This window comes from Chionomys nivalis, chromosome 1 (genome assembly GCF_950005125.1).
Source record: "Chionomys nivalis chromosome 1, mChiNiv1.1, whole genome shotgun sequence".
In the NCBI taxonomy this organism is placed as follows: Eukaryota; Metazoa; Chordata; class Mammalia; order Rodentia; family Cricetidae; genus Chionomys; species Chionomys nivalis.
This window is the reverse complement of record NC_080086.1, coordinates 22,685,143-22,954,333: the sequence shown is the minus strand read 5'-3', so window position 1 is coordinate 22,954,333 and position 269,191 is coordinate 22,685,143. Positions and strand designations below refer to the sequence as shown.

At 46.9% G+C, this 269,191-nt stretch overlaps 8 protein-coding genes, 1 non-coding gene and 1 pseudogene across 14 annotated transcripts; 4 read left to right on the top strand and 6 right to left on the bottom strand.

The window, feature by feature from the left end:
- Nucleotides 1-36,793: 36,793 nt before the first annotated feature.
- Tead4 (TEA domain transcription factor 4) lies at nt 36,794-113,784 on the bottom strand. 2 transcript variants are annotated; one of them, XM_057781498.1, is made up of 12 exons: nt 113,414-113,784; nt 84,321-84,575; nt 62,540-62,604; nt 62,203-62,265; nt 58,360-58,488; nt 57,205-57,248; nt 56,718-56,773; nt 53,589-53,728; nt 53,140-53,313; nt 41,241-41,381; nt 39,404-39,556; nt 36,794-39,304 (listed from the first exon to the last, which is right to left on the bottom strand). In XM_057781498.1, the coding sequence occupies exons 1-12, from the start codon at nt 113,652-113,654 to the stop codon at nt 39,191-39,193; spliced, it is 1,575 nt and encodes a 524-aa protein (XP_057637481.1). In that variant the 5' UTR covers nt 113,655-113,784; the 3' UTR covers nt 36,794-39,190. The 2 variants fall into 2 exon arrangements, with proteins under 2 accessions (XP_057637481.1, XP_057637488.1); XM_057781505.1 differs by lacking the exon at nt 58,360-58,488.
- A 9,431-nt stretch (nt 113,785-123,215) lies between these two features.
- Tulp3 (TUB like protein 3) lies at nt 123,216-154,088 on the bottom strand. Of its 2 annotated transcripts, none has more exons than XM_057773534.1 (11): nt 153,994-154,088; nt 138,907-138,958; nt 132,850-133,009; nt 132,181-132,360; nt 129,899-130,023; nt 129,490-129,687; nt 128,436-128,548; nt 126,903-127,017; nt 125,863-125,961; nt 124,964-125,135; nt 123,216-123,815 (listed from the first exon to the last, which is right to left on the bottom strand). In XM_057773534.1, the coding sequence occupies exons 1-11, from the start codon at nt 154,032-154,034 to the stop codon at nt 123,682-123,684; spliced, it is 1,389 nt and encodes a 462-aa protein (XP_057629517.1). In that variant the 5' UTR covers nt 154,035-154,088; the 3' UTR covers nt 123,216-123,681. The 2 variants fall into 2 exon arrangements, with proteins under 2 accessions (XP_057629517.1, XP_057629528.1); XM_057773545.1 differs by having other exon boundaries at nt 154,037-154,067.
- A 2,190-nt stretch (nt 154,089-156,278) lies between these two features.
- On the bottom strand, nt 156,279-162,728 carry Rhno1 (RAD9-HUS1-RAD1 interacting nuclear orphan 1). 2 transcript variants are annotated; one of them, XM_057780427.1, is made up of 3 exons: nt 162,668-162,728; nt 158,020-158,268; nt 156,279-157,081 (listed from the first exon to the last, which is right to left on the bottom strand). In XM_057780427.1, exons 2-3 carry the CDS (start codon nt 158,182-158,184, stop codon nt 156,536-156,538), a joined length of 711 nt encoding a protein of 236 aa, XP_057636410.1. In that variant the 5' UTR covers nt 158,185-158,268; nt 162,668-162,728; the 3' UTR covers nt 156,279-156,535. The 2 variants fall into 2 exon arrangements, with proteins under 2 accessions (XP_057636410.1, XP_057636400.1); XM_057780417.1 differs by lacking the exon at nt 162,668-162,728 and adding an exon at nt 162,284-162,646.
- Nucleotides 162,729-162,822: 94 nt separating this feature from the next.
- Nucleotides 162,823-173,655, top strand: Foxm1 (forkhead box M1). Of its 2 annotated transcripts, none has more exons than XM_057769998.1 (8): nt 162,823-162,946; nt 165,330-165,878; nt 166,836-166,987; nt 168,763-168,954; nt 170,645-170,773; nt 171,641-171,685; nt 172,208-172,277; nt 172,445-173,655. In XM_057769998.1, exons 2-8 carry the CDS (start codon nt 165,374-165,376, stop codon nt 173,641-173,643), a joined length of 2,292 nt encoding a protein of 763 aa, XP_057625981.1. In that variant the 5' UTR covers nt 162,823-162,946; nt 165,330-165,373; the 3' UTR covers nt 173,644-173,655. The 2 variants fall into 2 exon arrangements, with proteins under 2 accessions (XP_057625981.1, XP_057625973.1); XM_057769990.1 differs by having other exon boundaries at nt 172,205-172,277.
- A 1,475-nt stretch (nt 173,656-175,130) lies between these two features.
- Tex52 (testis expressed 52) lies at nt 175,131-184,419 on the top strand. Its single transcript, XM_057770008.1, has 3 exons — nt 175,131-175,227; nt 179,003-179,553; nt 183,962-184,419. The coding sequence occupies exons 1-3, from the start codon at nt 175,150-175,152 to the stop codon at nt 184,254-184,256; spliced, it is 924 nt and encodes a 307-aa protein (XP_057625991.1). The 5' UTR covers nt 175,131-175,149; the 3' UTR covers nt 184,257-184,419.
- Nucleotides 184,420-193,860: 9,441 nt separating this feature from the next.
- Nrip2 (nuclear receptor interacting protein 2) lies at nt 193,861-202,260 on the top strand. 2 transcript variants are annotated; one of them, XM_057783111.1, is made up of 6 exons: nt 193,861-194,348; nt 198,081-198,230; nt 199,445-199,527; nt 200,673-200,785; nt 200,977-201,029; nt 201,284-202,260. In XM_057783111.1, exons 1-6 carry the CDS (start codon nt 194,160-194,162, stop codon nt 201,374-201,376), a joined length of 681 nt encoding a protein of 226 aa, XP_057639094.1. In that variant the 5' UTR covers nt 193,861-194,159; the 3' UTR covers nt 201,377-202,260. The 2 variants fall into 2 exon arrangements, with proteins under 2 accessions (XP_057639094.1, XP_057639101.1); XM_057783118.1 differs by having other exon boundaries at nt 194,219-194,348; nt 198,077-198,230.
- Nucleotides 202,261-202,443: 183 nt separating this feature from the next.
- Nucleotides 202,444-217,621, bottom strand: Itfg2 (integrin alpha FG-GAP repeat containing 2). The gene is made up of 12 exons (XM_057783098.1): nt 217,452-217,621; nt 211,136-211,231; nt 209,820-209,861; nt 209,468-209,636; nt 208,332-208,471; nt 207,793-207,941; nt 207,311-207,408; nt 207,168-207,221; nt 206,657-206,748; nt 205,383-205,500; nt 204,142-204,315; nt 202,444-204,066 (listed from the first exon to the last, which is right to left on the bottom strand). Exons 1-12 carry the CDS (start codon nt 217,545-217,547, stop codon nt 203,963-203,965), a joined length of 1,332 nt encoding a protein of 443 aa, XP_057639081.1. The 5' UTR covers nt 217,548-217,621; the 3' UTR covers nt 202,444-203,962.
- A 6,239-nt stretch (nt 217,622-223,860) lies between these two features.
- On the bottom strand, nt 223,861-232,088 carry Fkbp4 (FKBP prolyl isomerase 4). Its single transcript, XM_057789694.1, has 10 exons — nt 231,808-232,088; nt 229,958-230,102; nt 229,118-229,260; nt 228,397-228,517; nt 227,865-228,021; nt 226,891-226,981; nt 226,715-226,798; nt 226,340-226,525; nt 225,605-225,844; nt 223,861-224,084 (listed from the first exon to the last, which is right to left on the bottom strand). Exons 1-10 carry the CDS (start codon nt 231,910-231,912, stop codon nt 223,983-223,985), a joined length of 1,374 nt encoding a protein of 457 aa, XP_057645677.1. The 5' UTR covers nt 231,913-232,088; the 3' UTR covers nt 223,861-223,982.
- LOC130889616 (U6 spliceosomal RNA) lies at nt 224,385-224,487 on the top strand. Its single transcript, XR_009058615.1, has one exon. It is a non-coding gene; the product is annotated as a U6 spliceosomal RNA (small nuclear RNA).
- Nucleotides 232,089-238,223: 6,135 nt separating the features above from the next.
- Nucleotides 238,224-239,013, bottom strand: LOC130886919 (STAM-binding protein-like; annotated as a pseudogene).
- Between the last annotated feature and the right edge of the window lie 30,178 nt (nt 239,014-269,191).

Sequence of the window (269,191 nt, the reverse complement as noted above, 5' to 3'; positions counted from 1 at the left end):
AGAGAGAACTCAACCTCTTTAAAAAATAAACCTACTTCCATTCTCTTGACTTTTCTTCGAGGTTCTAATGGCATTTTAAAGTGGGAACTACTTTTAAGTCCTCCCCTTCTTGTGTATCCATTCTCATTTCCTTCTACCTCTATATTGATTGTAGATCCTCAACTGAGTCTTTTATTTCACTTGTTTTGGAGACATGTGACTAAATGTACCTACTAAGGTTTACATTTTAGTAAATTTTAAGAGAGTTTGGTAGAAGTTGATAGTTTCTTTCCCACTAACAAATCACAGTTAAATTTCAGTAATAGACTTTCTTAATTCATTTGGGGACTGGGTGTCACTTCAGATCAGGCTGAATTCAAATTCATGATCCTTGTGCCTTATACAGGAGTATGCTGTCACACCGAGCTAGATGTCCTTCATTTTAATTGAATAAGTGACTATCTAGAATAAAGATTGCATTTCCAGGGCTGAAGAGATGGCTCAGCGGTTAAGAGCATTGCCTGCTCTTCCAAAGGTCCTGAGTTCAACTCCCATTGTGGCTTACAACCATCTGGTGCCCTCTTCTGGCTTGCAGGCATACACGCAGACAGAATATTGTATACATAATAAATAAATAAATAAATATTAAAAACAAATAAATGTGTGAAGAATACAAAAAAAAAAAAGATTGCATTTCCAATTTGTCCTCAGGCAAGGAGTGACCACATATTTTAAAAATTTTTTAAATTGTGCGTGTGTGTGTGTGTGTGTGTGTGTGTACCAAAGTGTATATGTGGAGGTCAGAAAACAACTTGAAGAAATCCATTCTCGCCAGGCGGTGGTGGTGCACGCCTTTAATCCCAGCACTCGGGAGGCAAAGGCAGGCGGATCTCTTTGAGTTCGAGGCCAGCCTGGTCTACAAGAGCTAGTTCCAGGACAGGAACCAAAAGCTATGGAGAAACCCTGTCTCGAAAATTAAAAAGAAAGAAAGAAAGAAAGAAAGAAAGAAAGAAAGAAAGAAAGAAAGAAAGAAAGAAAGAAAGAAAGAAAGAAAGAAGAAATCCATTCTCTGCTTCCATGTGTGGGTTCTGGGAATCAAACTCAGATGAGTTGGCTTGGTGACAAGGAACTTTATTGTCTAAGCCACTTTGCTGATCCACATACTAAGTTTTTATCAAAATAAATATGCATTAGAGGTGTAAATTTTAGGAAGTTTTGTGAACGGTACAGATCATGCCTTTCTTCTTCCCTTTGTACTTCTCTCTCTATGGGATCTCCACATAGTTTGCTTTGCAAATGAGTTCCTTCAGTTAATGAAATATGAGTATGTAGGACAGATAGCACGCATACTTAGGCCTTCCCTAAGTTCTGGGGCTTGGGAAATCAGCTCAGTGGCAGACTGCTTGTTTAGCAAGCGTAGGGTGATTCCTGGCACAACGTGGAGAGACCATCTGAATTTTTCTGAGTTGGTCTCCAGTGTGTTTGCTTTTCTACTATGAAGAGTCAAAACCTTGCAATAATTGCTGTTTTATTCTGGGTCTTTGAATGGGAGATATATAGAACTGATGTAAATTTGACTTGTATCTGGAATACAGCCAAAGTAGCCACATCCCCATTCCTGCCAGCTTCCAATTTCTAATTAGTGAGATGACACAAGCAAGCCAACAAAAAGCTGTTTATACAGCACTGAATTCATAAGGGTAATTCTTAGGAGCTGAACACTAGGTTTTTTTAAAAAATTTTTTGCTATGAATTTCTATTTATCAGTAATAAATAATGCTATTATAATACTCATGTACCATGTACCAATTTGTTTTTAAAGATTTATATATTTTATGTATATGGGTGTTTTGTCTGTTTGTACATTGTACATCTGCATAACAGAAGAGAGTATCAAATAATTATGAGCTGCTATATGGGTAATGGTAGCTCAGGACCTTTGGAAGAGCAGAAATTACTCTTAAACACTGAGCCATCTCTCTAGCCCATACCAATTTGGTTTTTTGTTTGTTTGTTTGTATTTAATTTTTTCCATAAAGGGTTTCTCTGTGTAGACCTGGTTGTCCTAGAACTACCTCTATATATCAGTCTGGCATCGAACTTCACAGAGATCTACCTGCCTCTGCCTCCCAAATTCTGGGACTAAAGGAGTATGCTACCACTGACCGCTCACACCAATTTTTTTTTAGTTTTTCCTTTTGTTCCTGGGGCTTGAACCCATGGCCTCCTATGTGCTAGGCAAGTGCCCTACAACTGACATATTTCCTCAGAAATAACTTATGTACCAAATTTGGAGTGGACATATGTTTTATATTCTTTGCTATATACCTAGAAGTGGAATTTCTGTGTCGTGTGGTAACTGAATTTTTAAAGGACTATTCCATAGTTCTACAAAGAGGCTTTGTAAAAATACTTAAAATAATTTTGCATTTCCAACAGTAGTGTATGAGGGAACCAACTCCACCCTTACCAAAACTTTCTCTTTCAGACATCCTTGTAAGTTTGATAAGGAATCTTATTAATATTTTGATTTGCATTTTCTTAATGACTGTGTGACCAACTTCCCATGTTCTCACTGCTATTTATAAATGTCTCTCATCTCCTTCCCCTCATCCCTCCCCACCCCCCCTTCAAGTGCTCTACTACAGAACCGTATCCTCAGTACTCACTTTCCTTTTTAAATTTTGAGACAGGGTCTCAGTAGCTCAGGTAGGCCTTGAACTTGTAACCTTCCTGCCTCAACCTCTGCAGTTTGCCTGGCATCTCTTCTCATTTTAAATGGTGTTGTCTTTCTTTCTGGGCTTTGAGTTATTCATATATCCAAGGTAGATCATAAAAGACATAGTTTGCAAATTGTTTTCCCAATCTATATTGTCTTTTAAAAAAACTTTCTTAGATTTGCTGTGCATGAGTGTTTTGCCTACATGTATGTATGTATATACAGGTGTAACTGGTGCCCACAGAGGTCAGAAGAGGGCATCAGATTCCCTGGAACTGAATAGATGATTGTAACCACTATATTGGTATTTGGAACCAAACCTGAGTCTTGAGCAAGAGCAGCATGAGTTTTTGGGGGGTGAAATAGGGTCTCTCTCTGTAACACTGGCCTTCCTGGCACTCACTCTGTAGACCAGTCTGGCCTTGAATTCACAGAGCTCTGCCTGACTCTACCTTCTAAGTCCTGAGTTTAAGGGTGCACCACCATACCCAGCATAGCAAGAGCTCTTAACCACTGAACTATCTCTCCAGCCCCTGGTATTATCTTCTCATTTGTTTTTACACATAGACTCATTATGCAGCCCAGGCTATTTCCCAATTTGAGATCTTCTTGCCTTGGCCTCCTGAGTTCTGGGATTACAGAAATACACCACTGCACCGGAGACATTTTACTTTTTTGACAATGTTTATATTAGTCTGGGAGAGCAACCATATCAAGGTACCACAGATTGGATCTGACCTCACTAGGGAGTAAAATTTTTTGTTTTTTATTGTTATTTGTTTAAATATTTTCTTTATTTTTATTTATGTGCATTGGTGTTTTGCCTACATGTATGTCTGTGCAAGGGTGTTAGGTTCCCTAGAACTGGTGTTATAGACAGTTGTGAGCTGCCATGTGGATGCTAGGAATTGAACCTAGTCAAGAACAGTGTTCTTAACTGCTGAGCTATCTCTACATTTGTTTGTTTTTTGAGACCAAGTTTCACATAGCCTGGCCTGAAACAACTCATTATATACATACATATACATATATATATGTATATATCAATCACTATATATATAGTAATATATATATCGTGTGTGTGTGTATAGCCAAGAATAGCCTTGAATTTATGATTTTCCTACCTCTACCACCCAAGTGCTAGGATTACAGATATATGCCACCATACCAGGCTGATCTGTGTTTGAAAGGAACCTAATTCAATCCATAACACTCTACCCCCAGACTGATAAATTCATATATATATATATATATATATATATATAATATAAAATTTTGACAGCCCCCAAATTCTTATCCCATGTCCGTGTCAAACTCTAAATCCAAAATATAGGTAGACAGTATGATGCCAGAATCCTGTAATTCCAGCATATGGGATAGTTGATGCAGAATTACTTGTGCCTTGGGATTTGAGACACCTCCTCCCGGGCCTGGAAGTAGGAGGAAGAAAATCAACTAAAAGCCTCAAAAGAAAACAAAAATTAGAAAACTAACAAGGTTAAATGTCTCTAATCTTGAAAATCTGAAATGCTCCAAAACTTCTGGAACACCACTATGATGCAATCAATGAAAATTTTTCACATGCATGAATCTTTTTGCATAAAATTATTAAAAATATTGTAATTACCTTTAGGCTATTGATTTCCATGTGCAATAAAGATTTTTTTCCAGAAAAAAGGAATACCCTTTAAGATATTTATAAGCTACAACTCAGACTTTAAAGCTCAAATGAGAAATATCTTGAAAAAAAAATGAGTTTTCGTGAATAAGTTGACTGGAATGATATCTCTTAACAAGCTTGCCTGGCAGGCATCTAGTCACCTTGTTCGGCATCCTATCCTCTAAGGATTAGTAGTCCTGTTGAGTACTGAAGAGGGTGGAGCTGTCAGCAGGTTCTGGAGCTATACTGATCCAGTTGCAACGCTGGGAAGGAAATAAGCAGAGAACCTGAATAGGGAGAAATGAAATTGGTGAATGAATGAAAAATAATACAGAGAGTAAAATGTGAACGGGATTATACGAGAGCAAAAAGTTATAATGGTGGGAGGCGAATCTGAATAAACTGGTAAGTCTTGATCAACTCTTGTCATCTCAAAGGCATATTAAGTTATCTTAATGAACCCTTGGAGGCGGGAACTAAATATAATTCACACCACCCTTAGTATTTGGGAGCTGCTTAAATCTACGTCCTTCAATGAATGGCTGCCGCTACGCTCTTTGCATGGCCCCGACTAAAGAAAGCCTACTGCGGTTTAGCACAAAACTGGGATGCCTGAAATCAGGCGGCAGCAGCCTGGTGGCTTTGCCTTGGTGCTTGGTGCTTTCGGTTGCTGACATTGCCCGTGGGAATTAGTTCCCGCCCATGCCCCTGGCACAATCGCTACGGAAAAGTGATGTGCCATGTGCCCCACGGACAACCCAGTGGCCCAGAGCTCTACCTTCCAGGGCCACAAGTCAACGTGCCCTAGACAAACGATGCCCAGGCCACTCTAGCGACAATCACAGAGCCGCTCCTTCAGGCGGCGACGGGTAACGGTCCCGGTGGGGGAGGGGCGCGACTCTAAAGTCTGGAGAGGGGTTCCGCTCTGCGCCTCTCGGAGTCCCTTCCTGAGGCTGAGGTCCTCCGCGGGTCCGCTTGCTCCTCTCCAAGGCCGCCCTGGGCTTCCCTCGGGTAGACTCCGGACTCGGTGTGTGAGGAGCCATATTACGTGTGGACGCTCCAGAATGCGACTCTGCCTCTGAGCCCGGTTATCTCCGCTTCCCGGCTCTGCCCTGTGAGGAATCCCGCCGGCCGCGAGCAACTGAGGGACCGGTGAGCTCGAGGGGCGGAGCTTGGTACAAGGAGAGCCGAGCCTGGGCGTGGAGCAAAAGACTGAGGGCGGGGCTTGGAGCGCGGGAGGCGGAGCCTGGTGTGGAGCAAGAGACTGGGGGCGGAGCTTGTCGCGCGGGAGGCGGAGCCCTGGTGTGGAGCAAAAGACTGAGGGCGGGGCTCTGGCGTGGAGCAATTATGCTGGGGGCGGGACTTTGAGGGGGGAAGGCGGAGTCCGAGTGTCGAGGAGGGGACTTGGCGCTCCCTGCTGGTCAGTCGACTTGGTCTGTGCTCCAACTAGCTAGTCGCTCCTGGTGGTGGCTGGGGAAGGCAGATTAAAGAGACAGCTCCCGGCTAAGTGATAGCTTCTCAAAGTGAATTACTAAATCAATTAGAAAACCCTATCAGCAAGCTTTCATGCCTTGTTGGGCTAAAATGCATTGGTTCATTCTGCACGTGAATGTCTCTTTTACAGTGTAGAGGGTATACATGATTTTAGTATTCTTAAATTTGTATTGATCTTTTAAAACCTTTTTATATGTATTATTTTTATGTGTACAGGTGTTTTGTCTTCATGCATATTTGTACACCATGTGCATGCAGTTCCCAGAAAACCAGAAGAGGGCATTGGGTCCCTGGAACTGGAGTTATAGATAGGAGTTGCCACCATGTGGGTGACAAGAATGGAACCCAGGTCCTCCTGCTAAGCAGCTATTGCTCTTAACTGCTGAACCAGTCACCTTGTATAGGTCTTCTGGAAAATATTGTTTCATTGATTTATGCAGGCCTTCTATATACTGCCATATTTCATTTGATAAAATTTTTAAATCCCATTCATTAACACTGCCACCTATTAAGTATTGATTTAAGGTGTCAGACTCACCAAGTAGCTAACAAAAGGTTTTCAAAATACATTTTCTGAAAGCTCACGCTTGTCATTGACAACAAACATTATCAGTCATTGTGTTTGCCATAACAAGATCATTGTTGATAAAATATTGACCAGTGTTGAAGCAAGAATTATCATAGATTGTCAGTTTGGTTTTTAAGTCAGAATGGTGCTCAGAGAGAAAAGCAGTAATATTGACAGATTTTATTATGTTATCATTAAATTTGAATTGGTTAGCTAGCTGTTCACTGTACTTTATTATTGTTTTGGGGAGATACCTGTTAAGAATTTCTCTAAAATACTTGACACATATTCTAGAATTTCAATTTTGATCTAAACAGAATAAACCCATCCCTTCTTTCAAAATAATGATATAGCACAAAAGGATCTTATTAAGTAGATATTGAGCGGCACAAAGAATTGCTGCTAGGCATGATCATGCAAGCCTATAATCACAGCCCTTGGGAGAGAGATGGAGACCCTGATAATAATAATAGCAACAGTAATAAGTTTGGATAGTGCTGTATAATTTGACTTGAGGCTGCTTCTATAAGGCTTCATACTATTTTCATTAAGAAACTGCTGTTAACCGGGCATGTGGTGCATGCCTTTAATTCCAGGACTCAGGAAGCAGAGGCAGGTGAATCTCTAAATCTGAGGCCAGTCTGGTCTACAAAGCAAGTTCCAGGACAGCCAGGACTACACAGAGAAACTCTGTCAGAGAGAGAGAGAGAGAGAGAGGGAGAGAAGGAGGGAGGGAGGAAGGGAAGGAGGGAGGGATGGAGGGATGGAGGGATGGAGGGAGGGAGGAAGGGAAGAAGAAAGAAGGATACTGCTGTTGCATCCCTGAACACTGAGACAAATACTCTTAGTGATGTTTTGATGTCAGTTGTGAGCCAAGATTTGACCTTGCCACCACTGTGACCCTAAACAGCTTCTTCTAGAGATGACTGCATTCATCTGTGATGGAGGTGGGTCATCTGTCTATCTGTTGCTTTCATTGGTTAATTAATAAAGAAACTGCTTGGCCCTCTGATAGGGTAGAATTTAGATAGGCGGAATAAACAGAACAGAATGCTGGGAGAAAGAAGCCGAGTCAGTCAGTCACCATGATTCTCCCACCTGACACAGACACAGGTTAACATCTTTCCTGGTAAGCCACACCTTGTGGGGCTACACAGGTTATTAAAAATGGGTTAATCGAGATGTGAGAGTTAGCCAATAAGAGGCTGGAACTAATGGGTCAGGCCGTGTTCAAAAGAATACAGTGTCCGTGTAATTATTCCGGGTAAAGCTAGCCGGGTGGCAGGACGCAGCCCGCTGCCGCTCCTCACTACACATCTGTCTGATTGGCAGAGTCTGGGTGACTTGTCTACAAGAGAGTGTTCTAGAGACAGGAGAGTGGGAATTGGAGTTTTCACTCTCACAGTAAGGAGTCAGAACTCACAATGGATTTCTGCCCATACAGAGGAAGGCTACTTCAGAGGTGAGCAATAGCACAAAGAGACATGCTCAGCATTATTAGTTGCTGGAGGAAAGCAATCAAAATCACCGTGGTGACGTCTCTGGAGTTTTAGGGCAAGAACTCTGAGAATCCCAATCGACTAGGCTCAGCTGTCTGCCACACAGCACCAATTACAGAGACACACAGTGGTGACAGGCAGGGAAGGGGTAAGCAATGTGACTGTGTTGGGACGTTCAGTGACTACCAAGTCCTTCATCATGGCACTGATATGAACTTTAGCTTGGTTACCTGCTTGGTCCTTATCTCTGTGGTCTGGTTGACCGTTATCTGAGCTCTGCTTCTACACGGCATGTAGAAGCTCCCACTGCTGAGGGGACAGTCTGTCTTTGAGGTGCTACTTTTCCTGGAATCCAAGATAACTACAGATTTAAAACATTGTTTGGAGACATTCGGGCATCCTTTTGGGATCCAGAATAGGACATCATGAAAGCTATGACAAGATGCCTCAGTTTCTCTTCTCTCTGGACTGTTGGAAATAGGTTAGCTAACCTTGGTTTTTAAACAAGCACTTCTTTAATAATTAGCATAGTTAAGGTTGAATCCTAATACATGTGATGACATATCCAGAGAGTAAGGGAGACAGATACAAATGAAGGTAGTGATTCTGGGTCTTTATTGCCTTGGGAGCCCAAATGATGAGTCAATATTTTACAGCAAAAGCAATTTCTAGGGACCTGTGGCACTAATGATAACTTACTTAAATATTAATTACACTCATCAAGGTTCATTAAGTAAATTACTTGCTAATGTTTTATCTATCTATCTATCTATCTATCTATCTATCTATCTATCTATCTATTTAGAGACAAAGTCTGTATGTAACCCTCACTGTCCTAGATCTCCTTACGTAGACCAGGCTGGCCTTAAACTCAGAGAGCCACCTGCCTCTTCCTCTAGAGTCCTGGGAATGCCTGCCCTTCAAAATACATTTTTAAAGGAAAATAAACTGGGCGTGCTGGCACAGGCCTGTAATCCTCACACCTAGAAGGCTGAGTTGGGAAGATTCCAAGTTTAAGGTCAGCTTGGACTGTAGAATGAAAGATGCTTCCCCTGGGGAGTTAATTTTATGCTGTGTTAATTACACCTCAATACATTGGTTTTTTTTTCTTTGTTTTGAGGGTTTCTGGATAGCTGCTAATAAATACAGATGCTGACTGTAATGATTGTAACTGCTGTTTGTTGGCAGGATTGATTCCAATTTTTTTCTTTTTTTTTTTTAAAGACAGGGTTTCTCTGTAGCTTTGCAGTCTGTCCTGGAACTCTCTCTGTAGACCAGGGGACTTTGAACACACAGAGATCCACCTGCCTCTGCCTCTTGAGTGCTGGTTGATTATAATTCTTACTGGAGGATTGCAAGACAAGTATAGATACGAAAACCAAAGAACTACATAGATAAGTTGTAAAATCCTTAAGGTTTCAAATACTGGTGTTAAACAGTCTAAATTGTTAGAGTGAGTTCTGGGATTCAATCAGGAACTTCCAATAAGGGACACTCTGTACCCTGGCTATGTGAGGTTAGCACAGCTCAGATCATACAGTTAAATTAGTTGAGCAAATTTTTTACTTTGAAAATTACCAACTAGACCAGCCAGGCCCATATTCTGGGCCTTGGGTTTGTCCACCCTCTCACAGCCCTCTACCCATCTATGATCTGCTGGAGATGTGAAGAATCCATAGCCCCAGGATCCTCGTGACCTGGGGCAACAGCAGGATATCTCAGAGGATTTTTCCGTGAGGGTTCAATGATGATTATGTGCCAGAGGCCTTGAGCCAGACCAGTAACTCATTGAAGTGATGCGCAGGTGGGGCTATTGAACCAAAGGGTATAATGCAGGACGCACCTTAACTCCCAAGACCATAACAATGAAGAGGTGTTGGGGGGGATGGAGGAACAGAGATGGGGTTTTTGTTTGCTTGTTTGCTTGCTTTGTTTTGTTTTTAATTAATATGGGAGGGGTTTCCCTTTTGAAAGCTGCAGTGATGAGTGGCTAATATGGAGGGATGGGAAGGTGGGATTGGGGTGCATGATGTGAAATTCCCAAAGCATCATGTTATTTAAAAAGGAAAGAAAATTACCAGTTGGAAGCAGCTGATCACAAATGTGTACTGTTTTGAAATATGTGCTTTATAGTCCACTAGAATAAGTATTTTATTTTTGTCTTTTCAATTGTATGATTGAAAGGGTTTTTTGTTGTTCCTGGTGGGCTGTTGCTTTGTGGGTTGGTAGAGTGCTTGCACTGCATATGTAAGGTCCTGGATTCAGTCCCAGCACTGAAGGAAAACAGATGGATTTGCAAACTTGTTTTTGAACTTTGGTACTGTTTATTAAATGTGTTTAAATATGTGCTATATAAAACAATTTAAACACAAGACTTATTTCAAAGAAAAGGTAAATTGGCTCCATTTGAAAAGGAACTTAGAAACTTAGTAGCCTATCTCCCTCTTGTCTTGTTCTAACTTGTTCTTAAACATGCTCATCCTAGTTTTCTTTCTGCTGCTGTGATAGCGCTCTGGCCAAAATCAGCTTCGGAAGAAACGGTTTATTTGGCTTATGTATCTAGGTCACAGTCCGTCACATGGGGGATGTTAGGGCAGGGCCACAAGGCAGGAACCTGGAGGTAGGAACCATGGAGGAAAAAACGTTCCAGCTCATGTTCAGATGCCTTCCACACACACCCCAGGACCACCTGCCCAGGGAATGGTGCCACCCACAGCAGGCTGAGCTCTCTCCTGTATCTGTTATGATATAGAAAACAATCTCTCATGCACATGTCCACAGACCAACTTTATAAAGCTAATTACTCAGTTAAGACTTTTTTTTTTTTTTTTTTTTTTGGAGATCATTCTAGGCTGTGCCAAGTTGACAGTTAGCACTAACTAGGACAATATTCCTTTTTCCACAGTGTCAAATGTTGTTGTTTCAGGCCTGACTGGTCCAGTAAAAACATTTCATAGCCAGGCATGGTTGTGCACACCTTCAATCCAAGCACTTGGAAGACAGAGGCAAGGGGATCTCTCTCTCTTTCTCTGTGAGTTTGAGGCCAGCCTGGTGTACAGAACAAGTTCCAGGACAGCCAGGACTATATTGAGAGAGCACAGAGAGAGAAAGTGTGTGTGTGTGTGTGTGTGTGTGTGTGTGTGTGTGTGAGAGAGAGAGAGAGAGAGAGAGAGAGAGAGAGAGAGAGGGAGAGAGAGGGAGAGAGAGAGAGAGAACTTTATGACTAAAGCATTGCTTCCTTCAATAGCATTTTAAATCTAAAAACTGGTAGTCATTTGTGTTAAAATTTTTTCTTTTTTCTATTGATATTTATTGAGCTCTACATTTTTCTCTGCTCCCCTCCCTGCCTCTCCCCTCCCCGCTTCAACCTTCCCACAAGGTCCCCATGCTCCCAATTTACTCAGATCTTGTCTTTTTCTACTTCCCATGTAGATTAGATCTATGTAAATCTCTCTTACTGTCCTCATTGTTGTCTAAGTTCTCTGGGATTGTGGTTTGTAGGCTGGCTTTCTTTGCTTTATGTTTAAAAACCACCTATGAGTGAGTACATGTGATAATTGTCTTTCTGTATGTGGGTTACCTCACTCAAAATAATGTTTTATAGCTCCATCCATTTTCCTGCAAAATTCAAGCTGTCGTTATTTTTTCTGCTGTGTAGTACTCCATTGTGTAAATGTACCACATTTTTCTTATCCATTCTTTGATCGAGGGGCATTTAGGTTGTTTCCAGGTTCTGGCTATGACAAACAAAGCTACTATGAACATAATTGAGCACATTTTTCATAATATTCTAGTAACTAACATTAAGATTTTGTGTCTAAGCCACTTAGCAATGTCTTTTATTTTTAATTATTTTAGGAATATATTTCAGTTTGACATAAACCATTTGGATTATCATCCAAATAAAAATCAGAATGTTTTATGCTAGGTCTAATGGTTGTGCCTTTAATCTCAGCACTCAGGAGGAGAATCAGGCAAATAGATATCTGTGAATTCGAGGTCACATAGCAAGTTCCAGGCTAACTAGAGTTGTAGAGACCTTGTCTCAGAAAAACAAAACAAACAGACACATTTCATGTCATCACATAGCACTTGCCTTCCTTCCTTCCTTCCTTCCTTCCTTCCTTCCTTCCTTCCTTCCTTCCTTCTTTCCTTTCTTTTCCAGGACGAGGTTTCTGTGTGTAGCTCTGGCTGTCCTAGAACTCGCTCTATAGACCAGACTGGCCGTGAACTCACAGAGATCCGCTGGCCTCTGCCTCCTAAGTGCTGGGATCAAAATCTTCCACCACCACCTGGCCACTTGCCTTTTCTTTGTGGAAGGTATTGTTATTGTTTTAAATTTGTTTCCCATTTTACTGGGAGAAAAAAAGGTGGTTCTCAACCACCAAATTAGTTTAACAACAAGTCTTTTTTAAAAGCAGCATAATGCTGTAGTCCTGTAATGTTAGCACCCTGGAAGCAGAGGCAGGAGGATCACAGCAAGTTCAAAGTCAATCCTGACTACATAGCAAGTTTCAAGCCAGCCAGAGATATATAGGTAGACTGTGTCCCAAAACAAACACACGAAAAACTGGTTTGAAAAGTCTCTAGTGTTATAATTGGGGTGTTTTTTCTATCAGCCAAGAACCATCAAGTTGACTAAAATGCAGTAATTAGAAAGCTAGAATTGGCAGCAGCCCACTTATCAGGATATATAACTTTGTAACCAGAATACTAACAAAAAATAAGTGGTCCTCGAGAAATTGCTTGGATAGCCCAAGAGTTTGTCCTGCTGGCTGCTCCATCAGATAGGGAAATCAGACAAGAATCATTGGTTACAAGCAGGGCCTGCTTACGACCTAAGACTGAGAAAATGGTGTGCTCTGAGTGTCTCAGGTACAAACTAAGTGGGGAGCCCTGAAGGCGCAGGGGTACTCGCTGAAGAAAAGTATCCCTGGAAGTAGCTAAGCACTGTTTTATTTCCTTAGGTAGGGATGAAAGTATGGATACCTGTTGGCACAGCGACCAAGCTAGGGAATTTCCCTTTCTTGCCGAAGTCTGTTTCAGCTCCATTTGCCTAAGGGAAATCACTTAAGGACCAACACAGCTTTGATATAAAGAAAGTCCTCTGTTTACCACTAATCTATTACTAATGATACACATTTCAGAGCAAAACAGCCTGTGTGCATTCTTGGTAATTTGCCATTTTCACTGTGTTTCCTCTTAGCTCCTGTACTTTCAAGAAATTGCCATAAATGGTAGCCTTGTGGGAGTGGGGGGGGGGGCAGGCTGGGAAGACCTCAAAGATAGAGACCAGATAGAAACCTCTGCCCCATATGCCCTGTCTCCATCAAAGAAAGAATTCAGAGATGACACAAAGTAAGGAATTGAGAGAAGTTTGTTACAGGACAAAAGCGCCCACTCCAGGGGTGGATCAAGGTTCTCAAATGAGTTGCATCTTGGAGTTTGGGGTAGATCACCTTATAGGAAAACTTTAATCAGGGATAGTGGCAGGCGGGTGGGGGGGGGAGAAGGGGGGAGTTGGAGAAGTGGGGAGAGCGGGATTATTTGTGAGTTGGAGTGAGGAAAGGAGGAAAAATGCAGGAATGGGTTGGGATGCCCTGCTGTCAAGTGTATGATAGGAACTGCAAATTGTTCAAGATGAAGGCTATACACTTGCAGTCTGAATAAAGCGGAAAATGATAAGCAGCCGTCTCAGTCAGCCTTGCAGGTCTGAGTGGTCGAATTATAATATGCCAACGACATCAGCCTCGGGCCCCTTTTCTTTCCCAGCACCTCTCCATCCATCCCATTATGTCAGTGTGACATTTTGATCTCGAAGAGCCTACAGCATTGCTGTTCCACATGTCCGACAGAGGCATAAACTCTCACTGAGGCTGAGCTGAGTGCCCAGATTCTGTTCTCTTTTGTAGGGCCTGAAAAAGCATCCCCTGTGTCTGTCTCAGGCCCCTGCTGCCTGAGTGTCAGCGCGTGTGAACTTCCAGCCCAATTATGACTTTGATGCTGAGTGGGAGAAGCATTTTTCAAAAGAGGCAGATTTTAAAAACCAGGACAAATCTCAAGGAAACCTGTCACGTAATGGTCTTGACAGGATCCTCCTCCAGCTTCCTAGGGTGTGAGCTACAGTAAACAAAGCATTTAAGGCATGTTTGTGTACGCGGTGTTGGCTGCAGATCTCAGTTTCTCCCCACGACACCTCGAGAGTGTGCGTGCTGTATCCTCAGTGGAGCTCTGCTGGAGAATCGCTCTATATTCGCAAGACTGTATTCGCTTTCCTTTACTCACTGATTGGCTAGGGTGACTGACCCCCAAGTTCCCAAGACCCTCCTCTCTCTGCCTTCCAGTCCTGGCATCACAGGCCTTGCTGCCACACACCTGGCTGCTCACATCAATGCTACGGATCCCAAGCTCAAGCCTTCATGCTTGCCTGGCGAGCGCTTCAGTCACTGATGGCGGCCAGTATTCTGCTGGTTTTTCAGACCTAGTAATGATCACTGTCCAGCTCACTGTTGGCCTTATGAAAACCATGATGCTGAACTGATTCCACTGCAGAGGGGTTTCACTGTGAGGCTCCTGCCAAGCCTCCCAAACCATCTGAGTCCTGGCTGTAATCTCACGGCTACACTAGCAGACCCACCTTTACTGGAGGCAAGCTATGTCACGTGACACCAAGTGAACACAAAGACATGTGATGTGAAGGAACAGGACCATCTGCAATGCAACCGCTCGGAAACTTGGTGTTCTTACTGAATTTGGCCATTTGCTCCAGGTTCCCACGGAGCGCCACATCCACGAGCATTTTTAAGCTACAGCTTTGTGCCCCACCAAAGGTACCCATCCGTGGGTCTCTTTAGCTGCCAGACCTCAGTGCTGTTTTGCACAGACCTTGCTATTAATAACATTGCAGTCTTTGATTTCATGGAGAGGCCTCTCTGGGACTTATCCTGGAATTAGAGACGTCAGCAAGTCTCCAGATGTTTCTTGATTATTAGAATACCCTGACAGCTCTTTGGCTCACAAAGATGTGTTATAAACAAGTGTCCTTCAGTCCACCAATCCAGATGTTCTTTCTCTGCCATTTGGCATGGAGTATACCCAGGATATTAAACGAGATAGCTAATAGAGATTTAATGGCATTAGCAACATGGGCTATGAGAAATAACCTCCTCAATTTAAATTATTTTATGATGTAAGAATACAGTTGTGCTGTTTATGTTTTCTGTTCAAATATCCTTCATGTTTTCCAGCTCCTTGAACTTTGTTATCCCCCTGCCCCTGCCTCCCCAGTGGTGGAATTATAAGAATGTACAACCATGCCTGGCTTATGTGTGCTGAGATAAAAACCGAGGGATTCACGCATGCTAGTCAAGCATGCCACCACTGGGCTATATTCCCAACCCTTAGCTGAACATTTTCAAGAATATTCTCTTTAAAAAAAATGTTTACTGGGCCCCCGGGGGGTGGTTGGAGAGAGTAGGCTCAGCAGCTAAGACACTTGTGGCTCTTGCAACAGAACCCTGGTTTGGTTCTCAGAACCTGGGTACCAGGTGGCTGCTACCCATACTTCCAGTTGCAAAGGATCCAACGCCATCTTCTGACTTCTGAGGATAGTCGTCACACATTGGCACACATACATATATGCAGCCAAAACACTATATACAGAAAATAAAATAGATCTACAGATTTTTAATTGTTCTGTTTGTGTTTCTATTTTCCCCACGTTCGTTGAGTATTTGCATATTACTTGTGAATTGTGTTTTTTTGTTAATTTTCTTGGGGAGGGGAAGGTCTTGGCATTTCATTGATTTATATGGGCTATCTTCACTATCTTACGACAGAGATTTTACCATCACAATTGAAATAAATTCTGACATTGTTTGCTCATTAGTGTTTGTCTTTTGATACACATCAATTTTAAAGTCCTGAATAGCATCAAATATATCACTCTTTTTATCATTTTTGATATATGTTTCTGCCTTAGAAGCTCTTTGTTTTCTGAGTGTCACAAAATGTGCCTTTCTTTTTTTAATCTCATTAATTTTAGTTTTAAACTTAGCTCAAACCTTTCTGCAAGTATGCTACATTTTGTGTAGACATACATTTATACTGATGTTTTCCTAATAAACTCACAAATCTGCCTGCCTCTGTCTCCCAAGTGCAGGGATTAAAAGTGTACACCACCCTTGGCCAGCATTCAGCTCTCTTTTTATTTTTAGCTTTCCTTCCTTTTTGTTATTAAGTGCTTATATACTAGATGGTCTGTTTATTGACATGAATGTTGCATTTTTCCTTGTATTAGACTTATTATTTTAGTTCATAGTTTTTATTAATTACCTATTGGGCATTGAAGAAAAATCCTTCAAATATATATATATATACTTGTGTGTATACACACACATGTTACCCTTTCAAATTCTTTTTTTTTTTTTTAGGTGCTCAGGATTGAACGCACAGCCTTATCCATGGTAAGTAGGTAAGCCCTCCTATCTACCACTGAGCTTTGTTTTCTCTGTCATCTCTCCAGCTCATGGAATGCACTTTTGAAAAATAACACATTAAGCACTTGAAAATATACTCTGTTGACACTGGATGTTACCAAGGTTCAGAAGACCCTCTAAAGGACTTCCAGGTTCCTCAATGAATTGTGTGTATATATATATGTGTGTGTGTGTATGTCTATATATGTATGTGTATATATATATATAATATATATATTTGCAGAAGAAGCAAAGACAGTTGATTAGGAAAAGATATACTCCCGAGGAAGGAGGTAGATGAGAAGAAAGAGATAAGATGAAATCCATTCTGCCACAAAGGATCAGGGCTCTGATGACTCATAGCCACCCATCACGGTTTATCCTAATTGGACCCTTGGTGTGGATCCTCACGCTTAGATGGCCACTTCTCCAGCTCTGTGTTGTCTTTTCAATACATCAACAAGCTGATTGTGCTGGGCGGTGGTGGCACACACCTTTAACCCCAGCACTCGGGAGGCAGAGGCAGGTGGATCTCTGTGAGTTCGAGGCCAGCCTGGTCTACAAGACAGCTAGTGCTGTTACACAGAGAAACCCTGTCTCAAAAAAACAAACAAACAAACAAACAAAAGGCCGAGCTGATTGATGTATAGAAAAGCAGAGATGTGTAGATCAGAAGAGAACTGAGAAACTTTCCCTAAATCTGGACAAAACTATAAAGACACCGTTTCCTTTTTACCAACATGAGTCTCTCAGTTTTTGGTAGAGTGGTGAGCAGTGGACCTGAGTTTCCATTTACAACAATGAAAAGTAGCTTCAGTGAGAAATGCTCCTATGTTTACTACATTAAATTTGCCCATTGCTGCAACTCTACAGGGCTCACACTGGACTCTGCTCAACTAAGCTCCAATACAACCCAAGATAAGGAAGCAGATTCTCTCTGGAATATTCTAACTTCATTGCAGAGGCCCAGAACAGAATAACAGTTACTTGTGTGCACAGTGTATAGATGGCTTAAGCTGGTGAGTCTTTCCCTGGACACCGGCTTTCCAGGTCTCGTAACACAGTTTTCATTACTATACCATAAAAGAAATGGGGGCACAAGATCTTGCAAAGTATGTTCTGAACAACTTTAAGCTTTATTAAATAAAAGTTTCATAAACATAACTATAAGATAATGAACAGAAAAGTTAAATACAAGTTTATCCCATGTAAAATGAATTATTGTATAATTGACAATATCAACCCAAACACGAAATCCCCACTTCCACAGTGGGGATGGGATATGCAATACTGAGCTGACGAATTAAGTAAAAAAACGTAACTTTAAACTGACTAAAACTTTTCAAATAATTCAAGATAGCCCTAGCAAAGCTGCGGTTTGAATTCAATGAGACGAGATATCACAAAAGCTGGGAACCGGAAACACTGAATAGCCTCCAGGCAGCTCAACAGAGTGTCCTTTCCAAGAGACTCGGTTGGTCTAAACCTCCTCCAAGCAGCTGTCTGATTTCTGCTTCTTCCAGGCAGCTGATTTGAGGTTTGCTCTTCTGGGAGTCTTCCTTGCTGCTCAGCTCCCTTCTATTTGAGAGGGACTCTCAGCTTTTATTGCTTACTATGGCAAGGAAACCCCTAGTGAATCTGGCCAGCTTCAGGGACTTATTGAGCTCTCTTGAGTTGTTTGCCTTCCCACTTAGGAGCTTCCTTTCAGGGTGGAATGTTTCAGTCTCAGAGGAAACTGTTGCACAGCAGATCCCAACTCACCAAGGATCAGTAAGTTGCCAGAAGAGAGTTAATAAAATCTCCGCACTGTCAATAGGATTCATTGAGAAAAAGATACTCACTGCCTTGGTGACAGTCCTAGCAATAACACAAGCCCTGAACTTGTCCCTAGGAAACACTAGGGAAAATTAGATTAGGGCTGGAGTCAGAGATGTGCATTTTTGGTGGGTGCAGGGATCTGAATGCCAGTCACCATGATTGTACAACAAACACATTAACTAGCCGGGCAATGGTGGCGCACGCCTTTAATCCCAGCACTCGGGAGGCAGAGGCAGGCGGATCTCTGTGAGTTCGAGACCAGCCTGGTCTACAGAGCTAGTTCCAGGACAGGCTCCAAAGCCACAGAGAAACCCTGTCTCGGAAAAAAAACAAAAAAAACATTAACTATTGATTACCTCTGGCCCCTTGAGCCACACTTTCATCTACTTTCAAAAGAACAGAGTTGTTTGTTGTTTTTTGTTTTTTTACAGACGTATGAGCAAAGGAGTCAAGGCCCATATTGTTTGTTGTTTACCCCTGAAATGTCACACTTAACAAACCGTCTAAGTATACTTACACCCGTGTTTTACTGGAAGGAAAAATTGTACCTTTTTCTGTAAAAGGTTTGAATTTCGTGGGCTATTTCCCCAGGTATCATTTTATGCTTACCACACTTATTTCTCTTCTTTCTAACTACACCTCGGAGGGATTTGTTCACAGGGGAAAAAATGTTCAAATCCCCACATGGATCTTTACATTGCTGAGTAACCTAATTACTGGAGTGCCTTTGTGAGGGTGGACATTATGGTTAGAGGATAGACTTGCTGCGCTAGGCTTCTACAAACTGGGGTTTTTAGCTGTGTAAGCCACGAGGATGTTGCTCCTACCTTGAATGTACCCTCAGCTGGTAAATTCCTGGTGTAACTGGGTGTAGTAAGCTTCCTCTTTGAGACCACCAGCCCTCAAATAACAACACAGACTTAATAATTGTGAATGCTTGGCCTTAGCTTAGGCTTTTTCTAATTAACTCTTTTTTAAAAAAATATTTATTTATTATATATACAATATTCTGTGTACATGTATGCCTACAGGCCAGAAGAGGGCACCAAATCTTATTACAAATGATTGTGAGCCACCATGTGGTTGCTGGGAATTGAACTCAAGACCTCTGGAAGAGAAGTCAGTGCTCTTAACCACTGAGCCATCTCTCCAGTCCCCTCTAACTCTTATAACTTAATCTGTTTCGATTATTCTACATTCTATCCCATGACTCGGTTACCTTTCCTCCATCCCCTATGTCAGATTGTTCCGCTTCCCATTGGCATCTCCCGAGCACCCAGACTCATTCCCCTCAGTTCTTCACTTCTCTCTGCCAGAAACCCTGCCTATCTTCTCCCACCTAGCCACTGGCCATTCAGATCTTTATTACACCAATCACAGCAACACATCTTCACAGTGTACAAATATCCTACGACATCTTCCCCCTTTACGGAAATAAAAAGGAAAAGTTTTACCTCTTACATAGTAAAACTATGTACAATAAGAACAATTATTGGATAAGAATTACATTCACAATGTTCAGTCCATTTATATTTGCCAAATTTGGAGAAGGTACTGTATTGTCTACCTTATCTTTGTGAGTCCAAAGTTTTATAGCTAAACACTTTTCTTTTTTTTTTTTTTTTTTTTTTTTTTTTTTTTTTTTTTTTTGGTTTTTCGAGACAGGGTTTCTCTGTGGTTTTGGAGCCTGTCCTGGAACTAGCTCTTGTAGACCAGGCTGGTCTCGAACTCACAGAGATCCACCTGCCGCTGCCTCCCAAGTGCTGGGATTAAAGGCGTGCGCCACCACCGCCCGGCTAGCTAAACACTTTTCTACCATAACTTGTATTACCATTCTAAAAGGATCTTTTTAGACCCTAAGGCATTTTTTTTAGATAAACAACTTAAGCATTTATGTTTCTCAATCTTATAAACTGTACATCTCTTAGGTAAGTTTCTTTTTTTTTTTTTTTTTTTTTTTTTTTTTGGTTTTTCGAGACAGGGTTTCTCTGTGGCTTTGGAGCCTGTCCTGGAACTAGCTCTGTAGACCAGGCTGGTCTCGAACTCACAGAGATCCACCTGCCTCTGCCTCCCGAGTGCTGGGATTAAAGGCGTGCGCCACCACCGCCCGGCTTAGGTAAGTTTCTTTACTGAATTTGAGAACAAGGAAAACCGTAACTATAACTACCTAGTCTTCAACCCTATCAAAGACTGGAGAAGGGTATAATATTACCTAAGTAAATAGGAAGTACAAAGCAAGCAACATCCAAAACTATAGAACTGACAAAGGCAGCTGGCTGTCTGTATACTCACCTAAGGTTCCTCGGCAATGGTAGGGCATTCATCTTCAGCCTACAGGCCTAGAATATGTAACAGACTTTTCTGTGAAGCAGGAATTTTGAAGAACTGTCCTACCTTGTCTTGGTAAAATTCATCAGTCTCTTTCTTTTGCTTCCTGCTCATCCAATTTGGACAGCATTCTACCAGCAGTCAACACGAGGCTAGTTTCTTGCCCAGTGGCTAGCTTTGCCACATTGAAAGTGAACCCCATATGGAGGTTCTTTGTTACTCATTATCCTTTTTTGAAGTGAATTAGTACTTCCAGGAGCAGACTTGCCTCACTGTCATACCTTATGTTTTTAAAACATCTTAAATGCCATATCTCTGAAGTGTCTGAAGGCCATCTATCTTTCTAAAATATATCTGTTGACCTTGAAAACATACCTAACATGACTACAAATTTGTTTGTTATAGATGACTAACCTGTGCTTCTTAACTATCTTAAACAGTTTATAACAATAGCTTTCAAGGACTATAAATTTACCTTATATTGTTAAATGAACTGCATAGGTGCAATTACTTAAACAAGAGTAGAAGCATATATACCATATAACTAAAATAGTCTTAAATTTGCATCAGCATACAAAAATCCATACCAATGTAAAATATTTGAGATGAATAGTTGCTTTTTTAGTTTAAAAGTGTATTTAATAATCTATCCTTTTAGCCTATCATTTCTATATCCCCCATTTTTATCTTCAGAATGAGACCCCTGAATCTAATCTCCTTTGCTTAGTTTCCTCCCTGACCCTGACCAACAACTTGCAGTCAATCCCGTAAACGATGATAAACATCCATAATCCATCAAAAGACCAAAACCCACCCACCCCGCCTCTTGACTGTTTCCCATTGTCTGAGGGTGACAACATCTTTAGGGGACCCTGAGAAAATTGAGAAATTTGGGACAATGGTCAAGTCCTGGGAGAGCCACACAGCTCCCAAATAATGATACAGAGACTTATTAATTAAGAAAGCTTGGCCTTAGCTTAGGTTTGGTCCACTAGCTCTTATACTTAAACTAGTCCGCTCCTATTAATCTATGGTGGGTTTTTTTGTTTTGTTATTTGTTTTGTTTTGTGTTTTTTTTTTTTTGATATTTTTTAAAAAGATTATTTATTGGGCTGGAGAGATGGATCAGAGCTTAAGAGCACACTGACTGCTCTTCCAGAGGTCCTGAGTTCAATTCCCAGCAACCACATGGTGGCTCATAGCCATCTGTAATGATATCTGGCGCCCTCTTCTGGTGGGCAGGCATACATGCAGACAAATACTGAGAATACTGTATACATAATAAATAAATCTTTAAAAAAAATAAAAATATTATTTATTACATATACAGTATTCTGCCTGCATGCGTACCTGCACCCCAGAAGAGAGTACCAGATTATAGACGGTTGTGAGCCCCCATGTAGTTGCAGGGAATTGAACTCAGGACCTCTGGAAGAAGAGTTAGTGCTCTTAACCATTGAGCGATGGCTCCAGCCCCTTAATCTATGCTCTATCATTTGGCTTTTTGCCTCTTTTTATTCTGTATATCCAACACCCTCTGTGTTCCATTGGCATCTCTCTGGCATGATTCAAGCACCTAGATTTCTCTCCTTCTTCTCTATCCTCAGAAATTCTTCTTGTCTCTCTTTCCTAGCTATTGGCCATTCAGCTCTTTATTAAATCAATCATAGTGGCACATCCTCACACAGTGTAAACAAATATTCTGTAACAGTTGGGCTGTTCTTTAAAAAATTGCCGATTATTGCAAAATATTTCAGTGCCTCAGTTATTTCTATGGACCCCAATATTAAACAGGTTGATGGCTAAATTCTGCTTTTGTGTGAAACATCTGCTTGCTTAGATGACTGAGATACCCACTGGAGTCTGTTACAAAATCAAGCCTTGCCCAAACCCAAACACAATATGAGTTAATTTGGCTTCCCAAGATTATAACTTTGTGGGGTTTGCCTATATCATCCTTTGCCTGACAATAGCCAGGACCTTGTCTAGAGCACTCTCTCTGGTTTGGTCCTGACCAGTCTCTTTTTAATAAAAAGCCTCTAATTTACCAAACCCAAACTTGAGTCAGACTGGTGAATCTCTGAATGACTCCAGACCCACAAAACCTTTCCTGTAATTTTCTTGTGCTTTCATGGTTCAAGTCTTGCCGAACAACGTTTCTCACTTTCTAGTTCCTAGACTATGTTTCCTTGGCTGGTTGTTCTGGCTAGCACTTCTTTTTTTTTTTTTTTAATTGAAAATAAAATCTACATTGTTCTCTGCTCCGCTCCCTGCCTCTCCCCTCCCCCCTTCAATTCTCCCCCAAGGTCCCCATGCTCCCAATTTACTCAGGAGATCTTGTCTTTTTCTATTTCCCATGTAGATTAGATCTATGTAAATCTCTCTTAGTGTCCTCATTGTCTAAGTTCTCTGGGATTGTGGTTTGTAGGCTGGCTTTCTTTGCTTTATGTTTAAAAACCACCTATGAATGAGTACATGTGATAATTGTCTTTCTGTGTCTGGGTTACCTCACTCAAAATAATGTTTTCTGGTTCCATCCATTTTCCTGCAAAATTCAAGATCTCATTATTTTTTTCTGCTGTGTTAAATTAATTAAATTTAATTTAATTAAAATTTAAAATTAATTAAATTAATTAATTAAACAATTTCTCCATTGTTAAATTACCACATTTTCCTTATCCATTCTTTGGTCGAGGGGCATTTAGGTTGTTTCCAGGTTATGGCTATGGCAAACAAAGCTGCTATGAACATAGTTGTGCACATGTCCTTGTGACACGATTGAGCATCTTTTGGATATGTACCCAGAAGTGGTATTGCTGGGTCTTGAGGAAGGTTGTTTCCTAATTTTTTGAGAACTCGCCACACTGACATCCAAAGGGGCTGTACCAGCTCACATTCCCACCCTGGCTAGCACTTCTAGAAGGGCGTTCAGCTTCCTTATTATCTTATTCCTCTTATCTTATTCCTGATTTTCAAAGGAATCTTCTGGATAGTTGTCCACCCATTGTAGGTTTTATTAGGTGAACAAACTTCTCTCATAATCCTACTTAGAGAGGCCTTTGTTTTTGTTTTTGTTTTTTTAATCTTTAGTGGGTATTTACCTTTTTCCAGTTTTTCTGTGTCCTTTGAGACAACTGTAACATTTTCCTTTTTGTTTGTTTGTTTGTTTGTTTTTTGAGACAGGGTTCCTCTGTGTGCTCCCTGGCTACCCGGAACTCACTCTGTAGACAAGCTGGCCTTGAACTCAGAGATCGACCTGCCTCTACCTCCTGAGTGCTGGGATTAAAGACGTGTGCCACCAATGCCCGGCTACATTTACTGCTTTTAATTTAACAAGATGAGATCAGTTTTGAGTCCTAGGAAGAGCTGGAATGTGATCGTGATCCTCTTATTAAACCATTGTAGATTTTTGTTCTTTATTGCATATTTTATTGAATTATATCAATATATTATTTTTCTCCTTTTGTTTGAGACAGGGCTTTTTATGTACCCTGTACTGGCCTTAATCTTGCTCTACTGCCCAGACTGAATTTGAACTTATCCTTCTGTCTCGGCCTCCAAAGTGCTGAGATTACAACCATGTGCCCCACACCCAGCTTTTAGTTTTCTGTTGTAGTTTCAAAGGTTCCCAGCCTGGTAAAGTCTGCTGGGGTTGCTCCCTTTTTTCTACTTGAGGATTTATAACAATTTGGATTCATGTGTCTGAGTTTCCTTCCCTTCCTCACTGGGTATGTGTTTATGTGTATGTGTGTGTGTATATGTGTGTACATATATGTGTGTGTGTGTATATGTGTATATGTGTGTATGTGTGTGTATGTGTGTATATGTGTGTATGTGTGTATATGTGTGTATGTGTGTGTATGTGTGTATATGTGTGTATGTGTATGTGTGTATATGTGTGTATGTGTGTATATGTGTGTATGTGTGTGTATATGTGTGTATGCGTGTATATGTGTGTATATGTGTGTATGTGTGTATATGTGTGTATGTGTGTATATGTGTATATGTGTGTATGTGTGTATATGTGTGTATGTGTGTGTATGTGTGTAGTAATTTCCCCTTTTTCTATTTAAACAAAAAAGGAAGGCTTTAACTTTAACATAGTAAAATTACATATAACAAGACAGTTATCAAGTAAGAATTACAGTTACAATATTTATATCTATTTTATCTTTTATCATAACTAAGGAAAACTACAACTATCCATTCTTCAACTCCATCAAAGACTCCAGAAGGATATAAAACTACCTAAGTAAACAAGAGGTAAGCAACTTCCAAAACTCTAGAAATGACAGAGACATCTTGCTGCCTGGACAGTCACCCAAAGTTCCTCCGTACCATTGGGGCATCCATCTTCAGCCTACATGCCATAGTATCCAGCAGACATTTCCATGAAGCAGGAAATTTCAAAGACAGTTCAGTCACTCACTATCTGCTATGTCCTGCAGAATGTCTCACAGACTCTTTCATGAATCAGGAACACTGAAAGACCATCTCACCTTTAGGCAAGTTCAGCAGTCCTCTTTCTGTGGGTTCTCTGTGTCCAGTTTATGCAACAGTCCAGGCAAGAGCAGTTTCTTGCCCAAATGGCTAAACAACTCCATAAGGAGCCTCTTTGATGCCCATCTTCCTCTAAAAGTAGATTGGTGCTGCCAGGAGCAGACGTGTCTCATTGTCATGAAAAGTCCTAAGTTATTAAAACATTTAAATGCCATATTCTGCAGTCTTTGAAAGATATGAAGAATGCCTATCTAACTGAAATATATCTCTATATATCTAGAAAATCTAACTAACATGACTACAAGCTTGACTATTATTGATGATTATCCATTAACATCCTATATTTCCTAATTATACATTACATTTGAAATGAACTACACTATCACAATACCTTAATCAAGATTAGAAATACATATACATATAACAAAATTGACCTTAAAATCCATACCAATGCAAATTATTCATATTTATATTATATCCCCCTTTAAATGTAAAAGAACATTTATAAACCATATTTGGGAACATGGGCGCAGTTTTTTCTCTCCAAACTGCTTCCTGCTGAATGGGGGAGCTGTATTCAGATCTTTCATGGTATAACCTGTGTGCTAGTTTCATCTCAGTTGGCAGTTGAGAGAAGCAATTTTTTGAGGGTGTTCACAGCAACCTTTCAGGAGGGCGTGGTCTATCATACCATATTGGGATAGAAACAATCCACAGGGTCTCATCCTCCGTGAAAACAAAAGAAGAAACTCTTTTCCAAAGTATCACATCCTTAGATCCAAATTCTGAAGTCAAGGTATTTTCAAAATATCTATCTTGGATTAGTTCAGCAGCATTTATAAACAAATATCTTTTAGCAGCTGTTGCTCCTTCCTCAGCATTCAAACAATTCAAAGAGAGCATAATAGCGTACAGTATCAAGATTCTCTGTATATTTTCTATCTTTGTGTGGCTTTATTTTTAACCTCTATTTTGTTTATTTTTACTTTTTGAGACAGGTTCTCTGTATATCTTTGTCCTGGAATAACTCTGTAGACCAGGCTGTCCTTGAACTCTCAGAGATCCACCCGTCTCTGCCTCCCAGGCTTTGGGATTAAAGGTGTGTCCTGCCACACCTTGAAGTCACAGAGGTCAATCTACCTCTGCCTCCCAAGTGTTGGGATTAAAGGTGTGTACCACCACACCCAAACTACTCTCTTTCTTTTTCTTTTTTACTTTTAAGAACTTGAACCTTTAGCCTGCATACATTTTTAACACACTGTAAACCATTTAGAAGTTTTCTTTGTCTTTGAATCTCTCTTTACTGTATATCTCTCTTTTTCTGACCACATGAGTCTTTAATTTACCAAGCAATATCAGTAGGACTAAAGCCGTGGCTTTGACGGCTGGATCCAGCCCATTCCTTTGCTTTCCAGCCTCATGGCGGAGGTACTGCTGGAGCCATTCTTGTTGCCACAGCTCTTTGGTGTTTCAAAGTCTCTGCCAGCAAACAAGCTGCAGTAGTGTGCTTCACCACATGGACCGCCTGCCTGAAAGAGTCAGAGTTTGCCCCGGCAGGACAGCCCAGAAAGCCGGCATTTTAAAACCAGCGCAGCTTTTTTCCTGCTATGGCTGAAAACCGAAAAGCATGTGTTCAGCTTTTCATCAACACTGTTTAAATGTTTCATGGCAGGACCTCTTAAAAGAGCTGCAGGGTTTTGCAGCTAAAGCTGAGTCAGGAAGCCTCTCTTAGATGAGAGCGCTTGCTTGCCTCCAGCAAGCAGAGCAGACCCGAGAAATTGTTGCTACCAAGAAAACATGCTTTACTCTATTCTTTCCCAAACTTTTTCACGCTTTCTGTGGATTCAGTTATCCACATCTGGGCGCCATTCTGTAGTAATAGGAGCAGCGGGCTGCGTCCCACCACCTGGCTAGCTTTACCCCGGAATAATTACACGGAAACTGTATTCTTTTAAACACTGCCTGGCCCATTAGTTCCAGCCTCTTATTGGCTGATTCTCATATCTTGCTTTAACCCATTTCTAATAGTGTGTGTAGCACCACAAGGTGTCTTACCAGGAAGGATCTTAACCTGCGTCCATTTTGGAGAGGAGAGGCATGGTGACTGCCTACTCTGCTTCTTTCTCCCAACATTCTGTTCTGTCTACTCTGCCTACCTAACTTTCTGTCCTATGAGGCCAAGCAGTTTTCTTTATTAATTAACCAATGAAACCAACAGATAGATACAAGACCCACCTCCATCATATGTGTGGGTGTGTGTATGTGAAGGCATAAGTCATAAACAATCCCACACCAGTTTGGAATTATGATTAATAGGGTGGTATTTATTTAAAGGGGAAAAAACTTACAGATCACCGTCCCAAACAACAGCCCTCTGCGCAATTAGGAAGAAGTCTAGCAGGGGGGAAGTAGCCGCTTTTTTAAAGGGAAAGAGACAACGCCCCAATGGGCTGGTATCTCAGCAGCTATTGGCTGGAGGAACGGAAGGACCTCCCGCAACATGTATGTGTGTATATGTGTGTATGTGTGTGTATGTGTGTGTATGTGTGTGTTCCTAGGAATGAACTCAGAGTCTCACATAGGCAGATATTTGCTTAACAATGAGTTATTCTCCCAATGGGTTCATACACTTCTTGAGTGTATGCTAGAACTTGCAAAAAAAAAATCACTTTTTGCTAGAAAAAAAGCACTTTCTGGTGCTTTCTTTTGGGGGAGACACTGTAACTCCTTATTCACCCCCAGTGGCTACATAAATAGTCCGTTGTCCTCTATTCATGATTGGTAGGTTATATTTTCTAAAAATTTGTCCATTTTCTATAAATTTTAAAATTAGTTGGAACACTTAGTAATAGCATTTTCCTAAAATTATTTTAAAAATTGATTAGTGTTAAATTGATTTAGTATTACATGCTAAGGGTCTAAGATAGATTTGTAAGTCAGCTTAGGATAGGTTAGATAGTAAACGTTTAAATGCTACATTTTGTATTTTTTCTTTTCTTCAATTTTCTTCGAATTTTGCCATAGGATTTCACCCTGTAGGCTTCCCAAGTGTTGGAACTACAGGTGAGATTCACCATGCCAAGATACTTAATTATTTTAAATAGCCTAAGCTAATCTAATTAAGCTTGTAAGCGATATTAAATACTGATAGGACTCGTGAGGCAACTGAGCATTAATCAAAGAGCAAGTGAACGAGACCTAACATAAACACACTAGCTTGATACACAAAGCAACACATGTACAAGTGGAACCCAATAAAGCTAGTCCTTTAATTGTTCAAAATAAGTCCATACACAGAGATCTTCAAGTCTTCTTTTTCATGCATAAAACTTCTCTTCAGACATTAAAAATTCTGTTGATGACTTTAGATTATGAAGCAATCCAGCTGAGCCTGGCCTGGTGGCTTGTGTTTGTAATTCTAGCACTCAGCAGAATGAGACCAGCACGGGCAATGGAGTGAGACTTTTCCTTTTTAAAAGGAAAGGGAAGTGGAGAGATGACTCAGTGGTTAAGAGCACTGGCTGCTCCTCCAGATGACTGGGGTTTGATTCCCAGCACCCACATGGTAGCTCCCAACTATCTGTAACTCCAATTCCAGGGTATCTGATGCCTTCTGACCTCATAGACACTGCATGCATGCTGTGCATAGGCATACATGAAGACAGAGTACCCACACGTGTATTGTTTTCTTAAACTTGCACAGTTGAAAAGATTGCATGTCTTGGGAGGCAGAGGCAGGTGGATCTCTGTGAGTTCGAGACCAGCCTGGTCTACAAGAGCTAGTTCCAGGACAGGCTCCAAAACCACAGAGAAACCCTGTCTCGAAAAAAGAAAAGAAAAGAAAAGAAAAGAAAAGAAAAGAAAAGATTGCATGTGGCAAAGCATGGTGTTCAGTGCCTAGCGCACTGAAGCAGGAGAATTAGTCCAGGTGGGATACAGTGCAAGATTCTGTTTCAAACAAATAAAAAAGATTACATGTCAATATACACTTGGAATAATAGTGACTCCTTGAAATTTAATTTTCTTGCATTCATTTTTATTGCTGTCTTTTCAAAGATTTTCTTTACTATTTTCATATTGCGTGTATTTGCGTGTTCCTGCATGCATGCCTGTGTACCACATGCCTGCAGTGCCCATGGGTGATAGTAGAGGGTGTCTTGATCTCCTGAAACTGGAGTTACAGATGGTTCTAAGCTGCCATGTAGCTTCTGGGAGCTGAATGCAGGTTCTCTGCAAGGGTAGCAAGTGCTGTTGGCCATTGAGTTCTCTCTCTAGCCCCTGTATCTTTTTCTTTAAAGAGAAAAATTATTTTACCATGATGAATATGCCGTTCAACTACAGACCTTTCCCAGGGACAGACGCCCCTTGTATTCCAACCCCAACCCTGTTGTGGAATATTATTTTAAGATATGCTACCTTTGTTTATGCTGTGGAACACTTGTTTAATATGATGCAAAGATGTGTTGCATTTTGTTGTAGGAGGAGGCCACTTGTTTGTTCCCAGTTGCCCAGAACCAAAATAATCACACAGAAACTGTATTAATTACAACACTGCTTGGCTTTATGCATATTTCTAGCTCACTCTTATCTCTTAAATTAACCCATTTCTATTATTTTATATTTTACCACGAGGGTCTTGGCCTACCCGCAATGTTCCTGGCAGCTTGTGTCTTTCTCCTCTGGCTCCAAGGCATCTACTAACTCTGCCTTCTTCCTCCCAGCATTCAGTTTAGTTTTCCCCACCTAGCTCTGTTCTACCCTATCACAAGCCAAGGCAATTTCTTTATTCATTAACCAATAAAAGCAACACATATACAGGACTTCCCACATCAGCATTCTTTTATGTTACATTTGTTTAACTCTGTGAAACTGTGATTCTTTGCCTGTCTAAAACACCTGATGGTCTAATAAAGAGCTGAATGGCCCATAGCAAAGCAGGAGAAAGGATAGGGGCTGGCAGGCAGATAGAATAAATAGAAGGAGAAATCTGGGAGGAGAGAAGGAAGAACAAGAGAACAAGGAGAGGAGGACACTAGGAGTCAACAACCTAGCCACCCAGCAGCCACCCAGCCAGCCAGCCAGGGAATGAAAGTGAAAGTAAGAGTTGCAGAAGTATAGCGCTCGAGAGATAGCTCAGTGGTTAAGAATTCTGGCTGCCCTTCTAAAGGTCAGAAGTTCGATTCCTGGCAACCACAGTTTAAAAAAAAAAAAAAAAAAGAGTTGCAGAAGTAAAAGAAAGGTAAAAACCCAGAGGCAAAAGGTAGATGGATTAATTAAGATAAGAAAAACTGTCCAGGCAGTGGTGGTGCACACCTTTAATCCCAGAGAGGCAGAAGTAGGCAGATCTCTGTGAGTTCAAGACCAGCTTGGTCGGGCTAGAGAGATGGCTCAGTGGTTAAGAGCACTGACTGCTCTTCCAGAGGTCCTGAGTTCAATTCCCAGCAACCACATGGTGGCTCACAACCATCTGTAATGAGATCTGGTGCCCTCTTCTGGCATGTGGGTGAACATGGAGGCAGAATGTTGTATACATAATAAATAAATCTTTTTTTTTGTTTGTTTGTTTTTCGAGACAGGGTTTCTCTGTGGTTTTGGAGCCTGTCCTGGAACTAGCTCTGTAGACCAGGCTGGTCTCGAACTCACAGAGATCCCCTGCCTCTGCCTCCCAGGTGCTGGGATTAAAGGCGTGCACCACCACCGCCCGGCAATAAATAAATCTTAAAAAAAAAAAAAAAAAAAAAGACCAGCTTGGTCTACAAGAGCTAGTTCCAGAACAGGAACCAAAGCTACAGAGAAACCCTGTTCAAAAGACAAAAAAAAAAAAAAAAAACCAAACAAACAAACAAAAAAAAAAAAATAAGAAAAGCTGGATAGAAATAAATCAAAAGTCAAACTAAGACATCCATGTGTTTTATTTGGGAGCTGGGTGGCAGGTTCCCTAAAGAGTTAAAAACAACCAACAACACAACCCCCTGCTCTATCTACAAGAAGAAATCACTGAGCCTCAATACAGCCTGAGGGTGGAGCTTTCTCGTTTGGTGAAAAGTCCACCCCAGTGACTTCTCAAACTTGAACGTGCTTAGGAGTCACCCATAGGTGTAAAGTTCCAAGAACAGGGGAGGGTAGTAAGACCTTAGAGTTCCAGGGAGTCCCAGGTCATGCAGGAACAAGTCCCACAAGGAGTGGCCATCCTTCAGCAAAAAGCCCCAGAAGTGGCTGCCCTTCACCAGTGGTCACCTGGGTACACGCAGGCTCTTTCCTGCCAGGTAACAAGGCCTGGAATCGCTCTCAGCTCAACCAGCCCACATGGTACAACAGTTGGGCCTTCGTCTAAGGAGAGCTTTCGCGTGTTGTCATTCCTGGCTCGCTTCTTCTGCTGACTTGTGTGCCCCTGTCATCTAATAGGGAACAGATCATAAAACTAGTTAGGGGACGGCTGCGATGGCAGCCATTTGTGAGTGAAGTGATGTGGGAGTCCCCTCTGTATGCTGCGAATACTATTGGTTAATAAAGAAACTGGCTTGGGCCTGCATAGGGAATGAAGGTGGGGCACAGCCACATCCTTAGCTGCTGGAGTGAGTCAGACACTTAGGCCCAATCAGAAAGGGCTATGGGATGCACCTTGCACGTGTGTCTTCCTCAAGGGGCAGCTAGGGCCAAGGGAAGATCTAAGGTGCTACAGGCCACTGCAAGGGCTTAGCCATAGCATTCTGCAGAGTCCAAACCAGAGGGAATGCTCCTCATGAAAGGCCAAGTAGGTACATAAAACCAGAGGAGGGAACACAGCAGCAGGCTGACCAATAAAATCCAGAGGCCCCCAAAAGCACAAGGGAAGCATGGTGAGTTGCCAAACCAGAGAGCGCAGCAGCAGATATCAAAGCCAGGGAGCACAGCCAGGAATCCCAGACCAGAGAGATGAAGGGAAAGAGCAAGTGGGCAGATCACAGTGGGGAGGGGCCCAGGCCAACTGGGAGCAGGCATCTGAGGCTTGCTTTAATGTGCCTCCCTCCAGCACAGGTTGGGGTGGGAGAGTCAAGGTTATAGAGCCATAGAGGACTGGACAGAAGGGGATTTCCTAGGGCCCCTTGTTTCTCAGAGTGAAGGAAGACAGTATGTGGGAGTGAGAGGCACATGGCTGGCTACAAGGGCAGGGAGAACCTGGGCGAGTAGCCCTAAGCCTCCGTCAATGCACACCTAAGAGTTGCCATACACAACCCCCAGTGTCGGTGTCAGGACTGAGGGCTACGTTTCAAGAAAGGAACTGGAAAGATGTCAGCAAAGGTGTCACTGGGGACAATGGTGGTGGTGCACATCTATGATCCCCATCTTTGAAAGGGTCAAGAGTTAACCAGCTAAATAGTGAGTTCGAAGTCAACCTGAGCTATGTGAGATCCTGTCTCGAAACAACGTTACTGAAGGGGAAAGACGGAATGAGAATGTGGTGGCAAATTCCTAATTCCCAGCGTGGCCTTGGGGGTGGGAGGACAGAAAAAACCTAATCCCTAAAAAAGGCACGGTCATAAGACGCTCCCCAGACTCGGCTAAGCATCTGATGACTTCTGATTATGTCTAGGATGGGCTTGTGAGCCCGCCAACTGGCAAACACATTTCCCTCCCACAGAGCTGGTCATCTGCTCCCTTTTTCTCCACAGCCTCTTGTGAACCACACTCCCTTGCTTTAGCCACAAGGTGATTGTTGTACAAGAAAAAAAAAAACACCCTGCTTTCTTCATCTTGCTTTAATTTTTTGTTTCCTTGGATGCAAGCCAGGGCCACAGACGCTAGGCAAATGTTGTATTGCTGAACTGCTCCCACCTCTAAACTATATCCTCTCTGGGCTTCCCACCCTGTCCCAGCCAGCTTCAGGCAAGCCCTGACCACCCGTGATCAGCCCACCTGCATTCATGAGACACAAGAGCTGGGCTGAGCAGCCAGCCCAAGCGGAGGTGGAAAGGCCTGTAGAGTACTTGCCAGGTGTGTAACTTTTCTGGTCCCTGTGATAAGACACCAAAGAGAAGAAGCGAGGTGTGGTCTGAGGGGGTGCAGTCTGTTGTGGAAGATGCGGTCACAAGAACTGCTCACGCCAGGAGCAGTGGAGCTGGTGGTGTAGCTTGGTCACCTCCACGCCGATCAGGACACAGAGAGCGTGGGAAGTGTGCTGACCTGGAACTCTCAAGTGCTGACTTTAGGGCACTAGCACCAGCAAGGTTCTGGAACCTTCCAGAACAGTGCTATCCACTGGGGACCAAGTGTTCAAACACATAGGCCTGTAGGGACATTTCACACTCAAACCAGACCAGCTGAAGTTAGTTACTGATTTCCCAAGCCTCTTCATCCATGGAAAGAACGGCCTGCAGGAACACAGTGCGGCCGTGGGCACCAAGCAGGAAAATGTTTCACAAGTGTTTTGTACACTGAAAAGTGCGAGGAAAAGCTGAGCGTGGTGGCACATGCCTGTGGTGCAAGCGTTTGGAGGGCTGAGGAAGGAGGCAGGTTTTACCTCAGAAGGTGTAGGTAGGTATCGTCACCATCACCATCAGCATCATTGTCGTCTTTATGCCTTAACTGTGTCGCCTCCAAATTTGCTCCCAGACTGAACACTGTTATGTGTTAGAATTAAGTTTGGCTGCTCAAAAAACTAGACACAATGAAAGGGGCAAACAGAAAACTTCATTCCTCGCGTGAAACCTACTAGAGCTTGTGTGTTTCTGCTCTAGCTTGTGCCCGTCTAAGGTCATCTCAGTCCACTGTAGCTACACAAAACCTGGCCATTACAGTGGAGCAATATTTCATTTGTATTTAAATAATTAAAGCTTGCCTGAAGTTCAGAAAGTAAAACAGCTGCACTGATCAGACTTACAGACCAGGCAGTGGTGACACATCTTTAATCCCAGTAGCCACACTAGTTTTCCATAGAAGCTGGGCGGTAGTGGTGCATGTCTTTAATCCCAGCACTAGAGAGGAATATAAGACGGGAGGAGACAGCTCTCAGCTCAGTCTCATTCTGAGATTCCTGGAGGCAGGCTCGCCATTTTGGACAGGTCAAGGTAAGAGCCAGTGGCGACTGCTTTGCTTTTCTGACCTTCAGGTTGAACCCCAGTTTCTGTCTCTGGGTTTTTATTAATTGTGCTACATTACAGCACATTCCCGATAACTCCTCAGAACAAAGTGCATGCCCTCTCCCTTTCAGGTCATTCCTGGAGATTTTATTTCTACTTACCTCCACTGGTCAAACTTAGTTAACCACCTCAGACTGCAATGGAAACTAGGAAATATGGTTTTACCAAGAATGACCACACGTCTAGATAAAAACAGAGGGGTCTAGTCCTGTCATTTGAAAAGGAGGCAGGGGACTCTGTCAGAAGTGGCCACTTCTCCATCCTCATCTCCCAATGAGTAGCAGCTGGCCTCCCCTGACCCCCAAACCTCTCCTTTACTACTGAGAGCAAATCACACTCCTGCTCCTCCTCTGTCTGTAAACACACTGTGTCTCAGCACAGGGCTGCCGCAGCTTCTCTTCTTAGCCCCAACTCACCTCTCAGTAATGACCCAGCTCCCAACTCCAGTAAGAATCTGGATGTCCTTCCCAAGTCTGGTCCAGGGAGGATGGTACCCACTGAAAGGCAGGCCCTGCCATCCAGGCAAGGCCTCCTGCCTCCCTGCTCAGGACGGGGAGCAAAGGGTCCCACAGGTGCAGGTGAGGTTTTTGCATCAGCCCTCTCTGAACCTCAAACTGGTTCAGTTTAGCACAGTGGCCGATGAGAATTCAGTTCTTGGGAGTGTTATGGGACAGTGGGCAGCCTCTTACCATGCCCCATTCAAGAGCATCTGAACTCTGCAGCTCCGAGTTCAGGTCCTGCTCCTACTGGTTTGGTTCAGCACGGGCCAGTCCCACTGTGCACCACTCGTGCACAGTCCTGTACAGAGAAATAATGAGCACACAGACCTCTGGGTTTGTAACAGACTTTACTGAAGATTTGAAGAGATGAAGGGGGTTTACATAGAAAAAAATACAAAAGCCTTAAAGTCGAATATCAGACATCTGTGAGTGTAAAAAAAAAAAAACAACATTTCCACCGCCTGGGCTCTGGCTCGCTAGGAAGGCCCGTGCCCATCTGTCCTTTCTTACCCATGGATATATATATACAAAAGCCAAGTTCCAGACACTTTTCAAAGGACTTTTATTTCAGAGATCGGGTTCCACCGTGCAGTTCATGCTGGCCTCAGTCTCCTCCTGAATGTATGTTGGGGCGGGGAGCAAAGGTGTGCATTTGGACACCTGGCTGGGCATATTAGTTAACTACATCCTATATAGAGTCAACTCCAGAAGGAAAAGGCAATTTTCTTTCTAACCTCTAAATTATCCAAGATGCCCCTTGCTACCGTAGCTCTATGAAAAAAGAGGTTTTCAGCGGGGGTCACACATAGGCAGCCACTGGGTGGAACCCAAGGGGAGCACACAATTCTCTCCCTTCTGTGCCTGGCTGGCCGAGGTCTCAGAAAGCTCCCGCCTGCACTCCCACCCTCTGGCCTCCTGCACTCAACCCCCAGCCTGGGAAAGAATGGGTGCACCACAGACCAGGGATATAAGACCAGATCTCAGCCCCTTTGCCTGTGGGTCTGGGATACCACTCATACACACAAATACTAGTTCCTTGTATGTGTGTGTTGGGGGAGGGGGGTTGTTTTGTTTTAGTTTTTTTGGGTTTTGTTTTGTCTTTGTGCTTGCGTTTGTTTTTCTGGTCAGGACACATTCCTTTCACTGTCTGACACTTGGCTGCTACAATCTGCTGTTAGTGTCAGACCCTGTGAAGCAGAAAACCTTCCACCTACTGCCATTTCTGACATTTCCTGCTAACTAGGTAACACCAGGAGGGTTTTCACTCCCAGAGTAGTTGGCTCCAAGACCCTTCCTCATCTCGCAGGCCTGGTGACATGGGTGACCCTCTGGTCTACTCTCCCTTTTCTCTCACATGGCTGCCAAATGGAACAGACCTAGAAAACTAATAGTTTCCAGCCCCAAATGCCCAGGGAAGCATTGCTGGATGGGATCACCCCCAAATGCCCAGGGAAGCATGCTGGATGGGATCACTCAAATGCCCAGGACAGCATGCTGGATGGGATCACTCAAATGCCCAGGACAGCATGCTGGGTGGGATCACCCCCAAATGCCCAGGGAAGCATGCTAGATGGGATCACCCCCAAAATGCTCAGGGAAGCATGCTGGATGGGATCACTCAAATGCCCAGGGCAGCATGCTGGGTGGTATCACCCCCAAATGCCCAGGGAAGCATTGCTGGATGGGATCACCCCCAAATGCCCAGGGAAGCATTGCTGGATGGGATCACCCCCAAATGCCCAGGAAAGCATGCTGGGTGAGTTCAAGATCAACAATCACACCTGCTCCTTTGTAGAATCCCTGGGCTGTTCTCTAAAAATAGTATCAAAGGAATGCACTCCCTTGCTTAACACCTCCAGGCCTTGTTCCCACCCGGTGAGAACACACGGAGTCCAGGCGACACAAGAGACACCGCCTGCCTGGCATCTGCCTGGCATCTGCCTGGCGTGCTGGCTGGGGTGCTGGCTGGCGTATGTCCAAGTTCTGTCACTTGGCGTACCCTTGGGGCACACCCATCCCCTCCCTGTCTCCAATGTTCCTTCGGATCCACTGTGGTTCAAGAGTCAGTGTAGATTCTGGGCCTCTGCAGCCTCCCCTCCGAAGCTAACCTTGGTACCCTCCCCCACCCCAGCATTTCCCACTGCCTACAAGTCTCTTGTGTCCAGTCACCCCTTACTTAGTCCACAGTCAACTCAGAATCACCCTGGCTATTTTGTTCATGAAACACTCCCAGAGCCTGCCACATCTCAGAAATTAAACAACTACTCACAAAGCAAACGGAAAATACACCAACAACCCAAGCAACTTCCTTAAGCTCTCGGGGTCTCACTTTCTTAATCCTTAAAATAGGACTTCAGCTCCTCAGGAAGCTGAGGCAGGAGGACCACTGGAGGTAGTAGCCCAGACCAGAGAGGGCGAGCTCATCTAAATAAACAATGGCACCAGCACAGAACCATCAGCGAGACTGGTACGACAGGGATGGGTGCCCTAGTCAAATGCCATGCCGGCTCAAGTGAGGCAGCTAAGCTACCGTCTCCTACGGTGACTCTCCATTAGGCCACTGAGGTCAGGTCACACAGGAAAAACTCATGATCCACACTGGGATCCAACATCTGGACTGACTTGCTTCCCAGAGGAAAAGATTGTGTGTCCTTCATGTCCCTAGAGACTGTCCACAATGAAATGTCTGAGTCTGGGGCTTTTCAAGAATGCTGTGGCATGGCCAGGCAACATACACGGGGGTGGGGGTGGGGATAAGATGGGGGGATACAAACACAGGCCTGCATGTGAGGGGGAGTCCTCATCACAGGTCCAGAAATGCAGTAGTCTTTCCAGGACCTTTGACCCCCTCTGACAGCAGGACCTCTACACAGTGCAGTAGGGAGCAGATCTGGGTCTAGCCACCATCCTACCATGGTGGAGAGGTAATGGGTTAAACTTCTTTGGGTTAAAAGGGAATTTGGGGGCCACAGAAAGACTGGGTGGCTTGTCTGTCTTCCTTATCTCAGATGCAGCCAGACTCCTCCCATTTGCTTAATTTGCATATTTCTGGCACAGTCACTCCACCCATTCCAAGCCCTGAGGTCTTCTGCCCCGACACCAAAATTAAACAGAAATAATATCAATAAATATCAGAACTTGTTCCCTCAAAGGCTACCCCTTCCCTGAGACCCCTGGATCCCTCCTATCTGAAGGGCAGTTGCTATGGGATCACCCCACTCCAGTGCATAGCTCCCACATCCAGCTCCTCAGCAGGAGCTGCACCTCCCATGGTTAGTACCAATGTATATTTATTGCATATATGGATGTGCTCAGCACTTCATGAGGCACTGATCATACACGAGGTAGGTGAAATGTTATACCCATTTTACAGATGGGGAAACTGAGGCACCATGACATTGACACACCACAGGCTGCACATCAAGTCAGGCTAGACTGATTCCAGATACCTTGCTCTTCACCCCTATAGCATCCCCTCAATGCTGCCCTGCCCATTTTTGCATCCCCATAGATACATCCCTGAGTTCTGGGCACACACAAACATGCCCAGGTTGGATCTTTCTTCCTGAGGCTCCCGGTTACTAGAAACTGGCTCCAACTAGGGAAGCGGACACCAGAAAGCCAGGAGAGGGCAGCAGAGAGCCAGACCCAGGCTCTCCAGAGGGAGGGAAGCAAGAGGCTGGGCTGAGAGTCAGATCATTTAACTGGCACTGTGCCCAGTTACTTTTTTGTTGTTGTTTTTTTTGGGCGGGGAGGTTGTTTTGTTTTGGAGACGGGGTTTCTTTTCATAGCCCTAGCTTTCCTAAAACTCAGATCCCCCTACCACGTGCGCCACCCTGACCCAGCAGCTCCTCCTCACCAGTGCTGAGCAGAGAGGAAAAGGGACTTAGAGAGAAGCTGAGGAGCCTGACAGGGTCAAGCAGCTGGAAACGGGACTCCCTACCTCCAAGCCTTGCCTAAGCCTGGAACCACTGACCCCTGCAAGCCACTGCAGGAGCCACCTGAGTAAATCTTACCCAGTCTCCAGCCAAACCTAAACCCAGCCCTATTAGCAGGGGCGGGGCCTTCTGCTATAGCTATCCTCGGGCAGCCATGCGGCTGACAGTACACACGGTCACACATTGCATCTCTGGGTGTGTGACCCACGTGCCATCTGTCCTTAGGCCACGAGTGTGACCAGCAGCAGAGTGTAGGGTTCCAGCAGCTGAGGAGGGGCCACTGGGTCTTGAGCTTTGGTGTCTGGCTGAGTCCACTGGGGTTCTGGCTCCAGGACCATGGGGCATCTCTGGGCTTGCTTCCAGCTTGCCTCCTGGTGCCCCCTTCTCCCTTGCCCTTCTGGGCTCACACAGTCAGACCAGCTCCTCTGAAAACACTTGACACCTCGGGTTTATTGGGGGTTGGGCACTGCAAGATCAGGCAGTTGGTTCCTCCGCTCAGCTCTCTTGGCACTTCCGGGGACTATCCCTGAAGGGTCCCTCCCAGGTCCCCGTTCCCTGGATTTGTCCCCCCACCATCATTCTGCACGTCTGTCATTCTTTCACGAGCCGGTAGATGTGGTGCTGAGCCCCGTGTTCGCTGGCTGACACTTCGAAGACATAGGCAATACATAACAAGGTCTCTTGCGTGTCTCGATTGGTGACCACCTGTAAGTGAGACAAAGGTGAGGGTCAAAGCCCTGGGCGGAGAAACCATTGGTGCCGCCCACCTATGCACTACACCCTGGGCATCTGCCCCGGGCATACCTGCAGGATGGTGAAGTTCTCCAACACACTGTTCATCATGTACTTCTCGGGTAAGTGCTTCAGCTTGTGGATGAAGTTGATCATGTACTCACAGAGCGGAGACCGGTGGATGCGGTACAGATAGTGGCCGTTCTCATAGCGAGCATACTCTGTCTGTAGAACCCCAGGGACAACAGAGGCTTAGAATCCCTTCCGCTCCTACCTAAACCCAGTTCAGCAGGGATGTACAAAAGACCAACCACCGCCACTAGGAAGTAGAGGCAGAAGATGGCCCGGGAGCAGAGCCCGTCCTCAGAGGTTTCTGGACATAAGCCAGGTCTCTCCTCTTTGTCACTGACGCGACAGGCAGACACTTCCAGAAGGCAATGTAAAGACCCGGAAGTCGTGGCAATGAGATGGGGCAGGGGTTGCTCGTGAGGCTGGGGTGAGGGAGGGTACCAGCACCTGTGTGATGGAAGTGCCAAACGCACGATGCTTGGTGGTGGATGCTATTGGCATAGGAGCTGGATGAACAGGACACTGGATGATGACTGGATAGAGACACGAGCACCTCAAAACCTTGATAAGCTTAATGAAAGTCATAACTGTAGGAGCTTTGTAAAAAATATGCCTTTGCAGGGTTAGGGCAGGGTGGATGCAGAGCAACTGTGAACCCTGGAGTCCACTATAGTATCAAAGTAGAACAAGAGACCACACACACAGCTACTACTGGATTACACTCAGGGCAGCTCATGTATCAAAAGCTTCCTGGCGATGAAACAGCTAGGGTTGGGACCCGGAAGCAAAGCTCCATTCCCAGGTCCTGGCTGGCATGAGTGGCTGTCAACCCCGGGTAGAGAGGATACCATCAGTTCAGACCCACGTGGGCCAAGAAGTGGCCAGGCTGACATCATGCAGTGTTAGTACGCATAGGGTCACAGACTTAAGGGCCACTGGTACCCTAGGGTGCATGCAGGCTTTAGGGTCATTTTGTCATTCTCATTACATGATAAGACCAGACTGTCACAGCTATTGGGATCAGTGGGTGGTGAAAACCCAGTAATTCCTTAGAGAAAAGTGGGGGCTGTTAACACAACAGGAAATGGGGCTCACAGGGATCAAACCCAGGTCCTCTTAGCTTGTGCTCCCTGCCTGCCTTTGACAGGGTGAGTGGCGGAGAAGCAGAGAATTCTGCCCAAGTGTAAGGTCTCCAAGGCACTCCAAAACTGAAAAGCTGTGCACGGCTGGGCTGCCTGGGAAGGGGGAATCTAAAGACCATCTCAAAATGGGGGGTGTGTGGAGGCAAAGGGCTATATAGCTCGATGGTACAGAACTCACCTAGCAGATACGCAAACCTCTGGAGAAACGGGGACTCCACAACCTCTGCATTCATGGAGTAAAAATCCAGAGCGAACAGACCCTGAACATTCATTCTCATGCCTCTGCCTCTAGAGAGCTGTGTGACCGAGGAAGGCCATTCCTATCACCTCCCCCCCATCCCCAGCCCAGCTGTCAAAGACACAGATAGATTAGGGAGAAATCCTTGGGCTGGCCTATGCGTTGGTCCTGCTCTAGAAGGTGTAGAATGCTTGTAAGGAAGGCTTGAAAGGGATCCTGACCAGAAAATCCAGCCAGGGCTCAGAGGCACAGGATGGACAATTAAATCAGTAACTTATTAGATACAACTCAGTAACTTATTAGATGCTTCACACCCAACCCAAAACACGTACTTCCTGAAGGTAATGGAAGTACATAGGGCCCCCACCCTCAGCAATCCTGCACCTGGGCATGGGAGCTCCAGGGAAAGGGGGCACGCAGGCCACCCCCTTCCTCCCACACCCACTGGGTGGCCTCCTACCTCAACTTTCTCCACCACTTGCTTGCCGAAGGAGCAGACCTTAGTAGAACAAGTAATGATCATGTTGTCCAGGCTCTCATACTGGCTGGACACCCCATAGAAGGCGCTGCCCTCATCGTCGATGTTAGTATTGAGGTCTGCCTGCCAGAGAAATAGGAAGATGTGACTCCTTAGGGGTCACGGTGCAGGTTCTTGTGAAGGGACTCTAGCTGGCCTCAGTGCGACAAACATGGCTCTCACGGGCTTTGCCCTTCTCCCCCATTCCCTCTGCCCTGCTAAAAACCATTAGATTACATCCCGAAGGCTATCCCCAAGGTCTATTCCCTATTTGGCCACTTCCTCCTCCTCCTGAGGCTGAGGACCAAGGTCCAGCTGTCAAAGTATTAAAGTCCAGCAATCTGAAGTCAATCACGGCTGCCCTAATTAACCTGTCCAATCAAAATTAAACACCTCATTCTAACACTAGGTTTCCCCCTTTCCCTTTATCAGCTGTCACTTGCCTATGGGCGCAGTCTCCTCTGCCTCCTCCCTCTCCAGAGGCAGGATCCGTCCTACAGGAAAAATATCCCTTCCCCCTCTCCCTTGTTCCTTCCCCTTCTCCCACTTCCTCTATCTCCTGTCTTTGTCTCTTATTCCCTGCCCTTTGTGCCCCTGGAGCAAATAAATCTCCTTTGCAAGAGAAGAGAACTTGAAAAGAATGGGGACAGGACTTGGGTACAGCTCAATGGGAGAGCTGGCTGTTGGCCTGGAAGGATCAAAGAGAAAGAAGAAGGAAGGAAGGAAGGAAGGAAGGAAGGAAGGAAGGAAGGAAGGAAGGAAGGAAGGAAGGAAGGAAGGAAGGAAGGAAGGAAGGAAGGAAGAGCGAACATGGTACACAGCAAGCACAGGAAACCCTCTGCCATCCCCCACATCCAGGCTCAGTGGAATTCTGGTTTGTTTCCCAAACAATGAGAAATGAGTTCACAGCTGTCCACATGGGAGCCAGGCAATTACTTTTTGGTTGGATATGGCATTAATTACTTTAGAATCACTGTGACTAAATACCACACACAAACAATCTAAGGAAGGTTTATCTTGGCTCTCCCATTCCCTCCTAGCAGGGAAGACACGGCAAAATAATCCCATCCTGACACTAAGATCATGAGATAGTGGCTGTTCACATGGCATGGGACAGGAAGCAGAGAAGGCGAGCCAAAACCAGGAGTGGGTATAACCTTCAAGGACTTGCCACTAGTGTCTTATTTCCAGCAGTGAGGCCCCAACTTTTCTTAAAAGCTCTACAGCCTTCAAAACAGAGCCACGAGCTAGGAACAAGCATTCCAAAGGCAAGTCTGTGGGAGACACTGCAGATTCAAAGCCTACCCCTAGCCCATCTTCTAATACAAACAATCACATGTAGTCAGACGTGTCCAGAGTGCAACATCTCTTCTAAGGCAATCTGAGCTATGAACCCTGCAAAATCAGAAAGAAAACTGCCTACTTCCCATTCATCCTGGAACCGAGTAAACATTCCCGTGTCAGCAGCAAAGGAGAGCAGCAAGAAACTCAGGCACTGGAAAGACAATGACTCAACAGTTAAGAGCACTGGCTGCTCTTACACAGAACCTGCGCTCAGCCCCTAGCACACACGCTGGGCAGCTCACGCTCTCTTATGTTCTCTCTGGCCTCCGTGGGCACCTGTACATGTGTGCTCACCTATACACGGAGATACACATTAAAATCAACTCAACAAAATAGGAAATTCTGTAGCTGCTTATCTGATATCCAGGGCTTGCGGTGACGTCTGCACTCCAAGAGCTTGGGCGTTCCAACCCCTATGGCTCTGCCATTTGCAGCTATGGCCTCTCCTGTGAGCTGGCTCTACTGGGTGCCTGCAGCTTTCTTCAGAGACATCCCACATTGCCACCATCATCAATGTCCCAGGGCCTCTACTGCAACTCAGACCCCTTCCATGTGTAGCGTGCACAGGGATGCCTATCAGAGAACCCAACCCTTCCACACATTGTGTGGCCTCACGGGTTGTTCTGGAACCCCATGACCCTGTAACTCATGCGTTTGTACACTGGCAAACCCAGCAAACAGTGGATGATAGCAAGTTTTGCTGCTAACTCGAGGGGTAGCTGGATCCCCAGAGACCATGGCAACAGTGTCTTCTGAGTGCCTATTGGCCGAACTTGGTAAACATTGCCAGAAAGACACCCCTCAGCTCTTTGGTTTTGGGTGTTCTGCTGCTTTGGGGTGTGTTTTATATTTATTTATTTTAGGTATATGAGTACAGCCACGTCAGAGGAAGCAGGTGGAACCAAAGGACAACTTTTGGGTACCGATTTCCTCCTTCTGCTGTATGGATCCTAGAGACTGAACTCAGGTCCAGGCCGTCAGGCACGGAGGCAGGTGCATATACTCTCCAAGTCATCTCGCTGGCCCCAACTTAATCATTCTATTTTAATTAAGGAATTCTTTTTTAAAATTTATTTATTATATGTGTGTATGTAAACATGTATTTACCTGGCGGGGCTGGCCTGATTTGCTTGACGTGATGACCTCTAACTCTATCCATTTCCCTACAGATGACCAGACAGCAGGCTGATTTATTTTGAGACCAGGTCTCACTATGTAGGTCTGACTGTCCTGGAACTCATCCTGTAGACCAGCCTGCCTCTGCCTCCCAAATGCTAGGATTGAAGGCATGTGCCACTGCGACTGGCCAGAAGTCTGATTCTTATGGTGGTGCTTCTTCATCGACCACAGAATGCAGAAGTAACTGCCACGCGAACCAGAGTACAGACCGTGAACACAGTGTGAGCTGCCAATCACAATGTGAGCACAAGTGACACGCAGTCTTACTCGTGGCCACTAGGTGGCACTCTGGCACTAGTTTTTCTCCTTTGCCTCTTCCTTTCAACAGCAAAATCTTTGTGTAAACTGACAAGGAAGTGTTAATTACCCTGTAATTAATTCATGTGGCACGGAAGACATTTAATGCAGGCGCCTGTGAGAGACAGGCACACACTACTGAGAATGATCAGCCTTTACCATGATGGATGAGCACAGCACGCTGAGTGAGGAAGCAATTATGGAATGAAATGAAGAAATGTTTTTTAGGATGTCTTCGTTGACTGTGCATGGCTCAAATGGCTCCATTCTTTGGAAGGAAGGAAAAACAAAGCAACAATTACAACAGCAATCCTAGCCAATGTTTAGCCTCTGAGACAAACGATCCCTCTTTCTAAACACTTTTTTTTTTTTTAAGATTTATTTATTTATTGTATACACAGTGTTCAGCCTCCATGTATGACCTCAGGTCAGAAAAGGGCACCAGATCTCATTACAGATGGTTGTGAGCCACCATGTGGTTGCTGGGAATTGAACTCAGGACCTCTGGAAGAGCAGTCAGTGCTCTTAACCTCTGAGCCATCTCTCCAGCCCCTTTCTAAACACTCTTTTCCCAACCTAGGATGACTTTCAGTTTTCCCACCCTGCCGCCACCACGATCCTGTGGAGGAGGGCATCTGGGGGCGGGGCGGGGCGGGGCGGGGAGAGGAGCACCTGTGAGTCCTGGAGGATGTGGGTCAGCCATGGTCTTCCTCTGACAAATGAGGTGAGCCCAGGTTTTCTCCCACTTTCTCTGTCATATGACCTTCCTAGAAGACTACTTTGTTAGATTGGTCTGAAAACGTTGTCGTGAGACCCAACTGTCTGGAAAGGTGGAGGCACTGGGGGATGAGGCCAGGGCATTATAAGGTGACAATACTCAGATGACGAACACTGTGGCCATTAACCACACAGACCCTCCATACCCTCGTGGTGTCTTTGAGCCGAGATCTTGCCATGTAGCCCAGGCTGACCTCCACCGTCATTCCTTCTGCTCCAGCCTCCTAAGCAGTAGGATCACTGGCATCCACCTAACTTGTGCATCCTTCCATGACACGTTTGTTTTGTGTGTGTGCATGCACATGCATGATGGTGTGCATGAGGTCAGAGGACAACTTGTATGAGCCAATTTTCTCCCTCCAATATTGTGTTCCCGGAGTTGAACTCGGATCATCAGATTAATGCCAAGCACGCTTCCTAACTGAACCATCTGCTGGCCTTTGTGATATCTTTGACATCAATTCACTTTTATTCCTTAACTTTACCCTAAGCAATGCAATCATGAAAACTATTTTTTCTCCTCTTATATAAGCCAAATGAACTAATAAATAAGAAATGTCAGTGGACATAACACTTACAAGACCTCTCTCTTGCACCACGCTGGAAAGACCCGATACCAAAGAGCTCCTCAGGCCACACACAAAGGCAGCCTCCTATGTGGCTTGCCCAGGCAAAGGTCCATGGGGTGCAAGAACCCTGTCCTTGGCAAACCTCACTAGGTGCCTGGCACACCTGGCCTTTCAGTAATGACTGCATGTAGCAGCTCCACTTCTCGGCTCTGGGAGGTGCTATGATAGAGGGGTCACATCCCTGGGTACATCAGGGTTACTCACCCCTGAGTTCCGGACCCCGCCCTGAGCCCTCCATCTCAAATACACTCCAGCTCTTCAGCCGTTACCTCCCACCTTAGGACCCCTTTAAAACACCCACACATAGCCAGGCAGTAGTGGCCCACGTCACGGCTCCCAGCACTCAGGAGGCAGAGGCAGGCAGATCTGTGAGTTCAGGGACAGTCAGGGCTACACAGAGTAACCCTGTCCTGAAAATCAAAACAAATAAACAAACAAAAACCAAAGAAATCCAACCACAGCCCCGCATTTCTGGGGACTGTAGGACAGCAAGGGGCTAAGGAATATCTGCATACTCTAACTGAGGAAAAAGTAAGATTATCGAGAAGGATGGGAATCTAGCGTCACCCTAGAATCGGCCCTGGGCCTGTGATGCACGGATCTGGAAGACGGTGGCCAAGGCGACACAGAGGACCCATCCCACAGTATCTCAGCTAGACCTTGGGCTCCAGGGTCCATCGGGCTCCACCAGCACCTTCCCGGGCAGCTGTAATCCAGGACAGCTGTCCCTCTCAGTGAGAGGCCTTCTGAACACCCCACCCCTCACCCGCCCTATTCATAGCTGGTTCATGGGGGTGGGCAGCTCGTGGGCTGGGCTTGGGACAGGTGTGAGGGATCAAGTGACGGACAAATGAGCAGACAGCCTTGACTGTCATGTGCTGGTATGTGTCTGGGAGGAATGTCGGGCCCAGAGGACTGGTGGCAGAAAGGCCTAGGGAATTGTCCTGTTACCCAGCTCCACCCAGCGTGCAGACTGGTGTCCCTTCCCCTGCCCAGGACAAGCAGCCTCTGTTAGTTTTCAGGAGGTTCTGGGGGATGGGGTTTACATATTTCAGCCCTTACTCCAGTGGGAATTCTCTCAGAACTGGGCCTTAAGGGCTCCACCTCGTCCTCTGCTGCACCTTGCTGCCATCTGCACTGGGGACAAGCCCAGACACGGCTGCAGGACCACCACCACAGCCCCCGGTGTGAACAGAAACTCTCAGGGGGTGGGGGAGGCAGCAGCTTGGACAGAGAAAAACAAAGTGGCCTCTGCTCTAGACAGGTTCTCATCAGCTCCCCGGCACCCGGGAGGCAGACTGAGCAAACAAAGGAGGAGGAGGAAGGCTGGCTGTGAGACAGGCAACTTTCTTGCCTGGACAGGTTTCCTTCCTAAGAGTCCACAGCAGACAGTGGTAGGAGGAGGGAGTGGGACAGGGGACTGCCCATGACTGATGCACACTCTCACTATTAGCAAATGTTCCTATATTTTTCTGCCTTTGAGCCCCTGGCACATGAAGACAGACGAGGATGGCTGCTAAGCTGCCCTGGCCTCTGATGCTCCCTCTTCTAGGTTCAGCTCAGCCTCCCTAAGGCGACTCTGCTCGGGTTGCACTGAGAAGAGGAAGGTCAAGGTGGCACCTGAGCCCCCAGATTGGAGCCCACAAGAACAACTGCTAATCTTTAAGTTGGAAAAACAGAGGCACACAGAAGCCAAGACTCCCTCAAGATCCTGCTCTCAAGGGGAGTGCCTGCATCCCATCGGGACAGCTGGGCCCCAAAGTCAGCTGACCAGTCACACTGTGAGGGCTCTCCTAATGTCCACTGTGCTCCTGGAAAGTCCATACTGCCCTGAGTCCAAGGCCCACTGTGGAGCTCCCCAGAGTCTGTGCAATGACTACATGGGCTGTTTACACAGCCATGACCAAGCAAGTCTGCAGACCAGCCCAGTCCAACTCCCGGTGTCCCAGCTGTCCCCACACTTCCTTCTTCCAGTTCCCTACCAGTGTTCCCTAAGGGAAGGCAAACGAGTAAAGGGGCCCAGTAAGGTGGTCGAAGGAGACTCAAGTTTTATTTCCACCTGGAAGGAAGACTATCATATTTCCTGGGAGACTGGTCAAGATCTAGAAAAAGAGCCCAGGTGCTCGCCTCTGGGAGTAAATAGTCAGAGCTAAGTCTGCCTTCCTCTCTGCTATCAACCGGCGTTCCTCGGAGCCTTTTGAGAAATCCAGAACCTTTCCCCTGGCCTGGGATGAGAAGCATATCTGAGCCTGGGGGCATTCTGTTATCAGGTCGGATTGCCTGACTCTGGAGTCACACTGTTTGAGACCTACAGTCTGGTTCTGTACAACTCGGTAAGTTTGGTGAAATTGTTTATCCTGACCATGCCTCAATTTCTCCTCTGAAGACAGGTTATCAACTTTATTCACCTTTGAAGGCTCGGCAAGATTCACAAATGAGAACCCATGTGACCTGCTGACACGAGTGTCCTATGACCTTTCAGTCTTCCCAGAATATACCAAGCACGACCATAGGAATGATGGAGGCCCACCTAAAATGCAGGCCTCAGACCCAAGCCCTTGTCTGCAGCACAAATTTCCCCAGTTTGTGAAATGGAGATTCTAAGATAAACCCTACCCGAAATGTGTCTCATAAAATATAAACTATTGCCTCCAACTGCGCTAGGGTGTGGCTCAGCCATACAAAGCTTACCCAGCATGTTTAGTACAGGGATTGCCTTGCACATGCAGGGCCCTGGGCTCCCTATACCCAGAACTTAAAAAAAATAAATAATAAAAGGGAACTACTAGCCAGTGAGGAAGGCACTGGATGTCTAGTCCTCCGAGGCAGTACGCTACTAAACACATCATACCACTGCCAGCAGAGCCTCCCTTCTGACTCCAGTCACATCCCAAGGGGAGCTGGGCCAGTACTGAGAGAGTCACTAGTCACCTCACTCTGGAGGGGAACCCAGGATCCCCTAAACATGTCAGAAATTAGAGGCTGCCAGTATACCACAGCGATTCTAACTGAAGCCCACAGCAGAGCCGCTGAGTTCGCACTTCCCTGGTTCATCAGAGCAAGGTGCAGCCACACAAATAAATACACACCGCAAGAGACTTACGAAAGGACCCCACAGCGAGCTCTTTCCTAATGCTTGCTATGTGGAGAGGATGGCTGGAATTCCAGTGGCCATGACCTTGAGGACAGGTGCCAAACACTGAGGGTGACAAGGAGAGGGGACTCAGGCTAAGGGAATATTACAGAGCAGTCTACATGAATGAAAAACTTGACTTAAGCACTGATGCTTTGGGCTTTGGATAATTTGCCCTTGATATAACACTGAACTAATCCAGAAACTAGAAAATAAAATAAGGAAGTCTCTAGAAAAAGAGACCAAACAAATAAACTGGAAAATATAAAAATGACACTGGAGGGGCTTGCCTTGAGAGCCTGAATTCAGAACCCACACAGAAAAGCCAGGCTCCAGGCTTCATTGTCATCCCAGCTCTAGGGAGGGAGAGGCAGGTGGATCCCTGGGGTTCTTCGGCCTAATCAGTGATCTCCAGGCTAACAAGAGTCACGCAACACATAAATACACTGATGACTCACACCAGCAATCGATGACTCAGGCTTCTGGGAGGACCACTACAAGTTTGAGGACAGCCTGAACTACATAATAATTTCCAGGATAGCCTAGGCTATACAGTACAGTGAGATTCAGTTTCGACTCCCCTGCCCTCCCCCACCCAGCCCCAAAAAGCAAAAAGCACAGAATCAGGGAGTAGGGTAGTATTGGGGTCTCAGGAAAATAAGAGTGAAAGACGTGGTCAAAGAAATTACAGACAGAAATGTTCAGAAATAGAAAGATTCTAATCTTATGATTATGTCTACCAACTACAAAGCTGAAGAAGAGAAGTAAGACAATGTATTACCCAGAGATCATCAACGTGAAATGAAAGAACACAGAAATCGAGGAACTATGAAAACCAGAGAATAAAAAAAGCAGGTCATATATTTCATAAAGCAGAATGGCTCAGACACACACACCAGAAGACAGGGGCACAATGTATTTACAAATGACTGCTGTACTTACTTCAGGTGTAGTGGTAGACACTTGGAACCCCGGAACCCAGGAAGTTGAGATAGAAAGACCCTGAGGTCTAGATCAGTCTGAGCTATATACCAAGACCCTGTCTCCATGAATGTGTGTGTTCAGCCATAACGTACTCCTCTAACGTGCAAAACCCATTCGTTCAATATCTAGCACCAAGCAAAAAACAGAGAAAATAGTCTTTGATCCACATTTTCTATCACGTATACGCACCTCTCCCCCTACCCCCCCCATAAACACTTCAAACAGGAAGAGGCATTTACAGCCTTGCTGGCCAGTTTTGTGCCCACTTAATGCGAGTTAGAGTCATTTGGTAAGAGGGAACCTCAGCTGAGAAAATTCCGTAAGACTGGACTGTAGCCAAGCCTGTAGTGCATTGTTGACTGATGTGGGAGAGCCCAGCCCACTGCAGGGAACACCATCCCTCGACTTGTGGCCTAAATGCCACAGGAAGGCAGGCTGGGCGAACAGTACAGCACTCCTCCACAGCCTCTGCATCAGTTGCTGCCTGAGTTCCTGGCCTAGGCTTCCCCAGATGAAGGACTACAAGCCCTAAGAAGAAATAAACTCCTTCTTCCCCAAATTGCTTTTGGCCATGGTGTTTATAAAAGTAACAGAAACCTGAAGACATAGGCCTTGTGGGTTTTTTTCTTGGATCTTTCTTTAGCATGTGTTCCAATTAAATGAGTCCGGTATGCAAATAAGGGAACTATGAGATCCCAGAGACTACACGGGAGAGGCTCAGGCTGACAACTATGTAACTACCAGTTCACTCGGGAGCAGGGAATTGGGGCTCCCAGGAAAAAGATCTCCAAGAAGAAGGGACTAATAAGATAACTGTTGTTTGTGTCTAAACAAATAAAGCTTGTCTAAAGATCAGAGTGCAGAGCTAAGACAAACAGGGCAGGGACTGATGGCACACACCTTTAATCCCAGGACTCTGTGAGTTCAAGGCCATGCTGGGCTATTGAGATTGAATGTGTCTAAAAGAGAAACAGAGCTCACACAAAGGGAGGCAGGAAGGGATGTGGCTGGGCAGGGAGAGGAGCAGGAGGAGACAGGAGCTCAGTGCACTCTGGAGATGCAGTCTGAAGCAGTCAGTCAGAGGATGCAGTCTGAGGACAGGATCATCCCTTTGGGCTGAGCAATGGTAGAGGTAAAAGGTCTCTCTAGTGGCTGGCTGCTCTGCTTCTCTGATCTTTCAGCTTTCACCCCTAATATCTGACTCCGGGTTTTTATTGAGAACAAGTAGAATTCATGCTACAGATAACAGCTAGAAGTATTTGAAAAGACCATTTCCTCTCTGTTTCATGTGGTGTCTCAAGGAGCAATATGTAAAATTTAAGAATAACTTCATCTAAAAATATTCAATTTATATATAGAAATCCACTTACAGGGAAAAGAAAAGGTACACAATAAAGGAAATGTAGTCACAATACAGTCTTTGGCTCGTTGGTGACCAATCTACATTGTCAAACAAAATTCAAACAGTACGTGGCTGACTCATTCCACGTGGGTAGACTGAGGTGAAGGGAAAGCGATATAATATGGATGGTTTTTATTGTAGAATGCATTAGTTATGACAATTAAGATCAGCAACCTAAATGTTTACTAACACAGGATATAAGATCTAAAAGAAGCCTGGGAGCTGGAAAGATGGCTCAGCAGTTAAGAGCACTGGCTGCTCTTCTAGAGGTCCTGAGTTCAATTCCCCACAACATGGTGGCTCAGAACCACCTATAATAGAATCCAATGCCCTCTTTCTGGCATGCAGGTATACATGCAGATAGAGCGCTCATATATACAATATACATGGAAAAATAAGTAAATAATCTTAAAAAAAAACTAAAAGAAAATTACAATTTACCAGTCTGGGAATTAGGAAGGCATTAACACAAGAATCAGATATTTTTCATTATTAAAGACTCTTGGGGGCTGGAGAGATGGCTCAGAGGTTAAAAACACTGACTGCTCTTTCAGAGGACCCTGGTTCAACTCCCAGCACCCACGTGGCAGCTCACAACTGTCTATAGCTTCAGTTTCAGTGAATCTGATACCTGACATACATGTAGGCAAAATGCTAATGAACATAAAACTATAAAAATAAAAAGGAATCATTAAAATTAATAACACAACTATGAACACACTTATTTAAAGTCAATGGATCTTCTGCAGAGAGCCAGGAACTCAGGGAGGGAGAGCAGGGCTGGGCTAGGCATTCCTAGGTAGGGCCCAAAAGCCAGCAGGAATACTGTATACATGTTTACTGTCAACATTCTCTTTCCAGAACAAGAAGCTTCCAGATTACCAAGAGGCTTGGCAGCAAAATAGGCTGAGACAATCTTGGTGGAGATAGAAAAGGGGGCACTGTAGGGGTGGGGTACAGCTCAATAGTAGAACATTCATCAGTCAAAGCTGGGGTCCTAGGGCTCCAACCCCTGTGCTACAAAATCAAAAAACAATCAGCTAAGCCGGCGGTGGTAGTGCACACCTTTAATCCCAGCACTCACAGCACTCGAAAAACTAAAAAAAAAAAAAAAAAAAAAAAAAAAAACCAAAACCAAACAAAGGAAAAAAAACAATCAGAAGGTACTCCAGTATTGCTAACTAAATAAACCAAAGAAAATCACCCAGGTGGTCCTCTGGGGTTAGCAGAAGCCAGGGGGAGCAGGAAGACTTCAGCCTTGGCCTCCCAGGCCTGAAGAAGATACGGAAAAAGTTCCATGTCTAAAGTTCAGTCAGATGCATGAAGAACGTTCCACCCTCATTAACCATTGGCCTGGTCTCCCCTATGTCCCTTCTGGGTGTCCTAGGCCCTAGAAAGAAGCTGTGAGGGCAGCCCCGCGCCTCTAGTCTCAGAGGAGAGCGCCTTACAAATTGGCTCTAAGTACCCAACATTCACTGAGGATGGTGGCAGAGGTCAAGTCTGTGGACAGGACCCTTGGAGACAGACATGGGTGTTTTCTTTTGGGTGGCCTGGGCTACGGCAGCTGCCATCCTTAGCTACACTCAAACCTCTGCACAGCCCAATCAAATTCACAGCTGGAAAATTAGATGGGGGCCAGCGTCAGACCCAGAACCAACAGTTCCATGTGGACTCTCCTTCCATCCCTCAGGTTTTCCCCCCAACACGACCACCTCCTTAAGACCCTAGTTCCTGATCAGGACCCTGCCACAGTTACCATCAGACAAAAAGCCTCTTGAGTTAGGTGGGATTCAGGAAAGTTCTACCACAGTATGCTGCAGGCCATGCTGTGTATCGCCAGCACAGAGAGAAACGGAAAGAAGACAGGAGAGTAGACAGAGAGAGGAAGAAACGGAACACAGGACTCCCATCATCCCCCGCTGCTCTATGCTCTCACTGCTACGTTCTGGCACTCGGCTCCCACCAGCAGTGGCCTCTGGTGTGTGCTCCCGGCCACCCCATGTCCTCACCTCCTCCACAGCGTGATGTCCTCCTTTCTTTCCAGCTTCCCCACCATCTCAGTGCGCTGAGGGAAGGAAGGAGAGGCCCAGGACTTACCCAGAACTTCACAAGGAAGAAGGCGTTCGAGGGCCCCCGTTCAAATAGCTCCTTGAGGCCCCCCTTCTTCTCTGGGAATTTGTCATAGATCTGGCGGATGTCCACAGCTTCGAGGTAGGGGTCACTGTAGCTTGGGCTCGACTGGCTGATGTGCACAAACAGGTGCTTGCTGTACTGTAGGCAGAAGAACAATCGGCCTGAGCGCGACGCCAAGGGTAGGGCAGAGACAGCTGGACCACCTGCCTCACTTAGGACCTGGGGCAAATCGCTTTGCCTCTCTCTGGGCCTCAGTTTCCTCAGTGGGAAAAGGGAGACAAGATGGGTCGGGGCAACCTGCGGCACTCGGCTAGTTTCCCAGAGGATGTAGATTACACACCACAGACTCCCCAGAGCCTCTGAGGTTAGGATGGTCTCTCTTGGAATAAGACAGTTGGACATGGGAGACGTACTGTGTCAGGGTCTTGCTGGCGCTCCAGGAAAGCAGAGAACTCCAACATCCAGAGCTTGGAACTGGCCACACTGCGGCCTTGCCATGGGGAAGCTGGCGGTGCTGAGGGCGACGGGGTAGGTCCTGCAGGAGACTCAAAGCCTGTGTGAAGGGAGAGAGACGCGTGGAACCTGCCCCTACTTGTCCTCCTTGCGGATGTCCTCAGCGAGGACTGGAGAAAACCAGTGAAGTGTGCCCGGCGGCAGGACAGAGCCTGTGAATGGTCCGGCTCAGTGATCCCTGGCTTCTGCACAGGCCCTTGCTCGGGGCAGATGGATTCTGCACAGCCCAGGTTGCCTGGAAAGCTGCCAGAGCAGGCACTGCAGGACTCTCGCCCTGGGGCAATTTCTAGTCCAGGCAGGAAGAGAGCCAGCTGAACCAACCAACACAATAATCGAGGCTCAGGCGCAGGAAGCTTCCTGGAGGGCCCACGATTGCCTCAAACCCAGGGAACACCACCTATGAATAGGGTTCTAACACAGGCCTAGACCAGCACGGGTAAGAGTGTGCCCCTGACACCAGAGAAGACTTCTTGGTGCCCCTGAGGCTAACCAAGGTGAGGCTAAAGGAAATCTTGAAGTTCTTAGTGAAGATGGGGAACGGTTACCCCAAATTGGGAAGCATCAAAGGTAAGTGGGGGATGGGGTGGGGCAGGGGGCGAGGGGGCTGGGAACCAGCTGAGGGAATCTGGAAAGCCTCAACTTCACTGATGAGCAGGTCTGAACTGGTGGTTGGAAACGAGGCTCTGTAGTCAGCCCACGAGGCAGGCTAACAGGGTGGATTCTATTCCTGAATTAAGGCAACTCAGTGGTTGAATTAAATGGGACTGGGAAGCTGTCAGCTTTGTAATCTTTTTTTTTTTCCTGGTAATACTGGAGATGGAACCCTGCCTGGAGCGAGGAATGTGAATGAAAATTCCTGAAAAGAAGCTGTGTCTGGCTGTGAACAGAAACTCCTGGAAGGAGTTTCTGGGTCTGCAGAGACTAATGGACCGATTGGAATTTCGGTGCTGTGGAGAGACCGGAAATGTATAGGTTCAGAGGCTAATTACTTTATCTTGGCTAGAGTTAGCCTTCTGGGACAGCCATGCCTTGACTCGCTCTGTAGCTGAACTAACACCTCAGATAATAAACAGAAACCTCTTAGAAGCTATTAACTCAGCAGAACACGAGCATCTGCCAACCCAAGAGCTAGGAGTGTCGCCACACAGCATCCTAGAACTACAGAAGAGCTGCCCATCTCGCTGTGCCTGCCTCTCTGGTGTACCCACCAGCTTATTTTAAAGTTGCCTTGATTTAAGACTTTTTTTGTTCAGTAAAACTATGAAAACCCTGTGCAATCATATCTACAGAGAAACACAGAAATAGAGGTAACCTAAATCTGTGTTCCCAGGCCAATGTCACTCACAATGGCTCAAGAATAAACTAACACACACACACACACACAGAGACACACAAAATCTCTCTCTCTCTCTGTCTGTCTCTCCCTCTCTCATTTATTTATGGTTTTTCGAGACAGGGTTTCTCTGCAGCTTTGGTTCCTGTCCTAGAACTAGCTCTTGTAGATCCGGCTGGTCTCGGACTCACAGAGATCCATCCGCCTGCCTCTGCCACCCAAGTGCTGTGATTAAAGGCATGTTCCACCACCGCCTGGCTCAGAATAAATTAACTCTTATTCCATTTAAGATGAGAACTGTGGTTCTGATGCTGACAGTACTCTAAGCAGGCTCTTTACTACTGAGTTTGGCAGTTTTTTTTATTCCTTCTTCACTATGGAAGAAGGGTGGGACAGAGGGGGCCACATTAGAGGCAAGATTTTCATGAATCAGGTTTTCTGGAAACCTGGTGGCCACTAGTACCCCGAGCAGAAGCAGTGAACTCAGGCGACAAGAAAAGAAAGAACAATCCAGAAGAGTGGCCAGCCACACTGAACACACCAGCTCATGCTTAGTGCATCTGCCAAATCTTTCTTCCCTTCCTTACTGCAACCCCAGGGCACCCAGGAACTGCTGTGTACACAGAGAAGGAAACTCACAAGGATGTGCAGATACCAGCTGCAGGGACACAGACATAGCAGTGAAGAACATCCCTGCTGGACAGAGGTCTGCAGAGCCCTGGGTGGACAAACAGAGGGCACCTAACCTGGGAGGGGCAGGTAGGAGGAACCATGGCCCAAGAGGAGCAGTCTAGCCACAGCCCAAACCAGAGTAGGGAGCACAGTGGACAGGACCAGGGAACACAGGAGCTGAGTCTCAGGAGCCCTGCAGATCTGCTGCAGGGCTCAGATCGCATCATGAGGGCACCACGGGGCCAGGGAGCATTGGAAATACCATGGTGAGAGAGATGTTTTGAGAATCTCAGGGAGCCAGGTAAGAAGCAACTGCGGTATTTCAGGCAACAACTAGGAAAATCTGAGTACAGACTGAATCAACATTGACAGAGGGATGAGAAGAGAAAGGAAGACAGGACATGAGGACTGGACCCAACTCAGTGATGCTCCCAATGGGGTGAAGAAAGCAGTGAGCAGACACCAGGTGTGGCAGGAGAGCCTGAGAGGCCACAACCAGAACGTCACAGCTGGTCACTCTCTACGCAAGGTTGACCTGGGCTGCAGTGTGGAAGGGGCTGAGGGAGCCTCTTGAGAGATTGTCAGAATTGGTCCACTGAGGCCTGAGGGAGGGCCCAGACCAGCAAGCTGCTTCTGTCATACTGCTCAACAGCACTTCCCAGCCATCAGAATCTCCTGTGCTAGGGAGGTATCAGGCTTGCAGTGTCCCTCGGCTCCCAACTAAGAGGCAGTAGGCAGCTCTCCGAGGGGGAAACCTGAAGAGCCAGCACATACTTCATACAAGAGTGGCCTGGGGACATAGGCACTCCCTTCCAGTTCTGTGTCCCAGCCAGCCCTGGCCACAACTGGCAAGAAGGCACCTGGCATTGCCCCAGAACGCCATGTCACCTGTGAAGCATGGCTGTAGCATGCTGACTAGAGGAAAGAAATATAGACACGTGACATCATGACACATCACAGGACCCAGGTGCTCGCAGGAGCCACTGAGCGGGACACATAAGCAGATCATGTACCAGCTACCTACCTGGCAGAGGCAGTGGAGGCTGGACAGTATAAGCGTTTTGAGAGAAAGGTTTCACACTGTGGGAGAAAGGAAAGAGAAGGCATCAGCCACTGGGAAGAGGTGCAGGGTAGGGGGCATTGGCTTCCAGCCTCCTCCCCTGCCAATTCCCTCAGGTTTTGGTTTTGAGTCATGGAAGCAACATGTCTGTTGGGGCAATCCACTTCACATCCTCTCCCAGGCCAAGAAGATGTCTCTTTGGGTATCAGCTTTAGAGCCCCTCCTTTACCCTGTCTAGGCGAACACTTCAGTAAAAGGCACTTCGAGTGTGGACATTGTAGACCAAGCAAGTGACGTCTGGGAGCAAAACCTTATTCCTAAAGTCAAGGCCGATCTCACAGTGTAGCCAGCCTCCCCCTGTTCCACCTCCCAAAGCCAGGCTCCATTCCCTAAAATTCTAGGTTCGAATTCAGTTCAGGGAGTGAGGGGTGGGAAATCAAACCATACTCACTCGTGGGATGTTCCAGGTTGGCCTGGCAAAGCTCCTTGCCAAAACTGTGGAGGTAAAAGGTATAGATTCAGCTTGGCTGTGCTGTGCACAGAGGCCCACGATGATTGTAAGAGGAGTCTATAGGGGAGAGAGACCGCGCAGGCCTCCGGGTGTAAAAGAAGGAAGGAAGGAAGCCAAGGCCTCTGTTTAACTGGCTGACGTTACAGGCAGCAGCCACAACAAGATGTGTTTCCCTGTGTTCCCCTGGGAAAGCCAGGTTTTGATGGTAAATGGCCCCAGTCACACCAAGGAGTGTTCCTGTGATCCCCAGGGAAAGCCAGGCTTTGTGTTCCCCTGTGCTCCCCGGGGAAAGCCAGGCTTGCTGACCCTGAACTTTCTCCCTCCTCCCATTGAGACTCACAGGGTTCTTCAACATGTAAGGTTCTGAGGTCCTAAAGTCAAGAAATCTACCCAGGGGCTCAGTGGTAGAGCGTGTGCTTAGCTTGCATAAGGTACATGGCTCCCACCTTGAATACCAAAAATGATACAATCCAAGTGTCTACACAATCATTTTACGTCCAGCCTAACTAACATCCCAACTAGTGCCCTCTGACTCCCTATGAAATATGATGGCGGAAAGGCCTGTGGAATTCAAGACATGCCCCTTCCCCACCAGCGAGGGCAGAGCAAGTCGGGCATCTTAAAGAGGTTATATGACAAGCTTCGGAAGGAGGACCGTTTCTGGAACATTCTAAAAGTGTGGTGATGCGAACAGGGTTGAGACTGGTCGTCAGGCTGACAAAATCAAAATCTGAGCATGGGTTTGTCCCTAGACAGCAGCTCTCCACACAGAAGGTGGGCTTTGCTGGAATGCTGAGCAGGAGCAGGGTCAAGGGTGAATGGTGGCTATTTGAGGACCGAATAGTCAAGTCAAAGCCTCAGGATTCAGCTCCAGTCGCTGGACTTCTGGCCATTGAGAGCAACCTCTTGCATCTCTTTAAAGTCTGCTGTATTGTTACGGACCTCAAACAGTGGTTCCAGGAACAGCCTGGTTTAGAATGAGCTCTGGGAGGGCTCAGAAGAGAGGCACTGAGACTGGCCACTGTGCCTAGCTCTGAAGAAGAGACAGTGTGAGGAGAGCTCTGATGGCCTCTTGCTCTGGGTTGCCCCACTTACCCCTGAGATTGCTGGGTAGCCAGGGCCCCGGGCAAGAGCCATTTTATTGTGGAAGGCTGTGGCGGAGACGATCTGGGCGGACGACATGGCAGCCATGCTCTGCAGGGCCTTGTTCTTAGCTGCCTGGTCCTGGGAAGACATGGGAAGGGAGGACCTTAGCGGGGCCGCCAGCCAGGCTCAAGGGAGGGTGATCTGGCCTTGGGGTCAGAAAAGCTGTCCAGTGCCAGTAGCCAGAGCTGGGGACCAGATTTGAGTTTGTGATGTACTAACGTGCTGGTGACTGAGCAGGGGGCTCAGCTTCTCTCTTAAGTTTCCTCATGTGTTGTGGAAGTATAAAACTGACTAGAAACTACGCCAGACTGACTGTCTGACTGCCCTCTCTCCCTCCCTCCCTTTCTCCCTCCCTCTCTCTCCTGTCTCTTTTTAGGGCTGGGGATGGAACCCCAAGCTCCGAGCATGTGCTCTACCATTGAACCCACAGCCCAGTTACAACCGTTATAAAATGGAGACTAGTGAGTCAGTAATTCACAGTAAACAAGAATGTGGTAGAGCCAAGTCAGCCTTGGGTAAGACAAAAGTTAAGACTGTCGGTAGCTTAAAAGTCTACAGGGCAATCTCTCTCAGTCCACACAGCAACTCTGAGGCAGGATGCAGTGTAGTCCTGAGGCTTGAGAGGTGTCTAACCAGAAGCCACTCAGGAGCAGTCTAGAAATAGGTGTGGTCTGAAACTTTGACCCCTAGGAGGGCAGAGGCTCAGGAGGATCCCTCTTAGAAGGTGAAGAACTGGGGCTCAGAGAATTTAGCCTTAAGGCAGTGATCCATGGTGTGGCTCAGGAGTGTTCCCCTAAGCTCACAGGTTGATGGCTATTTGGAGATGAGACCTGTGGAAGGTAATTAAGTCACGAGCATGAGCCCCCATGATGGTATTCGTGGTCTACAAGAGAAGGAAGATTGACTTGTGCTAGCTTGTTCTCTGGGTGGTGGTACCCTTCCCCATGTTTTAATTCCCCCAAGAAGACCCTCACAGATACTGACTGGATAGATGCTATAGCCGTGTTCTCAGACTGTGAGAATAAATTTTAAAAAATTATTATTATTTCTATTAATTAATTATTTGTTTTATGTGTGTAAGTGTTTTGCCTGCATGTATGATGTATGTATTGTAGTATGCACATACCTGGTGCCTACAGAAGCAAGAAGAGTTACAGATGGTTATGAGCTACTTACTATGGTAATCACAGCAATTAACCGCTGGTCCATCTCTCCAGTCCCATCAACATCTCATTAAACTTCTCTCTTTTATTTTTCTTTCTGTACAGAGTCTGAGCCTAGGACCTTTGCACATGCTAGGCACCCACTCTACCACAGCAGTAGCTCTCTTCACGGCCCCTAGCCCTTGTCTTCAAGATACTACGGCTTGAAGTCAGGGCCTTACAGACACTACAGAACCCTACCCCTGAACTATAGCACCAACCTCTTTCTGTTTTAAATTTTGAGATAGGGTCTCACTGGAGTGCCCAGGCTGGCCTTGAGCTTGGATCCTCCCAAGTAACTGAGATTATACACAGGCGCCATCGTGCCCAGCTCCCCTTTTTTTAAAGACAGAGACTGCCATATAGGCTGCTCTCAGACACATGGGATGAGTGATCTTCCTGCCTCAGCCTCCAGATGAGACTACAGGCACATACAATCACGACTAGTTTTTTATAAATAATTACCCAGTCTGAGGAATTTTTCCATCATCACAGGAAAAACGGCTAAGACACAGCAGGCTGGTACAGAGAGGGCTATGCCAGCCAAACGGGCAGTGTGAAAGCGTTGGGATGTGCCGACAGCCAGTACTCAACGATGCAGGACACGGAAGCCATAGTATGGTCCCCATCAGCAGGGAGTGGGTGAAACTTGTCACTGGCACCCTCACCCCTGTCCTTCTGCGATTAAAAGAGGGCCTTGTTCTCAAGGGCCGACTCTGAAGTCATGTACTTTCAAGAGGAAAAGACATTCCAGGCCAGCCCTCCCAGGCAGACCACATCCTCACCACGGCTGCTGAGATTAACAACCGCATCCAGAGAGCTCCATCCGTCCCATGCCAACAACATGTGTTCCTTCCTGTATCCTTAATCTAAACAAATGACAGGGCTCAGGAAACCACATCTTCAATATGTGAGCCGGGAGGAAGGGGAAAGGGCATTGTAAGGATGACATCAAATGGCCAGACAGCAGGGTCAGGAGTCGGGTATTTTCCAGTTGAAGGGGACCTTACCTATCTATCATCTTACTACAACACCCTGTCATTTTGTAGATGAGAATACAGAACGGGGCTCATGAAGGGTGCAGGATATGACCATGAGACAGAGATGGGGTACAACAAGCCCAAGGATTTCTGTCCACCCTACTGTCCATCCCAGAGCTTAACCACTGTGATCCCAGGAGCCTCAAAAGCAGGACAGAGTCCTCAGACCAGCTTCTGAGGAGATGGAAATACATGACAATTTAGGTACTTTAAGAAGTTCGTGACTCCTCTTGATGCCTGACTGGAGGCCCACTGACAGTTGTCCTCAAGTCTCAAGTTACAAACAGACATGTGATTCCGTGAAGCAAATATGGACGGTAGAGACATCCCAAGGAACGGAACAATCCCTTAGACACTTTAAACATAACATGGCTATTCAGTCCTCGCTATCACCTGGGATCTCAGTGAGTCAGAGGCAGACCAGAGAGAGGACATTGAAAGTCAGTGGGTCTTTAGGGTTGGGGGTGTTCCAGGGGGGAACCACAGCTGCAGGTAGGCAGCTGTCCTGGGAACAAAGGAGGGGGTGCTGAGCCACAGCTTCGGGGTGTGGAGGGCAGCTGGGCTGAGGGCAGAGAGCACAATGGGTGTGGCTTCTTAGGAGGCAGAGGTCAGTGGTTCTTCTACCACTGGGCCACGCCATGTAAGAGGTGATAGACAGGTCCGATGGTGGTGGTACACACCTTTAATCCAGCACTCAAGAGGCAGAGGCAGGTGGATCTCTGTGAGTCTGAGGCTAGCCTGGTCTACAGAGTGAGTTCCAGGAAAGCCAGGAACACACAAAGAAACCCTGTCTTAAAACCACCACTACCACCCCCCTACAAAAGAAGAGGTGATGGACAGGACGGTGTGAGGTGATCCAGCCCAGCAGCTTTTAAACTGGGCTCTGAGGCAGTACAGAGTTCTTCCTTAGGTCTGAGAGACTGCTCAGGAGTTGGGGTGCAAACTGGGGGAGTTCTGGCCTACTCTTTGCCAAACTGGCTACAACCAGAATGACCCACTGGAAGGCATATTGAGCTGAGATTTTGTTTGAGAAAAATAAAACAAAGAGTCTCATTGCTTCAACAAAGATGTATTTACCGGTCTAATCCAAGCGTTCAAGTGTTAGGCCTTCCTCCCAAGTGGCCAGGCAGGCCGTGTGATTAAGAACTAACTCCCCCCTACTGCTCCCCAGAAGGCCCTGGGCCCAGAGTTTGGAGGACTGTCTTCCTAAAAGGACCCATATGCAACTGACCTTACACTGAAGGGGATCTGGGGAGGGGATAGAAGTGTCATCTCAGAGAACACAGAGGGAACAGAGATGCTAAGTGTGGCCCTTCTACAATAACTCCCAGGGGGGCCCAGCAGAGGACCACCATCCGTACACAGATCTACAGAAAGGCCACAGGCTAGGCCTGACTGTCCTTAATGGCAAAAAGCACATAGGCTTAGCACAGCGGAAACCCCTGAGCCCACAGGGTTGACTTTCCCAACCGGAAAGAGTCCCAGCTTCTGGAAAGCCCCACTGCCCCCAAGTCCCAGGGTTCCCTCTCTGCTGACGCTGTTTCCTTTACCTTGAGTTTGGCCTGGATCTCCCGGGCTTTTCGGCGGGCAAGCACCTGAATGTGGCTGGAAACCTGTTGCAGAAAGAGAGAATCCCGTCCTTACCGCCAGGCTGCTTATGCTTCCCCAACCCTCAGTCCTTGTGGGGAGCTCACTCCTGCCTGGCCCAGTTCACCTTGAGCCCGGCAGTGCTGCCCAAGGGTGGCATGATGTGCTTTCCCCCTAGTACCCTGGAGAGGGAGTTTGACTCTCTAGAAAAGGGATGGACCCAGGAACCCAGATGAGTGGGTACCACTCCCACCCCCATGGGCATAGGAGTGGTGGGTGGGGTGATCTTTCCGGCCTCACCTGCTTCCTGGTGCGGGTCTTCCCTGTGCGGAGCTTGATGTAGCGTGCAATCAGCTCGTTCCGACCTGCAGAGACACCCACAACCTCTCAGTTCGTAGCGTTTGAGAGAGGGCTCCTCGCTCTGCCCACCTTGGGTGGGACTTGGAAAGAAGGCTCTGCAGTTCATTCTCTCCTGCCCTCTTTGAGCACAGGGACATCCCAGGAGTGAGAGAAGACATCAGTCTTACTGAACAAACGGGTGATTTGACAAGAACAGAATCAGGACACATGGGCCACTGCCACTCTGTCCAAGCTCCTCATCCCACAGTGGCTGCTTAAACATCGTGGCCCCTCCCGGGCTTTCTGTGTGAGGAGTACCTGGCCCAGGAGACTATTATAGTTTATGCTGCCTCTGGAAATAAGGAGGACCTTAAATATGGTTGGTGGGCAACCGGGGGCATGGAGGTGTCATACTGAGACTCTCAGAGTTGCCAGGGAGGAGTCCTGCCTCTTCATACAGAAAGAGCTCCCAGGAGAAGTAGTTTAGTGCTGAGGTTTGCATAGCAGGTACAAGGACTTTGTTTCAATCTGGCCTCACAAAAACAAAAACAAACCCAGGCGACTTGGAAACCAAGCCTAGAGCATTATGTATGCTGGGGAAGCCCTCTGCCACACAGTGCTGGAGGCCTGTGCCACCAATGCCAGGCTTTATACAGTGCTGGAAACCAAGCCTAGAGCATTGTGTGTGCTGGGGAAGCCCTCTGCCACAGTGCTGGAGGCCTGTGCCACCATGCCAGGCTTTATACGGTGCTAGAAACCAAGCCTAGAGCATTATGTGTGCTGGGGAAGCCCTCTACCACCTAAGCCACATCCTCAGCATCGTTTTGTAGTTGTTATTTTCCTTTACGTGTGCATTTGTTTGCTTTTTTGGGAAAAGGTATTGCTGTCTAGCCCTGGCTGGATAGGAAATGTCCATCCTTGATTCTCCTGCCTCTGTCCTCTTATCAGAACTCAGTACCTAGGTTAGGGGACATACGTCCACATAACGGAGCAGTGTATGCTGAAAACATGTGTTTGGGTGAGGGGTGAGTTCAGGCGTGGGGAGCAGGTGGGCCTCAGTGGGACCGTGGCCACTGGGTAGGACAAAAGGAAAGAACAGAGAACATCAAATGGCTGGGTGGTGGTGGCCCACACCTTTAATCCCAGCACTTGGGAGGCAGAGGCAGGTGGATCTCTGTGAGTTCGAGGTTATCCTGGTCTACAGAGTGAGTTCCAGGACAGCCAGGGCTATACAGAGAAATCCTGTCTCAGAGAGAGAGAGAGAGAGAGAGAGAGAGAGAGAGAGAGAGAGAGAGAGAGGAAGGCAGGAAGCAGGCAAGCGTTGGATGGGGGAAAGGGAAAACTGAAGTAAAGAAACCTATTACCTCTTTGCTCTACATCTAAGCCAGAGGGCATAGCGGAGGCCTGCCCTGTCAGCTGAGGCTGGAGTGGCCATGTGAGGAAGCTGGTGTTGCAGGGGCAGGTGAGGCGAACAGGCTGCCTGCCACCTGGGCTGTAACTAGAGAACTTGGCCAAAGCCAGACTGGCCCCCAAGCTGACCTTTTCCCATGGCCAAGTCCAAATTAAGAGCCCTTAACTGCCAGGAAGATGTGCTGGCCTGGGAACTCTGACTTGTCTGTGTCCAAGGAAGGAAGGAGTAGAGAATCAGGCTCCCGGGCACTCTGTGAGCTAGTCTACACCTATAAATCTGAGTCCTGAAAGATGTCTCTTCTCAAAGCCTTGAGAGAAACAGATTTCCATAGGAGCTTTTGGCATTCTGATGAACGTCCAGTTCTACTCTGTGTCTAACTCAAGGCGATTGTGCTGCAGCTATGAAACAAGAGGCCTAAGCCACCCATGGTTGGTTACAGAAAAAGAACCATAAACCTGTGGTTTAGGAGCCAGGCTTGAACTTGCAGCTCCACAAAGGGGCTGTGGGACCACAGCTAGTCACTTCCTTGCATGGACCTCTGCCCAGTCGCCTTCTAGTCTAGCTCAGTATAGTTTAAAGTCTTTCTTTCTTTTTTTTTTTTTTTTTTTTTGGTTTTTCGAGACAGGGTTTCTCTGTGGTTTTGGAGCCTGTCCTAGAACTAGCTCTTGTAGACCAGGCTGGTCTCGAACTCACAGAGATCCGCCTGCCTCTGCCTCCCAAGTGCTGGGATTAAAGGCGTGCGCCACCACCGCCCGGCTTAAAGTCTTTCTTCTATATTTGACCACACAAATTTCTACTGCCTTGGGATGCTGAGCTTAATACCAGCTGAACAAGGACTCTGACCAGGCATGGGGGCCACGCCTATCATCCCAGCACTTAGGAGCCCAGTGTGGGAAGATTGCCTCAAGTTTGAGTCCAACCTGGGCTACAGAGAAAACCCAGCCTTTTATTTGTTTGTTTGTTTAAGGCAGGATGAGGGGCAGGAGGAAAAGTCTACCGTAGCTCAGTCAGTCTCTTCCTCAGGAGGGAGAACACATTCTCAGCCTAAAGAAGTGACCAGAGGGCTGGAGAGATGGCTCAGAGGTTAAGAGCACTGGATGTTCTTCCAGAGGTCCTGAGTTCAATTCCCAGCAACCACATGGTGACTCACAACCATCTGATCTGGTGCCCTCTTCTGGCCTGCAGGGATACATGCAGACAGAACACTATACATAATAAATAAAAATAAATAATTTTTTTTTTTTTAAAGAAGTGACCAGAGTTCAGAGACGAAGGCCAGGGATAAGTTGGGGTGACCGAGAAGAGGTTTGTGAAAGCCACAGGCCAATCTGAGCCTGGAGACATGGTGGTGAGTCTCCGAGTTGGTGGTGGGACAGCGGAGTGACAGGGAAGGTAGATACCTTAGGCAGGGTGACTTCAGCTGCACTGGACACCAGGGCCAAAGCCACGTGGAGAGAGGAAAGGGTTTATCTGGCTTATACTTCCATATCACAGCTTATCATCAAAGGAAGTCAAACAGGGCAGGAAGCTGGAGGTAGGAGCTGATGCAGAGGCCATGGAGGAGTGCTGCTTACTGGCTTGTTCCTCATGACTTGCTTAGCCTGCTTTCTTGTTTTTTTGTTTGTTTTGTATTTTGTTTGTTTTTCAAGACAGGGTTTCTCTTAGCCTGCTTTCTTATAGAACTCAGGACCACCAGACTAGGGGTGGCACCACCCACAATGGGCTGAGCCTCACGTCAATCACTAATGGAGAAAATGTCCCCAGGCCTGCCTGTGGTTCATCTTGAGACGTTTTTCTCCGTTGAGACTCCTTCCTCCCTGGTAACTAGCATGTGTCAAGTTGTCAGAGAGCAAGCCAGCACAGCAGGAGATGTTAGGAACCTCAGGGAGCATCTGGGAAATAGTTCCTGGACTATCCTCTCTCTCATGCCTTGGCTGCTCAGCAGTTATCTGTGCCCATTAGATTCTCAGCACCCCAGAGGGAAAGAATACACTCAAGCTTCAGCTGTTCCCACTCCAGCCTGCACCTCCAAAGCTGGGAATGGGGGGAACACAACTACAACCCAGCACTTAAGCTGAAGCAGGAGGATCAGAAATCACAGGTCAGCCTGGGCTACACAATGAGATTTACAACAAGCATGTTAACGTCTCCAGTGTTTGGCACCAGACGAATGAAATCAATGCAGGAATGACCGAGTCTATCGCTGTTCCCCTGTGATAGGACTGGGCCTCTTTTCCCCACCTCAGTCCTGGGGTCCGAACCATCACGCGCTGGCCTGGATTATTAATCCCCTCCACCTGGCTTCCTGCTGCAGGCTATTCTCGGCTCAGCAGCTGACATGTCTACTAAAATCCAAAAAGTGCTGCCCTGGCTTCCCATCCTCCTCAGAGGAAGAGTCCCAGTTCTGCCAGGTGTGGTGGCAGGGTTGGAGTCTCAGCTACGCGGGAGGCTGAGAGGCAGGAGGACTGCTTCTGCCGCGGACACCAGTGTAAGCCACATCAGAGTTTCTTGAGAGGGAAAAAAAAGTGGTGAAGAAAGCTGGGGACAGTGGCAGAGCTCTTACCCAGTTTACACAAGTAACCTACAAAATACACACACACACATACAGACACACACACTCTACACAGACACACACAGATGCACACACACATAACACATATACAGACACACACAGATGCACACACACACATATAAAGACACACACAGATGCACACACATACACACACAGAGACAAACACACTCTACACAGACACACATATAGAATATACACAGACACACATACACACCACACACATACACACTCTACACAGACACAGATACAGGTACACACACATACACACACAAACAGAGACACACATACACACACACTCTACACAGACACAGATACAGGCACACACACACATTCAGACAAACAGAGACACACATACACACACATACACACCACACATATACACAGATACAGGCACACACACATACACACACATACAGACAAACAGAGACACACATACACACACATACAGACAGAGACACACACACATATAGATACACATATGCACACACACAGACACACAGGTACACATACACACAGATGCACACGCATACACACAGATGCACACGCACAGACACACATATACACACAGAGAGACACACACTCTACACAGACACACATACAGGCACACAGACAGACACACACATACACACACAGTTCAAGTCCCTCCAAAGGCCAGGATGCACCCAAAGGATCTATCCACCCTCATACCAGCTCAGCCACCTCTCTGATGTCACCCATCTGCCACTCTGAGCTGCTTCCTGGGACACGCTGGGCCGCTTGCCCACTAGCTTTGTGCTTGCCATCCTTCCACAGACTCTCACCTTCTTTGTGTTCCTGAGTGTCTAGAATGGTCTGAGCCTGGGTGGAGATGGATGACAAGTCTGGTGACATCTTCCCTGACCATGATAAGAGGGCAAGGATGCCCCGCCCACCAGCACACCTCAGCCTGCGCTTCCTGCAGTCCTCATTTCCCTCCATGTGCCCTGTGATCTACTGATATTCTGGCTCCTTCATCCCTGCCAAAGGGCACCCTGAGAATGCACTCGGGTGCTTGCTATTTGTCTATGTCAGACACCTAGGGAACTCCCTGGAAGGTTGGGGAGATGACTCCGTGGATAAAACAGTTGTATAAGTGAGAGGATTGGAGTTCAGATGAACCCAGGTCATTTCCCGGCAAGCTTGGTAGCTAGGAAGGTGGACACAGGGTCTCCCGAAGCAACCCAGACCCTGAAGCAACCCGGATAGCTCAACTAGTTCATGTCAGCAAACTCTGGGTTCAGTGTGAGAGTAAACAAGACAGAGTAATCAATGAAGACTGTCAATATCAACACACAGGGAGACAAACATACATGCGCACCACACATACATTTAAAAAACTAGCCGGGCGATGGTGGCGCACGCCTTTAATCCCAGCACTCGGGAGGCAGAGGCAGGCGGATCTCTGTGAGTTCGAGACCAGCCTGGTCTACAGAGCTAGTTCCAGGACAGGCTCCAAAGCCATAGAGAAACCCTGTCTCAAAAATAAATAAATAAAGAAAGAAAGAAAGAAAGAAAGAAAGAAAGAAAGAAAGAAAGAAAGAAAATAAAGAAAATAAAAAACTGCCTGCATATTGTAAGCTCTCAATAAATATCTCTTTAAAAAAAAAACGAAAAGAACTAAATGGTAGTTGGTCAGTATTGGCACACACCTTTAATCCCAGCACTTGGGAGGGAGCTGCAGGCAGATCTCCTACTTCAAGGCCAGCCTGGTCTACAAAGTAAGTGCCAGGACAAGTCAGGACTACACAGAGAAACCCTGCCTTAAAAAAAAAAAAAAAAAAAAAAAAAAAAAAAAAAAAAAAAAAAAAAAAAAAAAACAGAAAAAGGAGAGAATTGAATGGTAAGGAGATCAACTATCCGGGACAAACAGGGGAGCTAGATCAAGTCAAGCAGTGCCTTCAGGTTATTCCTCATTCCCAAGGCACACTTTATCTTACTCTCAATGGAGCTTTTGTTATACATAAGCAATGGAAATTCTATGGAACCAAAGGCACTTAAAACACAGGAGACTCTCTTTGGGAAGAAGAAGGAGAAGGTGAAAAATACAAACACAAAATTAGGTTTGAAAATGCTTGGCTAGGGGCGTGTACGCCTTTAGCGGTAGAGCACTTGCCTAGCACGCACAGGGTCCTAGGTCTTGTCATTAATACCAAGGGGAAAAAAAGCCAACCTCTTGGACAGTGATGGATGCTTACTATTTTGATGGTGGCAATATCTTCACAGGTCCCCACATCTGCCCAAACTTATCACCACGTAGGCCCTAAGCACATGTCATTGACACTTCAATAAGATGCCTTGAAGATTAAGTTTAGGGGCCAAGGAGGTGCCATGCCTGACGACCTAAGTCGGATTCCCAGACCCATGGTGGAAGAAGAGAAATGACACTCAGAAATTGTTCTCGTACTTCCACATGTGTACTAGGGAGACGCACACTCATGCACACACACACACACATTATTCTTCAACTAAAGGTATTTTTCCCTTGGCACTCCTCTCAATTTTGGGAGTTCTCTACTTAATTTTCCTAAATAAACCTACTCATCAAATATTTAAAACAATAACAAAAACAGACTTTAAAGGTCCGGGATCTGGGTGTGGCGGCTCACACCCGCAATCCCAGCACAAAGGAGGATTGCTGCCTGCAAGTCCCATGCTTATCTGTATTAAAGGCAGTGGGGGCTGAAGAGGTGGCGCAATGGCCTAAGAGCATCCACTATTCTTGCAAAAGAGCCCCGTTCAGTTCCCAGCACCAACATCTCATAACTCTAGTTCCATGGGAAGCCTAGACCCTCTTCTGTGCTCTATAGAATGCAGACTCTCATGAAGGCACACGCAGATTCAAATAAATTCAAATAAATCTTAGAGCCAGGAGTCGTACCTATTTTTAATCTCAGCAGTCAGGAGACAGAGGCAGGTCTCTGAGTTCAAGGCTGCCAACTTGATATATGGAGTGAGTTCCAGATCAGCCAGAGCTACAGTGAGACCCTTCTCCAAGCAACAAACATCACCGGGAGACGATATAGCTCAGTAAATAGAATGCTCAACTATCATGCAGGGAGCCCGATGTTCAGTCCTGCCCCCCAGCACTACATAAACCAGGTGTGGTGGTTCGTGCCTACAGTTCTAACACTGTGGAGGTAGAGGCAGGAAAATCAGAAGTTCAAAGTCATCAGGATCTCCAGATGGCTACTTAGGTAGGGGCATTTTTCTCACAGCCTAACAACCGGAATTGTAAAGGTAGAAAGAGAAAACTACCTATCCTCTGACTTCCACATACATGTTATAGCATGCGTGTACCTACACATACACATCAACCAACGAACCAATCAAATAAACAGATCACAAAAGTGGCTCAGCAGGTCGAGGGGCTACCAATGAAGACTGAAGACCTGAATTCAAGTCCCAGGACCCGCTTGGAGGGAGTAGAGTTATCCTCTGGCCTCACCATGCACACTGTGGCATGCCCGCATCCACCCACAAACATCCACACAAATAAATAAATGTAATTTACATTTAAAAAATAAATTAAATATATATTATATATTTTAAATTGAAGTTCAAACTTCCTTTAAAAAGAAGTTTGGAGTCTGCTCGGCAGTGATAGCAGATGCCTTTAATCCCAACACTTGGGAGGCAGAGGCAGGCAGTCTATAGAGCAAGCTTCAGGACAGCGAGGGCTACACAAAGAAACCTTGTCTGGAAAGAAAAAAATCTTCACGGTCATCTTCAGCAAGGTCAGCCTGAATCATAAGGAATTAGGTTTAGGGGTGTGGTAGATGCACAAGCAAGCAGGGAATCGACTCCTGTGATGTCAGCTTATGCATTCAGAGGAAGCCCACCTCTCCTTACAACTATGGGTCACGCTACCTATTTTCTAAATAAAAAAACGAGCTGAAAAAAAATGTCACTCAAACCATCCATTAACAGATGTAGGGGTGACGACTGCCCGAGCCACTTGCTTGTGGCACCGAGCAAGACCCAAGCAGATGCTGGGAAATATCTCTTACAAGCTAGGCCACCAAAGGCTGGCTGAGACCTGCCAAGCCCAGGGAAACACTCAGTGCAAAAAGCCAACATTACCTCAGCCTCCCAAGTGCTAGTATGACCAGTGTGTTACCGCCTCTGGTTCCTTAAAAAAAATTAGCCAGGTATGTAATTCAGGAGAGAGAGGCAGGAGGATCACTTCGAGTTTAAAGACCAGACTAGACTACCTAATAAATTTCCAGGTCAGTCAAGACTATAAAACAGGACCCAATTCAACAATTTTAAAAAAAGAAAAGAGCTCTCAATAATTCTTCTGAGGCACACACCTCCTGCCCAGTGGGGTCTTCTATCATCTCCACATTCCCTAGCCTCCAAAAGCACAAATTCTCCCTTCTCTCCTGGGAAGGGCCATTTTTAATTCCATGCCTAAAGGTTGGTCACACAGTGTCCGTCCTGTGTTTGCTCAGTATGCTGTCCACAACCTTGGATTCCCTCTCCAGTCTTGGTGCCGTTCACCTCAGGCCATCACTCCATCAAGTCCCTCGCCTGAGGAGATGCAGGCAGCGGTGAGTGCCCTAGCATGGAAGTGGAGTTTCGGAGGGTGTTGGAGCCAAGAGAAACAGTTTCATTCCTGTCCCACGGGAAAGGTCACTGCAGCCACACGCTGCATCCAGAGCAACCATTAGCTCTTTCTTCCTTTGACTCCTGCAGTGCTATCAGCAGTACCCAGACACTCTGCCGTATCAGAAGTATTCACACAAACACAGATATGGAAGCCCCAGCTGCGTTTGCACCCCTGCATAGTTCTATGCGGTTAGTGTCGTCCCCTCCATGCAACAGATGGGCAGGGTTGGTGAGTTATTCAAGCTCAAGATTATGAGCGGCTGAGATTCAAATTTACACGGACAGGCCTCAGACCCTCTTGCTTTTATTTCTCATTTCTTGTTTATTTTCAAGAGTTATTTATTATGTATTTATTTAGGGGCAGAGGGATGGCTAAGCAGGATGAAGAACGCCTGGGGTGATGGGGGTGGGAGGCAGAAAACCGCTCCTAGAGGGAGAACTCCCAAAGTATGTAAAGCTAGTAAAAGGAATCTTGACCAGAAGAAACCTGCAGGAACAAGAGGAATGGTGGAGCACACCTGTAATCTCAGCACTGAGGCAGGAGGATTTTTTAGTTGGAAGCCAGCCTACACTACAGAGTGAATTTAAGGCTAGCCTGAGCTATACAGTGGTATGTCTCAAAAACACCTCCCACCTAAAGAGAAAAAAGGGGGGAAAGAGGATATGAAGGAAAAGAGCAAGGACAGGATAGAAAGTTCAGATAATTCAGAGGGAGAGAAAGAGACACATGTCCCTGTCCCAGCCCTGCCACCAGTTGTATAACCTCCGCAGTTGAGTTCACAAGCCAGTGACGTAGGAGGTCATCCTGGCCTTCAGAGGGGACCCTGAGCAGCTGGACATTGCAATGTGGCAGGTGGTCTTGGCCCACCCCAGAGAGGACCTGGGAGAGGCTGGGAAGGACATCCCCACCAGACAGTTGGTGGGCCCATCTGTCAGAGAACATGTGTCCAAGAGCTAGCACACGCAGCCTCAGATCCATGGCCCGCCATGGGAAGCAAGGACGGCCCAAGAAGAGTGGAATGTCTTGGCCTGACAGCCTTGAGGGTGGGGACCTCTGATGAGGAATTAGCACGATCTTCTCATGACCTCTCTACTTCCCACAAACCCTACCAGCCAGCCTGGGCCTAGACACACTTCCACTAGATCTGCTGTCTTCCTGGAACAGTCACTTCTACATCCCATTTCCCGGGGCAGGGCAGTCTCTTCTCTCCACACCAGCCCTCTCGCTATGCCGTAAAAAACATATAAACAGCATCAAAGAAGCAAAGATGGGCAGGAAACTCTGACTGCTCTTAGGACTGGAGAGGGAGGGGGAGAGGGAGCTGGGGGAGTGGGAGGGAAAGAGGTGGAAATTTTTAATAAATAAATTAATTAATTTAAAAAAAGAAGTAAAGACCCAGCTGCTTAGCGGGAGGCCAGCGCAGGCAGCCATCTTTCCCCAGACTGTCAGGTCCCGCTCTGGTTGGTACTGCTGTTAATTACCTTATCATATTATCCTGCAATACATTGCTCTGTTATAATGTATTCAGTGAGTTTTAAAAATCAAAATGGGCCGGGCGGTGGTGGCGCACGCCTTTAATCCCAGTACTCGGGAGGCAGAGGCAGGCGGATCTCTGTGAGTTCGAGACCAGCCTGGTCTACAAGAGCTAGTTCCAGGACAGGCTCCAAAACCACAGAGAAACCCTGTCTCGAAAAACAAAACAAAACAAAACAAAACAAAACAAAACAAAAAAAAATCAAAATGGGCTAAGAATCTAAAGCATCCACTGAGGTCTCTCCAGAGAGTCAGCCTTTTCACTGAGTCCTCCTGTATCATCGTCCCCTCTTGTAGGCCGGGGCCCAGGAAGGAGAAGCTATGCCCTAATCTGGATGGCACGGGAGCCTCTCTCTTAAGATCCATTGACATCAGAGGGCTGGGGAAGGAGCTTATTTGTCGAGGAGAACACAGCAATGGGACTTAACCCTGAGCTACTATGACCATCATCCCTGAATGGGCTCCAAGACTTCTGGTGAAATCCTTGTTGGCTGGCATCCCCAAGAGCTTGCCCTGAATATATAGGTATGCCTGTCCCCACCTCCACTCCCCAGGTGACAGTTTGGGGCTTCATGTTCCTTGGCTGAGCTCTGTGCCACAATCCCCATTAAACATGGAGCTGATGGAGAGAAAGAACTTCTGCTCTCAGGTCTAAATCTCTGCACAGTAACTCTCCTAACTGTGGGGGGCGCTCATCATCACAGTTGCCTGGGAGACAGTGTCCATGTGAAAAGGTATTCAGCATCTCCGAGCATCACTGTTACAAGACATCACCTCACACATACTCACATGGCTACGGACAGAAAGGGGAAAATAACCAGGTTGGCAAGCATGTGGAAAAACTGGAACCTTCTGCCTCGCTGGGGTGGGGACGGTATAAAGTGGCACATTCACTATGGGAAATGGGTTACTGCTGTCAACTTGATCTAGAATCTCTAGGAGAGGCACCACTAGGCACACCCATGAGGGATTACTTAGATTACAGTTAGGCTCAGGATTTGCCTGTGGGGCATTATCTTGATTATACTGAGTTCGACAGAACAACCCTAAAAGGGCAGCACCATTCTTCGATGGATGGATGGATGGATGGATGGATGGATGGATGGATGGATGGATAGAAGGAAAGCCGAGCACAAGAATTCGTCACTCTTGGAGCTGGTGAGACAGTGGGTAAGGGTAGTGCTGCCAAGACTGACACCCTGAGCTTAGTTCCTGGGACACACATGGTAGAAGAAGAGAACCAGCCATCTGTGGGAGCTGCAGGCGGTCCTCTGAACTTCACGAGAGTTCCATGACATGAACGTCACCCTGCTGTGGAGTGACCTTTTGGTACACTTGAAAATGTGTTGTTCTCATTGGTTTAACAAAGAGTTAAATGCCCAGTGCCCAGTAACTAGACAAGAAGAGGTTAGGCAGGGCTTGTGGGCAGGGAGGTGGTACTGGGATAAAGGGAGGAGTGTCACCAGAAGCAAGATAATATGCCATACTGAGGAAAGATACCAGGAGCCTCGTGATAAAACACAGATAAGAAATATGGGTTGATTTAAATTGTAAAAACTGGTTAGTAACAAGCCTAAGATATCGACCAAGCATTCATAATTAATATGTCTCTGTGTGGTTATTTGGGAGCTGGCTGGCATGACAGAAAATTCCGACTATACTCTCACCCTTGCCGCCCCACCCCTCACATAAACCTGGAGAGATGGCTTAGAAGTTAAGAGCACTTCTGTTCTTCCAGAGGATGAACTGTCAATTCCCAGCATCCACGTGCTTGCTCAGGACCACCTGGAACTCCAGTCCCAGGAGACCCAATGCCCTCCTTCTGGCTTTCATAAGCAACAGGCATGCGAGTGGTACACAGAAAGTACCCATATACATAGAATAAAAACTTAATTTTTTTTTATTTAAAAGTTAGCCATTCTCTACTTCTTACTTGTGGATGCAATGTCACCAGCTGCCACAAGCGCCTGTTCTCATGGCTTCCCTCCACAGTGGACTGTAACTTGGAACTTTAAGCCCAAATAAACTTTCTCCTTTAAGTGCTTCTGTGAGACTATTTTTCATCATGGCAAAAGAAAATAGTAGTAAACATTTGTTTGCTTGTTTTGAGACAGGGCTTCATTATGTAACCTTGACTGTCCTGGAAATCCATAATGGATACCATGCATACCTCAAACTAAGAGATTTTCCTGCCTCTGCCTCCTGAGCGCTGGGACTAAAGGCATGAGCCACCACACCCAGCTAAACATTGTTTTTAGAGTTAAACACAAAATCACCATAGAAGCCAACAGTTCCTTCCTCCGTCTGCTGGATTCCCAAAGGAGTTGCAGAGCAGGCTTCAGACACTGCCACACTAATGCTCACTGGCAGTGTCCGAACATCCAGGACATTTGGGCTAGGGCCGTAGCTCAGAGATAGGTCATGTGTTTCGTAAGGACAAAGTCCTGTCTTCTACACTCAACACAAAACCAAAACAAAACCTTCACAAACACTGAAGCAAATGTTGATTCTACCACTCTGAAGCCAATCCACAAAGATTAGAAAGTAAGATAGATAAAACATGCCTTTTATCCCAGCACTTGGGAGGCAGAGGTAGGTGGATCTCTGTGAGTTCAAGAGCAGCATGGCCTGTAGAGAGAGTTCCAGGACTACCAGGGTTTATACAGAGAAACCCTGTCTCAAAAGAGAAAGAAAAAAAAAAAAAGATGTTGATATAGGTGGGTCATCTGTCTATGTGTTATTTTCATTGGTTAATAAAGAAACTGCCTTGGCCTTTGATAGGGCAGCAGCTTAGATAGGTGGAGTAGACAGAACAGAATGCTGGGAGAAAGAGGTAGTAAGGCAGACGTTATAGCTCCTCTCTCCAAGATGGACACAAGTTAAGATCCTTCCTGGTAAGTAAGCCACCACCTCGTGGTGCTACACAGATTATTAGAAATGGGTTAATCAAGATGTGAAAATTAGCCAATAAGAGGCTAGAGCTAACGGGCCAGGCAGTGTTTAAAAGAATACAGTTTCCATGTAATTATTTTGGGTAAAGCTAGCCGGTGGCAGAGAGCCAGGTGGCGGGAAGCGGCCTGCCATTCCTCCTACTACAAGATGTTGTTATAGGGGGCTGGAGAGATGGCTCAGCGGTTAAGAGCATTGCCTGCTCTTCCAAAGGACCTGAGTTCAATTCCCAGCTACCCACATGGTGGCTCACAACCATCTGTAATGGGGTCTGATGCCCTCTTCTGGCCTGCAGGCATACACATAGAAAGAATATTGTATCCATAATAAATAAATAAATAAATATTAAAAAAAAAAGATGTTGTTATAGAGGCTGCCAGGACCCAAAATAATGAGCAGTTATAGTTTGATGGGTACAACGTAGACTGCCGAAAGCTATCCTCAGACCTCCGCACGCATGCCATGGCACATGAGCACATATAGACACACACAAGCACACAAAATAAATCAATGAAGTGTAATTAAAAAAAAATAATGCTGTGTTATGTAATGCGGGTGTGCATATCCAAACACAGAGGTGAGACAAGAATGGCAGATGTCCTGCTCCATCGCTCACATCCCCACCTCACTCCCTGGAGACAGGGTCTCTCGATGGATATGAAGACAGGCTGGGAAGCTCCATTGACCCTCCTGTCTCTACCCACCAGGCACTGTGGCCACGTGTGACATTTTACACAGATGCTTAAAATTTGAACTCAGATCCTCATACTTGCACAGGAAGTACTCTTACCCACTGAGCCAGTCCCCCAAACAGTAATTTTTAAATATAAAAAAAACTGTGAATATATTTAACAGTGTTGACCATTTTCCATACAAACAGCTTAACAGCCATATTCCTGCCGTGAAATAAAGGAAATCAAAACACTCCTTGTCAGAACTGGCCATATCACCAACACATTCTACAGAAGAGAAGCACAATGTTTAGCAAGGTTAAGTCTTGCTCCAGATCACACCTGCAACCGGGGCAGTAGATCTAGAAGCCAGAGAAAGGTGGTGGCCTCAGAAGACCATTGGAAGAGCTGGAAACACAATACGTAACAATGAAAAGGGCAAAAGCCCTGGGTTCTTGTTAGTTTTTCATCAACTTGACACAGCTAGAGTTGTCTGGGAAAATGGAACTGCGACTGAAAAAAAAAAATGCCCCCATAAGACTGGCCTATACTCATGGGCTGGTGGTCCTCGGCTGTATGAAAAAGAAGGCTGAGCAAACCATGAGGAGCAAGCCAGTAAGCAGCATCCCTCCATGGTATCTGCTTCAGTGGCTTCTCTTGATGATGGACCATAACTTCTAAGTCCCTAAGCCCTTTCCTAAATTGCTTAACTGCAGCAATGGACGGCAAACTAGGACACCAGGAACAATGTCATGGCATCAAGACAGAGTAGGAGGCTCAGTCTTCCAGGCTGAGCTCCCAATCTCTGCCCCATTCCTCAGTAAATAAGAGTCTTGACAAGATTTCAGCCCTAGGCTACCAAGGTCTAGCCTTGTAACAGGTCTAGCACTCATCTCTAAATGAGAGGATCTTTCCTGATAGGGTTCTGTTTAGCTGCTCCACTTTGGTCTCTCAAAGCTACCATGCCAAATCCTACCTGTGAGCTGATGCAGCACCCTAATTCCTTTGCCTAGAGCACATTTGCCACCCCCACCCCCAGATCAGGCTCTACTTCTTTCCAGAAATGTCCAAGACAACCCAGCCTCTTCTGGTTTCTTGGCTACACCCTACATGCCTGTCTGGGTCACTTACAAACGGTATTTCTTTTGACTATCTCATTAACATGGAATCATGGAGGACAGAACCCGCCCCCCAACCCCCCACTCCAGCTAGGTTAGAGATGGATGCTTCATAAGACTAACACGCCAAGGATACAGCACAGAAACCAAAAAAGACAGGGAATGAAAGCAGGGCCAGAAAACTTCAGTTGTACAGAGCCACCTCCAGGTAGGTGAAGGCTGGGACTAGAAAAAACAGATGCAAACAATTAAGGAGCTTGCTAGCCTCAGCGAGGAGGAAAGAGGACCACTCGGTAAAGCTGCTAAGAAGAGGAAGAAGGGAAAGGGCAGAGGCAGGCAGGAGTAGAAATGTCACTCTTTCCCCCTACCTCTGTTCCCAGTGCCCAGCGGCCAGGCTGGCCAAAGGAGGTCAGAACATGTGGTTACTAGACGGGCAGTAACAGAGTGAGGGTCACACAGTGACAGGGCAAAAGTGAAGGCTGGGAGCGGTAAGCAGGAGGTGAGCACCCCAGGCATGGGAGCTGGTCCAGGAGAGATGAGAAGGGTTCAAGTCGGGGGTCAAAGCCAACAAGTATCGGTGCCTCGGCTCAGAAATAACAGGTGTTAATCTGTGTTGCGGTTCTGCGTGTCATCTGCATGTCTGCCTGGCTCTGGTCGGTGGCTTCTGCTCGGGTGTACTGTGGCCTGAGCTGGTAACAGGCCTAATCCCTGTCCTCAAAACACTGAGGCCACTGCCCCAACTCTAGGATCTGCTATCAGCAGATGACGGGTCCCACTGGCTGGTCCACTTGGGAGATGATCTCCACATGCAGGAAGTGTAAAGACAGGGCTCTTGGGCCTGCTGGCAGCTGACTAGGGGTGAGGATAGCGCACCACAGGTCCCCCAGGGAAGATGAGAGAAGCAGAGGAGCACAGCCAGAGGCAGAGGAGGTCTGAGTCAGCCTCCCTGGGGGCCTGCCCCACACATTGCCATGAGCTCAGAGCTATCTATACCTCCCAGCTGTGCTGGCAGCCCCCAAGCTGGTAAAAAGAGACCAGGGTAAGCCAGGGTCTGGCGCACAGAGAGACCTCCCTCCATGCAGGCCAGGTGAGTCATCAGATGGAGCAGGATGCTCCTGTCCCCTTGTCCAGAGACTGACCCACCTGACCCAAGGCCAGGCAGTGTTCAGAGTGAGGGCAAGGATGGAGGCTGCTAGGCTCGCTCTGCTCACTACCTGAGAGACTTTCCTAACCCCCACATCTTTACATGTAAAGTAGGGAAAGAATGGGCTACCCACAATCACTAGAGAAATCTAAGTATCAGCTAAGTGATGATGTATGATACCTAGGTGCAATGGATGGAAATTCTGACACATACTGCAACATGAGAGCAGGATGATGAGTGGAAGGAGGAGGGAGGAGGGAGGAGGAGGAGGAGAAGGAATAAGGAGAAGACAAATATATTATCCCATTAAGGTGAAGGACCTAAAATGGTTAGATTCTCAGAGAAAGAAAGTGGCAGTGCCTGAGGGGCTGTCTGCTGGGTATGGTAGTGATGCACATTAATCCATCACTCAGGAAGGATCCCTGTGAGTCAAGGCCAGCCTGGCATACACGAGTTCTAAGCCAACCAGGGTGACATGTGAGACCTTGTCAGAGAGAGAGAGACAAAGAGGGAGAGAAAGAAGGAGGGAGGGAGGGAGGGAGAGAGGGAAGAAGGAGAGAGAGAATAAGGAACTACTGTTAAGGGGTACAGAGCTCCACTCTGGGATGACAGTCTCTGTAGTTAAGAGTGTGGCGGCTACAGCAACAGTGTAACTTTTAGAATGTCACTAAACCTAAAGCAGCCGAAGACCCTGGACCACAGAGCCAATTAAGTTCATTTTTAGTGTGTTTTTGTTCGTGTGTATGTGTGTGTGTGTGAGAGAGAGAGCGCCATGTGTGTATACATGGACACACATACATGGGCATGCCTGGGGTGTGGTGACAGATACATGTAGACCTGGGGTGACTTAAGGGTGGGCACATACATGCCTTGGTGTGCATGTAGAAGTCAGAGCAGTTTTGGGGAACTGGTACTATTTTGAAGGGGGGTCTCTCTTGTTTCTGCTTTTGAATGACTGCCCCCATCTTGCCATAAGCGAGCAATTATAGATGTAGTCCAGTTCATCTGACCATTTGCTTTGTTTTGGCTTGGTTTTTCAACACAGGGTTTCTTTGTGTAACTGCTCTGGCTGTCCTGGAACTAGCTTTGTAGACCAGGCTGCGCTCGAACTCACAGAGATCCACTTGCCTCTGTCTCCCAAGTGCTGGGATTAAAGGCGTGTGCCATCACAGCCTAGCTTTCATCTGAGTATTTTTAAAGATTTGTTTTGCAAAGCCGAGCAGTGGTGGTGCACGCCTTTAATCCCAGCACTCGGGAGGCAGAGGCAGGCGGATCGCTGTGAGTTCGAGGCCAGCCTGGTCTACAAGAGCTAGTTCCAGGACAGGAACCAAAAACTACGGAGAAACCCTGTCTCGAAAAATCAAAAAAAAAAAAGATTTGTTTTGCAGATGCAAACCCACAGGCAAATGTTAGGCAGAGTTTGGGGAATCTGTAGAAGAGGGGGAGAAAGGATTATAGAAGCCAGAGGGGTCATGGACACAAGAAAACTTACAGAATCAGCTAACAAAAGCTCACAGGGATTCACAGAGACTGAACAGACAACCAGGGAGCCTGCATGGGACTGACCTAGGCATTCTACATATATGTGACAGTTGTGTAGATTGGTCTTCTTGTGGGACTCCTAACAGTGGGGACAAGTGTTGCCTCTGACTCTTTTTGCTGGCTTTTGGGACCCTATTCCTCATACTGAGTCACCTTGCCAAGCCTTAATGGAAGGGGAGGCGCTTAGTCTTACTGCAACTTGATATGCCGTGTTTTGTTGATATCCAAGCAAGGCCTGTCCTCTTCTGAACAGAAACGGAGGAGGAATGGATGGGGGGGTGGGGTGCATGAGGGAGGGACTGGGAGGAGAGAAGGAAGGCTAACTGGGGCTGGGATGTAAAATAAATAAATATAAATGTATTTTTAAAAGATTTGTTCTATTTCTATTTTATGTACTACTGGGGTCAGCAGAGGTGCTGGGTCTCCTGGAACTAGAGTTTATGTGAATGTTGGGACCTGATCCTGGGTCTTCTACATGAGCAGCAATGTTCTTAACAGCTGAGCTATCTCTCCAGCCTTCTGTGACTTTTTAGATGAGTTTCAGGGATCAAAGAGGGATCACCAGGCTGGTGGCAGCAAATGCTTTTCACTTGCTGAGCCATCTCCCCGGCCATAGTTTTTTAATTAAGAAACGTATGTGTGTGCCTGTCCCATGTGTACTGGTACCCACGGAGGGCAGAAGAGGGTTTCAGATCCACTGGAACTAGAATTACAGGTAGTTGTGAATTACCTGATGTGGGCACTGGGAACCGAACTTGGGTCTTCTGAAACAGCTCTTAACACTGAGCCATCTTTCCAACTTCACCACGCCTTCTTTTTTATAGGCAGGGTCTTGTGTAGCCTAGGCTGGCCTCTGCTTTTCTGGAGTGCTGGTACAGGCACGGGCTACTGTGGCAGCTAGTTGCTATGCTAACTTGACACAAGCTAGAGTTCTCTGAGAGGAGGGAGCATCAATTGAGAAAAATGCCTCCTTAAGAAAGGGCTGTAGGCAGGCAAGCCTGTAGGATATTTTCTTAATCAGTGATTGACAGGGAAAGACCCAGCCCATTGTCAGTGAGGCCACCCCTGGCCTGGTGGTCCTAGGTTCTATCAGAAGGCAGACTGAGCAAGCCACGTGGAGCAAGCCAGTAGCCACTCCCCCATGGCCTCTGCTCATGCCTCTAGGTTCTTGCCCTGCTTGAGAGATGTCAAAAATATAAGTGGAATTAACCCTTCCCTCCCCTACTTGTTTTTGCCTAGGTGTTTCATCACAGCAACAGAAACCTTATAGCAGTCACCATGCCTGGCTGAGAGTACTGATTGTGTGCATTCTGGCTTCTCCCCAGGGCCTTCTCAGTTCCTGCAGCACCTGCCCTCGGCGGAATGATTCCTGGACTTCAGCTGCTTCTTTACACAGTGATTCCTTCTCAGGGTCCTTGCACATACTCTGAATGTAGTGGTATTTCATTTGTATTTTAATAAATAAAGCTTGCCTGAAAATTAGAGAGTAAAACAGCCCCACTGGTCAGCCATACAGACCAGGCAGTGGTGGCACACACCTTTAATCCCAGCAGCCACACTAGTTTGCCATAGAAACCGGACAGCACATGCCTTTAATCCCAGCACTAGAGAGGAATATAAGATAGAAAGAGAGCTCTCAGTTCAGTCTCATTCTGAGGATTCATGGAGGCAGGCTCACCATTTCGGTCTGAGGTGCAGGGAAGAGCCAGTGGCTGGCTGTTTGCTTTTCTGATCTTCAGATTGAACCCCAATCTGTCTCTGGGTGTTTATTATTTGTGCTACCCCAGCAGGGTGCTGACGGAACTCTATAGTCATGCTATCCCCCACACCTCAGCACACCTCCTGCCCTTCACCCCTGAGCTAATGATCGCGTCTACCTTGCTCTCCACCCAAAGAGCTCATTGTCCTGGGGCAGCCATGGGAGGATGCCCCATGGAACACACTGCCCCCAGCTGGCATCTTACGGGTGTTCCATAGGTCAGCTTTCTCCTCTAGGAAGCTCGCCTGAGGAAGCGCTCTGGGCAGGGGTTGTCATCCTAACAGTATCTGAAAGACTCTGGGCACTGAGGGGCACAGAGGGAGCAGTTTTAACAGTCTGAGGAGTGGAGGGGGGTATGACGTGAAAGGTTCTTACTTTTCCAAAGGAAAAGGAAGGAAAGGCTTTCTTTGGTCTTGTGGGGAAGACTATATGTTAAAAAGACGAGCTATGAGGCTCTATTGCCCCCAGGGGCGGGGCTGGATTTTGGTTTAGTCAGCTGAGGAACACTGAAGAGTGACCCCCCCCCCCAGAACTACAACTTGCAAACAGGCCCACTTTGTAGTGTGTGATGCTGGAGATGGGACCAGGGCCTTATGTATGCTGAGCCAGCACTCCACCACTAAACCACACACCACAGCCCAGCACAGGAGCTAGTTTAGAAACAGGGTTGTGTGGGTACATTAGTTAAGCTGAGGTCATGTTGGACTAAGACATACCCTAGACCCAATGACTAGTGTCTTTGTAAGAAGGCAAGAGGAAGGCTGGAGAGATGGCTCGATGCTTAAGAGCACTTACTGTTCCTGTGGAGGACCCAGGTTTGATTTCCAGCACCCGCACGGCAGCTCACAACCATTGCTAACTCCAGTTCCAGGGGATCAGATGTCTCTTCTGACCTCCATGGGCACTGCACGCATGTAGTATACAGATATATACTCAGGCACACACACACATACACATACAAATAAATGTAATGGGTTTTTAATTAAGCGGTATGTCCACATACCACCTTCATGTCTGAGGCACGCGCACCAAGATCATGCTCTCCCCCAAAGCAACTCCCAACTCATTTCTGTTGCTCTCAGCCACTTGGCTTGTGAGACCTTGTCGGTCACCCTAGGGAACTAATGCGTTCAGTCTCCACACAGAGACCTCGGCAGCTTACAAAGCACCTGTGGAGGTGAGGGAGACACTCATGAATGGAAACCCTTGGGGTAAGGGTGGCATCTGAGGTGGGAACCGGGCAGAGGCCCTCTGCTGCCCTAACGTCACCAGTTAAAAGAGGCCTTCTCAAACCTTTGGGTATCCACCCTTCAACATACTATGTGTTTCCTGCGGGAGAAGACACCTGAAGCCTGACCCAGGCCTTGCAGCAGCTGTGCAATTTTGGCCCAGCTTTTACTTTCCCAGAATCCTCTCCTCCAAAAGTCAATATGCCTCACACAGGTTGCTGGTCCTCTCCCGTGACTGCTCAATGTGGTGTTCCACACCCAGGTCACTCAAGAAGCTGGAGGGGGTGGGTCCTCACAGCCTGCCTCAGAGAACAGTTAGCTGCACGTGTATGTTCACGTCCCCAGTCTACACACATGGACCACACCTGCTGTACCCACACCTAGCACCCACAACGCTTGGCATGTGCTGGACACACGAAGGAGGGAGGAGGAACAAGGGAGGAGGGGAGAATCCTATCCCAAAAGAATCCCTTTATCTTCCCTTCCCTTTCCTTATTCCCTTCTTTCTGTGGTACTGGGGATTAAATGCAGGGCGGTTCCTAACGTGAGGCGAGCGCCACCATTGAGCGACACTCCCAAGTGAAGTGTCCTGTTCTTGTCACGCTTCATATCCAAGGATGACAGCATAGAGACCAAGCATTTGTTCATGATGATGATGATGTGTGTGTGTGTCTGCGCGCGCGCGCACACACACGTGAGGGGGAGGGAAGAGGGAAAAGGGGAGAGGGAGAGAGAGAGGGAGGAAAAGGGAGAAAGGGGGAGGGGATTTTTAGCCTGCCCCGTGGAGATAAGTATTCTATCCACAATGATCTTCAAAAATTTTCAGACAGGCAACAGAGGCACACACCTTTAATCCCAGCATTTGGGAGGCAGAGGTGGAAGGATCTCTGAGTTCTAGATCAGTCCAGTTTACACAGAGTTCCAGAAAAACCAAGGCAGAGAAACCCTGCCTCGAACAAACAAACAAACAAAGGAAAAAAAATTTTCTACTAGCATGCAGTCTCCTCAGCAGATTCCCCCACCCCCGCCCAAGCTTCTCTCACTCAGGTGCTTGGAACTCAGAACAGAAGGAAGCGCTGCAGACCTAGTAGAAGGCACAAGAGGTCATTTGAAGAGAACCCAAGGTTATTGTGCCCTTTCTGCTGTACTACAAGGCCGGCTTCTGCCCAGCTTGACAGGAGTCTTACCGTACATCTTGCCTTCGTCCGACAGGATGATTTTGCGGCGGCCACAGGGTGGGTAAATGGCCAATGCCTCCTGGAAGCTTTGCTCGATATCGGGACTCCACACGCCTTCTGCATCATTGTCAATGGGCTTGTCCAGTGCCTGGCTGCCCCCAGAGATGCTGCTCCCCTCGGGGGAGTCCGGAGAGCTCCACTCGTTGGAGGTAATGATGCCGGCCTTGCCCTCCAAGGCTCGGCTTGGAGGAGCGCCCGTTGGACCTGTTAGAGCCGAAACAAGGCAAAGGTAAGAGGTGGAAGAACCGTAAGGGCTGCAGGACACAGGATGCCCAGAGAGTGCGCCAGTATCAAACCAGTTACTCAGGGAACAAATTAAAAGGTCTAGGAATTCCGGAGTCAGGGAGGCTTGAACCGGTTGTTTCCCCTCAGCAGACCAAGCGTCCAAACGGCCTGATAAGCACAAAAGACCCCTCTGATTATACCTCTAAGAACACACACAGGGCCAGGAAGTAGGGGGACAAAGACACAGTGACAGATTTAGTCTGACACCAAATGAACACTAGGCAAAAAGGATCTTAAATATTATCAAGGAGGTGAAACAGTGCAAACACCATGGAAACAGTATGCAAAATCTTCAAAAATTTAAATGAAGGCCAGGGGGTGGAGCCCAAGGGTAGAGGGTTTGTTGAGCATACTTCAGGGTTCTAGCTTTAGCACTACCAATAATAATAATGATGATAATAATAATTTAAAATTATTAATAATAAACAATAAATTAATAATAATTATCGAATCAACAACAATAATAATGTGATCTACTAGTCCTGCTTCTTGATATATACTCTAGAGAATTAAAAGCAAGAGCTCCAAGAGACATCTGTATACCCATGTTCATGGCCGCACTATTCGCAACAGGCAAAGAAGGAAGGGCATCAATCATTCATCTCTACATGAACACAGAACGTGGTGTGGGTACTATTAGCACCAAAAAGGAAGGTAACCCTGCCACAGACTACAAGGATGAGCGTTGACAACATCATGTTAAGTAAAGCAAGCCAGTCATAGAGAGAAAAAAGACAGTACGGTTATACACATAGAAGGCAATACATTCTTAGAAATAAGGTACAATGAAGGTGGCTAGGGGCCGGGAGAGGGAGAAATGGGGACTTGTCCAACAGATACAGAGTGTCGGGCTGTTGTGCAATAATGTGAACATGTTGCCTCTCTGGGGCCCACAGGCCGGGAAAGGTGAAGATGGTGGGCTGCTGTAGCTCAGTGACAGAGCCCCCACCTAGCAAGGACACAGCCCTGGGTTCAAGCCCTAGGTGCACCAGATATAATTCCAGAAAATGAAACAAAGCAACAACTTAAAAAAGCAGGGAAACTTCCTCAGCTGATGAAAGATTCGAAAGATTCTGGAACCATATGTATCTTAAGTAGCATAACTTCAAATAAACACAATACCCAAAACAAGCCTTTAAAACATCCAGGATGAAAATGGACAGATCAGCTACAGCAAAAGAGCCCACAGTGTGGAGATGGAACCCAAGGCCTCTTGCATGCTAAGAAGATGCTGTATCGACCCCAGTCCAGAAAGAAATATTAAACTAATAGTGGGTTTCCCCGGCAACACTAAAAGACTCAAGATAATCTATCTCCAAGCTGTTGCAGAGGTCAGCCATCATCTCAGAACTCAAACCCCAGCAGGAGAGTTGGGGGATGGTTCCGTGGGTAAGTACTTGCTGTGTGTGCTGGTGTGAGGACCAGGGTTTGGATTCCTAGGCGCCCATGTTGAAGGAAGTGGCCCATGCCTATAATCACAGCGTTCCCACTGGAAGCAAGAGGAAGAGGTAGGACAATCCTTGAAACTCGGGAGCCAGGTGGCCTGGTGTAAGTACACAGTCGGGACCAAAGACATGTGACTCAAGCCAAAGAGATGGTTACGTGGGTAACGGCACTTGCTGCATAAGCCAGATGGTCTGAGTTTGATCCTCTAAACAGCTGGAGGCTGTGGCAAACACCTGTGGTCCCAGCACTCCTAAATGGTTTGGGAGGCAGGGACAGGGAAAAAGCTCTTGTCTGATCTCCACGTGTGTCCCACGGCACCTCTCAGCCTACACTCACACATAATACACAAATGCACGCACACACACACACCACACACACACACACACACAGAAACACGTGCACAAATGGTAAATAAGTCTTTAAAAGGAGAGATGGCTAAAATAAAAATAATAAAATTTTTGAAAAAGGAGTGATGGTTCAGGTTAAGGTCACTGGTTCCAAGTCTCAGCGCCCACACGGCAGCTGACAACAGTGTGTAACCCAGTTTCAGGGGATCTGATGTTTGCCTCTGGCTTCTACAGTCACTAGGTACCCAGGTAGCACACAGAGACACATGCAGGCAAAACGCCCATACACATGAAAGTGCGTGCTGCTCTCACAGAGAAACCCGGTTCAGTGCCCAGCAACTCCACGCCCGGTGCTCACAACTGCCTACATATAACTCCAGCTCCCGGAGATCCAGTGCCTCTGACCTATGTGGATATCTACATTCACCTACATAGACACACATAACTACATATAATTAAAAACAAAATAAACGTTTTTTAAAATGGAAGAAAAAGGAAATGTGCTGGTTAGTAGATTTTTGTCAACTTGATAAGCGTTGACAAAATACAAGTTGACGTCAGAGTAGAACCGCAGCTGAGAAAATGGGTCCATCAAGTTGGCCTGTAGGCAAGTCTGTGTGGAATTTTCTCGATTAGTGATTGATGTGGGAAGGCCCACTCCACTGTGGGTGGTGCCATCCCTGGGTAGGTGGATCCCTGGGGTGTATAAGAAAGCAGACTGAGCAAGCCCTGTGGAGCAAGCAGAGAAGCGGCTCTCCTCACGGCCTCTGCTTCTGTTCCTGCCTTCTGCCTCCTGGTTCCTGCTTGAGTTCGTGCCCCGACTTCCTTCAATGATGGACTAAAACTGTAAGCTGAGACAAACCCTGTCTTCCCCACGTTGCTTTCGTCCATGGTCTTTATCACAGCAACAGACACTAAGACAGGGATAAAGGAGGCATAGGAAAAATTCAAAATTATTACTCACATGAAGAGAAGATAATACACAGAGATTGAGCAAAGTGTCTGGCAGAAACCTGAGGACACCAAAACTAAGGCAAACAAATGGCTCAGTGGTAAAGAACCCGCCTAGCATGTGAGGCCCTAAATGCCAACCAGCGCTAACAGAAGATACGGATAGCTAATTTAACAGCGAGACCACATTTCTGAAACATAAATTTAGTATATGCATTTGATAAAACCCAAGTCTTTCACCATGGTGTTGGTGACACACACCTTTGATCCCAGCACTCAGCAGGCAGAGGCAGGCAGATCTGAGTTCAAGACCAGGCTGGTCTATAGAGAGAGTTCCAGGACAGCAGGGCTATACAAGAAACCCTGTGGTGAAAAACAAAAGCAATAAAACCTAAGACCTTTCTACAAGAATAACTATTTAATAAATAAATAGTCAAAAGTGATAGAGATGAAAGGGGACTAATTTCTTCAGTCTGAGCAAAGACATCTTTTGAAAACTTACACAAAGAGGACTGTGGCTGAAACAATGGGAACAATAAGTTAAAGATAAGAACAAGGACGCTCACTTTGAGCACTTCAAACCCTAGGAAAGTCAGACAGTGAGGGCGGGGCAGAGGCAGGTGATCTCTAAGTTTGAGGCCAGCCTGATCTACACAGGGAGTTCCAGGACAGCCAACGCTACACACGGAGTTCAAAGGATGTTTAATTTGTGGGAAAAATAACAAGAAAAACACAAGTTTAGTGAAATTGTGATTTTAAAAATGTCTACAAGATTTTTCACAAAACCTTAACAAGCAGATCCTGAGATGACTCTCAAGCTCCCTAACACGGTGGTTAGCTCTGTTTTTTGGTTTTGGTTTTTCTCTTCTGGCTTCGTGTCGTAAACGCTGACCTGCTGTGGAGTGGTGACTTCACTCCTACAGCAAACAATATGTCTTTGTGTAAATCACATTATTGCTCAGGACCTCACCCATACAGTCCAGGGACCTGAGTTCTTCCTGTGCGGGCAGCGTCTGTGGACCCCATATTTCTCCGCGGGCCTCCAAGAACACCCTGTAAATACTCAGTGAGGACAGCGTTCCCACAGTGGTCAATGCTCAGGTGCAGGTGCCAGGGTAGAGAGTTGATTCAGGTGAGAGCTCTTACTTTATAAGCCCAAGGCTCTGGGTTTCATGCCCCACCCCCGCCCTGTAAGGGGTAATGGGGGTGGTTCCAGTCTGCTACAGGGCTTGCCTCCCAGTCAGTGCTTAGTACCCTGTGTTTAGTAACCATTGTTCTTAAGCGCCAAGCCTGGAGAGCAAGATCTGAACCCTTGAACAGGCCTGGCAGGTACACATAGCTTAAGCCCTAATGATGAAGATTAATATCTGACAGTGATTAATTAACCTTCTAAGGCATAAGGCCCCACTAGTTTTGGGGTTGGACTTCATTTTCTTCATTGACCTGATGCAAGCACAGCCATTGGCTCTGAATTGGGTGGAGGGCAGGATGGAGAGGAGGGCTAGTCCTGCACCTTCTCATGTGATGCCCGCCCACACCCACTGCCATCGCTACCAGAGGAGATAGTCTCTGGACCCCGCCCCTCCTCAACATTGCCCTTTTCCTACACTCTGAACCTGGGCCCAGTACAGCCCAGAAAAACAGGCCTGGGAGAGCTAGAGACCATTTGTGCCAGACTGCGCCACGGGAGAGGTTTTCTGAGGACCTGAACTCCATGTTCCCAAGATTGGGTCTGTCCCAGAGAAAGTGGGGCAGCGGGTCACGCAAGGCCCTAGTACATGAGATTCGTTACTGCAGTGAGCTGTCCCTGGCCCCGTGTGGCTGTGGTCCTCCTGGTCCCCTGTTGTGACTGGCTGGCTGCTCCCACCCTTACTAGGCAAACTGCCCACACAAGCCTGCCCTGTGTGGCCAGAAGAATGGGGTAAGTCAACCCCAGCCCAGAGATGTTCTCCACTCCTCCTGCTCCTCCCCCAAGTGACCCTCCAGCGAAACAGATGGTACGGCTGCCCAGACCATGTGCTGTAGCCAGAGAAATAAAAATAATCTCGGGCTTGACTCCCAGGCCCTGGCCTGGAGGCTTCTAGCTCTCTCAGCCCCACCCAATAGCCACCAGATGTCCTGCTCGAGACAACCAGGCCCAAAGAACGCTCTACCCCAAGGCCCACAGGTGAATCAGGAACTGGGGTTGTATTAGGATCTCCCTAAGGCTCAGAGCCCTGTGCTCTTCTAGAAACAAGACAATGAAAATCCGCAAGAAGACTGAAGATGAGCATGGAGAAGCCGCTGCGGGGGCCGCGGTGTGGGTAGAGGACAGTTTGACCAAGAAGGCAGCCAAACCAGGCCGCTGGGAGCTGGGGTCATAGCTCGGAGACCTCTCCCACATGACCACAGAGATCTCTCAGCCCCGCCTCACTCCCCCAACCACCAAAGCACACAACACAGTACATGTTGGTGTGACAGGCCAGCCCTGGGCTGTGATCTCGCTTGAGCTTGCCTGTCGTTCCCCAAATTGGAGAACATGATTGTCACCCAGACATTAGTGTCTGCCCTGCTCCTGGCTTGGTGGTAGGAACTTAGGCAGTCGGGATTACTCTTAATGAGTTGACTCTGCCAAAGGCTCCCTTTCTCTAGGCCAGGACAAATAACACTGTTGTTTCACAACATGGATGTTCTTCTACATACAATGGGATACATTCTGGGAAACTTATTAGGCAGCTAATAACACCCTAGTGAAGAAGGGAATGGTGACGCATGCCTGTAGGTTAGATTCTGGAGCTGAGGCAGAAGGATTGTTGTGAGTTTCAGAGCTTTGAGTAACCTTAATCTCTGCTTCTACCAACAGAGAAGAGCAGGTCCCTTGTCCACAACCTCACCAGCATCTGCAGCCATACGATTATTTCATTTATTTTATTTTTTGGTTTTTTGAGACAGGGTTTCTCTGTAGCTTTGGAGCCTGTCCTGGAACCCACTTTGTAGACCAGGCTGCCTCAAACTCACAAAGATCCACCTGCCTCTGCCTCCTGAGTGCTGGGATTAAAGGCATGGGCCACCACCCGGCTAGTCATCTGATTTTTTGATGATAGCCATTCTGATTGGAGTGAGATGGATTCTCAAAGCAATTTTAATTTCTATTTCTCTGATAGTTACTGACATTAAACATTTTTTCAGGTTTTATTTTATGTCTATCAGTGCTATCTTAGATGTATGGTATCGCACAACATGTGAGCCTGGTGCCTGCAAAGAAAAGTCCAAAGAGGACGCTGGGTCCCCAGAACTAGAGTAACAGATGGTTGTGAGCTGCCCCTGTGGGTGTCAGGAACTGAACCAGGTCCTCTGCAAGAGCAGCCAGCGCTCTTAACTGCTGAGTCATCTCTCCAGTCCCTCAGTGGGACATGTTTGTTTTTGCTTTTCTTAAGTTAGAGTACTAACATTAGGGTTTCACTGTGTAGCCCTGGCTAGCCTAGAACCTTCTATGTAGATCAGGCTGCCCTCCATCTCATAGTGATCATCCTGCCTCTGATGCCAAGCGCTGGCATGCAAGGCTTGCACCTCTGCTTCCTGCCTACATACTTTACACTATGACTTTGTATATCCCATGAAATCTAAGCAGTGCTGGCCACACCACGACCAAGTGGCTGGCTGGACACTGCGGCTCACTGCTGCTCCCACATGACAAATATATAGTGTTTATCATTAGCCAGAAAACGGCAACACTCAAGTTTCAAAGAACAGTTTCTACTGAATGTGCCTCGCTTCCACACCATCACAAAGCAGAAAAATCACATGCCGACCTTTGTACACTGGGGGCTGTCTGTGCAGATAACCCATGGGATGTCAATATGTAATCTATAACCAGCTCCCATGGTCCCAGCCAAACAGGACGTGATAGAAATTGAAACTCATAATGTTTACAAGACGTGCCTGGTGTTACACAGAAATGAGGAGAGACTCTGGCCACTCAGAGCACAGAGACAGAAATGGTTCCCTTCTGGCCTCCTCTCCAGCCACTGACTCTATGGGCTTTGGAGGTGTAGGTCAAAGGTCCAGCCACACCACGACCCTTGTTGCCTGTGGGCTCTGACATCAATCGCTAGTACAGCCCCTGCTTTGCAGTGACTGACCTGTGACTGAAACTGGGAAGGAAAAGAAGACCTAAGACTTCCTTCCGGGAGATCCACCCTAACCTAAGGACACATGAGGCGACAGAGTGGCTGCAGTGATTCACAGTGGGGACAAGCTGGGAATCCCCTTCAGGACAAAACTCCTCCTCCAGGCGGGCAGAACTCCCAGCATGCTTTGATGACCCAGACAAGAAATAACAAACCTGAACCCCAGATACTCTGCCTTGATCTAATCCAGCTGCAGCCAGAGAGACACTATTTGGGACAGGCCTGGCCCCACCTAGTCCGATGGCTCCAGCTATTACCTAGCCCTCGCTATTCCTACCAGACTGGGCTCTATAGACACTGAGCCCACAGTTCACTCATCCAGAGGCATTATAAAAACAAGATGGGGGGCTGCAGAGATGGCTCAGAGGTTAAGAGCATTGATTGCTCTTCCAGGGGACCCGGGTTCAGTTCCCAGCACCCACATGGCAGCTCACAACTGTCTGAAAGGGATCTGACACCTTCACACCAATGTACATAAAATAAAGTTAAATAAACCATAAAAAATATTTTAAAAAAATAATAAAAACAAGATGGTCCTGGGTACATTAAAGGAGGAGGGTAGGGAAGAGGCTTGGAGCCTTCGCTACTCTGACCTCATCTCAAAAAGAAAGAAAATTAGACAAAGCATGGTGACTCACACCTATAATTCTAGCACTAAAGAGGCAGAGGCAGGAAGATCACAAGTTCAAAGCCAGCCTGGGGCTATCAGTGAGTTCCAGGCCACCCACAGATACAGAGTGAGACCTTGTCTCAAAAATAGAAATTAAAAAGTTGGTCGGTTGTCAGTGGCGCACGCCTTTAATCCCAACACTTGGGAGACGGAGGTAGGCAGATCTCTGTGAGTTTGAGGCCAGCCTGGTCTACAAAGGGAGTTCCAGGATAGCCAGAGAACAAAGAACCATTGTCTGGGGTGGGGGGTAAGAAAAGAAAATTTAACCAGCATAGTGATACAGGTTGATAACACCTACACTCAGAAAGCTGAGGCAGGAGGATTGTCACAGGTTCAAGGGCAGGCTAGGCTACACTGTAAGACCCAATCCACCACCACCACCATCCTACCCCTCCCCAAATAGGCTGATGCCATGCTTACCTGGCACCTAGCATGCACAAGGCACTGGGATCAATCCGCCACTTTCAGAAGGGAGGGAGGAAATGAGACTGAGACGGAAGAGAAAGTCTCAGGCTTGTTTGAGACCCACCTCCACAGCCCAGGTCTCCTCCTCCTCCCTTCTCCTTTCCTCCTCTTCCCCTCTCCTTCCCTCCCCTTCCCTCCTCCCCTCCCCTCTCCTCCCCTATTGAATCCCAGCTTCATTCCCTGCTCAGGGCAGGCCTGTTCTAATTAAACTCCCGCCAGAAGTCAATCAACACACCTCATCCTATTCTGAAGGGAAGCCAGGCTAAGGTGGAAGGCTGTAGGAGTTCCAGTGTGACACACAGGCTCAGGTCCTCGGCCCTGACTCCAGCTTGTAGCCCACACTAACACACCACCTGATCGGCTCCCTTGTGAGGCCTCTGCCTGCCGCCTTTGGTCCTCACGCTCGGCAATAACTCTAAGCCAGAGAGGAGGCGGTCTGGGTGAGAGGAGATCAATGCCAGGTTAGAGAGTGACCACCCAGTCTCCCTGCATGACTCTGCCCCCAGTACACACGGCAGAGGAGCCTGAAGAACTGGTGTCTGCAGAAGGTGCCTAGGACACTGAGGGCCACGCTCTGCCCTGAGAGTGAATGACCTTAAAACTGACACCACAGGGAACCATTTCCCAGACCCGCTCGCTGCCAAGACTGGACTAGGGTCTTGATTACATCTTACTTCACCCCATATCCCCTCTGAGCTAGTAAGGCCCAACCCCTCACACTGCTGGAGAAACTGAGACACTTTGTGGTGCAATGCTGTGCTCAGGTCTCACAGCCAGTGAGTGGCTGCCTAGGCTGCAGGCTCAGAGGCTCTTCCTCACAGAAAGTCACCAAGTGGAAGGGGATGAGGTCTAACCATGGCAGCAGGGAAGTAAATCAGGTGTGAGAAGGGTGGCCCACTAAAGGGGCTAGACAAGTCTCTCTCTGCACAGTGGGCTTGTCCTGGTCTTTCTCGGTGTAAATGAAAAAGGACGCTGTGTCTGGCTGTGAACAAAAACCACTCCTGGGCAGTCCTGTCCAGACACAGAAGAAACAAGATGTAACGCTGAAAAGAGTACTGAGCCATATGGTTAACACAGATAATAATGGGCTAATATACATTAATGGGCCAATCAGTTTATAACAAAAAAAAAAAAAAAAAACACTCCTGGAAGGAGTTTCTGTGTCTGCAGAGACTGATGGACTGATTAGAAATTCATTAGTGGAGCGACCGGAATTTTGTAGGTTCAGAGACTAATTATTTTGGTCTCATTTTAGCCTTCTCCCCTAAGTCATGCCTTGGCCCCCCTTCTGTATCTGAACTAACGATTTGTGATAATAAAGAGAAACCTTCTAGAAGCATTAACTTAGCAGTAGACTAGCGTCTGCCAATCCAAGAGCTAAGAGCACCATCACAGAGCACTTTAGGCCTGTAGAACAGCTCCCCCGACCCCTATTTCATTGTACCCGCCTCTGTGATGCACCCACCAACTCGCCCTGACTTGTGATTTTCTTTGTTCTGTAAAAGTATAGAAAACATGTGAAATTGCTTCCACGTTGGAACACAGAATTCAGGGTAACTTAAATCTGTGTTCCTGAGCCATGGTCACTAAGCTCTCTCTTACTCCCTTTAAGATCAGAGCTGTGGTTTTTAGTTGACATGGGAAAGGGCTCTGCTGCTCCCTCAGCCTCTGAAGAAGCCCTAGAAGGGGGATGCTGGTCACCAAGCTTTGTGTGAGAAGAAACAGACCTGCAGAGGGGACCTGGAGTTGTCGAGAATCAGGTGAGGACATTGAGACCCTAAGAGGGGAAGTGGCCACAGAACTGATTGAGGCTGGACTGGTATCTGAGCCCTGGGCTTTCTGCCTCGCAGTTAGCACAGCCTGGATCCGGCTCCGCAACTAGAGAGGATGTACTCCCAGGAGGGAGAAGAGCAGGTCCCAGCCAGGGAAAGCCAGGGAAATCTCCCTCTTCCTAGTTGCAGGCCTCCTCGGGTCTGCGTTCCAGTCCATTGCCTTCCCATGACTTATTCAGAATTCTGTGAGGAAAGGCCTGGAGAGGAGGCAGGAGAAGAAGGAACTCAAGGTCATCCTTGGCTACCTAGAAATAAGTGGTGTGAGTATACACTACATGGCAGGCACTGGCGGCAAAGCCAAGTGAGACATGGTCCTGCCTGAAAGGCCCTTCTGTCTGGTGTGTGCAAGGTGAGAGGCCAGAGTCATCTAGAAAGATCAAGTGCACTCAGTCCTCATAACCACAGTCTTCAGGTTTGTATGTGCAGTCATCTACTCAAGAATACCCATGATCTCAGAGCATCTGTAGATTCTGGTACCTCTAGGAGGAGGCCAAATTTTCTGAAGCTCGAGTGCCTTGTGTAGAATGGCAGCGAATTTCTATAACATCCTCCCACATATTAGGTCATCTCGCTCTGTAGCCTTGAATTTGCACTATCCCTGCCTCCGCCTCCTTTACGCCAGCATTATAGGCATTAGCCACCACGTCACTCTGACTTCACTATTCAGAGGGACCCTCGGTCAGCGGGCCAGCTCAGCAGGTAAAAGTGCTTGGTGCCAAGCATAAGGACCCGAGTTCGATCCCTGGGAAAGAACCTACTCCCTGTTACATTGTCCTCAGACGTCCACAGGACACGCACACGCACTTCGTTATTTAACTGATTATTTCAGTGAACTAGCTGAGTTGAATGAAAAAAAAAGCTGTATTAGTATTTAATTGCCAGAAAACAGGCAAATTATTTGTAAAAAAAAATAATTATGTAGGAAAAAACAAGCTGTGAATTAAGACAATAAAAGCTACTGTTATACACACGCACAGCGGAAACATTCTCTGTAAAGCATAAAAAACATTTCCATTCCGCCAGCAGGCACAGTGGTGCACACAGGGAGCTCTGGCACTTGGGAACAAAGGCCAAAGGCAGAAGGACCGCCACAAGTCTGAGTCCAGCCTGGTTTACATAGCCAAGTTCAAACTGGCCGGGAATATGATGAGGTCTAGTCTTTATCTGAATCAATGAGAAAACACAAATGGGAAACAATTGTGTGTATGTATGTACATGCACACGTGTGTTGTGCATGCAACACTCTATCTTCTAAGCTCGGTTTGCTTCACTGTTTATTTCTCACTTTTCATGGCTGAGCTACTACCCTCAGCATCACACCAATTAACCCTCCGCTTGATACTCCATAAATGATCCCGACTAAAAGCAAATTGAACAGCCTCAAGCAAAGAACTGTCCGTTCCCAAGCGCAGGAGGCTGGAATGTGCCTGCGGGAGAAAACTCGTGTGTGCTAGATGAGCTTCCTGCAGGCGTGAGTTCTGGTGCTGCTGTGGGCCCCGGGTTAATGAATCAACAATGTATATTAAGCAAGGTGTCTTGGGACAGGGCGCCCACAAAACAAGCCTATAAATTAATTGGCTGACAAAAATCTTGTGACCAGAGGCTTGAATGAATGCAACCCAGTGTTTCTCCTGTGACTAATAGTTCAGTGTTTGTTAATTCAGTGGCTTTATAGGACATTAATTACCGTAAAAAACACCAGTGGCCCAGCTGGGTGTGGCAGAATGAGGCTGCAATCCCAGTACTCGTGAAGCCAAGAGATACCAAGTTTACGACCAGCCTGGACCAAGTCGTGACACCTTGCCTAAGACCAAACAAAACAGAAGGTTTGGCTGTACCTAGCAAGATTAACGTGGGCATAGGTAAACAGTTATTGTCGGGAGGGTAACGCTGAGCTCAAGGCCCTGAGAGTACCACAGCCAGTGTGCCAGGTGAGCTTCCTGCACGAAGACTCCAGAATAGTCCAAAGGTGGTCATCAAGAGATAAATAAAGCCGGGCGATGGTGGCGCACGCCTTTAATCCCAACACTCGGGAGGCAGAGGCAGGCGGATCTCTGTGAGTTCGAGACCAGCCTGGTCTACAGAGCTAGTTCCAGGACAGGCTCCAAAGCCACAGAGAAACCCTGTCTCGAAAAACCAAAAAAAAAAAAAACAAACAAACAAAAAAAAAAAAGAGATAAATAAAATGCGGTACGTGCACACTATGGAATAGTATCCAGTCAGGAAAAACGAAACAGTTGATACATGCCCCAACAGGGACGAACCTTGGACAGATTCTACCAAGTGGAATAATCCAGACACAAGCAATTAGTTTCTCTTTCTTTGGCCACTTACAAAAAGTACTTCAAGCAGTCAAATTCAGAGACAGACAGTCAAGAATCATTACCACGCTGGGAGGAGGGGAAACAGTGGTTATTATTTGATACAGATATCCTGTTGAGAAGAACGGAAAGTGATGGAGACGGATGACGGTGACAATCACACAAACTGTGACCACGCTTAAGGACATGAAACTGCAGACTGAACAGAACTTAGGAAGAGGGGCTGGAGAGGCAGCTCAGTCATGGAGCCGCTGCTGCTGTTGCAAAGGTCCCAGGTTTGGTTCCCAGGACCCACATGGAGACTCACAACCATATCTGTGACTCCAATTCCAGGGGACCTGACACCCTCTTCTCCAGGAGGCACTGCACACACATGGTGCACAGACATACATGTAGGCAAAACACACACTAAATAAATAATTTAAGGATTTATGATGAAAAGCTGGGCAAGATAGCACATGCTGGCAATCCCAGTGTTTGGGGAACTGACACAGGAGGATTGCAAGTTGCAGGTCAGTCAGAGCTACCCCCATGTAGGGTCATGTGACCCCAGCACTTAAGCGGTAGACTGGGCGTGGTGACACACACCTTTAGCCCCAGGACTCTGGTAGCAGATCTCAGTCAGTGAGCTCAAAGCACCTTTGTCCATAGAGTGAGACCTTCTCTCAAACCACCCCTGGAAAAGAGGCAGAGGCAGCAAAATCCCTAAGAGTTCTTGGCTAGCCCGTGGCATGTTGCAAATTCTAGTGGTCATCTTGGATTATACAGTCTCCAAATAAGGAAAGAGATGAGTTGGGGGGGTAACAAATCTTACCTATGAGGGTAATTGTATATTTTGAATATATTTGATTGGCTAACTGAGGTACTGGGAATGAACCCAGAGCTTCACACATGTCTCCCCATTTTTTTTTTTTTTTTTTTGAAGCAGGCTTTTTCTGGCACTGAACCTGTGATCCTCCTACCTCAGTCTCTGGAGTAGCTGGGATTACAGGTTTGCACCCACCAGGCCTGGCCTGTTATATTTCACTGTAAGGACTGTTTGCTTGAGTCACGGTCTTGCTATATGTACTCCAAGATGGTCTCAAAACTATGTTTTTGCCTCAGCCCTCACACTCCAGTGTTGGCATCACAGACATGTATCATGTCTCTATCCCTGGGCATTTAAAAGCCAAGCAAGGTGGCACACACCTTCAATCCCAGAAGGCAGAGGCAAGATACTTCTGAGTTCAAGGTCAGCCTGGTCTCCATAGAAAATTCAAAGCAACCAGAGCTACAGAGTGAGACCCAGAGGAAGGAGGAGGAGGAGGAGGAGGAGGAGGAGGAGGAGGAGGAGGAGGAGGAAGAAGAAGAAGAAGAAGAAGAAGAAGAAGAAGAAGAAGAAGAAGAAGAAGAAGAAGAAGAAGAAGAAGAAGAAGAAGAAGAAGGAGCCAGAGGAAAAAAAGATGACCAAGAAGGCACTGCAGGGGACCTGGTCCAAAGTACAGACACAAAGAAAATCGACCTGTTTGTACCTGGACACGAAGACCGACCAAACAAGAAAGTTTCCTGCGAGCCTTGGGCAGATGGGATCCTGGAGAACAGAGGAAGGAGCGGGGGAAAGAAGACAACCCAGCAAATGGACTAGACTAGGTCAGCTACTCAGTCGGAAAAACTTGTGACCCCAGTGTGGTTTTCAAAAGGTCAGGCTGGAGGGGAGGAGGGGCCCTTCTAGAATATGTGTGCTCGCGTATATCTACAACAAGATTTGGGCTGGGGCTCAGTAGATCAGCACCTGCCTTTCCTGAAGCCCGTCTCAGCATTGCAGAGATATGATCAAACCACACCTTAGGTGTCACCTGTGCCTAAAATTACCACTGGAATGCTTGGCTTTCATGCTGGCTTTGATTAGAAGTTGGTGTATTTAAAGAAACTTCCAGAGTTTAAAACTATTTCTTACCAGCTACGTGGCTGCTCAGCTCCTAGAATGCCTACTTGCCTAGTGTGTGCCAGACACTGAGTTTGAACCTTCACACCAAAAATTGTAGCCAGGTGTGGTGATTTATTCCTGTAATCCAGCATTCTGGGCACTGAGGCAGGAGAAGTGCCCCCAGTTCAAAACCAGCCCAGGCTACACACTAGGTTCAGGGTCATTCTGGGGTACAATGTGGAATTATATCTAAAGAGAAACAGATTTGCGCAGCCAAGCTGTAGCTCAGCGGTAGAGGGTTTGTCTGGCTGTCCGCATCCTTCTCCAGGCCCCGGTGCAGAGACACTGCCTTGCTGCCACCCAGGACAATGACCACCCCTTGCTCTTGGCAGGATGGGAATCTCAGGAGGCAGCAGTGAGCCCCCATAAGCCTTGGAGGGAAGATACATTGGAACAAAAGACCCTGAGAGGGCAGAGGAGCCATGGGGCAGAGGTCCAGTCCTTACGATACCTCTCTGAACTTCATGTTCATCCAAAGTATAACTGGGACGCAACTGATGAGGAATTGATTGACACACTTGCCCTGTGTACTGGCCTGCTGGTAGTTCCAGCTACTCAAGAGGCACAGGGCTCCAGGTGGCAGCCCAAGTCTCTAAAACAAACCAATAAGTAAACAAATTCAAATACCTCAGAAACTGGTAGTCGAGCACAAGGAGGGCTGTTGCCTTTGAGGTTAGGCAGGGAGGGACCAAGGAGGGGGAGGCTGTGTGTGTGAATCAAGAGATAAGCCAGTGGGTGGGGAGGCAGTGGGAAGGAAGTCAAGGAGGAGTCTCACGGAGGAGAGGTGGGAAGGGAAGCTCCCAGACCCAGAGAAATGGAGGGAGATAAGAGTCCTGGAGACAATGGAACTCCAGGCTCAACCTGAGGCTGGGTAAGTGAGGACAGGCCACTCAGGTCAGCATCCATCCCCTTGCTCTTTGGAAGTTAGGGAGACTGACCCCAGCTAGCCTTTCCAAACAGCTGAGTCGTGGGTGTCTGCAGACCTGTCCCTAACACATCCAGGAAGTGGGTCACAGCAACCGGCTTCCACACCCCTCCACCCTCTCTCTGGGGCCCCACAGTTGGTAATGAAGCCATGATGAAACATGGTTTTCCGCCCCTGGGAACAGGTAATGGAAGAAAAAAAGCATTAGGCTCAAGCTCAGGTTTGTTGCAGATGGAACCTCTAGAAGCAGACACTTAGCCTCTTTAAATTTTAGGGGTCCCATGTGCAAAAGGGGGGGCAAGACAGTGGAATATTATTCAGCGATGAAAAAGGCATTTGCTATCAAGCCGTGGAAAGGTGTTCGTAACACCAAGTGAAGGAAGAGTCTGAGGTTGAATCTTTGTGACGTCAATTATCCTTCTAGAAAGGACAAAACTCGAAGGCTGGAGTCAGTTCCGTGGGGGACAACACCCGCTGTGCAAACACAGATCTTGAGTTTGGATCCCAACACCTGTGGATAGCCACACCCCTGCACCTCCCGGGGACAGAGGGAGGTGAAGGCAGGAAGGTCTCTCTGGCTTGCTGGCCACCGGCCTGTCACCAGGTTCAGAAAGACCCCGTCTCAAGGGAATAAAGTTCAACATCACAGAGCAGGACACACAGCATCCTTGTTTCCAGCACCCACTCCTTAGAAAGAGCGAGGAAGAGAGAAAGAAAAAACTCCCTGGGTTAACAAAGAGGTCAGAGGTTATCTGTGGTTGGAAGAGAAGATGAGGATATTTTAGGGAGCCATCCTGCCACGGTGAGTACCTACCACTCTGCGGGTATCAGAGCCCAGCGTGAGCCCTTGGGTGAGCTACAGGCTGACAGACTGCTAACACCCCTAGTTATAACACAGGCACCATGCTAACTTGAGATATTACTAATCAAAGAAACGGAGGGAAGAGGACTACCTCAAGGAACTCTATACTTCTTCCTCGATTCTTCTATAAACTCCAAACCGATACATATTTAAGATTTCATTTGTGTGTTTGTCTGGGTGTGAATATGTGCACCTGCATGCCAGTGCCCTCAGAGGGTGTCAGAGCCCCTGGGGCTGCAGTGAAGAAGCGATTGTGAGCTACCTGACAGGGGTGCCGGGAAATGAACTCAAGTCCTCTGTAAAAGCAACGCGCACTGAGTCATCTCTCCAGCCCCCAAACTGCTCTTTGTAAGACTACTTACTGAGCATGGTGGCACAGGCCTTTAATCCCAGCACTCAGGAGACAGAGGCAGGGGGATCTCCGTTCGTTTAAGGCCAGCGTGGTTTACACAGTAAGGCCAACCACAGCTACATAGTGAAGAAGAAGGGAAAAAAAAGTCTAACTGGTTCAGTGGGTAAAGACACCTGCTGCCAATCCTAACAATGTGAGTTTGCTCTCCAGGGTTCAGAGGATGGAAGGAGAGAACAGACCCTGAAAGCAGCCCACTCCTTTCCCTCCACATGTGTGCTGTGGCATCCTCTCTCCCACTCTCTCCATCACACACGCACACAAATACATAAACATGTAATTTTAAGAAATGTTGATTTTTGGAAGAAGGAAGACTTAATCTTGCGTTCTCTCCCTAGGGACCTTTCTTCAGGTTTCCACACTGAAGCAAGTGTTGCCAGTCCTGAACAGGCCTGAGGCAGAAGAGCTGACTTTATCAAAAGTGGACCTGTCCCCGAAAACTTCAGCTCAACACAGGGGAGCTCCCTGTGGAGTCTTTGCCAGACACGCCCTGGGGCGGACCGTGGTAATCCCATCAGGTGGTGGTCCCCGGAGCAGACAGAGCACACTCTAGGGTTTATTTCACCTTAGGGCTGGGCTGGCCCTCAAGGACTCTCCCAGAGTTACAGGGCTACCCTTGTCCATTCAAAACCCGAGGTTAGCCCAATCCAGTAACTGGAGTTCTGCTCCTCACCAAATTCAAGGCCTTCATCCTCCCTGGAAAAGGAATATTCTACCACGTGGACAAAGTCATGCTCCGGGTACACCGGAAGGCAAGGTAGGGACCCAGCTCTGGGAAGAGGCAGGAGGCAGTATCCACTTAGCCTCAATCATTTCCCATAGGACTGTCTCCATAGAGATAGGGATGAGGATGACACGCTAGACTGAGGTCACCGAAGCAGAGGAACCTCCCTGACCTAGAAAACTCATTCCGGAGTCCCTCTGGTTCAGCCACACACCTACCACCCCTGAAGGCCTGCCAGTCACCCCACCTCCAATTCCAGAACACACGGTCATCCAGTTTGGAAACAAGGCCATGTAAATGGCTGAGGTGCAGGCTGGGGCAACAGCCCTTGTTTTTGTTTTTCCTGGGTGGAGACAGCCTAACCTGACCCACCATGCACAAAGGAGGACCAGCCAGAGAGAATGCGCACCTGAGTGTCTTACTCTGAGGTGGGTTCTACAGCAGGTGCTAAGCCAGGAGCAGACCTTGGGGGCGGGGTGGCACACTGTTCTCCTTCTTCTCCACAGACCACTCTCTGGGTTCCCCATTCCTCAGCCTGGGTCCCACCTTGGCCCTTGAAGAGAGGCCATGATCATCTCACTCCACCAATCACCTTCCCCCGGGGATCTTTTTCTTTACATGGAGGCTCGAACGTGCAATCCCAGCACTTGGGAAACTAGACAAGGAGAACCTCTTAGTTCTAGAGCAGCCTGAGTAACAGAGTGAGACCCTAACTCAAGAACTGCCCACATACACACACACACACACACACACACACACACACACACACACACACACGGCACTTGCCACTAAGCCTCACGACCTGACTTCAGTACCCAGGACCACATAGTGGAAGAAGAGAACCAGCTTCCACAAGTTGTTCACTGGCCTCTACATGCACACATCCTCCAGAAAGTCATAAGAACTTCCCTAAAACGAATGAAGAATATACCTGGAAAGCCAGATATATTATTGCACACCTTTAATCCCAGCACTTGAGAGGCAGAGGCAGGCGGATCTGTGAGTTCAAGGTCAGCCAGGTCTATGTAGAGAGTTCCAAGACAGGCAGAGCTACACAGAGAGACTCAAAACAAAACAATAAAAACAAAAACAAAAAACAAAACCCATCAACAACAAAAGAATATACCTGGCAAAAGGCCTGATAGTAGACAATTAAAGAATGCTCAAAACAAGAGAAAAGACGGGTAGACACTGGGCAGACCCTCACCAGAGTTACAAGGGAACGAGCTGTTCAGCATCAGTAGCCTTGGAAATGCAAACCAGGGCTGCAGAGACGCTCAACAGATAAAAGCACCAGCTTGCACCCACAAGGTGGCTCACAATCACCTGTAATTCCAGTTCCAGAGGATCTTCTGCAACTTCTTGCCCCCGTGGGCACCAGACACACAAGTGGTACAGACATATACTCAGTCGCATACACACGTACACGTAGAATGAATACCAGCACCACCCTGACACACCAAGCCATGAGAATGAGCATTAAGTACACTCATATGTTCCTATGTGGCAATGCAAAATGATGCATACTAGAAAGAGTACGGCAGATTTAGATAGAGTGTATTAGTGCTTGCCCGCATTTATATATGAATACTACATTGCGTTCCTGGTCAACATGGAGGCCAGAAGAGGGCACTCGATCCCAGGATCTGAAGCTACAGATGCTTGTGAGCCACCACATGGGTGCTGGGAATTGAATCCTGGTCCTCTGGGAAAAGCAGTCAGTACTCTCAACCATGGAGCCATCTCACCAGACCCATATGGCAGAGTCTCACAGCATTCAATGAATCTATCTGTTACAAAAGACCCAGCCATCCCATTCCTAAGTATTAATGCAAGAAAGATGGAAAGCCTGTGTTCACACAGAAACAGAAAATGCATTTTATTCACAACTAGCTGGAAAACCCAAGACGAGCAAACACGCTGTGATCCATCCGTTTACAGCAATGGAACACCACTTAGTACTAACATGGAGCAAACTGAAGGAAAGCAGACGTAGCAGCTTGGATAGCTATCAAAGGTATTATGGCGGGTTAAAGAAGCCAGACCCAAAAAGCTACACAACTGTATGATTTGGTTTACATGACTTTCTAGAAATGGCAAAAGTCACAGGACCAGAGAACAGATCAGCATTGCCAAGAAATGAGCATGGGGGAGGGGAAATGGCTGTAAATGAAGAAATGTGGGGAGCCTAAACCTTCCTGTGCCTTAATCGTAGTGTGAACATACAACTCCATGCATTTGTCAAAAACCATAACCCATATGCCATAAAGAGCATGTTTTGTTGATATAAATATAATGTAAAGTGTGGGCCGAGCTCAGTGGTAACCTGCCTGCCTAGCTGTGCAGAGGTCAATCCCCAGCAACACACATACACAGAGAGAAACACATACAGAAACACACACACGCACACACACACACACACACACGCCTACATTCTGCCTGGTGTGTGCAGCTCAAATCTACCTCTTTTACAACCCCGTGATAACAACCCTCAGACAATGACATGTCAGCCTACACAGATGCTTCCTCCTCCCATGTCCCCCTCTCCAGCACAGACTGTCACAGCCCTACCTATTCTTAAAGCTTCTCCCTCACCCACTCCAAGAAGCCTTCTGTGGCTCCTCCTAACCCCATCAGAACGAGTCATTTGTGCCTTAACTCTTCCTTCATCTTGAAGAGCATCACTGCGGGCAGAGTATCAGCCAGCCACCAGGCCTTCCATTCACATTTGCCCCAAACTGAGCTCACAGTAGGTGTTTTGTGGGTGCTGTGGGTCAGTCAAGGGCGGCAGTCTGAAGAGGGGAGCCTGCAGTCTTTTCTAGGGACACAGGAAGCTACCCAGTGTCTGGAGTCAGCCCCTCACCTGCTTAAACTCCACCCTCTGTCACCACACAAGGTCACAAGTTTACAGAGGGACATTTCTGAGGATCTCTGCTCATTTCCTGCCTACCAGGCGCAGAGTTCCCAGGCCTGGCAGGCAGACCCTTGAGATCCACCTGCCGGGGGACTGGAGATTCAGAACTGTCATTTCTCATTTGTAGCCACAGGCGATGGTGTCCCTCATCTGAAGTCACTTTCACAAAGCAGACTCACAGGGGCACAGGCCATTCCACAATCGGATTTTCTAAACATATCGCCAGCCTCTCCTTAAAAATTCCAACTAGTCTAGTTTTTAAGGACCATCTGTAAGTCATTTATTTGACAAACACTTACACAGTGCTTGGAGGAGCTGGGCAAGGACCAAAGCCTTTAAATGTTAAGTCATTTAATCTTCACACCAACGCCGTAAAATCGCTGTTGATTTTCTTCTTTCTTTGGCTGAGACAGCCTCATATAACTGTGGCCGCCTTGAACTCTGAGATTCTCCTGCCTCAGCCTCAATCCAGAATGCTGGAATTACAGGTTTGTGCTACTGAATATGGGTCTCTATTAACACTTTTGCCTTCATTCTGCATAGGGGAAACTGAGGCACACCATACAGTTAAATAACCTGCCCTAGAAAAACCTGTCCAGGTGGTAGTGGTACATGCCTTTATACCTTTAATCTCAGTACTCAGCAGGTGGATCTCTATGAGTCTGTGGCCAACCTGGTCTACAGAGCTAGTGGGAGGACAGTCAGGGCTACAGAGAGAGGCCCTGTCTCAGAGAGAGAGAGAGAGAGAGAGAGAGAGAGAGAGAGAGAGAGAGAGAGAGAGAGACCTTCCTGGGTGGACAGGAGAGGCTCAGACTCAAGCAGGCTGTCTGGAAAGCTATGCCAGCCCCAGGCAGCAGGTAGCAATCAGATGAGATGTGGCTAATCTGAATTGAGATGCCCCATTACATGTGATTTTTCAATACTCTATGAATAATGCCAACTAGGTCTTTCATCCTTTTACTTTTTCTCCCAGTACTGGGGACTAAACTCAGGGCCTTTCATATGCAAGGCAAGTCCTCTATCACTGGCTGACCTCTCCCTATCCAATACAGGTTAAATGTAATATTACAGTAAGTCAAAACATATTACAAAATGTTAGGGAATACTAAAAATGTAGCATAGAGCTTTTGTGTTTTTTTTTTTTGTTTTTTTTTATTTTTTTCTTTTTTTTTTTTTTTTGGTTTTTTGAGACAGGGTTTGTGGTTTTGGAGCCTGTCCTGGAACTAGCTCTTGTAGACCAGGCTGGTCTCGAACTCACAGAGATCCGCCTGCCTCTGCCTCCCGAGTGCTGGGATTAAAGGCGTGCGCCACCACCGCCCGGCAGAGCTTTTGTTTTTTACATATTATTTTTAATGTTATATGTGCGGAACGTCTTGCCTGCGTTTTTGTCTGTGCAGTTATACAGGTGTGCTTGGTGCCTGCAGAGGTCAGCAGAGGATGCTGGATCCCCTGGAACTGGAGTTAGATAGAGTGTGGGCTGCCCAACTGACATGGGGGCTGGGAACTGAGCCTGGGTCCTTTGCGAGAACAGTAAACACTTTTACCAGCTACGCCATCTCTCCAGCCCCATGTTTGCTGTTTGTTCACTCTGAGACAAAGTCTCACTATAAAGCCCTTGAGAGGCCTGGAACTCCATATAGAGATACATTAGCTTCACAGAGACCTCCCTGCCTCTGCCCTGAGCACTGGGACTAAAGATGTACACCACCACACACAGAACATTGCCTTTTATTTTATATGTTTGCTGGGGATGGGGCTGCACACATGCCACTTGCAGGAGTATGGAAGTCAAGAACAATTTGAGGGAGTGGGTTCTCTCCTTCTCCTATGTGGTACCCAAGGACTTAGCTCAGATAACAACAAGCACCTTTACCTGTGGCAGCCATCATACCTGGCCAAACTTCAAGGTTTTCTCATGCTAGGCAAGCATTCTGCCATTGACTCACTACCCCGGCCCTTGGCTTTTTTGATACGGAACCTTACTGTATAGCCTAAGCTGCCCTCATACTTCAAGTCCTCCTGCCTCAGCCCCAAGAGGGAACCAGAGCCTTGAGCATAATAACCGAATGGTCTACCATTGAGCCGTTTCACATCTTCTTACTTAGATATTATTTCTGTAGGATAGTTCCCCTCTGGCATCTGGACTCCGTTCTGGGGTCACCTACCCTACATTCTAGCTTCAGGGCAGGACCAAGATGTAGCTTGATTCCAACACCCATGCCACACCCTCCTGCTCTCAGGCGCGCACGTGTTCTCTCTTTTTTCCAACCTGAACACTCCCCTCTCCCAATCTCACCTCCATTTTGGGAAGCAGCTCTTCCTCCCCCTAATAGGGATGTCTGGTGGGAGAGTATCTCAAAATCACTAGTGGGGCCTCTCAGTGTACCGCAGAAGGGCTGAACAGAGGTACCCAGGTCATCCATCCAAATTCTCACACAGGAAGAGAGTCTACAGTAAACTAAGTATAACTGGTAGGAATCAAAAGGTGTAAACAACCAACGTGGTGCAGAGAAGAACTGAGGGCCAGATCCTGATGCCCAGCGTTGACAAGCCCACGCTGTCTGCCCAGCAGCTTCAGGAACTTCCTGGCCCACAACACCTACAGAGTCTAAGGTGGGGCTCCAAGGGTTGTAACTTCCATTAGGAAGTTACATACCTGATGGGCCACCTCTGCTGGCCACAAAGAGGAGCGGTTTGTCTTCAGGACCACAGCTTCCAATTCCCCATCAGCCTCAGTGAAGACATTCAAACACTGGGCTGGCTTGCATGGTGGCAAATGCCTAGAATTCCATCCAGCACTCCAGAGGCAGAGAAGTGGGGATCCAAAGCTCCAGGCCACTAATAATGAGTTCAGGGCCTGCCTCCGTGAGACTTTGACTCAGAAGAGCCAGAGCCTGGAGTGACAGCTCAGTGGCTAAGAGCACTGACTGCTCTTCCAAAGATGCTGAGACCTGGGTTCGATTCTCAGCACCCACATCGGGTGACTCACAACCATTTATATAGCTCTAGTCCCGAAGGATCCAACAGCCTCTTTTGGCCTTTGAGAGCATTACACACACATGGTGAACAGACACACATGCAGGCAAACCACACATACAATAAAAGTTTTAAAAACTTAAGAGAAACACAATAGCCCCGCCTTTCTGGCTGCCTTCTCTTGCTCTTTGACCTCCAATAAAGCCCAAGATCATACACGCAGAAAGGAACTAAGCTGTTCATCTGGCATGAGCCAGTAAACTAAGTATAACTGGTAGGAATCAAAAGGTGTAAACAACCAACGTGGTGCAGAGAAGAACTGAGGGCCAGATCCTGATGCCCAGCGTTGACAAGCCCACGCTGTCTGCCCAGCAGCTTCAGGAACTTCCTGGCCCACAAAGCCATGGAGGGGACATATTCCCAATGTACCACAATCCTACTGTGCTGAGACAGGTGTGTGATCGTTCACAATGTCAAGGACCCTGTCAAGGACCCTGCAGGGGTCAGCAGTTCAGGGTCATTGACAGGGACAAAATAAACTTGAAGTCAGCTTGAGATACACACCTCAGAAAACAACAGGACAAAACTTGAAAGGGCTGGGGAGGCTGGGCAGTGGTGACACACGCCCTTAATCCCAGCACTCAGGAGGCAGAGGCATGCGAATTTCTGAATTCAAGACCGGCCTGGTCTAAAAGAGCTAGTTCCTGGACAGGTTTCAAAGCTACAGAGAAATGTCCTGAAATACCAAAAAAGAAAGGGCAGGGGATGTGGCTCATGGGAAAATGCTCGCTTGCCCAGCCTGTCCACGTCCCAGAGTTCGACCCCTAGAACTGGAGGAAACTGTTTTCTAGGCAAATATAAATCACGTTTTCTTTTTGCTTAGCCTCCAACCTCCTAGAACATTCTATCAGTTGAGATGACAGAGGCCTGGTTCTGCCATCCAGGGCTTGCTCACTATCCTCAGCACCCACAGGGCTGACGGAGAACAAAGCTAGAGAGATCTGTGGGCTCTCCCCTTAGGAAACTCCCATGCCTCACAGGAGGTGGAGGGTGAGTGCTGTACAAAGCTCCCAGGACAGTCCTTCACCCAGACAAACTCCACAGCAGCCACTTCCCCTGCTCCCAGGAAATCCACGAAGCTGAAAACCCTTCCTGAAGAGTTAGAGTGTTGTTCAGTGCTTGCCCGGCATGCACAAGGCCCCGAGTTCTAGACCCAGCATCACAAACAAAAAGGAAAGAAAAAGAACATTTCTCCATCCAAAGATTACACAGGGTGCATCCAAGCTAGTCACCTCAAACTCCATTTCTCCATAGAGGGCTGGGGTCAGAGCACTTGCCTGGCACGCATGAGGTCCCCGGATCTAGTTTCAGTATGACAAGCAAACAAATCAACTAATTAATAAATAGAATAAACCTTGATCTAGAACTGGGCAAGGGATGAACAAGGAACCCGGCACTCTGCCATTTCCAGAATCCTTGTCTTGTTCCTTGGAGAAATAATCAGGCTAGCATATGTTCTCTCCACCACACCCCTCTTGGATGGGTCCTGGCAGTGGTCCTACGGCCACTCCTGAGGCTGCTCTCAACCCCAAACCATGACCTGTGAGGATCTGGCAACCTGAATTCACACAAAGAAAAAAATTCCATGGGCTGACTGACTCTCCCTTCTAAAGCCAAGGGCCCCTTTGCTCTCACAGCCAGACTCTGTCCCACCCTTCCACAGATGATGGCAAGATAAATGTCCAGCCTCCGAGAACATTCCGCCACCTGCCTCAGGCAGGAATCTCCCCCTGCCTGTCTTGCTCTGTGACTGAAGAAATCTCTCCACGGTTGTCTAAGTGACCCAAGGCTCCTCTCTCCTTACCCAAAGCTCTGCCCACTGTCACCTCCCATCAACTATTACTTGGGGCTCAGTGCCAAGGTGGAGGGCAGCCAGGTTGGACGGCAGCCAGGAAGAAACAACACTGATCTTTCATCCTGGCCAGGGCAACTCACGAAGCCATCCTGGGGGCTCTAGGGGAAGGGGTAGGCACGATTCTGGCCCCGAGAGCCTGGCAGGAACCTGGCAGAAGGCTGCCAGACACAAGATCTTTGCTAGTGGGACACAGAACAGAGAGCTCAGCCAGATAATGGGCCCTTCTGCTCAGGTTTCGCTCTGAGTCAACAGCCCCCTTAGGCAGAGAGCCCCACCCCAGGGCCCACCCTATGTGTCATCAGCCCCTCCCCAGTGCCCTCTGCACTGGCCCTAACACTCAACCGGATATGCAATCCCATCCCCCAGGAGGGTCACCCTGGCCTTAGCACAGCTCCCATTTCCTGCCCCTGGTGACTCCTCTGAGGTCTATTGTTCCCATTGAGTTTGGGTCAAAGGAAGCTGGGACCCCACCCATGGGGGCCTGCCTGCCCACCCTAGCCTAGAAGCTGGCCCAAACCACGGAGCAGCAGGCCCGTCTTCCTACCTTTCTGGAAGCTGGCCTGCCTTGCAAGCAAACAGATGGGCACAGATCTTGGCCTGAAGTTCTGGCGGGAAATTTCCCACAGATCCTGTCCCACCAGCTGAGGGCTCCAGGAACAACCACACAGGTGTGACTAGACTCTCCCCAAAACACAGCCTTAAAAAAATGACACGGAGAAAGCTACCATTCCGCAAGAGGTCAAAGCAACACTGGAGATGTGGGCTCCCTACCCCCAGTGAGGCAGCCTGCCCTACCCCAGCCTCCACCTGGGCCCCTGGTCCTGGCGACACTCCCGCCCTCAGGGTGCTGGGTAGCAGCTGTTCAGCTCCAATTTCAGAGCTTTAAACAGAGGCCTTGTTCCCACTTCTGCCAACCAAGGGTCAAGGGGGCAAAGAGGGAAAGCCGCTCTCAGGAGCCCCGAATTCCCAGCTTCCACCAGACCAGCCTCAACTACAAGAAGTCAGGGCCTTCTACCTCCCCTGAGAAAGAGGAGACACAAGTTTGGCAACAGTTATTGCTTTGTGACAGTCACAGGCACAAGACTGCAGAATGCAGGCCAAAGGAGGCTGTGACATTTGCATCCTTGGATCTGGAAAGATGGAGCTGGGGGTAGAAGCTCAGTGGCAGAACAGTGTGCTTAGCAAAGCCCAGGCCCTGGGTCCATCCTTAGGACCAAAACACAAAATGATAGAGTGGATGGATGCATAGATAATCAGACAGATGGATAGATAGATAGATGGATATATACATACACACACACATACATACATACACACATACATACTACTCCACACACATATACATACACATACACACACATACATACATACACATACGTACACGCACATGCATACATGCACACATACACATACGCACACACATACACACATACACACATACATGCATGCACACATACATGCATACATACACATGCATATATACAGACACCATACATACATACATACATACATACATACATACATACACATACATACACACACAAACATACATACACAATACACACATGCATGCATGCATGCATACATACATACACACATACTCCACACACACACAGCACATCTGGCAGAGCAATACTCAGACCTTTAGCTGGAGAATGATGCTACCTGCTGGCAAAGGATGGCATCTCCATGGCACGGGACCCATAGCAAACGCTCAGTTCATGTTGGCAAAATGAACACGGTGAACAGAGTGATGAGGTTTCCCAAGGGGGCCTCAGAGACACGGTTGCTCAAAATCCTCTAGCTTCATGTGTTATCGGACCCTGGATCCATCCCTCAGCATGGCAAAGGGAAGAGGGGTTCTTGCCAAAGCAAGCTGGGGAAAAGCTACTCCATTTCCGAGGGCCTTGGGATGTACTACCAGGGGTTTGGGATGTACCACCACCCCGCCACCCGGCCACCTCTCCTCACCTCCACTCCCCCTCACCCTGCCACCCCTCCTCATCCCCCATTCCCTCCTCACCCCCCCCACATGTTACTCATCAGGAAACTGAACCCAAAAGCCTTATACATAGTGAGTCTCAGGATACATGCCCGGTCTGTCTGACCCCAAGCCTGTCCATTTTTTACCTGACAAGAGCTGCTTTTGTAAATCAGCAGTGCACATGGCCTGAGTTGTTAGGAATATGAGGTATTTCCCAGTAGATGATCTAATCTACATTAGCGCGATAAAAGGAAGGATAAACACAAGAGCCGCCACTCCTGACACAGACTTCTGTTCCTTCCTTCCAAGAAACCCTAGCTGCCATCTCTCTGTTGTGTTAATGAGGGAGACCTCTGGTGCCAAGTCTGTCTGTGACACTCACACCATGCTCCTGTCAATATCCTGGAGGCAGCCAACAAGTCCCAGGCAGCCCTCACCTTCCGAACTGTCACCAAAGCATTCCCGCAGCCCCACAGGAACAAGGTAGCCTAGCAAGCTGTGAAGAAAGAGGGAGCAATCCCAACTCTGAGGCAGTTTGAACCCAGAATGGTTACAGACCAAGGCACTGACTATTAAGGAATAAGCAAGCCTAATAGTCTATTAATGAATAAGAGATTTTCCCTTCAAGGCCCCAAGGAGAAGCGAACCCTGATATGTAGTTCGGGCAGTAAACATGGACACTCTTCTGTCCTTGAGGCCAACTTAGAAACACTACTAACATCCCAGTACCCAACACGGTCAACTAAGCCTGGTGACTCAGGCCTGTAATCCCAGCTCAAGGCCAGATTGGTCTTTTAAGTCTGTCTCAAAAAAAAAAAAAAAAAAAAAAGTTTTTTGTTGTTGCTCCTCCTCTTTAGGTTTTTATGAGGGGGTTGTTTGTTTTGAGGCTGAAGGATGAAAGTCAGTTTAGGGTAGAAGTACCAGGCCAGGCTAGACTAGGCTTCTGTCCCAAAAGAAAACAATCTAAAAAGGTCTCTCCCTTTCCCCTAAACCCACCCTATCCCCTAAAGGCAAAGATCTGTCAGCTTCGCTAGCCTTCCAGCAGCTCTCTAAACTGTTCCGGCAGAACAGGATCCACTCTCCCTCAGAAAGACAGCTGCCTGGAAGGGGGGCAGGTGTAGGCAGCTTCCTGCCAGTTCTGCCCAACCCAGCCGGGACGGAGTGGGGAGTGGGGGTGGGCGGACACCTCCAACGACTACTGTCAATTTCTCCCTGCACACAAAGAACTTGGAGACGCTGTCTCCTGCTCCGGTTCTGCAGGAAGAAATCCAGAGCCAGAACCAACATCCTCAGAGCGAGGACAGTCTTGGAGAGGAGGCATCATCACACACCCACTCCGACACTCAGGGTTTCAGACAGCTCCCTCTTCAAGGTGGACTGTAGCACAATGTACACACTGTCACGTTCAGCACAAATACACCTACTGGAAACAAAGTGAGTCATAGCGTACAGATCTCTCTCGCTCGGGTACACCCAAAACTTAGGGATGCTGACACAGAATGATCTCGCTTGAACTCACAGAATCGGAGTGTGGGTGTGCCTGGAGCCCCCTGATATGTGCACCGCGGCGCCACCCTGGGCTGCCTACAGTGCCTTGGATTTTGGGGAGCTCGCGTTCATCAATCCTCAGCATGGGGAGACAGTGTCTCAAACCCTGGGGGACCTCTGCAAAAGGTCCAAGCAACACACTTCCCTCCGGGGCTTGCTTCTCGAAGCCAAAAAGTAGAAAAGGGTTCTGTTTCTGATATTCTGATACTTCAGCCAGGCGACCCTGCTCTGCCCAGCCCCTGGGCTCTGCCGCCCGCACGTGCCCCACTGGTCCTCTAGTGCTTCCCGGGACCACGCGGGGACACCGAAATCGTCCGAAGCTGGCAATCTTACCGGTCCCAGGGTGCGGGAGGCAGGGTAGGAGCGCTCGGCCGGTTGCAGCAGGTCCGCACGGGGCGCCAAGTCTTCCAGCAGCAGCGACGGCTGCAGGGGCCGGAGCGCGGAGCTGCGGCGGTCCCCACCTCCGGGGCTGGAGTTTGCAGAGGAGCCCGGCAGGAATGCACGGAATGGGCGCTGGAATGAGACGCGCGCGGCTGGGGAGGGAGCGGAGGGAGTGGCGCTGCCACCCGCACATCGGGGAGGAGACCTGGCCGAAGAGGGGCCGGGCAGCACGGCGGGGCGGAGCCCGGGGGACTGCGGGCGGCCACGGGACCGGGCACGGCCGAGACACCCCGGGACTCCACGCGGATCCTTCGGCGCCTCCCGTCGCGTCCACCCGCCTAGACTCTGGTCTACTAATTTCCCGCTCTCATCCAGCTCCCCACACTCCCGGGTGGCATTGAGTCCTAGCTGTCTTCCACCCTTCACCAGTTCCAGCTGAAAACCGTCCCCTGCGCCGGAGTGGGGCGCGCCTCGCTGCGCTCCTGGAAGGACGCGGACGCGAGCAGGAAGGGCTGTTCCTTCCCCCAGGCTGCTACCGAGGACTCTCGCCCCGGGAGCAGGAAGCAGGAACTCCCGGCGCTGCTCCCAGATCCGCCACCGCTTTCCCTCTCCAGCCCTCCTCAGTATTGGCCCTTTCAGTTCTCTCAGTGTCCCTTGGAATCTGCAGAACTGTCACCTTAGAAAGCAGGAAAGAAAAGGGAGACCCGTCATGGGTTCGGTTGTAACTCTGTGACTCTTTATCCTGTGAATTAGTCCACCGGCTGCTACAGAGAATAATAAGGATATAGGGTCCTGGCAGGGGTTCACAGAGATCTGGAACTTGGCTGGGGACCCTAGATACAGGACAGTGTCGCCAAGTCTGGGTGTTGTAGAAACGTGCCAGATCAACTTAGGAGAAACACGTGGGCTCAGGCTGCGTAACAACTTTGGCTTAAAGCAATTACAGTTACTACGTAGCTCCAGAACCCACCTTGTCGCTCCGGGAAACTTAAAACCAAAGAAAAGACTTGGCTATTTCCAAAAATCAAGCTATCTCTGGAGCATTATCACTTAGTTTTCATTGCTGTGGTTCTCCCGGTCTGATCTCCTTGGCCAAACAAACCCTTGAAGGCAGTAAATGGCCGGATTTATCTTATCTTTTGCCCAATACTAACAACAGAAGACGAGATGTGTGTGCGAAATGAAGGGTGAGTAGCAGGAGAAATGTTGGAGTGTACCCAAGAGAGGTGATCTAAAGAGTCTGCGGAAATGCCGGCATCACGGGACTAAGTAGCATCCAGCCTTACAAAGTGAAGACTTTGAAGGAAGCAGTCCTCATCTGGATATATAAATTCTGGTATGCTTATTAACTAATGAGTCATATCAAAGCTTGGTCATTCCCATTCACATGAAAAGGGCCTCAGCGCAAGGCAGTGTATCTGTGAGCGTACAAACCGTCCTACCTCTCAGCTCAACAATCCTTTGTGGAGTGTCTGTTGACTCTGGCACCAAACTAAGTGCAGAAAGAGGCCCCTGCCCTCAAGAAGTTCACTGTCGGAGCAAGGCAGTAATTCAATAACGCAACGTCCAACATGAATTCAAGAACGGGAACAATGAAATTCAAGGCACAGGGTGACATTTCTCAGTGTGACGTTTGCTCAGGGTCCTGTGTATGCTAGGCAAATGCTCTGCCACCGCGCTGTGCCCCCCCCCCCATTCGTTCTGGTTTTCGAGACCTTCAACTGGTCAATTCTGCCTCAGCCACGGGAATAGCTGGAATTACAGTACAGGTCTTTTGCTACGGGGGTCTGTGGGGTGACCTCCATCCAATTCTTGAAGGACACAGGAGTTTGCCAAGTGGTTTTCCAGAAAGACTTGATGTGAGAAATTAAGAAGTAGTGGGGTTTGGTGGTGCCCACCTGAAATCCTAGCTCGAGGGAGGATGCAACCCCTTAAGACTAGCATGGACAAAAGTGTAAGAGAAGTGAGTGCCCGACTGTGGGGCTCATACAGGCTGCGCTGAAGACGTGGCCATCGCGAAGGCCACTTAGACCTACCTGTGACTTTCTTGGTGCTATCATTAGACCCTCTGATAACAGTCTTGATTGTCATGTGGAGACTCCCGTTCTGTGCTAAACACATGCAGTCACCCTGAGACTGAACAGAGAACTTTGGGATCTAAAAATAAAGGTAAATTCAAGTGTGCTCTGTCCTTTAAGCTGAAAGAGAAGCTGTCACAGCTGGACAGCTGACCACATCACAAAGAAAGAGGTCTGGCCAGCTGTGGCGTGGTGGCCTGGTGGGAAGGGTCTGAGAAGGTTAAAGCTGGAAGATCAAGCGTTCAAGGCCAGCCTGGACTATACTGCAAAATTGTCTCAAAAATAAAATGTAATAAATAATTTGAACTACAGGTAAATAGGATCATATGGGAGGGGGCTCTGGCCTGGAAAATGTGGGATACAGACAGAACATCCCTTCACAGACAGTAAAGGGTGCTTGGAGATCATACTGCTTGCTTCTCTACAAAACCATTGGGGGGCCAAGCTGGAAAGTGTGTCTTCTCGGGTTGGAGAGATGGCTCAGAGGTTAAGAGAATTGCCTGCTCTTCCAAAGGTCCTGAGTTCAATTCCCAGCAACCACATGGTGGCTCACAACCATCTGTAAAGGGGTCTGGTGCCCTCTTCTGGCCTGCAGGCATACACACAAACAGAATATTGTATACATAATAAATAAATAAATATTTTTTTTTAAAAAAAGTGTGTCTTCTCACTTCCTGGTTCGTAACCTTACAGGCTTCTAGATAGTCCTAGGTCTTCGGGAATTCCACTTTCTGAGCACATCAGGACCACCTCAGAACTCTTTCTGCTAAAGAAAGCTAACCAAGGGCACCATTCCGAGGGACTGGTGGCTGGCAATGACTCTTTTTATTCCCCTGTAGCTGGAGTTACAAGTGATGTGCTGGGAGCTGCCTGATGTGGGTGCCCGGAGCCCAACTCCAGGTCCTCTACAGGAGTACCAGATAACCACTGAGTCATCTTCCCATCCCCCCCAGTGGGGACTTGACAGAGGTCGTCTGCCCAGCCCAGGTGGGTTCAGGCTGCTCCCTTCCTTCCCTGAGCGAGCCCCTCCAATTACATCACGTGGCCCATGACCTCCCTCATTTACTGGAGCTCCAGTCCGCTCCGGTCCAGCAAGTGGGTGGAGGCCGAAAGCAAGGTGGTTTGTGGTCAAAGCTGGTTTTGATGTGGGGAGGGTGTTTGTGTTGATGAGGCCCATGGCAAACTTTAAAACCATATTAATTAGTGCTACCATATGCTGCTTGGTATTATTTTGATTCCTGTAATAAACTTTGTTTCTTTAACCTACTTGGGTTAAAATCAAAATATTTATAAGGATCCTTTATTGAACACATTCACTCACATGTATGTGATGGAATCGGTCACCTCCTAGTAACAGGAATGTTTAAGATTCATAGTCATTTCTTTAGTGTTTTGTTTGTTTCTTTGTTTGGTGCTGAGGCTCAAACCCAGGATCTCGCATATGCTCCAACACTAAACTACACTCCAGTCCCTACACTGTGATATTTTAAATAAACCAGATGTTCATGATTTACTGTATGGAAAGGGCAGATTCTCTCTCCCCCCTCCCCCCACCCCGTCCCCACCCCTTGGATATTTTGAGACAAGGTTTCTCTTGTAACAGCCTGTCTATCCTAGAACACACTCTATAGACCAAACTGGCATCAAACTCAGAGATCCCTGCCTCTGCTTCCTGAGTGCTGGGATTAAAGGTGTGGGCCACCACCGCCAACCAGGCCAGATTCTCAAAGTAGGGTACGGGTACACAGGTTGGCTCCAGAAGGTTTGGGTTTTTGTCGTTGTTGTTGTTTTGTTTTTTAAGGACTTGCTTCTGGAAACAAATACACAGAGAGAGAGAGAGAGAGAGAGAGAGAGAGAGAGAGAGAGAGAGAGAGGATGAGAGGAGGAGAGGAGAGAGAGAGAGAGAGGGGAGGAGGAGGAGAGGAGGAGAGGAGAGAGAGGGATTTGTTAAAATGACTTACCGGCTGTGCTTCAGCTAATCCGATGTTGTTCAGTCTGCAACGCGGAATGTCTCAGCTGGTCTTTGGGATACATCAGAACCCCAAAGAAGAAGTATCTTCTGCCAGTGAAGGAATGGACTTGCTAGGGAAACAGAAGCAAGCAAAGAGCAAGAACTTCCTTCTTAGATTCTTATAAAGGCTTCCAGCAGAAGGCGTGGCCTAGATTAGAGGTGCTTCTTCCTGTCTCAAAGATTCAGATTAAAGCCGGACAGTGTACTTGGGGGGGCAGAGGCAGTTGGATCTCTGTGAGTTTGAGGCCAGCCTAGCCTGCCTACAGAGCTAGTTCCAGGCAGCCAGAGCTACACAGAGACACCCTTTCTCAAACAAACAAAAAAGATTCAGTTTAGAAGAGGGTCTTCCTGCCAGGGTGGAGGTGGCACACACCTTTAATCCCAGCCTTCAGGAAGGAGGCAGATCTCTGTGAGTTCAAGGTTAGCCTACTCTACGGAGTGAGTTCAAGGAGGAAAAAAAGTGAATCCTCCCAATTCAAATTAAGCAAAAATCCCTCACAGAAGTGGCCCATTTGGGGAATTCAGCTAATTTAGTTATTGTAATCAAGTTGACAACCAAGACCAGCATCACACCTACTGAACCACCTTTTCAGCCCCTAAGATTTCTTTTTTTTTTGGTTTTTCGAGACAGGGTTTCTCTGTGGTTTTGGAGCCTGTCCTGGAACTAGCTTTGTAGTTGTAGACCGTTTGTTTTTAAAGATTTATTTATTTATTATGTATACAGTGTTCTGTCTGCATGTATTCCTGCAGGCCAGAAGAGGGCGCCAGATCTCATTACAGATGGTTGTGAGCCACCATGTGGTTGCTGGGAATTGAACTCAGGACCTCTGGAAGAGCAGTCAGTGCTCTTAACCCCTGAGCCATCTCTCCAGTCCCGCAAGCTTCATTTGTTAAAATACAAACAAAATATCACTACAGGAGGCAGAGACAGGAGGATCTCTGTGAGTTTGAGGCTAGCCCGGTATTCTACAGAGCCAATTCCAGAGCAGGCTCCAAAGCTACAGAAAAACCCTGTCTTGAAAAACAAAAGAAAGCTTGGGAGGCAGAGGCAGGCGGATCTCTGTAAGTTCAAGACCAGCCTGATCTACAGAGCTAGTTCCAGGACAGGCTCCAAAACCACAGAGAAACCCTGTCTCGAAAAAGAAAAAGAAAAAAAAAAAAAAAAAAAAAAAGAAAGAAAGAAAGAAAGAAAGAAAAGAAAAATCAAAGAAGAAAATGTATATGAGTGTTTGGCCAGATATATTGTTAATCCCAAAGATGTAAGAAAGAGCACCGATCAAAACCATTGTGGCCAAATGAAGACAAGCAATTAATGAAAGTAAACCTTTTTATTCATGAACCCCTAAGGTGGAGTTGGAGTTCAAGAGGTCAGCACTGGACACTAGGCAGACAAGGCTCAGGGGTAAGGGGTTTCCAAATGGGAGAATTGGCAGCCAAATAGGAAGGGTTACAGGAGCAGAACATGACTTCCTGAATGACCTAATGACCTCCTGAAACAAAGACATGGTTGCTGTTTCCTGGGACAGGCAGTTCAGAACCATTTGTAGTTAAGGTTATAGGTAGGCATAGACCAATCCCTTAGAAACAGAGGTTTAATCATAAACAGGAATAAGCTTTAGTTTGTCTTTACAATAAGATAGCTTTTAAGCCTAACATGGAGGCAGGCTGGTTCATCAATATGTCTGTGCACCATGTGTATTCCTGCTGCCTGCTGAGGTCAGAAGAGGGTTCCGTCCCCTGGACCTGTAGTTATAGAAGGTTATGAGTGGTCAAGTGAAGACTAGGGATTAAATCCAGGTCCTCTGGAAAAGTTGCAAGTGCTCTTAGCCTCTGAGCCATCTCTCTAGGCCCTGACATTTATTTTAAAAGTATTTAGCGCCAGGCGTGTAGCTCGTGGACAGTTTGACTATCAAGACTCAATCCCCTGACAATAAATCAATCAATAAATCAAAAAACAAATAAGTTTGTAAGTAAATAAAAGTTTATTGTGTCCTCAATACCTTAAGAGTTACTCTGTAATAGAGTGGTGTTTTTTAAGGACTTGTCATGTGCATTATTGACCACAAGGTGGCGCCACAAAACAGTCTTTAATAACAAAGGCCATTTGTTGTGGCACTGAAATCCTGTCCTTTGCAAACTGGGACTTTTGCTAGTTTGTCAGGCTATGTAGACCAGATTGGCCTCAAAGTCCCCCTTTCTGACCTCCGCCACTGTAGTGCTGAAATTACAGGCATGTGATACCACGTTGCCCTTCAAGACTGGGACTTAAAAACAAAACAGCAGCCATCTCATGATAAATGGAGACCAGAAAGGGCCAGAGGCTGGGAACAGGGTGGCCTGCAGTGTCCCAGTGTTTCCTCGGTGGATGTCTCTGTGCCCTCAGAAAATTACATATAGCACAGAAGAAATCACACGTGTCAACCTAACCAGTGACATACATAGTGAAACAGATGTTTACTTGGGGGTGGGGCGGGGTGCTTTCCTAGTAGGTAAAAGCTCCTACTAGGAAAGCATAGAAAGGCCTGGGTTATGGGGCTTTTGTTTTGAGATAGGGACTCTCTACGTAGCTCTGGCTGCTCTGGAACTCACGTAGACTAGGCTGGCCTCAAACTCACAAAGACCTGCCCAGCCTGGTTTGTGTCTCTCAGAGGAAGACAGGCTAGTCCCTGGCGCCGACGGCCATCCAGCCTAACCTAACCTGGGAGCCTCTGTCAGAGATCTAATCTCAAAAAATGAGAATGACTCCTAAGGAATGTCACTTGAGGTTGACCTTGGGTCCCCACATGCACTTGTACCTACACACACCACGTGCACATGACCGGGTCTATACAACACAGCCACCTGCAAAAGAGGCTATTGTCAGGTGTACCAACTACAGTTACAGTATAGCCATGGGCAACGTGAGATTTTGTCTTTAAAGACTGAGTATAGTGGCAACTAACTTTAATCACAGCATTCAAGAGGTAGAGGCGGACAGAGCTCTGTGAGTTCAAGACCAGCCTAGTCTATATAGTGAGTTCCAAGTCAGCTAGGGCAAGGAGGAGGAGAAAGAAGGATGAAGGAGGGAAGAGGAAGAAGGAAGCAGAGGAGGGGGAAGAGGAGCAGAGGAAGAATTATCCACATAGGACCTCAGTATGTAACCCAAGCCGGCTTCAAACTCAAGAGCTTCTGTACTCAGCAGCCCAAATTCTAGGATTACAGGTATCAATTTGGATCCTTTCTTTTGGCTAAGAGTGTGAGCTAGCACATGAGGCCCTGGATTCCATCACTACCGAAAGACAAACCAACCCTCTGATCACTAAACTGTTACACAAAGAGTCTATTTGAATCTCAACACTCAAGAGACAGAGGCAGAGGCTAGAGACGGCTCAGTGGCTAAGAGCATTGGCTGCTCTTCCTGAGGACCAGAGTTCAATCTTCAGCACCCACAGGACAGCTCCCATCAGTCTGTAACTCCAGCTAAAGGAAAAACCAAGCTATTAAGAACTAAGTTCTCAGTGGGGCTTTCGGCTTTCCCCGTCTTTATTGCTGATAGAGGAGTGAAAGCCCTGAGAGATGTACAGGCTGTGCTTTCTTTTCATGTGCTGATGCAAGGGGACCCTTAAACGTGAGGAGGTGGTGTGGTGACCCAGCCCTGCGGTCAGACCTGGCAGGCTGAGGTAGGGCGGAAGTGAGTGCAAAGGCAGCCAGGGCTACACAGTGAATTCCAGGTCAGCCTTGGGTACCCAACACCCTGTCTAAAACACACACACACCCCACACACGCAAGTAGGAGGTGAGGTTTTTTTTTACCGTTACATATTCCACTTCTTTTGCTGTATCAGTGAACGCCGCCAACCAAAGATCCAGGAGGCTGACAGATTAGCTGTCAAAGATGATGCAACCTGGCCCAGCCAGGGCCCCTTGCATTCTGCTCTCAGTGGCGTGATCCCTGCAGAGAGCTCTGGAGTACGATGCGTCTATATGCTCTCCCAAACAGGTTTCTCAGTCTGTGGCCCCCAGGACCAAACTCTGCTAGCACTGGCTCAAAGAACCAAAGACCCACAGAATGTAACAGGAGGAAGCCCAAGGGGTGCGATTCGGGGAAGAAGGTGACATCATTTTTATATAAATTATCTTTATTTATATGGCATACAAAAGGTATAAATATGATTTATGTAAAACTGATCATTTACACATTCCAGCAGAGAGTCCGGGAAATGGGAGAATACAGTGCTCTAAGCTAGAAAGAAAGATTAGAGCCAGTGGCCCACAGCCCCCACACCATTTAGGGGAGATAAACGAACAAAGGTTGCTTGCCAGGGACCGTGGTGGCAGAGGTGTGTCAGGCTTCAGAGCACGGTTACGAACAAGGCACTTATGGGAAGCATGCCTGAGGCAAAAATCAGTGATCTGAAGAGACAGACAGGACACCAGTGAACACAGGTCTCCACCTCCCGGATCTCAGGCCATCACAAAGAGGCTTGGTGCTGAGCAGGGAGCAACAGGATGCAGGACGAAGGGACCTCCCCCACACGGGCGAAACCATGGGGCAGCAGCCAGCAACCCTTCCCGTGCAGGGAAGCAGTTTGGAGGTAGACGACCACTGAATGCAGGGTCCAAGCTTTGGAATTCTCAAGCGCAGGTACGTCCTGGGCTGGCGACCTGGAAGAATTTTTCATGATGTGCTGTGAAGTGTTCATGATCTGGAAGCCTCAGTGAGCCGAGGAGGGCCTGCACTGGCGGGCCAGGCTTGAAGGCCAGAGGGCAAAGCCAACCCGCAAGGCCTGTGGAGTGTCAGTGAGGCGGTCACCTCCGACACTAGACGAAGACGCCGGAGGGCAAGGCTTCCAGAGGTCTGGCCAGTCACTCTGCTGAGATCACTGCTACCACCCTGCTCTAAGGACAGTGAAGAGAGAGGCTGGGACACGAGAGCCTTCCCAGACCTCAGGGACAAGCTAGTGCCACCTGACCCAGAAAAAGAAAATACGACACTGGTTTGAGCTTCCCCAGCCCTGATGGCAGATGACTCTATAGTCATCATCACCATGAGGTAAAAGTGACCAATAGTAGACTCGGCACAAGTACCTCTTAAGAGTCAATCTGTTGCCAGGCAGTGGTGCCACACGCCTTTAATCCCAGCACTTGGGAGGCAGAGGCCGGAGCAGAATCTCTGTGAGTTCAAGGTCAGCCTGGTCTACAAAGTGAGTTCCAGGGCATCCAAGGCTGTTATACAGAGAAACCTTGTTTCGGGAAAGACAAAACAACAAAATAGTCAGTCTGCTGCTCCTAAAAAGCAAACTGTGCCCCCTTCTCTACTTACATTCTAGGAGATGCTTCAATCTCAGAGTACAGGGACACATGGAGGCAGGCTAGCAAACCAGAGTCCCAGGTCAAACTAGGTCAATGCCCACTTTGTAAAGAAAGTTTTATTGGGACACAGTTAAACTCTTTATGCACCAACTGGTTATGGCTGTTTTTGTGCTAAAGAGGCTAACTGGGCTGGGTGGTGGTGGCGCATGCCTTTAATCCCAGCACCTGGGAGGCAGAAGCAAGAGGATCTCTGTGAGTTCGAGGTCAGCCTGGTCTACAAGAACTAGTTCCAGGACAGGCACCAAAGCTACAGAGAAACCCTGTCTCGAAAAAAAAAAAAAAAAAAAAAAAAACAACAAAAACAAAACCCAAGAGGCTAACTGGAGACAGTGCAAGAGACACTATCAGACCACTGGCTGAGAAAGTCTGCAGGCTCCTGTCTTAGAGCCTAAAGGAACTTCAAAAAAGGAGGCCCAACTATTAGAACCTGATTCTGTTGGAAGTGCCTGAGCACAGGGAAGCTGCACCCCACACAGAATCTGTGTGCAGTCAGGAGTCGCCAGTGTGCCCAGGCACCTGCCTCCCTGTGCTTAAGTCATCTCTCACCCACATGAAGCTGTGATCTACGACGTGGTCTCTGAAGCTCAGAGAAGGTGTAAATGAGTGTGTGCAAGTGTGCATCCACGTGTATACGTATATGTATGTATGAACATGCACACACGAACACACACACCCGAGAGGGGCAGAATCTTGCTCTCCTTGTGCTGGACAGCTCAAGTGCAGCCGCTTTCTGCTCCTGCTGAAGGCTCTGTGGTGAGGAAGTCCCCTACTTCTCGTTTCTCATTCACATGCCAGCTTGCTGTCGAAGCTGGACAGCCCGATGGCAAAGGCTTGCAGAGCGCACAGTGGGTAGTTATAGTCTAGTGTGAACACGTCATCAGCCACGCGTCCAAACTGCATGACGATGTAGTCGGCTGGAGACAGAAAGAAATGGACATGTTAGAGTATAACATGCGGTTGTTCTGCGGATGGGGGTGGGGGGCAGGGCTAACCACAAGTTCTCTTTAAAATAGGCAAGTAAGCCGGGCGTGGTGGCGCACGCCTTTAATCCCAGCACTTGGGAGGCAGAGGCAGGCGGATCTCTGTGAGTTCGAGACCAGCCTGGTCTACAAGAGCTAGTTCCAGGACAGGCTCCAAAACCACAGAGAAACCCTGTCTCGAAAAACAAAACAAAAAACAAAAACAAAACAAAACAAAAAAAATAAATAAATAAAATAGGCAAGTAAGAGGCTCAGTACAGTACCTGCCTAGGATGTGGAAGGTACCAAGTTCTACCCCTAGCACAACATTAAAAAAATAGATAGATAGATAGATAGATAGATAGATAATAGATGATAGATATAGATAATTGATAGAGAGATAGATGATAGGTAGATAGATAGATAGATAGATAGATAGGGTAAATAGATGATAGGTAGGTAGATAGATGATTGATAGACAGATAGATGATAGATAGATAGATAGATAGATAGATAGATAGATAAGGTAGGAAGCTTGCAGTTAGGTGTGGTAGCACACTCTTGTCATCCCAGCATTCAGGAGGATGAGGCAGGAGGATCACAGCTCCACCATCTGAGGCTGCATAGCAAGACCCTGACTCAAAAAGGTAAAACTAGCCGGGTGGTGGTGGCACACGCCTTTAATCCCAGCACTTGGGAGGCAGAGACAGGTGGATCTCTGTGAGTTCGAGACCAGCCTGGTCTACAGAGCTAGTTCCAGGACAGGCTCCAAAGCCACAGAGAAACCCTGTCTCGAAAAAGCAAAAAAAAAAAAAAAAAAAAAAGGTAAAACTAGAAGTTTCTACTTCTATTCTTCTCCCTACAGGCTTGGAAATTATTCCTGACTAAGACGGAGGACAGGAGGGAAGCCCAGAGAAGCTGGCGGACTCAGCTGTGATCGAGTGCTGCAGTCACCTGGCTGGAGTGCCACAGAAGGACGCTGGCACTCCTCTGGCCCTGCGCCTCTGTCTTTTCAGGCTCTCCCTCCTGGCAAGGTTTCTCTAGCCACTCCCGCCCGACATGCCTTCCCAGCTCCGCCCACCCAGCCCCTCCCCCGCACTCACGGTCATTTCCGTGGACTATCTGAAAGTTCTTCACTGACGCCTGAGTGACCCTGCCGTGGAAGTTGAGGACATAGGACTGGGTGTCGTCACTCCAAACTGGGGCCTTGTTGTGCAGTTCAATCAGGTTCTCCATGGATTTGTTCTGCCACTTTGAAAGCAAGCTCTCGTGCTCCTGTGTGGAGGGAAAATGTCATGTAGTCACAAATCTGTCAGAAGGCACAACAGGGACAAGCGGAAACAGCAACGGAGAACTGAAGACCAGCATCGGCACCAGCTCTGCGATTCTTTTTAAGTTTATTTATTATGTATACAGTGTTCTGTCTGCATGTCTGCCTGCAGGCCAGAAGAGGGCACCAGATCTCATTACAGATGGTTGTGAGCCACCATGTGGTTGCTGGGAATTGAACTCAGGACCTCTGGAAGAGCAGACAATGCTCTTAACCTCTGCGACATCCCTCCAGATTGCAGAGAGAATCTGCAATTCTTTAAAACATTTTTTCTAATTTAGAAACAATTACTGATTTCTATTTTAAGTTACAGATGGTTGCGAGCCACCCAGTATGTGCGCTGGGAATTGAACCTGGGTCCTCTGGGAGAGTAGCCAGTGCTCTTAACCACTGGGCCAGCTCTCCAGACCCAGTCTTAAGATGCTGATGTGCCATGTGGTCATCTCTCAAGTCAGCATCTCTTGGAACATTCCATCCTGGAGATCCAGAGCAGAAGAGCTAGCCTGGTTCAGAAGAAGCAATGCTTTTTTCTTGTCTTTTTTAACTGGTCTCGTCTGTGCAGTATTATTGTATTCAAGGTGTATCACTGTCTTCTAGAGACCTTTGTTGATGGAATATAATTTTTCTTCTGTCTTTGAAACCTGGTCTCACTGTGAATGTATTTTTACTTACATTTCGTGGCCGAAATGGGATGCGTTCATGATTCATATTCATCCCCGGAATGATCACAGACATTTTCCTAGGACCTTTAAAACCCAGTACATTTGTTTCCTGAAAGACAGCAAAATAAGGCAGAATTTGGAAACAGAAGGGGAGGAGAAACCTCAATCTGCTTTTACAGGAAACCTCCACTGGTACAGAAAATGCTGCCAGCCTTGAGAGTACCAACATCAGTTTCATCTCTTTGCTGGAGCTAAACACAGAGCCTGAGAACCGGACACAGAAGTCTGGCGTGGCGGCACACGCCTGCACATACATGTCCCAGCATTTAGGCGCGTGAAGTGAGAGGACTGTCTGAGCCCGGGAGTTTGGGGCTAGCCTAGGCAAAGCAGGAGCCCTTGTCAAGGAAGGAAAGAAAGAAAAGAAAGCCAGCCATGGTGGTACACACCTTTAACCCCAGAATTCAGCAGGTTGAAACAGCAAGGTTGAGAGTTTGAGGCCAGCCTGGAATATGCAGCAAGGCTAGGGTATATAAGAAGACCCTGTCTCAAAAGAAAAAACCAAACCAAAACAACATCTACAGAAAGAAAGAAAGAAAGAAAGAAAGAAAGAAAGAAAGAAAGAAAGAAAGAAAGAAAGAAAGAAAGAAAGAAAGGGGAGGGAGGGAAGGAGGAAGGGGGAGGGGAAGGGAATAGGGGAAGGGGAAAGGGAAAAGGGGAACATTAAATGCAAAGAGATGGCTCTAACTTTAACCTATTTTTTTTACTGTAGCCTCTGGCCGAAGAGCAAGGCATCAGCAAAAGAGAAGAGAGGTTTGTGGAGAGTGAATTATAACTGAACTTGGTGATCCAAATCCAATTAAAACTCAAATACAAGGAGGAAATGATGTCAGCTCCTAAAGGAGGATCAAAGAAACATCCAGGGAGGAGGGAGCCGAGCTGGCTTTGGGCCTGGCTCGCCACACAGAGGGCACTGAGGAAGGAGCACTGAAGATGGAGCACTGGGTGGGAGCACCAGGCAGGAGCACCAGGTAAAGCAAGGACAGCACTTACATAGCAGATGGCAGCCAGCTCCTGCCGGGTGTGAGCCTTTTCCACCAGACCCTGGGCCTTGACTGGGTTGACACCATGGTCATACACTGTGAACTTGGTCCCCATGAGATTGGATCTAGTATCAGGAGAAAAAGCTACCATGATGATCGGCATTTTCCTCTTGAGGAGACAAGGAGAGGGGGACACCTCTCTGCCTGCTGATGTGGGATTCCACTCTGTATGCTGTGAATATGTTTTATTGCCACTGGTCAATAAAGAAGCTGCTTTGGCCTTGGCCAGGGCAGAACATAGGTAGGCGGGAAAACTAACTGAATGCAGGGAGAAAGAAAGCAGAGTCAGGCAGACTCCGTGCAGCTGCTGAAGGAGAAAGGTAACAAACCACAGCCTCGTGGTAAAATAAATAACACAATTGGGTTAATTTAGATGTAAGAACTAGCTAGGAATATGCCTAAGGAATTGGCCAAACAGTGTTGTAATTAATATAGATTTTGGGATTATTTGGGTTTGGGTGGCCAGAAAATGAAATGAAAGAACAGTCTCTGTTTACAGACTGCCAGCCTAAGAGCAGCACAGACACCATCTTTACAAGGAAGGCTTAGATTTCTTTTTCTTATTTATTTATTTATTTATTTATTTATTTATTTATTGTCTTCCTCTCTATCCTAGGCTTCAGTCTCCTAAGTTCTGGGATGACAGGCATAAACCACTATGCCTGGCACAAGATTATTCTTCTTTTAAGTTTTTATTTAAAAAACTTTAATAAATAAATCATTAACAATTAATAAATAATTTTTAAAAATATTTTTATTTATTTATTATATATACAGCATTCCTTCCATGTATGCCTGCAGGCCAGAGGGGGCACCAGATCTCATTACAGATGGCTGTGAGCCACCATGTGGTTGCTGGGAATTGAACCCAGGACCTCTGGAAGAGCAGCCAATGCTCTTAACCGCTGAGCCATCTCTCCAGCCCAACAATTAATAAACAATTTAATAGAATAAATTATTATTATTACTATTATTTTAAGCAGCCTGGCTGGCCTGGAACTCATGGTCCACCTGCTTCTGTCTCCCAGATTCTGGTACTAAAGGTGTGTGTGATAGTGACTGGCCTCAACATTTTCTTTTAATTTTTTTTCTTTTTTAAGACAGGGTTTTTCTGTGTAACAGTCCAGGTTGTCCTGGAACTTGCTTTGTAGGCCAGGATGACCTTGAACTCACAGAAATCTGCCTGCCTCTGCCTACCAAGTGCTGGGATTAAAGGCGTTCACCACCAATGCCCGGCTAAAGTTTTTCTTTTTAAGATGAACGTATCTGTATATCGGAATCATTTAAAAACAAACAAACAAAAAAACAAACAATAGCAAAGGCTTGGGATGTAGTTCAGTGGTAAAGCAATTGCTTCATATGTGTGAGGCCTTTGGTTCAATCTTCAGGGACAGAGACCGAGGGGTGGGCAGGAATAAACAGCGACTATTCTGGAGTTACAGGAGCTGCAGAAGCCCGGGCTGGCCAGCCGAGGCTTCATCACCTGAGTTTGCCGATGTAGCTTTCCCCATCACGAGACAAGTCTGTCGGGTCTGTGGAGATCAGGTAGTTGGAGGTTTTGCTCTTTTTTCGCTTCCTACCAGCAAGAAGAAATATCTGAGAGAAGAAAAATGTCAGTCAAACCCAAGTCCAGTGAGACCACAAGTGTTTACCAGCATCTCTCGTGTGCAAAGAAGTGGATCTGAGGACAGGCATGGTGGCGCACACCTTTACTCCCAGCACTAGGGAGGCGAGGCAGGAGGATCTCTGTGAGTTCAAGGCCAGCCTGGTCTACCTGGAGAAAGTTCCAAGACAGCCAGAGTTACACAGATAGAATCTGTCTGTCTCAAAAACCAAACCAAAACAAACAAAAAACAAAAGAGCCAGGTGGTGGTGGCACTTGGGAGGCAGAGGCAGGTGGATCTCTGAATTCAAGGCTAGCCTTGTCTACAGATTGAGTTCCAGGATAGCCAGGCTACACGCGGAGAGACTGTCTCAAACAAAAAACACAAAATAAATAAACAAATGAAATCTAGCATTTGGAAGCCTGGGGCAGCAGGATCTGAAACAAGTCACCCTCAGTTTCTAAGTTCGAGGATATCCTGGGCTACACGAGTCCCATATCAAGAAAAAGAGGTAGGGAGGTGAAAACAAGCACACTGCTTCGTGGTGGGGCAGCTCCGTGGTGGGGCAGCTACTGGTGTACAGGGGGCTGAGCTACATCGTAGCATGGGAAAACACTTCTCCACTTCCTTACATTATGGGCAGAAGCTTTTCTTGAGGGTGGACAGGGGTGAGGAATTAGAGATTCCTGACCATGACTAGTTTTGACATGAGACACTAAGAACAGGACATCTGGGTACACAGCCCTCTTTCAGATGACAATGGCTAACTAGTGGGACTCCCCGGGCATAACCAATTCCCACGACAGCCTTGTTCCCTTAGGATCATCTTGGGGTTAAGGGTTTATCAGAGGGGTGCCTGCCTGCCGTGGATGGTATTTTATCACCAGTGCTTGGAGAAGAGAAGGAAGAAAGTGGCTACGATGGACCCCGTACCTTCCGGTTCTCCTCCTTCTCCAGGTGCATATAGTAGGTGGGGAAGAGGCCGCGGTCCATGCCTTTCTTATCCCGGGTTACTCGACACTTCACAGTGACACCCCGTGGGGCAGGGCTGTATGCGAAGTCCTCTAAATTCTCCACTTCTCCAAGCTGGGCATCGCTTTGCTGGGCTGTGACACCAGCAGCTCCTGTCTCCTGAAAATAGAGTTTTCTGTGAGCAACCAGAATCGGGTACAAACTTCACGCCCTGTGTCAGACACTTAGCGGACCAAACCCTGCCTCTGTCTTCAGTCCCCTCCCGATCTGGTGAGTCAAACGGAGCATCACAAGCCTCGGTGTAAACAGTTCTCCGTGTTTGAGGATGATCACACCAGCTGCAGAAGGACACTGGCTCGGCACCGCGTACCGAGGCTGCTTTCTGGCCGGCCACGGAACTCTCTTTTTCCGAATGAGCTGACGGGGAGCTGAGACTGCCCCCTTCCTCTTCCTCACTGTCGGTCTCCTCGTCATAGTTCACGCTACCCAAGATGCCTGGCAGAAAAGGAAAGCCTGTCAGCAGTCTGTTGTCTGAGAAGATCACACTGGAAATAAAGACGTTTTCATTTTTTTCTTGCTTCAAATCTTCCCAACTGGGGTCAGCGAGATGGCTCAGTGGGCAAAGGTGCTTGCTGCCAAGGTTGACAACCTAAGATTGATTCCTGGATCCACATGGTGGAAAGAAAGAACTGACTCCCTAAAGGTGCCTGACTGCCACATGTGTGCACGGCATGTACACACACACACACACACACACACAAATAAAAATGCAATAGTAAATAGCTAACTGGAACCAGACATGGTAGTGCATGTCTATAATCCCAGTACTCGGGACAGTGGCAGAACAGAAAGTCAAGGCTATCCTTGGCTAGATAACAAGCTGGAGACCAGCCTGGGCTACATATACCTTGTCTCACCACCACCACCGCCTCCTATTATGCTTTAGGCAAACTCCAAAGTCTTGTTGTGGCCTCCCACATTCTATGGAACTAGCATTTGTTTTGTTTTTTGAGATGAGGGTCTCACTATGGAGCCCCTGGCTGTCCTGGAACTCTCTACGTAGACCAGGCTGGCCTTGAACTCACAGAGATCCTCCTGCCTCTGCCTCCTCAAGTGTTGGGAGTAAAGGTGTGTGCCTACCCATGCTCCCTCCCACCCTCCTGCATCTTGCTCCGTGATCCACCACTGTACCCTCAATGGGCCAGTTCCTGCTGCAGGCAGCTTGCCAGCCACTCTGTCTGGGTTAGGGGCTATCCAGGGACTCTCAGGCATCTTTTTACTTCTAGCATAAAGTCACATTTACTTATTCTTCAGACAGGGTCTCATGTAGTCCAGGATAGCCCTGAACTTCTTAGACAGGCAAGGAGAACCTTGAACGAACGCCTTACCTCCACCTTCCAAGTGTGGGAATACACACAGTGCTGGGAATCAAACCCAGGACTTCAGGCTTGCTAGGCAAGCGCTCCACCATCTGGGCTGCATTCCCCAGGCCACAAAGCCTCAGCCAGAATAAACGTTCTATGAGGACATGTGAGAATAAAGCTCCATACAGTTATGCACAGAATCCATTTTCTTCTTCAAACCTTTAAAAGTTACATTTTAATTTGTTTATTCTGTGAGTGCTTCTCTCCTTCCCCCACATGGGCTCTGCTTAAACTCAGGTTGACAGGTTTGCTAGGTGAGTATGGAGGGTAATTAATCCTCCTCCTCCCTTAAGGGGTTCCAGGGATTGAACTCTGGCTGTTGGGCTCGGCAGCGGGTGTCTTTTTTTTTTTTTTAAATATTTATTTATTATGTATACAATATTCTGTCTGTGTATGCCTGAAGGCCAGAAGAGGACGCCAGACCTCTTTACAGATGGTTGTGAGCCACCATGTGGTTGCTGGGAATTGAACTCAGGACCTTTGGAAGAGCAGGCAATGCTCTTAACCGCTGAGCCATCTCTCCAGCCCCGGCAGCGGGTGTCTTTAACCAATAAGCCAGCTCCCTGACTCTCAGAAGCTATTTCTAACGGACGAACCTGTTTCGGTATCCAACCACTCTCCCAGGAGGGGCTGGCAAGGCAAGCACCTAGCATACACTAATTCCTTGCTGGCTTTCACTTTCCTCACGTGAAGGGCAAGTTATATAGCCAAGCATGGTGATAAATGTCTATGGTTTCAGCACTCAAGAGGCTGAGACAGGAGGATCTCAGATTGGAAGTCAGCCTGGGTCACATGGCAATACCTTGTCTAAAGGGGGAAAAAAAGAAAAAGAAACTAGGTATAAGGCCAGGTGATGGCGGTGCACGCCTTTAATCCCAGCACTGAGGAAGCAGAGGCAGGCTGATCTCTGTGAGTTCAAGGCCAGCCTGGTCTACAAGAGCTAGTTCCAAGACAGGCTCCAAAGCTACAGAAAAACTCTGTCTCAAAAAGAAAGTAGGTTTAAGGAAAAAAAAAAGGCAAAATGAAAAGTCATATATGATAATGACTACTCTGTATTTCATTATCTTGTCTTCTCAGACAACAGCATAAATGACGACTGTTGCCAACTGTCCCCCCTTAGATGTCAAAGATGCTGGAACCCAAGCCACACTAAGCAGGTCTGGGTCACTTAGACTGTAAGTGACCCAGGAAGGCACGCACCCTGCCATAAACCGAGCATCACCCTCACCGTGTTTTTGGAGAATCTCCTGAAGGTCTGGCTTGGAGGCGGTCTCCACTGGAGGGCTTTCCCCACCTGCACTTCTGTCGGTGGCCTCTTCTGGAGCAGGGGAGCCCACTGAGAGAACATGAGGCTTGCTTTCCAAATCGGGAGCCTCTGGCTTAAGGAAAGCAGCTGGCCCATCGATGCCTAGGAGCGCGAAGAAAGAGAGAATGTGGACCGGAAGTGAGATGGGTGCTTTGGATGCGGCCAATCAAGGGCTACGCAGTCACCTCAGTTCTCCTTCCTTAACGTCATAAGCACGTGTGTCCAGGTCAGGGACCGAGTCTACAAACAGGCTTGGCTACTCAAACTGTACTTCAGAACCTAGGACTGAGGCCAAGGCTGGGAGTATGACTCAGGGCCAGACTTTTCATTCATTTTGAGAATTCATTCATTCATTTCGGACAAGTGCCATTCACTTTGCATCAAAATCAATAATTTTAGGTTGGACATAAACTTGAAGGCATCTTCCACGATTTCTCTTCCCAAAGACCCAAAACGTGATTATAAAGATAAGGAAGGATCTTAGGAAGGGAGCCGGTACTGTCTTTGTGCACTGTGTCTGCATTCTCCTGCCTCATCTTGGGTCTGTGAAAATCGTACTTAAGCCATACGTGGTACCGTCTAAATACACACCATGTAGGATGACATCGCTGCGAGGCGGCTGAGGGTCCACCAAAGGCGTGTGCTCCTCGCCACCTCTAGGCTTTAACCGGCGCAGCCTGGCTTCGGGGTTTGGTTGTACCATAAGTGGCTCAAGGCGCTTCTTTCTCTGCTTCTTCTCCAGCAGCGCCCTCTAGAGAGAAAATGCGGTATTACAACGCACAGCCTACCCTCATGGAATAGCTTAGCCGGCCTTTCTTTTCTTTTTAAAAACTAATCCTAAGAGCTACTGAGAATCTCTTTTTGTTTCACAAGAGATGCAAACACGCCAGCTGAGCATAGAGGTGCATATCCTTAATTCCAGCATTTCGTGAGTTCGAGGCCACCCTGGTCTACAAATTGAAGAAATGGAAATACTCAGGGCAGGCTTTTTCCTCTTTTCTGAGACAGGGTCTTCCTATGTGTTACAGACTGATTTTCAGCTAATGACCATCTCGACCAAATCTCCCAAATCTTGGGATCACTTGGATGTTCTGCCACAGCCAACCTCAGTTTTGCATTCTTGTTCATCTTACAAATTGAAATCAAATGAACTTGGAGCAGAAGTGAGAAGAAAAAAAAGATAGTTGGGACATTCTGAGCAGGGAAATTCAGTTTACGGGTAGACAGGAGATAAAGAATCGGGCTGGGGCAACTCTGCAGGATGCTTGCTTGCGTCTTAGTGACTTTCAGGGGCAGTGATGAGCACCATGACCCAATCTGTCCTGGAAGGAGAGACTTCATTTCCACAAAAGGCAAGTCAGGACAGGCAGGTGGCGGCAAGAACAGAGTAGGGGTCATGGAGGAATGCTGCTGCCAGGCTTGCTCCCCAGGGGCTCAGTCTTCTTTTATACTCCAGGACCACCATCCCAGGGATGGCCCCGCCCACAGTGAGCTAACCCTTTTCATATTAATCACCAATCAAGAAATGCCCCCAGGCTTGCCTACACGCCATCGGATGGGCGCTGTTTCTCAACCGAGGGTCCCTCTTAGATGACGTCAGCTTGTGTTGTGTTGGCAAAAACTAACATACACACCCTGTATATACAAAGTCATGGTTATGATGTGGAAACTCACTTGGAGGCTGAAGCAGGAGGACACTGATCCCAGGACTGGCTAACAGGGGGAGACTGAGTTCCTCTAAACCAAACCAAAACAGCAGCAAGATAAAGCAAAGTCAGGCAAAAAGGCAGGAATGGAGATGAGAGAAATGCCCCAGTAAGGCAGAAAGGAAAGCTCTGTCACATATACTATTTTTAAATTATATTTATTTTTCTTTGTTCACAACAGTTCTGTCCACGAGCATGCCCGATGGCCACAGAGCTCAGAAGACGGAAGCAGATTTCCTGGAACTGGAATTCCAGACAGCTAGAGCCACACAGCTAGATCCTGTTGTTGTTGTTTTGTTTTATTTTAAGCTATGAACAGTTTAGCACTATTGGTCATTAGGGAGATGAAGACCCAGCTTCATGCCCACTGAGACGCTAGGAACCAATAAGTGTTGGAGACCAGAAGGCTCTGGCATTGGTGGGAACTCAAGTGGTCCAGCGTCTCATCTGGACTGTATCCGGTGTTGCAGAAATCAGGGGTGATTTAAGGCTAGAGAGGGCAGGCAAAAGCCATGAGCAAATGCGACAACAATGTTAGAAGCAGGGTTTTGCTATGCAGCTGAGGCCGGCTTTGAACCTGGGACCATCCCTCCTCTACCTGCTCAGTGCTGCCATTACAGGCACCACTAACCTCTGGTAATTTCTAAAGATTCTAGGGGAGTCTCAGGTAGGATCAAAGGGGTCACAATTGGTGGTGAGTCTGGAATACTGTTCTGTGTGGTATCCATGACAGGGACTGGTCCTTGCTGACCTCCACGGTGGAAAATGTCTTCTCATCTTTGCCGATTCCTCCTCTGCTTTGCAGGTGACCTGCTCCCTCTGCAGTCGCCACCCTCCCGCCACTGAGTTCTTTGCACTGGTAACCAAGGCAACTCCTGCTGCAGGATTCAGCCGCACCCTGGGCCTTCTCCCCAGGCCTGTTCTTAGGTGTTGACTAGATTCAGAACTCACCGTTTTCTTGGTTAGACTCAGTTTGCTTTGTATGCCATCAGATTTGTCAGGTAGACCCCATGCGGACTCACGTGATTATTATGGTTTTGACAAATATTAAAAAAAAAAATCACATAGAAAAGCAAACATGAAAGCGACGGATGTCAGGTATAGTTCTAAATTGCCTAATCTTTACAGCGTGTTACTGCAGAGCGCTGCACATGCCTTCCTTCCTTCATGCAGGCATGCAATGAAAGACTGTTGCATGTCCCTAGGCTAGGGAACGCTGATGGAATGATCACCAAATATATACTTAGTGGGAGCCAGGCATGGTGGCCGTGCCTTTAATCCCTGCACTTTGGGAGGCATAGGTCGGTGGATCTCTGTGAGTTCAAAGACAGGTTGGTCTACAGGGTGAGTTCCAGGAGAGCCAGGACTACAAAGAAAGGCCCTGTTTCAAAAGAGCTAATAAAACAAAAACAAAAACCAAACAAATACACACACACACACACACACACGCACGCACACACGCACGCACGCACTGGGGGATGGGATGGGGAGATGACTTGATGGGTAAAAGTGTTTGCCCATGCAAGTTTGTTCTAAGCTCAGATGCCCAGAACCCACATAAAATCTAGCTGTCGTAATTCATGTGTCTGTAATCCTCGGGTGTCCACATGGGGAGATGGGAGGCAGAGACTGGGATTCTGCAGATTCCTGAGAGGCTAACCTGGATGGCTAGACGGGTGAGAAGTGAGACCCAAAGGCTGTCCTCTGACTCCCTTACACAGGGACAAGCACACATGCACATAAACAAACTTGGCAGGCAATGTCGCTGTGACGAATATCACTATGTGTCAATCAAAAATAAATGTATCTTTTAATATCTGTTCTTGGGGGGGCTGGAGAGATGGCTCGGCAGTTAAGAACACTGACTGTTCTTCCAAGGAACCCGGGTTCAATTCCCATCATCCACAAGGCAACTTAGAACTGTCTATAACTTCAGTTCTAGGGGACCCAATACCCTCACACAGACATACACGCAGGCAAAACACCGAGGCACATAAGATAAAAATAAATTGGGGCTGGAGAGATGGCTCGGTGGTTAAGAGCACTGACTGCTCTTCCAGAGGACCTGGGTTCAATTCCCACACCCACATGGCAGCTCACAACTGTCTGAAGAGCCAGTTGCAGGGGATCTGACACCTTCACACCAATGCACATAAAATAAAAATAAGTTACTAAAAAAATCTGTCCTTGGTTCTTATTCTATTAGTCCAGTAAAGGAAACAAACACAGCTAGGCAGGGTAGGATACACCTGCAATTGCAATACTCAGGAGACTGAGGCAGAACTGTTGGGAGTCTGAGGACAGCCTGGGCTGTAGGATGGGACCCTGTTGCGAAAACCCAACCCCTTCCCACATAGAAATTAAATAAATAAATAAAATGTATATTAAAAAAAAAAAACCTGTGACTAACACTATTAAAAAAAAATAAACCAGGCAATGGTGGTGTATGCCTTTAATCCCAGCACTCAAGAGGTAGAGGCTGGCAGATCTCTGTGAGATCGAGGCCAGCCTGATCCACAAAGCAAGTTCCAGGATAGGCTCCAAAACCACAAAGAGAAACTCTGTCTCAAAAAACCAAAAACCAAAACAAAACAAAGTAAAACAAAACAAAATTTAAACAGCACAGCAGCAAGGACAGGCCAAAATTTTGCTTTTTGGTTTTTTTGTTTTGACACAGGGTTTCTTTGTGTAGCCTTGGTTGTCCTGAAACTCACTCTGTAGATCTCAAACTCAGAGATCTGCCTTAGACCAAAATCTAGAGAAGGAAAAACTGTTAAGTGGTTTTGTTCCAGTGTGGACATGACCTGCAGTGTCTCCCAAAGAGTCACGTGCTGAAGCAGGGCCCCATGCAGTCAAGTGTAGTCACGCTGAAGGGTGAGAAAATGGGGGTAGAGGTCATAACCCAGCACCAGAGAGGCTGAGGCAGGAGGACTGACTTCAGAGAAAGCCTGGGCTACACAGCAAGTTCCAAGGCGTGCGAGAAAACTATGGCCTGGTGGAAGGGTTAAGTCATCTGCAGGCCTGCTGTGGGAAGGGATTAAGGCGGCCCCCCCACCCAGGGTGTCAGCTGGTTCCAAGAGCAAAAGGTCATAACAAGTGCCAGCTGTGGTGGAACACGCCTATAAACCCAGTCCTCAGGAGGTGGAGGCAGGAGGATTATGAATTTGAGGCCTGGGTGGGCAACACAGCAAGAATCTATTTCAAGAATCAAAAAGCTGGGTAGGGTTGGACACGTCTTTAATCCCAGCACTTAGGAGGCAGAGGCAGGAGAATCTCTGTAGTTTGAGGCCAGCTAAGGCCTGCTATGCATCCCCCAAAGAAACCAAAAAGAAAAAAAAAGTTATGATGTGGGAATCCCCTCTCTGTATGCTGTGAATATGCTTTGCTACCACTGGTTAATAAAGAAGCTGCTTCGGGTCTTTGGCAGCGCAGAATAGAGCTAGGCAGGAAAACTAAACTGAAGGCTGGGAGAAAGAAGGTGGAGTCAGGGAGATGCCATGTAGCTGCCGAAGGAGATAAGACACACAAGAACCTTACCTACTGGCAAACCACAAGCCTCATGGTAAAATACAAAATAATAGAAATGGATTAATTTAAGATGTAAAAGTTAGTTAATAAGAAGTCAAAGCTAATACGCCAAGCAGTGTTTTAATTAATACAGTTTCTGTGTGATTATTTTGGGTCTTGGGTGGGGGATGAACAAGCAGTCTCCACCTACAAAGCTATTTTCCTGCCCTTTCACATGGCATCTCTCCTTTTTCTTTCTTTCTTTTTTTTTTGGTTTTTCGAGACAGGGTTTCTCTTTGGCTTTGGAGCCTGTCCTGGAACTAGCTCTGTAGCCCAGGCTGGTCTCAAACTCACAGAGATCCGCCTGCCTCTGCCTCCCGAGTGCTGGGATTAAAGGTGTGCGCCACCATCACCCGGCCTATGGCATCTCTCCTGTACCAATTATTTTCTTTGTTGGTCTCCGTCAGGCTGTGTTATAACTAAGGGGGCTGTGAGGGCTAAGGAGGCTGTGCGGGCTAGTTTTATGCAATCTGGTATAAACTAGAGCCATCTAGGAAGAAGGAACCTCAGTTGAGAAAATGCCTCTCTAAGATGTGCTTTTAGGCAAGTCTGTAGCACACTTTCTTCATGATAGACTCCAGACTCAGTCATGGCGTTTATCCCAGCAATAGAAGCCTAATTAAGACAGGCGTCACCAGACACCAGATGAATCTGCTGGATCTTTTTTTGTTTGTTTAGTTTGGTTTTGGTTTTTCGAGACAGGATTTCTCTGTGGTTTTGGAGCCTGTCCTGGAACTAGCTCTTGTAGACCAGGCTGGTCTCGAACTCACAGAGATCCACCTGCCTCTGCCTCCCAAGTGCTGGGTATCTGCTGGATCTTGAACTTTAGCCTCTAAATCTGTAAGTTTTTTTTTAAAAAATAATGTACCCAGTCTCATGTAATTTGTTATGGCAATAAGCAGCAGGCTAATACATCTCTTATTTATTTATTTATTTATTTATTTGCTTGTCTATCTATCTATCTATCTATCTATCTATCTATCTATCTATCTATCTATCTATTATATTTTAGTGTTTTGAGGTAGGGTCTCCCTATGCAGCTCAGACTGACCTTGACCTCGCGGTGATCAGTCTCTCTAGAGCAGGGATTACCAGTTAGTGCTACCAGGCCCAGCTACAACATTCTTCTAGTTCCTGTAGAAGGTGTCAGGAGGTTTTCATTGATTATTAACAAAGCCAGTTAATTGCTACCATTGTCAAATCGCCCTGCTCCTGCCACAGCCCAGACCTTTGGCTTGGCGACTAAGTTCAGACCCTGTTTAATGAGCAGCCATGAGCGATCCTGCCCATCTAGTCTTTCTGTGAGACCCTGTCATGACTTCAGAGCCGAGACCACCAGCTCCAGCCAGGACGGCCCCCGAGAGCCCCTGCTCACCTGATTGTCCAGCTTCAGCTGCCGAAGCCTCAGTGTCTCATCTTCAAAAGCACTGTCACAAAACAGAAAAAGAGAGCACATGAAGACAAAAGCATCCTAAAAGCCTGTCTGTTTCGTTTTTACATACATGCATTCCAGTGGGTTAACTGGAACCAAGGGATTTTGCCTTAGAGGAAGTGCCTGTTTCTAGGTGTTGTCTACACTCAGGCAAGATCTACCCACTACCACGCAGGTCCACCACTACCACGCAGGTCCACCCCTATCACGCAGGTCCACCCACAACCACACAGATCCCACCTGCAACCACACTGATCCACCCACTACCACATAGGCCCACCCACAACCACACAGGCCCACTCACCCACCAAGCCTGTGCATGGAGTCACACACAGCCCTTTCTTTTTGCTTTAAACTGTACATCAAGTACTCATCCTGTTCCAAAACAACCTGGTCTGAGTGTTTTGTATGTGTCTTGTTTTGTTGATTCCTTAAAGCAACCCTATGAATTAAGACTGATTTCTCACACCTAAGATGAAGAAGCAGAGGCTTGGAGAGCCATGCCAAAGTTTAACAGCTAAATCCAAATTGTACCTAAGAATCAGATTATTTTAGTTCTTTTTTGAAGCTACTTCTATGAGAAGGAAACAGGGACTCAGCTACTAACCTTGACTGACTTCCCTAAGATCTGCAATCAGGGCCATGCACGGCTGCTCACACCTGCAGTCCCAGTATGGGGTGGGGGGTTGGGGGGTGGAGGGGAGGTGAAGCTAGGAGGCCCTGACCTTGAGGACAGTCTGGGGCTTCATGGTGTCTCAAAATCAACAACGTCTGGCAGTAGTAACATTTGTTCTGCAGAGAACAGTTCCTTAGCATTAAGGGATACACAGACTGACACCATGGGGAGCCAGAAGAGGGCAAACATCCCTGGAGCTGGAGTTACAGGTGGTTGTGAGCTGCATGTGAGGTGTGTGTTGGTAGGACTGAAGTCAGGTCCTCTGGAGGGGCAGCACGTGATCTTACCACTAAACTATCTCTCCAGGCTCCTTTTAATCTGCCACCCACCCACCATCCATCCACAAACCCATCATTCATCTATCCACCCATCATCTAGCATTTTGGGTAGTGATAGGGATTGAATTCTGGTCCTTGGGCAGACTAAGCTAGTAACTAATACACCACTGAGCCACACTTGTAGCTCTGAGACAGACTTCTTATTAGGAAAAAAAAAATGGCCAGGTGATGTTGGCATACACCTATAATCCCAGCACTGGGGATGCAGAGGCAGGCAGACTTCTGTGAGAGGCTAGCTTGGTTTACACAGTGAGTTCCAGGTCATCAGTACTATATAGTAAGGCCATGGGTTCAAACCCCAGCACTGCAGAACAAACTAAACAAAGGAACAAACAAGAAAACCATGAAGCACTAACAATACCAGCCCCTCCTCCCACTGCAACCCATTTCTGACCTCTCTACGGGTCCCTGCATTTCTCCTGAGGTTTCTATTTCCATCCTCAATGCAGGGTGAACAGTGTTGCTATCCAGGGGGACTGGTGTAGATTTGCAAAGATGGCGTCTAAAATGACTGAGACAATCCCATCATAAACAGTGTGTGGGAAAGGGTTAACCCGGAGAAGAGACTCTGAGGCTACGCTTAGCATTTCCCAACAGCTGCTGCAAACCTGCCTTTGCTCAATGCTTTCACTCTCTGTCCTCAACACTGAACCAAAACTGTGATGCCTTCTGGCACAGCTAAAGACCATCCCTCCCCACATCTCCCCTCTCCTCCCCACGCCTCCCCACACCTCCTGAAACCTAAACAAAGCTACACTCCGACTGAACACCCCCAAGCCTGGAGCAGTCCTTTCAAGGTCTCTAACAATCAGTGTGCCGGGCGTGTCTTCAAGGCTGCACCCAGACAGCACTCAATTCCTTCCAGCAAGCCTGGGCAAGCTGGGCAGATGTAAATAGCAGGGTATCACGAAAGCATTCTGACTTGAACGGAGTAGTAAACAGATGCTATAGGACTATGACACGTACACATAGCCACAGGAATTCTAAATCGAACCAGAGGCTGAGGACAGGCACAGGCCCTGAGAAAACAAACAAGAAGTAACCTGAAACAGAATGTGCTGTTAATGTGAGAACCCTGTCTCCAGTCCCAACCCCCACAGCTCCGACAGTCTACCATATGGATACAAAAGTTTGTTTTCTTTCTTTTTTTTCCCTATTCCATCCTCCTGAAGCCTCTGCCCTCATAACCTACTCAATTCCCCAAAGCCCCATTTCCTAAGACCATAACTTTGCTGATTTGATTAACTGTGGTGGAAGGAGATGGGACAAACATAATCACATCACAGGACTTCATTGAAGAATGGTCAGTGACCACAGAGTAGGGAACGGCAAAGTGGAGAAAGCAGGGAGCTTCACTATGACGAAGACGGCCAAGTCAGGCATCATGCTTCCCAGGACTCTTCCAGCTTGAGGCTAGCCTCGACTAGCAAAACCTGTCTAAACAACCAAGCCAAACATCCCGTTAAGATCTCCAGTAATGAGAGGTTGAGGCACCAGGCAGTGGTGGTGCACAGTTTTAATTCCAGCACTCGGAGACAGGGGCAAGCAGATCTCTGTGAGTTTGAGGGCAGTCTGATCTACACAGCTAGTTCCATGACAGCCACACTGTTAAACAAAGAAACCCTGTCTCAAAACAAAACAAAAGAGAGATGTTGAGGTACTATGTTGTTCTATCCTGGAACTTGCTCTGTAGTAGATCAGGTTGGTTTCGAACACAGAGCTCAACCAGTTTCTACCTCCTGAGTGCTGGGATCAAAGACATTCACCTGACTACTGTCCACCATAAATTTTTTTTTTTTTTTGAGACAGGGTTTTTCTGTGTAACATTTCCAGGCTGTCCTAGATTCATTTTGTAGACCAAGTTGGCCTCACACTCACAGAGATCCACCCGCCTCTGCCTCCTGAGTGCTGGGATTAAGGGTGTGCGCCACCACTACCCAGCTTCTTGTTGTTTTCTAATGTGGGAGTCACTATTACACAAGAGATAAACTGAGGTGAAGGGCAAAGGTTACTTTTGAACACTTTTTTTTGGTAATATTTTTGCAAATTTAATTTCTAAATAATTATAGACACAGTTTATTAGGAAAGACAAAGACACTCCCAAGAATGGGTGTGGGTTAGTGAGCTAGGGAAAGGCGTAGATTCAAAAGTCAATTATTTTCCCAAATAAAAAAACAGTAAGAGTTACAAAAATAAGACATTTTTATAAATGTTTATTTCCTAACTATGGGCTGAATAACTTATCAATCCTCTGCCCTTGATCTGCCTGCTTCTGCTTCCCTGGTGCTAGGATTAAAGGAGTGTGCCTCCATGGCCAGTTTGCCCTTGAATACTGCAACCAATTACACACAGGGTATTTCCAGGGAGCTGAGAGAAGGTTAACTGTGAAGATATTTGCCCAAGATCAATCAAAGCTAGCTCGCTCGCTGGAAGACTTCTCTCCCTCCTACTGCTGCTGTGGACCGTTCCCTGACAGACGGCTTGCCTACTGTTTCAGATACTCGATAATCTTGAACAATCTCCACCTCCACCTCTAGGCCACTCTCTCAACATTCCCTGTGAGCTCTCTGGAGCTCAGTGCAGCTGAACAGTCATGAGTGATGTCTCCACCAGAGACGGATGCTGACGGACACAGGCAAGGGTGTAGAGGCTCGGCAAGCCCCCAGGTCCTGGGGAGAGCAAAGCCACTCTGCAGGAAGGGAACAGGACAGTGAGACTCGGCCATGGCTTTCCCAGGAGGGACTGAAGTGAACAGTTCTTTCACTGGTCACAAACGCCTGCTTGTCAGTCTCAGATGTTATCAGTGAGGTGACAAGCGAGGATTATCCTGGGGCTGAGCGACAGCAACAAAGCTCAGGAGAGGTAAGTCACCTGGTGCGCAAGGGAGGACTGGTGAGCTGCTATGGGAAAGACAAACTCTAAAATGACTCTCATTACATTCATCTATGTATTGTGTGAGGAGTGGTATCAGAGGCAGGAGGATCTTTGTGAGCTAGAGGTCAGCCTAATCTACACAGCAAGTTCTAGGATAGTCAGGATACGTAGAGATAGACAGAGACCCTGTCTCAAGAAAGAAAAGGCAAAAGTAGTGAAGTATGTGAACGGCTGTGGCAGCACAAGCCTACACCCAGCACACTAAGGAGCAGTCTCTATGGTGCAAGGCCAACCTCAGCTATACTGCAGCCTCTTGGGGAGGGGACACGGTTATTCTGTACCTTGTCTCCATGACCATCAATCAACACACCCGGAAGACACCTGACCCGAGATGAGCAATCAGACTCCCTTGCCTGTGATTCTGATATCAGATCTCGGGGATCCAGTTTAGCACGGGCTCTCTGGGGACACTGAGACACGTCTAAATGAGGCTACGTGGGTCTACAGTCATCAAGCAGCAAATGCCAGGGAAAAGAGGCAGGCATTCTGGCCCTGCTCTGTGCTCTCAACTACTATACTAAAACATGTATTAAAGGTGACTGTCACTTTACACACCAAGCCACCTGCCAAAAACTGATAGCCACAGAGGCGAGCAGGATCCCTCTGCTCTAGGGTAAGGGGACCATGAGGGCAAGTCTAAAGGAAATGAACACTCTAGGAAAGTAAACACAGCTCTTTGTGTGTGTGCGTGTGCATGCATGCATATATGTGGTATATGCACTCATGCATGTACATGAACATGTGCACATGTATGTGGAGGCCAGAGAACACTGGGTGTCCCGTTCTCTCATTCTCTGCCTTAGTCCCACGAGACAGAATCTCTGAACTATGTAACTATGCTGGCAGCCAGCAAGCCTAAGATGTGGGATTCCCCCTTTGTATGCTGTGAATATGATTGGCTAATGAATAAAGAAAACTGGCTTGGCCAATCCTGTCTCCTTTGCATAGAACACTGGTGATATAGGTATATGCAATGGCCACTCCCAGATTTTTACATGGGTGCCAGGGGATTTGAACTCAGGACCCCTTGCTTGCGCAGCAAGCACTCCAATCCACTGGGCCACCTCTCCAGCTCTTCAGAATCCAGACCAGGTTGTTGCTCAGGACACAGTACCCGAAGCAGTCGTCCCCGTCCCAGGCAGACAGAAACTGGCAGGCATCCTCCTAAGACCACCACCTGAATCTTTAGCTAACAGACTTCCAGGTACCTGGCTTCTTACTTCCCCAAGTGAGCACCCTGCGCTGGCAGACTGGACAATCAGACATATCAAAGAACTACAATACACTGACATGTTCTCTTCTCCCCCTTTCCTGTGCCTGCTAGGGAATGAGAGACAGCCAGACAGCAGGATCCTGTAAAATCTGTAAGAAGGGACCCCAACTCTGCTGCATGGCCTGAGTCTCCTCAGAGCCCTGCCATTTCTGTTGCTTTCTGTCCTGATAATAAACTTCTTACCCCCAACAGTCCATCTGAGTGTTGCTCTCGAATCCTACACCCTGGATTCTTGCCAGACAAGACTCTTTTGTTTTTGAGACAGGGCTTCTCTGTGTATCTCTGGCTGGCTTGGAACTCACTCTGTAGACCAGGTTGGCCTCAAACATACAGAGATCCATCTGCCTCTGCCTCCCTGAGTGATGGGGTTAAAGGTGTGTGCCACCCACTGCCCGGCAAGGATAATTTCTTGAACAACACACAGCTAGCTTCATGAATATATGTTTATGACAACACCTGTACACTTGCCCGTGGGTGAACTGACAAGACACGCAGATGAGACTCTAGAAAGATTCCAAAGAATAGGACCCTTGTTAGGCTATACCTTTAACAGAAAAAAATGTCTCTCATAAGGTCATATGTGGTGGCCAAGCTAATGATCCTAGGACTCTGGAGATGGAGGCAAGATCAGGGGTTCAAGGTCATTTTGGTTAGCCTGGGATGAATGAGACACTGCCTCCCCAAAACAAATAAAAACCCCAACCAACAAAAACCCAAACTAAGCAAATAATAGACAAAAGGGTAATCTAGATAAATCTAAGAGGCCAGGAGAGACAGAGGAAGAGGAAGTAGAAGCAGTAATGGGAAGACAAGGGAACCACACAGCATAGATGACAGGGGACAGATTCCTTTTTGGGCCAGACACAGCCCTGGTCTTTGCTTCTTAGGGATTCCTTCTCTTCTATCATTCTGTCAATTATCAACGACATTCTGAATTTCACACCTTACTAAGGGAAGTTAGAAAACTTTCGAGTCTCCAATCTATGGACACAGAATCCTGTAGCTGAACTAAAGATGCCTAGCAAGAGTCAGTAACCGAAGCAGGACCTCCTGCCTGAGTTGGCATAGAGACACAAACAAACAAACAACAGCAGGCCAGTATAAATAACCATGCCTGCTTCCTGCAGCCTCCACATTAAGACTGAACAACACACGCTCCTTGGGGATTGTTTTCTTACTGGAGAAAAAAAAATCAACTAAATTGATGGATAAAATAAACAGAAAAGACAAAAGCAATGTATTCAAATGTGATCTGCCATCATAACCACAGCGGAACCAGTCTCCCTCAATAGCCAAGCTGTCCGGGGAAATTAGTTTTTCCCCTCCCAGGGTCCTTGCTAGGATCCTATTACAGCACAATATTGATTTTATTTTTTGACTTTAACTACATTTTGTATGTATGTATATTTGGGCATATATGCCATGGTGGACATGTGGTGGCCAGACAGTTTCTCTTTTTTAGATTTTATTTTATGTGCATTGGTGCTTTGTCCACATTCATGACTGCATGAGAGTGTTAGATCCCCTAGAACTGTAGCTATGGACAGTTGTGAGCTGCCATGTGGGTGCTGGGAATTGAACCCAGGTCCTCTGGAAGAGCAGTCAGTGCTCTTAACCACTGAGCCATCTCTCCAGCCCCCAGACACAGTTTCCATGGCAGCTCCTAACCACCTATAGCCCCAGTTCCAGGAGATCCAATGCCCTCTTCCGGTCTCTCAAGGCATCAGACATGAATGTGGTGTACATACTTCCATGCGGGTGAAACACACGCATGTAACATAAAATTTTTTTAAAAAGTCTTTAAAAAACATCAATCTAGAAACCTAAGAACCAGCAATGTCACACGCTTATTTGTTGGGCACCTCACTGACACATACATGCTCCCTCTGTACATTCTAGAAATCTCTCACACAGATGGATTTACAAGTTGAGCACAGTATTGCATACCAGTACTTAAAAGCTGAGGCAGGATTTGAAAGACTTCAAAGCTATCCCTGACTACATAACAAGACCTTGTAAAATACAAACAAACAGGCTGGAGAGATGCTTGGTGGTTAAGAGCACTGACTGCTCTTCCAGGGCAGAGGACCCAGGTTCAACCCAGCACCCACACAGCAGCTCATAACCGTCTGTAACTACAGTTCCAGGGAATCTAACACCTTCACACAAATATGAATGTGGACAAAACACTAATGCACATAAGCTGAATGAAACCTTTAAGAAAAAAAGTCAGCCATGCTAAAAAGCAAACATAATAATTTAAAAATTGCTTTTTGCTTTTGCTTTTGTTTTTTTTTTTGTTTTTTGTTTTTTTTTTTTGGTTTTTCGAGACAGGGTTTCTCTGTGTAACAGCCCTAGCTGTCCTGGAACTAGCGTTTGTGGACTAGACTAGCCTTGAACTTACAGAGCTCCACCTGCCTCTGCCTCCCTGTGCAGGGATTAAAGCGCGTGCCACCACCGCCCGGCTAATAGTGCTTTTTAACATGAAGATATATTGGAAAAGTTGCTGTATAGGCTGGAAATCAGAAACCCAATGCCATTATTGCTATTAATGAGCTCCAGGACAAGCTCAAGAAGGGCTCTGAGAGGCTGCAGAGATGGCTCTGTGGTTAAGAGCACTTGCTGCTTTTATAGAGGACCCAGGTTCAGTTCCCAACAACCACATGGTGGCTCACAACCACCTGTTTCAGTTCCAGAAGACCCAGTGCCCTCCCTCTTGCGACCTCTGCAGACACCAGGCACTCACATGGTACACAGACATACATGCGTGCAAAACATCCACACACATAAAACTAAAATACATATTTTTTAAAGGACTTGGAGCAGAGCTCTTCTGGGGAGTAGGTGCGGCTGGTGCCAACACAGGCATCTGGGTGCCCTCGCCTCTCATCGGCATCTTTTATGCTGTGCTTACGCTACAGCTGTGGTGTTGGGAGAAATACTCTGCGCTTCTCTGGGAATTCCTGTTTTCACTATGGCAGATCAGCTTCCAAAACAACGATCTGCCGAGCCCTTCACTGACCCGCACAGCAGTCAGAAGACTTGGAATGTTCAAAGACAAGCAGAGTTCAAAAGGGACTTAAACAGCAGGACTTTCTAACCTGACTCAGTCTTGTAAATGGTGCGCGGTGTACAGAGCATAGATCATTTAAATTAAAGTTTAAGTCATGCATGTCTTAAATGAGAGAGAAGAGAGAGAGAAGGAGAGTAAGAATATAGAAGCTAGAATGAAAACCCTATCAGGAAGAATCTTCTGATTATCTTGACTAACTACAAAAAAAACCAAAACAGTAACTTCAAGAGAGGGTGATGATTATGCTTTTTGTAGGGTTTTATTTTATGATATTTTTGTTGTTGTTTTGGTTTCGAGACACAGTTTCTCTGTAGCTTTAGACTGTCCCAGAACTAGCTCTTATGGACCAGGCCACCCTCGAACTCCCAGAGATCCTCCTGCCTCTGCCTCCCGTACTGTCCAACAATAAAAAATACTTTTTAAAAGCAAACTTTGGTTTGATGTCTCAAGCAAACCGTGTACAGGTCTGTTAGTGGTGATGAGTTGAAATCTATCATGACAATAACCGGGAGATGCAGTTAAACTGCCCACTTCCAGGACACCAGCTTCCTCCCTGTCCCCTGGCTTCCTCCTTTGCTTTCTTCGGCCACTTAAAAGGGTAAGCATGGGCCGGGCGGTGGTGGCGCATGCCTTTAATCCCAGCACTTGGGAGGCAGAGGCAGGCGGATCTCTGTGAGTTCGAGGCCAGCCTGGTCTACAAGAGCTAGTTCCAGGACAGGCTCCAAAGCCACAGAGAAACCCTGTCTTGAAAAACCAAAAAAAAAAAAAGTCCCTCCCTACTTTAGCCTTCAGTTTTCTGAACACAGTGAATCACCACAAGAAACTCTCACTATGTTCCAACAGGAAAACAATCCATCCTCTATCAGACTACAGTCTTCATCTAACTTATTGAAATCTATTGGCGCTTTCCCCTGCAAGGCTAATTAATAAACAGCAATGGTTTAATTTTTCAGAAGCCTCTGCGAAAATTTCCTATATACTGTTAATGAAAAAAATCTTTTTTTTTTAATTCTTTTTTTTTTATTATTATTTATTTATTTATTTTTCGAGACAGGGTTTCTCTGTGGTTTTTGAGCCTGTCCTGGAACTTGTAGACCAAGCTGGTCTCAAACTCACAGAGATCTGCCTGCCTCTGTCTCCCAAGTGCTGAGATTAAAGGCGTGTGCCACCACCGCCCGGCTTCTTTTTTTTTTTTTAATATTTATTTATTATTTATTATGTATACAATATTCTGTCTGTGTGTATGTATGCAGGCCAGAAGAGGGCACCAGACCTCATTACAGATGGTTGTGAGTTACCATGTGGTTGCCGGGAATTGAACTCAGGACCTTTGGAAGAGCAGGAAATGCTCTTAACTGCTGAGCCATCTCTCTAGCCCAATGAAAAAAATCTTAAAACTTATCATTGTAATTCATATGCCAAAGGTATATCTTGCAGGGGCTGGAGAGATGGCTCAGTGGTTAAGAGCACTGGCTGTTCTTCCAGAGGACCTGGGTTTAATTCCCAGCACCCACAAGGCAGCTCACAACTGTCTGTAACTCCAGTTCCAGAGGACCTAGCATCTTCACACAGACATGCATGCAGAAAAAGCACCAATGTAAATGAAATAAAAATAAATATTTTTTTGGCGGGGAGGGTTCAAGATAAGGGTTCTCTGTGTAGCCCTGGCTATCCAGGAACTCTGTAGACCAGGATAGCCTCAAACTCAGGGATCTCTACCTGCCTCTTCCTCCTGAGTGCTGAGATTAAAGGTGTGTATCACCACTGCCCAGCTAAAATAAATAAATCTTTTTTAAAAAGGGGGAGAGGGTATATCTTGCAGGACATGGTGGCTAACAAGTGCAATCCCAGGACTGGGGAGGTTGAGACACATGGCTTAGAAGTTTATGATCAGGTCTAGGTCAGTGCAATAGCCAGTGGCTAAAGCAATCCTTGGGACCACGTGGCGGAAGGAGGAACAGATTCCCACAGGTGGTCCTCCAGCCTCAACTGCCGCCCCAACACATGCAACAAAGAAATAAATGTAGTAACTTTTTAAGAAGGGGTTATAGACCAGCCTGATCTATACAGTGAGACTCCATTGCACACACGCAGGATTTGGGGCTGGAGAGATTTAAAAGTACCATGTATAGCTCTTACAGACGACCCAAGTTGAGTTCTCTTTCCCAGTACCTATATCAGGCTGTAACTTTAGCACCAGGGGGTTCTGACTCCTCTGGCCTCCTTAAGAACTTGCACAGACATGTACATACACATAATTAAAAATAAAAAAAAAATTTAAAAAAGAAAACAAACAAACACCAAAAAGCCCAGGAACAATGCTTGACAAGGCAGTCAAGATTATGTGGAACAGAAAATTACCCCTGGTGAACCAACTTCCAAGGGACTGTGGCTTGTCAGAGGCCCCAGCTCTCTGGTGGAGCTGGTCTCCAGCAGAGGAACTAAAGGAATTATCTAGGCCCTCCAGCCAACCAACACCCAGCTGGACACAGCTCCGGATCCTCCCCAGAAGATTCAATTCAAACATTCTCACTGCTCTGCTAAGAACAAACATTAACTTGTTCTTTCAATGGGCACCAAGGCCAAGAAAACGGTAGTGTTTCCACAGGAAAGTCTAAGGAGCCAGAAACCGTTCTGCTTAGAGCAAAGGACTCTGGCAAGAAGGAACCTGTTACAGGATATTCTTTCCTGTTTAGGTTGGCTGTGCCCTTCGCCATAAACAAACCAACCAACCAACCAACCAACCAACAAACCCTACCTGCCATGCACGGTAGGCACTGTTGACAAAACTAGGCAAGGCATAGTTTCCAGTCAAGAGTATTCAAATTTTCTTTCCTTTTTCCTTTCCATCTTATTTTATGTGTATGAGTGTTTTGTCTGTGTGTCCGTGCTCCAAGTCTCTGAGGAGGCCAGAAGGAGGCTTTGGGTCCCTAAGAACTATAGTTATAGATGACTGTGAGCCACTACATGTGTGCTGGGATCTGAACACAGGTGTTCTGTAAGAGCAATAAGTGCTCTTAATCAGTGAAGTCATCGCTCTAGTCTGGGGAGGGGCTCCTTTTAAGTTAGGGTCTCACGCAGCCCAAGCTGGCCTTGAATTTGCTAAGTAGCCAAACATCATGACCTTGATGAACTCCTGATCCTGGTGTTTCTCTTTGTCTCTCTGTTTGTCCCCCCCCCCCCGTGTGTGTGTGTGTGTGTGTAACTATGAATACATGTTGGAGTCAGGGTTTCACACTGAACCTGGAGATGGCTGATAGCCAAGAGCCCCAGGGATGCCACAGCACTGGGATAGAGGCCACACCAAGCTTTCAAATTTTATTTCTAAAGGGAAATTACATTTGTGGAGAGGGCTAAGCTAGGGTCTCCCTACTGGCCCTGCTCCTTGTAGGCTGCACTGGGTGAACTCAGCAGGGCGGTGCTGGAGAGCGACCAGGAGGGAAAGCTGGCGGCTAACCAACCCAGCTACCACCCAGGCCCAGAGCCACAGCTATGTTATGAGTTGTCCAACACTCACCCCACCTGTGATCTGCTGGAGCATGTGAAGGGAACGAACCTACAGATCCAAAACAACGGGATCTCCCCAACACAAGGCAACAACAGAACATCCAAGAGGAGCCCCAGTGAGATCCCATTATCGGTGGCAGGTGGCGTAGCAGAAGCCAGAGGCTTGGACCAAGCCAGATCAATGATTGCAGCCATGAACACTTGCAAATAAAGATGAATGGACTTCACGGTAAACTGTGACTCAAGGGAACACACTGCAGTTTCCACACGAGATTCTTCTCTCTCTCTGTTTTGTTTTGTTTATTTTTTTCTCTCTCTGTTTTGTTTATTTTGTTTGGTTTTTCTTTTAAATTTGGTTTTGTTTTGGGATGCGTTACATGGGCAGAGGGTGGATGCGAGGGGACGGGGAAATAAGTGGGATCAGAACACATGCTGTGAAATCCACAAAGAATCATTATAAAAGTAAAAAAAAAAAAAAAAAAAAAAGATACGGTCTCCCTGTGTAGCTCTGGTTGGCCTGGGGCTCACTATGTAGTCCAAGCTGACTCTAAACTTGCAGCTATGCACAACCATACCGGGCATACCAACACATACCAATGAGTCTACAAACTGTCTCGGCTCAGCAAAGTTCCTGAGTGTGGTTTTACAGTCTATCTCCAGTTTCCAACAAAAGGAGAATAGTTGAAATTGGCTTGTTAATACTCTCTGCTTTGTTGAAAGACAAGTCAGCCAAACAGCTACATAAGTCAAAGGGAGAAAATCACAGGAAAGTTAAAGGTTAGCTGTTACCCATACAACTAAAGGCATTAACACCAGGAGATCTGTATTCAAGTCTTTCATCAAGAGTCTAGGAACTGGAAAGATGGCTCAGCAGTGAAGGTGCTTGACATGCAGACCTGGTGACTAGAGTTTCCTCCCCAGACCCAAAACTCACTTCACAGATTGTCTTTTGACTTCCATATTTATGTTATAACACCCACCACCATTCATTAATAATAATAAATAACTTTTTTAAAAAAATTAGATATACTATGTAGGTCAGGCTGGCCTGAACTCACAGAGATCTGCCTGCCTCTGCCTCTCACATACGGGGACGAAAGGTATGTGAGCACCATGCCCGGCAATAATAACTAACTTTTTTTTATAAAACGAGTTAAGCTCGAAGCCCTGGCTTCTATCTTTGGTACCTGTGATCCTGGCAGCAGGGAGGTGGTAACAGAACATTAAGAGTTCAAGGTAAACCCAAGTTACACAAGACCACCTTGAAAACACAACAAAACAAGAAAGTGTTACACCAGGACAGGACAGGAGTACACCCAGGCCTGGTGACCCATGCCCATACGAGACTCTTGGCAGGCTAGGGCAGAAGGGTTTCGAGTGTGGGGCCAGCCTGGATACTGGATTACCCTGAGAGTTAGTCCCCCCTCCTCTCTCAATATTAACAACTACCTAAAAGCCAGACGTGTACCCCCTTTTAGCAAGAGATGAGCTAAAGAGTGGCAAAAGCTACATTGTCTCCTACCTAGGGCAGGAGAAACCGTGACTCAAACAGTCCCCTTTGATGACAACTGAAAATTAAAGAGCTGGCTTCTTTGGAAGAAAATATCGGAGAGGAGGGGAAACCTTAAAATTACACCTTTAAGGTTCAAGTGCAGAAGAAGAAAGAAACAGCTGCCACCTGGCCCCAATTTCAGAGTCAAGTCCTTCTTGTTCCCTAAAATCACGAGTCATAGGAAGCTGAGGCAGACAGCCCTAAATGAGTTAGAGGCCAGCCTGGTTTAGGTGGAGAGTTCCAGTCTGACCAAGGCTACATAAGACCCGTCTCAAGACAAAACAAACAAAAAGGCAAAACAACAGAAAGGAATAAAAACCATAGCCCCATAAAATTTACTTCTCTAAATTCATAAAACTAAATCCTCCCCCCTGCCCCAAGACAGTCTTTCACTGTGTAGCCCTGGCTGTCCTGGAACTCACTCTGTAGACCAGCTGGCCGGGAACTAAGAGAGATCCGCCTGCCTCTGGCTCCTGCGTGTTAGGATTAAAAAACGAGCACCCCCCACCCCCACGTCCGCGAACGTCTTAAACAGAGACACTGAATACCAACTTTAAATAACCCGATCCTATACTTGCAAATATATATATATATATATATATATATATATATATATATATATATATATATATATTTTGTTGTTCTCAAAACGGGGAGGGTGTAAACAAATTTGAGAACAGCTATCATGTTTGTAGAATTTACTTGATGAAAGACCAAAACAGCCCAGTCAGAAGTAGAGGATCCGAAGTTCAAAGTCACCCTCATTACCAAGTCTGAGGCGAGCCTAGTCCGCCTCAGATCGACATTGGAGGAGGGGGGATATTATATATACTCCAACGTCTTTGTGACTTTTTTAAAAAGATGGTTTCGAATCAGTTAAATACTACTTTAAACATCAGACTAAATCCTTACACGCCCAGTCTTTATTTGCTGTGGTGATGGGATGGTAAACGAAGAATGTAGTTGAAATGTTTGGTTTCAATTCTCAGACAATGTCAAAGTTTTGAGCCAATGATTTCACACACACACACACACACACACACACACCCATTAACTTTTCGTTAGCCTAGCTGACGAGAAAGGAACAGTCTTGAGACTGCAACCCATTTGATTTCCCAGGCTCACCCTGTGGACCGGGCAAAAAGAGGGGTCTCGGCAGAGAAAGAGGGGGCACAAACAAGAGGTATGGAACAGTCTAAACTAAGACGGAGCTTAACTAAGAGAAAGAACTATGGAACTCAAAGGAAGAAAGGAAAGCCGGCGGGGGGGGGGGGCAGATAGAAAAAAAGAAAAGAGCAGTTTTGCATTTTCAGTCCTCGCACTCCGTTCCAGAATTCCGCAATGACTGCCAAAAGCAACGGCCTTGGAACCAATTAACCATCACCCGCGACCTTCCGCTTCGACTCCCGGGAGGGACCTCGTTCCACCTCACTTTTGACTCTGCTCCAGAGAGACACGGTAAAGGGAGAACGCACTGCGAGTGAGGAAATCGGAGACCCTGGGGGAGCAGGGCGAGCTGGTTCGGGGCAAACTCCAAGGGAGCGGCACGAGAGTGTGCTGGCGGCGCGGGATGCTCAGCGCCTGCCCAGCTTGGAGCCCCGATCTGGTCCCGGTCCTCGCCCGCCCAGCCGGGAGACCCCTCCCCGCCCCTCTGCCACTCTGGCCCCCGCCCCTGACCTGTCCGCGCGAGGTCCCGGTGCGCAGCGCGCCGCCTCCATACCCGCTCGGCCGGTGGCATCAGAGTCCAGACCCCGACTTGCGGCCGCCGGGCTGGAGAGGATGGAGGAGGCCGGGCCCAGCCCCTGGCAACCACACCCCGCACTGTCGCCGACGCCCATTGGTCCAGTGCCCGCCGCTCCTTTCTCACTGGCTAATGGCGCCAGCCGCGATGCTGGAGGGTTTCCAGGGGGCGGGAGACACCGGGAGGCGAAGGCGCGTGCGCCGGAACGGGGTGCAGCTCCCACCCCCGCACCCAGGGCTGGGACCCAGCTGACCCTCGGGGTGTCTCCAGCTGCTCCAGTCAGCGGCCGCCTCCCACAGAGCCACTCCCAGAACCGCGCTGTAGCGAGGAGAACACCCAGAGTGGCTGCCAGGGTTGTGGTTCAGGGATTTGTGAACTTCTGCCACCAGAAGCCTCAAAGTCTGACCCGCTCCGGGATGCCCTTCTACACCAGCCCTCTTTCCTAAACGACTGAGGGACCCCTACGTGGGGACTGTCTTCGCATATCCTTGACCCATAAGGGTGGCTGCTAAACCTGCCCTCTGCAGTGAATTCATGCCTCCAGGCATCAGTTCCTGGCCGGTTCTGGTCCCTATAGGACTTTCTGACCAGACCTACTACATGTAGACTTGGTTAGTAAGGTCGAAGTTACCACATTGATATTGGATCCAAATTTTCACTTAAAAATTTTTTTTTTTTTTAAAAAAAAGTATTTTATTCAGAGACAAGATCTCACTATAGACTGCCTCTGCCCCCTAGTGCAGGAATTACAGGCATGCACCACCAAGTCCCAGGCTATTATTTTGTGTGTGTGGATGGTTTGCCTACATGTATGTCTGCATACCATATGCATCCCTGGTAGCCAAGGCTGTCAGAACCTGTGCCTTCTGGACATCCGAGACTCATAACCACCGAGCCACCTCTCCAGGCCCCAGGAATTAACTTTTGAAATCTAGGAAATACAGTACATAGACTAGAACATTGCACTCACTTAGTCCCCTCCCTGGATTGCTTCATTTTTTGCACTTCAAATTCTCACCCATGGGGGCGGGAGAGATGGCTCAGTGGTTAGGAGCACTTTACTACTCTCCCAGAGGTTATGAGTTCAATTCCCAGCAACCACACAGGTGGCTCACAGCCATAGTGGGATCTGATGCCTCTGATTCTGTGCATGAAGACAGAGCACACATATACATGAATAAATAAATCCAAAAACCCCCAAGGAATAATATATAAAAAAATTCTCACCCATATAAAGGGTAGCATAAGCTTGGCCCAGAGTGGCTGGGTGTTAAATGAGAAGAGCTGAAAGAGACGCTATGTGTATGGGCAATAGGACCACTGAGGCACTTGTTAGCAGAGGTAATGTTCTACTTTATGTACACACAGTTACTATACGAATCCATTATGGGGTTGGAGAGATGGCTCAGAGGCTAAGAGCACTGGCTGCTCTTCCAGAGGTCTGGAGTTCAATTCCCAGCAACCACATGATGGCTCACAACCATCTGTAATGAGATCTGGTGCCCTCTTCTGGCCTGGAGTCATACATGCAGGCAGAACACTGTATACATAATAAATAAATCTTTAAAAAAAAAGATTCCATTCCCAGCCTGGCAGTGGTGGTGCATGCCTTTAATCCCAGCATTTGAGAGACAGGTGGAACTCTGTGAGGCCAGCCTGGTCTACAGAGTGTTCCAGGACAGCCAGGGCTACACAGCAAAACTGTCTCAAAAAACAAAAACAGACCAAAAAAAGAAAGAAGAATCCACTTCCCCACTTCCTCACCATATGATATAATATTGGCTTTGTTTTGTTTTGTTTTTTTATTTTTGAGACAAGGTTTCTCTGTAGCTTTGGTGCCTGTCCTGGAACTCAGTCTGTAGACCAGGCTGGCCTTGAACTCACAGAGATACACCTGGCTCTGCCTTCTGAGTGCTGGGATTAAATGCATGCGCCACCACCGCTCTGCTGGCATATTTTTCACTGTAAACACAATCTCAAAACACAAACCTCCCTTGACCCCACTGTACTCATGAACACAGGGTTGTGGATCTTTGGACAGAAAAGTCACAGCTGTAAAGGCAGCTGCCAACCACTCTGATTTTCTCCATCAGTGGACGCTGTCTTTGAGCCTCGTGATCAGCAACAAAAAATACAGAAAGAATTAAGTTTGGGACAAAAGACTACCAGCACAGAGCTTTGATAGACAGGACAAAAGCGGGGTCTCTAGACACACGGAACAGTCATTTATTTACAAACACTGTAAACAGTGCAAGGTACTCTAGAGGTTCAAACAGTTACCAACAATTCGTGACACTAAATCCAACTCTTCCTCATATGAGGGGCTTAACCAGCAAATCTAGAAACCGTATTCCAGCTCCAGACCTGCAGCTAAGTCCTCCTCCCTCTGGTGCTCTCTCCAAGTCGCCCTTTCAAGCCAGAGATGTGAGGCTGGGAATGAGGGCGATCAGCAGCTGAGACGACGCCTGTGACATCCAGTCACATCTTCACGAGGAACTGGCTCTTGTCCAGCTTCCCTCTCTCCTTGAGGTAGGCAAACAGGTGCCTTCTGCGCCTCCACGTGACCTTTAACCCATACTTCTCCTCAGGGGTGTCCTTGACCAGAACAGGTCCAGGCTCTGGGCTGTTGGGAGCTCCGGGGCCCAGGATGCAGCCTGGAAGACTGTTTTCCTTCTGATCCGGGGAAGCGGGTTCTTCTCTCACAGACGACCCCGGGGTCTGGATATCAGGGGGTATGAACACATGAGGTAAGCTTTGAGGTGTGCGCACTGACAGCTCCCCACAGCTCTGGGGACTGAGCAGTGGCACTAAAGGCCTTCTGGGGGTGTCCTTTTCTGACTGGCAGGGCTCTTCTCTGTTCAAGGAAAGCACTGTCTCTGAACTGGAAGCCCGTGGACTCTCGAAGGTTAGCCGTGGGAACTTGCAGGTAGATCTTCGCGTTAACTGTTTTGTGTGGTCTTGGGGGCGGCGTTTCCGGTGTGCTGGAAGCTGGCTTTCGGCTGTTTTATCAAACTGAGGTAAGACCTGTGCATAAAAAGACAAAAAGGGCGGTGGGTCAACTACCAGAGAAACTATCCAGTGAGCAGAATCCTTCATTTTTGTTCAGAATCATGAGGATTCGCTATAGCGAAAGGACCCCAAGCCAACCAGCTCTGTGAGGCACTAAGAAGAAAACAGCTTTGGTTTCTCTGTCCTCTGCCTTTCAGAGAGGAGATAAGGTGTTTCCGTCACCACACGACACCGCTATGGCTATTTAACTGTCTGTTGTTAAACTTCACGAGAGCAGGGCTGGAAGGATCCTGGGGGTAGAACCCACACTTAGCACGCTCAGCACACTCAGCAGTTCAGACCTCAGCGGAACAAAGCCCTCAACAGGGCAGGGACCCAGACTCATCCCCAACGTCCAGCAGAGTGCCTGGCAAACAGTGAATGGCAGCCACAAGAACTAGGAAGTGAGACAGTGCTCAGAAAAGGAGTCTAGTACTGCACGTTTACCCAATCAGTGCTTATGGATCCCCGCCCCCCCCCCCCACGTTTTAAGACAATCTTCCCATGCAGTCCAGGCTGGCCTTCTGCCTCAGCCTCCCAAATGCTAGGATTACAGGTGTGCCTCATAATGCCATTTTTGTAGGATTTTCTCCCTAATGTTCAGCTCATTCAACCATAGAATACCTAGTACTTCCCACGTGAGTTACAGGAAATAATCTCATTTAGAAGCTTGCCATTTTTCTGGTTTCTTCACCCAGCTACTGGGTAGTGAAATAGTCACTCAAAACTTTTTCAGAAGAACCTGGCAGGGAAGACTCCAGTTTCATATAACATGTATTCTGATCTGAACTAAGGAAATTAGATAGGTCAGGTTACCACAACCAGAAAGAGTATCTGCTTCCCTGTCCCTGCTCCACGAGGATGAAGAGTTAGTATTCTGAAAAGCCTAACACGGTAAAGGTCAAAGGACCTACCCAGGAAGTGATGGTGCCCTGATCAATGGGCTTGCTGGGCACCCGTACAGTGTGGGTAATGAGCCGCTGGAGAGATTCATGGTGTTTGGGGCCCTCCAGTGGCTGATGATGGAATTGCAGCGGGGCTTTGTGTGACTGTCTTTGCTGTCTCTTTTTGGGAGGCATCAACAGGTAAAGGAAGAGCAATTTGTAACCTCATGATGCAGGCTGCCTTCCTGGTCTGGGCTGGGGTCCAGTTGCAAACCATGCCTGTAGAGAAGAAACAAAAGCTGGGAGAAAATCTTGTGGGTGATTCCCCCATCCTTCATGACACGTGCTGGTCAATCTGCCAAAAACTACCGTTCAGTCCTCAGGTTGGGGGGAAAACACAGCTTCCTATAGCACCTCACAAAACACATTATCTCAACAACACTCATTCAGTAAACACCTGCTGAACTCACTTACTGTGCCATGCTGAGCACTAGGAATTAAAGATGGACAAGTACTTATCAAGTCACTGAGCACCGAGGACACCTGCAGCGAGAAAGACGTCCCTGGTTTTGAGGAGCTGGGATTGCAGCGGAGAGGTACATTTGCCTAAAATGCATAAAGCCAAGTTTAACCCCCTGTACTGCAAAAAAGAAAAAATGGAAAGAAGCTGAGAATTTAACAGAAGGAAACAATTACTCTTCAGTATAATGGTTTGCTTCCACTCACTTCAAAGAAGACTTTCTGGGTGGGAAGACACCTAACCTGGAATGAAGAGTTGGGAAAAGCAAAAAGCAGAAAGGTCACTACAGTCTGAGGAACACCACATGCAATGACGGTTATAGCTGGGCCTGGCAGGACACACTTATTATCCCAATAGAGTTGGGATAGATGAAGTTCAAGTCTAGCCTGGGCTACACAGAAAAACCTTGTCTCATTGGGACCAGGCGTTGGTGGCCTTTAATCCCAGCACTCAGGAGGCAGAGGTAGAAGGACCTCTGTGAGTTCGAGGTCTTCCAGGTCAAAGCTGTTATACAGAGAAACCCTGTCTTGAAAAAAACAAAACAAAGCCAGGCAGTGGTGGCACACTCCTTTAATCCCAGCATTTGGGAGGCAGAGGCAGGTGGATCTCTGTGAGTTCAAGGCCGGCATGGTCTATAAGAGCTAGTTCCAGGACAGGCTCCAAAGCTACAGAGAAACCCTGTCTCAAAAAAATCAAAAATCAAAACAAAAAAAGAAAATAACAAACAAAAACAAAACCAAACCACACTGGGTATGGTGATGCAGCCAATAATCTCAGCACTTAGGGGGGCTGAAGGATCAGGAAGGAGTTTGGCTAGTTCTACACCAGCCTAAGTTACGTGGAACCTTAAACAGCCCAAAAGCTGTCTTGAGAATTACATGATCAGCAGTTAAAAGAATAGGCCTAGGGCTGGAGAGATGGCTCAGCGGTTAAGAGCATTCCTGCTCTTCCAAAGGTCCTGAGTTCAATTCCCAGCAACCACATGGTGGCTCACAACCATCTGTAATGAGGTCTGGTGCCCTCTTCTGGCCTGCAGACATACACACAGACAGAATATTGTATGCATAATAAATAAATAAATATTTTTTAAAAAAAGAATAGGCCTAAGAAACAGAGAGTTTGAGTTTGATCCCCAGAACTCACACACACACACACACACACACACACACACACACACACACATACACACACACACACACACATACACAAAGGCCAAAAAACCTCCAAAACAAAAAACTCCAAAAAAAAAACCTCCAAAACAAAAAAACTCCAAAAGATGTCCTCTGATACCCACATGTGTTCCCCTTCTCCCACATCACTCACACATAATGTCAGCATCTGGGAGGCTGTGAATGTCTAGCTAGGTGTGGTAACATTTTTTTTTTTTTTTTTTTTTTTTGGATTTTCGAGACAGGGTTTCTATGTAGCTTTTGGTTCCTGTCCTGGAACTAGCTCTTGTAGACCAGGCTGGCCTCAAACTCACAGAGATCCACCTGCCTCTGCCTCCCGAGTGCTGGGATTAAAGGTGTGCGCCACCACCGCCCGGCTCTAGGTGTGGTAATAGATCTGAAATCCTAGCACTCAGGAAGCAGATTCTGTGAGCTGGAGCCTAGTCTACACAGTGAGTTCCATGGCAGTGAGGGGGATACACAGTGAGCCGTGTTTTAAGGTCCTTTTTTAAAGGATGAACAACAACACTAAGATTAAACATGGTGTCAGCACTGGGTCAGGAGAGCCAGTGAGGCCAAATGAGTGTGGAGTTGGAGTGAGTAGTCACTAGAGATTTTCAGACAAAGCTTGTGATCACCCAAGGGGCTGGAGAGATGGCTCAATAGTTAAGAGCAGTGGCTGTTATCCCAGAGTATACGGGTTCAATTCCCAGCACCCACATGGCAGCTCACAACTGTTTGAAACTCCAGTTCTAGGGTACCTGACATCCTCATACAGACATACATGTAGGCAAAACACCAATGCACATAAAACAAAATTTTTTAAAAAAATGCCCACCCCACAGATTCTCTGGAATATAAAAAAAAGCCAACTGAGTCACACAGTGAGCCCAATGCACTTACCACCCAGGTGGTTCCTTCCTGACCATCTCTATCTACCTGTTTCCCCTACCCTTGCATGACTTTGAAGAAAATATATTCTTTTTGGTTTTCATGTTGAACCTCAGGCCTATAGCCCTTGGCTATATACCGGCCCTCTTACAATTATTTTGACATTTTTGAGACAAGGTCTCACGCACCCTAGGCTGGCTTCACGTTCACTGTGTACGGACATCTCCAGGTGCTGGGTTACAAGGCATGTCCGCAGTACTAGGTGCTTGTTCTGTTGCTGGCGTCAATACCCCAGGAAAGCAAGCTAAGGAAGAAAGGGCTATTCTGGCTCACAGTTCCTGCATACAGTCTTGTGTTGGGGCAGTTGTGGCAGCTGGGACCTGAAGGCAGCTGGGCACACACTTTAGCCGGCAGGAAGCAGATGAATGTGCTCAGCTGGTTTTCTCGATTTTAGTGAGTCCAGGTCCCCAGTTCACAAGATGGGAGCATACGCATTCAGGGTGGAGTTATCCCACCTTAATCTAATGTAGATAATCTCTACAGACGTGCCCAAACCAAAATGTTAACTCAGGTTCTGACTCACTTCTGCTCAACCTTTGCTTGCTTTTATTTGAGGCAGTGTCTTACTATATAGCCTTGGCGGGCTTCAGTTTCAGAGATCCTGCTGTCTCTGGGTGTTGGGATTAAAAGCCTGCACCACTACAGGCCAGTTTATTTTTCAGATGGGGTCTCACTCTGCAGTCCAGACTGGCCTCTAACTCGAGATCCTTTTGTCTCACCCCAGGAATAGTGTTATGGCCCACAGGCCTAGCTGCTCATGTGGGGGTCAGCCATGAAAGCTAAGTTTGGGCAGGTCATCCAAAGGAAGTTCTTTACTTCCAACCATTATCACCTGGGACTCTGGCCATCGATAAATTTAAATGGAGTCTGGAGTCTCAATAGTTTACCCAATTCTTTTTTTAAAAAGATGTATTTATTTTATTTATTATTTATTTATTTATTCATTATGTATACAGTGTTCTGTCTGTATATGTGTCTGCAGGCCAGAAGAGGGCACCAAATCTCATTACAGATGGGCGTGAGCCATCATGTGGTTGCTGGGAATCGAACTCAGAACCGAAGAGCAGTCTCTTAACCTCTGAGCTATCTCTCCAGCCCCTAAAAACCCAATTCTAATTGAGCTCGGGGCTCTCTGGATATTCCAATATGTTGGACATGCGGAGAGAGCGAATTTGCAAACTTGATTAAAATAAAGGCTCTTTGCTTTTACATATGGACTCGGTCTCCTTTGTTGGCTTTTGTCGGAACCCACGGATTTGGGCATAACACAACTCTTGATTGGCTTCCCTTAATTATTAGATAAGGACAAAACTCAACAAGGCTGAAGGCCTTCCAGTCTCAAAGCATATCGCACTCCTGCGCCTTAGTTCAAATCCCATGACCTTCAGCCTTTGCACTCACAGTCAAAGCCGACTTCGGTTTCCCACCCTTCTGTGTAGTAAGGTACAGATCTTACACCGCGTCTCGGTTCATTAAATTAAAAAAATAAAAATAAAAAGAGCCTTCCCTGTCCTAAGCCAAGATTTTCTCATTAAAATAAATATTCCAAGTGTCATACGAGGCTGCGAGGGGGTGACCTCAGCTACTCCGAAGGCGGAGACACGAGGATCGAGAATTCTACACATGGGGAGACCTTGTATCAGACAAAACCTACCCGCCTCTAACTTGTTCCTCCGCAGCTAGAATTCTACCGGTCTGTTTATCTCATTCCGTGCTCCCTCTCCACCAGATGGTGGGCCCCGGGAAGGGAAGCCCCGATCCGCCACCGCGTCTCCGGCTCCGTAAAGTCTGTCTCCCTCGAGGCTGGACGGGGCGGGGCCCCCGCAAGGCACGACCCCGCAGCCGGGGACGCGCAGCACCGAGGGCTGGACCGGAGACCAGGGCTGGCCGAGCGGGTCGCCCACCGGCTGAGTGACGTGCGCTGCCCCGGAAGGAAGTCGACCACGGAGGCTCCCTAGGAGAGCCGGGGCGGAGCCGCCCGCTGGCCGCCGCCCGCGCGTCCCTCCCGCCGCCCCTCGAGCCCCGGAGACCGCCTTACCCGCCCTCCCGGCCGCGGCCGCCGCTCCTCCGGACGCCGAGCGTTCGGGGCCGGAACCCGGAGACAAGCCGGTGCCGATTGGCGACGCTCCGTCACGTGACCGCAACGCTCCGCCGGCGCCAATTTCAAACAGCGGAACAACTGAAAGCGGCGCTGCGGGACCCACCCCCGGCCCGGGCTCCCCCCGCACCCCACCCCGGGCTCCCACCCCGGCCGTCCCTCCGGGACCCGCCGCCCGGGCCTGCCTCGGCCCCGCGTGGAGCAGCCGTGGTGTGCGAGGTGAGTGCGGTGCAGAAAGGAAGTCCCGGGCCGGGCCGGGCCAGGGGAGGGCTCTGAGTCGGGACTGCTGGGGCTGCGGGGCGCGAGAGGGTGATGGGGACCGCCGGGCAGGAGGTGTGAGCCGGCCGGCCTCGGCCTTCCCGCCGCCTTCTCCGAGCACCCGGGGGTCCTGGGAACAGACCTGCCCTGAGTCTGCACAGGCGGTCAACCCTGCCTCCGCCTCCAGGGTTGCAGGGCGGGATCCTTAGCTGCGTGTTGCAAGGTTCCCGGTTCGGTGTGGAGAATGGGGGTGACTCTGCAAGTCGCGTCTGGTTCGAAGGTATTAGGGAGTATTAGAGGAAGAGAAAAGGTCAACGAGAAATACCCTATGGTGTGGGGGTGTCTGCTACTTGATTGGGGTGGGGTGTAATGTGAAGCAAAATGAAAACTGAGATTTGGAGGTAGAGAAAAGGAAATATAAAGAAAAGGAAGCCACAGGATGGACGGGACCTAAGAACCCTAATCAGCTGGCAAATGTCAAAAATGGGTAATCCTTTTTTGGCAGGTGTCCTAAAAAAAAAAAGGAGCTGGTTTCCCTGTTTCTTGTCATTCAAAATAGAATGACAGGATTTAAATTAATGTTAATTTATGATTGTATATCTATGAAAATCTATAAAATGCTTCTAAAGAAAAAACTACTCCCTTAGCATTTCAAAGGCACTTTTAGTATGGTCAGGCATGGTGGCAAATGTCTGTAATCTCAGCATTTACAAAAGTGGGGTCCAAAGGCTCAGCAGTTCAAAGCCAGCCTGGACTACATAAGATTGTCTCAAAAATAAAAGCCACCTTGAGCATATTAATGGTAGCAACATCTTAGTAGGCAGGAGATGTGTAAACCAAGACTGCCAGTTTGTTTCCCCGGCTGGCAGCTTCTTTATTAACCGATGGTACTAAAACATATTCATAGCATACAGAGGGGAATCCCGCATCAGAGATGGGCGTTACAATCTTACTTTGAAGCAGAAAGTTAAGGTATATAAAGTAACATACTTACAAAACTCAAATGCCATAAATATTTGCAAGTACAGAGATGTTACTGTTTTGTTTTGTAAAGCAAGAGGACTGGGGTTTTATTGTACAGCACTAACCAAGCATCACAGAGTTCCGGGTTCATTCCCCAGCAACACAAAAACCTGGCTCATGGCCAAGCCTGTGACTCTAGCAAGTGTAAGCAGGAGATTCAGAAATGTAAGGTCAGCTGCATTGTTTGAGACCAACCTAGGCTAGAAGAGACCATGTCTCCTCCCGGAAAAACAACACTGTGGGTTTAGCTCAGAGGTAGTAGAGTCCTTACCTACTGTGTGTTCAATGGCCAGCAGTGAAAATGTGAAATCGTTGACTGCACGGTTTTGCCGTAGACTCTGAATAGGGAAGTTCCCCCCTCCCCCCCCTTGGGAGATCCTGCAGGCTAGGAGGTGATTTCATAGATGCCTCTGACTGTGTGCACCGAACCTCTGACCTGCAGATAAAAAAGCACCAAGACTGTATCACAGACTGGGTCGCAGAATCAGAGTTTTGTCAGGACTCCTAATGCCACTTGTCCATCCATTCTCTGATCTTTCACCTCTCTCTACAGTCATTGCAAGTGACTTTCTGAATTCTGGGGGACTGGCAGCTTTTCCACATTGTTATAGATGTCATCTCACTTATTCTGTTAGCCAAACATTAAAAACAATGTTTTCACATGTTTATTGGGGGGGGGGGGTGGCGCCCACATGTTGGAGTTGGTTCTCTCCTTTCACCCTTGTGGTCCCAGGGATTGAATTCAGGTGTCAGGCTTAGCAGCAGGCGATTTAACTCACTGAGCCATCTTGCTGACCCCAAACAACCTGAGTTTTGTTTGCTTTTTTGTAGTGCTGGGAACTGAACCTAGGGCCTTGCAGAAGCTAAGCAAGCACCCTGTCATGAAGCTGTGTTATATCCACAGCCTGGCCAGTAGTGAGCTTCCAGGAGATCATTGACTCCAATTCAGTCCCATGTTCTCCACTTGAATTGCTTGTTTACTGTAATTATTAGCTTTCCTTGGTCAGTAGTAGGGCTTTATTTATTCATTCATTCATTTCATTTCATTTCATTTTATTTTTTGAGACAATGTCTCACGTGGCCCATGCTGACTTTGAACTCACTCTCTGGCTGAGGGTGGCCTTAAACTTTGTAGGTTCTGGGATTACAAGTGTACAACAAACCCAGGTTCTGTCCTTATTGTCTGAGGGCTCTACAGGGACACAGGCAGCATTCCCCTGGGCCTCTGAGCTTCTGCTTGTGACCATTCATACGAAGGACCCCTTCCAGTTTGTCTCCACTCCGCCGATCTGTGATACCAAGCTTTTCCTTGCCCCTGCAGGGTCGGTGCTTGTGATTCTCAATGGAGACTGAGAGCCCAGCTTCATGATGAGAACCAGCCCCAGGCGGCCACTGATTCTCAAAAGACGGAGGCTGCCCCTTCCTGTTCAAAATGCCCCAGGTGAAACAGCAGAGGAAGAAGCAAAGAGACCCCCTGCCCAGCAGGAGCCTACTCAAGCACAGGCCTCCCAGGAGGTGGCAGAGTCCAGTTCCTGTAAGTTTCCAGCTGGAATCAAGATCATCAACCACCCCACCATGCCCAACACACAAGTGGTGGCCATCCCCAACAATGCCGACATCCAAAGCATCATCGCAGCACTAACTGCCAAAGGGAAAGAGAGTGGCAGCAGTGGACCCAACAAGTTCATCCTCATCAGCTCTGGCGGGACCTCATCTCACCCTCCTGGTCCCCAGCCGCAAGCCCAAACCAGCCATGATTCCAAGAGGACAGAAGCGAGCCCTGAGACGTTGGGACCAAAGCCAGCAGCTAAGGGTGTGCCTGTTCCCAAGCCACCTGGAGCCCTTCCAAGGCAAAGACAGGAAACCTGTGGTATGTGGTTTGTAAGGCAAAGGGGTGTGAAGGCTGGCCTTTCTCCTCCCCGCCTGCAGTCAGTCAAGCTGATGAATGTGGTAGATAGGAATCTAGGAGGGGCCAAGGCAAAGGCTCGCTTTTCTTTATCCTGAAGCTTTGAGCAAACCATCTGGGCACTGTTGAAAGGGTTACAGTAATGTAACATTCCCATCTCTCTCTTTATGTTGGAAAAGGATTTGTTGATTGACTGGTCGGTTGGTTGATTTGATTTATTCTTTGTACGGACCTGTGTCTTAGTCACTGTTCTATTGCTCTGAAGAGACACCATGCCCAAGGCAACTCTTATGAAAGGAAGCATTTAAGGGGGGGCTCACTTAGTTTCAGAGGTTTAGTCCATTTTCATCATGGTGGGGAGTGTGGCAGCATTTAGGCAGGCACTAAGGCAGTAGCTGAGAGCTACATCCTGATCTGTGAGCCAAGTGAGGCAGAGAGAAGCTGGGCTTGACACAGGCTTTTGAAACCTCAAAGCCCACCCACAGTGACACACTTCCTTCAACAAGGCCACATCTCCTAATCCTTTGAGACGGTGCTGCTTGCTGACTAAGCATTCAAATATATGAGCATATAGGGACCATTCTTATTCAGACCACCATAATCCGGTAAGGAAGTAAATCTCCATGTTAAAGGAATAAATTGGAGCCTGGGGAAGAAAAGTGACTTTCTTGTGTAGCTATCCAAAAATTGCCTTGACAGATGCCTAAGGTCCTATCTGATGTTGAGATGGAGTTCACCATTCCTGAATTTCTCAAGTCCATCAGGAGGCAGAGTAACTTAGAACCACAATGATTTGTGATTTACCATGTGTTCCTGTCCCTAAGAGCTGAGTTGGAGGGTTATCTCCAGCCATCAGTTTTGATGGAGCTGCAGGACATCTGAAGAGGCTGCTAATGGAGTCTTGGGTTGTTTTCCTTATAGCTGGTGGCGAAGCAGCAGGCTGCACGCTGGACAACAGCTTAACCAATATCCAGTGGCTTGGGAAGATGAGTTCTGACGGGCTGGGCCCCTGCAGCATTAAGCAGGAGATGGAGGAGAAGGAGAATTGTCACCTGGAGCAGAATCAGGTTAAGGTGAACTGTTCTGTCCCTCACTCATTAGGGAAGTCAGACCTGCTTAGTGCAGGGGATTTCTAAGAAGGGAAATGGTTCGAGGAGCTACTGGAGCGGAACATCCAACTTCTCTTATTCACACCACTTAGTGCTTTTGCTTTTCTGTCTAATTTTTCTTTAAAAATTTTTTTTTGGCCGGGCAGTATTGACACATGCCTTTAATCCTAGCACTCGGGGGGCAGGTCAGAGGCAGGCGAATCTCTGTGAGTTTGAGGCCAGCCTGGTCTACAGAGCGAGTTCCAGGAGAGGCACCAATTACACAGAGAAACCCTGTCTCGAAAAACAACAAAACAAACAAACAAAAAAACCCATACAGTTTGTATGTGTAAAGTTATATCTCAAAATTTTAAACGGAATGATCAGATCCTTGTGTAAAACCTCCAGATGTGTCCTTTGGAAGCATTTGCCCCACACTTCTGACTGTGGCTGCTCTCCAAACACTGAAACAGGATGGGTTTACAGTTCGTCAGGACTACAAACGGAACTGAGACCTAAGACTTTCGACCTCCAGGTCTGAAAATGGGCATGGATTCATACAAACCCCAACTAGAGAATTAGCCGGAAGAGACTCCAGTTGTTTTTTGTTTTTAATAAGACAGGGTCTTATTATGTAGCTTAGGCTAGTTTGGAAAAGGTTGTGAGCCCGGGCAGTGGTGGCACGCCTTTAATCCCAGCACTCGGGAGGCAGAGGCAGGAAGATCTCTGTATCTCTTTGAGTTCGAGGCCAGCCTGGTCTACAGAGTGAGTTCCAGAACAGGCTCCAAAGCTACACAAAGAAATCCTATCTTGGGGCTGGAGAGATGGCTCAGTGGTTAAGAGCATTGCCTGCTCTTCCAAAGGTCCTGAGTTCAATTCCCAGCAACCACATGGTGGCTCACAACCATCTGTAAAGAGGTCTGGCGCCCTCTTCTGGCCTTCAGGCATACACACAGACAGAATATTGTATATATAATAAATAAATATTTAAAAAAAAAAAAAGAAATCCTATCTTGAAAAACCAAAAGAAAAGGTTATGCGGTTGAGGATGACCTTGAGTTCTAGATCATCCTGCCCTACTGCTGACATTGCAGACACGTGTGTCACCACGGTCCATTTGTGTGGTGCTGGAGATCCAGCCCAGGCCTTCGTGTATGTTGGGCAAATATTGTGCCAACTGAGCTAGGTATGTTCCCAGCCTCTAGGCTTCTTCTTATCAGACAATTTATCTTCAGGAAGAGGATGGAAGTGAATCAGTTCTTAATTGCTGGGGATTTGGACTAACAATGCCTGATCACTGATCACAAACTTTAATTCCATTATGAAATATTGGTCTCAAAGAAGCTTGTTTTTCTGGTCAGAGGTGGCAAAGGTCTTTAATCCCAGCACTTGGGAGGCAGAGGCAGGCAGATCTTTGTGAGTTCAAGGCCAGCCTGGTCTACAGAGTGAGTTCCAGAACTCTGCAAATAAACCCTATTTCAGGGCGAGGGAAAAGTTTGTTTTTAGTATAGACTAGAGCAGTGGTAGTTGGGGTCACATATCAGATATTTACATTATGATTCATAACAGTAGCAAAAGTATTGTTAGGAAGTAACAACAAAATAATTTTATGGCTGGGGGTCAGCACAGCATGAGGAGCTGTATTAAAGGGCCAGCATTAGGAAGATTGAGAAGTGCTGCTCAGCGGGCTGGGGTGGTTTCCGTGAACTCCTCTGTGTCATTCTCCGGTCCCTCTCCCTTCGACTTCTCGCACCACACAGGTTGAGGAGCCCTCAGGAGCATCCACGTCTTGGCAGGATTCTGTGTCTGAGAGGCCACCCTACTCTTACATGGCCATGATACAATTTGCCATCAACAGCACTGAGAGAAAACGTATGACCTTGAAGGATATCTACACTTGGATTGAGGACCACTTCCCCTATTTTAAGCACATCGCCAAGCCAGGCTGGAAGGTACTGTGCGCCATAGTTGATGTCAAGGTCATTCTGATATAACTCTTTCTCACTCTGCTTCAGACTGTGTCATAATGAAAAATAATATATGGGGCCAGGCGGTGATGGCGCACACCTTTAATCCCAGCACTCAGGAGGCAGAGGCAGACAGATCTCTGTGAGTTCGAGGCCAGCCTGGTCTACAAGAGCTAGTTCCAGGACAGGAACCAAAAAGCTACAGAGAAACCCTGTCTCAAAAAAATCAAAAAAAAAAAAAAAAAAAATTATGAGATGAGCCTCATGGCCCCAAGATTAACTTCCTGGAACATCTAGTGGGCCGGGCCTTTTCTTTTTCTCCCTTGTTTCCAGTCTTCCTGTTTCAACCTCGGGAGCAGATGGGGTGCAAATGTGTGCCACCATACCCACTGGACAGGTGTGTCTTGTTCTTCATCTCATGCACTGGGACTCCAAGACAGATGCCTGGGAATCTGTGTCAGAATCAGAAAGTACATATGTATATATACACATATATGTCTTTGCATTTACTTATTTGCTTGTTGCAGAGTGGTCTGTGTGTGGTGGGCATGTGAAGGTCAGAGGACAGTTCTTTAGAGTTGTCTCTCAGTGTGAGTTCTGGGATTGAGCTCAGGCTTGGCAGCAGGTACCTTTACACATCTTTCAGTCCCTTGCGTTACATCGAAAAGCTTGGGTAGAACGGGATTTGCCAGACTGGAGATGTAGCTCAGTGGCAGAGTACTTAACCTGCCACGCACAAGAGCCTGGATTTGAAGTGGGATTTGCCAGGAAGAATGACATCTGACTCCTATTTGACCCAGCGTGTGACCTCATGTCCTCTGCAGCCTGCCCTGCATGGCTTGCCTGCAGTGCTGACATCTGGGCTGTCTGACACCGGGCCACGGGTGGCAGCAGTGCTACAGTTGTATCTGGTCCTCACGTTGGCATCTTCCTAGATCTCTAAAATCAAGATTTCCAGTCTCTGAGATAGGCTCTTGCTAGGTAGCCCAGCCTAGCTGAACTCTGCATCTTCCTGCCTTGTCTTCCTAAGTACTGGGAATACGGGTGTGCACCCTGTGTCCAGGCATGGAGGGAGTTTTTCCTGCTGCTGCTCCTGTCCCTCCGGTGTTTCTCTGTGGATCGTGCAGTGGGCAGCAGTCTTCTTACCTCTCCTGATGCCCAAGGGCGTGGTACACTTCTGGAGACACAGAGCCCGGCTTTGCCTGTCTTACCTCTCCTGATGCCCAAGGGCGTGGTACACTTCTGGAGACACAGAGCCCGGCTTTGCCTGTCTTTATTTTTCCACTCAGATGATGAGGCAGAAGTCGCAGGTGTAAAGTCCCTTTTCAGGTTCCTTTCACCTCTGTCCTGCACTGGGATGGAGCACAGGAACAGAGAGGGAAGCTTCCAGCCCAAGACTTTAATAGCCTGGAGATAAGCTAGATCTGTTTTTTGTTGTTATGGTTTATTGTTTTTGTAACCAACTGAAGGGGTGTCACCAATCTATCTCCTGGGGTGTATGGCTGAGGTTAGCTCTGCAGTGTGGCACCTCAGGAAGGGAGGTGCCAGCAGGTCAGATTGCAAGGACCCTGCGCATAGTCTCTGCTGCTGGTAGCGGGAGACTCCCCTGCTTTTCCCAGTTCGCTCCAAGGGTGATGTTTCATGGAGCTGCTAACTGCTCACCTTTCCCTTTCAGAACTCCATTCGTCACAACCTTTCTCTCCATGACATGTTTGTGCGGGAGACGTCTGCCAATGGCAAGGTCTCTTTCTGGACCATTCACCCAAGTGCCAATCGCTACTTGACGTTGGACCAAGTGTTTAAGGTGACTGCCCCTGTTTGAGCTAGAGAGCCAGAGTGGTTGGTTATAGAACCTCTGGAAAGGAGCAGTGTTCCTCCTGACGTTCTGACTGAGAGAGAGCTAGAGCCAGTCAATTAATGACTTGCATAGTGCCCTGACCTCAGGTGACAGATACCAAATAACACTCCTTTGCATTAGACCAGAGCTCAAAGAGAACTGTTCTGGTCCAAAATTGAGAAATCTTATTCTAACTTCCCCTGTTAGTAGACCGTTGTTGCTACAGCTTCCAGGTCTCTAACTTGGGGTTCTGATGAATGAATCTGGGATGGGCCTAGTAATGGCGTGGCGTGGGGGGAGCATCTTTGTGTCAGTGCACATGCCATGTGCCAGAGGAGGACCCTGGGTGTCCTGTTCAATCACTTTCGTTTCCTTGGGGTGAGGTCTCATTGAAACTGGAGCTACGTTGATCGTCGGCATACCCATGAATCCGCCTGTCTCCACCCCCACCTCATAGTACTGGGGTATAAGCACTTACATGGCCAGCCCTGACTTCATTTTTCAATGCAGATCCTTATACAGCAATCTGTCTTACCCACTGAGCCATCTCTCCAGCCCTATAATTTGTATTTTCAGTCTTGCTCCAAAGAAACCTTTTTTTAAGTCTAGAGACCAGAAATGGAGCCACAAGAACACGTTTTCAGGAAAAAAGTTGTTTTGGGAACTTCTAGTACCCATAAGGATGCTGATGCTGTGCTGTTCTTCTGGAAGGGACCATTATCCATGGTATCTCTTGGCACCCATCAAATAGGTTTCTTCCTAGTCTGGGTAGATTGACCACATTAGTGGTAACTTCATCTCATTTCTCTCCCTCGATGCCTGGCCGCCACCCAGCCACTGGAACCAGGGTCTCCACAATCGCCTGAGAACTTGGAATCAGTAAGATTCTTTTCCTCTGGCTCGGGGCTTGGCCTTATTTTCCTTCACTGCTCAGCATGGCTTTAGTGGGCAGAGAAGCCGTGATGTGGGGAGGGGACTGTGTTTGGCCCTGTGGCTGCTAGCCCTAAACACAGCATCACAAAGGTGTGCTGAGCAGAGCAAACTGGGCACTGCAGGACCTGCCACTGCAAGGACAAGTGCGTGGCATGGGCCTTGCAGGCAGCAGCAGCAGCCTGTTCTCTCAGCCTGCCTTTTCTTTGTCTCTCTGGTAGCTGTTGCATTCCCTGGGGGTGGTGAGGATCATGGTGTCGCATTGTCCTGTTCTCTCCTCATATGTCTGTTTCTGTCCACTTTTCTCCCAGCATGGCTTGACAGATTGTACTTACCTGCATCCATCGTTCAAACTAGCTTTTTCTAGTTGTTGGGTTGTTGGTTAGGCCAATTGCATCAGCTCAAGTTGTTGGGGTTCTGCTCTCTCCCCTCACCTTACTAACCCTGGTTTCTTTCTCTTCCCAAAAGCAGCAGCAGAAACGACCCAATCCTGAGCTCCGTAGAAATGTGACCATCAAAACTGAGCTCCCGCTGGGCGCACGTGAGTATGGGAGTGGGCCTCAGACCTGCCTGATCTGGTTCTGGGGCCTAGCTTCAGCTTCTGTCTCCAACTTAAAGGATCTGAGCGCACAGTTAAGCAGGGCTCCTGGAGTGAGAAGTAGGGGGCCCATAACTTTGCTACCTCTGATCTCTCCTGCTTCCTCCTAGGGCGGAAGATGAAGCCTCTGCTCCCACGGGTCAGCTCATACCTGGTACCCATCCAGTTCCCAGTGAACCAGTCTCTGGTGTTACAGCCCTCGGTAAAGATGCCATTGCCTCTGGCAGCTTCACTTAGGAGCTCAGAGCTCGCTCGGCATAGCAAGCGAGTTCGAATTGCACCCAAGGTACTGCTAGCCAATGAAGGGATTGCCCCACTTCCTGCTGCCGGACCAGTGAAGGAGGAGAAACCCCTGCTTGAAGAAGGGCTATTGCCTTTGCTTCCTATTCAGTCCATTAAGGAGGAAGAAATCCAGCCTGGGAAGGACTTGACACCCTTCGAGAGGCCTGTCAAAGTGGAGAGCCCTCCCTTGGAAGAGTGGCCCTCTCCGTGTGCGTCACTGAAAGAGGAACTGTCTAATTCCTGGGAAGATTCTTCCTGCTCTCCTACCCCAAAACCCAAGAAATCCTATCGTGGGCGCCAGTCCCCTGCCCGGTGTGTCTCGGAAATGCTGGTGACCAAGCGAAGAGAGAAGAGGGAGGTGAGCCGCTCTCGGAGGAAACAGCACCTCCGGCCACCCTGTCTGGATGAGCCTGAACTGCTCTTCTCAGAGGACCCCAGCACATTACAGCCGGCCATGGAGCCCCTACTCCTGGCAGAGTCCTCAGAGCCTGTGTCCCAGCTTGAGTGCCCTCAAGAGGAGGGGGTGCCTTTCAAGACCCCCGTTAAGGAGACATTGCCCATCTCCTCCACTCCTAGCAAGTCTGTGCTCTCCAGAACCCCTGAGTCCTGGAGGCTTACACCCCCAGCCAAAGTTGGGGGGTTAGATTTCAGCCCAGTACGAACCCCCCAGGGCGCCTTTGGCCCCTTGCCTGACTCCCTGGGGCTGATGGAGTTGAATACCACACCTCTGAAAAGTGTTCCCCTTTTTGATTCACCCCGGGAGCTCCTCAACTCAGAACCCTTTGACCTTGCCTCTGACCCCTTCAGCAGCTCTCCGCCTCCACATCTCGAGGTCCCCAAGCCAGACTCCCCTGAGCCACAGGTCCCCAGCCTTTCAGCCAACCGTTCTCTCACAGAAGGCCTGGTCTTGGACACAATGAATGACAGCCTCAGCAAGATCCTTCTAGACGTCAGCTTCCCTGGCCTGGAAGAGGACCCTCTGGGCCCTGACATCAACTGGTCTCAGTTCATCCCTGAGCTGCGATAGAGCCAAGGCCTTGAACTTTCTAATCAAGCTGCTCACTATCCTGGCACTTGTGTGACTGGGTAGTACAAGGCTCAGTGTACCCCAAGCCCTCTGAGGGAAGCTGCCACGCAAGGGCTGAACTGTGCCCTTTACCTAATTATGCCAAGAGATAGTCACATCGAAGCCACTTCTGGGACCTGTGCATGCAGTAGGGTCTCTGGAGAGTCTGCGTCCTCCACTCTCTCTGCTGGTACCCGAAGGGTGGGCGTGACAAAAGCAGTGGCGATCAGGAAGTGCCCCGTAGTCACCTGCTGCTCCTGGCAGGATAACCCTTGTAAATGGTGTAAGTTCCCCAAATTGCCCTCTAATTATAACTGTAAGCTTATTTCCTTAGATCATTATCTAGAGACTGCCAGAAGTCTGGGGTGACAAGGGCTACACTTGGCTTCTGCTTGCAGCCTTGGGGGAAGGACCTGCGGTGCAGTTTCTTCTACACTTGTGGGTTCTCTAGGCATCTAAACATGCAGGTTGGCTTGCCAGGATCCCACTTACTGCCCTTTCCTGACATCCCCATGTTTCCAAACCAGTGGTCCTGGTAGAAAAGCCTGTTGGGTTTGGGTGTGGGGGATGAGTGCTCACATGGGTCCTGTTAGGTGGTTCTCTGATAGTGTTCCTGACCATGCTGGGAAGCCAGCATTGAGAGCTCAGACCGAGGCTTGAGAAGGAGGAAGTGACCCCTGACCTGCCTGTCTTCCTTAGCTTGCACCTGAGCTTTGCAAAGAGCAACCCTAGGCTCAGATACACAAGCTAGCACAAGAACACTACTGTAACTACCTACTGAATAAAACCCAGGGTGGCACTGCTGGTCTCGAGGACTTGAATGAGGGGCAATGGTGGAGACTGGAGATGATGGCCAGGGCCTTTCACAGATGTTCCTCCCACACCCTTTTCTGACGCAGAGATTGCCGGTTTTGTCTGGTGTGGTTCAAAGCTATAATCTCAGTCCTTGAGGTAGAGAGAGGCAGGAGGATCCACCAGTCCAGCTACATGAGATCCTGGCTCTACAAAGTCCTGCCCACCTCTTCCCTGCCACCTTGTTCCATGACCCAAACTCTGACTTGGGCTCCTGTCGATTCCTCAAGTAGCACAGCACTTGTAGGCCTCAGTTCCCCTCCCATGCCGTTCAACATTCAGGCCAGAAAGCTGGGCCCTTTGCAGGGGTCTCTTTACTTCTATCCCAGCCCCAAACCTGAGAGCCTGCGTACGTCCTCCTCCCCAAACCTCCCAGACAAGGTCTTCCTGGAAGCAGCTCCTGTTACCACATCTTGTAACCAGAACTGACAGCGCTACCCCCTCCCTAGCTCACCAGGAAGGCATCAGGGACTGAAGAGCCTCCCAGGACAGGCAGTCTCCTCCCAGCAGCACTAGTCAGGAAGCATCACCATAGCAACCCTAGCAGCAAACAATGGTACCAGAGAGGGCTTTTCCCCAAAGCCTCACCTCCTGGCTCTGTGGCTCAGAGGAAGAATGGCCAGCAGCTGGGGAAGATCCCTCCAAAAGCCAGGCATGGACGATGTGCCTCATGTCAGGGAGCCTTTCCTGCAGGTAGAGTGGGCCTGCCTCAGCAGCCACCTTTTCATGTGTCCTGAGCAACAGGCTTCTGGTATACAAACTCTTCTGCCTTCATCCTATGATATGCTGAGTTTGGAGCGTGGGGAGGAGGAGCCTGGCTAGCACGGGTGGATGGGGCCTTATCTAAAGCACTTGAAACCAGAGCTACTGTTAGCTTTGTGATTTTTGGATTTTGGAGTGTTTGTGTGTCATAAACAGACCCATAACTGCCCATAACATTTCTCTGTTTCATATGTATCTTATACCCAGCCTGAATGTGACTTAACGCATGCAGTATTTTTAGGATGTTTGATATTTGAGACTGATTACAAAGGTCAAATGTGGAATTTTCTACTTGTGACACCATGCCCTTGCCCAGGGAAAAAAAATCAGATTTTTCGGCATTTGGGATCTTGCATCTTCAGATTTCAGGGGGTCTGTTTTTGTTTTCTCAAGGCAGTCTTGCTTGTATTCCTGGCTAGCCTGATACTGTCAGCCTTACAGTAACCTTGTCTCAGCCTTCCAAGGGCTGGTATTATAGATATGTGCCATTTGGGCCAAATTTTGGATTTGTTTGAACCTCCCTATATAGTCCTGGTTGAAGTTCACGCCTAGGCCAGGTTTTCGTCAAATCTGTGGAAATCTGCCTCTACCTCCTAACAAGTTAATACCATGTATTGCCATGCTTGGGATCGACGAGGCAAGTTTGTGTTAGCTCTCAGGCCATGCCTCTGAGGTGCTCTTGTAGAAAAGACTTAGAGAGTTAGATCCAGTGAGGCATGCCTGTAATGTTAGCACTCAGTAGCTTGGTCCACCAAGGCTACACACGAGATCTTATCTCACAAAACCAAAAGGAAGGAGAAAATAAACCTGCAAGCAAGCCAACAAGATGGCTGCTATGCCTGACACCCTGAGCTCCATCTCTAGACCCCACGTGGTGGAAGGAGAAGATGGACTCCTACAAGCTGCCCTCAGCCCTTCACATGCAATGACATGCATGTGTGTGCACATGCACTAGATTTTAATTTTAAGAAAATATGGTTTAGGGATGATGCTGAAGAAACTGGTGGGGTTTTGGAGTGGGTGAGAGGGAAGAACGATTAAGAGACACTTCTGCCCTGGTCAGACTATGAACAGGCTTAGTCATGCTTCACACAGCTAAGTCTGCTGAGGTTGAACACAGCTTAAACCTGAACTCTGCCACTTAGTTGAGGCCTGTGAATTCCTTACTGTAACAGGGTCTTTACATCTGAAATAGGGGCTTTGTTGTCGATTTTGTCAGTTTGCTACTGCCGTGACAGTGATAACTGGAGGGAAAGGCTCACTGGGGCTCATAGAGGCTTCCTTCAGTGTGCGGCCATTTGGCCTTGCTGCCCTAGACCTGTGAGGCAACTCATGGAGGGAGAACATGGCAAAGCAGGCTGCTCACCTCATGGGCACCCAGAAGCAAAGAGGCAGGAAGGGCCCTGGATCCTGCTGTCTCCCTTAAAAGCATGCTGCCACTAGGTCCCCCCACCTGAGATTCTCCTGGTCAGTCCTCAGGCTGGAACCAAGTCATTTAGACTGGCCTTTGAGGGACACTTAGACAAACCATAGCAGAACTGGATATTTTCTCATGGAGTTTTAGGAAAGGGGCACCGTGTTTTGTGACAGACAGAAAAGATAAAGAAAGAACATTCTAGATGCTTTCTAGCCCAGCTGATCTTTCAATGAGAAATGAGGGGAAAGTGCCAATGACAACAGGTAATAAGAAGACTCTGGGATGGAAAGCTACCTGGCCCTCCTTTAGGGAGACTTCCTAGGGTGTGACCAGGACCAGGAACAAAGGAAAGTATGTTGCTAGAATGGCTGGAATGGATCTTCCCCCTAGGCCTGATGTGTCTACAGGGACACATATGAGGACATCAGAACAGAAGAGAGTGGTGAAGGAAGTTGGGGCCAATGAGGTAACTCAGGGGTAAGGCATTTGCCACCAAGCCTGATACCTGAGTTCATTTCCTTAGAACTCATAGTGGAAGAAGAGAATTGGTTTCTGTAAGTTGTCCTCTGACTTCCACGCTCACACCATAACACACATATACACTAAATAAATAAAACTTTAAGTGTAAGTAGGACCTAGAGAGATGCTCAGCGTTCAAGAGTCCTGGCTGCTCTTTCAGAGGAGCCAGGCTCCCAGCACCTACATGGTGGCTCACGCCATCTCTAACTCCAGCCCAGGGCATCCGATGCCCTCTCCTGGCCTCCTTTGGCACCAGGCATGTATGTCGTGCACAAACATACACATGAATTTTTAAAAAGATAAAAATTTTAAACCCAAGATGCAATTATATATAATTTTTTTAAAAAATATTTATTTATTTATTATGTATACAATATTCTGTCTGTGTGTATGTCTGAAGGCCAGAAGAGGGCGCCAGACCTCTTTACAGATGGTTGTGAGCCACCATGTGGTTGCTGGGAATTGAACTATTTATTTATTTATTATGTATACAATATTCTGTCTGTGTGTATGTCTGAAGGCCAGAAGAGGGCGCCAGACCTCTTTACAGATGGTTGTGAGCCACCATGTGGTTGCTGGGAATTGAACTCAGGACCTTTGGAAGAGCAGGCAATGCTCTTAACCACTGAGCCATCTCTCCAGCCCCCTTATATATAATTTTTAAAGAGCAGAAGTTGAGAGAGTGGGAAATCAAAGCCAAAATTAATAATTAGAAAAAGAATGAGATTTGATAAATCTATGGAAATGATACGGAGGATAGTACAGTAACTTTTGGATTGGGGCAATTACCAGTCTCATTGAAGCAAAATACCTGACAAGCAAAATTAAGGGCCCTATAGTCGATCATGTAGGAGTTTGTCAGCAGTCAGGAAGGTAAATGCTGGTGCTCAGCTTTCTTCTGCATGGTGGCATCAGAGTTAATGCGGCTCTTTCCGCCTCAGTTCATCTAATCTAAACAGCCCCTTCGAGCGTGCCAAAGACTTGCATCCTATATGGTTCTTGATCCTGCCAAGCTGGCAATGTTAAGAGAGCTAGCTCAGTTTGTGAAGCGCTTGCTATACAAGTGTTATGACCAGAGTTCAATCACAAGAACTCGTGTAAAACTTTTTGCAGGGAACTAGAGAAATTGCTCGGTGATTAAGAGCATTTGCTGCTCTTGCAGAGGACCTGGGTTAGATTCCCAACACCTACACGGCAGCTCACAACCATCTTTAATTCTGTTGGGTCCCTGGGATTCTGCCCTCCAAGATTAACAAGCACACACATGGCACACACACATTCTTGCAGGCAAAACACTCATAAAATAAAAATAAATCCTTTTCAGGTAATAAAGTTTTAAGTGGTAACACTTATAATCCCAGGGCTGGGGGTTGGGGTGGGGAGAGGTGGACTCTTGAGACTTGATGGCTGACGGCCAGTCTGTAGCCAGACCAATATAATTCCTAGACCAGTGAGAGATACCCTGTCTCAAAAAAAAAAAAAAAAAAAAAAAAAAAAAAACCAAGATGAGCAATATCCAAGGTTATCTCCTGACTTCCACACACATAAACACACGCACATGCACCCCCAGGAATGGTCTTATGCACACGTATGTATACACACCTGCTGACAGCGGGAATGGAGAGACACCTTTTTGTGGAGCTCATCTGCGTCCTGATGAGTCCTGGGTTGGATGCTGGCAGCTTGTGCCTGGGAAGGAGAGCAGGGCACTTCTGCAGCATCCTGCTCTGCGGGCATAGCCCTTCTAGGCTCTCTTTTGTGTCTCCCTAGATGGTCCATGTCAGAGAATCCTTCCCCACCGACCAGACTTGGACTCAGCGTGAGTTCCTCCTCCCCAGAGAGGCCAGAGACTTGCCAGGCTTCACCCAGCAACCCTACCACAAGCTGGCCCTGAAGCAGCCACCATACACAGAGATGAAGTCTAAGGTTCATCACCAGGCGCGCTATCCTTGGAAGGATGAAACCAAGCACACCTGGGGCTTTCACACATGGCTCGATGTGGGACGTCTGCCTGCCACCTTCCCCACCAGGCCAGACATACCCTATGACAGCAATGTCTGGCGCTGGTTGACCCATTCCAATGGCCACCGTCTCCCTGCTGCACAACCTGCCATTCCTCCGCCCTCCTGGATGGGCCCACACAGCTTCCTGACCTTCATCAGCGCTACCCCCATCTTCATGGACATGAACAGAAAGAACCAAGTGATTGTGAGAACCGTGAGAGAGCTGAAGGAGGTGGAGAAACTCAAGCTGAGGAGCGAACTGAGGGCCCCTCCACTCGATGCCCATGGCAATATTCTGCCCCCACCAAACTTCAAGAAGTAAGCTCACCCCTTCCCAGGCAGTGATCCCGCCCATGTTCGTGTGCCCCCTCCCACGACTTCCCAGTCCTGTTCTGGTATCTAATTTGCATCTCCAACTTTCCCACTCATGGTCATCTGAGATGCTTTCTTCTGTGCAGTTGGAACCCACGGCCTTGCAAACACCAAACAAGGGTTCTGCCGTGGAGCCACACCCCCAACTGCTTCCTGAAAGTAGCTGGCCAGATGGTGCAGATGGAGGGGTGGGGATAATGGGAAAAGGCACTTTGTTATTTAACTAAAAATGGAGAGAGAGTACTGTGAATTTAACATCTGCTTGCCTAGGGATACTGAGAAATGTAATTTAGTCCCTGGCTTCAAGAGATAGAAGAGACACCTACCACAGCCACACTATACCTGCAAAACACCCACAGGGTGTGTGTGAGAGAGAGATGGTGGTTGTCATTATTATATTTATTTTCTTCTATTGAGGCGAATCTCACTATATTGTCCAGGCTGGCCTTGACTGGCAATTCTCCAGTCTCAGGCTCTTGAGTGCTAGGGTTACATACACATGCCATCATGCCTGGCTCTCATTTTTTTCTTTTTAAGTTTTTTAAAAAATTATGTGTATGAATGTTTTGCCTGAATGTATGTTTGTACACCACAAGTATGCCTGGTGCCTAAGGAAGCCAGAAAAGGTGGTCGAGTTCCCTGGAACTAGAGTTACAGACAGTTGAGAGTGGCCATGTGAGTGCTGGGAATTGAACTTGGGTCCTCTGGGAAAGCACCCAGTATGCTTAACCGCTGAGACATCTCCAGGCCTTCCCTCTTTCTTCTCTCTCTCCCTCCCTCCCTCCCTCCCTCCCTTCCTTCCTTCTATCCTTCCTTTCCTCTTTTTTTTTAAAACAAGGAGAACATAGAATATATTACCTGCCTGAGCACAAAAGTATTAAACCCCCAGTAAATCTCCCCTCCTCCTTTTTACAGCTGGAGTCTCACGTGGCCAAGACTGGCCTTGAACTCCTGATTCTCCTGCTTTTACCTCCCAAGTTCCAGGATTAGAGACATATACCACCACATCTGTCCAGTAAAGTCCATTATTAATAGAGGAAGCAGAAATGAAACCTGGGGTCAGATTTTTCAGACCCAGAGAGTATCATTTTGACAAGTGGCTTGGATTCTCCAGGCTCAATTGGTAAAGGAGGATCAGAAACACTTACGTCACAGGATAAGTATGAACCGGGTTGTCAGTATGTAAAAGAACCAAATCAGGAGCTTAGAGTGCTGCTCGGAGGTGGAGTACTTGCTTATATGCCCAGGGCCTTGGAGTCTATCCTCCACACAGGAAAGCAAAGGAAGATGGGAGAAAGAAATTGAACCAAAGTTAGATCTTATCTTGTCTGGGAGGAGAAGAGGAAGGGATGGATGCTTGCGGTGCCACCTCTCCCTCCCCAGGGCTAATAGGCAAGTTGACAGTTCTTGGAGGGGAGACATTTCTTTCAAGGGTGGAGCCACTGCTAAGGTGCCCAGGTCTGTGAGTAACCCTACAGAAATGCAGTGGGCCACACACACTAACTGGGAACAGGAAGCGGGTCCCTAGGAAAGGAAGACAAGAAAGGATAACGAGAGGGAATATGATTAAAATATGTTATATACAGGAATAAAAATACAATAAAATGCATTATGTATAATAAAAACTCTAGAAAGTTGATATTACAGAAATTTGTGGACAGGCAGGACTCCTGTGAGCTGCAGTGTAGGTTAGAAGGTCTTCAGAGGGTTACAGAGGAGGGGCTAGAACCATCTAGGTTTCAGAAGAGACAGACCTTAGAGGGAACTGCTTGTGTGTGTGTGTGTGTGCGCACGCGCGCGCACGTGTGTGCAATGCTTGTGAGGCCAGAAAGGGGCATCAGATCCCTTGGAGCTTGAGTTACAGAATTTTGTGAGCAACCTGGTATAGATGCTAGGATCTGAACGCTGCACTTCTGATAAAACGCGGACCATTTCTTGACCACGGAGTCATTTCTCCAGCCCTAATAGAATTTCTTTCTATTTTTGGAGACAGGGTGGCCTGGAACTCACAGCTCTAGGATTAAAGATATGTGCCATCATACCAAGCTTGAGGGTTTGTCTTGGTTTTCAAGACAGGGTTTCTTTGTGTTGCCTTGGCTGTCTTGGAGCTCATTTGTAGACCAGGTTGGCCTCAAACTCACAGAGACTCACCTGCCTCTGCCTCTGGAGTGCTGGGATTAAAAGTGTGCATTACCACTTCCCACCAGAGATTTTTAATTAAAAAAAAAAAGAAAAACAAATAGTGAAGCCTGGAGCGCAGCTCAGGGGAGGGCACTTGTTTAGTGTGTACAAGGCCAGGTTTCACCTCCAGCTCTGCACGCAGGCGCACTCATGGAGATAACTCAGTGGATAAGCACTTGCTGCCCAAGCATACCTGAGTTCAACACCTCCACGCCCATGTAGAAACAACTGGGCACAACCGTTCATACTTGTAAATGCTGGGAGATCTCCAGGCAGCTTCTAGGAGCTCACTGGCCAGCTAGCCTCACCGAAATGTTAGGCTTCAGATTTGGTGAGAGACTCCGTCTCAAGGGAGTAAGGCAGAGAGTGAGAGAGCAGGGCACTGAGAGCTTTCTCTGGCCTGCACCAGCACCTACACACGCCGCACGCGTGTACCTTACACATGTGTGTTTATAGACATACACATTCAATTTTTAAAACACGGCACCAGAGTTTGGTGGCTTCTTCAGGTGAGTCACATTGAGGACCCCGCTCTCTCTCTCTGTCTGCACATGAAGACTATTGGTAACTAATGTGTGGCATACAGGCATTTCAGAAAGAGTTGCAATTGTGAAGGACGTGGTGGTGCGTGCCTATAATCCTGGCAGTAGGAAGAGACTGAGGCAAGCGGGTCAGGAATTCAAGGTCACCTTTGGCTACTTAGTAAGTTGGAGGCTATCCTGGACTTTATGAGACCTTTCAGAAAAGAGTGGGTGGGTGTTAGTTAAGTGATCTCAGTTAGTTGACAGAGTGTTCTCCAAGCATGCATGAAGTCCTCGGTTCAGTGCCTAGCACCACATGAACTAGACATGGTCTGGGCTACATGAGATTCTATCTTAATCCCTAGGATCCTCTGCATAGAAACTCAAGGTCTTGTACAAGTTTGGCAAGGTCCCTGGGGAACTTTACGAACTATCCCAGGGGTGGGGGCATAGCTTAGGAATATAGCTTCTTATTTACCATGCAAGAGCTCAAAGTTCCATCTCTGCACTAACAACAGCAATAGTAATAAAAATATAATAATAACAAATGAACAATAAAAACAAAAAAGTTTCTGGGGTGATTGTCATGTGTAGCTGCAGCTGAGGACCTCGAATAAACCAAAGGCAGTCGACAGGAATATCTGCTGAGCCAGGTACAGAGCCTCTTGAAGCACAGAAAATCTGCTACTATTCAACCGTGCTGTTGCTTTTGTTTTTAAGTCAATTTGCTCCTGTTCAATTTAATACTACAGGCCAACACAGAAGAGGAAGTTGCCTGCTATGCTACGCTGAGTTCAGCGGTCTTCCCATCTGCTCTGCATTAGCAGAGAAAAGAGAAGAATGGCTGGAATTTAGATAAAAACTAGAGTCAGGCGTGACAGTAGAAACCTCTGGAGGAGGAAGCAAGAGGATCTAAGATGGAGAACAGCCTGGACTACAGACTGAGAAGGAAAAAAAGAAGGAAGCCAAGAGTGGAAAATCGGACTGGGGTGTAGCTCAGTAGTGGAGTGCTGGCCAAGCACGTGCAAGGCCCTGGGTTCAATCCCTAGCAACACATACATATTTAAGAAGACTCTAGGTGAGGGGCTGGAGAGATGGCTCAGCAGTTAAGAGCACTGGCTGCTACCCATATGGCAGCTCACAATTGTCTGTAACTCTAGACTAAGGGGATCTTATGCCTTCTTCTAACTTCTATTGGCACCAGGCTAACAAGTGGTGTACATGACAACATGCAGGCAAGACACTCATAAAATATTAAAATTAATAAGCACAATAAAAATATGTAACAGAGGGGCTGGAGAAATGACTCAGCGGTTGGGAGAGCTGGCTTTTCTTCCAGAAGACCCAGGTTCAAATCCTAGCACCTACATGGCAGCTCACAACTGTCTGTAACTCCAGTTCCAGGGAATCTGATACCTTCACACCAATGCACATAAAATTAAATAAATTATATTAAAAAATATGTAACAGAAAGCATATTTTTTTAAAAACTTAGGTGATATACTGTACAGTTGTCCAAAGGATAAAAGACGTACAGCTAGACACAGTTAAAATGCAGGCCAGCTGGGAACCATCACCTGCCCTTTCCGCCTCCCCGTACCGTGCCTGGAGCCCCCCTTGACTCTGCTGTCTCTGAACCGCTTTCTCAACAGGTCTCAGTTCATCTCTGATGGCGGAAGGCTTGAGCCTTGGGGTCTCCAGATCCTACCCAACCCACTTCCCAATAATTTCACCAAGAACTGGCCCCGCCCAAACCCGCAGCCGCATTACCAGGAGAAGGCCCTGAAACTGGCTCGGCTGCCCTGTGTGCCCCTGAGCGAAGACCTGGTGAGGGACTACCAAACCCTGATAGAGAACCGGGTTGCCATGCCCCTCTACTACCTGTCCAAGGCAAGACCTGCCAACACATCAGCCAAAAAGAGGAAAAGAAGCCCTGGATATGTCTAAAAGAGCCTCCTGGTGGGAGGAGACCAGAGTGGGCCTCAGGATACACAGCCTAGCCTGCTTCAGCAAGAAGCCTCAGGAGGCTGAGGACTCCAGCTTCTAAAGAATAACCTGCCATTTTCCAGCCTCATACCACCTCTGTTTCAGGTTTCTGGAGACATCGCTGAAGCTCTGAATTGTTCTCTGTTTTCCTTGGCAGACTCGTATTAGTATGGGAAGATTGGGGTAGAGAGAGGGGGTAAGGCAGCTAGAATTTCTGTAGGCTCCAGCTCTTAAGGTTAGAATAAGGAGTGGTGAGGTGTGGTGTGTGTGTGTGGCGCACACATGTGTGTATGCTGGGGTTAGGAAGAGATATGGTAAGAAAATGTGGGTAAGGAATTGCAGGTTGGGAATATAGCTCAGTGGTAGAGTGATTGCCTAGCAAGAGTGAGGTCCTAAGTTCAATTCCCATCACACATACAAAAAAAAAAGTTGTCTCTACACTCAGAACCAATACACAACGACACTAGGATTGGTTAGCAGACAGAAAACTTCCTAGGCAGCCGGGTGGTGGTGGCACACGGAGGGCTTCCTGCAGAATTTGGTCACAGGCAGTGCTGGAGACTCAAGCCTGAGGAAGGCAACTGTTCCTCAGCAGGGCAAGAGCGGAACAAGGAGACTCCAGGTGTAGGAGGTGAGGCCCTTGTGCTCACGGAGAAGCACTGAGGGAACCAGGAATGCTAAACACACAGGCTTGGCTCTTCAAGGGGAGAAATGTATAACCCATTTTCACCCAGAGAGCTGGTTAATAGCCTTGTGACCTTTGTGCTATCTGTGTGGCTCAGACCACACCGGCTCCTCCCCCAGACCCTTACAATGAGCTTGTTTTTCTCAATTAATCCATGGAACCCATCTTTATGGAAGAAGATATCACTTGTGCTTTACAAAGAGTTTTGATGTAGTCATGTCTTGAGCTTTATTGTTCACAGGGATTTAGTTACCAGAAAAAATGATGCCAAATTGTGCTGTGCTTAAATATGCCTAAAATAAACTACTCGGAGTCAGACTCCCGAAGTTTGAATCAACACCAGCTACTGAGTTGTGCTGAACCAAACTACCTTCTTGCCCTCCAAGACATAACAAAACAAAACAAAACAGGAATGCACAAGAGGCTAAAGAGGTGACTTGTTGATTCTTACAGAGGACTCAGGTTCACTTTCTTTTTTTTTTTTTTTTTGTTTGTTTGTTTGTTTTTCGAGATAGGGTTTCTCTGTGGTTTTGGAACCTGTCCTGGAACTAGCTCTGTAGACCAGGCTGGTCTCGAACTCACAGAGATCCGCCTGCCTCTGCCTCCCGAGTGCTGGGATTAAAGGCATGCGCCACCATCGCCCGGCAAATGTGTAGTCCAGGCTGGCCTCGAACTCCAGATCCACCTGCCTCTGCCTCCTTCAGCAAATCCTACCGGCCTGCGCCACCAGAATCGGCTCAGGTTCACTTTCTAAGCACTCAAATGGTAGCTAACAACTGTTTTCACTACAGTTCTAGGGGATCTGACACTCTCTTTTGGCCTCCATAAACACCAGGCAGACTATGGTACACAGACATACAAGCAGGCAAAACACTCCTACTCATAAAATAAAAATTAAATAATAAGAAAAAACCTTGTGCAAAGAGAGAACAGGGAAATAAAGGTTTTTGCTCTCATAAGTCTTAGGATCAAGTCGGAGGGAACAGAAAAGCAATAATAATAATGTGTCAGAATTAATGATGGGCAGTGGTGGTGGTACAAGCCTTTAATCCAAGCACTCAAGAGGTAGAGGCAGGTGAATCTCGGTGAGTTTGAGGCCAGCCTGGTCTACAGGGCAAGTTTAATCAGGATAACCAGGGCCACACAGAGAAACCCTGTCTTGAAAAACAAAAAAAGAATTATCGCCGGGCGATGGTGGCGCACGCCTTTAATCCCAGCACTCGGGAGGCAGAGGCAGGCGGATCTCTGTGAGTTCGAGACCAGCCTGGTCTACAGAGCTAGTTCCAGGACAGGCTCCAAAGCCACAGAGAAACCCTGTCTCGAAAAACCGAAAAAAAAAAAATTATCCTGGGACTGGAGAGATGGCTCAGAGGTTAAGAGCATTGCCTGCTCTTCCAAAGGTCCTGAGTTCAATTCCCAGCAACCACATGGTGGCTCACAACCATCTGCAATGGGGTTTGATGCCCTCTTCTGGCCTGCAGGCACACACACAGACAGAACATTGTATACATAATAAATATTAAAAAAAAAAAATTGTCCTGTAGTGCCCAGTATTAGGAAGACTGAGGCAGGAGAGTTATCATGAATTACAGCCCATTCTGGGTTATGGAGCAAAACCCAGTCTCAAAACACCACCACCACCAAAACCGTAAAAATAAAACATGACAGCTAATACACAGATACCTGATCCAGCTGGACTTGAGAGCAAGGACGAGTGACAAGTCAAAGTGATCATGTGGACTTGTGGTACCTCAACTTGTGTGACCCTCAACATTTGGTGGTCAGATATTCCTCTGAGAGACCTACAGAACCAATCCATTCAATTCCCGTGATGCACCCCCATTTTAGAGATTGGTAAACTGAGATAGTTTCTTTTTGCTGTTCTACTTCACATCTAAACTTTGTCTCAATTCTACAAATTATGTATCTCAGATTAGTACCTTCCTCTGAATTGCCCAGTAAAATGACATGAAATTTTTGTTATTTTATTCCTGGTGTCAAGGACTGACCCCCAGTTTGTACTACTGTTTAAGATAGGGTCTCTATGTAGGCCTGGATGGACTGGAACGTGCTGTGTAGACCAGGCTAGCCTCGAGCTCACAAAGACCCTCCTGCCTCTACTGCCTGAGTTCTGGGAGTTAAGTTGTATGTCAATATACCTGCCACAATAATTTTTTAAAAATATTTATTTATTTATTTATTTATTTATTTATTTATTTATTATGTATACAATATTCCGTCTGTGTGTCTGCCTGCAGCCAGAAGAGGGCATTATATCTCATTTCAGACGGTTGTGAGCCACCATGTAGTTGCTGGGAATTGAACTCAGGACCTTTGGAAGAGCAGGCAGTGCTCTTAACCGCTGAGCCAACTCTCCAGCCCTAATTATTATTATTATTATTATTTTTAAAGATAAGTCTTTGCTAGCTGGGTGGTGGTGGCATACGCCTTTAATCCCAGCACTGGGGAGGCAGAGGCAGGTGGAGCTCTGTGAGTTCGAGGCCAGCCTGGTCTACAAGAGCTAGTTCCAGGACAGGCTCCAAAGCCACAGAGAAACCCTGTCTCGGAAAAAAAAAAAAAAAAAAAAAAAAAAAAAAAAAAAACCCAGAATGATAAAACCTTGCTATGCAGCCCAGGATGGCCTTAAACTTTCTATGTGGTCTTGAACGACTTGATGCTACTGCCCCTTCCTCCAAGATCCTGGATTATAGGCACTTCCCTTGGCTTCAGAGTTCCTTTTGGTTTTTTGTTTGTTGTTTTGTTTTTTCCTTTGAGACATGCCATCCCTATGTAGCTCAGGCTGGCCTCCAATCTATGATTCTTCTTCAGGCTCCCCAGTACTGGGATTAAAGGCATAGCTGCCATCCTGGTTAAGAGTTGAAACTTTTTGTTTGTTTTAATCATATTTTCTTATTTGGGTTACGTGTGTGTGTGTGTGTGTGTGTGTGTGTGTGTGTGTGAGAGAGAGAGAGAGAGAGAGAGAGAGGACAACTTTCCTCTCTCCTTCCATAGTGGGTTCTGGACACTGAACTCAGGGGGTCATGCACGTCTACCTGCTGAGCCCAAGCTGTAAAAATCTTAACCGAGGCATCTGACTTTGACATCCCTTGTCAGCTTGTTTGCGCCCTGAGACAAGTCACCACTATCCTTTTTGTACCTTGGCTTTGGCATCCACAAGTAGAGGATCAGGACAGAGTCACTAATTCCAACTGAACTTGGCCTGGCTGTCTTTGGAAGGCCTCTCTTCTAATGTAGTGTCGGGGTCTGGTGCTAGCCCGGACCATAAATTATTTCTCTACCAGACCCCAACATAAACTATCTTTCTCTGGACCAGCGTGGAGGAGACGGGACTAAAGACACAACTCACATGGTTTCATGGGGAGGGAGATTCTTTCGCAGAGATCCCTCATAAAATCCTGAGTTCACATCCTGAAGAAATTCCTCCGTTTATTCTCCAAATAGTCTTAATACCACAACTTAGGAGAAATACATTAGCATTCTGTCTCCTAGGTAACAACTAGGTAATGGCTTCCAGTCACATCCACAACTACCTGTCTGCTGTGTGTGTTAGCTGTCTCGTAGGTTTGAATCAACATTTCTATAAGGCATCCTCCAAATTACAAAGGAAGGAGCAAAACATCCTGACCTTTTGTTAGGTTAGTGACAGCCTGCCTGGCAGGATACCTGACCACCTCAGGTGGGGACTATGGCTTTAGAGCCTGGCTGCCACACCATATAGAAATATGGGCCTACAGTGTGGAAGCAGGGCAGTTTCTTCCCAAGATTTCAAAATTGGCACTGGCTTCCTGGGAACTTCGCTGGGCAGAAGAATTTTTGCAAGTCACATCATTCATGCCTTCAGCAGATCTGACAGGCCCACAGGAGAAAGCCTGAAATAGAATTGGCTGCCCTTAACCTTCCAGTGGCTCAAGGGAGCAGTCTGTCCAGCTCTGAATAACCCATTCTACCTAGAATATTCTGGGAATTTCCTTACTTGGCAGAGTACATAGGGTGGGTAGGTGGGGTGGTGGTTCACTGAGCCCTCAGGCTCAATTCATTCTACGAGCAGAGGCAAGATTTGCACTATTCAGCTTTAAGGAATGAATATAGATGGTGGCGCACGCCTTTAATCCCAGCACTTGGGAGGCAGAGGCAGGCGGATCTCTGTGAGTTCGAGACCAGCCTGGTCTACAAGAGCTAGTTCCAGGACAGGCTCCAAAACCACAGGGAAACCCTGTCTTGAAAAAGCAAAAAAAAAAAAAAAAGGAATGAATATAGAAAGGGTGTGAAGATACTTAAAAACACAAAGGGCCTTTAAATCTCTTCTGTTGCTGGGTGGAGGTGGCACACGCCTTTAATTCCCACACTTGAAAGGCAGAGGCAGGGGAATCTGTGAATTTGAGGCCAGCCTGGTCTAAAGAGTGAGTTATGGACAATCAGAGCTACACAGAAAAACCTAACGACTCGAACCCCCAACCCCACCAAAAAACAACAACAACAACAAAAAAAAAACAAACAAAAAACTCCTCTGTGGTTTGAACAATAGGGCAGGGACTTAAAATACAGCTGCAGTGAGTTAGAGGCAGATGTTAGAGTTAGTTCAAGGTCATCCAGGGATACATAGTGAGTTTGAGGTCATCCTGGGTTCATGAGATACTGTCTTATTATACAAACACACACACACCACACACACACCCATGCATACATATACAACACACACACACACCCGTGTACACATACACACACACATGCACATATACACACACACCACACACACTGCACACCCGTGTACACATACATATACCACACATATATATGCACATACATGTACACGCACACACCCACACATCTATAGGGATTTAGATTAGACATAAAGAACGTTCTGATAGCCGTAAGAGGCATTGAATCAGATTACACAGGTCGGAGGAGCAAGCCGCGTCACCTGTTGAAACCAGCGGTTGCTCAGTAGAATTACAATGGAGTCTCACATGTAGGCTCAAACTTTTTAGCAGCTAGCATCACAGATACACCTCAGAGATAAAGCACACACTCACTGTTCGTGGGACCCTGGGCTCTGTCTTTGACAAGAGCAGCAGAATAGGCTGGCAGGGCATGCTGGTGCATATCCATAATCTGCAAATGCAGGAGACAGAGACAGGAGGATCAGCACAAGTTCAAGGTGAGTACGGAATAGAAAATGAATGCTAGGCTATCCAAGGCTACACGGGGACATAGTCAGACCTTCAACCAACCTAAATACATAAATAAATAGATAAAATAAAGATGCCACGTGAAAAAAGCAAAATGAAACAGATTTCTGTTATTTTGTTGAATTAAACAGACCCAGAATATTATTCATATCCAACTATGTAATTGACAGGGAAATAACTGAGATATCTCACAGTGCTTTCTATAAAGCAGACCTCACTTCAGGAGAGCTGCATCTTAAATATTCAATAGCCATAAGGCAGAGTACAAGTCTAGAATCACCAACAGCCTACGGTGGTTTCATCCCAACACACACACACAGAAAGAGAATCTTCATTGTCTGCTTACTAGATATGGAGTCAGTTAGGGGACCCAACTCTGGGCCATATGTGTACTGTTTTTTTTTTTTTTTAATTTAAGTGAAACTTTTTTATTTGTTTTTATTTTATGCACATTGGTATTTTGCCTTAGTTGTTAGGTCCTCTGGAACTGGATTTAAAGACAGTTGTGAGCTGCTACATGGGTGCTGGGAATTGAACTCAGGTCCTCTGGAAGAACAACCAGTATTCTTAGCCACTGTGCCATCTCTCCAGCCTCCAGTGTGTACTGGTTTTAATAGAAATGGCACATATAGGCTCAGATATTTGAATATTTAGTCCCTAGAGAGTGGCACTATTTGAAAGGATTAGAAGGATTAGGAGGTGCGGTCTTGTTGGAGGAAGTGTGTCACTGCATGTGGGCTTTGAGGTTTCAAAAGCTCGTGCTAGGCCCAGTCTCTCTCTCTCTCTGCCTGCAAATTAGAATGTAGCTCTCAGCTACGGCTCCACTGCCTGCCTCTGCCTCCTGTGCCTGGTTATTTATGTCTATTTTTAAAAGCCCTTTATTTCCCTCTTACTTAGAGCAACCTACGGGACATTATACATTTAGTTACTTGTTGCCTGGCTTCTGCATCAGTCTCTGAATGCTAGGACTTCTTCTTGGTCAACACTAGTTCTAATCAGGGTTCTCTAGAGGAACAGAGCCAAAGGAATGATCACACACACACACACACACACACACACACTGACTGTATTAAGTCGGTCTTAAAACAGTAACAATAACAGAATCACACCTGAGAGTCGAGAGCCCGGTAGTTACTTGTTCTTTGAGGCCAGTGCTTCAGTAGTCCCAGTCTGGCGCTGGAAGCTGGGAGGTTTCCTGGAGAGCCACAGGTTCCTATTCTGCAACAAAAGCTTGGAAGTGCTCATTCTAATACCAGTGAAGCGAGCAGCAGCATTGGACAGATCAACCAGTGGCAAGAGGGAGTCCCAGCAAGCAAGTCTTTATTTGAGCTGCTGTCTGAGGCGCCGCTCATGACTAGGGTGGATCTTCCCGGATTGATCAAAGGCATCAGGACACTTCTGTTACACCTTCCTACTTAGGTAATTCTAATCTGTGGCAGGCTGACATCAAACTAACCATAATACCCTTGTATCCTCTGGGCTAGCTTCATGACTTGAACACTGTAGATACTCTGGGGATACTAGCTCCTATGTGTGAGGGAACATCATTCAAAGGAGAACCTGGCACCTCCATTTTTTTCTCAAGACTTCTGAATTTATATCCATTGCCTTTGATATTTACATGAACTGTAAAATGAAACAAGTGAGAGACGTAACATATCTCTCAAGTGTCTTGGGAGGGAAACTCTCCCTTCATCCCCATCCCTTTGGCGTGCTACAGAAGGGGCCAGAGAGTTGGCTCCAGTGGTTAAGAGCACTTGTTGCCTTGTGGTAGACCCGGGTTCAATTCCCAGAACCCACGTAATGGTTCACAACCATCTGATCCAGGGGATCCAAAGCTCTCTTCTGACTTCAGGCACCAGGCACACACACGCTACACATGCATGCATTCACGCAGGCAAGCAAATACTCATACATGTAAAATAAATCAGAAGAAGAAGTTCATACATGTAAAATAAATCAGAAGTAGAAAGAGGAAGAGGAGAAGGAAGAGGAGGAAAGGGAGGAGAAGGAGGAAAGCAAGGTAGCAGGATGTGGGACTGGAGAGATGACTCAGAGGTTAAAAGCAATATCTGCTCTTCCAGAGGTCCTGAGTTCAATTCCCAGCAACCAGAGAGACAAGAATCCTACAGAGGGCGGTTGAAAAGGTCTTTCTGTTTTTCACTGGAGATTAATTACTCCTTAGAAGTGACTGTTAAAGTTTATTAGCTTATTTTATGAATATGGATGTTTTGTCTGCATGTATATCTGTGAGACCCGTGCATTCCTGGTGCCCGAGGAAGCCAGAGGAGAGTGTCGGACCCCTGAGACTGGAATTACAGGCACTCATAGGCTACCATGTGGGTGCTGGCAATTGAGCCTGGTCCTCTACAAGAGCAGCTGTGCTCTTAGCTGCTGAGCCATCTCTCCAGATCTAGAAATGATTTTCTATTGTTTGTTGGTCAGCTTATTGCCCAAGCTGACCCTGACATCTGGGCTTGAGCAAACCTCTGTCTCGGCCCCCTGGGTATTTGCGGGTTTTGTAACAGCTTTTGTGTTGTTGTTTTACAGTACAGACTGAACAGGGCCTGTACGTGTTAGGAAAACATTCTACCATCGCTAGCCCTCTTTTCACTTACACGCAAATGTGCATTTGTCTGGAATGTGTGGAAATGTACGTGCGGGTACAGGTGCCCTGGAGTCCAGACGAGGGTGTCAGATCTCCTGGAACTGGAGTTGCAGGGAGTTTTGAGCTGTCTGACTGGGCTGCTGGGAACCACATTGCAAGAGCAATATGCATGGTTTGTGCTCTTAACCAATGAGCTAGCTCTCTAGTCCCACCCCAACACCTTTTTATTATTATTTTTATTTAAGTTAATTTTATTTCATTTTTATTCCTATTTATTTGTGCGTGCCGTGTACGAGCTGGGGTCACAGATGTCTGTGAGCCACCAGAAATCAGGGCGGGGAGCACTCTCAAGCCCTGAGCCGCCTCTCCAAGCCTTTCTTTTTATTTTTGAGATATCACTAGACTGAAAGGTAGAACTCCCTCTGTAGTCCAGGCAGGCCTCGAAGCTGTGATCGTCCTGTCTCACTCTGGGACTCTAGGTCTGTACAGGAGGCCTGGATTGGATTCTGTCACTATAACATCGCACAACATGGCAGGGAGGAGACCAAGGCAAGTCACTGGCAAAGACACAGACTAACCTGGCAGAGGGGACATATTAGGCCCAGAACATTCTCCAGCATTGTTCTTCATTGTGTGACTCGGATTTCAGCCTCTAACAAGAAAGATCTCAGAGGTTTGTGTCACTAGAGCATTCCTGGTCTCCTTACCATTTGAGAGAGATGTTGTGGCCACCTGACAGGGAGAGGCCAAGCAAGGAAGAGGAGGAGGACACTTTTTTACTGTTCATCTCTGGCCATCACCTCCATCCCCGGCAGCAGAGGACAGCAGGAGGAAGAAAGAGCTGGGTGGCTAACTGTCCAGAAACCGGGAAGGGGTCAGGACCGGAGCCAAGTCCACAAATACAAAAGGGACAGGAACACGCTTGCCTGCCTCCCCGTGCTTACCAAACACGCGCCCCCACACAGTGGCACTCACTCCCTCGCCGATGACTTGGCACAGCCTCCTGACAGTTTACAACACACGCGCTCGCTATCCACCGCCCACTCTGAACAGGACCCCAGAGCTGGATGTTTGCAGCCTACCAGCTGCAGGCCCTGCCTGCCCTCCCTCTCCTCCAGGGCTGGGTTTTTCCAGCCGGAACCTCGCTCCGCTCCCTCTACAGCAATCTCTGGAAATCGGTGTCTGACGCGGCTGCTCCTGCCTATTATTTATTTATTTCTTCTCTTCCCGCTGAGACCCTCCTGTCAGAGGAGAGCAGCAGTCCGGAGACAGAGGAAAGCAGAAGCTGCCGCGAGAGCTGGGAGCAAAGAGAAGGGAGAGAGGGGCTCCCAGACACCCTTGTCTGTTTATCCTAGAGGACCATGAGCACTGGGCAGGAGGCCAGGAGAGATGAGGGAGACTCCAGGAGAGGCCAGGAAGCCTCGCTTCGGGACCGAGCCCACCTGAGCCAGCAGCGCCGGCTCAAACAGGCCACCCAGTTCTTGCACAAGGACTCGGCTGACTTGCTGCCCCTGGACAGCCTCAAGAGGCTCGGCACCTCCAAGGACCTGGTGAGTCCCCTGGCCCTTTCTCTTTTCTCCATATCCTGTCTGGGGCGTGGGGAGGTGACATACAGGGTAGTGTCTCAGCCTTCAGAGTCCTCTCTCCTGTTCAGATGAGAGAGATGGTTCCAACAACTTGCAGTCCCCCCAACCCTCCCCAGCTCTTCCATTGGGAATGTTTCTTGGCCTGATGGCACTGAGGGTCCCTGGGCTTACAACTCAGCTTTCACTCTTTCCCCCTAGAGCCCCAAGGCTCCTCCTGGGGACAACGGAGAGTTATGCTGTTCAGTAGATGCCTAGAGGACCGGGGAATCCTGTGGAATGGGCATATGAGGACAGCAAGGCACGGAGGTTTCGTCAGCTGAGGGTTATGACTCTCTGCTTTTAGATTCCTTCAAAGCTGCCTGTGAATTTGCCTCATTCCTCAGACCTGCCCCACCCCCTTTCCTCCTCTTTCCTAGCGTCATAGTATTGAGGGTCTTCTGGGCAATCAGGGTTCACATGCTCTGACCTGGACCATCAGTCTCAATGTCTGTGTCCTCCTGTCTTTTCCTTCCAAACCATTGCAGTACTTCTGACCCCAGAGGGAATGGGCTCTGGGGTTACCGGGAAGAGTTGAGGGGCTCAGGATAGGCTGCATGCAGTCTTTGTCACCAGAGATATAATGGTTAAGAACATGGGCTTTGGAGCCACCTTGTTTGGGACAAAATTCTGACTGTAAATCAGAAAGTTATGAGTCAGTGCCTTGGTTTCCTCGTCTATTAAAAAGGGGTACAGTTGTGAGCATCAGTCTGGTAAGGAGAGTCACTTGGGCTTCTACATCCTTAGCGCGGGGATAGTGCCTGGCTAACAGAAACCCGTGGGAAATAACATCGGGTCTCCTCTAGCTTTGATTACATTTAGCTTTTGAGTTGGCGTGAATTGTGGAGGGTCCAGAGAAAACAGAATTCCATTCTGTGGGAGCCACTTCTCCCTGGGGACAAACTCATTGCTCTGTTGCTTTGCTTCGCCTGACTTTACCTTTCTGTTCTGCTCCTCACCTGGGTTTTCTCATCCCAGCAGCCCCAAAGAACACAGGAGACAGCTGAGAAACAGGGAGGGGAAGAAAGCAGGTTCTTGGGCATTCAGGGGTTTGGGCCTCAGGCTTCTCTGTATATCCCTATCACTTTCTTGTCCAGAAGTTGCCCTGTGGACACTGGCACCTCAGAGTAGCTGCCGAACCTTTGATGTCAGGGCTCCTCACCTTTCCCCCCTTGCCTTAGCACCTGCGCAGATTCATAGTAGGCAGCTCCTGTGACTTCAGGAATGAGGAAGCAACAGTCTGGGAGCCCTGTCTCCCTGCTTGGATAGCTCTGGCACACCCTTTCCAACCGTGAGGAGCATGGAGTTGCAGCAGAGAGAAGGGCATGGGAACTGCTCGGGCCCTGAGCTGGCTGCACGTTCTCAGAGCTAGCAACTCGCTGCCAGGGTCTCATGAGGCCGAGGGTAGAAAAACAATCCCAGGCTCCCAGGGTCAGGTGGAGGAGTGTGTGGAGCCTGGGAGACTACAGTCATTCTCTAGGAAACTTTAAAAATTTTCTCAGAGTCTCACTATGTAGCCCTGCTGGCCTGATTGTGCTATCCCAGGCGGGCTTACAACTTTTTTTTTTTTTGAGTTTATAAAAAACAGAATTGTACTTTATTTTTGAGCTAGGTTTCACTATAGAGACCAGGCTGGCATGAACTAAGTAGCTGACAGCATCTTTGTGGTGATCCTCCTGCCTCTGTCTCCTGAGTGCTGTGACTATAGGGGTGTGCTACCACACCAGACTAAAACCAACCATTTTATTTTGTGTCTTTTTCCTTTTCCTTTATTTGTAGTACTGGATATGGGTTCTTAAGCATGCTAGACAAGTTTTCTATGACTGAGCCACCCCAAATCCCTAAACCAAGAAGGCACTTATATGCTGAACTAGGTCCTGGGACAGAAAGATGAGCAAGACAGATCTAACTTGAAGGCCTTTCCAGGCTGTGGTGGGGGTGAAATCCAAAAATAACATCTGTGGGAATCACGACCAAATGAGCTCTGAGAAAAGGGATGACAGGATAATCCAGAGGCCAGTCCTGCAGGTGGGGTCAGAATAAGAAGCAAGGCCGAAATACTCAATAAAGTGTAAGGAGCCATGCATTCAGCCTGAGCCCATGAGAACTGGGAGGAGGGGTTTCTGCAGAGAAGTGAGCAGGAGTGGAGCCCGGGGTGAAACAGGCTAGCCAGGCAAGAGGAGCGTTGTCACCAGAGCTGGAAAACAGTGTGTGGGTTTGATGGCATACATCATTAATCTTAGATCTTGGGAGGCAGAGGCTGAGGCAGGTGGAGCTCTGTGAGTTCAAGGCCAGCTTAGTCTATAGAGCTAGTTCCAGAGCAGCTAGGGCTACAAGTAAGATCTCATCATAAAACAAACAAAACAAAGACTCAGGGGCTTAGGAGAACAGCTAAGCGGCAGAGCATTTGCCCTGAAGGAGCAAGCTCCTGGGTTTAAACCCTCACGCCAAAAACAAAACAAGTACAAAATTCTTGATTCAGGAGGTCTGAGGCTCTGCATATATAGGCTTTAGAATGTCATTAAAGCTGTTGGTTAGGGCTAAGAAGTGGCTCAGAAGTCAAGAGCACTTTTCCAGAGGACATGGGTTTTATTTCTAGCACACACATGGCAGTTCTGTAACTCCAGATCCAGCATATCTGATGCCCTTTTGGATTTCATGGGCACAGGCATGCATATGATACACATTCATTCATATAGGCTAAACACTCGTGCACATAAGATTATCCCTATAGCTACATATCTATCTATCTATCTATCTATCTATCTATCTATCTATCTATCTATCTATCTATCTATCTATCTATCTATCATCATCTATCTATCATCTATCTATCTATCTATCTATCTATCTATCTATCTATCTATCTATCATCTATCTATCTATCTATCTATCTATCTATCTATCTATCATCTATCTATCTATCTATCTATCTATCTATCTATCTATCATCTAATTCTATCCATCTCCCTCCCTCCCCCTATATGTATGTATGTATATATGTGTATCTTAAAATTCTATATACGTTGACTTCAGGACTGTGAGCAGCAGGGCTTTAGCTAAGTTAGTGTAGAAAGACAAGTCTTGGAAGCAGGCTTTTTTTTTGTGAGTGGACAGAGGTTCCAGTGGCCCAAGAGGATTGTGGGAGTCTGGATACATCAGATATCCCTTCAAAGAAAGGAAGCTGAGCTGGCAGAATACAGGCAGTGATAGGATGGATGAGGGTAGCTGGAGATGAGAGGTCAAGAATGATGGTTCATTATTCTGCCCTGAATACTCTGTTTATATCTTTAAAAAAAAAATTACATTTGAGTCATTGAGCCCTGCTGGCCTCAGACTTTCCACATAGCTAAGGATGACCTTGAACTTCTGATTTTCTTTCCATCCTGTCCCAAGTGCTGGGATGTTCTGTCAATGCAAGACTCGCACCATACTGGAATTAGTTATGAGCCTCTGTGTAGGTGCTAGAAATCAAACCCAGGTTCTTTAGAAAAGCAGCCAGTGCTCTTCCCTACTGAGCCATCCCTTAGCAACTCTCTTACTGCTCCTCGGGTCTGGGGTAGAGCAAGCATCTTGTGGTTTGCAAGGCATAGAGGTGGGGAAGCACGCAGCCTGGATCCTGGGCTTAGATCTGCTTTCACTATTTTGTGATGGAGCCAGCAGCCACACAGCGTGCTCCAAAGACGCCTGGTGGAGGGAAACCAGAGGCGGCTTCAGGGGGAGTCTCCCCTGGTGCAGGCACAGATCCCCAGCCACGACAGCGGCAGGACCAGTGAGACACAGCGGCCAGCTCTTCTCATCAACTGCAAGGTAAGAGGTTTCCTGGGGTCCTTTCCCTTGCCTGCTGAGCCTGCTCTCTCTACCAGCTCTCCCTTCTGCCTCAGCAGCCAAAAGGAGCAAAGTCATTTTTCTCCTTCTCTGTCCCTGCATCTGTTTCCCTGTTTCGCCTGTCTTCTCTGAATAAGGCCATCCATTAGCAGTACTATGCTCCCATGCTTTTATCAAAGTTTATTTACATATGTGAGTCTCCTTTACTGTATCGTACACATTGGAAATGTACGCATGAGTACAAAAGGCTCATGTTCCAAGGTGAAAAAAAAATCTTTTTAAAATTTATGTGTATGTGTTTGTGATGTCATGTGTGCATGTGTGTGCAGTGGCCAGAGAGGCTGGTGGATCCCTGGAGCTGGAGTTGCAGGGAGTTGTGAGCTGCCCAATCTAGGGACTGAACTCAGGTCCTCTGAAAGAGTGGCAAACACTCCTAACTACTGAACCATCTCTGCAGCCCCAAAGCTCCTGCTAGTGGAACATTCCAATAAGTGCCCACTGCCTCTCTGCCCAGAAATCTTACTTCCTAATCTCCAACCATCCCTTGTCCACATTCTTATTTTTTAAGGCCCAACTCAGAGGCTGCCTCCTCATAGAAAGCTTTTCTCTGACCAACAGGAATCAGCTCCCTGTCCTCCCCAAGCTCTGGGGCACTCAATTCATGATCCTTTTATAGACCTTACAATGTGGAGCCATATTTTATCTCTTTGACACTGCTGAGGACAGCACTCACTAAAGCATTTACTAGCCATACATCTTACATAGTAGATGCTCAATAAATGTTTGGAACAAGAAAACTATTGCCTCATGCGTATGTATCCACTTGTTCACCCTGATGCCTGTCAGGGTCCCAAGGCAGTGAGCTTGTCTTCTCGTTTCCATTCTTGGTGACCCAAATCTGAGAGTGTGCAGAACTTTGACTTCTTAGCCTCTTCCTGACCTGCAGCCCTGTATTAGGAGAAGGTCCCTCAACCTCCAATGGATTCCTCTAAATAAATAAGATTTCCATTCTGGCCCAGATCTTTCTCAACTCAGTGATCTCACTGTGTGGAATCCAGCTCCTTTGATTCCCTTTTGGAAACTTGTTCATTCCCTCCACCCATCTCTAAAAGGGAAGGATCAAAGGACCCAGAAAGTCGAGGGTTCAAACCTAATCCCTCCTGGGGGACTCATCGATCCATCACTCTGGTTTCTAGTGCCAGGACCAGATGCTTCGAGTGGCTGTGGACACAGGGACGCAGTACAACCAGATATCTGCTGGATGCCTCAGGCGCCTGGGGTAAGAGTGGTCTAAACCAGCAGACAGTGGCCACATTCTTTCTCCCACTTTTTGTTTTGTGATACAGGGTCTCACTATATAGCCCAGACTGGCCTCAAATTCAACAACCTTCTGCCTCAGCCTCTTGCGTGTGGGTTTGTGTTGAGACTACAGGTCACACTTGGGCTCAGGACAGGGTTTCTTTTGGGATGATGAAATATCTTCAAAGGCTCTAGTGAAGATGATTGCACTGACAGACTACTGAATAGCATTGAATTGCACTTATTATTATTATTATTTTGAGACAAGGTCTTACTTACTATGTCTTACCTCCGAAGTGCTGGGATTAAAGGTGTGTGCCATTATGCCTAGCTCTGAATTGCACTTTTATGGAGTGAATTTTGCTGGGCCTGGTGGCTTTTTATAAGGGGCTGCTTGTTGGTTTTTGGCTGCTCAGCCCCGAAATAGTCACACAGAAACTATATTAGTTAAAACACTGCTTGGCCCATTAGCTCTAGCTTCTTATTGGCTAACCTTTATATCTTAATTTAACCCATTTCTAGTAATCTGTGTATCGCCATGTGGCTGTAGCTTATTGGCTAAAGTTCTGGTGTCTGTCTTCAGTGGGGCTACAAGGCTTCTCTCTGACTCGGCCTTTTTCCTCCCAGCATTCAGTTTAGTTTTTCCCCCACCCCCTTGTCTAGCTAAGTTGTGCCCTGCTATAGATCCAAAGCAGTTTTCTGCATTCATTAATGGTGATCACAGCATACAGAGAGGAATCCCACATGGGTGGCTCAAGCCTGTAACATCTGGGGGTGATGGAGAGCTAGGAACCCAAGGCCAGCCTTGGTTACATAAGCTGTCTGAGTCAGCCCAACCTCTACAAGACTGTTTAAAAAAAAAAAAATAGCCTTCCCCCACCAAGCCAAACAGAACCTACAACCAAGTGTGAACTTGATGACATACAAACTCTATCTTAGTACATATTACGTTTTAAAAGTGTGTGTGTGGGGGGGAGAGAGGTTGGTCAGGCAGTCCTAGCAGGAAGGGGTTATACCTCCCCTGGCTCAGGGACTGAGAGAGAGCATGATCAGAATTGGCTTTTTAACTGTGGGGGGCTGGGATTGGGGACTGTGGTGGCTATAACCCTTGCTTTCTAACCACAGGAAGGTTCCAAAAGCCCCAGGTGGGGACCTGGCACCTGGGCCACCAAGTCAGGTGGAAGAGTTGGAGCTAGAGCTGGGACAGGGGACTGTGGCATGCTCGGCCCAGGTGGTAGGTAAGCCCTCCAGTCTCTCACCTCTTCTGAGCAGGACAGAGGTAGAGGTTTGCGGCTCCTGTCAGCACACCATCCCAAGATGCTCAGCGCTGTTTTCAGCGCTTGGGGTGGACTGGGAAGGAAAGGGGTGAGTGCTCAGGGAGGTCATCAGTGGTCACGGATGCAACCTAATTTTCCAATGGTTCCTGCAGATGTGGACAGCCCTGAATTTTGCCTGGGACTGCAGACTCTACTTTCCCTCAAGGTAAGACACCCATGCTTGGTGACCCCAAAATGCTAGAAGAGGTAGAAGGCTCAGGGCGGAAGCCCAGAGCAGGCTGGTGAGAAAGACAAAGAGGTGTAAAACTCGGAACTTGCTTAATTAGCCCCAAAAGGAAAATCAAAAGAATGGGTTCCCTTCCTGAAGGGGCAGGGCATAGAAGCAAGGGGAGGCAGAAGGAAGGGGAGCACGTGTGAGCTGGCAGGGAGGTGACAACACATTCGGGGTCCCCATGGCAGTGCTGCATTGACCTGGACCGTGGAGTGCTTCGGCTGAAAGCCCCCTTCTCGGAGCTGCCCTTCCTGCCTCTGTACCAAGAGCCTGGCCAGTGACCACTGTCTCAGCCAGTCCCTAGGGCGACACTGTGCCTTAGGGGAAGAGTGGTGTGGAGTGGGACATCACCTGAGCAGGGCATCCTGAGACCACTGCATTAGCCTCTCTTTTTCACCACCCTGATCTTGCAGTTGCCGCCCCGGCTCTGCTTCTCCACAGCCGCCTTCTTCATTGCTGTCCCAGGAGTTCACTCAGAGTATCTGTGGCTTCCCCACTCTCTTATCCCTTCTGGAGAGCACAGTCAAGTTAGTTACAGCAAGTGGGCTCTAAACTTTTCTCCTGGCTGTGGGGGTCAAAGTTACCTGCTGCCTCCACCTGCCTGAAGCCCACCCCAAGCATTCTCCACTGTCCTTACCCCTAATCTCCTACCTCTATGGCTTATCAATCACAACCAGATTCCTGGCGCCCCTGGCAGCTGGCCCTCTGATCCTGCCCCCACCTGTTTACCATTGGGTGGGAGTGCTAAGCAAGCGGGGCTGTCTGTCTAGGAAGGTACAGTCCCTGAGCTGGGGGCTTTTAGTCATTCCCCTTTCTGGGTTGCAGATGTCTGAGTGTCTTTCTGCCTGGGCTGACTCTCAAACCATGGTTAGGGGAAGAGAGACAATGATATATCTAACCCAAACTAGGGAGCCGGGTCTCTTACATGGGGACTAAATACTAAGCCTAGGGGAGACCAAAGAGGAGCTGGGACACAGCCTCACTTTCTTCACTTTCAAGAGCAGGCTGACTTAGCATAAGTGCCATGGTGACTTTCTCATCACGTTGCTTCGAGACCTATGCTCCTTCCCCAGTCTGCCTCCCGTTGCTCCTGTAGCGGCAGACCTGGCCCAGGCAGGCCCTTAGCCTGCTTCTGCATTTGAAATAAATACTGTTTCTCTAAGCCATGTTCTTCTCTGGTCTCTTCCTCCTTACCTCCAGGAGCCCATAGAACCTCTGCCCTCAGAGCCACAGGGAAAGTATGAATGGGGTCCCTCTCCCAAGCTGGAACACAGGCTTGTGAAGTACATTTTACACCATAGGCACTACACAAATACACATCAATTGCAACAAATCAATATTTACCTCCATTGTGAACAAAGGATCTGACGTTATCCATTGTATTTTACTCCACTTCACTTAGTTCAAAAGCCTGAGGGCCGGGGAGATGCCTTAGTGGGAAAGAGAAGAGCACTTCCATGCAAGCATGGGAACCTGGATTCAAAGCCAAGACCCATGAAAAAGGGTTCCGTTCCCACCACCCATACGGCAGCTCATACCTGTCTGTGATCCCAGTTCCAAGCTTCTGATGCCCTCACACCAACATACATGCATGCAGGCCAAAGACCAACAAGCATAAAATAAAAATAAATTATATATATAAAAATGCTGCTCAGATGCTTGTGCGCCCAGCACTGTGCAGTGCAGACACAGGCAAACAGTTGTCCTACTGATCAGCTGGCTAGATGAAGCAAAAAGCCTCAGGTCCAGAGAGAGACCCTGTCTCAAGGGAACAAAGTGGAGAGAAAGAATGCAGGAGACTGACATCCTCTTTTGGTTTCCATACTCCATTATCCAGGTGTGCATGGGTAAAATGTATCCACGCACACATCACACACTCTAGCCACAATCTGTCAAAGGCTTGGGCCTAGGAGGTGGTGGTGCATGCCTTTAATCCCAGCACTCAGGAAGCAGAGGCAGGCAAATCTCTGTGAGTTTGAGGCCAGCCTGGTCTACAGAATGAGTTCCAGGACAGGTTCCAAAGCTACAGAGAGACCCTGTCTTGAAAATCCAAACCAAACCAAACCAAACCAAAACTAACAACAACAACAAAAATACAAAAACAAAAAAACCAATTTTATAATATGGCAGGGCCGGAGTGCAGCTGAACAGCAGAGTGCTTGGTTGGCATGTGCAAGGCCCTGGGCTCCACCTCTGCACACACACAGGCACACACAACGACAACAACAATAACAAAAACAAACAAAAACCAACCCAACCACCACCACTACTACCAAAACAAGAGAGAGAGCAGCAAAACGAGAAAGCCCTGACCTAGTTGCTTCGGTAAACGAAGAACACAGGAAGGTAAGACAGAAAAATGCCCTGAAGGATGCCCGTTCAGAACTGTGAACAACACTCTGCCATCCCTGCAGTAATTACTGATGTCAGCTGCCTGGAGCTATGCTGCAAAAGTGGGCACTCACTGGGACTGGGAGAGGTGAGGGCTCATCCACTGTTCCCGCAGTCCCTCAGGCCTGAAGCCTGGTGCCCTTTCAGGCGTTGGCACCATGGAAAAGGTTTGCTGCCTCCTCTCACAAACAAGCCTGTTTTCTGCAATCAGAATAAGAACGTGGGGAGGGAAGCACAGGGAGCTGAGTGATTTGTAAGACTGGGATCCTGGGATGCGCGTGGCAACCATGGGGCACCCATCAGAGGCTCTTGTCACTTCATCAAAGGCTTTCAGGGGTGCCACCATCCTTCCACGCCAAAAACCAGGTCCTGCTCCTCCATAATATGCACTCCCCATCCGGCCAAGATCATGGATCACTTTGGGGGTAGGGTGGGGGCTCAGAAGGATCCTTCACCAGCAAAGTGGCCAAGTCCAGCTAGGTGGGGTCCTGGGAGCTTGAGGGGGTACACTGTGGCGGTTGGTCGGGATGGTAGAGAGTCTGGTGAAGCAGGGCACGGACTGCAGGGAGATCATCAGGATCTGAAGACCAAGAAGAGACGGGTGAGAGACTGCCGGGCCTCCGGGTGCAGGGCCACTGGTTGTGCTGACACTCACCCACACCCAGCTCCTGCAGTAGGCTGTGGTACTCAGGCTCAGCCTCCAGCAGCTTCAGCAGATTAGTGGACTCCATCCGCTCCAGCTGCACATCCCAGTACACATAGATCTTCTGATTGAAAGTGACGTATACCAAGCAGGGGCTGTTGCGGCCCTCTTTGCAAGCATACTGGCCTGGGAGATGGGGGCAAGAAGACAAGCGTCAAGACTTAGTCCTGGTGGCGGGAGGAGGGTAAGGACAAGAAGACATCAGAGGCAGCAGTATTAGCCCTTCACAGAGAAGGGCTATCAACAAAGGCCCCTTTCCTATTTCTTCTCTGCTAAGAACCCGGTATAGTACGTAAAATGGTAAAACATATCACATCCTAGATATGGGAAAGACACAGTCAGCACCCCGAAAGATTTATTTGTCGGTCTTCTCATCTTGGTGGTACTCTGGAGTAAAAGAGACAGCCCTGCTAGTACAAAGGGCAGGTTAACAAAATAACCGGAGAGAAAGGCTTTTCTTGGCCTGCTTCTTCCTTCCAAAGCATACAACAACCTTTCAGGTAACTGTGGTGTTTTCCAGCTCCTTCCATTTATTTTGGGGTCCTGGCGACTGAGCCCAGTTTTGTACCTGTCAGTCGAGGCTCTACCACCAAACTGTACACTGTCAGCCCATTGTCCCACTGTCATTTTATTAGCCAGATATAGCCCAGATAATAGCTACTGCAGCCTTCCAAAGTCCCGAATTTAAGATTACAGAGAATACTCTGGAAGTGTTTTCTTCCACCTTCCATGATCAGCTGGAAACATTCTCCCACAGTCATCCCACTCTTTACACGCTGAGAGACGGAGCCTCGCTGTGCTTACGACTCATTCCACCCTGCCACCATGGGGCTGGAGAGATGTTCAGCACACTGGCTCCTCTTTCAGAAGACCAGGTTCAATTTCTAACACCCAACTATTTGTACTGCGAGTTCTGAGGATATGATACCCTCTTCTGGCTTTTGTGGGCACTGCACAGTCATGATACATAGACATACATTCAGGCAAACATTTAGACATATAAAAATAAATAAAATTTCCCATACAAATTAAAAAACAAACTGTCAAGATGGGAGCATGGTACCCATCCATCACCCACCAATGAAAACTAAGGAACCCATTTGTGTTTGCGCTACACTTAATGGAAACAAGTCAATCACTTTCCAGCACATTTACTAAGCTTGAGTAGCTGAGCTCAGAGGTTGCTGTCCCACCTGCACAGAAGGCACGGATATTTTCATCCACCTGGAAGCGGACGACGGTGCGGTTGTGATCGATGATATATGTTTGCCCATCCCAGGCACACGCTACCACCTCCTCAAGCCCATTGTCCTGAAAAAGGTCAAAGACAGGGTGCCAGAAGGGTCAGGGGCTACTTTAGAAAGAGACCTAGTCAGATGTAGTAGCACACACCTGTAATCTCAGGGCTTGAGAGGCAGAAGTAGAGGCCAGGCTGGGCTACACAGCACACAGTGAGCTCCTGTGTCAGAAAAGAACAAAAGATCTGATGGTGGGGTGGAGCAGTGAGATATAAGAACCGTGAGCTTGACCCTGGGTGGCAAACTATAAACTGGGGTAGTTCTCCCGTGTGCCAAGTGCCCAACAGGGCAATCGTAATCTACTTTGCCTAATGTTCAAAGCAACACTATGATGCAAACATTATTCTCAGTTTTATTTGATTTTTCGAGACAGGGTTTCTCTGTAGCTTTGGAGCCTGTTCTGGAACTAGCTCTTGTAGACCAGGCCGGCCTCGAACTCACAGAGATCCACCTACCTCTGTCTCCTGAGTGCTGGGATTAAAGGCGTGCGCCATCACCACCCATATTCCCAGTTTTATACTGGGAAATTTCTTCTTAGAGGGATAATAAAGCCCAAGGTCACAGACAGGGGCAAGACCCAAACACAGATCTGTTCTAGTGGTCAAAGCTATGGAGCACGCACCACAGTGTGAGCAATGTAGGCCCTGTCATTTGAGGGCTACACTGATAAAAAACAGACTTGTGGACAAGAAAAAACCACAAGACTCAGCTACATTTGTGACAAATAGCCCACTTCTAGACCTGTAGCCTGCTTTCTTTAGGACTATTATTTTTGGTTGAAAGGCATGGAAATGATTTTCCAGTAGCCTCAAAGAGAAGTATTAAATTCTGTGCTATAAGGGCACACTTGAGTGTAAAGAGAGGGACACATTCATTTTGTCTAAGAAAAAGGTTCACTGTTGATTGGGATGTGGGCATGGCTACATTTAAATGTCTTCTCGTGAGGCTGGAATGATGGCTCGTTTTTTCTGGAGCACCTGGGTTTGATTCCTAGCACCCATAAAGTGGCTAATAACTGTCTGTAAGTGCAGTTCTAGGGGATCTGATGCACTTTTCTGGCCTCTGTGGGTACCAGGCATACATGTGGCACACAGACATACATGCAGTCAAAACATCTATGCACATAAAAGTAAATAAATGAATCTCAGAAAGGGAAAAAGTCCACTCACCGTGACATCCAGCTTCTCCAGGGCAAAGAGCTGGTGATCCACCTGTACCGACCACAACAGCTTATCTGCTTCCTGCATCAGCTTCAGCGTCCCTGCAGGAAGAGAGGTGGTGTGTGAGTGCATGTGCTGGTGTGTGACAATGTGTGTGTGTGCATGCTGGGATGTGTATATGAGTGAGTATGTGTGACTGTGTGTGGTATGTATGTATGTGTATGTGCTGGTGTGTATGTGTGTGTGGTATGTGTGTGCTGGTGTGTCTGTGTGCGTGCTGGTGTGCGGGGGTGTTATGTGTGTCTGTGTGCGTGCTGGTGTGCGGGGGTGTTATGTGTGTGTGTGCGTGTGCTGGTGTGCGGGGGTGTTATGTGTGTGTGCGTGCTGGTGTGCGGGGGTGCTATGTGTGTGTGTGCGCATATGTGTGTGTGTGTATATATGTATATGCTGGGCCTTTGAGCAGACCCCTTAGGGTGTCTGCTCATGACCCGCCCACCCCACCCAGCCCAGGACTACTCACCATCTAGGGTGCACAGGGCAAAGAGGCCTGAGTTACCAGTTTCAGGGCTATGACCTGTGGGGGGGATGGAGGTAGGAATGAGGGCAGGGCCCTGGGTCTCCTTTCTCCCAGAACTGCCTTGTTCAGCTCTTCCCCTTCCCTACCTTGTTTGATGTTGCCAATTAGGTGAGTGGAAACGTTCTTGTTGTGGATCCGGCCAGATGTCTGGTGCAGCACTATGTCTCGGGCAGCTGGGGTTTCCCTGTCGGTAAGAAAGACATTGGGCCAATGGGAGGCCAAGGGAGCTGAGATCTCTAGGCCCTTTATATCCACCATCACTGCAGGAGCTTCACTTTCAGAAGCCCACCCCTGACCTGTTTTGACTCGCGCAGCAAAAGGAAGGAAGGGTGATGGGGCTGCCAGGAGGAATGAATCCGAATGGTGGAATCTCTGCAAAGACCGGCTCATGGTGCTCAGATGTCGTAAGGTTAAAGACCAGGACTCCTGGTCCTAAACAGTCTTTTCTAATGGGGCCAAGTGCTTGGGCTGTGGCTTAGATGATGGAGCCTTGGCACCTGCATTGGCCTGTCTCTCCACCATGTCACCCTGCCCTTACTTTGATGCACCCACCACCTCATCCCCTTACCTACTGTCTCCTGTGGCCTCCTCAGAGGCGGGAGGGGAGCCAGCATCCTTGTTCCAGGTACACAGCAGAACTGCGTAAGCACACCCTGGCTGTGACACAACCAGCTCAGGCACACCCAGAGGCCCTGGGGTCACAGAGAGACTGTCGACCTGCACAGAGAACAGAGTCTTAACGGGGGCAGATCAGGAAGGGAGGGAGACTCTGCTGCCAGAACCAGGGGAGACACGGGCAGGGCTTCTGAGAATTAGCCTCTAGTTTGATGGAGACAGGAGGAGTTCTAAGGTTCATGAGTCTTGTCTGGCACCATCCACCCCAGACCAGGCTCCTGCTGTGTGCCCCACAGCACACACTGAATTCTCAGTGCAGTCTTTGCAGTCTGCCCATTACTAAAATTCCACAGACACCCTGCCTAGGAATGCTGGACCTCTCTCGTCAAGGACATTTTCCTTCTTCCCGGATGGACCCCACATTCCACAAGCCTCCTCTTGACTTTTCTGTTCACTGGCTCTTAGCGTAGGTCCCCAAACTCTGCTTCTCACCTGACCCTCCAGCATCCACTTCTTGAGGGACACCAGTTGCCCTGTCAGGTGTTCAGGCCCCTCAGCCAGCTCTTCCCAGCGGAAGGCCCGTACCACACGGTCTGTGTATCCTACCACCAGCTCGTAATACCCATCTCCATCTGTAGGCACAGAAACAATGGATTTGCAGCCGAACCACAGCTTGGGCTACGGCTCCCTTTGCACAGCCGGCACTCCTGGCACTTTCAGTTGAGTCCAGTCTTCTGGGCTATGAACCACATCCTGTGGTAACTGCCCATTCCGGCCTGGTCTTGTGCTCGTGCCGTTTCTCACGGAAATGCTACGCAGGGTTCATCATCTCTGCTCTCTGTTTCCTACATCCATGGCACATGCTTCCTACCTAGATAACCTCTAGTCAAGCAGCATTTGCTAAGTTCACTCTTGTCACTTTACCCAAATGCCACCTTCCAGCAAGAATGTCCCTGACAACTCTACTTAAAATCGCTACCTCTTGGGTCTGGCTCAGCAGTTTAGAGTACTTGCTGCTCTTCCAGATGACCCCAGTTAGGTTCTCAATAACCATGTCAAATGGCTCACAACTTCCTGTAATTCCAACTACAGGGGTTTGACCTTCACTCATGTGTATAACCCACATACAAACCTACACATAATTAAATACAAAGAAATCTTTTAAATTGCTGTCTATACCTTGTTATCTTCAGTCCTTTGATTTATTTTATCCCAACACTTATTACCTTCTACTATAGCACTGAATGACTGATTTTCGGCTGGGATGAACTCAGGCCTGGTCACGCTGGACAAGTATTCTAATCTTGAGCCAAATTCCCAGCTTCATTATTTAATTTTCTTATAAAATTTATTCTGTCTCTTTCCAGAACAATCTAAGATGGTATGATTTTTTTTTTGCTTGCTTTATTCACTTTGTAATTCTAGAACACAGAATGGTTCCTAACTCACACTAGGTCCCTCGCTCCTAGTTATTGAGTAGGAGCTCAGTAACTATGCCTCAAACATATAATAAATGAAAATAAAGTAAAACCAAATAAAAAGAGAAAAAGTAAACACACAACAATGTACAAAGTGGACTCAACTTTCCCCCTTTGCCCAGTCCCTGCTCCTTGGCTGCTCATGCCCACCGATGTCGCTGATCAGCATGACCTTGGTGTTGGCTGGGATGTGCTGCTTGAAGACAGGACGCTGTTCTTCTCCAAGAGTCTCATGGTGCCCAGAAGCATCCAGAGCCTTGGTGGATGTCAGGTCAAATAAGTGAAGCCAGCCCTCTGCGCTGACAGCCACCACCAGGTTCTGGGAGAGAGAGAGAGAGAGAGAGAGAGAGAGAGAGAGAGAGAGAGAGGTACAGCAGAGGTGCATGAGGTGGGGAGGGGCTAAGAAGCAGATCTCAAAGGCCAGGGCCGACCTTCCCAAGAAGTCGCAATGGAGGCAAGGACCTGGGGTTCTACCCTACCCAGAGAAGCCCCGCGTCCTTACCTTTCCTTTATTACACACGTCTCCGACCCCAACACAAGTCAACTGCAAGAGAGAAAAGGAGGCTGATGAAGGAATGATGGCATTCTTTCCTAATCACCTAAAGCTTGTGTCACATGACTTATAATGAATTGTCTTTATTGATAGACATGTTGAGCTATATAATTTGGTTTATTCATACAGCAATACAAAGACTCAAGCAGATAAAAATTCAGACTTAGGTAAAAATGAATAAAATATAGCTGTGTGGTGCCCACCTGTGCTCTTCTAGCACTCAGGAGGCTGAGGCAGTAGCACCGACATGAATTCCAGGCTAGCCAGGGCTACACAGCAAGACAGCATCTTATAAGACCCCCTCCCGCCACCACCCAAAAAAACCCCACCAAATAGGAAAATAGCCTGATTATTATATTTCTAGGTTATTCCAATTATCATCCCCATTTTTATTATACAGTCATGTATTGTATAAAGACATTTTAGCCGACAGAACATCACATGTCTTATGGTAGACCTATAAGATCTCATCACACAGCTGGGTGTCAGTTAAGAGGCCGAGGCAGGAGGATGCCAGCCTGAGCTAAAAAGCCAGACCCCACCTCATAAAACTAAGGAAACACAGTAGCTGTGTTAGCTTATATAAATGCTGCGGTGGGCACCTGATGTTAAAGGAACCTAACAAGGCATTTCTCTGAATGCATCCTTGTTATTAGCTGCACTGCATACTATCAGGCAATCTTAGGCAGCTTCCATAAAGCAGCAAGCTCGTTCTACAACATGAAGGACAATATAGTTGTCTTTTTCCCCGTCAATCTGACACAAGCTAGAGTTATACGAGAAGAGAAACCCAATTGAGAACATGCCTCCATCAGATTGCTTGTAGGCAATTTCTTGATTAATGCCTGATGTGAGAGGGCCCAGCCCTGGCCAGGTAGTTCCGGGCTGTCTAAGAAAGCAGGCCAGCAAGCAGTTCCATGCTCTCCTTGAGTTCGTGCTTCCAGGTTCCCGCCTGGAGAGCCTACCCCAACTTCCGACTTCACAATAGACTATAAACTGTAAGTTTAAATAAGCTCCTCCCTCCCCAAGTTATTTTTGGTCATGACTTTTATCACAGCAATAGAAAGCAAAGTAAGATAACAGTCTTGTGAGAGAGTTGAAAGAGGGACAGATGAGAGCAATTCCTGGGGTTACCCTCCCCCAGAGAACAAACTCTGAAGCAGTAACTCGGCTGAGTTGCTAGGGAATCCCCTGTGGGACTCCTTGGCAGACCAACACAAAGGTATCCTGGCTCCTTCCCAAGCCCCACAGAGATAAAGACTGACCATTCCCTGGCAGGAGCAGGTGAGCCATGGTCGGCTGTCATCGTTCTTATACACAGACAGTTTTCCGCTGGTGTCGCCCACCACTAGTTCATTTAACTGCAAATGGAGAGAGAACAATGTTAGGAAGGAATTTTACGGAATCCCAGCAACCACTTCTCGGCTTAGTTTGTCATGGAAACACCTAACATTGCTGGGCAGTGGTGGCGTACGCCTATAATCCCAGCACTCTAAGAGGCAGAGGCAGGTGGATCTCTGTTACGTAGCAAATTTAAGGCCAGCCTAATACTGTCTTTTAAAAAAAAAAAGGCATTAAGAGGTATGGTAGATCTGCCTGTGATCCCAGCACTCAGGAGATGGAAGCCAGAGGGTAGCAGGTTGAAGGTCAGTGAGAGCATGTTTCAGGGGAAGAATCTTTTGAGACTGGTTGCTCAGGAGCTAGGGGTGTTTCAGTAACAGGGCAGTTGCCTGGCACAGGTGAAGTAAAAGGAACCCAACAACAAACAAATATTTTGGAACCAACACAGTCAGTTTCCCAGACCTTACTTCCGTGTGTGCGCAATGGAAAAGTTCTACACAAGAGCAGCGATCCAGGTAGATCAGCTAGCGGCACAGCTCTCCGCCCAAAAATGCCTGACCGTGTACACTCACTTGTCCATTACAAATGTGACACGTTTTGAAAACAGTCCAATAGTGAACTTTGGAAAAATATTACTTCAGGCTTCCTATTTTGTCAGAGGTGAAAAATACAAAGTCAGTTCTCCCAGGGCCCCCATCTCTTCTTACAAGACCCCTGAGTTTTAATGATTTTCATTATGGGAACACAGAGGAATGGACCTGTCTCAGGGATGGGGCCTGAAGGTGTTGCTGGTGTCACCAACGCCCGGCCGTGCAAGGTTATATATAAAAAAAAAAAAAAAAAAAAAAAAGGAAGCCAAGCAGTGGTGGCACAAGCCTTTAATCTCAGCACTCGGAGGCAGAGGCAGGCAGATCTCTGTGAGTTCGAGGCCAGCCTGGGCTACAAGAGCTAGTTCCAAGAGAGGTTCCAAAGCTACAGAGAAATCCTGTCTCGAAAAACCAAACAACAACAACAAAAACCAACAACAATAACAAAAGGAAACAGCAGCATATATTCTGCTTATTACAGCCCTGACAGCTGAGGTCTCAATTAGTTATCTGAGAGAATGTTTGCAGACACCATGGAGAGAGGATTCATAGTGCAACTGTTGGATTTTAACACAGATCTTTCTGATCCCATTTTTACCCCTTTCTCTGTTTCTCACTCTCTTTGTTTTGTCTTGTTTTTGTTTTTTGTTTTTTTGACAAGATTTCTCTGAGTAACAGCACTGACTATTATGGGAACTAATTCTGTAGATCAGGCTGGCCTTGAACTCACAGGGATGGGCCTGCCTCTGCCTCCTGAATGTTGGGATTAAAGGTGTACACCCCACCAAACCCAGCTCTCTCTTGCTCTAAAAGATTTATTTTTATTTTATGTGTATGGGTGTTTTGGCTGCATGTATGTCTGTGCACCTTGTGCATGCCACGTGTCCTCAGAGGTCAGAAGAGCGTGCCAGGGCCCCTGGAACTGGAGTTACAGGTAGTTGTGAGCCCGAGTGCTGGGACTAAAACTGGGGTCCTCTGGAGGAACAGCCAGTACTCTTAGAACCAAGCCACCTCTCCAACAGTGAATACACTTTTCTTAAAAATTTTAAAGCAGAAACTTATGGGTTGGGGCTGGAGAGATGGCTTATTGGTTAAGAGCATTGCCTGCTCTTCCAGAGGTTCAGAGTTCAATTGCCAGCAACTACATAGTGGCTCAAAACCATCTGTACTGAGATCTGGTGCCCTCTTCTGGCCTACAGGCATACATGCAGGCAGAACACTGTACATAATATATAAATAAATCAAAAAAGAAAAAAACCAAACAACTTATAGGGCCATGGTCATGTAGGGCTGCATGCATGCCTGCTTTTCTGCATTATCCAGAAAAGCGCAACTTCCCCCTGCCTCTGTCCTCTCTAAGCATGCTTTCCCTAACACTTGGAGCTTTTGGAAGGCATTTCAGGCTTTCCTCCCCACCATGCAGTTGCTCGTGTGTCATGTGTCTGACCCCGTTTCCTGCTAAAATGGCATGGCCTTTCCCTTCTTCACCTCAGGCAGCTGCTGCTGTTTGACAGCTTGCCTGCCAGGATTTTAAGTTTTAATAAAATTGTCGTTGTGCTTCCAAAACAAGTATTTTTAAAATCACATGTATTTATTTACTTGCGTGTGTGTGTCTATGCACACACATATGTGTGCCACGTGGTGTGTAAGAAACAGCTCTCTCCTTCTACCATGTGGATCCTAGAGCCCAAACTCAGATCACCAGACTTGGTGGTAAGCATCTTTATCTGCTGTTCCTGTTTACATTTTTTTCACGTATAAAATGCTGAGAGGAGCCTACAACGAACGGTGTGCATGCCTATAATCCCAGCACCCAGAGGTTGAAGAAGGAGGGGAGGATTGCCAATCCCAGGTCAGCCTCGGGAAGGTACACTGTGGGACTTTACCCAAGAAAGAAAACGCTCAGCCGGCCCTCAGTTTCTAGAATGCTCAGCCATCCTCCCTTCTTGGTGAGAAGGACCTCTCAGTTTTGCAGAGCCACAGAGACAGAAAAAGAACCGTAAAATAGTACAGTAAGTACACTGAGCAAGCAGATGTGACCCAGTCGGGCAACCTGAGGCAGCATGCAGGAGAGGTCATTTCCAGGGCGGCTCCCGGCTTTCTAGCACTTGACAGCTTCCCATCAGATCTGTTGCTCTGACAGAGCTAAACTCTGGCTTCACCAGGCCACACAGCGACTTTAAAGAACCCCTGAGGGAAAGTCTACCACGCTCAGCAGTGCTGAACGAGAAAGGTTTCATCTTCCTGTGATCTGCTTCAGTCTCCCAGAGACTTGTTGTGCCACATCCAGGCAGGCTTCCGTGGGTGGTCTAAAAGCTCAGCAGGAAATAAATGAGCTTCAAAGAACTTTAGGCTAAGGGTTTATCAGGTTTAAATCAGTCTTTGTCCTCAATCCCCAAACCCCAAATATTTGGGGACCACAAAGCATGCTTTATTATTATTATTATTATTATTATTATTATTATCCCTCTGAGACAGGGTTTCTCTGTGTAGCCTGTCCTGGAACTCACTCTGTAGACTAAGCTAGCTTCAGACTCACAGATCCACCTGCCTCTGCCTCCTGAGTACTGGGATTAAAGGTGTGCACCACCACTGCCTGGCACACAAGCCATAGTGGTTTTTTTTTTTTTTTTTGGTTTTCAAGACAGGATTCTCTGTGTAGCCTTGGCTGTCCTGGAACTCACTCTATAGACCAGGCTGGCCTCAAACCCACAGAAATCCTCCTGCCTCTGCCTCCTGAGTACTGGAATTAAAGGCATGCGCTACCACCTGGCCACAAACCATGTTTTATTGGTAATTCTGAGACAGCGTTTCACCATGTAGTCCTGGATGGCCTGGAATCTGCTGTGCAGATCAAGGTGGCCACAGACTTGTGATGATCCTCCTCCCTCTCCCTCCTGAGTACTGAGATTACAGATGTGTACCACCTCGCTCAGCAGCAAATTTTTCCCTTTCTTTTTTCTATGTTGGCATGGTGGTGGGAAGGAAGGCAGGGTCTCACACGTTCTAGACATGTGCCTGGCCACTGGGCTACACCCTCATACAGTAACAATGTTAATCTACAGTCATGTGCTGCAGCTGACCATTTGTTAACTCGTCCATTTTCCCAACTTCTTCCATCTTTCCCCCTAACTACACACATAGCTCTTCAGGTGGCTGTGCAACAATCACATTTACTTTGTCTTTCTTTAAAAACAGGTGGACCAACACCTCCAACATACAATATTTTGTTTTTCACACTTGCCTTTTGTAACAATTTTATATTGAAAACCTGAGTTTGATCCCTGGGCAGCATCCACATGGTAGATGTGAGCACTGACTCCTGCAAGTTGTTTTTGACCTCTATACTGCGCTGTGGCGCATGTGTGGTTCTTTGACCTCTATACTGCACTGTGGCGCATGTGTGGTTCTTTGACCCCTATACTGCGCTGTGGCACATGTGTGGTTCTTTGACCCCTATACTGCGCTGTGGCGCATGTGTGGTTCTTTGACCTCTATACTGCGCTGTGGCGCATGTGTGGTTCTTTGACCTCTATACTGCGCTGTGGCGCATGTGTGGTTCTTTGACCTCTATACTGCTCACCCTGTACTCGCACATGCTAATGAGCTAGTGTAATTTTAAAATTATTGAGCGTGGGAGATGAAGAGATTGGCTTAGTGGTTTAGAGTACTTGCTGTTCTTGGAGAAAACCAGTTTTGCTTCCCAGCCTCCACAAGTCAGCTCACAATGATTTGTAACTTCAGTTTTAGGTGCTCACACACACACAAATCCTATTCTTAAGGATGTTATAGCAATGGTGTTCACAATGTAGGCAAGAAAAATAAGAACAGCAGAAAGTACAGCTGAACCTCTGTATCTGCGGGGCATTGGTTACAGGAATTCTGTAACCACAGACTAGTGTTTGTACATAACTTCTTGGACAATTTAATTTTTCTTTTCTTTTCTTTTCTTTTCTTTTCTTTTCTTTTCTCTCTCTCTCTCTCTCTTTGGAGACAGGGTTTCTCTGTGTAGTCCTGGCTGTCCTGGAACTTGCTGTGTCAAGCTGGCTGGCCTTGAACTCTGAGATCTGCCTGCCTCTGCCTCCCCAATTCTGGGACTAAAGGTGTGCCACCATGCCCAACTCAATCCTTATTCTTTTATTGATTTCTGTGGTACCAAGAATTCAACCCAGGGCTTTGTTCATGGTTAGGGAAGTGTTTGGTAGCTATGTCCTCAGACTGCTATCACATCACTTTAAATCATCTCAAGGGCTATATGAATTCAGACCCATGCAGCATAGAGTTGGGCCAATGGTGGGCTCTATATGTCAGGATAAATGCCATTCAGGTCTGTGTAAGCACACAGTAATCCAACAATGCATTCCTCAAAAGTATCCCCTTCATTAGGGGATATAATATATAGTTGCTATTCCGTACTGTTTGTGTAATGGTGTCAATAAATGGAACTGGAACATGTTCAGGACAGATCCATTCTTTTCCCTATGTAGGTCTGATGAATCTTGGGCATGGAGCACTTGGATTGGGAGGGCAGCTAATACTGATAACTCTAATATTTCCAGAGCTTTAACTGCGCCCAGATGTGAAACGATGCGTTCCACCTCCGTAATCTGTATTTATTTATAAAAATGATGAGAAAAGGAACAATTGCCTAGGAAAGAAAAGAGTTGGTGGGAATAGCTTGTGCAATTCAACAAACAGGTAGCACTACGAAGTCGCCAGACACTTGAGTCTATCCTGGGTGGGCACAGTAGAAGTCTGGCATGATCAAGACTGATTGTGGGCTATCTGCCGCCGATCGCCTCAGCAGAGAAGTCTACCTGTTGATTCTAGTGTGGAAGCCAAGGGCAATAACAAGTGTGCAAGCACGGTAGCCTAGAGGACGGGAGGGCAGAGCTATAGGTAGAGAGATGTTATTAAACGAAATTTACTGGTATAAAAAAAATTGGCCGGGTGGTGGTGGCGCATGCCTTTAATCTCAGCCCTTGAGAGGCGGAGACAGGTGGATCTCTCTGAGTTCGAGGACATCCTGGTCTACAAAGCAGTTCAGTATAACCAGGGCTGTTTTAGAGAAACGCTGTCTCCAATTGGGGGCTTGGAAAGGTAGTTTTGGAAGGGTATTTCGACTAGGGGAAGCAATAATGCAGGGAACTTGATCGCTGCTTTACAAGGCGCCTACTCTGACAAATCACTGAGCTGGGCAAAAGGACCAACTATCTATTCTTTAAAATTATTAATAACAAACATAACATATGGTTGAAGAGATGACTCAGCGGTTAAGACACTAGCTGTTCCAGAGGGATAGGGTTCGATTCCCAGCACCCACGTGGCAGCTCACAGCTGTGTGTTACTCCACTTCTAGGGAATCCAATGGTCCTCTTCTGGTCTCTATGGACACTGCACACAAGTGGTACATAGATGTACATGCAGCAAAACATTCTACACGTAAAATTTAAAACTTAAAAAAAAAAACCCCAAAACTGTTCCAGAGGTTCCTGTCCAATTAAGCCGCCGGCTGTGTTGCTCAGGGACTGAGAGTGTCAATCAAGTTTGTCTTTCGTACGCCACGATGGCTCCAGTGCGCACGCGCACCACAAGCTACTTCCCACCTCTCGCCCCGCCCAAGTGCTGTCATTTGCAGTGCGCATGTACTCACCGCATCGTTATCGACATCTCCGAGGCAGATGGCGTGCGGGAAAAGGCTCCCGCTGAAGTCCAGCGCCACGCGCTGCACGTAGCTAACCGACCTCATGGCACTCTGGAGGGCTGGGGCCACCGCGCCAAAAGATCCCGAGTCCTCACGACAGCCGCGCGCGGGCGCGCGTTAAGGCCACAAAACAGGAAGTGTACGTCACCGCCTGAGCCTCCAGTTCCGGCTTTATTCGCCTAACCTTAGGGAAGGAGGCAGGCCTTCCGGGCCCGAGCCGACCTGAGGCCGGGGTCTGCACTGTCTCCTCTTAGGGGAGTCAAACCATCAACGGTTGCTCTTATTAGTAGCTGTCATAATTAATAATTTTGTTTCCCAACAGTTCTTTTAGGAAATTACCCAAAAGGAGTTATCAACACAATTTAGTGGATTGCAACCCACATTTAAAAAAATTAAGAGGCCAGGAAAATAGCTCAGCAATTAAGAGCACTTGCTGCTTTTGCGGAGGACCCAGGATCGATTCACAGCCCTGATATGGCACTCGCACTCATCATTAACTCCAGTTCCAAGAGATCCGAAGCCAGACGCCCTCTTCTGGCGTCCCAGACACCCACGTGATGCACAGATCACATGCAGCAAGACAACCATCACAAAACGTTTAAAATTGCGAATAGGAAAAGACTCCAGTAGTAAACAATATTACTTGTGACAGCTTTGTCTCAGTTGTTTCTACTTACATAAATAGCATTCTGGATTATAATGAAAAAGCAATTTTTATGCTGTGTACTCTGTAAGCCCGCGCCTACGGCAAAGCACGCCTCTAAAATCAACACAGCTATGTAAGCTTCAATGTTTCTTCCCATGAGGAAAACACGTTCAGCAAGATTGAGTAACTTGGCTGAAAGTGGTAGCCGTGAGATGTTTGATCCAAAATGCTAGGGGCTTTCCGGTCACCACTGCAGCAGCACCTAGGAAAGTGAAAGTTGCTGGGATTCTTTGACTTGTTTGGTGTAGCCCCCACGACCAGCGCAAAGCCTCCTCTTTCAAGCGGTCTTACTCTAGTTTAGGTGGGATCCTTATTCTCAGGACTGGCTGCTTTGAGACACTTACCCTGTTGAGTCAGGTCCTGCCATTCTTTTGAGGTGTCTTCGTAAGACAACAGTACTAAGCCAGAAGTGGTCAGGCTTGTCTGTAACTCCAGCACGTGGGAGGAGGAGTAGGCAGGACCAAGATTTTAAAGTCAGTCCTGAACTAGCTCTATGCCAACTTTGGTTACATGAGACCTTGTCTCAAAAACCAAACAAAAACAATAAAAACAAACAAAAACCACCTTCCTGGCACTTGGGAGGTAGGGGCAGGAGTTCAGAAGTTCCGGGTTACCTTCAATCACATGCAGTCTAGGGCCAGGCTGAAACACATGAGGCTGTCTCCCTTTTTTTTTTTTTTTTTTTTTTTAATGTGCAGGCTTGGGTTGATTTACACATGGTTTCTCAACCAAAACAAACATACACTTTGAGTATGTTGGACCAGAGATGGCTTTTCTATGTTGAAAGTAGTGCGAGATGGCTGAAAGTGAGACCTTTCTACCCTAGGGGAGGGAAAATGATGGATTTGGTCTCAGTGGATCTGACAGCTGAAAATACAAAGGAAAAATACAAGCAGAAGGCAGTCTGATCAGTCCTGGGGACTGCAAATCCATTTCTAGATAAATGGTTACCAACTTCTATTGTCAGGGGGCAGCTAGATCCATTGGAAGGTCCAGGTCACACAGGTGTGCCTGGTGCTCCAAACTCATTGTTAGGTTGTATGCTCATGTACCTGCTGTCTACTTGTCAGCCTTGTTCAACCCCCAAACATCTTACTAGGTTTCTTTCTTTCTTTTTTTTAAATATTTATTTATTTATTATGTATACAATATTCTGCCTACACATATCCCTGCAGACCAGAAGAGGGCACCAGACCTCATTACAGATGGTTGGATGTGAGCCACCATGTGGTTGCTGGGAATTGAACTCAGGACCTTTGGAAGAGCAGGCAATGCTCTTAACCTCTGAACCATCTCTCCAGCCCCTTACTAGGTTTCTAAGGAGAAAACAAAACCAACCTTGTAGTGTTTGTGCCTGCATATAATAAGTAATTTAGTTTTTGTTGCACTTTTTTTTTTACTGCTTTTTCCTTAATAAAATTATAAGATAAACACTAATATTCTTAGGACAGAAGAGTAGAGCAGCAGCCTACTTCTACTGTATGTGCTGGTCTGACCCAATTTCTTGAAATCACCTCCTGACCCAGTACTCCACAATAATGTCTCTTCATCTGGAGTTCTTGTTCTGGAATTTCAGTCACAGTGTCTGGTTGTTTGTTCAGTTTTTTTTTTCCCCAAGATTTATTATGTATACAGTGTTCCACCTGCATGTATGTCTGCAGGCCAGAAGAGGGTGTCAGATCTCACTGCAGATGGTTGAGCCACCATGTAGTTGCTGGGAACCCAACTTGAGACCTCTGGTAGAGCAGCCAGTGTTCTTAACCACTGAGCCATCTCTCCAGCCCGTTTGTACGATTGTTTATCATCATGAAGGTCATGTCATGTCATTCATAACTTTGGATGCCATGTCTTTTGTCAATCAACAGAGCCAAATAAAGTTAGATAGGAAAGAATGTCCCTAAAAAAAAAAAAAGGTATAGCCGGGCGGTGGTGGCGCACGCCTTTAATCCCAGCACTCGGGAGGCAGAGGCAGGCGGATCTCTGGGAGTTCGAGGCCAGCCTGGTCTACAAGAGCTAGTTCCAGGACAGGCTCCAAAGCCACAGAGAAACCCTGTCTCGAAAAACCAAAAAAAAAAAAAAAAAAAAAAAAAGGTATAAACTAAGTATTGTGTTATGTCTGTGCACTTGTGAGTGTGCTTGACCATCTGGACATATGTGAAAGTCAGAGTTTCAAAGTTGATTTTGAAACGTCTTCCCCAATTGCTTCTCCATCTTATTGGGACATGGTTTCTCACTTAACCCAGAGCTTACTTCTTCATGTAGTGTGTATAGCCAGTGAACTGTGCACCACTTTGCTTCACGGTTACAGGCATGCCTTAGGATGCCAAGTTTTCACATGGCTGCTAGAGATCTGGAAGGTCTTCATGCTTGTGCAAGCATTTACACATTGAACCACCAAATCTTTGTACACCCACATCCTTGAGTACATTACCGTGGAACACATGACTGGGCCTTGCATAGCTAAAGGGCTGGATCCCTTTTCCCAGCAATGATTTTCTTACAAGTATTTTTCTTCCTAGTTCTTAGTGTTGCTTTTCCTTCAGTTGAAATGAGACACACAATTTACTTGAGGTGCTCTCAGGGGGATGTCACAGGTGCACCAAGGCAGGGACTTTCCTCTTCAGTCCGATGGGAATGGGAAGACTCTCACAGTGGAGGGGCAACACAATATTTAGTGCAGGTGGCGAAAAGGTGCCTTTTTAAAGAGCAGGCGAGCAGTGAACAATGATGTCGGGGGCAGAAGGAGAAGAAAGATATGTAGGGAGAAGTGACACCTCATAGGCTGGAAATATTTAGGTGGCACAGTTTACAGAACTCCATTTTAGCTTATTTCCAGAGAGGAATTACTTAGAAATCTATATTAAAAGCTCAGAGCAGTTGCTGCTGGACTTCCTGAGCACATTCCCTGCAGAAACGCTCAAGTGTGGGTGAGCAAGGGCCAAGTGTCTAGAAGACACTCATGAGTAGTGTCATCTAGACAAACTTCAATATGTAGCAGGATTATTTTTGGCTATAAAGACTTAAATCACTTTATCAAATCATCTTCACTAGACAGTTTTCATGTTATAATAAACAGGACTTTTCCATCTCTACTGTTCTATAAAATATAAAAGTACAGTAAATTTTAAGTTCTTGGACTCTCAAAGAGCTTTCCAGACAAACAGGATTTGGGATGTTTTTTACCCATGTATTGTAGAAAGGCTCAAGACTTGCCCTCAATCATATGACCTCAAAGTAATTTAGGCTAGTTCAGAGAACTCACCTTCAAGGAGACATTTCTGTTTGACTTTTGCAAACTTTTTTTTTTTTTTTGAGACAGGGTCTCACCTATGTCCCTTGAACTTCTGATCCCTCTGCCTATACCTCCCAAGTGCACCATCATGCAAGGTTCATGTGCTGGGGATCTAACCCAGTGCTTCATGCCTGGTTTTACTTACGATGTGCATTGTCTGTGAGTGCATATTGTGCGTGAACAGATGACAGTGTAAGTCAGAGGACATTGGATCCCCTGGATGTGGAAGTTGGGAGGACTTGCTCTTGGAGAGGACCTGTGTTCAGTTCCCAGCACCCACTTGATGGGTGGCTTACAACTACTAACTCTAGTTCCAGGGAATTCAACAGCCTCTTCTGCAGTCCATGGCGACTGTACACATAGATACATGCAAGTCACAAATACACACTGCTTTTAAGGACTACCTATTTGCCCCTGGATTCACTATGTAGACCAGGCTGGTCTTGAACTCAGGGATTACCCTTGACTTTGTCTCCTGAGTGCTGAAATTAAAGGTGTGTGTCACCATGCCAGAAATAAAAACCAAGTCTTTAAAATCCAAAACGTTTATGTGTGAGTGCCTCAATCTCCATACATGCACCATGTGCAGTGCATCCTCTTCTCAGGTTGGGAGCCAAACCTTGGGCCTCTGAAGAGCAAGTGCTAACTACTAAGCTGTCTCTCTAGGTCCAGTACCTAGCTTTTGACAGGGATACTGGGGATCTAAACCCAGGTACTCATTTTTGGAGTAAGCAATCTAGTAACTGAGCTGTTCTCCAAGCTATGGTTGTTTCCTCATCTGTAAAATAGGCCAAGCTTCTTTCTTAGGACAGTTGGATCAAAGATTGTATCACAGGGAGTCCTTGGTACAGGTCAAAGAGTATACTGTTAAGTACTTAGCAATTTAGCAAGGGCTTGCTTGGTATTATCATTAAAGTATTAAAGCAAAGTCAAGAGTCAAAGTTAGAAATACCCAAAGGCTTAAAAAAAAAAATCAAGCCCAAACCTGGACTTACACCTACCAAGGGAATTAGCAGACATGGTGCCCAACACAAAGAACTGAGACATTTTCCATAGAATACATCTATAATGTCAAGAGCTACACAGGTACATGGGCAGGCAGTCAGAGCCCACACAGAAAGGCATGGGGGGAATGAGCTGACCTGTAGGTGAACAAGAGGAAGTTCAATGTGGCTGACATGGGTCACCCGGCTTCTTGCAAAGGTCAAAACCCAAGTTAGGTAAGAGATATGAAGGAGGTACAGTGTGTGCCTGATAAGACAGAGGAGGTGGATTTAAGAAGTACTTCATCAGTACTTCATGTAACAAGCTATGTGACCTTAGCCAACCAGTGACGCTAGAGCTTTTATACCTTAGGAAGCTAAGGGCTGGGACTACAGAGATGGCTCAAGAAGTTAAGTGCACTTGCAGAAGACCCAGGTTTGATGTGCAGCACCCAACGCCCGAGGCCTCCACAGACGCCAAGTATGCACATGGTGCACAGGCAAAGCATCCAAGATGACTGCCACAGCAGGGCAGCAGTACAAACCCAGCTTTTCTGATCCCAGTTTCCCCAATGTTTGTATTTCCTCTTCCTGTTAAGGGGGGAATAATACCAGCATTCTAATGCAGGCTGCTGAAGGGTGTATTGGGGATCCATGGTGAACTGCTGCCCAGTTGGGAGCTCAGAGTGTGTGCACAGAGGGTCTGTGGCACACGCTGCACCTAAGTTGGACTGGAGCGTGTCCCTCTTCATTCGGCCCCTGCCCATATGTACCCACCACACCCTACCCCAGAGCTCAACATAAAGGGCTGCCTGACACCCACATTTCATTGTTTCCACTTTATTGCTCAAGCACAGGACTTGAGGTGTGCCTGGACCTTCAGCGTGCATTAAAGAGGCTGAGGGGATGGGGACAGGGACAACCTGGATGAGGGAAACTGATAGGAGCAGAGATACTGGAAGGTGCTGTCTAGCAGTGATCACTGTGATACCAGAGTATTATCAGGGATACCATCTCAGGAGAGCAAGGCGAGAGAGCTAATGGACACAGTGGTTTTCCCATGCCCCTAGCACCTGCAGGGAGATTGCAGCTTGGAAAACAACTGGAGAGGGAAGGGATGAGGAAAATGGCTGCCCAGGAGTCATCTTCTCCACCCTGGCTTCATATCAGACCCCATCCCTATCACATACCGCTTCTACCACTTGAAAAATGGAGCTAACAGAGGGAGAAATAAATTAACATTCTGATGTGTACGTGTGGAAGGATAAACACGCATGTGTAATGGGGGAAGGAGAGAGGGGTGACACCATCTAAATCTACCCCCCATTTTACCCCCAGCCTGCTCTTCTCCCCTTCCCTCCAAAGTCAACATCCAAACAGATAGAAAAATAAAGGTCTAATTCACTCAAAATCTTCAGTTTTTACAAAACTAACAGGGTGGAGTAGAGAAGGGAGCAGGGAGACAGGCAGCCGCAGGGGTGGGCAGGCGATGAGGCAGGCTATGCTTCTGCTTCCACTTGGGACTGGTTCCCTGCCACATTGTTGGGCTCACCCTTCATCTCAGTGACAGTGGGATGGTCTCCAGCCACCTCTGCCTTGGCCTGTAAATGAGGAAGTGGAAGAGGCTGAATTCTGGAGGAAAAGACAATCCTAACAGAAAGGCACAGGTACAGTGATCCGGGAATGGTCCTCAAAGCACACACGTGCACATGTACATTCTGAACTGATAATGCCACTCAACACACCACTGCTGAATGTCATAGATTTCGGATGTTTTAAACTATTTTTTCTTTGTGGTGTTGGGATTAAACTCAAGGCCTCAAGCATACTGGGCAAGCACTCTACCACTGTGCTATATGACAGACCCGCTAAACAAAAATATTTTAAAATGTTTTAACCTCATGTTTGCCTCAGTAGCATGTGTACTAAAATTGCAATGCTAGAGATTAGCAGAGTCCCTGAGCAAGGATATCACACAATTTTTTTGAAGTTTTCCATACTTTTAAACTCATTAAGAAAATATATAGAGCAACATATCAAATTCACCATTTAGTTTGACCTTTTAAATGTGCTACTAGAAAGGCAGTATATTTCATAACCTGTTTCTTTTGGAGGGTATTAGGGACACTAAAACAACTAACAGGTTAAGTAAGATGTGCCACGTACATGCAGTGGAATACCACACAGCAGGAAGAGAAAATGGGAAGTATGCTGGGCGGTGGTAGCACACGCCTTTAATCCCAGCACTCGGGAGGCAGAGGCAGGCGGATATTTGTGAGTTTGAGGCCAGCCTGGGAGTTAGTTCCAGGACAGGCTCCAAAGCTACAGAGAAACCCTGTCTTGAAAAAACAAAAACAAACAAAAAGAAAATGAGAAGTAGTAATATAAAATAAGCACCCAGCCATTAATTAACATACGGGGGCAAACAATGAACAGGTATACACACAGCACAGTAGTGTTCAGGGTGAACTGGTAGGATCATGTCCTTCTGTGGAGGTTGAAGGCTAACTACATAACGCTCCTCGACTCTTGAGTGTGGAGGTGCACCCTTCAAACCCAGACTCAAGGCAGAGGCAGGCAGACATTCATGAGTTCCAGGCTAGCCTGGTCTACTGAAGGAAATTTAGGTCAGTTGTCTCAAAGAAAATCAAACCATGAGAACTGGGCCCTGATGTGTACTTCCCACGCTGCTGGCCTGGCCGGACCAGTGGGGTGAATACTGAGGACTTACATTTCTTTCCTGTGAAGAGAGTAACATCTGGCTTCTCCAATTGCTACAGGCAACTCCAGGCACATTGGGGTTAAGGCCAGGCACACCTTATGTGCTGAAGAAGCCAGGAAAACCGTTTTCTGTCCATTGTAGCAACTCCCACTATGTGGTGGGTTGAATGAGAACAGCCCCCATAGGTTCAGATTCAGATGTTTGGCCCCAGTTTGTGGAACTGCGAGGAGCTTTCAGATTTTTAAAGCCCATGCCATTCCAGGTTAACTCTCTGCCTGGTGCTTGTGTTTGTTGCCCGCCATAAATCTGACCCTTTGGAATTTAAGTCCTCTAAAAATTCCCATGAGTTGCCTTGGTCATGGTCATCTCTTCACAGCAATAACACACCCTAACCCTCACCTTGTGCTCCTCCTCAGCCAGCCTCTCAAACATGTTGGCATAGAGCTTCTTTTCCCGGGCAAGCTGCCTGCGGGTCCGCTGCTGGCACACAGCCAGCTGGGCCTTGGCGGCTTTGTTGCTGGGATAGAGCTGCAGGACCTTTTGGAAGTCAGCTCGTGCCAGGTCAAAGTCATTCACGGCCAGGTGTGCCTCTCCCCGGCGGAACAGGCCCTTCTCGTTGTTGCTGTCCAGCTCCAGGGCCTAAGAGCGCAAAAAGGAAGCAGCAGAGGCATCAGACTGCAGCACCAGCTGGATCCCCAAGGGATCCCTCAGCAGGATGAGGCTCAGTGGAAACTGCTGGTGTCGAGTTAGGGGGGAAAAGACTGGGGCATTAAATGGGAAGGGTCATGGCTCAGGAAGAAATTAATTTAATCCAAGAGGAAGAAAGGAAATACAGCGGGTCTTCGGATGCAGGAAGAACACGGTCTCACCTTTCCAGATACAGAAGAGGTAACGAAATAACCCGACTCCCTTTAGTTTCCCCCAATCTAGCTAGGGCTTGCTCTCTGTATCTATTGTCTCCCACCATTAAAGTGCCTGCTACTTCCACACTAGGCCTCTCTTTGGGTCTGTAACTCAGAATTCCCAACTATCGATCTCACTAACACCACCCAGTGACTGTGGGCAGTTTTCAGACAGGCAGTGCTCTAGCCCTGCCTGTAAATGCTGTTTCCACATCCCCTGAAGGGACCTCACCTTGTTACAGCTTTCGATGGCAGCTGAGAAGGCCTGTAGTTTCAGGTGACACATAGCCAGATTGAGGTGTGAGGCCAGTCGCAGTGCACGGACCTTTTGCATTTCCTCACCAGAAAAGCTAGACTCATATTCCAGCCAAGACACAATCTTCTTGTACTGCAGTAAAGCTTGCTTGTACTTGCCTTCCTAGAATGGGAGAGAGGCTCAGACACCCAGTGCAGGTTCAGCAGCTCAGGTTTCCTTACCTAGTAGCCACAAGCGACTCCTGGACACCAGATTCCCACTCTTTCTCACGCCAGACCGATGGACAAAGATACAACAGTGACAGAGTACCATCTGGACAATGCTCCCTGGGGGACCTTTGCCTTGGCTCACCTTGAAGTATACAGTGCCCCTCTCTTTCACTATGTTGCTCTGCTCCAGCTTCTCCTCAGAGTTCATCTCCCAAGATTCCTTGGCCTGTCATATCCCAGAGGACAGATAGTAGTCAGCTTCCTCGGAGGCACCCACAGACCAGACTCCAGGAGAAGGGACACCTCAGGCCGACTCACCTTCTCAAAGCTTTTCAGGTGTACTTCATATCTCAGCTCAGCATGTGGTGGGATCTGGAACTTTTCCTTCCCAACACTGCCAAAAGCATAGCTGTGGGGGTGAAAACGCCAGGGTCACCTCACAGCCTTCGTCTGCTCTGGGCTGAAAGGCTTCCTGTTTGTTTCCTGGAAAGTACCTTCCCATCTTGAGACCTGGGTCTGGCAAACATTTCCCTAACTTTTTTTTTTTTTTGGTTTTTCGAGACAGGGTTTCTCTGCTCTGTGGTTTTGGAGCCTGTCCTGGAACTAGCTCTTGTAGACCAGGCTGGTCTCGAACTCACAGAGATCCGCCTGCCTCTGCCTCCCAAGTGCTGGGATTAAAGGGGTGAGCCACCACTGCCCGGCTTCCCTAACTTTTTTTTTTTTTTTTTTTTTTTGGTTTTTTGAGACAGGGTTTCTCTGTGGTTTTGGAGCCTGTCCTGGAACTAGCTCTTGTAGACCAGGCTGGTCTCGAACTCACAGAGATCCGCCTGTCTCTGCCTCCCGAGTGCTGGGATTAAAGGCATGCGCCACCACTGCCCGGCACTTCTTTACTACCCAGCTGGGCGGTGGCGTAGCACTCACTACCGCTTGTCCTCTACATCTCCCCTATACACTGTTGAGATAGTTGACTCAGAGACAACAGAGCAAGATCCACTGTGAAGCCCTAAGAACTTTAGTATGTATGGTACACAGTAGGTGTTTCCATAAACGTTAACAATTGCATAAATTAATAGCAGATGAAAATCTAGATACTGGCAGATAAGGGATTCAGATGAGGCTTGAACGCAAGGAAATACGGCCGACAGTGGGCCACACTTCCAGACCCAATGAGGTGATGGTGACAAGCATCCTCAGAGTAGAAGCAAGCACACAGGGCTTGTGAATGCCTATCACACAGCTCACTGTGGACGTTCAGCTATGTCCCATTGCTCTGCAAAGTGCCCGTGTCTCACCTAGGTTTGAGGTATACAATGGAATGTTCTCCTTTCTCCATGCGCTGAATGGCCGTCTCCAACCCACAGGGCAGATCTAGGCTTTCCCCTTCGCCGACTTCAAAGCAGAGCTCCCGCTGGTCAAAGAGCTGGTCATTACAGTAGCCTTCCAGTGCCACTGGCATCAAAGAGAGGCAGTACCCCAGATGTGAGGGGGCAGAGCATCGAGGAAGTTGCCACTGGCCTCCTCCATCTCCAAATTACTGTCCATACCCAAGATAACCTCTGTGTCTCAGACCTGCAGGGACGCTAAGACAGTGTGGTCTAACTCCTTATTTTATGGATGAGACAAAAGACAGGAAGGAAATGAATTGGTCCAAACCACCCAAGGCCTTTCATCTCTAAGCCAGGAATCATATGCAACTCTAGATTTTTCTTCCCACACCAGATTAACTTGGTTTTTTTGGTCTTTTTGAGACAGGGTTTCTCTGTGTAGCCCTGGTTGTCCTTGAACTCAGGCCTTCCATGTGCCAGTCAGAGTACACTTTCTTACCTTCTACCATAGCACCATCATTGGGCCTGGCGTAGCCTTCACCACGAGTCCGTATTCTGCGGATGATCCCGCCATCTTCATCTTCTGTAAGATCTTCTCCTTTGAACTCAAATAGCTCCACCTGTGGAATGAGAGATAAAGTGATCAACTCCTTTCTGCATCAACTCAGCAGCGAAACTCTGTTTTACTCCCTAGAGTTACGACTAACAGCTAGACAACATCTAGCCAGAAAGAAAGCTCTCTATCATCCTGCTTCATTTAGCAAGGACATGAGACAATCTGGTAGGCATCAAAAGTGGCCTGGCATCTCAGTGGCCTTGTGAATATTCTCTAATGCCCACTGATTGGTTTTCTACTTTCAGCCGAATAGTCTTAGTTCTTCCCCTCAGCAGAGGTCACACCTCAACCCGACCTTTAGGAAGGTGTCTTTCCCTCCTGTGCTCCAGGATGCCAACACTCCGCACTACTCTCTATATCCCTGATGTGTCCTGACCCCGGCTCCTTTCCACAAGGGCTTTGGAGCCCCCTCTTCTAACCCAAAGCTTCTTGTTAGTATTGGCCACCGTGGCAGCAGCAGAGCCAGCCACTGGACTCCTACTAAAGCTAGGCCCTCAGGCTTGGCTACATTGTCTCGAAGAGGCAGGAAGGGCTGGAGGGCAGCCAGGCAATGGGGTGAGATAAGGTCTGGCTCTTTGCCTGGCGCTCTGTGGCCAGCACTTACCTCAAATACAAGTGTGGAGTTGGGGGGGATCTTTGGAGGGCTGCCTGCTGACCCGTAGGCATATTCTGGCTTGCAGGTGATGTGGCATACTTCCCCCACTTTCATGGTCGCCACAGCAATATCCCAAGCTTTGATGACCTCCCCTGTAGGTAGAGGCAAACAAGACCTGCTTAGCAGAAGTCTAACTCTAGGCTCAATATTCCCAGAGAGCTGCGCACACCCAAGGGGGATCTGAAAATCTCTAGAAATGGGACCAGAGACAAGCAGCAGCAGTGTTGACATTCCCAGCACATTAAGAGATTGCTCAACCCTGCAAAGAGTTCAAGAAGCAAGACTGTCCATCCCAAAGGGAGGGAGGAGCTAAATCGATGAGACAGGGGAAGAAACCAACCAGTCCTAGAATAGTAGAAGAAAACACATGACAGATAATGGATGGATTGTTTTTTGTTTTGCTTTTCAAGACAGATTTCAGAGAAATCTGTGTAGTCCTGGCTGTCCTCAAACTCAGAAATCCACCTGCCACTGCCTCCTGGGTACTGGGACTAAAGGCGTGTGTCACCACTGCCCAGCAATAGATGGATTCTTAACCATTCCTCCTTGATCTTGGTTCTGGTGTTTTTTGTGTTTTTCCTGTTTTGATGACTAGTTTATGCTATTTTGCCAAGGTTATCTTGAATTCCTTTGTTCAAAGTGACTCACTTGCCTCAGCTCCTCTGGTAGCTGGGAACACAGGTAAGCACTACTGTGCCCAACTCAAGCTTGGCTGAGAACATCATTTTTGCTTGTGACCGTTGCTATCAGCTTTGGAACCTACCCTGCTAGCCCACTAACCATGCCTACCTTTTCCCAAGTCAAAGGAGAATTTGTCCTTGCGATCCAGACTGGAGTCAAACTTTGTGCCATCTAAGAGCCAGCCAGTGTAGTGGACAAAGACCCGGTCCCCAATCATGGGTGTCTCTGTGCCTGTACCCTCTCTCTTGATGACCTGGGAGGAAGGGGGGAAAACGTGAGTACCCAGAGATGTGGGCAGAAGGGCCCTAATTGCCCCTAAGCCCCTGTAAGGCACATAGTGGTTTCTGCTGCCCCCACTGCCTCCTGCTTCTTTATTAGCAGGTCCAAGAGCTCAATCTTCAAACGACTCTGATGTTAGGGGTTTAGCTTAGACTCAAGAAACTTCCCCGGCTCCCTCCAGGTTTGTCCAGACCGGTTTTGGAAAGCTTCAGATAAAATGACCTCGGTTTAAACTTTGTCTATAGTTTTGGCCAAGTTGCTCAACTATCCAGAAACTGTCTGTCAAGCACTGAGGACAATTCCCATCCCCTGGAGGTGCTTGAAGAACACACTGATAAAGTGTGGATAGGAACTAGCGGGTCATCAGATCAGGGTCTGGCGTGAATAAAACGGAATCGGAATCGGAGTAATGAAGGGAACAGATGGTTCCAAACTGGGAAAAGGAAGGGCCAGATTACAGAGCACAGAGGCTCTGCATCAGCCCTGGCAAATTAAGAGTTGGGAAACAAAATTACCAGACCAGCAAGCTAAGAGGCCCCCTTTTCAGGACTAGAGTACCTCCCATGAACATATAGACATCTGCTTCTGCTTAACATTTTTATATATGGTGACCTCGCAGGCAGGCCACTAGGTGGATGTAGAACCATCCTCTAAAGGAAGGCTGATAAGAATGTGCACGGAGCTCAAAGGAGTGGAGGATAAAAATTGACCTTCTGGGAATCAGAACCTTGCAGTAAACAGAGAAGAAAGGCCACACGTTCACAGGGGAGCGGCTAGAGCTAGGGGAGAAAGCCAGGAGCATTTCTGGACCAACAAGGCTCCCTGAGGTCTCTGCTGAGCACAGGCCACACACACTAGGTACCGAGTAATGGGACGCTCCGGGGAGAAACAATGGATGCAGGGAGCGCGTGCAATGCGGGTTAGGATTTCACCGTCCTGGACTGCTGGCAGAACCTGCTCTGAACCGGCGCCCATTGTCCCGACCCAGGTCAGGGCGCCCTCCCCCTCGCTCCTCGGGCTATTTGCAGTCAGGCGATTAGTGAACCGCTGGCTCCAGGGCAAACCGCCTCCCCCAAGGCCAGCACCCCGAACCCCCAACTCAGGAAGGCTCAGGAGGAGAGGGAGAGGACTACAGGTCCCGGCATGCACCGCTCCTGCTCTCCCCAGGCCGAGAAAGGGGGCACAGCGTGGCCGAGTCCGTGACCTCGCTGGGTCTCGGCAATTGCAAAGGGGGCGCGGAGAGGCACAAAGGGCTCTCGGCCAGGAAACGACTCCAAGGAGCCGTTTCAGGTCCTAGCTAATGTTTAACTTTCAAGTGGGCGAGCCCTGACGCACCTTCGCCCAGGTGGCCCGCGCACGCTGCGGCCGAGGGGTCCCTAGGAGGCGAGGCCCGAGCCCCTAGGTTCGCCCCGGCCTCGTGCCCCCCGCCCGGGCCCCCCGGCTGCGGCCCTCGCGCTCCGCCCCGCCCCTCTCAGCCGCACAGTGCAGCCGGATCAAGTTGGCGTTGCAGTGGGGGCTCCTTCCCGGGCCGGGGGCCGCACCCTCCGGGAGCGTGCAGCCACCGTGCCATCTTTAGGGCCGCAGCCCGCACTGGGATGGCAAATTCCCCCATCCTCCTCCCGTGCCACCCGCTTGAGGTCCACGAGTCTCCAGCCGGGGTCTCCGCGGCCCCCTCTCACCTTGAGCACGCCCTCGTCCTGCTTGGGGCTGATGTCCACTCCTTCGAGAGGCAGGGGCGCCGACTGCGCCCCGTTTTCGGTCGCCTTCATCTCTTCGGCGGTCATGGCCGCTAGGCGCACCGTTGGCTGCGGGAGTGGGGCGAGCGCGAGCCGAGCGCTCTGGCCGCCGACCGGGGTGAGCGCACGGTGCGGGTGGCGTGCGGCACAAGGCGGCGCTGCCCACCACGAACCTCGCTCCAGGCTCGCGCACCGAGCTCTCCGCGCGCTCACCGCCGGCTGCCGAGTGGGGCGACGCCGAGGGGCGGGCGCGGCGCGGCCCGGTCTGTGATTGGTCCCACTTGCTTCGGGGGCGGGGTCAGGAGGAGCGGCACGAGCGGGCAGCGAAGGGGCGGGAGCGGGGAACTTTCTAGAGAAGCGGTTTAACGGGTTGGGGCTCTTGGGCTGAGGGCACCCGAGTGGGTTCTTTTGGTAAAATTTGTTTTCTGGTTGATGGCTCCTAGGGGCGGCCTCCTCTCCCACTCCAGGACTCTACATTCTCGGATTTCGATGATCACACCCTTCCCCGCGTCCTCCCTCCCCACCCCCACCCCGCCGGCGTCTAGCCGTTTTTTTCCAGATCCTTCTCCATCCTCAGGACGCCCAAGCCCGGGCCTGCCTGGCGGCCCGCCCTGTTCACCCAGACCCACAGCGCCGTAGCTGGATCCGGGCAGCCCGATGAGAAGTGGCGTGGATCTGCCTCCCGCGATTAGACCTCAGACACCCGTGGCGTGGCCTTGGGGTCCTGGGAGTGGGCACCTAAGCAGTGTAGAGAATAGAGGCCATGACAGTGAAAGCGTAGGCCCAGGAAGGAGCAGCTTCAGCCCTGGTGCACAAACTGTAGAACTCGACTTTGTCTTCCCTGCAGCCTGACAGGCCCACCAAATGAGTTGCTTTCCAAAATTCTGTGAGCAGGAGATCTTGTGAGGAATGACCCCCGGAGCCAAAGATTTGTAAGTGGGCTTTGTGTATCATACTAACCAGCCTTTTTTGTTAGTACTGGAGCGCAAAATGGTTTCAGTGAGAGAGAGAGAGAGAGAGAGAGAGAGAGAGAGAGAGAGAGAGAGAGAGAGAGAGAGAGAACTCTTTCCCTTCTTACTAAAGGTGTACGGGAAGAGATGTTATCTTCTCAACCTCTCTTCCTAAGCGATACCTGTGGAGCTCCAAGTCTGCATGGTTAAAACCGAAATAGTGCTGGCTTGATCGGAAGATCTGCCTGGAGAGGTCCTGAATCTGCCCTGCACTATAGTACACGCTTAACACATAGCGCCTGGTGAGTGCTACCAGATACCTATTGGCTTTGTGAATTTCCATTCCAAACTAATGAACTTTTTGTCTGTGTGCTGACCTGATGTTGTTCGGTGATCCCACTTAAGTAGGCAATAGGCAATGAGACCGGGCTGGCAAGATGGCTCAGTGGGTGGAGGTGCTTGCTGCGTGCCTGCGGACCTGGGTTTGATTCCTAACACCCACAACGTTGAGAACACGGACTCCTTCCTACCAAGCTGTCTTCTGACATCCACCCGTGAGCCCTATCATCCCTCCCAAATTAGTGTAATAAAATAAAAAAAAACCTTACTATATTACTGTTAGATAATTCGTTGTAGTCCCTTCCGATTACAGTTTTATGAGTTTAACCAAAATCTAAGACCTCTTGAGTTACGAGAGACATCATCATAGAATATGGAAGCGGAGTAGCTACTTCTCCCCTAGGGAAGGCTCTTGTACGGCACTGGCTTGCACATGGCAGTTATCTCTCTGGTGGGCCTCTGGGTATTATCTGGCACAGCAAGTTGTGATAGAGAAGGTAAGTTTTACAGTAGTAAGCTTGTATCTTTTCCTTGAGAATGGCATTGTAGGCTTAATGCCTTTATTTATTTATTGCCTTTTTTTTTTCTTTTTTTTAGACAGGGTTTCTCTGTAGCTTTGGAGCCTGTCCTGGAACTAGCTCTTGTAGACCAGGCTGGCCACGAACTCATAGAGATCACCTGCCTCTGCCAATCCCGAGTGTTGGGATTAAAGGCCTGCGTACCACCGCTGGGCTTGGCCTAATGCCTTTGAGTTCATGCAGCGTCAACATTGCCTGCACACTGCTTGAACAGGCATCTTAATACAGTGGACAAAACACGTGGTTAGCGATAAAGAGTTTGGTCGCCCAGGTACAGCTGGGTGAATTGAGGCAGGCTGCCTCATTTGTAAGCCTCCATTTCTTGTTGTGAGCCCTATAAATAGGGTGACTTGATGGTTACAAAAGACGGAATGCCTCTGTGTTTCTGTGCGGTGCTGGCTTCCGGTGTTGAGTGAATAAGTGATGGTTATCATTGTAATGTGATGTGTGTGGGGATGGAGGTGAGCACAGTGTTAAGAGGGGAGGGTAAAGTGTGGAGATGTGAGGACAGACCGCCCCCTATGTGATCTAGCAGCAGGTGCGGAGGCTGGCACACAGGCACTGAGGTCTTGAGTCCCATGGCAGGGTCATGTGATTCTGGAGTTTTTCCTTATTGTGTATGTCACTTTTTTCTTTAAAAATTTTTAAACTTATTTTTTAAAGTTGATTTTACATGTGTGGGTGTTTTGCCAGTGAATCCAGGTCCTCTGGAAGAATAGCTGGCCTCAGCTCAAATGTGTACTCCTCCTAGGAAGCACGCAGGTGTTTTCTTCTCCTTCTTTCTCTTCACCCTTTTCTTCCCTGGCTCATTTAAGTAATATTCACATTGTGTGAGCATGCATCCTTATGTGTGTAGGTATTTTCCTCTATCCCTTTCCAGCATAAATTTTTTTTTTACTAGTATGTATGTATGGTGTGTGTGTGTTTCAGTATGTATGTCCTTCAGCACATGTATGGAGATCAGAAGACAGTTCCCACCTTCCACCTTGATATGGAGTCCAGGAATTGAACTCAGTTCATCAGGTTTGCACCAAAAAGTGCTTTTAGTAGATGAGCCCTCTCAGCAGTCCATCCACTCTTTTTTTTTTTTTTTTAATTTTTTTTTTCCTTCAAGACAGTATTTCTCTACATAGTCAAGGCAGCCCTGGAGCTCACTACATAGACCTGGATGGCCTTGAACTCACAGAGATCTACCAGCCTCTGTGTCTTGAGCACTGAGGTAAAAGGTGTGTCACCTGGTTCTCTCAGTCCTTGCACCTTTTGAGACCGTATCTTACCGAACTCAGCACTCACTGATTGGTTTCTCAAGAGCTCTGGGATCCTCCTGTTTCCTTCTCAAACAGGAAGTTTCTCTCCATTCAAAGAACAGGTCTCTATTCTTTTGTTCAACCCTGTTTTCTCTATAGGATTTTATCTAGATATCTCACGTAGAGAACGACACTTTTTCAATGTCTTCCATTGAAACTGTCATTTTGTATTTTTGAAGAATGACAACACGGAAGAGAGAAACCATTAAGAACAACAGAAAAGGATTCTTGAAAGAAACAAAAGTGGAAGCTAGAAAACGCGGAGCAGATCTTCCCAGAATGAAAAAGATTCAAGATGCTAAAGATGATGAAAAAAAGTCTTAAAAGAAGAAAAGGAAGTGAAATGCAAACAGGAGTCAGGTGGGAGACTCCGCCTGTCTGCACCGAAGGTTTTGTGGATTTTCCAGGTTGGACGTCTTGCTGGTCTTTTGGGTTTCCAGTCAGTGTACACAGCAATGGGCTTCATTATGGCCTTTCATATACAGATATCACTCTCTTGTTCTTATCTCCCACTGCTCTTGCCTCTCTCCCCATTCTCTGCCCTCGTCCTTTTCCCAAACGTTTTCCCTTTCTGCTCTCTTCTCCTGTGTGCACGTTTAGACTCCACACACGAGAGAAGATGTAGTATTTGTTCAAGTCTGGCTTATTTTGCTTAGCATAGTCTTTGGTTTTGTCACTCTTCCTGTATGGCTGAGCAGCAGTCCAGCATGTGCATGTCACATTTTGAAGCATACTGTTGCTGGAGCCGTCGGCTGCTCCCCAGCTTAGGGACTGTGAAAAGTGCAGCAGTGAGTGGAAGCCTCGCACCCCTGCCTTAGGTTGGGCACCAGGTCTTTTGTTTTGCTGCTTTAAATGTCTTCAAAGCCTTTGTTTGCTACTGGTACAGAAAATGCATTTTATATGTTGGAGAGATGTTTCAGCTCTTAAAGGCTAGGCTCATAACCAAAATATCAAGCTGCATTTTATTTGTTTTATGTGAAATTTTCATAACAAAACTTACTGTATAACCATTATCACAATTTTTTATGTTTTGGAAGTGAGATCTCACCATGTATCTCAGAGTGACCTCAAGCTTAAAAATCCTTATGTCTCTGTCTTCCACATGCTTGACTTAAAGGTCTGTGCTACTATGCCTGGCCTTTTTTTTTTTTTTTTTTTTTTTTTTTTTTACCATTCCCAAGTACAACCACACTTTTTTTTTTTTTTAACACAAAAATTTTCTATAGCACAAACTTGCCTCGAAATTTCTAAATGTGGCCAAGGGTGACCTTGAACTTCTGATTCCCCTGCTTCTACCTCTTAACTTCTGGGATTACAGGTGTGTACCACCATACCTGGCTTCTTATTGTTTTGCCATAGGGTCTTGTTGGTCTCAAACTCATAGTTCCCCCCGCCCCCTTGCTCCCTGAATGATGATATTATAAGCGCCCATGACCACAATTCTGTTTTAAGTAACAAGTTTGTGAAGTTTGTGGTAATTTGCTGTCTCTGTTGTATATACAGCATCCAGGCTTTAGCAGAGGACATGGAGTGAGTTAGACTCTCAGTCCATTTTGTTTAGTTCTACCATATTTGCAGTGAAAGGAAGGAGGGATGTTGCAGGGAACAACAGAGAGCCACCCCAGGAGGTACCTGAGCAGCTGTACACATCAGAGGACGAGACTTCGGTGAATAAATTTGCCGTAGGAGTCGAAGGGGAGAGTCAGGAGGCGGCATCTGGTAGATGCTGGGAGCCGAGAAACTGGCCTCTGAGGCACACAGGTTGTATTATCCCCTATACTGAATTCCCTGTGTAAGAGGTGCAACGTTCCAAGATGGATGATGGACCGTCTCTGTATTTGTCTTGGGCACCTCAATTGCATAGGAGCTTTCACTGCCTCTGTGCCCTTGGTTCCTGTTAGGTCTCCAACTTGGGACAAAGGGCTAGCTGAGATTCCTGTTAACATATCAGAGCAGACACTGGAGGCCAAGTTCTCCCAGCATTCCTCAGTCCCTGCCTGTTAGGGGTCCTGGTTGCCATACCCTGACCACTACCCTGAACTCTCCAGCCCAGCTACTGGGCTAGGCTTCTCTGCTCCTAGCTCCTCTGGCCCCTGTATAACTCGCCAGTTTTAGCAGCGTGTGTCTCTTGGCCAGTCTCTTGACCCAGGCTGCCCTTTTTGGTCAGAGGCTCCTCTTTTGATCTCCCTCCTCTGTCCTCACTGGGCTGGCTCAGTCTGGCCTTTATCTCTACCTGCTTTCTCCTTTCTATCTATAGTAAACCTCAACCCCTTAGGAGCAGCCATGTTCTCCTTTTATTTCTTTTTTTCATTCAGTTCACAAATAATGCCTCCAGTCCCAAACTGCTATTGCCTGTGTTAGGTGTTAGGCAAGTTTCCAGACAATTAGATCTGCTTCTTCTCAACCGGTAGGAGGTAAATGAGATCACGTGACTTGCTGAAGGTGGGTAGATCCTAATTGGTATCTGGATTTCTGTCAAAAGCTAAAAACCCCCAGAACACCAGAGACATGCTATCCTACCAGAAGGGGCTGAGTTTAAATAGAAAAGAACTAGTGGTTAAGTTTAGGGTCTTAACATATAAGCACCAATTACAGTGAACTGTGTCTGCCTTCTTAAAGCAGCGGAGATGTAACAGTGATGGCAGGGTACAGGGAGGAACACGGGAGGATCCACTGTCTGCTGTTTAGTGGAGCAGGGTCTTCCTTCAATGACAGAGCCAACTGACACCCTAAACCCAGGGACAGTGAGCTGACAAAACTGGGCCACCAACTTGTCTCCAACAGCTGCCCCAGCAACTATACCACAAGCCAAGGGAGAACCCAGACATTTCTAAATGGCTCTCAGACTGCTACACAGATGCTGTGTTTAGTCCAAAGGTGGATAATGGGCAAGCTGGAGGGTAGAGGAGGATGGGGAAGAGTTGATTCAAGAAGAACAGAGAGCTGTTCTCTAGTCCACCTAATTTTTGAGTTAGTTGCTTAGTGTGATAGGTTTCTCCTTTCATGTTTGTCTTAAAAATATATTCAATGATTTGTTTTCAAACAAATAAAAAGTAGCCTTTTTCCCATTGCCCCTTTTCTTTCTTCTCTGGAAAAGTTTCCAAATCTTTCTGGAAAGCTTAAATCCAAGGGCAATAGTAAACTGATTTGGGTTTGTAGCTCTTGGACGTTGGCACTAGTCTGAGTCACCGTGCACTTTGAACAGCCACACGACAGCAGTATGTTTTTGGCGTATGAAAGCCTTTAAGAGAACAGGAAGAAGTCTCGTGTAGTTTGTGGTCAGTTAGTTTAGATAGCTTCCTTTGCTTGAGCCTGGGGAGCAAGCAGATAGAAGCTGGCGATGCTGGCAACATCATCTGATAAGAGCAGTGAGTGTGTAGGTCTACATTGGAAAGGAAGACTGCGAGGGAGTGTGAATCCACCCAAGGATGAGTGCCTAGTTCATCTTGGAGGAAGAAAATGTCTTCTTCATTCCATGTGTTGCAATAATCAGACCCAGCATTTGTCTGGGATGATTACATGTCTAATGGTAAACTCATCCCTCATCAGTTTCCCACAGAGTACTCCACATGTTTCTATGTCACGGGCAGTGTTAGCATTGGGGAACTGGGAAACTTGGTGTAGCTTCAAGGTACCCTACCTACAATGTCATCCACTGCTGATGGGAACATTTCTGTGCCGCTCAGCACTCCAGGTCTGAAAGATCTGTCTACCACTGGTGACTTAGCTAGCCTACAGCTGTGTTACGGTCCGAAGCCTGTGGATAACAGCCAGGTTGTGAATGCTTCTGAGGCTTTTCTAAATCAGGCCCCAGCGGCCCTCTGGCTCTGGCTCTATCTTGCTAAGCTCTTGCACAATTTTTAGTCACTCTTTTTCCGGCTCCTGATTCTGGATCATCTCCTCAAAGGCATTGAACTGTTTCTGTTCTGACTGGTGCAGCCTTTGCTCTTTCCCCAGCTCTTGCTGAGTGGCCATGCTCTGGGAAAAATTCTAACTCTTCCTTCTTTATGTATTTTTTTTTTTTTTTACATTCTTGGGTGTGTGTATCCAAACTGCTTTTGGCTCTTCTACCTGGGGAAAAGCAAGTTCTTTCATTTCTTGACTGTATCTTCTCAGGAATGATAGCTGCTTTGTAATCCCGATATCTGGGGACTTTGGTCTATGGTGGATTCAGTGTCCTTGCTATAGAGGATAAAGGCATATTCAATGTTGCTTTCTTCAGAATAAACGGATGCCAGGTAGATGACTTAAATTCTAGAGTGGAAATATTGACTACTGGGTGCAATATTGAATTCTTCTGAATTTTACTGCATTCTCAAGCTGGGGAAAGATCTTAACCCTATCTTTGGAAAGGTGATATTTCCATGGTCAGGCATCAGGACCAAAAGCTTTGGAGTCACAGACTGCAACTATATCAGAAGAGTGTGTTGTTTCGAGCTCCATGTTTGAAGACAGGTATGGTATCTCTTGACACGGGTAGTGTCAGTCACAGATACAAACCATACAGTAATATGGTTTGTCTGGGTTGCTGAAGCTACAAAGCATGTGTGTCCAATATGAGAAACTGGTCACTGGTCACTTGGGATGATCCAAATTTGTTTATGGATAACTACATGGCAACTCCAAAGTTCTAACAGATGCCCATGGGTTTGGAGGGAGAATTATGGCATAAAGTAGCCAGTAGCCAGTACCCAGTAGAAAGGTCAAATTCCTAGCCAGAAAATGGGATTGGGAGAAGAGAATGGTAGACGAGCTGCAGCTATCCTGAATGGCTGAGCCTAGCAGGTGAAAGCCTGCAAGGCAGGTATATGACAATCCCTCTACCCTCCCTTCTTAGATTAGGGAGATCATCTCAGTGTTTTTTATGTGTTCCTTAACAAACTTACTTTAATTTGGAAGTTATATTTTCATGTGCACTCCCCACATGGGAGCAAGACAGCCCTGGGAACAAAGTGCCAAGTGTGGGATGAGGTACTAAGGGAGTAGGCTCTTCAGGAGACTGATGTCTTGAGGAGAGATGGGAAGGGAGGTACTTGAACTGAGTCTTGGAAGATGATAGGTGTTTCCTAGTGCACAAAGCTAGGAAGGGTACAAGGCAGGCAGAGCACAGCGCTACAACGTGCTTGTAAAGAAATAGGAAGTTTGTCCTGCACCAGAGTTCTTCACTTTATCCCAAAGTTCTCTCCTTTGAAGTGGACTAGTCTATACTTTCAGTATCAAAGTCTTTTATCCCTTGAAGTATGAACTTGGGAAAGGTTCTACAGCCTTCCTTCCACTTTCTGAGTGGATTTGAGACCCACTCCACAGAAGGGAATTCACATCTATACCATAAGCCTGATCAAAAGCCCAAGCTGGAGGAAGTCATAGACATGAGTTTGGGGAGTTTCTTCTGATATTTCAATATGATGTGCTCATCAAATGCTTTTCATGTGCTTGTGTTCATGCCCATAGATCCATGCTGCTGTTTGCTTTTGTCAGAGAAGCACCTCTTTGCTCTGGGCAGCAGCAGTTAGTGAAGAAAGAGGCTCACACATCACTGGTCAAGAATCAGAGACTCTTTGGGATGCTCAACCCTAAGTGGGACATCTGTATCACCCCCTCCAAGGCTCAGGGAACATTGCGGAAGAGGGGGCGGAAAGAATGTAAGAGCCAGAGGAAGGGGTAGAGTGATGTGGAGTACTGTCTTCCAGTCATGGTGTGGCTGTTGTCCTTTCTGCCTTCCAGCAGTTCTGATTACCTACATAAAATCTGTATAATATTTAACCCACCAACATTCTGTCATGGAGCAGGGAGCATCTGATGAGGTCCTGGTGGTCCCTGAGGACTTATAGGCAGTTAAGGGTTGCTAGAGGAGAGAAGGCACCACCCTTCCCTGAGGATCTGTAGGCAATTAGTGGTACCTGGGGAGAGTTAGAGACACTTTCTCTAGTGGTAAGCTGTCCTGCTCTTGTAATAACCCTAACTGAGCTCATTGATTCACCAAGGGGAAAACAGGAGAAGGGCTAGTTAAGAAGAGGATCAACAGGAGTGAAAGTGTTCATGGGCATGAATGTGCTCAAAGTATATTATATACATGAATGAAAATGTCCAAGTGTAACCAACTGTTTTGTTATTGACATATATTAATAAAACCAAAACTTAAAATAACAATCAAACAAACAACTTGACCTCTTAAGAGAATGCCTATTTGGGCCTTCATCCTTTCAACATTGGGGGATTCTGTTAAAATAAGACATGTTTACTAGGGATATAGTTTAGTGAATGTTTATCTAGCATGGACAAAGCCCTGGGGTCAGTCCTCAGAACTTCTAAATAACTGAAAATGGCAGTTCTGGTAACATGTTTTATCTCGACTATGAAATGTAGAGCAAAGTCCTTGGAAGAACATAAGGACTTTCTACTATATTGTGGAGGCCCAAAAATGTGAGCCGATTTCCACCTTGTTCAAAGGTCAGAGAGTTGGACCTTACCTATTCCTTCAAGGTTATTGTCTGTTTCTACCTCAAACAAAGGTCCCACCTAGATTTAGACCAGAGAGTTCTGCTCTCTCAGACCAGAGAGTTCTGCTCTCTCAAGGTTATTGTCAGCAAGTATTGACAATAATATACAGACTCCCTTAATATCCTTCTCCCTTAAGGAGATAACGTATTCCACCCAGGAGTGATTTGCCTACAGAGTGTTATGGTCTATGGTGTGAGTGTGACTTGCTTTGTTCTAACAACAGAATGTTTAACTATGGATGTAGCCTGCAACTTTCAACTGGTCTATTCATTTCCTTGTATTATGTTAATGCATTTTTTTTTTGTCTTACTCCTACCTCTTAGGGTAGGGTATTTTAAGCAACTGGAAATTAAAGGTGGACGGTTTCAGTAGTCACTGGACCTTCCTCCCAGTACTATTCTGTGTTTCTGTTTTATTATTTTTACATGTGTCTTTGTATTCTTATATTTCTAATCCCTACACCCCTTCCCTGGCAAATAGTATTTTTGTTGAGGCTGGTCCCTGACACTACACCATCTGGATGTTACTTTTTTGATAGATCTCCTTCCCTTTTAACCTTCATTCACATAGGTGTATATGTATGCATTCGCACATAGAGATGTATGTGTAGTATACATATATTCTGGCTCTATGACTATATATAACATCCACATGTGGTTAAGTTGTATAAAGTTATATACATCTCTTGTAGTTTTATTTTTTTAAATGTATGTTTTTCTGTTTTTACCTTTAGTTTTTTTTGTTTGTTTTTTGAGACAGGGTTTCTCTGTGTAGCTCTGGCTGTCCTGGAACTCACTCTATAGATCAGGCTGGCCTTGAATTCACAGAGATTTGCCTACAACTGCCTCCTGAGTGTTGGGGTTAAAGGTGTGCACCATCACCACCTGGCTTATTTTTACTTTTCTAAAAATAAATATGTTTGAGTGTTTTGCCTCTATGAGTGTGTCTGTAACATATGTGTGCAGTGCCTTCAGAAGCCAGAAGAGGGCATTACAGACTCTGGAATTGAAGTAAATGGTTGTGAGTCACATATGGGTGCTGAGAATCAATTCCAGTCCTCTCTAAGAGCAGATGGTGCTCTTCACCACCAAGCCAGCATCTCTATAGCCCTGTATGTACTCTTTATTAACACACAATTATGAAATTAATTTGAAATAAGTTAATTAACCAACTCAATGCTTTTCTAAATGAAAAACAAAATTACATCACAAGTCTGAAATCCAAAGGAACAATCATAGCACAACCAACTCTGGTAGGTATCACTCCAGACTCAGAAGAAAGTGCTGTGGCCTGAGCTTGGGGGTCAAAGGTGAGTTCTCTTTAAATGAAACCATCCGTTGAGTCCCAAACTGTTAAGAGAGACTTTCATCATCATCATCAGACCGAGGAATAGGGCTCTTAGCTTTCTCCGAATGCTGGTGCTTGGCGTCCTCTCGCCTCTCTTAGACTTCAGTCACTCGCGAATGTGGTCGTTTAAATGAGATGTCCACTATAGTCTTGACATTTGCTACTTGGTCCCCAGCTGGTGGCACTGCTTTTGGAGGAAGTGTGTCACTGGGAGTGGGCTTTCAGAGCTTAAGGTCTGGCCCTACATCCAGTTTACTTTCTGCTTTGTGCTTATGATTAAGGTGTGAGCCTTCAACTTCTTGCTCTTGCCACCATGTCTTACTTAGCTCTGCCATGGTGAACTCTAACCCTTTAGAGTCCCAAATAGACTTCCTTCCATAAGATGCCTTGATCATGGTGCCTATCAAAGCAGTAGTAAATAATTAGGCTGATGTGATAATGAGTTGGTATTTTTTTATCTTTGGTGATGGTGTGCTCATGTTTTTGTGATTCTGTTTTATTTGATGTTTGGTGAGGTGTCTTCAAAGTTAAGAACAGAATTGTAAATGTGAATTCCTGGGGCCTTACAAATGTAGCACTAGGATTTTATATTATCAAAATTTTTTGAAATTAGTTTTTATTTTATGTGTCTGAATGTTGCATATATGTGTATAAATATACCAATTTTTGTGCAGTGGTGAGGAAGCCAGAAAAGGGATTGAATTCCCTTGGGACTAGTTACAGGGAGTTGTGAACTGCCATGTGGGTGCTGGGAATTTAAGCAGGTCCTCTGGAAGAGCATCATATGGACTCTTAGCCACTGGACCATCTCTCTAGCTCATATTATCAAACATTTCTTGAGCTTCTGCTACTGTCTTTCTTCAGAGACATTTCAGTACTAACTGGTCTGTCACTGGAGTTTGGGGGTCTTTTAGTGGTCACCAGACAATACCAGGGTCCCTTTTAGGTTTCTTAGTCTCAATAAAAGATTTTAAGAGGGGACTTGAATGGAAACTTAGGGCAATTTTACAGAGTTTGGAAGAAAACTCTCCCAGGGCAGGCGAGCTGCAGCCACAGTTGCTGCTCTGAGGATGACGTAGAGGAGAGAAGGAAAACCCATGCCGTGTAAGCCAGCGTGGTGGTCAGACGTGTGACGGAGATGTAGTCACATGGTGGAAGGGAGGAGAGCAAAGAAACCCGTGTTGTTAGGAAACCATGCTTAGAAGAAGAGACAGAGATAAGGAAAGGTTACGCTTTCTGAATAATTCAGAAAAGTGGGCAGGCAGACTTACTCCTCTACATGCCTGCGGCTTGTTTGTGACGGATGCCTCCCCCACCATATTAATTTGTGTGTGTGTGGGAGTATGTGTATGGGTTCACATGCCATAGCACACATGTGGAAGTCAGAGAATAAGCCACAGGAGACAGTGGGTTCTGGGGATTGAACTCAGGGAAACATAGGCTTAAAAGCAATTTTTTTTTTTTTTGATTTTTCGAGACAGGGTTTCTCCGTAGCTTTTGGTTCCTGTCCTGGAACTAGCTCTTGTAGACCAGGCTGGCCTCAAACTCACAGAGATCCGCCTGCCTCTGCCTCCCGAGTGCTGGGATTAAAGGCGTGCGCCACCACCGCCCTGCAGAAGCAAATGTTTTTACTTGCTTAGCGAACTTGTTTTTCAGATGGTCCCATGGAGTCTAGGGTGGACTGTTCCTTACTATTTAGCAAAAGATGACTATATTTCTGATTATTCTGCCTTCACCCTTCATGTGCTGGGATTAGAGGATAAACTAACACACCCAGGTTATGTGGGGTTGGAGGCTGAACCCAGGGCTCTGTGCATGCCATGCCAGTATTCTACCAACTGACCTGCATCTCCAGCCCTCTTTTACTCTAAAAACATGATGTAGCAGCAGTATCCTTTCAGTTATTAAATATTATTTTAAAAAATATTTTTGGCTACGCAGTGTCTTACATATCTATACTATAGTTAAGCATTTATGTAAAAAGTATTTTGAACTTTTTTCTAAATTCAAATTCCTCAGTAAGCACTGATGGGTGTAAATTCTATGTTTATTTCTGGTTACACATAAATATTTTTTAAAGTTATTTTATCAAGTACTTAAATTTTTTTTTTTACTATTTTAAAATTTTATGTATGTTAGTGTTTTTCCTGCGTATATGTGTACCACACATGTGCACTTCCTGAAGAGCCCCGAAGAAGGCATCAGAGCCCCTGGAAGTAAAGTTACTGATGGTTGGGAGTTTGAATGAGAATGGTCCCCATAGGCTCAAATGATTAAATGCTTGGTCTTCAGTCAGTAGAACTGTTTGGGAAGGATTGGAAGTGTGTGTATGGCCTTGTTGGAGCTATGCTACTGAGGTGGGCTTTGGGATTTCAAAAGTCCCTGCCAGGCCCAGTCTTGCTTGTTATCTGCAACCTGTGGATCAGGCCAGTGTCAGCACCATGCCTGACTGTAGGAGGAGGCTGCTCATTTGTTTCCTGGCCGCCCAGACTCCCAAAATAATCACACAGAAATCTGTATTAATACAGATTGGCCAATTAATACTGTTTGGCCAATAGCTTAAGTGATAGGCTAACTCTTATATCCTAAATTAACCCATTTCTATTATTTTATATTTTACCACGAGACTCGCCTACTGGCAAGATTCTGACTAGCAGCTCCATGGCTTCTGTCTCTGCCTACTCTCTATATATATCTCTTCCAACCTGGCTATATTGTGTTAAGCCATTGGCTGAAAGCAGCTTCTTTATTAACCAATGGCAATAAAACATACATCACCTGCCTGCCTACCACCATGCTTCCTACCATGATGATCATGAACTGACACCTTGAAACTGTAAGAGACCTCCAATTAAATGCTTTCTTCTATAAGTTGCATTGGCCATGGTATCTCCTCACAGCAACAGAACAAATAAGACGGTTATCAACTGCCATGTAGATTCTGGGAACTAGGGTCCTGTGCAAGAGCATTAAGTGTGCTTACCCTACAAGCCATCTCTAGCCCATCAAATAGTTTTTGATAAATACAATTGCAAGAGAACCTTGTATAGAGTCATGATGAATTAAAATTCTTGTGTTCAACTAGCAACTACCAAATTAGGTTCAGGTTTGTGCCTCATAACCCTTGTTGCTAGGCTGTGGCTAACAGTCCTTACTGTTCCTGGAGACATTTCCTCTGTGTCATGTGCCCATCCACTGTGACTGAGGACAAAAACAAGGGTTGGGGGAGTCAGGCCTAGAGTCTAGGTGAGTCCGAACATTATGAGGAGTGGGTAAAGTGAATGGATCTTGAGTGGATGTTTGTTATTGGCAAAAGCACAGCCATGTCAAGTACCCCAGTGAGACTCAGGAATGGCAAAACCTTTCTCTGCTTTACAAGTTTCTAGGGTGTAGTGTAGTTGGTACCCTTCATCAGCAAGCACAACCTGCCTGTTCCCAGCTTTTCTGTATATGTGTCATTTCTTTATTCCTGTGTTGCCTGCCTCTGTCTCCCAAGTTCTAGGATTAAAAGTGTGCACCCCCACTGTCCGGCTAGTTCCATTTTTCAACAGGTAACTATCCAGTCTTATCAGCACTGTTGGTTGAAGGTTCTGTCTTTTCTCCAATGTGTATTGTTGGCCTCTTTGTCAACGTTTAGGTGGCTATAAAAGTGCGGGCTTATTTATGGGTGTTTAATTCTGTCTTATTGATCAAGATGTCTACTTTTATGCCATTGTACCATGCTGTGTTTATTACTATAGCTCAATGGTATAGCTTGAAATCTTGGATGGTAATACCTCTGGTAGGTTTTTTTTTTTTTTTTTCGAGACAGGGTTTCTCTGTGTAGCTTTGGTGCCTGTCCTGAATCTACTGGAACTAGCTTTTGTAGACCAGGCTGGCCTCGAACTCAAAAGAAATCTGCCTGCCTCTGCTTCCCTAGTACTGGGATTAAAGGCATGTGCTACCACTGCCCAGCACCTCTGGTAGTTTTTTAAAATTTTAATTGTTCAGTATTGCTTTGGCTATCCTGGGTGTTTTATGTTTCTATATGAAATTTAAGAATATCTTTTCCAATTGCTGTGAAGAACTGTATTGGAATTTTGATGGTGACTGTGTTGCAATTTATAATAAAATAGTCCCACACTAGCCCAGGATGGAGTATAATAAAAAGCAGTGATCAGCAGTCCTCTTTGTAAGTGGGGAATTGGAACTGAATCCAGCAGCCAAGGGACCCACACACGGTTTTCGTCTGCATTTATCGTACATGAGACCTTGCCCTACCCAAAGTGGGCTGGTATCTTAAGGCTATTGACTGGAGTTCCCACAGCATGCCTGCAATAAGTCTAGATGGCTTTTGGCAGTACAACCATTTTCACAATATTATTCTTGCCAAACCACAAGCAAGGTTGTTCCATCTTCTGGTATCATCTTCAATTCCTTTCTTCAATGTCTGTCTGTCTTTATTTATTTATTTATTTTTATTTTTTGAGACAGGGTTTCTTTGTAACAGACCTAGCTGTCCTGGAGCTAGCTCTCGTAGACCATGCTGGCCTTGAACTCACAGAGATCTGCTAGCCTCTGCCTCCTGAGTGCTGGGATTAAAGTATGCGCCACCACCGCCCTGCTTCTTCAAAGTCTTAAAATTTTCACTGTACAAGTCTTTCACTTCTTTGGTTAGAGTTACCCCAAGATTTTTATTTTGAGGCTACTGTGAACAGTGTTGTTTCTCTGGTTTCTTTTTCAGGGTGTTAGTTGTTTGCATGTAGGAAGACCACTGATCTTTGTGTGTTAATTTTTGTATCCTGCTATCTTGCTGAGTGGGTGTATTACCTGTAGAAGATTTCTGGTGTAGTCTTTAGGGTCTTAAATGTAGAACCATCTGCAAATAAGGATACATTGACTTCTCCTTTTGCTATTTATATCATTGTTATCTCCTTCACTTGAACTACGCTTCAGTCACTGAACATGAGTGGAGAGAGTGGACACTCTTGTCTTGTTCCTGACTTTAGTGGAAATACTTTGAGTTTTTAGCATGATTTTGGATACAAGTTCACTGTATATTGCGTTTATTATGTTGAGATATGTTCCCAATATTCTTTGATCCTCTAGAACTTTTATGATGGGCTGTTTTCAAAGGCCTTTCTGTTTTAGGTCATCAGACTTGTGAAGGTTGAAGAATTGGAGTTGTCTGTGTGATTCCTTTCTGTCTTTCTGGATTGAAAAGCTATCTCTCACTGTGTGACCCTGCTGACATAGATCCTGTTCTGTAGTCCAGAGTGATCTCAAGTTGATGATCTTACTGCCTCAGTTTTCTGAGTGCTGGTGTGCTTTTTCTTTCAAAATTAAAATGTTTTACTTAGTTTTTTTTACATTCATCCACATCCCCTGTCTGTAGTAGCACGTGTCACAGTAAACATTCAGGAGTTGCTTCTCTTTTTCCACCACATCAGTAGGTCCTGGAGATAAATAAAATAGCATAATTTTCTACAATTTATCTATATTTATATGATAAAATATTACATGATCTTTGTAAAATTAGATAAATAAAATATATTTAAATACATAAATATATGTAAAATGCCAATTAATTATAGACTTTTTTTTTTACTAATTTTTCACTAATTTTGATTTATAGGCTACAAAGCATGTATACAGTATATAGTGAACACATCAGGGTAGTTATATTCTACTTCCTTTAACATTAAAATTTTTCATTGAGCTGGACATTGGTGTCGCACGCCTTTAATCCAAGCACTCAGGAGGAAGAGGCATGTAGATCTCTGTGAGTTCAAGGCCAAACTGGTCTGCAAGAGCTAGTACCTGGACATGCTCCAAAGTTACAGAGAAACCCTGTCTCGAAGAACCAAAAAAATTTTTTTTTAAATTGAAATAATGATACATATTTTGGGATGTGGTATGACATTTTAGTACATTTTGTATATAATAAATGCTGACCAAATCCCAGTAACTAGCATTTCCATCCCCTTATCAATACTCTGTGTTTGGAGCCTTTGCGATCCTTTAGTTTTCCATAAACTGTATAATAGGTAAGTCTGAGCCACAGTCACCGCTGTGCTGTGGAATGTGCTCCTTTAGTATGATAGGAGACCCATTTTATGCCCTCCGTAGTAGTCAGTGCAGTGTATAGAACGTCTTGACACTAGGTCTTGCTCTCTCTAGTTAGTTCCTCTTAAAGTATTACTTATTTAACCTATTTGTGTGTGTCCTCTACAAGAGCAGTTTTTGCTCTTAACTGCTGAGCAATCTCTCTGCCCCACCAAATTTGTTTCTTAGTTATTGAAAGCAAACTGTGTGCGGAGTACCTTCTGACTCGAGGAGCACTGCCGCGAATAAAGCCAGTGACATTGCTTTTGTGTAGCTTACACTCTGGGAAAGGAGGAACATGACCTAAGTAACTACATGCATCTTAGAGACACTGCAGAGAGAAAAGTGAGGGCCTAGGAAGAGCTAGGGGAGGGCCAAGGAAACTATGCTATACTAGTGATCAGAGAATGCCTCTCCAATCCAGACTCTGGGAAGTGAGGTCATGAATTGTAGGTTATCTCAGAGAAGAGCACTTGACAAATCCAAAAGTCAGAGGATCACCAGGGTGGCATGGAGTAGACAAAAGGAAGAAAAGAGATGGGATCAGAGACAGTTTTGATGGTTAATCTGGATTGTCACCTTGCTACCATTTTGAAGCAGTGAAGAGATGAGAACAAGCCCTTGTTTACTTCTGTCCCGTATTTGACACAGCGATGAAGAGAGTAGTAACAGGGAGCATTGGTGCTGAGGATGGGACTGTTACCGTGGCAAACAGATGGTTTGGTTCTCATGTCTGTGGGACTAGTTTTCAGGAAGAATGTGGAATACTTTGGAGCTGAGGCTAGAGAAACTCTAGAATGCTGCCAGCAGAGCTTAACGGGCCATTCTGGTGAGGACTTGGGAAACCCAGTTGCCAGCAGAAATGTGGACAGTGGCAGCCTGGCTCATGCTGTTTCAGGGGCCACTAAGAACTCTATTGAGTGGTGGTGAATACCTTTAATCCCTGCACTAAGGAGGCAGAGGCAGGCAGATCTCTGAGTTGAAGCCATATCTACATAGAGAGTTCCAAGCCAGTAAGGGCTATGTAGTGAGACTCCATCTCAAAGCAAAATAAACACACGAATGATGGGGAGGATGTGAAGAAAAGGGAACCCTTATGTACTGCTGAAGGAAGAGCTATCATGGAAATCAGCTTCAGTGCCTCAACAACAACAAAATAGATCCACAGGGTGCCCCAGCTGTGCTACTCTTGACCCTAAGTCAAGACAACACAGAGATACGTGTGCATTAAGTATTTATTGTGGCATCTTTCACAACAATTAAGCTATGGAAACAACCTTGATATCCACTGATGGAGGATAGTTAAAGAAATGTGGCCTATGTGCACAGTGGAGTTTTATTCAGTCAAAAAGAGGAGTGGGTTATGTTGGTTCCTGGTGGAAATAGTTATACTAAGTGCATAAAGTTAGACTCAGACAAAAGCTTTTGTTTTCTGTCCTCAATGGATCCTAGGTTTTATATAGATACATAAAATTATGTATGCATATACATATATGACATGAACTAGGAGAAAAGCTGAACTGAGGGAAGCAACGGGAGAGAGCAGAGAAGAGGGTAGAATGTTGTAATATGAGGAGTGGCGAGGCTGCGTCCCCGGCACCCAGCCGCCCGCATGGCTAGCTTATGCCCCGAAATAATTACATGGAAACTGTATTCTTTTAATCACTGCCTGGCCCATTAGCTCCAGCCTCTTATTGGCTAGCTCTTACATATTGATCTAACCCATTTCTAATATTCTGTGTAGCACCATGAGCTGGCTTACCAGGAAAGATCTTAACCTGCGTCTGTCTGGAGTGGGAGAATCATGGCGACTCCTGACTCAGCTTCTTTCTCCCAACATTCTCTTCTGTTTACTCCACCCACCTAAGGGCTGGCCTATCAAATGGGCTAAGGCAGTTTTCTTTATTAGTTAACCAATGAAACAACAGATAGAAAGATGACCCACCTCCATCAGTAGAAGAGACTGGCTGAGATCATGTGTGTTATTTTCTTGCTGGAAAATGCTCTTTCGTAATCTAGTACTGTGTACAATGAATATGTGGCAGCAACAACAAACAACACTAAACTACAAAGGAAAGGTAATGGGCTGGAGAGAGAGCTCAGCAGTTAACATCACCTGGGTTAGGTTCCCATCACCCACATGGTGGCTCACAACTGCAACTTCATTTCTAGTGGGAATCTGAAGCTCTCTTCTGACCTGTGGGCACTGCACACATGTGGCACGTACACACCTGCAGGCGAAACAGTCATACACTTACAAGTAAATCTTGAGAAAAATGAAGATGACTGTGGAAAGGAGCAGAGTGTACGTGAAATGCAGCTGTCTGGGAACCTCTATTAATCAATGCCGTCTCTACTGCTCAGGCCCGAGTCATTGGCTCCTCCATCCTTAGTCACTCCTACTTTTTGTCCACTGAATTTAACTAATACGGTCACACCGAAGAGTCAATTTGCATCTTAGGGATTTGCATTCTTTCTCTTTATCTCTCCGTGGGATTGTGAGCAGTTGGTGCCCTATATTCCTCCACGAATTGTTTCGTCCTAAGGTCAGCTTGCTCCCATCCCAGTTCTTGGAATTTGGAACTTAGTTGTCTCACTTCTCTGTGTCAGAAAGGAACAGCAGGTACAGTCCTGGAATTTAGTCACCGTTTTCTGTCCTCCACCTATGCTGGATAGACATTCCTAGGCCTAACACGTGCCCTTCCTGTCACTCAAGAGAGTGTACAGCAGATTGTCACATTATGTAAGTAACCTTATTGTCTACATAACCCGCTGTTCTTATATTGAAAAAAAAAAAACAATCCTTCTAGAATTGTGAGTCCCACTTTCCTCTACCCTATTAGCAGTGTTAGGGTCACCTGGTGTACCCCACTTATCCTCTGTTCTGGCTGAGTGTCCTATGATCCAGCAAGCAGCGTGTTTTCCAGGCAGCTTTGACTCCAAGTGGGGCCTTGAGCATTCCCGGCCCTGATAAAGGCACTTGGGTTGTTGCTCAAAACCCCTGAGCTGAGCGCTGTAAACCTTGCTATGAACTCCACTCCCGGCTCCCTTGCTGCGGTTACACTTAGACAGATGCCCTTCTCCCCTTGTCCACCCAGGACCTGCTGCAGTCCTTCTGTGCTCAAAGTTCCCTAGCAACCCTGGCATATATCACTTCTTTCCTTTGTAGCCCAGCCAACCCAGCCAGCCTCATCTTGGAACTGTTTGAAGAATTCCTTATCAGAAACATCTCTGATACTGCTTTGGGGCAGACTCCAGCCTCAGACTTGGCAGAGAAAAAAACAGTTATTAATGACGTTGCTTTAAAACCAAGGATTAAAATTTCATTAGTGTTTCTGTGGGTCAGGAATCTGGAGTGTGTCATGGCTTTTGGGTGTGTGAGTGCGTGACTGAACCCTGTTCCTCAGAATTCCCTCCCGTCATGTTTCCAGACAGAGTGGGTGTCTGCAGAACTTGCTACGGGAGAGAACTGGAGGAAGGGAAGCAGCGACTGCTGTTGGAAGCCCCTCCCTCTACACCCCCATCATTCAGCAAACACAGACCTTGATTAGTTCTGTTTCAAAGACTCACGTCCAACTTCTCGTGACTGCTGTCTCATCCACAATCTTCTCTGACACCTCCTTTTAAAAGCCACATGTCTGAGGCTGGAGCCATGGCTCGTTGGTGAAGAACACTCACTGTTTTTGCAGAGTACTGAGTTCGAGTTCCAGCACCCTCATCCTACACCTCAGAATTTACTGTCATTCCAGTTCTGGGGATCCGTCAACCTCTTCTGGCTTCATGTACATCTGCATGGGCATGGTACACTCAGGCACACACATACACATAAAATGAAAACAAAAATTTTGAAAACCATGTATCTGCCTAGAATAGAGAATGTTTCCCAGGCTTCTTCACAGTTAGGAATGGCCAGGTAATAGAAACTCTGACCAAGCAGAGTTTGGCAAGACGATGTATGCAGGAAGTGTTAAAGGTCATGGACACATCCATCTTTGTCCCAAACATCATCTTGATAACTGGAATGCAAACCAATGACTGCAGGAATAACAGGTATCTTAGGCCGCTGAACAGAAGTGGTAAATTAAAGATGGCAGAAATAAGCTGGTAGTGGAACTTAAAATAGCAGAGATGCCCACTGGCTTACCTGCAGATGGAGGGGTGGTGGTGGGGAGTTTATGTGGGTTTCCCATCGCAGGCACAGTCAGGCCTGTGAATTTACTCCATCCCTCAGGGTTGCCGTGGAAATAGAGACAAGTGATGTGCAGCGCTGAGCATATTAGTGTGAAGAGGACAATGATCATTCTTCAAGAGGGATGAAACGTTTAAGGCATCGGAATTTGGTCTTGAGAACTCCCCCTCCCCATTAGTTACTTGCTTTGTTTTTGAGACAAGAGTCTTCTGTACCACAGTGTGGCTTCCTTCTTGCCTCAGTTTCAGCAAGTTCAGGGATTACAGATGTGCACCAGCACACCTGGCTCCTGATCTATTGTTTTGAGGATGGAATCTTACTATTTTATTTTCAAAGCTGGTATTTGATTGTTTCTCTGAATGATCTTGAACTTGAGCTCACAGGATTCCCCTGGTGTTAGTGTCTGCAGTAGCAGAGTTCACAGGAGTGTGCCACATGCCTGGCTTGGTTGTGAGCACTTTAAAAAAATGCGGAAAGATGGGGGAATTGTTTTCAGCTTGATCAGAACTGACTGCATTATTTCACTGAAGTTGACAGGGATCAGTTTTATGTTTTTTTCCCCAGACAGGGTCTTACTATGTATTCCTGGGTGGCTTGGAACTCATTATGTAGACCAGGTTGGCCTTGAACTTACAGAGATGCACCTGCTTCTGCCTCCCAGGTCCTGGAATTAAAGGCATGTGCCACCATACCTGGGCCAAGATTCTAAATTAGGTGCATTTTCAGATTAAATTGTCCCAGGGCTTAGATTCTGCATAGTTAAAATTGAGAATATTTACCTACTTTAGGGGGTTTACAAGATAAATTGAAATGGTGCTGTGTACTGGGAGAATATGTGCTTAATGCGGGGTGAAGCTATTATTGGTGTGGTAGTTAATGATGGGCATCAACCAACTCGGCAGAGCCACAGTGCCCAGATATTTGGTCAGATTTTTTTTTTCCTGATTGTTTCTGAGAAGGTGTTTCTTCATGAGCATAGCATTAAAACTGGCAGGTTTCAAGCAAATGAAGGTGGACATTGAATAGGACAAAGTCTGATAGAACAGTTAATTCCAGCTGCATTCATAAACTACAAGTCAGCCCTCTGCAGTCTCCAGTCTGATAGCCTCACCTGCAGAAGTTAGACTACACAGTCACATGAGCCAGTCTCCTAAAACTAATCTTTCTACACACACACACACACACACACACACACACACACACACACACGCTTCTGTTTCCCTGGAGAAGCCGGACTAATGTGTAGTTATATGCTAACCTGAATGTTTATGACCTCACAAATTACTTTTGAAATTTATAACATCCAAGGAAATGGGATTGGGGCTGGAGCGATGGCCCAGTGGCTAAGAGCACTGTTGTTTTTCCAGAAGACCCTGGGTTCAATTTCCAGCACCCACATGGCGGCTCACAACTGTCTGCAACTCCAAGATCTGACATCCTCAAATAGGTACACATGCAGGTAAAACACCAATGCACATAAAATAAAAATATTTTTAAAAAAAGTTCCAAGATAATGTGTGTAGCACGATTAATAAAAACAGAGAAATTGGGGTTCAACCTGAAAATGTGAAAAACAAAACAGTCAGCCACTGGCTCTTACCTTGACCTCAGTCCGAATGGCATTTTGAAATGCCTCCAGGAATCTCGGAATGAGCCTGAGACTGAGACTTGTCTTCTCCCATTTTATAATCCTCTCTAGCACTGGGATTAGAGGCATGCACCACTAGGTTTCCGTGGCAACTAGTGTGGCTACCAGGATTAAAGGTGTGTGTCTATAAGGCTGACCAGTGGGGTTGTTTTACTCTTTGATCTTCAGGCAAACTTTATTTATTAAAATACTGATGTGGGAGTGTCATATCAATCTGTTGATTTCATTGGTTAAGTAATAAAGAAACTGCTTGGCCCTCATAGGTTAAAACATAAGTGGGTGGAGTAAACAGAATAGAATGCTGGGAGGAAGAGGAAGTGAGCTCAGATGCAGGGCAGCTCCTCTGAGAGACAGATGCCATGCTCTCCTCTCCAGAGCAGATGCGATGAAGCTCTGACCCAGGATGGACGTAGGCTAGAATCTTCCTGGTAAGTGCACCTTGGGGTGCTACATACATGAATAGAAATGGGCCAAGCAGTGTTTAAATGAATACAATCTGTGTGTTGTTATTTCTGGTGTAAAGCTAGCCGTGCAGGAGCCGGGCAGGACGAAAAGCAGGCCCGCAGCTCCTACTACAAAATACAAATGAAATATCACTGCAAATGGGATCTAAAGACAGTCAGAGAATCTGTGAAGGCATTGTTTCGATTTAGTTGAAGTGGAAAGACCCACCAAGTGTGGTATCACTCCATGGGTTGAAGTCCTGGGATGAATAAGAGAGAGAAAGTGATGAACACTCTCTTTCATGGCTCTTGGCCTCCTGCTCTGTATACAGTGTGACTAGCCACCTCAAGCTCCACCTCCCTGACTTTCCCACCCACAAACTTAATTGTACCCTCAAACTCTGAGCCGATATAAACCCCTTCTTCCTTATGACTTTGTCTGGGACACTTTTGTTTTGTTTTGTTTTTGTTTTTCGAGACAGGGTTTCTCTGTAACTTTGGAGCCTGTCCTGGAACTAGCTCTTGTAGACCAGGCTGGCCTCAAACTCACAGAGTGCTGGGATTAAAGGCGTACGCCACCACCGCCTGGCTTTGTCTGGGACTCTTAATGACAGTAAACGCAAGTATTGCAGAAAATTGGTGCTGAGCCGGGCAGTGGTGGCGCACGCCTTTAATCCCAGCACTCGGGAGGCAGAGGCAGGCGGATCTCTGTGAGTTTGAGACCAGCCTGGTCTACAAGAGCTAGTTCCAGGACAGGCTCCAAAACCACAGAGAAACCCTGTCTCGAAAAACCAAAAAAAAAAAAAGAAAATTGGTGCGAGACATGCAGCTCATTATTCCAGTTCATGTTACAGAGTGGAAGAAACTGGGTTCTTTTATTTACTTATTAATTTAGTTAGTTCGGTATACTTATATAATGAATTTTAGGCTTATATGTTTAAATAACGAATTTTACATTTACATAATGCATTTTATTTGCTTATATCATGAATTCATGAAGTGATTTTTTTTCATTTATACAGTGAGCTCCACCCTCCATCCTCCTTTCTTATCCCTATCTTCTCTAGCTGGAACCCCTCTTCCCAATATGCTCCCCTCCTGTCTTGATGCCTTCTTTTTGTGTGTGACCCCTGAATTTAGAGCAGGTGTGAGTGATTATTCACTGGCATAAGAGCAGTCAACAGTGGCTGCATCACTGAAGAAAGTGACACCTCTCCCTCAACAGCCATTAACTGTCCCTCTTGAGGGACTGAGGCCTTATGGGCCCCTCGCTCGTCCATGAAGAAATGTTCATGGGCCCCATCTTGCGCCAAGGTGCACGAGTGCCAGGCAGCGTCAGGCCCACCCTCTGGCTGTCACCCTTTCCCACCCTGTCTTCCATGAAGCTCCTTGAGCCTTGGTGGTAGTGATATAATTGTCCCCATTGGGCCGGGCGCTCCACCATCACTCAGTCTCAGCACCTTGGGCAGTTATGAGTTTCTGTTAGCTTCCCACTGCAGCAGGAAGATTTTCTGAGGAAGGCTGCGTGCAGCCCAAATCTCAGATGGCAGCAGAGTGTTGTAGCAGATGCGTGGGTGGGCGATCTGTGTCCTGATGTCCGTGACAGTGGCAGCAGTGAGGTGAAGTCTCAGTCCTGGTAGACGAACTTGCCGGCGAGAGATGGGAAAGCAAAAGAAAAAAAGCAGGAGCCTCGCCTTGGATCTCCTTACGGCTGGGTTGGCTGCTGGAAGTCTGCTCACAGACATCCCTCTTAGTTGATCCCAGAGGCAGTTGCGTGGACAACCAAGATTAATCATTCCAAGATAGCCTCTGGGTATGCCTATGAAAGATTATCTAAATTAGGTTAACTGAAGTGGAAAGATTTTTCTTTTTTGACACAAGGTCTCACTATATATCTTTGGTTGGCTGGAAACTCACTATGTAGACCAGACTGGCCTCAGACTCATAGATATCCCCCTGCTGCTGTGCCACGGCCCTGGAGTCCTAGGGGAATGAAAAGGTTGAAGTGATCTGAACGCTAGCATCCACCACTCTCTGCTTCCTGGCCGCAGATGCTAGTGTGAGCAGTTGCCTTAGGCTGTCTATGAGCAGACTTCCAGCAGCTGCTGCACTGTTTTCTGTCTTTTCCTGATACCCGGGATTGTGAACCTAAACAAAACCAAAACTAAAAATCATGTTTCCTTCCTTAAATTGCTTCTTGTCACAACGATGAGACAAACAGCTAACATAGTCGCCGAGCCTCATTTATGACTTTTGAAAACCAGGAATGATAACAATATAAGCCTTGTTTATGCTCGCCTGGTTCAGACACTTATTCATGGTCATGCCTCACATGAATGGTTGGTTTATCCTTAGAACTTCCTCAGTCACTATGCCTATTTTATAGTCAAAGAAGCCAAGTCACAGAGAGCCTTGAAACATGTAATACAGGTGTTGGCCCAGACTGCTTCACTAATGTGAATACAGATCCAGCAAATACTTCCATACTTATCAGCTTTGTTTCTCTGAGGATGATAATGAGGATGAGGCTCTTTTCAAGTCTCCTAAGAGAATGCACAAGAAGCAGCACAATCCAGAGATTCTTGTCTGTGTGGTGTCAGCAGGGTGGGAACATGGTTTAGGCTGGTATTCTGGTCAGAGGTACTGGGTAGAAGGAACTGGAACTGAAATGTTTACATTTTTTGTTGCTTTGCACCACAAATGCCAGTGGGCAGAGATAGGGCTTGAACCTTCAAGGTGTGCTTGATTTACAGAGCTATCAGTCTGAAAAGCCAAAGGACTAACATCCCAAATCCTGCCTTCTTTCTCCTGTCTCCAGCAATCAGACTTTATAGAGAGTCAGGACAAAGGCAGTCAATCATCTTAAACTTTAATCTTGTCCCTCTGGTCATATGGTCAGCCTTGTCTTTCATATTTATAGAGAGTTAAAACAAAGGCAGCAAATCATTCCAAAGTTTAATCTTGTCCCTTTGGCCAGGTGACCAGTCTTGTCTCTCATACTTTAGAAGATCAGGACAAGGGCACTGAATCATCCCAAAGTTTAGTGTTGTCCTTCTGGTCAGGTGGTCAGCCTTGTCTCTGAGAGTGATGGTCTTAACATTTTCTCCTTTTCATCCCCTGCACTTCCCCCGTCACTGGCTTTCCATCCTCCCGAGGCCATTCCTCTTGAGTATTACATTCCTCCCGAGTCATCCGAGTTATATCTAGGTTAAAGGTTAGCTCACCACAAACAAGCTGCTGCAGATATGTAACACTGGGCTGTTTGTATAGTGTGCCTATGCTGGTGCCTTTATATGAAATGTACAAATGTGCTCTTAAATACAGAATAACGTTCCCCTGCCCACTCTGTACAAAAATGATCCCTGGTTGTCCAGAATCCAGCAAATCTGGGCAGAAGCTGATGTTGCTTTTGTCTTCCACAGTGGCTCTCTTTCAACCCCACTGCATGTCTAGCTAGAGAGATATCTGACCAGAACCAGGGGGAAACCTGCAGACAGAAATGAAGCAAATCTCTTCATCCCAAATAATGTTTCAAATGTCACACAGATAGAAAAGGTAGTGGGGATGCATTCAGTTAGTGGCCTAGACAGAAAAACCAAAGGCTTTGCTGTTCCTTTAGGTAGTCTTCAGCATCTAAAGTCCTCATCAATATCTTCATGTTCTAGCAATTAACCTAGAATTATTTTTTAAAGCATGTATGTGTCACAACTAAGAGGAAGCCTAGAAATGACTCCTGTCTGTTACTTTTCACAGTCATGTGGTCAGATACCGAAACAGAAGCATCTTGAGGAGAGGTTTATTTTGGTTTGTTGTTCAGGTGACACAGTCCATCCTGATGGGGGAAGAAGACACAACATTTCTAGTGGGCCAATGCATGGCAATGGCAACTTCTAGCAGTGACTTTTCACATGGTGCTGACTTGGAAGCAGAGAAAAAGTGACTAGAAACAAGGCAGGGCTATGACCTTCAAAGTGACTCTCAGTGATTCCACTGTCCCAGCCATGTCTCCCAGCTCTCCAGAACAGTGCCACTAACTGGAGACCAGGTCTTAAAATATACAAGTCTGTGAGGAAGATGTCTAAGCCAAATTGTAGTAACTTTTTTCTTTTTTTAAAAATATTTATTATTTATTATGTATACAATATTCTATCTGTGTGTATGCTGAAGGCCAGAAGAGGGCACCAGACCTTATTGCAGATGGTTGTGAGCCACCACGTGGTTGTTGGAAATTGAACTCAGGACCTTTGGAAGAGTAGGCAATGCTCTTAACCACTGAGCCATCTCTCCAGCCCCTAACTTTTTTCTAGAAATCTAAATTTTAAGACATTTTATCTTCAGCTATATATAGATTAAAATACATTCTTATATATTGTATGTATCTGCATACATATTGTACACATGTATATATAAACACATGTATATACACACAACTTATCCAAATATATTATCATGCCATTTAATCTTGTTATTCATTTTTTACCATTCGGGGGTCAACACAGGGCTTTGTATATGCTAGACAAAGCATTATACCACTTAGCTACACTCTCAACCTTTACCATGCCATTTTGAAAGTGAGACATACAGGGATAGAATGCCATTCTCTCCCACAATCAAGCACAGCTGCTTCTTGTCCTCTGACTTCTGTATCCCAACAGTTACATTATCCTTTTATTGAACATATGGTTTGAACACTTATTGCACGCAAGGCCTTGGGTTTGGTACATTTTGGAGCATTGCAAGAAAACTTATTCATACAGCATTCATTCCTAGGGAGCTGATAGTCATGGAGGCTGTGGTAGTTTGAATAAGGAAGACGCCCCATAGGTTCAGGTGCTTAAACACTTGCTCACCAGTTGATGTGTTGTTTGGGAAAGTTATGGAATTTTTAGGAAGAGAACTTGGCTGGAGGAAACCTGTCACGTCACGGGGAGGGGGGGCAGCGGTGGGCTTTGAGAGTTTATAGCCTCACCCCACTTCCTCTTCACACTCTACTTCCTGTGTGTGATTGCTCAGCTTCCTGCTCTGGCTGCTTGCTGCTGTGTTTCTCCTACCATTATGGACTCTCCATCTTGGACCTACAAGCCAAAATAGACTTTTTTCTATGAGTTGCTTTTGGTCATGGTATTTCACTATAGTAACAAAAGAACAATTAATATGGGGGTGGGAAGCAGTTCTACAAATACCAGTTTTAAAAGCAGTGAAAATCTCAGATGAATGCAGCAAGATGCTATAGCAATCAAATGGGAGAAGAAAAAAAAATGGATATTCAGGGATTCAGGGTGAGAAAGAGCACTTTAGACAGAGTGGAAAGCATCAGAAAGAAAGCATGGTTGTATGTAGGAAAAATAAGTGGTCCAGTGACTTTTCAGCCAACTCAACTATTCAGTTGTATGGAACCAGAAATTCAACAAGAGAGGAACTGGACTGCTGAAAGGATCTGTCATAAAGGACAGAGAATGGCAGAGAGAGCCAAAGTTCTGTGGAGCCAACACTCATACCATGACTCAGTAGGGCGATTCCCAAGCCCAACCTGAGACTGTTCCTTAGGGGCTCCCCACTTCTCAGCAGAGGCCAGAGCCAAGTCTGTGAACTTGGCTGAAGCCTTGGGATCCAGCTCCATCAGTCCTGCATACCAGTTGCCTCCCTGGGAAAACTACCACTTCTTTGGGACTCAAAAGCTATGTGCTGGGACGAACATGCAGCTTAGTGATAGAGATCTTGCTTAGCACACACAAATCACTGGGTTACATCCCCAGGGTTGCTAAATAATTAAAAAAAATATGTGTAAGTGACTGTGTCTGTAGCAGTTAATGTCATCTCCTTGGCAGGCTCTAGACAAAGCACTGGACGATCTCTGAGGGAGTTCGGGAGTAAGTTAACCGAGATGGGAAGATACAACTTAAGTGTGGGAAGCACAATTCTGTGCTGATTAAACAGGAGAAGCTGCTGTGGAATATCTGTACACTCTGTAAAGATGTATTGCTGTGATTGGTGTAATAAAAAGCTGAATGGCCAATAGCTAGGCAGGGGGTATAGGGAGAATTTCCTGGGAGAGAAAGGAAGAGGAGGAGAAATCTAGGGGGTGCAGGATATGCCAGAAGATACTGAGAGGAAACAGGGATGCAAGATGGAAGGGAAGTAATGCCACGTGATAGAATGTAGATTAATATAATGGGTTAATTTAAGTTATAAGAGCTAATTAGAAACAACCCTAAGCTATAGGCTAAACTTTCATAATACAAATCTCTGTGTTATTATTTGGGAACTGGTTTGTGGGACAGCGAAAGACTTATTACGTATGGTAAACAATGTGGGGTTCAAATATCCACATAGGGCCTGGGAAAGTGGTTTCTTGGGTGGGCTTGACATACAGAGGTGCAGCTATTTTATTTCTTTATTTGTTTGTTTTATTTGTTTGTATATATATATATATATATATATATATATATATATATATATATATTTTAGACAGGGTTTCTCTGTAACTTTGGAGCCTGTCCTGGAACTAGCTCTTGTATACCAGGTTGGCCTCGAACTCACAGAGATCCTCCTGCCTCTGCCTCCCGAGTGCTGGGATTAAAGGTGTGTGCCACCACCACCTGGCTCTTTTAAGAGGCACTGTTGTACAGCAGAGCTCTTGAGCAGCCTGCTAGGTAAAGTGACTGCTACATAGTGGACACAGCACCTTCCCAGTGCTGGGGCAGTGAATGCACCTGCATGACGCTAGACTCCAAGGGGCAGAGCCAGCTGCCTGGTGTGGCCATTTAAGATCTGTTTCCTGGTTGGAGAAGGCTGCAGGTATGCAGTAAAGTGGTCCAGACCAAAAAACTTTTAAACAGACACAATAAAAAATGGGTATAGACAGTCATTGAAAAACATAGGTTAAATATAATAAGGTCTTTAAAGAGAGAGTAAAGTAATATAAAAAGAATAAGTCACATAAAATACACAGAACATCTGGATCCTGTATGGGCTTTGTTGACTTTGAATTTTTAAATGCTAATGTACAAAAAAATAGGTGCTGAGAGACAATGGATTATAGAAACTGCCAAATTAAACCAACCTATATATTTTAAGAATGTCTTCGCTTGAGAATGAATGTCAAAAATATGTTACACTGGGGAAGAGGTTATGCCTTTATTTCTACAGGAAACAAAAAAGTTATGATTCTTTTCAAAATTAATGAGGATCAAATTTGATTGGGGGAGACCTCTTGAAAATCTTGACTACAGGCATGAAAAAAAAACCAAGAAAGACTACAGGACAGGTGATGTATATACGATCCCTCTACTTTGGGAATAGCTCTGAGACTGGGTGAAACATGATCCTCATGACTTGTCATTACATGCTATCCTTTCATATGGCATGGAGAGAGGTTTGGTTATATAGTCCAAGCAAACATAAAGTTGACAGATGCCTTTTACCTGCTGAAACACAGAAGAAAAAAACTTATCTAATTTGTTTATACTACACATTCCATACTTGTGTTAATGCAGATAAATGTTACCTTTAAAAGTTTATCTGTTTTCATAAAAAAGGATCAGACACCAATACAAACAAGTAGCCCAGGTCGTCCAGCACCTCAGAATGCCTCTGTTGCAATTTCCTCAAAATTCTGCATCCACAGCAATTTCAAAGCTGCTAGATGAGATGACCTTATGTATTACTCCAGCCAGGACTTCAGATAAGCCCTGCACTTTCCCATTACACATAGACTGGACAGTAAATGATAGAGCTACCTCTCCCAGGACTTTATCACTGTCTCAGTTTTCTCAGGGTCCCCTAGAGATGCTGTCACCCCCAGACAACAGGAAGCAGTCTAGCAAACTTGACTCCCACATCCCCAAGAGGTAGGGTGAGTGGTTTTTGTTATTCAATGGATTATGGACGTTTATCATTGGTTAGGGGTTCTTGTAGGAAGAAACGGCCTGCTTGTTCATCTCAGCCACCTAGCTAGCTTACACCTGAAATAACCACACAGAAATTGTATTAATTAAATCACTGCTTGGCCCATTATCTCTAGTCTCTTATTGGCTAACTCTAACATCTTGATTTAACCCATTTCTATTAATCTGTATATCATCACGAGGTCATGGCTTACTGGAAAAGATTCAGCATGTGTGACCTGGCAGCTCCATGGCAGCTCTCTCCTGACTCTGCTTTCTTCCTCCCAGAATTTAGTTCTGTCTTCTCTACTTACCTAAGTTCTGCCCTATCAGGCCCAAAGCAGTTTCTTTATTCATTAACCAATGAAAGCAACACACAAACAGAATGACCTCCTACACCAGGGTTTGATTACAATTTGTTACTGGTCATGGCCAGGAAAAAAGCTGAATAAAGGAGATTAGATTCAAGGACCTCTTTCTGAAAGGAAAAAGGCAGGCTATAATACAGGAGTAATGGTATGAAAGGGTGGATTGTTGAGTCTACTTTTTTTTTTTTTTTTTTTTTTTTTGGTTTTTCGAGACAGGGTTTCTCTGTAGCTTTGGTGCCCGTCCTGGAACTAGCTCTTGTAGACCAGGCTGGCCTCGAACTCACAAAGATCCACCTGCCTCTGCCTCCCGAGTGCTGGGATTAAAGGCGTGCGCCACCACCGCCCGGCAAATAATTGAGTCTACTTTTGAACAACCACTAGTTTCAAATATTTTACATTGGTATGGATTTTTATATATTGATAAAAATTTAAGATTATCTTTGTTATACTGTATATATGTTTCTACTCTTGTTTAAGGTATTGTACCTATGCAGCTCATTTTAAAATATAATGTAAAATTCTAGTCCTTGGAAGCTATTATTATAAACCATTTAGGTTAATTAAGAAACACAGGTTAAGGGACTGGAGACATGCCTCAGAGGTTAAGAGCATTGACTGCTCTTTCAGAGGTCCCCAGTTCAATTCACAGCAACCACATGGTGGCTCATAGCTATCTATAATGAGATGGGGTGCCCTCTTGTGGCATACAGGCATACATAATTAATAAATAAATCTTAAAAAAAATAAACCCAGTTTAGTAGTTAGTCATCTATAATAATCAAACTTGTAGTCATGTTAGGCATGTTTTCAATGGTCATACAGAGATATATGTTAGATAGATAGATGGTCTTCAAACATTTTAGAGACCTACAGAATATGGCATCTAAGATGTTTTAATGACATTAGGCTTTCATGACAGTAAATCATGTCTGCTCCTGGCAGCACCAATTACTTTCTTAAAAAAAGATGATGGGCATCAAAGAACCTCCATATGGAGTTTGCTTTCAATATGGCAAAGCTAGCCACTGGGAAAGAAGCTGCCTTTGCCTCAACTGCTGATAGTATGTTGTCCAAATTGGATAAGCAGGACACAAAACTTTGCTAAGACAAGATAGGGAAGTCCTTCAAAATTTTTCTGCTTCACAGAAAAGTCTGTCACATATTCTAGGCCTCTAGGCTGAAGATGGATGCCTCACTTTTGCAGAGGAATCTTGGGTGACTATCCAGGCAGTGAGCTGTTTTCTGTCATTTTTATAGTTTTGGAAATTATTTATCCTGCACTTCCTGTTTACTTGGATAATATTATATCCTTCTCAGGTCTCTGATGGAGTTGAAGACTAAATAGTATACATTTTTTTTTTGTTACCAAATTCAGAAAAAAACTTACATAAGAGATATCAAGTTTATAAGGTTGAGAAACATAAAAGTTTAAGTTGTTTATCTAAGATGTTTTTAGGTCTAAAATATTTTTAGGATGATAATACAAGTTATGACAAAAATAGTTTAGGTGTAAAATTTTGGACTTGCTAAGATAGGATTGATAGCATAGTACTTCCTCCAATTTTGTCAAATACATATGTACCAAACATTGTAAATGTAATTCTTACCTAATAATTGTTGTTATTCTGTATAAATTTACTTTGTTAGAGTTCAAACCTTTCCTTTATTTAGACAAAAGTGGGAAATGTTGTGGAATATTTTTACACTGTGTGAGTGTATATTGCTGTGACTGATGTAATAAATATGGAGTGGCTAATATCTAGGCAGGAGATAAAGACATGACTTCTGGGGAGAGAAAAGAAGAGGAGGAGGAATCTAGGCATGCAGGAGACACCAGAAGACACTGAGAGAAAACAGGAGGTACAAGACAGAAGAGAGGTAATACCACGTGATAGAATATAGATTAATATAAATGGGTTAGGTTAAGTTGTAAGAGCTAGTTAGGAACAAGACTACTACATGCCACGCTTTCATAATTAGTAAGAAGTCTCCATGTCATTATTTGGGAGCTGGCAGCAAGGACAGAGAAAGACTTGTTACAAGAAATCAAGTGGAGAAATAGCATTTATTTTTCTTTGCTTCTTGACTATGGACACTGTGACCAGTACTTCTCATATTCATTGACATGGATTCTCTGCCATTATAAACTGTCTCCTCAAGTTGTGAGCCCAAACAAACCTGCTTAATCAGGTGATCTGTTACAGCAATGGAAGTAACTGCTGCAGAAATCTGGAGAGCTGAGAAGTGGATCCATGTGATACTTAAGTCTTTGGGGCTGGTTTGTGGGATGAATGGGGAAGAATTTGGAACTTTGGGCTAGAAAAGCCCTTGAGTGTTATAAATACAGCTTAATGTCCCATTCTGGTGAGAGTTTTGAAAACCAGAATTTGAGAGAGATGCAGACAATGGAGGTATGGCTCATGAGGTTTAAGAGGGAAGCAAGAACTCTCTTGGGAACTGGGTTAGAGAACATTTGTTCTGTATTCTGGCAAAGAATCTGATGTTTTCTGCTCATGTCTTGAGAACTCAAGTGAGGTTGAACTAGTAATGGACAGCTTTGTCTGACAGGGGAATTTTCAAGAGAGGGTTCTATCCAGGCTCATCATTTTCCAGATCTATAGCGAGTGAGAGCATCAACTGAGTTAGGAGGAGATGAAAATGGTCCAATTGGTGGGGAAATGAATGGGTGCAGAGTTGTAGACAAGAAGGCTGAAGAAGCAGTTATAATTGGGAAAGAGATTAGTACTATGAATGAAAACCTCTTAGTCTGTGCTGGGAAGATAAGAAAGATGCCCTGAAAACAAGGAGACATCCACTAAAGCCTCTGTGTTGGGGAAATACAAATTCATCTGAAAGTAGATATTCTAAGCTGAGAATGCTACTGAAGAGGTTCCTTCCAACAGTGCCTAGGCACAGAGGCCGCTATGCAGCAGCAGCCATGTAGGGATGCTCAACATTTTGGCTTCTCTGAGCCACATTGGATAAAGAAGCATTGTCTTTGGTTACATATTAAATACACAAATGCTGGGCTGGAGAGATGGCTCAGTGGTTAAGAGCATTGCCTGCTCTTCCAAAGGTCCTGAGTTCAATTCCCAGCAACCACATGGTGGCTCACAACCATCTGTAATGAGGTCTGGTGCCCTCTTCTGGCTTGCAGGCATACACACAGACAGTTACATAATAAATAAAAAAATACTGAGGCTGGAGATATGGTTCAACAGTCAAGAACACTTGTTGCTTTTGCAGAGAATGTACACTCAGTTCCTAGTAACCACATGGTGGTTCACAACCATCCACAGCTCCAGTTCCAGGTGATTGGACAATTTCTTCTGACCCCTGTGGGTACCAGACATACACATATACTTAGGCAAAACATTCGTACACATAAAGTAGTAAATCTAAAATTAAAAAATGACACAAATACCAATGAAAGCAAATAAGCAAACAAAAGTCTCCAATATAATTTTATGACATTTAGCACCATAGTTAACAAATTTCTTATATATTCCTAATAATCACCATTAAAGTCATAAAGCAGGTCCTAAGTTTGCAATCATTAATGCAGAAAACAAACATATCTAAGTAATAAAACTTCACTGATTGAACCATTTTTTTTAGTAGTCTTTTTTTATTAATTAATTAATTTAATTATTAAAGATTTCTGCCTCTTCCCCGCCACCACCTCCCATTCCCTCCCCTTCCCCCAATCAAGTCTTCCTCCCTCCTCAGCCCAAAGAGCAAGCAGGTTTCTCTGCCCTGTGGGAGGTCCAAGGACCACCCACCTTCATCCAGGTCTATTAAGGTGAGCATCCAGGCTACCTGGGCTCCCACAAAGCCATTACGTGCAATAGGATCAAGAACCCATTGCCATTGTTTTTCAGTTCTCAGTAGTCCTCATTGTCCGTTATGTTCAGCGAGACCGGTTTTGTCCCATGCTTTTTCAGACCCCGGCCAGCTGGCCTTGGTGAGTTCCCGATGAACATCCCCTTTGCCTCAGTGTGTGGGTGCACCCCTCGCGGTCCTGAGTTCCTTGCTCGTGCTCACTCTCCTTCTGCTCCTCCTTTGGATCGTGAGACTTCAGTCTAGTGCTCCAATGTTGGTCTCTGTCTCTGTCTTCTTTCATCGCCTGATGAAGGTTAATATTCAGGAGGATGCTTATATGTTTTTCTTTGGGTTCACCTTCTTATTTAGCTTCTCTAGAATCACGAATTATAGTCTCAATGTCCTTTATTTATGGCTAGAAACCAAATATGAGTGAGTACATCCCATGTTCCTCTTTTTGGGTCTGGCTTACCTCACTCAGGATAGTGTGATTGAACCATTTTTAAAAAAATTGTAAAACTAAAAGAAAAGAGGGTAACAAGGCTATACTTGATGTTGTATCTCAGAAACTAATCATTGGGTATTTTCTATACCAATGCAGTGCAAGGCAGAAGGTTGATAATCATTGAGGCACAGCCAAGGTATGGGAGTAGCTTAAATAATCAAATGAAAACACCTGTCTTCTAAAGAGCATTCACAGGCCTGGGAAGATAACTCAGCACAGTACTTGTTGTGCAATCATGAGTATCTGAGTTCACATCTTCAGTACCCACCTAAAACCCAGGTGTAGCACATGCTTGTAACTGGGGATGTGGAGACAGGAGGCTCCCAAGAGCTCCTCTGCCAGCTAGTCTTGCCCAATCAGTGAGTTCCAGGCTCGGTGAGAGCTCTTATCTAAAAAACAAGGCGAGAGCAATAAATAGTCTAGGTCTTGACTAGATCTATGGCCTGTAATGCATGTTCACATAGACATAAACACACACACACACACACACACGCAGATCACATCGCATTGTGAGAGTGTTAACTGTCGTCTAATAGAATCCTTGTTATATGGGAAACAAGTCTTTGGCTCTGCCAGTGTGGAGTTATCCTATTCCTGTTAACTGTGGTGGAAAGACCCATTCTAAACTAGATGGCACAATTTTCTTGGCTTGGGGTCTCGAACTGCATCCAGGGTTTACTAATTGCACCTGCTTCCTTAAATGTCAAGCAGAATGGTCACTCCAGAAGGTTCTGGAAGCACCAGCTGCAGTTCAAGGGCTTTCCAGAGGCCCTGATGGTCCATGGTTCTGTGTGCCAGGGCATCTCCGTCAATGCAGATTGCTGAATATAAAAGAGGCAGGTGTGGCCCCTCATTAGAAAGCCTTGAAGATGAGCTTCACCTTCCGAGATGCCTGGACGTAGGAAAAAGAATTTGTGACACTCCTCTTGGCCATTGGGCTTGCCCAGGGGCTCTGCTTTGATTCTCCGGCTTTCTCTTCTTGCTCACTAATCTCTATCACGTGTCGTCCAACAAACTATGCGGAGGGGTAACAGAGGCTAGAGGAGCCAGCCTAGAGGTGCAAAAGGTCTCCCTGAGGGCTTGTGCCGCAGGGCCGTCCCAGGAACTGTCCGTGGTGCTGAAGCGACGCCGGCTCAGGCTCGGCGGGCGCATGTCTGCCAACTCAACCCCAGTCACCTCACCAGCATTCGGTGGCACCTGGGGCTGTTATCAAGGAGAAGTGTCCCCCGAGTTGTTGCGCTGTTGCTGAAGCCCATCTTCGGTACGCATCCCCTCTGCAAGGATGTCCTGACGGGAGACACAAGTGAATGGGGAAGGGGAGCTGAGGAAGAGGTTTGGGAGGAGCAAATGGGTGTAAAAA

Excerpts from the sequence above, each read along its gene's own strand:
- Nrip2 (XM_057783111.1), top strand. The coding sequence starts at position 194,160 with ATGAGCACTGGGCAGGAGGCCAGGAGAGATGAGGGAGACTCCAGGAGA. Across the intron at positions 194,349-198,080 it reads TCGGCACCTCCAAGGACCTG|CAGCCACACAGCGTGCTCCA; the intron begins GTGAGTCCCCTG and ends TGATGGAGCCAG. Across the intron at positions 200,786-200,976 it reads ATGCTCGGCCCAGGTGGTAG|ATGTGGACAGCCCTGAATTT; the intron begins GTAAGCCCTCCA and ends TGGTTCCTGCAG.
- Tulp3 (XM_057773534.1), bottom strand. The coding sequence starts at position 154,034 with ATGGAGGCGGCGCGCTGCGCACCGGGACCTCGCGCGGACAG. Across the intron at positions 133,010-138,906 it reads AGCTGAAGCTGGACAATCAG|AGGGCGCTGCTGGAGAAGAA; the intron begins GTGAGCAGGGGC and ends TTTTCTCTCTAG. Across the intron at positions 128,549-129,489 it reads AGAAGGAGGAGAACCGGAAG|ATATTTCTTCTTGCTGGTAG; the intron begins GTACGGGGTCCA and ends TTCTTCTCTCAG.
- Tex52 (XM_057770008.1), top strand. The coding sequence starts at position 175,150 with ATGGCCAGCAGCTGGGGAAGATCCCTCCAAAAGCCAGGCATGGACGAT. Across the intron at positions 175,228-179,002 it reads TCAGGGAGCCTTTCCTGCAG|ATGGTCCATGTCAGAGAATC; the intron begins GTAGAGTGGGCC and ends GTGTCTCCCTAG. Across the intron at positions 179,554-183,961 it reads CCCCCACCAAACTTCAAGAA|GTCTCAGTTCATCTCTGATG; the intron begins GTAAGCTCACCC and ends CTTTCTCAACAG.
- Tead4 (XM_057781498.1), bottom strand. The coding sequence starts at position 113,654 with ATGTGCGGGTGGCAGCGCCACTCCCTCCGCTCCCTCCCCAGCCGCGCG. Across the intron at positions 84,576-113,413 it reads CCTCCCGCACCCTGGGACCG|GTCCAACGGGCGCTCCTCCA; the intron begins GTAAGATTGCCA and ends CGGCTCTAACAG. Across the intron at positions 53,729-56,717 it reads GCCTCCACTGCCTCTGCCAG|GCTTTGAGTCTCCTGCAGGA; the intron begins GTAGGTAGCTGG and ends CCCTTCACACAG.
- Rhno1 (XM_057780427.1), bottom strand. The coding sequence starts at position 158,184 with ATGCCTCCCAAAAAGAGACAGCAAAGACAGTCACACAAAGCCCCGCTG. Across the intron at positions 157,082-158,019 it reads AGGGCACCATCACTTCCTGG|GTCTTACCTCAGTTTGATAA; the intron begins GTAGGTCCTTTG and ends TTTTATGCACAG.
- Itfg2 (XM_057783098.1), bottom strand. The coding sequence starts at position 217,547 with ATGAGGTCGGTTAGCTACGTGCAGCGCGTGGCGCTGGACTTCAGCGGG. Across the intron at positions 207,222-207,310 it reads AATTGGCAACATCAAACAAG|GTCATAGCCCTGAAACTGGT; the intron begins GTAGGGAAGGGG and ends TCCCCCCCACAG. Across the intron at positions 204,067-204,141 it reads ACTGCAGGAGCTGGGTGTGG|ATCCTGATGATCTCCCTGCA; the intron begins GTGAGTGTCAGC and ends CTTGGTCTTCAG.
- Fkbp4 (XM_057789694.1), bottom strand. The coding sequence starts at position 231,912 with ATGACCGCCGAAGAGATGAAGGCGACCGAAAACGGGGCGCAGTCGGCG. Across the intron at positions 226,526-226,714 it reads GGGGCACTGTATACTTCAAG|GAAGGCAAGTACAAGCAAGC; the intron begins GTGAGCCAAGGC and ends CTCCCATTCTAG. Across the intron at positions 224,085-225,604 it reads TGGCTGAGGAGGAGCACAAG|GCCAAGGCAGAGGTGGCTGG; the intron begins GTGAGGGTTAGG and ends CCTCATTTACAG.
- Foxm1 (XM_057769990.1), top strand. The coding sequence starts at position 165,374 with ATGATGAGAACCAGCCCCAGGCGGCCACTGATTCTCAAAAGACGGAGG. Across the intron at positions 166,988-168,762 it reads TGGAGCAGAATCAGGTTAAG|GTTGAGGAGCCCTCAGGAGC; the intron begins GTGAACTGTTCT and ends CGCACCACACAG. Across the intron at positions 168,955-170,644 it reads TCGCCAAGCCAGGCTGGAAG|AACTCCATTCGTCACAACCT; the intron begins GTACTGTGCGCC and ends TTTCCCTTTCAG.